The sequence below is a fragment of the Culex quinquefasciatus genome, chromosome 3 (genome assembly GCF_015732765.1).
Source record: "Culex quinquefasciatus strain JHB chromosome 3, VPISU_Cqui_1.0_pri_paternal, whole genome shotgun sequence".
Lineage (NCBI taxonomy): Eukaryota > Metazoa > Arthropoda > Insecta > Diptera > Culicidae > Culex > Culex quinquefasciatus.
This window is the reverse complement of record NC_051863.1, coordinates 43,459,901-43,748,258: the sequence shown is the minus strand read 5'-3', so window position 1 is coordinate 43,748,258 and position 288,358 is coordinate 43,459,901. Positions and strand designations below refer to the sequence as shown.

The 288,358-nt window shown below is 39.3% G+C and overlaps 11 protein-coding genes and 2 long non-coding RNA genes across 14 annotated transcripts; 5 read left to right on the top strand and 8 right to left on the bottom strand.

Annotated features, from left to right (window-relative positions):
* The first annotated feature begins 4,641 nt into the window (after nucleotides 1-4,641).
* LOC6039119 (alpha-tocopherol transfer protein-like) lies at nucleotides 4,642-18,075 on the top strand. The gene is made up of 3 exons (XM_001848727.2): nucleotides 4,642-5,207; nucleotides 11,281-11,736; nucleotides 17,919-18,075. Exons 1-3 carry the CDS (start codon nucleotides 4,778-4,780, stop codon nucleotides 17,963-17,965), a joined length of 933 nt encoding a protein of 310 aa, XP_001848779.1. The 5' UTR covers nucleotides 4,642-4,777; the 3' UTR covers nucleotides 17,966-18,075.
* Nucleotides 18,076-25,083: 7,008 nt separating this feature from the next.
* Nucleotides 25,084-36,676, top strand: LOC6052244 (alpha-tocopherol transfer protein-like). Its single transcript, XM_038260226.1, has 3 exons — nucleotides 25,084-25,708; nucleotides 36,049-36,504; nucleotides 36,572-36,676. Exons 1-3 carry the CDS (start codon nucleotides 25,285-25,287, stop codon nucleotides 36,613-36,615), a joined length of 924 nt encoding a protein of 307 aa, XP_038116154.1. The 5' UTR covers nucleotides 25,084-25,284; the 3' UTR covers nucleotides 36,616-36,676.
* Nucleotides 36,677-36,884: 208 nt separating this feature from the next.
* LOC6052243 (ATP-binding cassette sub-family B member 6, mitochondrial) lies at nucleotides 36,885-63,385 on the bottom strand. Of its 2 annotated transcripts, none has more exons than XM_038260224.1 (4): nucleotides 63,111-63,385; nucleotides 49,092-50,317; nucleotides 48,645-49,026; nucleotides 36,885-38,136 (listed from the first exon to the last, which is right to left on the bottom strand). In XM_038260224.1, exons 2-4 carry the CDS (start codon nucleotides 50,305-50,307, stop codon nucleotides 37,203-37,205), a joined length of 2,532 nt encoding a protein of 843 aa, XP_038116152.1. In that variant the 5' UTR covers nucleotides 50,308-50,317; nucleotides 63,111-63,385; the 3' UTR covers nucleotides 36,885-37,202. The 2 variants fall into 2 exon arrangements, with proteins under 2 accessions (XP_038116152.1, XP_038116153.1); XM_038260225.1 differs by having other exon boundaries at nucleotides 49,092-50,314.
* LOC119768836 lies at nucleotides 43,730-44,744 on the bottom strand. Its single transcript, XR_005278250.1, has 2 exons — nucleotides 44,173-44,744; nucleotides 43,730-44,112 (listed from the first exon to the last, which is right to left on the bottom strand). It is a non-coding gene; the product is annotated as an uncharacterized LOC119768836 (long non-coding RNA).
* Nucleotides 63,386-69,033: 5,648 nt separating the features above from the next.
* On the bottom strand, nucleotides 69,034-70,238 carry LOC119768939 (uncharacterized protein K02A2.6-like). The gene is made up of 2 exons (XM_038260763.1): nucleotides 69,692-70,238; nucleotides 69,034-69,635 (listed from the first exon to the last, which is right to left on the bottom strand). The coding sequence occupies exons 1-2, from the start codon at nucleotides 70,236-70,238 to the stop codon at nucleotides 69,034-69,036; spliced, it is 1,149 nt and encodes a 382-aa protein (XP_038116691.1).
* Nucleotides 70,239-72,905: 2,667 nt separating this feature from the next.
* LOC119770340 (centrosomal protein 43-like) lies at nucleotides 72,906-73,783 on the top strand. Its single transcript, XM_038265019.1, has 2 exons — nucleotides 72,906-73,074; nucleotides 73,130-73,783. The coding sequence occupies exons 1-2, from the start codon at nucleotides 73,000-73,002 to the stop codon at nucleotides 73,598-73,600; spliced, it is 546 nt and encodes a 181-aa protein (XP_038120947.1). The 5' UTR covers nucleotides 72,906-72,999; the 3' UTR covers nucleotides 73,601-73,783.
* On the bottom strand, nucleotides 73,656-79,055 carry LOC6052242 (mitochondrial import inner membrane translocase subunit Tim13). Its single transcript, XM_038265020.1, has 3 exons — nucleotides 78,787-79,055; nucleotides 78,649-78,717; nucleotides 73,656-73,918 (listed from the first exon to the last, which is right to left on the bottom strand). Exons 1-3 carry the CDS (start codon nucleotides 79,021-79,023, stop codon nucleotides 73,820-73,822), a joined length of 405 nt encoding a protein of 134 aa, XP_038120948.1. The 5' UTR covers nucleotides 79,024-79,055; the 3' UTR covers nucleotides 73,656-73,819.
* Nucleotides 79,056-83,574: 4,519 nt separating this feature from the next.
* On the top strand, nucleotides 83,575-85,450 carry LOC6052241 (selenocysteine insertion sequence-binding protein 2). Its single transcript, XM_001868504.2, has 2 exons — nucleotides 83,575-84,574; nucleotides 84,636-85,450. Exons 1-2 carry the CDS (start codon nucleotides 83,745-83,747, stop codon nucleotides 85,078-85,080), a joined length of 1,275 nt encoding a protein of 424 aa, XP_001868539.2. The 5' UTR covers nucleotides 83,575-83,744; the 3' UTR covers nucleotides 85,081-85,450.
* Nucleotides 85,451-93,862: 8,412 nt separating this feature from the next.
* LOC6052240 (gustatory receptor for bitter taste 66a) lies at nucleotides 93,863-100,973 on the top strand. The gene is made up of 3 exons (XM_001868503.2): nucleotides 93,863-94,094; nucleotides 99,491-100,614; nucleotides 100,679-100,973. The coding sequence occupies exons 1-3, from the start codon at nucleotides 93,863-93,865 to the stop codon at nucleotides 100,856-100,858; spliced, it is 1,536 nt and encodes a 511-aa protein (XP_001868538.2). The 3' UTR covers nucleotides 100,859-100,973.
* A 7,964-nt stretch (nucleotides 100,974-108,937) lies between these two features.
* Nucleotides 108,938-188,147, bottom strand: LOC6051095 (serine-rich adhesin for platelets). Its single transcript, XM_038260761.1, has 13 exons — nucleotides 188,142-188,147; nucleotides 184,117-184,321; nucleotides 180,321-180,480; nucleotides 179,368-180,254; nucleotides 175,292-177,919; nucleotides 173,207-173,314; nucleotides 163,766-165,612; nucleotides 121,040-124,022; nucleotides 117,633-117,677; nucleotides 116,398-116,991; nucleotides 110,915-115,795; nucleotides 110,473-110,525; nucleotides 108,938-110,123 (listed from the first exon to the last, which is right to left on the bottom strand). The coding sequence occupies exons 1-13, from the start codon at nucleotides 188,145-188,147 to the stop codon at nucleotides 110,100-110,102; spliced, it is 14,421 nt and encodes a 4,806-aa protein (XP_038116689.1). The 3' UTR covers nucleotides 108,938-110,099.
* LOC6051098 (ankyrin-3) lies at nucleotides 188,090-279,128 on the bottom strand. Its single transcript, XM_038259592.1, has 13 exons — nucleotides 279,012-279,128; nucleotides 272,003-272,377; nucleotides 251,159-251,832; nucleotides 196,671-196,772; nucleotides 195,581-196,033; nucleotides 194,759-195,523; nucleotides 194,479-194,682; nucleotides 190,862-191,605; nucleotides 190,605-190,788; nucleotides 190,282-190,543; nucleotides 190,163-190,180; nucleotides 189,715-190,100; nucleotides 188,090-189,648 (listed from the first exon to the last, which is right to left on the bottom strand). The coding sequence occupies exons 3-13, from the start codon at nucleotides 251,651-251,653 to the stop codon at nucleotides 189,335-189,337; spliced, it is 3,927 nt and encodes a 1,308-aa protein (XP_038115520.1). The 5' UTR covers nucleotides 251,654-251,832; nucleotides 272,003-272,377; nucleotides 279,012-279,128; the 3' UTR covers nucleotides 188,090-189,334.
* LOC119768732 lies at nucleotides 244,608-246,994 on the bottom strand. Its single transcript, XR_005278196.1, has 3 exons — nucleotides 246,878-246,994; nucleotides 246,619-246,788; nucleotides 244,608-244,622 (listed from the first exon to the last, which is right to left on the bottom strand). It is a non-coding gene; the product is annotated as an uncharacterized LOC119768732 (long non-coding RNA).
* On the bottom strand, nucleotides 252,972-253,469 carry LOC6051097. The gene is made up of 2 exons (XM_038259593.1): nucleotides 253,410-253,469; nucleotides 252,972-253,329 (listed from the first exon to the last, which is right to left on the bottom strand). The coding sequence occupies exons 1-2, from the start codon at nucleotides 253,464-253,466 to the stop codon at nucleotides 252,979-252,981; spliced, it is 408 nt and encodes a 135-aa protein (XP_038115521.1). The 5' UTR covers nucleotides 253,467-253,469; the 3' UTR covers nucleotides 252,972-252,978.
* Nucleotides 279,129-288,358: the final 9,230 nt, after the last annotated feature.

Here is a 288,358-nt window from a genome sequence, read left to right as displayed (position 1 = left end):
ATTTTAATTTAAATAATTTAATTCAATAATATGTAATTTATATTTAATTCCAACCAATTAAGATGAAATTTCCTAGGCAAATCCAGTATAATTTTAAGAAATGAGTGGATTAAATCTATAAAAGTCGAGACTCTATTATCCGAAGCTTTTAGAAAATACACTGTAAACCATTTTTTCTCTCTCTAAATATTTGGTGCAATCCCAGATTATGTTGTCAAATATAATTCCGCTAGATCAAGTACATTACCGAAATCTATTCTGCCATAGTCCCCATTCCAAGGCTACAAATCGGTGGTGAACAAACAGACATGAATTAAATAACATTCCAAATCCTTCAATCGGAACCCAGAAATGGAAGAATCTTCATTAAGGGAGAGAAACGTGAATTTTTATTTGATTAAATTTAAAAATCTTTTTGAAGACATCAGTCAAGCCAAAGCCCAGTCTAACCGAGTTGGCAACTAACAAGAGAGGCTCGATGAAGAGCTCAGCCACAGCTCAGACACTAGCCGAAACTGAAAACGCCTAGCATTAGGCAAGGAGTTAGACTTTATTTGATATATTTTTATCTAGGGTGAGCTGGGGATTCGTGGTGACTTGAATGCCTTTTCGAGTCGAAAAATCAAACGATTTTAATACATCATTATAAGCATCTTTATAAAAAAACTAACTTAATCCACCTATGTGGTTGGAGCCTTCCTCACAACAATGGCTGTACACAAGTTTCATCTATTTTTTAGATCCGGCTTCCAAAAAGTACATCGATATCACTAAGTGGCCATATCTCGAGACAGGGTTGCCAGATCTTCAATGTTTTGGACTCATTGGAAAGGTCTTTTGATAATCTAACCAACGATGGGTCGGATGATGGACCCGGACATAGTTTACATACATTTAAGTGAGATCCGGCTTCAAAAAAGTATATCAATATCACTTAAGTGGCCATATCTCGAGACAGGGTTGCCAGATCTCCAATGTTTTAGACTCGTTGGAAAGGTCTTTTGATAACCTAACCAACGATGGGTCGGATGATGGATTCGGACATAGTTTACATACAGTTAAGTGAGATACAAATATATGTGAAAACACATTTTTATACATAACTTTTGAACTACTTATCAAAACTTCAATCTATTTAAAACTCGATCTATGGGACCCTAAACCAAGTCGAATGCAACAAGTTCGGGTTAAATCGGTTCAGCCAGTGCCGAGAAACATGAGCTAGTTTGTTGGTCACATACATACATACACACACACATACACACACACAGACATTTGTTCAGTTTTCGATTCTGAGTCGATATGTATACATGAAGGTGGGTCTACGACGTTTTTATACGAAGTTCATTTTTAGAGCAGGATTATAGCCTTACCTCAGTGAGGAAGGCAAAATTAACAGTTGAAATAAAATTTATTTTACTGATGATTCAAATTATCGTTATCACGCTATCGTGTTCCACGTGCATTTTGGGTTGTGCATCTTTGATTACGTAACCTTTTGGCCTTCACAGATCCCCAAAATTCGATTTAAATCTTGAGATATGCAACAAAAACTAGAAAGAAAACCCGTACATTGTTTTCACTCTTCATATGAAAGAAGTTTCGATCTGATCGTGCTATCTTTACCACCCTGCAATTTGCTGTGCGGCAACAAACCTAAAGGATTTAAAGTCAGAACGCGTTTGACACACGTACATGCCCGACTACCGTAAACATTGTTAATAGTATCTCGGGAATCTGGCAACCAAATTCAACCAAACTTCGGGACATTGCAAATAATGGTTAGGCAAACAAAACTTTTTGTTATTGTTTGCATTTTTTTGTTTATTGAAAGTCTTAATGTTTGGCGCATTTTTTTTTCGAAACGTCAAAAGCGACGTAAGACAAGATAGCATGATAACGACAAAATTGTCGAAATACGAATAACATTAATTAAAGCAGCAATCAATAGTATTTTCAAATAATACAGCTAAAGAAAATAAAACTCCTGGAATTTAAAATACAAAAATCAATGTCATGGATTAATATAATTTATTTTGTTTTAAAACCATAACAGCAACAAAACCAGCAAACCATTCATCACTTCTTCCCCAAAACCAAGCGTTGCTTCCACAAAAAAAACTCAAAACAAATAGTTTTCGGCATCACCGTTTCAAAGAGGAACTTAATTAGCCTGTATGGTGTGTGCGCGCGTGAACGTGGTAGACACTTAATCCAACAAAGCCAGCCAAAGCGCTGCCTGGTAGGTACTTGCGAGTGCAATTTACGACACATCCATACCGCATCAACAACAAAGAGTTTGGTGTTGAAGAGGCTTTTTTACAGCCACGAGGTCAAATCAACCGTATCTGTTGCGATTTTTGTTGATGAGCAGTTCTGTGGAAATACAGCTTCTTTACATTTTATTTTATTTTTCTCAATTTGATAATAATTAAAATTGCAGAAAGCTAAATTTAATTTTTGGTAGCAATGGTTAAGACCATTAAAAGATTTAAGATTGATGATATATAAGAAAATATCGTTTTGACTTTTCGCGCCAATGAATATTCTGATGGTTTAAATTGATTTAAATTTATAACCAAATATTAAGTTAAGGGCGTCCAATTTTTCCGGGTTTGAAATTTCTCAGAAAGGAAGAAAAAAATAAATTCCAAGATCCTGAAATATTTTTGAAAAACGTATTCATTAAAACCATTCATCAATACAACTGTTCAGCAATTCACTTCCAAAACCTAAAATGGATTTTATTTATATTTTTTTAATTTATGAGCAATTCTCTACGAAATCGATCTTTTTTTAGAATTTTAATTTTTGTATTTTTTAATCCGGCTGAATCTTTTGTGGTGCTTTCGGCATGCCCAAAGAAGCCATGTATCTTTTTAAAGAATTTTTTGATCGATTTGGTGTCATCGGCAATGTTGTAGGTATGGATAAGGACTACACTGAAAAAATGATACAAGGTAAAAATAATTTGGCAATTTTTTATTCAACTTTTTGTCACTAAAACTTGATTTGCATAAAAACATATTGATCGCAAAAAATTTTCAACTTCATTTTTCCATGTAAAATTAAATTTACAATCAAAAAGTACTTTAGTGAAATTATGATAAACTGCAGCGTTTTCAAGTTAAAGCCATTTCTAAGTTTTTTTTTTTTTTTTTTGAAAATAGTCGCAGTTTTTATTTTTTTTTAAATTGGCGCACATTTGAAAAAAATATTTTTGAAAAGTTAAAAGTTGATAAAATTCTCTATATTTTGCCTTTTTAAACTTTATTGATAGGTACCACCCTGTTTTTTTTTATACCACCCTTAGTTGCTGAGATATTGCCATGCAAGTGTTTAAAAACAGGAAAATTGATGTTTCCTAAGTCTCACCCAAACAACCCACCATTTTCTAATGTCAATATCTCAGAAAATTTCACTGAATGTTTCATATTTTAACATTGTAAATCGGACCATTAATTGCTGAGATATCGACGATAGAAAATGGTGAGTTGTTTGGGTGAGACTTAGAAAACATCAATTTTTCTGTTTTTATACACTTGCATGGCAATATCTCAGCAACTAAGGGTCGTATCAACAAAGTTTGAAAAACGCAAAATATAGAGAATTTTCTCAGCTTTTCAAAACTATGTTTTTCAAAAGTGCGCAAACATGGGCACTAATTTAAAAAATTAAAAACTACGAAATAGAGAAGTATGGACAAAAATGGTTCCGCCGAGCTATGATTTTTGAAAAAAAAAAATTTTTGGAAAAAATAATTTGCAATCGAAAAGTATTTTACAGATTTTTGAAAAAGTGCACCGTTTTCAAGATATAGCCGCTAAAAGTTTTTTTTATAACTGATAAATTCTCGTTTCTCGATTATTAAAAAATAGTGTACATTGTCTATTTCTAATTTAAAAAAAAGAAACAAGAAAATTTTAGTTTTTAAAGTCTCATACAATCATTCCAACATTTCCTAATGCCAATATCGCAGCAAATAATTGTCCAATTTTCAATGTTGAAAAATGAAATATTTGAGATTTTTTTTTCGAAGATATTTCGAAAATTTTGTAAACAAAACTATCATTTCAAAAGGGGCAAACATTCAATATAAAGGCCCTTACAAAATTAGATCCAAATAACCGAACACAAAAAAAGCATTTAATCGCTCGATTTCGTAGAGAATTAGTTGCCAAAATTAGGTATATTGAGTTCCAGAGAAAAAAATATCTTGGTAACGCGAATTAAGTGCGACTTTACCGCGCACACAGATAGACGATCAACAATCGATTAACGCTTGTCTAACGCTCTCTGTGACGTCACGTCAAGCAGCACTCCCAAACCCGCCATCGATGGACGTGACCAGCATATCTCCAATCGCGCGAGAGGGGAGGTGCCTTCCTTGAATGAAGTCGCGTGCTAATTCGGTTCGATCTTTACCTCTTAGTTTACATACTAATTCGAATTCAATGCAAAATCGCTCGGCGGCTGATCAAAACACGCAAAGAAGACGACTCCCACCAAAACAGATCGCGGTCAGATCGTCCTATAGTCCCCTACCGTCGCAGTCACGGTGGCCGCGGTCATGGTCGACCTTCGAAACGAGTTTGAATAAGTCGCGGCAACGGATCTTGAGTACCTACATCCGCGCGCACAGCACCAGAATGGCACATTGTTATACCGCGAAACCCGTTGCAGGTCGCAGTTGTTCAGCGCACGTCGCGGACGTTAGAACGAATTCGGCGGTTCAGAGTTGCACAGTTGTGTGGGGCAGTTCCTTCCTGGTGGCGCCATGGCATTAAAGTTCAACGAAAAGAACCATCCGTACATCGATCTTGGAGATGGCTATCGGGTGTGCTTCTACGAGGAGCGTTGTCCCCACGGGGAAGAGATGGAGTCCAAGGCGCGCAAGGCGATCAACGAAGGCACGCGCGAAGAGGTCCTGGCCGCCCATGACGAGTTCCGGAAGTTGATCGCGACGGACCAGGCGATGTGCGTTCCGATCAATGATGAGTGGTACCTTAATGTGTTCCTGCGGGCGAGTCGGTTCGATCCGCGGGAGGCCTTCGATCGGCTGCAGTCGACGTCGACGGCCAAGATCAAAAATTGGGAATATTTTGGCCAAATTAACGACATTCGGCACGTGTTCGACGAGGAGCTGGTGTGGGTGCTGCCGGAACGGGATGACGACGGGGCGGTCATTATAGTGGTGGAATCGGGAAGTAAGTGACTGTAGTTGGATAGTGACGGTTAATCTTGGAGGAATGTGTGTATGAATGATTCATAAGGAAACCTGTTGCTGGATTTGAAATTATGGGATCGCAGAACGGGAATTTTTTCTGCAGTGATCTGCTTTGTTCCCGCTGGTTTTCAATACAATCGTGAGAATTCGAGACAGAAAACAGTTGACCCTCTGCAGTTCAGCCTGTGTCTAAAGACGAGGAAAAAAATAAAATCAACAAAAAATCATGGTATCAAATTGTCTGAGTAATTCTCCGCCAACTCTTCCAGCAGTTGCCCCGATCCTTCTTCAATTTGCGTGAAACTTTGTCCTAAAGGATAACGAATGTCTCTCATCACGAAGCCGAGGTCCGTTTTTCGATATCTCGTGACGGAGGGGCAGTTTTCATTTTTGAAAATGCGAAAAAGAGGTGCAGCCTGAAATGGTGATGAGATAGTAATTCGGTGTCAAAGAGACATTTGAAGAGATTTGATGGTGTACTCGGAATTCCGAAAAAACGCATTTTTCATTGAAAAAAAAACACTTGAAAAGTTTTAAAAACTCTTCCATTTTCGGTCAGGCCGTTGCAAATATTTTTAAAGTTTATGTCCCTCGATTCTGGTCGGGGTCGAGGAGGTGGGGGTGGGGTGAATAAAAAAATATAAAAAATGAAATAACAAGCCATGGTCTCAACGTTTGAATGAAAAAAGTGCTTTAAAGTGCATATTACACCTGCCTAGTTGTTTTGCAATCATTAGTTTTCAAAATATCCATGTATTGAAGAGATTTTTTTATCGCCAACCGTACATTGAAATTCCACAAAAAATTAAAATATTTTTGATCGATCCCAGACATGCTAAATATGATTTTAAATGCAGGAAAATGCATTTCTAATTGTTTTCAGTTGGTCAAACTTTCCTTTAAAATTTCGATTTTTTTTATGTTTTTGCCCCCTGATTTTTTGAACCGATTTTTCATGAGGGGGGGGGGGGGGCAACATAAACTTTGAGAAATATTTGCAGCGGCCTTACTCAACAATAAAAAAAATGTGGAACATGAACATGGAAATTTAATATACTTTTCGAATCTACATGAATCCAGAAGGGTCATTTTTTATATTTGAAACAATTTTTTTCATTTTAAAATTTCGTGTTTTTCACTAACTTTTCCAAAAAATTGTACACAGCAAAAAATCCGATGGTAAAATCGCATGCTCATTTTTTGCAAACACAAAAAAAAAGTTGCAACCGACGAGATTCAAACCCAACACTAACAGTAAGGACTGGCGCCTTAGCCCACTCGGCCATCAGACCAATGTAAAGCTGAATGGATAAACGCATATATGGGCTTGACCTTACGGTCAAGTATGTTTCCCATACTGAAGGGCTACATATTTCAGGGTGTAAAATTACATAAAATTGCATAAAATAATGCAATATTTGAGCAGTTCTCTAGGATTTCGGTCATTCGATTTTTTTTGTATTTTTTAATCCGACTGAAACTTTTTTGGTGCCTTCGGTATGCCCAAAGAAGCCATTTTGCATCATTAGTTTGTCCATATAATTTTCCATACAAATTCGGCAGCTGTCCATACAAAAATGATGTATGAAAATTCAAAAATCTGTATCTTTTGAAGGAATTTTTTGATCGATTTGGTGTCTTCGGCAAAGTTGTAGGTATGGATACGGACTACACTGGAAAAAAATAATACACGGTAAAAAAAATTTGGTGATTTTTTTATTTAATTTTTTATCACTAAAACTTGATTTACAAAAAACGCTATTTTTAATTTTTTTTATTTTTTGATATGTTTTAGAGGACATAAAATGCCAACTTTTCAGAAATTTCCAGGTTGTGCAAAAAATCACTGACCGAGTTATGAATTTTTAATCAATACTGATTTTTCAAAAATCGAAATTTTGTCGTAAAATTTTCAACTTCATTTTCGATGTAAAATCAAATTTGCAATCAAAAAGTACTTTACTGAAATTTTGATAAAGTGCACCGTTTTCAAGTAATAGCCATATTTAAGTGACTTTTTTGATAATAGTCGCAGTTTTTCATTTTTTTAAATTAGTGCACATGTTTGCCCAGTTTTGAAAAAAATATTTTTGAAAAGCTGAGAAAATTCTCTATATTTTGCTTATTTGGACTTTGTTGATACGACCTTTAGTTGCTGAGATATTGCAATGCAAAGGTTTAAAAACAGGAAAATTGATGATTTCTAAGTTTCACCCAAACAACCCACCATTTTCTATCGTCAATATCTCAGCAACTAATGGTCCGATTTTCAATGTTAATATATGAAACATTTGTGAAATTTTCCGATCTTTTCGAAAAAAATATTTTTGGAATTTTCAAATCAAGACTAACATTTCACAAAGGCCAAACATTCAATATTACGCCCTTTTAAAATGTTTGTCTTGATTTGAAAATTCCAAAATATTTTTTCGAAAAGATCGGAAAATTTCACAATTGTTTCATATATTAACATTGAAAATCGGACCATTAGTTGCTGAGATATTGACGATAGAAAATGGTGGGTTGTTTGGGTGAAACTTAGAAAACATCAATTTTCCTGTTTTTAAACCTTTGCATTGCAATATCTCAGCAACTAAAGGTCGTATCAACATAGTCCGAATAAGCAAAATATAGAGAATTTTCTCAGCTTTTCAAAAATATTTTTTCAAAACTGGGCAAACATGTGCACTAATTTAAAAATGAAAACTGCGACTATTTTCAAAAAGTCACTTAAATATGGCTATAACTTGAAAACGGTGCACTTTATCAAAATTTTAGTAAAGTACTTTTGATTGCAAATTTGATTTTACATCGAAAATGAAGTTGAAAATTTTACGACCAAAATTTCGATTTTTGAAAAATCAGTATTGATTAAAAATTCATAACTCGGTCAGTGATTTTTGCACAACCTGGAAATTTCTGAAAAGTTGGCATTTTATGTCTTCTAAAACATATCAAAAATAAAAAAATTAAAAATAGTGTTTTTTGTAAATCAAGTTTTAGTGATAAAAGTTAAATAAAAAATCACCAAATTTTTTTACCGTGTATTATTTTTCCAGTGTAGTCCGTATCCATACCTACAACTTTGCCGAAGACACCAAATCGATCAAAAATTCATTCAAAAGATACAGATTTTTGAATTTTCATACATCATTTTTGTATGGACAGCTGCCGAATTTGTATGGAAAATTATATGGACAAACTAATGATGCAAAATGGCTTCTTTGGGCATACCGAAGGCACCAAAAAAGTTTCAGCCGGATTAAAAAATACAAAAATTAAAATTGAAGAAAAAAGACCGATTTCGTAGAGAATTGCTCATTTATTTTACACCTAGGCCTTTTACACGCAGCTGGATTACTACTTTTTTAGCTGTGTAGAACAGAAAATTACACAAATTAAGATATATAAACAGTGTACTTTTGTTTGAATTCAAATATCGCTATCATTGCAGCATTGCGTTTAACACCTCATTTTATAAATAAATATTATTTGGTTTTATCTTTCTACAGCCGGCTGTCTAAGATTAAACCATTTCATTAAAAGTTTAACAACAGTTAAACGGGAAATGTCTCATCCGCAGCAACCGATAGTTTGCCTTGAGAATAAAATATAATACCTTTCAACAAACACTATGATTTTGGGTCGCATCATCATCTTCTATGATGAATCCTGACCAAACACCCTATCCTACTAACCAATTTTCAGGTTCCTGGCGCTTGTGGGGTGTAAGCACAGAGTAAATCAGCTGCCCTAGTAGCAACCTGCGCTAACTAACATTCCCGTCCCTTAAAATCGAGATCTACAAACATACATGGCGGGCGCCGTTGGTGGCCAATGACTGTTACCTATTCGCAACTAATTTTGTTCTGGAAATCATGGTGTTTTATCTTTTCAGCGCATTCATACATGCTGTTGATAAGGGAAATACCACTTGATAGTCGAAGCCTATGATCAGTAGTGCTGAAAGGATATTACGGTTCTGTTCAGCAACGGAGAAGGACAACCATGGGTGGTCTCTCATGCTCATGCTCATGCTCATGTGTGCAACAGAAAATTACACAAATTAAGATATATAAACAGTGTACTTTTGTTTGAATTCAAATATTTATTTTTCAATTAGTGATGTAATTCCTTTTCAATTTTTTTTGTTTTAAATGTTTTGAAAATAAAAAAAAAGATTGTCGAAGAATAATTCTCTATAAAACATGAGCAGATTGAAAAAAAATCAAAAACTTATTTTTCTAAATTAGTTTTTGTATTCTTGAAGACATTATCAGTTCTTTTATAAATAATAATATAACATTTATTAAACTTGAACATACACAATTAGATTTCTTTACCGAATTCAGTAGTTAGAAAATTGGTTAAGTTTAGATCGGTAAAATGAACAAAAAATTACCGATGTTTGGTAGTTAGATGAACAATAATGAACGCTTTTACCGAATTTCGATAATATTTTACCAAATTCGGTAGTTTTCAGTTTACCAAACTGTTCAGAAGTTCAAAAATCGGTAAAATTTACCGAATTCGGCTAAAAAATCTAGGTGTGTAGCTTAGCAAATCCCTTAAAAAAGATGTTTATATTTACAAAAAAAAAACCTCTTTTTACGCGGTGGCGTTACGCTTTTTGTTTCGTAGATTTCTCTAAAGCCAAACAATAGTTTTGCAAGCTTCAAGAAACGTTTTGTAGATCTGAACAAAACCTACAAATTGCTTTTAAAACATTGTAAAAATGTTGCGTCGTTCCAGAGAAATTAGACAAATTAGAAAAAACGTAACGCATCTCGTAGAAAGGGGTTTTACTGCATTTATTTGAGTGTTGAATTCTATCAAATAAATGCATTGAGCAAAGGTTTTAAATTCGTTATCAATTTTTCATCAGTTTTAGCTGTTGTTTTACCTAAAACAACAATATAGATCATTCCAAGCCAATTTGGTACACTTTTGGACTCGTCCTTCACCGATTTGAACCAAACTTGGACTAATCTATCGATAGTTAACAGAAATGCCATGTTTTGTGCCGATTGAACCATCCCTCTTTCTTTGGCACCGCCCTCTTTTTGACAATTTTCTAGAAAACTTTTTAGTCTTTTACTCGTAACATTTCAAAGGTAATTGCCCAAAGAATGCATTAAAAATAAAATATAAACCCTCAAATGCCTTCCAATATTGTTTCTTTGCAGATTATGGTTTATAACGTGATTTTGATGAATTCTCTAATTTATTAGTTTTTTATTCGATCACCATCGTGTTCCCCGCACAATTTAACTATTTTTTTTTTCAATTTTACAATTTGCCGAACTAACAGCCCTCAAAAAATAAAAACTCTAAATCCCCTGTACAAAAATAAGCACGTGACCTATATTTGCGCTCCAGACCTACTTTCAGGAGTTTGCTATTCAATGCACTGGTACATGGCGAAACCAGTTTTGCATTGGAAATACAATGTTTTATTTTTTATTTTTGGATGGCTGTTTTTGGATTAGTTTGAGATATTCACTGATTTTTATGTAAAATTTTGTAAGTAAACAAGTTTGAGGGTTGATGTTTTATTTGTAATGAATTCCTTGGACAATTTCCTATAAAAATGCAACCAGAAGAAAGTCCAGGCCTTATAAATAAACACAACACTATTTCAAAACTTCATAAGCAAAATAAAACCCTTCAGGATGACTTTGAAACGATTTTCAAATGTCTGCCAAATTTACATCTAACATTTTTGGAAATTTTAAATGTGTTAACACAAAATGCCAAAAAATCAAAAATAATTGAATCAAACAAGTCATCGCTAAAATGATACAGTTAAAATAGTGGACATTTTGTTATTGGAGTGATTTTCAATATCACCCCAGTTTACGGCACTCAAAAGTTCATCAAAAAAAATAAATAAAAAAAATTGAAAAATAATCGGTGGCTCAATTAGAGAAAATCAAATTATGCAAAGTTTGATTAAAAGTCAGCAAGCCAGCACATAACAAATATTACCAATTTGTTTACTTCAAAGAAAAAATAAGCAAGTGAATAAAAACTACTCCAATTTCTCCCCCCAGAAAAGTGGAACCCGGCCAAGGTGTCGCTGGTGCACCTGAACGCCGCCGTCACGGCCATCATCGGCGTGCTGATGCTGAGCGAGGACGCCCAACTGCACGGCTGCAAGCTGATCTTCGACATGGAGGGCCTCTCGATGACCCAGATCGTCCAGTTTACGCCCAAATCGACCGGAGTGATGCTGCACATGCTGGAAAAGTGCACAACGATTCGGGTTCTCGGCACACACACCGTCAACAACGGCATGATGTACAACATGCTGTTCGCGATCATGAAACCACTGCTGACGAAGGTGATGCGCGAACGGACCCTGATTCATGGCCGCAATTACGGCGACCTGGCCAAGCACATAAGCCCGCGGGTTCTGCCCAAGCGGTACGGCGGAACGTCCAAGGCACCGGCCTACGAGGGACGCCTGCTGGGGGACATGATGGTGCACTACAACGACTGGATGCAAAGTGAGTAGAGGAGGACGACCTTGACCTAGTCTTGAGTCTCGTGGCGTCCGATGAGCTGGTTTTGTCTTGTTGGGTCGGTGTTGGGTGGTGGTTAGTGAGACAGGAAGTTGGGTTTCGGCGTAGCATGCGAACTTGATTTTGTTTTCAATTTTTAGCAGAACTTGAATAAACATTGTAAAAACGTGAACATGATCATGAATTATCTTGATGAAACTTTCAGGAGCACGGAAAGAAGGTTTATCGTGAATCTTACTAATTTTCGGTTAAAAATCCTAAAAAAATTGGTTGTTTTTCCAACCACCAATTTTTTTAGTTGGAAATCCTAAAAATAAATCCTGGATTTGACAGCTGGATCCAGGTCCTAAAAATGATAAATCCAGCTAAATTTTTAGTAAATTTTACTAATTTGCAAGCTGGAAAAATGCTGTCAGTCTCAAAAGCTGTATGTTTTGAGAAGGTCTGTTAGCTATTTTAGCTAGATTTTATGGTATTCTAGGAAGTTTTATAGTTAGCCCAGCGTGTTTTTAGGCTGTTTCAACTAGTTTTTTTGGAATCATTCTCAAAATTTTCCATTGATGGCTGCGAAGCCAGGTATTTTCACACATCTTTTTAGCTAGTTTAGCTAACTTTGCCACTATTCTTGGTAGGTGTTTTGGTTGGAATAGCTAATTTTTCCACTATTTCTACAAGTTTTCTTTCAAAAGCCTCCGTTGCTGCCTGCAAAGCACGCATTATTCACCTAGCCTTTTGGCTGATTTAGCTCGTTTCTTTTTTGTTCTTGCTTCGTTTTTCGGTAAGTCCAGCTAATTTTTCGACTGTTTTAACTGGTAATTTCGAAATCATTTTAAAAATCCCTTGCTGCCTGTAAAGTTGTTTTTTATTTTCAAAAAGACTTTTTTCTGGTGTAGCATGATTTTCCGCTATTCTTGGTACGTTTTTTGGTAGTCCAGCAAGTTTTTCGGATGTTTCAATAGTTTCCAGGCTTTTTAAACTATGTTATAGTTGATCATCCTTATAGTAAGGCTTTGTTATTCTATTGACAAATTAAAAATAAATAAATACAGTAATACAAAAATACAAGAATACAAAAATACAAAAATACAAAAATACAAAAATACAAAAATACAAAAATACAAAAATACAAAAATACAAAAATACAAAAATACAAAAATACAAAAATACAAAAATACAAAAATACAAAAATACAAAAATACAAAAATACAAAAATACAAAAATACAAAAATACAAAAATACAAAAATACAAAAATACAAAAATACAAAAATACAAAAATACAAAAATACAAAAATACAAAAATACAAAAATACAAAAATACAAAAATACAAAAATACAAAAATACAAAAATACAAAAATACAAAAATACAAAAATACAAAATACAAAATACAAAAATACAAAAATACAAAAATACAAAAATACAAAAATACAAAAATACAAAAATACAAAAATACAAAAATACAAAAATACAAAAATACAAAAATACAAAAATACAAAAATACAAAAATACAAAAATACAAAAATACAAAAATACAAAAATACAAAAATACAAAAATACAAAAATACAAAAATACAAAAATACAAAAATACAAAAATACAAAAATACAAAAATACAAAAATTACAAAAATACAAATACTAGTGATTGGAAATCAACCGATTAATCTATTTAAAATAATATTCAACTGCTTGAAAGGGCAACTTGATGACATTCAATTGAAAACTTACTGAGATAATGGCTATAAGCTAACATTCTATATAAACTAACGCAGCTTGATCCAGGTTGCAAAATTGCATGGTTGCACAGAAATTCAATTTTGAAGACAAAATTTTTTGTCGAAAAATCGAAAATCTGCGTCTTGGGAAGGTGTTTTAAGCATTTTTTTTCGTTTCTTCAAGACAATTAAGAAAAATAGATACACTCTAAAAAATAAACTTTATTTCTTTTTTAAGGCCTATCTTCAAGAAAAAAAATCCATAAATTCATTGATACTAGGTAATTTTTGACAGCATAATTCTAATAATGTAAAACATTGCGATTCTTTTTGCTTTCAAATTTTGGAAAATTGAATTCAGTTACCAGCCTAACGATTATTTTTATACAGAGGAACCTCTTTTTACGTAGAGGCGTTACCCTTTTTATTTGCATTTTGTTGCTTAATATGTACAATTTGCTTTTCAAAAATTGCAAGAATGTTGCGTCGTTTAAGAGATACCGACAAATTAACAAAGCGTAACGCCTCGCGTAAAAAGGGGTTTTTCTGTACCCAAAAATGTATATGGAGCGTTCTTGAATTACGTAACGCATTTAGGGGACAGGGGGGTATCTTGATCTGTTACGATTTGCTACAAAAATAGAGGGCGGGAGAACTGCTAAAAATGAATGTTAAGGTAACGCAAAATTTTCATATAAACAGAGTGGGTCATCCGTTACACTTTTTTATGAATGGGGGGGGGGGAGGGCGATCGAAAATCCCAAATTGTGCGTTAAGTAGACCGTAACCGGTCATTTTATTGAAAAATGTATACTTTTCACAATTTTTCATTTGCGTCCAAGAGATCTAAAATCGGTTGAAACGCTATGAGCTATGATTTTTTTTAACTAACTTAACTTTAATATAGAATTGATGTATGATCATTCAAGGGTTAATTTCAGGTAAACATTAGTTTTTTTTTTTATTTTCAATAAAAGTGTATGTTAATTTCTTGAAAAAAAAATCAGATAGCTGAGAATCTTTTCTATGACAAAAATGATGTATGGAAATTCTAAAATCTGTATCTTTTGAAGGAATTTTTTGACAGCTTTGGTGTTTTCGGCAAAGTTGTAGGTATGGATGAGGACTACAGTCATGTCCCGGTTTGGCACGCCTCGGTTTTGCACTGCCCCTGTTTTGATTCGCTCAGCTGCCGGGATGATGTCAGCTATCGATTAAACTTACATGAAAGTTTTCACAAAATACGTATTTTTCCTGTATTTTGAAAATGCAATGTTTCTTGAGAATATACTTAAAATTGTTGTTCTTGCAATATGGGTATCAAATGATCGGAATTTTACATATATTTTGAATGTAATATTTTTTTGAAAATACAAAAAAAATCACAAAACTACGTATTTTTGAAAAAAACTCAAAATTTTAGTTTTTTTTTTACAATAACGATCGTGATTTTTTCATACATTTCGAAAGTTATAACACATTTTTTTGAAAATATTCAAAATTTTAACAAAACTTCACTTCGTATTTCCTAAAAAATACTCAAAACTTCAAAGTTTCAAAATTTCTAACATTCGAAATGTTTGAAAAAATCTGATCATTTTCTACCCAACTGAATTTTTGAGTTTTTTTTTCGAAAATACGTAGTTTTTTGAGTATTTTCAAAAAAGGTTGTTATTTTTTTTTTTTTTTTTTGGGTGGGTGATCCAGCCGCACATCGTTGATGTCGAAACTTCTAAACTGGGCCCTCGTTCTGTCACGTCCGTCAGTAGTCTTGTCGTACATTACAACTAGAATCAGATCTGCCAATGAATTAGTACACTTCGACCAAATAAACACTGACGCTGTATGGATTTGACTCTAGAATAAATGCACAGTTGTTTGTTATTCATAAGTCCAAAATGTTCAATTATTCATATAAGTCTAAATATTCATTTGCGGAAAACTACCTAACTTGAACTGAAAACAAGATTTCCAAAAGCTACTCTTATCTCAAATCCCCGAAATTTTAATTAATAGCTAAAAACCAAAAAAATAGATTAACAGTTCATATTTTACAAGTCGTGAATTGAAAAAGAGACGACTATTTGATCGTCAGAATTCCAGTAGATCCTCGATTCGCAACAATGGTCGATACAATCCTAATCCGACAACCGTTAGTTCAACAGATCAACGAATTTAGTCCGATATCATTTCACTATTGATTGATCGAGACTTTATGGAAATTTTGACAAATCAGAATGGTTTTTATGCTACTTGAATGAAAATCACCGATTCTGATAAAATTTTTAGTAACCACTCTCAACACTAATTTTGTCCCTAAATAACTAAATGCAAAGTATAAAAAGTTGATATTTATAGCTGAAAACCTAAATTCTACAAAAACTAAATTTATAAAAACCCGCATGCTAACCTGACACGCACATTAAGATAGGGAAAAATCACATATGTAGCGGTTCATTGTACAAATGTGATATTTCCACTATCGGAGAACCTCCTTGTCTCGATAACAGCTTACCGGCCATCCATTAAGCCCTGAGACTGCGCCAAAGTGGCTTCTCGCAGCATGAAGTGGTGTCCATGTGTAAAAATGGAAACTTCAGCAATATACTGAACACTTCGATTTTAATTCCACATCGAATCAAATCATACTCTTTACCAAACAAGCATCAAACCTATGATACTCATTATGACAAAGCCCAGGAATTTTCAAAAAAAAAAAATTGTTGTTACATTCGAAATTTATGAAAAAATCCCAATCATTTGATACCAATATTGCAAAAAACTGAAGTTATAAGTATTTTTTCGAAAATACTTACTTTTGTGAATATTTTCAGTATTTTTAAAAAATTGTATGACATTCAACATTTATGACAAAAACACGATCATTTGATACAAATTTGCAATAGCAAATAATTTGAGTTCTTTTACAGTAAAAAATGCATTTTCAAAATACAGGAAAAAAACGCTTTTTTTTGTTAAAATTTTCATGTAACTATAATTACAATGAATAGCTGCCATCATTCCGATTCTAAAACACTAAAATTTGTTGATGTTTGCATGATTTTTCATACGATACGACCCCATATGCGGTGCTAAACTTAGGCATGACTATACTCTGAAAAAAAGTGAAATTTTGATAAAGTGCACCGTTTTCAAGTTATAACCATTTTTAAGGTAAGTTGTTTGAAAATAGTCACAGTTATTTTTTTTTTTAATTAATGCCCATGCCCACTTTTAACAATATTTTTGAGAAAATTCTCTCTATTTTGCATTTTTGAACTTTGTTGATACGATCCTTAGTTGCTGAGATATTGCCATGCAAAGAAAATTGATGTTTTCTAAGCCTCACCTGAACAACCCACCATTTTCTAATGTGGATATCTCAGCAACTTATGGTCCGATTTTCAATGATAAAATATGAAACATTCGTGAAATTTTCCAATCTCTTCGAAAAAAAGATTTTCATTTTTTTTTTCATTTTAAAAGGGTGTAATATTAAATTTGAAACAAAATATAGGGATTTTTTTTTTCGATTGCCACTTTAATTTTATTTTTGAAAAAAGATTTTTAAATTTATTTGGGGTACGTTTTGGAAAATGATGTGTTTTGTGGATCTCAAAGTTTTTGTGCTCTGGTGCCTACCATGGGAAGGTTAAAATTCTTTTAACGAAAACGTTTTGTGGAAATAATCTTAGATATCTGTTCTAGAAAGTCAAACCCCATCAAACAATCGATTGAAATGTAGTCTCTGCACAAATGTTTAAGTAATGAACAAAGAAGAACCACAACGAATATTTCCATCTCTACACACATCCAACAAAACCTTATCGAATCGCTCATCGTCGATCCCCCCCGAAAACCGATTACCAATTGCCACGTGCAAACGCCGGCACACGATCGCCAAAGTATTGACATTGGTGTGCGCCACACAAAGTCATGGTAAATAATCTGACTTCGACGCCGCTGTTTATAACAACAGCAAAAAAAAAAACTTTATTTTTTACCACTCTGTTATTGCAATTATTGGTAAGTACCCAGAAGCACGTCATTTACCCGAAGGTTACCCGGCAATATTCGAAGAAGGGGTTTACGCAAATATGGGAAGCAGACGTAAATTAAAAAAAAAAGACGGTCGGCTTTTTGTGTGCACTTGAACTTTGACGATTAGAGGGGAAAACAATTCAGTAAATTGAAACTCATCAACAAAGATATTTAAGAATAAGGTGATAACGATGAATTTCGATTCCCACGTGTATCCAACTACTCTGAAAATGATGAGTCTAAAAGTTAAGCGGTCATTCGATCGACATTAAAAGTTGGTCTCACCTTAGAGATCACGCCTTTGAAGATGTTAATGTTATTGCCCAATTAGCTCATCGTGAGATGTGTTCAAGACTAACAATGTAATCGATTGATTTTGATTTTTTTTAATATAATATTTTATTATATTTTAAGGTAAACACGACCATGGATACAAGAGGAAAAATGGTCAAGCCGAGTGACACAATCTTCGAATATGTTTTCAATAACAGTTTTTTAGTCTTAATAATGCAATGGGTTACAAAAGTAAGTAGGAAATCGTGCATAATAAAGGTTAAGTTTTTAAAGCAAGGTGGTGCGTGTTTAATTTCCGCAAGGAAGTCCGAAAAGCCACTTTTCCATTTTATACAGGTAATTATCACACTACAAGGGCGAAACCGCCCTTGCCAAAACGGATGAGCAGTTGGATGAAGTTGAAATTGTATTTACTTTGTAGGAAAACAAAGCAAAGAGGGCAACTATCAGCAATGGCATAATAGTTTTTTTTTGTGTTAATTTGTAAGGGCAGTAAAGAAATAAAATATTTTATTCAGTTGAGTCCATGTATATTTCTGGAGTATTTTTTGCCATTTTTTCTTTTGCTTTTTGATTATTTTTGAATACCCTTGACCCAAGGTTAGACATTTAAAAAGATCTGTACTGTATATTTTTTTATAAAACAAGCCTTACCCGACAAACTTCGTTCTGCCATTGTTTCGTTTGTTGACGTTTTTTGATTTTTTGCTTATTCCTGTGATCAAAATATGATTTTACGTAACTTTCTCCATACAATATGCCGATGCTCCGGAATCGGTTCCAGAGTGGCCAGCTCCGTATTGAACTGATTCGCGTTCGAACAAAACCGTCGAAATTTTTATATATATATATATAGATTTAAATATAATATGAAAAAAATATGAAGCTAGTAATAACATTTGAGAAGGGTATACTGCCCATGTTCGCATAAATGTCCCATATGCAAAAACAGCAAGCTGAGAAAAACGCATTTGAAGTTTGTCCCATACATAAGCCTACGTGTTAAATTTTCGTGAAAAAACTGGAATTCCTCCTGATTTCTAGAACAAAGCACTGGATATTATAGGCTCTTTTGAAAGAGCACACGATTTTGAACCAAACTGCATCAATAACTCGAAATCGATGAAAATGCATATGGGACATTTATGCGATCAGGGGCAGTATAAGTGCTTTAACACTCCTCCGTCCAAGCCTCCGAAACCGTTGCTTCGCTAATTTCAACTCGCTCGCATTTGGCCCCATTTCAACCAATCTTGATCGTTCTTGCAGCATTCGAACCGGTAGGATTTCAAGATTCATTTGAAACAAGAACGAACTTGATCCGACTAACCTGCTAGTCACACCGACTAAATTCGTCGAAGCAACTCTTTTTAGGCGCTTGTTTTAGGGAACACACCATGGCCAAATCAACAAGAAAGCATTAAAATTTGAAATCAACCATTCAAATTTAACTAATTTGGGGTCGCTGAACACGAATATGACACTAAGAATATCCCAAAGTATTCTGAAATCCAGAAATCCAAGATGGTTGCCAATATGGCGCCTGTAGTATATTGGGAGTATTTATTTGAGGTTGTAAAAGCCATTCAACCACTCAAATCCAACTGATCTGGGGTCGCTGAACACGAATATGACAGTTGGTATAATCCAAAGTATTCAGAAATCCAGAAATCCAAGATGGCGGCCAATAAGGCGCCTGTAGAATATTGGGAATATTTATTTGAGGGTGTAATAGCGATTCAACCACTCAAATGTAACTAATTTGGGGTTGCTGAACACGAATATGACACTTGGTATATTCCAAAGTGTTCAGAAATTCAAAAATCCAAGATGGCGGCCAATATGGCGCCTGTAGTATATTGGGAATATTTATTTGAGGGTGTAATAGCCATTCAACCACTCAAATCTAACTAATTTGGGGTCGCTGAACACGAATATGACACTTGGTATATTCCAAAGTATTATGAAATTCAGAAATCCTAGATGGCGGCCAATATGGCGCCTGTAGTATATTGGGAATATTTATTTGAGGGTGTGATAGCCATTCAACCACTCAAATCTAACTAATTTGGGGTCGCTGAACACGAATATGACACTTGGTATATTCCAAAGTGTTCAGAAATTCAGAAATCCAAGATGGCGGCCAATATGGCGCCTGTAGTATATTGGGAATATTTATTTGAGGGTGTAATAGCCATTCAACCACTCAAATGTAACTAATTTGGTGTCGCTGAACACGAATATGACACTAAGAATATCCCATAGTATTCAGAATTCCAAAAAAAAAATCATTCCCAACATACTACAGGCGCCATTTTGGCAGCCATCTTAGATTTCTGGATTTCTGAATATTTTGGGATATTCTAAGTGTCATATTCGTGTTCAGCGACCCCAAATTAGTTACATTTGAGTGGTTGAATCACTATTACAACCTCAAATAAATATTCCCAATATTCTACAGGCGTCATATTAGCCGCCATCTTGAATTTCTAGATTTCTGAATACTTTGGAATATTCTTAGTGTCATATTCGTGTTCAGCGACCCCAAATTAGTTACATTTGAGTGGTTGAATCACTATTACAACCCCAAATAAATATTCCTAATATACTACAAGCGCCATATTGGCCGCCATCTTGGATTTTTGAATTTCATAATACTTTGGAATTTACCAAGTGTCATATTCATGTTCATCGACCCCAATTAAGTAAGATTTGAGTGTTTGAATCACTATTACAACCTCAAATAAATACTCCCAATATACTACAAGCGCCATATTTCCAACCATCTTGGATTTCTAGTTTTCTGAATACATTGGGATATTCTTAGTGTCATATTCGTGTTCAGCGACACCAAAATAGTTACATTTGAGTGGTTGAATAACTATTACAACCTCAATAAAATATTCCCAATATACTACAGGCGCCATATAGGCCGCCATATTGGATTTCTGAATTTCTGAATACTTTGAAATATACCAAGTGTCATATTCGTGTTCAGCGACCCCAAATTAGTTATATTTGAGTGGTTGAATGGCTATTACACTCTCAAAAAAATATTCCCAATATACTACAGGCGCCATATTGGCCGCCATCTTGGCTTTCTGAATTTCTGAACACTTTGGAATATACAAAGTGTCATATTCGTGTTCAGCGACCCCAGATCAGTTGGATTTGAGTGCTTGAATGGCTTTTACAACCTTAAATAAATACTCCCAATATACTACAGGCGCCATATTGGCAACCATCTTGGATTTCTGGATTTCAGAATACTTTGGGATATTCTTAGTGTCATATTCGTGTTCAGCGACCCCAAATTAGTTACATTTGAGTGGTTGAATGGCTATTACACCCTCATATAAATATTCCCAATATACTACAGGCGCCATATTGGCCGCCATCTTGGATTTCTGAATTTCTGAATACTTTGGGATTTTCTAAGTGTCATATTCTTGTTCAGCGACCTCAATTAGTTAGATTTGAGTGGTTGAATCACTATTACACCCTCAAATATATGTTCCTAATATACTACAGGCGCCATATTGGTCGCCATCTTGGATTTCTGGATTTCTGAATACTTTGGAATATTCTTAGTGTCATATTCGTGTTCAGCGACCCCAAATTAGTTACATTTGAGTGGTTGAATCACTATTGGGTAATTCTCCGCCAACTCACACAGCAGTTGCCCCGACCCCTCTTCGATTTGCGTGAAACTTTGTCCTAAGGGGTAGCTTTTGTCCCTGATCACGAATCCGAGGTCCGTTTTGATATCGTGACGGAGGGCGGTACGACACCTTCCATTTTGAACATGCGAAAGAGGTGTTTTCAATTTGCAGCCTGAAACGGTGATGAGATAGAATTTGTGTCAAAGGGACTTTGTAAAATTAGACGCCCGATTTGATGGCGTACTCAGAATTCCGAAAACGTATTTTTCATCGAAAAACACTAAAAAGTTTTAAAATTCTCCATTTTCCGTTACGACTGTAAAATTTTGGAACATGTCATTTATGGGAAATTTAATGTACTTTTCGAATCTACATTGTCCCAGAAGGGTCATTTTTCATTTAGAACAAAATTTTTCATTTTAAAATTTTTTCTAACTTTGCAGGGTTATTTTTTAGAGTGTAACATGTTCTACAAAGTTGTAGAGCAGACAATTACAAAATTTTTGATATATACATAAGGGGTTTGCTTATAAACATCACAAGTTATCACGATTTTACGAAAAAAAGTTTTAAAAAAGTTGGTCGTCATCGATCATGGCCGTTCATGGTCACCCGCGACAGACACGGACGACGAAACAAAGAGAAACGCAAAAAGTAACTTTTTCAAAACTTTTTTCGTAAAATCGCGATAACTTGTGATGTTTATAAGCAAACCCTTATGTCTATATATCAAAATTTTTGTAATTGTCTGCTCTACAACTTTGTACAACATTGTTACACTCTAAAAACAACCCTGCAAAGTTAGAAAAACACGAAATTTTAAAATAAAAATTTTGTTCTAAATGAAAAATGACCCTTCTGGGACAATGTAGATTCGAAAAGTACATTAAATTTCCCATAAAATGACATGTTCCAAAATTTTTACAGTCGAGTAACGGAAAATGGGAGAATTTTTAAAACTTTTTAGTGTTTTTTCGATGAAAATACGTTTTTTCGAATTCTGAGTACGCCATCAAATCGGGCGTCTAATTTTACATAAAAGTCCCTTTGACACCAAATTTCTATCTCATCACCGTTTCAGGCTGCAAATTATTGAAAAACACCTCTTTTTCGCATGTTCAAAATGGAAGGGGTCGTACCGCCCCTCCGTCACGAGATATCAAAAAACGGACCTCGAATTCGTGATCAGGGACAAAAGTTACCCCTTAGGACAAAGTTTCACGCAAATCGAAGAGGGGTCGGGGCAACTTTTCCCGATTTCGTGTGAGTTGGTAGAGAATTACCCTATTACAACCTCAAAAAAATAATCCCAATATACTACAGGCGCAATATTGGCCGCCATCTTGGATTTCTGGATTTCTGAATACTTTGGGATTTTCTAAGTGTCATATTCTTGTTCAGCGACCTCAAATTAGTTACATTTGAGTGGTTGAATCACTATTACAACCTCAAATAAATATTCCCAATATTCTACAGGCGTCATATTAGCCGCCATCTTGAATTTCTAGATTTCTGAATACTTTGGAATATTCTTAGTGTCATATTCGTGTTCAGCGACCCCAAATTAGTTACATTTGAGTGGTTGAATCACTATTACAACCTCAAAAAAATATTCCCAATATACTACAGGCGCAATATTGGCCGCCATCTTGGATTTCTGGATTTCTGAATACTTTGGGATTTTCTAAGTGTCATATTCTTGTTCAGCGACCTCAAATTAGTTAGATTTGAGTGGTTGAATCACTATTACACCCTCAAATAGATGTTCCCAATATACTACATGCGCCATATTGGCCGCCATCTTGGATTTCTGGATTTCTGATTTTTTTGGAATATTCTAAGTGTCATATTCGTGTTCAGCGACCCCAAATTAGTTAAATTTGAATGGTTGATTTCAAATTTTAATACTTTCTTGTTGATTTGGCCATGGGACCATCCATAAACCACGTGGACACTTTAGGGGGTATGGCGTTTGTCCACGATCCATACAAAAGTTTTTTTTTTGTATGGACAATTGTCCACGAAGGGGGGGGGGGGGGTAAAAGATTCCCAAAAAAGTGTCCACGTGGTTTATGGATGGTCCCCATGGTGTGTTCCCTAAAACAAGCGCCTAAAAAGAGTTGCTTCGACGAATTTAGTCGGTGTTACTAGCAGGTAAGTCGGATCAGGTTCGTTCTTGTTTTAGATGAATCTTGAAATCCTACCGGTTTGAATGCTGCAAGAACGATCAAGATTGGTTGAAATGGAGCCAAATGCGAGCGAGTTGAATTTAGCGAAGCAACTGTTTCGGAGGCTTGGTCGTCCGTGTAAGTGAAATATGCCTTGGACGGAGGAGTGTTGAATATGTTTGTTTTTCGTAATTGAAAATTGCTGTACTTCGAATCCGTTGCCCCGTATCTAAAAAAGGTCAAAGACTTGTTGGAAATTTTACGAGCATTCTGAAGAAATACACTGAAATAAAAATACTCGTCATATCCATGAGATTTTTCGAGTGAAAGGTTTAATAGTGCAATTTAAAGGTGAGCCCTCTATTTTTTCCTTTCAAATATTTTGTGTAAACGCTGCAAAGCCTCACAAAAATGCAGCACACCAAAATCATTCATTAAAACCATAATCTACTCCTATGCAAAATGTGTTTTTTTTTTTAATAGGGAATGCATGAACAAAGTGAACAAAGACCGAGCCTCGTAGCCTAGTGGTAGCGCTTCCGCCTTGTAAGCGGTAGATCGGGGTTCAAATCCCGGCTCGGACCAACACAACTGGTAAACTTTTCCCTTCTGGATTCGATTGCTTAGTAAAGAGAAGGTAACGTATCACCACAAGCTGGACCTTGTCACGACACTTTAGGGAAGGCGACCTATGGAATGTTAACATTAACCTTAACATGTTAAGAAACAGCCATCGAAACCGCTTTGTAAATGCGGCCCCGATACTCTTCATGGGTCATGGGAAAAATTTACTTATTTACTATGAACAAAGTTTATTCAAATAACAAAAAAAAGTCTAAAATCACAATTCCCTTGATGAAAGGGTCGGGCTAAACATCACACACACTGAATTGTTCTTCTATTGAAGCAAAGTGCATTGACCTATTGGAGTAAATCAAAAACAATCTTTCGATTGATACACAGTAAAAAAGTTGAATTTTAGAAGATTAAAAAATGTTTAGGTTGAATTTAATCTCTATTTCGACAGTGATATTACATCAATTTCAGCAGAAAAAGTAAAATTACTCATAAAAGATGTAAATTTACACATATTCAGAAAAACCATTACAATTTTTTTTCTGACACAAAATATGTCAACATTTCCAGATATAATATTTTACCATGATTTTTTTACTGTGTTAAAGACCAGCATTATGATCCAAAACACCCCACCAAGGTCAGCCAATGGGAATGGTCTCTTGAAAACAAAAGTTGAATGGTTCAACAGCACCACCCTGACCAGTCGTCCGTGGCGTGCGTGACTCTCACTCCGCTCGCTGAGTTCGAAAGCAAAAGTTCCCAAAAACCGAACAGCTGAGCTGGCAGTTCGTTCGGACGGTGCCAGGTGGTTACATCGTCGATCACTCCGAGCTTAGGATCCATCATCATCATCATCACCATCATCTTCAGAAACAAACAAGTGTTTGAAAAATTGCAAGCATAGATTACGTTTTGTTACATCGATCTCATCGCGCGTTCGCGTTCACAGCTCCGTGACATGGTTGACCTACAATAGAGTGCGTGGTAGCAAGCTGGCTGATCGTGTTTAATCAGCCTCAGTGTACAGTCTGGTCCCGGGCGCGTCTAACGTGTCTTTCGTTCGGTTTCAACCACATCATGTCGATCAAGTTCAACGAGCACAACCATCCCACGCTGGAGCTGGACGGGGGCTTCCACGTGTGTCTGCACCGGGCCGTCTACGACGAAGATCTGCAGCTCCGTACCTCCGCCTCCGAAGATTTGTCCGAAGAAACGGCCAAAGCCCTGGCCGACCTGCGTCGCCTCGTGACCGCGACGCCAAACCTTAACTTTCCGCTGGAACTGTCCACCAACTGGATGGTTCCGGTGTACCTGCGGTGTTGCGAGAACGATGCCAAAATTGCCTTCGACATCCTGGACTACAGCTACCGGCTGCTGTACCGCGAGAACGAGTTCACAAAGTCGTACGCCCAGATCCGGCACGTGTTCGAGCTGGGGCTGATGCGGTACTTGCCCGAGTGTACCGACGACGGTGCCGTCATTGCCGTGATCCAGATGGGACGTAAGTAGCGTCGCCGTGGTCGCGTTGTGGTGCGAAGAACCAGTTTGTCGCCTGACGGTGCGTTCAAGTCGACGCTCTTGAACTGTTTTGAACTGGCGATTGTGTAATCTGTGAGCCGAAAAACGTGTACGAGTCTGGGTGTCTGTGTGGTGCAACACCTGCTCTAGATTTGGCGCCTCTTTACAGTTATTTGATAGACAGTAATGGTTGTTAAAAGATAGGTTGTAATTATCTGTTATAAAACAACAATTGAACAGATTTGCAGTACTGGACAAACTATTATGGCATTACCAAAACAGTTGTTTATGCAACAACCCAGTCAACTCAATTCGAATTCTGAAACGGAGTTCGATTCGAATTGTATGCGAATTCAGTTTCAAACCGCACGTACCGGTACGTACACGGAACCGGTTGTCGTTTTTGAGTGCTGAAAAAATCGTGTTTTGAACCGAGTTCTATACAACATTTTTTGCAACTCCGAAAACACCTCTAGAATAGATTTTTAAGGGTGCACAGCAACCAGGGAAGTGGTTGTCTTCTTATTTCAAAATTGTCAAACTTACAGACCCAATCCTGCAACAATGTGATTGTTAAAGGAGTCTAACATTGTCGTACGTAATTTTGTACACCCAAACGGCGGTCGCATGATTTTGATGCATGGCGGCATGAAAGTATATCAGAATCTGCATGAAAACTGTCCTCATGCATTTTTTGCGATATAGGGGTATGACATTTTTGCCCGTTACCGACAATTATCGACATTACCGACGGCTTTTTGGTTGTATTTCACGAAAAAAAAAACCTTATTAGAACGAGGATTGAACCACCAACATCTTGGTTATTGAACCGACACACTACCACAGCGCCATGGACGCTAGATGAAAAGTGAGTGGAAGAACACCAACATATGCTTCTCTTTGGAGTGTTGCTCGGGGATGGGCCAGCATAGGGGGATGGCGTCGCTATTTTTAGACCACGTTTTCCACTTTTTCTCATCGAAACCGACTACTTTATCGACTTAATTTTGCTGGGCGAGATAGGACGCCGTATATTTTTAGACGATGACTCAGCACTTTTCCACTCTTGCACCTCAAAAAACCAGGTGGCAGCACGATGTAACGCCACGTCCCTATTGTATGTGATGGTGAGAACTGCAGATCGCTGAAATGTTTACACGCGGGCAAAAATGATCTACGGGCTTGCTGCAAAAAATGTTATAAAATGTGACATTTTCTGCAGCAAATCCACTGTTGCAGATTTTGAGATGTATTTTTCCTTCGGGTGTAGATAGTATTTGGAGGATGAATCAAAAATTATACAGTAATCTGGGGCGAATCGGAACTTCAGTCTGAACAGGGACAGCAGTTTTTAGAGAACTTAAAGCTTTTTAATTTGGAAATGGATGTACACATTTTGTTGGTCTAAGTCTGTTCTAACCGAAACCAACCAGAAAAAAAAAAAAAAAAAAAAAAAAAAACAAAATATTGTGCTCCAACATGGTAAAAACTGCTGTCCCAATTCGCCCCATGTGTCCCGATTGACCCCAGTTATAGATAGTTCTCGTAGTTTTCAAGATAAGTGTTTCGAATCCTATGTGTTCTCTTGTAATAAGCTCGCTGGGATTCCTATTCAGTTAGCACAAAAGAGCACGGAGGCATCTGTTTGTTGTCAATGCGTATAGTCTATTCAACGGCTGTTCCAACTCAGTAGACATTGTTTATTCCAAGGATGTTTTCCTGTCACGTTTTTGAGGCGTCTTTATTTCAGGTCAAAAAAGAGAATGGAAAGTGCCTAAGACGTCGGTTTTTACCTGGGTGCTGAAAAGACAGAATGCGTAACGTAATTTTTGAATGCTCCCCATCAGAGCCGTACCTTGGGTCCACGGCGCCCTTGGCGAAGCATCAATTTGGCGCCCCTCCAAAATTTACAAGTATTTTGATAAATTAATGTTGATTTTGAATGAATGCTTCAATGAGTTTTGATTTTATAATTGCAATTAGAGTACTAAATTATGTTAGTTAAATTCAGAAACACAGTTTTTTATGTTACATTTTTCAAATCAATATGAGAAAGGCTGAACTGAAAATTTATTGTAAGAATTATGTTGGCTGAATATTTTCTTAGATTTCATAAAATGGATAGCAGGGTTTAGTTTTTTGTTAAATTTATTTTTCAGATAAATGCATAGAATTGAATGCTCAATCATGATAAATTTTGTTATAACTTGTTAGCAAATTTGATATTTTCCAAGCCTGCATAATTTGATCTGATCTAGTATTAATTTGTTGTATAAGCAAAGGACTTTCCCGAATTCGTAAAATATTTAGCTGATTTTGTCAATTCATTAATTTAATTTTAATTTCGGTGTAGTTAGAAAAAAAATCCTTCTTCAAAATTAAAAAAAATAATCAGCATAATTTTTAAAAATGCAGCGGTAGAACCAAGTTTCATCAAAATCAATTAAAGATCATTCAAAATCCAGCGCAATTCATGATGAAACTTATTTTAATGATATTAATAAGATCATTATATTTGGTAGAAAATATGAAGATAAGACATTTTTAACCATTCATTTTTAAGTGATTCGCCCATACGATGCATGAGAATATTTTTCATATTTTTTTTTTAATTATGTTTGGCATTGATATTTTTCATCTTTTTTTTTATTTATTGATTCGTAAAATTCAATTTTATATTCTAGAAGATTATTTTTTAGACAAAGTTTGATGAATGTATTCAAACCTTGAAACAATATTATTAGTTTGTTTTTAACTGATTCTCATTTTTCAGAAAAAAAAACGTTTGAATTGTTTCTCATTGCCAAAGCTTTTAAGATGATTTAAAAAATAAATGTGAAATTTTAGCGAAATAACAATTGAACAGCCTGAAACATTAATTGATAAGTTGTTCTGATTAAGGCAGATTTCTGTCGAATCTCGCAGATAAATGCGTAGAAATATGTCTACACCGGTTAAGCCTAAACTTAAAAAGTGATGTTCATAACAGCTTGCGTGAAATATTTTTTTCTTGAAAAAATAATGTTTGTCTTGTTGGTGAAAATGTACAGCACTTTTACTATTTCAATACCCTAGTGTTTATAAAAAGCGTAGACAAATTTCAATGCACGAAGTTGCTTATAAAAGGGCTTATGCTTATAAAATTTTGCTGAAAATATTTCAAAGGCCATTTGTTTGAATTCTATAATGTCAAAGTTTCAAGAGAAAAGTATATGTATTAATGTTAAAATAATTCCTATTTTAAAGAAGCTCAAAATATAGCAGCCAAACTAACGTGAAAATAGCCTATATTTGGACATTGTTTTAGTCTGGAAAGTATGACTTAAACTTCATTATACAACAGTCCAAACTTTAATGCTGTATTTATTTCGAAAAACTCTTATAGAACTCCTTGAATTTTCTGCCACTTGAGGGCCCCTTCTATAACAAAAAAAAGCATTAAGTATGAATTTTCAAAACCTCTTCGGTAGAAATATTCATACACATTATTTCGGCGCCCCTAAGTATATTTTTTTTATATTTTAAACCAAATTATTTAGTTATTAGCAGTTCTACTTTATAATTTGACGCCCTTTCTGTTTTTAAATATCAAATGAAGATGACTGACTGACATGAAATTTTGTACAATCATCGATTTCGGCGCCCCCCAAGAGCTGGCGCCCTTGGTGGTCGCCAACTGCGCCAACCCCTAGGTACGGCGCTGCTCCCCATTGTTCCTCACTATACTACAATTACACTACAGCTGTAAACATAAACAAAGTAGAAGCCCAAGTAGCATTTGGGAACATGATAAATTTGTCTAAGTCCAGTTTTTGTTTTGTTTTGCTGTAGAAACATATACAGTATGTAAAAAAAGTATTTACACCCCTTGGGCACTATGCACATTTTGTGATGAAACATGTAAACAATTTAATGTTGACATAAACCTAGTACTACGTTTTGTTCAGAAACTCATGCCGAACATTTTGCTGCAAAAAGCTCATGAAAAGATGTTTTCTAAAAAAAGTTATATAATAAATACTATTACAAAAATAAAAAAGGTGCAAAAAAAGTTTGTACACCTTTCGAAAAATTAACATAAATAAAGTTATTTGTTGACAAATCACCATAAATCCAGTCTCCCAACTCCAAATAGGCATCCTTGACTGATTAAAAAAATAATTTGGATTGAATATAAAGTTTACCAACTACTTAGTATAAAAGTTTATATAACTCTGGAAATTCTAAATAAAACTTATCTAAACTTAATTTTGCAAACTTTCAATTTAACTAAATGTCAATATATTACCATAGAATTGCTAAATAAACATTCTGGAGTGGGTATAACACCGTTTTGGGGGTCTTTGTATCGCTAGAATAGATTTTTCGTTAGAATTTCGTACCAACCCGGAATTACGTCGTCGGAAAATCCGCCGGCATTCGAACCGGTCCACAATTAACAAGTCAACCTATGTGGCATCGGAAAGGGCATAAAATTTCCGATCTTTTGATACCCAGACATCTAGGTTTTCTATAAAACCCACGTTTTTAAATACCTGGGCAAAAAGTATGTTTGTTCCATGAAAACAAAAATTACGAAATTCCATACATTTTTGGCAGGTTGCTCAAACAAAACCATAACAACGTTTTTACCTAGGTATTTAAAAACGTGGGTTTTATAGAAAACCTAGATGTATGGGTATCAAAAGATCGGAAATTTTATGCCCTTTCCGATGCCACATAGGTTGACTTGTTAATTGTGGACCGGTTCGAATGCCGGCGGATTTTCCGACGACGTAATTCCGGGTTGGTACGAAATTCCAACGAAAAATCTATTCTAGCGATACAAAGACCCCAAAACGGTGTTATACCCTCCAGAATGTTTATTTAGCAATTCTATGGTAATATATTGACATTTAGTTAAATTGAAAGTTTGCAAAATTAAGTTTAGATAAGTTTTATATAGAATTTCCAGAGTTATATAAACTTTTATACTAAGTAGTTAGTAAACTTTATATTCAATCCAAATTATTTTTTTAATCAGTCAAGGATGCCTATTTGGAGTTGGGAGACTGGATTTATGGTGATTTGTCAACAAATAACTTTATTTATGTTAATTTTTCGAAAGGTGTACAAACTTTTTTTGCACCTTTTTTATTTTTGTAATAGTATTTATTATATAACTTTTTATAGAAAACATCTTTTCATGAGCTTTTTGCAGCAAAATGTTCGGCATGAATTTCTGAATAAAACGTAGTACTAGGTTTATGTCAACATTAAATTGTTTACATGTTTCATCACAAAATGTGCATAGTGCCCAAGGGGTGTAAATACTTTTTTTACATACTGTAAATGACCTTTTAGCAACAATACGTTGCAATGTAGCAAACGTTTCGAATTGAAACAACTTTTTAACAATCCATTTCGTTGTGTAATCGAAACATATTGAAAACTTATTGGTTCCATTGTTGCAACATGTGACTTAGCCCGATTTGTGTGCTAAGAATAATATTGAAATCAAAAATCCTTATATATACACAGCAAAAAATCCGATGGTAAAATCGCATGCCAAAGCATGCACATCACCTTCGTCAAAATAAACACTTAATATTACACACTGCATGTACATTTTTTGCAAACACAAAAAAAAAGTTGCAACCGACGGGATTCAAACCCAGCACCATCAGTAAGGATTGGCGCCTTAGCCCGCTCGGCCATCAGACCGATGAAGAATGGAATGGATAAACGCATATATAGGCATGACATTTCGGTAAAGTAGGTTTCCCATACTGATGGGCTACATATTTCAGTATGTAATATTACACAGAATTTCATAAAATAATGCAAAATTTATTTTACACCCAGGTCTTTTACACGCAGCTGGATTACTACTTTATTTGCTGTGTAGTTCAGCTCAACCATAGGGACGTGGCATTACATCGTGCTGCCACCTGGTTTTTTTAAGCGCAAGAGTGGAAAAGTGCTGAGTCATCGTCTAAAAATAGACGGCGTCCTATCTCGCCCAGCAAAATGAAGTCGATAAAGTAGTCGGTTTCGATGAGAAAAAGTGGAAAACGTGGTCTAAAAATAGCGACGCCATCCCCCTATGGCAACATCATGGCAACACAACAAACTACTTTACCGACATATTCAGACAAACAAATTGATTCTGGAACTTCGTCGTAACAAAGTTGTAACAAGCGGCTAAATGTTGCCAACACAAAATTTTCGTGCGCTTTTTAGGGCACCACGAGTGTTCTAACTATGATGTGATAGCACATTTTGGGTGTTACGAAATAGTTGCATTTAAGGATCCGCGACAAAAAATGTTACTTGTTACATTTCGATCCTCTCAGACTACCCTTGCTTGTTATGTTATTACAACCAAGCACCGCGCGAAGAAACGTCAAACGCAATCTTTCCGTTTCTGTTACTTTTCAGCTGCGTACCGCTTAAGACAGGGGTGCCCAACCTTTTGGCCCTGCGGGCCAGATCTGATTTTTAAGAAGCAGTGACGGGCCGGAATTAATATTTGATAAAAGTTGAAAATGTTGAAAAAGTAAACACATTTCTATTAATTCTCTTATAATTGGGTTCTTTTAAAGCAAATACATAGAAGAACTAGTATTGCAAATATGATTCATATATCTTGATTTTAAAAATGAAAAAACAAATATAACATTCAAAAATTTGTTCATCTGACTTATTTTAATTTTTGGTTGTTTAAAATTATATAGATATTGTTTTTTACGATTGCAATTAAATACCTTGATATATTTTTTTTTTTATAAAAAAAATATTAAAATTTCAATAATCGTTGCAATTTAATAAAGTTTTTGATAAATTTTACAATATTTTAAAAATATTTCCAGCGATCTATTTTCAGTATGAATAATTTGGTTTTCAAGCGTTTTAAAAAAAAACTTTATCACTAAAAAGTTGTTCTGGAAAAATACGTTAGTTTTACTTACCTATTTATTAAAAAAAAAGAAAGTAGAAAAAAACTTCAAAGAGCAATTCCATGCCAAATAGGGAATCGGTTGTACCCGACCCTCTCCGATTTCAATGAAACTTTGTAGACATGTTATCCTTCGCTTATATAAGCCATTTTTGTGTATATGGAGCCAGTTCCACTCGATAATGACATTTGAGAAGGGCGTAAGTGTTTTAAATATTTTTGTAATTCGGAATTTAAATATTTCTGTATTTCGAAGCCGTTGCATCGTATCAAAAAGTGGTCAAAGACAAACTTGTAGGAAATTTGACGGGCTTTTCGATAAAAATACACTGAAAGAAAAAAACACCCAACTTTTATGAGATTTTTTGATTTTTAAGTTTAAAAGTCAAATTTGAGGGGAGCCCACGATTTTTTTGTTCAAAATTTTTGTGAAGATAGCCTAAGATGTTACAAAAAGACTCACGAAAATGCAGGATGGAGCAACTCACCTAAAAATACAAAAATCATTTACTGAAACTGTTTTTTGAAAAGTGCTCTAAACGTCAAAATTTTCAAAAACCGAATACGGGAATCGATTTTCCAGACAATTTTACATAAAAGTCTCCATATTGACCATTGTCCTAAGTCCAATCCTTGTGAAGTTACAGCGGTTTTAAAAATAAAAATGTTGAAAAAATAGGTTTTTTGATGGTTTTTGGCAATTTCTATATGACAGACTTGATTTTTCAGTCTCGAAAATATTTTTTCCGGAAAGCTCGTCCAATTTCCCATAAGTTTGTCTTTGACCACATTTCAATTGGATGTATGGGCTTACAGATATAAGCTAATTTACTATCCAGGTTACTATACTACACTGAAAAAATATGATGTTTTCAATTATGAGCAATGTAATTAGCTTATATCTGCAAGCTCATACATCCAATTTAAATGTTGTCAAAGACAAACTTATGGGAAATTTGACGAGCTTACCGGTAAAAATATTTTCGAGACTGAAAAATCAAGTCTGTCATATAGAAATTGCCAAAAACCATCAAAAAACCTATTTTTTCAACATTTTTATTTTTAAAACCGCTGTAACTTTACAAGGATTGGACTTAGGACAATGGTCAATATGGAGACTTTTATGTAAAATTGTCTGGAGAATCGATTCCCGTATTCGGTTTTTGAAAATTTTGACGATTAGAGCACTTTTCAAAAAACAGTTTCAGTAAATGATTTTTGTATCATCTTAGGCTATCTTCACAAAAATTTTGAACGAAAAAAAACGGCTCCCCCTCAAATTTGACTTTTAAACTTAAAAATCAAAAAATCTCATAAAAGTTAGGTGTTTTTTTCTTTCAGTGTATTTTTATCGAAAAGCCCGTCAAATTTTTACAAGTTTGTCTTTGACCACTTTTTGATACGATGCAACGGCTTCGAGATACAGAAATATTTAAATTCCGAATTACAAAAATATTTAAAACGCTTACGCCCTTCTCAAATGTCATTATCGTGTGGAACTGGCTCCATATACACAAAAATGGTTTATATAAGCGTAGGATAACATGTCTACAAAGTTTCATTGAAATTGGAGAGGGTCGAAAAAAAGTACCTGAAAAATTCCTGTTTTGGGCTGGAATTGCTCCAAATTGAAGTAAACACAGTCAAAACTGAAAGAAGTAACATTTAGTCTCTTTTTGTAAATTTTAAGACAACAAAACAAGTTTTTTCAAAAATTTCACAATTTTACGAAATGGATAATTTTGTTTTCCTGCACAATTTTTTCAGTTAAAAATATCAATATCAATATAAAAATTACAAGAATTAAATTCAAACATGAAGAATGTTCTTATACTATACTATGTTAAAATTTGATCTCAAACTTATTTTTTTAATTCAGACAATAATTTTATTTATTTAATACTTCATGAACAGCCTTAAGGACCAGTCTTAGAAATATTTTAAAAAGCCGACGCGGGCCGGATGAAATGGCTTCACGGGCCGGACGTTGGGCAGGCCTAGATTAAGAAAAATCTTTTCGTGACCCTTTTCTTGACCGTTTCTTGGGCGTTTTTTATATGGAGTTTTGCGTTCCTTCCGATCTGCATACCAGCCTTAAATATGTTACGCTGAGTTCAATATTTCACCTTTTAATCACACATAATTTTGGTTCTATCTTTCCACAGCCGGCTATTTAAGATTGAATCATTTATGCTAAACTCAACACCAAATAACCGGGAACAGTCTCATCCGCATCATCCGATTGTTTGCTTTGAGAATACTAACGAAATTCATTGATTATTGGGCCACATCATCATCCTCTATGATGAATCCTGGCCATTACCCTTCCCCACTAACAAAATCCCTAGTTGAAGTAGTTTTCCGGCACACGCGGGGGTGTGGATATCGTATAGAACCCACCCTTGGTAGCAGCCTGTGCTAACTAACATTCCCGTCCCATCCCCTCGAGATCTAAAAACTGACATGGCGGGCGCCGTTGGTGGCCAACGACTGTTTCCTATTCGCACCGGCTCTAGTTTTGATGAACTTAATGTTTTAACTTTTCAGCGCATTCATGCATGCTGTTGATAAGGGAAACATCATTTGATCGTTGAAGCGTGTGACCGGTTGTGCTGATGGGATATTACGGTCCTGTTCAGCAACGGAGAAGGACAACCAACTCATTCTCATGCTCATGCTCATTTGCAAATTTGAAAGAAAAACCCTTGAAATTTAAAGTTTGATTTTATTTTTGTATTAATTTCTTTCTAGAAAAAAAAGTATGCTCTAACCAGTGGTCCCGTGGACCGCGATGCAAACGCGTTCTCTGTTCTCTGTACTCGATCAAACACCAGCACCGCGTGTGCGCGCGTACAAGCAAACCTAAACTTTGCTGTGTACAGGCTGAACCCGTACACGAACGTCAAGTTTAAAACCGAACCTTGCACCTTGGTTACAAACGTCGTGCAGGCGGACGACGCACAAAAGAGACAAAAAAAGGTCCCTCACGCTCCCTCTGCTGTAAAGTGGCGTTCATTCTCCGCGGCAGTCACTCTACAGTGTTTGCCGAGGAAAAAGTGAGAGCAGACATTTGTTCGTCTCTTTATAGCTCTTCGCTCGCACTGCCTTCTACCCGAGGTTTGAACCCGTGTTTACACCGCGTGTAAACCTTGAGAGCGTCGTTCGGGTAGAACTCGAACATGGTAGCCTCGTGGTGTTTGAGGTTCATCTGCACTAAAAACTTGTACGGCGTGTAACCGTACCGTGCGTTTCGGGAAGACTGACTCTAACAATAAATGTTCGATAAAACAAGAATTTTTGAACAACAAATATCACGAAAGTAGTGATTCATTTACTTGTGATTTGTTAATGATTTATGCATGTCGTCCCAACCATTGTCTCGCCAGGTGTCTGGGACACGTCCAAGGTGTCCCTCGTTGAGTTCATCGCCGCCATCCGGCTGACCGGAATCGCCACAATGCTGCACCGGAACGCCCAACAGAACGGCGTCCAGCTGATCCTGGACGTGGACGGGCTCTCGATGGGGCAAATCACCAACTTTACGCCCCGCTGCTGCAGCTACCTGTTCAGCCTGATGGACTACTGCACGCCGGTCGTGACCAAGGGGCTGCACGTGGTCAACAACGGGATGCTGTTCAACGTGCTGTTTTCCACGCTGAAACCCTTCATGAGCCGGGATCTGCGCTCGAAAACGGTGATGCATGGGAAAAGCTGGCACTCGCTGGCGAAGCACATCAAACCGCGCTTTTTGCCACCCAAATACGGCGGGAGCTCGTCGGCACCGGACTATGACGGGGAACTGTTTGCCAAGCTGTTCCAGCACTACGAGGGGTACTTCAATGGTGAGGTGTTGAGCGGGTTTTGGGTATTTGATTGAATTAATTGAGTTTTTTTTTATTTTGATTTCAGAGTACGACTCGTACGGGTTCACCGGAAATCCAGATTCGAAGTAATAAAATCGTTAAAAAAAAAGTGTGTAATTCATAAGATTTTAAAATAATACTTTAAGCTGCATTAAAAAAAGAGTCTACGTAAGTTAATTTTACAAAATGGTCAAAAATAAAGATAAAACAACGAATAACCGACTGCACAGCCCTCAAAAAATTCCCCAACAACATTAAAAAAAATAAACTGTGCGTGAAAAACTGTAAGTTACTTTTAATTGTTGATACATATAAAATAAGGCTGTGATACTCACTGTCGCAGTCAAAAGCCGACACACTTGTTAACCTCTTCCTAAATCTATTCTCTATTCACAGTCAAAGTGAAATGATCAAAGTGTAGTGCACAATAATTTAACTAATAGTAAAACTCTCCACAAAAAGATTACGCTTGATTCTCAAATTTTAAATTTTCGTTTGTACAATCACAATTTCCTGCAAGACCACAACTAGCTTTTGCTCGCCACACGCAAAATTTTCCCATCAAATAAAAAACAATCAGTCGGTGAGTGATTTGAGAATCAATCCAATAAAACATCAGGCTGAGAGTGGTGGTAATCTTTGGAAAGGTACACACTTCCAAACGTGCACTCACCCCTCTAGTGATGATGATGATGAGCTGGCTTGACGTCACTTCCAGTGATCGCGTTTCCATTCGTGATCGCCGGCTGCGCTGGAGCTTCACCACCGCCCGTTTCCAGGTTCTTGAGCTGTTGGTTCCACATGTCCGCGTACACGCCGTTCCGCTCGAGCAGTGCCTCGTGCCGGCCCCGTTCCACAATTTGTCCGTCCTTCAGCACCAGAATCTCGTCCGAGTGGATGATGGTGGACAGTCGGTGGGCGATGATTAGCGTGGTCCGGTTGGCGCAAACCCGACCCAGGGCCGCTTGAATGTTGCGCTCGGTTTGGGTGTCCAACGCACTGGTCGCTTCGTCCAGCAGCACGATGAAGGGCGACTTGAGGATCGTACGGGCGATCGCGACACGTTGCTTTTCACCTCCGCTCAGCCGCAAGCCGCGCTCGCCCACCTGCGTTTCGTACTTCTCCGGGAAGGTGAGAATCTTGTCGTGGATGTCGGCCGTCTTGGCCGCCACGATGACGTCCACATCCGGGGCGTCCACCCGTCCGTACTGGATGTTGTACTTGATGGTGTTGTTGAACAGGACCGTGTCCTGCGGAACCACCCCGATGGCCTTTCGCAGCGAAGACTGGCGCACGGTTTTGATGTTTTGGCCGTCGATCGAGATGGAACCGCTCTCGACGTCGTAAAAGCGGAACAACAGCCGCATGATCGTACTCTTGCCGGCGCCGGAAGGTCCCACCAGGGCCACCGTCTTGCCCGCCGGCACGGAAAAGTTCACGTTTCGTAGCACGAACCGTTCCGGGGTGTAGCCAAAGGTCACGTCGGAGAAATCGATCGCGCCACCGCGAATAACGGCCAGCTCGCCGGCTCCCGGAGCGTCGATCACTTCCTTCTCCTCCTTCATCAGGTCAAACATGTTCTCCATGTCGACAAAGTTCTTCTGGATCGCTCTGTGGAGGAAAAAGAGGTAGACATTAGCATTGTAGAATAAATTCTACTTAAATTTGATAGCCAGATCCACTGCCTATTAAGTTAGCTGCATAGATGATTTGTCGAAATGGATTGAGTTTGAGAATGATTGTTCAAAGAACAACACTAAATATTTTGTTCCCGTTTTATTTTTTATAAAACAGCAGGTTTGCCGTAAAGAAAGGAACAAAGAATGAAAATTACAAGAAGTAGAAAGGAGGAATCCAGTACAGTACTTGTTCGATAACTGGGCTGAGAACGTAGCCCAGTCACCGAATGCTGCTCGCTAACTGCACTGAACGAAAAATAACGAGGGGACCACCGATGCATAATATTTTCCTGATGAAATATAAAAATAAAATATTATCAAATGTATTTACAATGCATACTTTTCATGTTTCTTTAACTGTGACTTGAAATTATCTAATCTAATCTAATCTAATCTAATCAGACCCTAGCGCAGCCAATCTTTCAAAGGGATCCTGAAGAGTGCCTTAGGTTAAGATGACGCCTAGCACTATTCTTGTCATTTATTAACATTTGTAGTGCGCCATTGCACCGGAATGCATTGAAACATCACAAGCGTTTAAGCGGCCAGGCCTACTGCGTAAAGCCGTATCGCAAAGATGACTCGTAATTGGGTTGAGTTTGAGCACTGAGTATTCGAACAACAACGCAATTCTGAATCGACAGGGGAGGAAGAAGCATGGGGACACACCACCATACGCTCCGAGATTTGGTTGTATTCGTTGGGAGCACCATGCTAAGAAGGTGTGGTACTCCGGGACCCTCGCTCAACTAGCTCTCTCTGTAACAGTATTCCTAATTCCAATCCACGCTCACCAAGTAGTCTTCATGGCCTAGTGGTTAGCATTTTTGTTTACCAAACCAAATGACGGAGGATCGAACCCCGCCTCGAGCGATTTGATTTTTCGTTCATATTTATTCATTTCAAATTTATGTGTTTCACAACTCTCTCGTTAGGAGCAGATGGGAATCGAATCCAGAACCATTCGCTTACAAAGCGAACACCGTAACCAGTCAGCCACGGGCGCTCCTACTTTAACTGTGACTTGAAATTAAATAAAAATTTGAAAAAGGTTTTTTTATTTGTTGAACATGATTTTTGCATCCATTTACCCCTCGGTCATTTCGGTTTGTTTTGGGTTTTTGACGTTTGTCAGCTTTTTAACTGGGCTACGGGCCAGTTATCGAGCGTCCAGTTAAACTACGCCCAGTTACCGAACAACTACTGTATAGGAAAAATCAGACAATGTAGCAAAAAAAAGAAGTATAAAAAACCAGATAGCAAAGGAGTTAAGGAAACTAGGTAAAAGAACTAGAAAAAAAGGTAAAGAAGCAAAGCAGTAGAGGAATAAAAGAGCAGAAACGAGTTAAGGAGCCTACTACTTCGCTTCGCTAGGAGACGATTTTAGTGGATTGCCGACTGAATTTCGTCATCTATTGTGATGATTGTCTAAGCCCAGGTTGCCTAGGATTCGAAAATTGGGAATAAATCCAATTCCACCTGAACCTGGGACAAGGTAAAATGTCCAGGTGTCCCCAAGTAGGTTTTGAAGGAGTTTTCTACTCTAAGAATGAAAAGGAATAGAATTAGGCAAAGTACCAAGTTTGAAAGGAGCAAAGGAGTAAAGAGAAAATTAGTAAAAGAGCAGAAACTAATTTTCTCTTTACTCCTTTGCTCCTTTCAAACTTGGTACTTTCGTTTCGTTTTTCGTTTTCGTTTTACGGAGCAAGGTGGGGGACGCGGCCTCAAGTCAGTCCAAGTCCGGTTTCTTGTGGAAAAAAGGGTAGTGGCCGAACTAGTATTGCATACCAAATGAACACCACCGGAAGATATAGGGGATCGGGAGGGGGGAGGTGAAAGAAAATTAGTGTTGATGTGAGTAGTAAGAACTTGGATGATTTGAGCAGTTACGGTAATCTAAGTTTAACACTGAATAAAGAAAAACTGAAATTGTGATTCAAAGTAAGAAGGCCCGGAATAAATTAAATTATTAGTTAATTAAATAAGAAAATGTAACTAATCGGAGATCTATACAAAAGAAACCTATGATGTATTCCAAATTTAAAGGAAATAAAAATACTAGAGAAAAAAAGATGAAAACTAACTGCCGACCTGTCACGTCCGTCAATAGTCTTGTCGTACATTACAACTAGAAACAGATCTGCCAATGAAATGTTACACTTCGTTCAAATCAACTAATCATTTAAGTCCAATTATTCATCCACGGAAAACTATCTAACTTTAATCAACAACCTAAACTAAACTGTCTGAAAGTAAATTTAATCTCAAATCCCCGAATGTTTTATTATAACGCCAAATAAGGTAAAGGATCTTGTTTTTAAACCAGTCTTGCCGCTTCCAAAACCAATAAACATAAATGAACAGTTCATAAGTTGAACACTAGTAATTAAGACGACTATTTCATGCCATTCATTTCATTAGGGCATAGAGCTTTGCAAACAAGAGTGCATCTCTATTATACCTTATGTAAACTGTCATTTGAGTGAAGGAGACACACTCCTGTTCACAAAACCCATGCGCCCTTTTGAAATGTTAGGCTCCATTTGATCGTCAAGGCTCCAGTAGACCCTTGATTCGCAACAATGGTCGATACAACCATAATCCGAAAACCGTTAGTTCAACAGATTAACGAATTTTGTCCGATATCATCGCACTATTGATTGACCGAGACTCTATGGAAATTTTGACATATCAAAATGCTACGTAATAATATTTTTTTTGAAATAAATTTCAAAATCTATTCTATCCTACAATGCCTAGAAGAGGCCTCTGTTTCTGTTGTGAGTAAGCGCTGGTTTCAGAGTTCATTTTCCAATTTAAAAGGGGTGGGAGACGACTAATTTGCTTCATGAACTCCTACTCGGCCTTGGGACCACCTCTTAAGACACTGATGGCTCCTAGCTAGGAATTAAACCTAGACACAGCGTCGAGGCCCGCTTCGCATGGCAAAAATGTTGGCTGGGGGGAAGTGATATTATCACGAAATTTTATTTTAAAGCCAACATTGCTAACGGCGTCGAGGTCCTTACTCATGCCCAAGGTCTTTACTCCTTTGCTCCTTTCAAACTTGGTACTTTGCCTAATATTTACTCCTTCTTTGTTCTTTTGCTTTCACATTTTACTGTTTTTCTATTTTCTGTTTTTATTGGGAAAGATTGTAAAAAAAGATTTAAGGCGTGGAAAGAAGTAAAGGAGGAGAGAAGAGTAATCCAGTAAAGGACTAGAAAGAAGTAATCAAGTAAAAGAGAAAAGAGGAGTAAAAAGGAAAAAAGAAGCAGAAAAGTTATCAAGCAATAGAGCAAAGGATAAAAAAGGAGTAAAAATTAGTAACTTTTCGTTTCAACTCGTTTGCTTTTTGACACCTTCATTCCTTTCTACTCCTCTTTACTCCTTTTATTTCTTGTAACTCCTGGATACTCCTTTCTCTACCCCTCGTTACTTTTTATTCCTAGAGGTGTTTAAAAGAGTGAAGGTTTAGAAAAGATTTAAGGTGTAGAAAGTAGTAAAAACAGCAAAGGTGTAAAAGGAGTTAAGAAAAAGCGGTTAGTAAAGGAGTAACGAGGATTAGAAAGGAGCAAAACTGAGTAGAAAAATACTTGAGTAGAAGGAGCAGAGGGGAGTAGAAAGGACTAATAAAGTAAAGGAGTTGAAAGGTGTAATTAAGGAAAGAAGCAAAGAGTAAAAATTTCTAGACTCTTGACTTCAAGTAGAAAAGCGGATAGAAAATCAGACAAAAGAGCAAAAAAGGAATAATGAACTGACAGAGTAAAACAAAAAAAGGGCATAAAGAATAAAAGGAGCATGAAGAAGCCAAAGAGCGAAAGAGTAAAGAGAAAAGGAGTCAATAAAAAAGTAAAGGAGCAAAGCAGTAGAAGAGTAAAAGAGCAGACACGAGTGAGCAACTCTCAACGAAATCGGCCGATTTCGACCATTTTTATTTTTTTTTTTATTTGGCTCAAACTTTGTGGGGGCCTTCCCTCTGACCAAAAAAGCTATTTTGTGTCATTGGTTCACCCATACAAGTCTCCATACCATTTTGGCTGCTGTCCATACAAAAATGGTATGTAAATATTCAAACAGCTGTAACTTTTGAGTGAATTTTCTGATCAATTTGGTGTCTTCGGCAAAGTTGTAGGTATTGTTGAGGATTATTGAGAAAAATATAGGTACACGAAAAAAATGCAGATTTTTGAAATCAATTTTTTTCACAAAAACTCAATTTCCCAAAATACGTTTTTTTGATTATCGAGATTTTTTGATATGTTTTAGGGGAAATCCCGAGGGGCGTGAAACTGGCCTTAATATATTAAATTTTCACATTAAATACATTAAGGAATTAAATATGTCTCGTCGGTTGACATTTAACAGCGCTCACCTGTTTTGTTGAAAACATTGGTTGGTTTTGTATCTCTTTCGCGCTCGACTGTCAAGATTGTTTTGGTTATTTTAAAGATTTTGAAACTGTTGAACACACCATATCCGGAAGACGCCGGGGATTCAACATGCTGCACCAGAACCGGGCTGAAGGTGGCCAAATTGCTTTTTGTTCGGCAGTCCCAACATTCTATAACATAATAGCCTGTTTCGGCTGGACCCGTTGCAGATGGTTCGTTCGTGTTTGAGACGGGGACTTTCAGAAAAGGTGCAAAACTTTGCAGCAGGTCGAGCAGATGGAAATAAAGGAGCCGGGAATAAAAGCGGACAAAAATGTCGTTGATTCCGCTGAGGAAGGCGCCCAAGTTGAGCAGTAGCTAGAGCAGTAGTTTAAGGGGATCCGGTTCGGAAATAGCTGCAGTGGCCGGGTTGCGGTTAACGAAAATTACCAAAACCAGTGGGAAGCGACAGGTAAGCAGGTGGAGGAGGTTTTCCATCGGCACTTCAAGGAGGCCGATCCTGGCAAGCAGCTGATTATGACCGAACCCGCCGGATGGTCGACTAACGAGTTGACGGCTCAACGTGTGTCCAAGAAAAGAACCAACAGATCATCACTATAGGTGCCGAGTGCCAGCGCCGGAATGATTCATCGCTCTTCAATGCGGCCTGCCAGATGCGGTAGGCCAGCAGAAAGCAACACCACGTTGTAGTGGTTAACAAGTTCAACTGGATGAAAAACGAGACGTGGAGGTGGTAAATTTGTTAAACTAATAAATATGCAGTTTTCAATTTTGTATTTTCCCCCAACCACAGGTAACCATCACCCTCACCAGCATCCTGCTGGAAGCGGTTCCCGCCAGCGAACGCTTTAGCGGTGTCGTTGTCACGCTTACATCAACTCAGTCAGCGAGGTCCACCAGCCTTCGAGCTTCTACCCGCCATAAACAAGCGGAATAGTTCGCGTTCCTGCTGATCGCCGCGTACGACACCACTTTCGAGGATATGGTCTTTCCGGCCGATGTCGTCGAAAAGCAAATCTGCGCCAAGGTGGAGTGGTCACCACCAACAAGTTCATCGTGCCAGAGAATGCAACCGTCGTCGGTTCTAACGAGGTCATCAAAACGCAGGTCGCAAGTGTATGCGAATAAAAGTTTAAAAAATCAGAAAGTTTTTTTATTAACTGAAAAGAAAACAGTCACACTGTAGCATCAGATGTTGTTACTCTCGATCACTCCAATCGTATACAGATCGCTGAAGTTATTGGCCCAGACTATCGATCGAATAAAAGAAAAAGTTCGTTGGTTGCACTACGCACATAAAAACACCCGAATCTCCGAGTGGTACAGCTTGACACTGGGACGAGGACAGATGCGCCGCTTCTGGATCACGAGAAAAGTCCAAATGTTGCTTTGTCGTCGGTTGCTTTTCCCCGGGTAATACTAACGGATGTCGTGGATTTGGCACGACCGACAGCGGGCCGACCTTTTCAGCTGCTTGGCGGGAGTCTCGACGGAAGAGCATTTTCCTTCAAAATCTGCGGGTGGCGTGATACGAAATTACGAACTACTTTTCACTAGTTTTTGAATAATATTACCTCCAACGCCTCTCCCAGTTATCGCCTAATCCACCCGCCGACTTTGCTCCGCGGAATAGTTTGAATCGCGGTGGATCACCAGTTTGTCGCTTTCGTTGATTTTACTGGATGCGATGGTTTGTTGGCGTCGATGTTGAGAGCCCGCTTCAAAGATTGCAGCATCAGCTGCAGGCTCCGGCGCACCTGGAACGAGTAGCAGGCGAGTGGTGGGGTTCTCACCGAAATTTAATCCTCTGCGTTGGATCATCCTGCCGGGCCAGCTTGTCTAGATGAGGTGCCTCCGGTATCGTCCAGGAGGAAGCTACGCATTGCTGGTGGCTCTTTTTTGGTTTGCCTGTGCCTAACGGATGTTTTTTTGCTTTTGTTGCCTTCTTTTCGCGACAAAACATTTCCAAACACAACAACAACAAACACGCGATCGATCTCAAACTGTCAAACCAATGTAGTATAAAGAGAGGTGGCGATGTTCCGATCGTAAACAAAAGTTAATTCGTTAATTTCGGCAGTTAATTAATTAATTTATTTAATTTTTTACTACTGTCCCGCCCCTCGGGAAATCCGCAACTTTTGAGCTATAGAGAAACATGGTCAAAAAATCTGCCGCCGAGTAATAATTTGTTAGGAAAAAATCGAAATTTTAAACCAAAAAAAATTAACCTCAATTTTTTATGTAAAATTCAATTTGTAATCGAAAAGTACTTTACAGATTTTTTGATAAAGGGCTCCGTTTTCAAGATATAAGGTATGAAAATAAGGTAAATTTTGTACCAAAAATACATCTATTATCGTAGCCCGCCAATACCCAATTTTGGCGAACTGCAAAAAAAAACTGACATGAAAATATCTCTAAATCGGTTTGTTAAATACATTTTATAATGGAACCACTTTTCTGTGAAAAAATGCACATGTCGCATTTTTATGGGCCATACTGTAAACAAGACTCAATGCTTCGTATAACTGATGATTCTGTGAAAAAAAAATTTGGTGGGACAATTATGCGTAGAAGTGACTTGGTGTTGTTTTATGAGTTTCCGAACAAAGTACTAGATTTTGTGGGTGTTTCGAAAAGTATATGACAAACTTAACTTAAAAATGTCAAAAGGCCAAAATTGTCAAAAAATCAAATGGGCAATTATGCTTTGAACGGCAGAACAGACCATTGAAAACTAACTTTAAGTAGAACTTTTCATTTACTTTTCATGTAAATTAACAATTCAATTTTCTGCCAGAACTTTAAATTATATTATTGTTATTAGTATTTAATTTTTTAGTTAGAATTCCCGGGGTTTTCACGGATTTCCATTTTTCCCGATTCTAAAACATGAAAAATTTCTGATTTTTTCCTAGTTCAGATGTTATTTTAAACAACTTTCATACAAAGATAAAATTACTTCTCTTGTTTATTTATTTTTCCATAAGTCATTGAACAAGTTTAATTTTGTTCAATTCCATTAGCTTAGAAAAATATTTGCAACAGCCTAACGCTCAATTTTTAAAAGCTGGTTTAATTATTCTAGGTTATTTTATGTTATTTTTTCTATCTCCGATTAAATATAAAAATAATTTGTCTATTTCCGAACCCGCAGAACTGCCAAGTTTCTGCAAATTCTGCAGAATTCCGCAGCCAGCAAAAGAAACTTTTCTGCAACTCTTTCTTTTGCAGCAATTCTGCAAGAGAGCAAGAAAGGGGAAAGCGATATTTAGATCAGCAGAAGAGAACAGAAACTACCTGCAGAAAAGTAAGAGCATCATTACCGGTGCGTTGCGGAAATTGTTGCTATTTTATTAACCCGTAACGCTTCTATTTTAGTTTAGTCACCCGGTCTCACACCGGTCGTTGCTAAATTGGGTTAGCAATTTACTACCCGGCAACCTTACCGGTGGTTGCTGTATGGCAGTTTCATGAAAATGATTCGAAATCATTGTTTGAAGATAACATAAAAGCTTTCACACTTTAAATTATATGTTTTTATTGATACAAAAAAAAACCATACTACAAAAACAGAAGGCGCCTTCCAGAACCACTTTGGATGCTTGTTGGCCAAATGGCCAGTCAACATGGAATCGGAATACCAGAAAAATGGCCAACTTGATTATTTTTATGAAAACTTGTCATGTTGGATATTAAACTTTATGGAATTGAAAGATATGTAAATCTACGGTCATTCAGATGTGTGCTGACCCATTCTGGCCAATCTGGAACCGGTTACCGATGGCCCCTTGGGGACACTTCCGGAACATGAGAGAAACCCTATAATCCGACATATCAAACTTCATGAAATTGAAAGATATGTCAATCTACGGTCATGCCGTTGTTCACTGACCCATTCTGGCCAATCTGGAACAGGTTACCGGTGGCCCCTTGGGGACACTTCCGGAATATGAGAGAAATCCTATCATCCGACATATCAAACTTCATGAAATTGAACCGGTTCCAAAATGGCCAGAATGGGTTAGCGAACAACGACATGACCGTAGATTGACATATCTATCAATTTCATGAAGTTTGATATGTCGGATGATAGGGTTTCTCTCATATTCCGGAAGTGTCCCCAAGGGGCCACCGGTAAACGGTTCCAGATTGGCCAGGATGGCTCAGCTAATAACGGCATTACCAAAGATGGACAAATCTTTCAATTTCATGGAGTTTGAAGTGCAACATGATGGGTTTTCACCAAAAAGTCAAGTTAGTCGTTCATCGGGTACCCGGGAACCGGTTCCAGGTTACCCGGAAGTGGCCACTAACACTCTAGAGTGGTTCTGGCAATCGTGTATTGTATTTTTAGTAAGTTTTATGGATCAATTTCAACTATTGTGAGAGTATTTGTATAACATATATGTGTAAAACATTAAAACATGAACTTTTCGGATGTTCCGGATTTCCAGAACCGGTAGGTCACCTGGCCCTGATATTAATATTTGTGGTCAAAGTACAGTAAATACCTGTCTAATGCAACCCGGAGCATCCTGATTGGTTGAAATTTGCCTGAGATACAGGTCGTCAAAGTTGGGGTCTCAAAAAGGTCTTTTTTCGGATGTAGCCGATTCCCGTGGCCACCGGTATCCAAATCCGGTTTTCCATGTCGGTTTCGAAAAGGGGACGTCCTAAGCTTTCATTTGTGACCAAAAGAACCGGAATCGGTCAAAAACTGGATTTATGACGATTTTTAAAGTTTGGGGTCGAAAAGAACCCCAATACCTTATGTGGGAACCAGCAAAAACTTTCAGAAAGCCTAGAAGCATCCTCTCTGATGTAAAGGAACTCCTTCCGGATGTTTTTGCCGGCTCTGACTGTCGGAAGTCCAAACAGCATCCTCCCTCTTGCGCAGGGAACTCGTTCCGGATGGTTACGAAACCAGCAAACATCATCCGGAAGGAGTTCCTGCGCATGAGATGATGCTGCCGGATTTTTTTGCCAGCTCCGTGACCATCCGGAAGGAGTTCCCTGCACAAGAAGAAGGACGCTGTTTGGCCTTCCGAGTATTCAGAAAAATGGGAAAACCATTCTCATGAGCAGTCAATCCTTCAGTAGCCGGTTCCGTGGCCAGTAAACCAGGAATCCAGGCAATTTTTCACGATACTTACCGGATTTTCTATTGCCGCAATCCATCTCCTTCTTAATTTTTGCGCGCTTTGGTCTCTTCGACCGACAAAAGACGAAAAAAACACATAAACAACATACGAACATAAAAACTGAACAAACTTTGTTTTGAATTTTGACAGTTCCAAGTTTTAGTTGCGTTGCTAGCGCGTTGCTAGATTTGGTAATGGCCTATCTACAATCACTTAACTTAGAAAATTTCACTTAGCTTAGGAGTTTGAATCAATGGAAATGAATCTGATCTTCTACAATGAAAAGGAATAAAATTAGAAACTTGACGTATGGTTTGGAAAATTTCAAAATCTACGGTAAGTTGACGTTTCCATATCAAAGGTAAACAAACAACTGCATAGCAACGTATATCAGCCCAGCAAATTTTCTAAGTTGATTGTGGATGACGGCCGTAAGTTGTGTACATTTTCTAAGTTTTACTTTACTTAACTATTCTAAGCTAAGTGATTGTAGATAGGCCATAACTCGCTCCCAACCGACGCGTTACGTTTTAGTTTAGCAACCCATTTAGCAACGACCGGTGTGGGAGCAAAGTTACTAACACGCGTTACAAAACCCTAAAACCGGCCTAATACTCACGCTGGTAAGGTTGCTCTAAGGGAACGATTTTGCTGCTACTTCTGTTTTGCTCTTTGCAAAAGTTTTGCCTGAGAGAAAAGGAACTTTTGGTGCAGAAAGTGCGGGAACGCTTTGCTGCCGATTTTGTGCACAATTGCAGAATTCTGCGTTACGGGAATAGACCTTAGGGCTTTTGTTAATTTGATTTGGTTAGTTCTTGAATTTAATTTTCTCGACGACGTGCCACCCGAGCTGCCATCCCATCGAGTGCAGCATAAAGGCATTTATAGCAAAAACTCACCGGTAGAACGTTCCGAACCAGTTCAGCGGCACGTACAGCTGGATGATGTAGCTCGCAAACAGCACGTAATCGCCCACCGTCAGGCCCTGCTCGTACACAACCAGGTACGCGCACAGCAGCGAGCCCGCCAGCAACCCACCGCACACGATGACGTTCTGCATGGTGTTCAGGATGTTGAGCGTGATCGAGGAGCGCCACTCCTCCTCCTGATACTTGAGGATCGCCTCCCGGTAGCAGTCCACCTCGTACTGCTCCGCGCCGTAGTACTTGACCGTCTCGAAGTTGAGCAGCGAGTCGACGGAGCGCGCCTTCTGCGCGTTGTCCGCCAGGTTCATGCGCCGCTGGAACTTGGTGCGCCACTCCGTCACCATGATGGTGGCCGCTGGAAGGGGAGGGTAGAAGTTTGAGTTACTTGTTTGGCGGTGTGGTTATTGGGAGAGGACTTACCGATGTAGAGTGACATTGTGATGAAGACAATCAGACCGAACCACCAGTTGAAGGCCATGATGAAGAACACGACCGCGACGAGGATGTCAACGATGGTGGGCGCGATCGAGAAGAGGATGTAGTTGAGCAGATTGTTGATGCTGTCCGTGCCGCGGTCCATCACGCGCAACACTTCGCCCGTCTTGCGGTTCAGATGCCAGCGCAGCGATAGGCTGTGCAGGTGGCGGAACAGCTCAACCTCGATCTCGCGCGTCGTGTACTGCTGGATGCGGATCCACAGGAAGCTGCGCAGGTTGTTGAGTAGTCCCATCGAGCCGGTGCCGCCACCCTGGAGGAACTTGAAGCCCACGTAGACGAGCACCCAGTCCCAGCGGAAGGCGAGCGGTCGCTCGGACAGGCTGTCCACGATCTTCTTGTTGTAGATCGGGACGTACAGGTTGATGACGCGACCGCCGAGCAGCAGTACGAAGCAGAAGATGACGCGGAATTGGAGGACGCAGTCCTTTTTGGGCCACAGGAACGGCATCAGGGTGCGCATTTTGTGCCACGCATTGCGGAAGGTTGATTGATTTTCCGGGTTCGCGAGACTTTCGTACTCTTCCGGCTGGAAGGTGGACGTAATCCCCGGCGCTCTCAACCCAATCACAAAGATGAACAACGTCGCCGTGTATCGCACCACAAACAACCCGAACTCGACCTTGTCCTTGACCGTGCTCAAATGGAACCATGCCTTCTCGTAGTTCAGATTCACAAACACCACGTTCTGGGCGATAAACAGCAAGGTCCAAAACAGCAGCAGCACCAACCCGTGCCCCCGCGTCGGCAGCGACGGCAGCAGATAGTACCGCTCCTTAACCAGCAGCACAATCGAGTACGGATACGCGAACAACGTCACGCACAACGCCACGATCATAAACCCGTACACCCGCGCACCCTCGAACACGAATCCCTCCAGCACGAACCGCACCACGGCCAGCACCGGCAGCAGCGCCAGCAAAAACACCTGCAAGTTGTACATCCGCGAGCGGCCAATCTGCGCCGGGCTGTTCTCCGTCCCGTACCGCCGGTACATCAACAGCTGGATCGTTCCGAACACCAGCAAAAAGCCGCCGATAACGGCGGCCGAGACCGTGTCCAGAAAGCACTGCGAGATGCCATGGTTCGACCAAACCACGGACATCGACACGTTGGTCGGACAGTACTGCAACGGCTGCATCGTCGTCCTGCTGCAACGGAAAGAAAGGTAAAGACTGAGTGTGAGAGTGGCAAAGTTTCACGAGTTAGCGACGAAGATAAGCGATGAGTTCAACAATGATATGCTCGGAACGACGGTTAGTGATAGTGCGTTTGCGGCAATACGGTCGGCTGCGGCGGTTCAGAACTGATGGTGCAACAACATCACCATTTCTCAAGAGCCTTGGGTTAAGAGATCATGTCGTTATCAAGGTGGAATGCACCTGAATGAAAGTGGAGGCAATAAAGGAAGGTATGGTTTTGATTTTGCAATACGTTACTCTGGATTTTTTTGTCTTCTGAAGCAACTCAAGAACTTCAAGAACAAGCCATATGAAGACCTTTCTGATACTGATAAGAATTGTTGGGTTTATGATCCTGCGACACTGTTTTTTAGATTTAAAAAAAAACTTGAATTTAAGGAAGGTGTCACCTTAACCCCTTCCCACTTGACCAATTCTGCTGATATTTGAATTGATATCCTCTTTAGTACTGTGTCCCATTCTAGGGACGACATATTATTTACAGCAAATTTCTCACCCAAAAAAATATTGCAGAAATCAACCATCAAACAAAAATTCTAAATAAATATTTTAAAAGGCTGTTGATAATTTTAGTAAAAATAAAAACAAAACATGGGATAGATGTCCTTATTTTGGACACAAGCGGCAGAATTACGGGAGCTCTAAAAGTGCCCTAAAAGTGCTCCGAATACCACTTTTCTCTAAAACTTAACCCTGAATTGCCACGTTAAAAAAAACTGATTTTTGAAGGTTTGCTCAGATGCTTTCTATATATTTTGCCGTAGAAGGCGTAGATTACGAGATAAAATTTTGGTGTCTTGGACAAAGTTGCTTGGATTGGCAAGCCCGTCAACTTTCTAGAAGATGAAAAAATTCCCAAAAATATTCCTGTAAAGTTAGATTTCCAAAATCACCCTAATCGTGAACCACCCTAATTTTCAACCAAACCAAAAGTTTCCCCTTTCCATATGCAACAACTCTTCTGAAGACACCAAAGCTCCAAAACTTAACCATTTTTTCGGAAAATCCATTTTCTACTTAATTTTGCGATCTGGACCACTGTGCATTGTTGCGATCCAAACAATGAAACTATATCAGTATAAGTCCTACTCAAGGAGGTATTAGACTCGCACTGTTTCGTGTTTGACAGTTTGTCAAACTCGCAAAGGTGAAAAAGAGGAGAATACTTTATGAAAACCATACCCACAAAAAATTCCCAGTCTCAACCTTTTGTCGCGAGTTGATGTTATCCTTTATAGAAAACAAATGGGCACTTTTTTGAGTTTGACAGATTACAAAAATCTCAAACTTGTTTGCGACAAACTTGCAAACAAAGTGAAATTTATGCAGACTGACTTTTCTGCAAACAAACAAAGCAAGCAAACTGTCAAAAAGTGCGAGTTTGTTTGTTTGTTTGTCATAGTCTAATATCTCCTTCAAGCTGCCAATGCTCCACAGACAAGCGGAAATGTCTTGAATCTATTTTGACATTTTACAGCTTTTTTATGTTTCATAAAATAAACAAACTTTGTGGACCATAGTTGATTCGTTTTCGTTTTCGTTTTACGGAGCAAGGTGGGGGACGCGGCCTCAAGTCAGTCCAAGTCCGGTTTCTTGTGGAAAAAAGGGTAGTGGCCGAACTAGTATTGCATACCAAATGAACACCACCGGAAGATATAGGGGATCGGGAGGGGGGAGGTGAAAGAAAATTAGTGTTGATGTGAGTAGTAAGAACTTGAATGATTTGAGCAGTTACGGTAATCTAAGTTTAACACTGAATAAAGAAAATCTGAAATTGTGATTCAAAGTAAGAAGGCCCGGAATAAATTAAATTATTAGTTAATTAAATAAGAAAATGTAACTAATCGGAGATCTATACAAAAGAAACCTATGATGTATTCCAAATTTAAAGGAAATAAAAAATACTAGAGAAAAAAAGATGAAAACTAACTGCCGACCTGTCACGTCCGTCAATAGTCTTGTCGTACATTACAACTAGAAACAGATCTGCCAATGAAATGTTACACTTCGTTCAAATCAACTAATCATTTCAGTCCAATTATTCATCGACGGAAAACTATCTAATTTTAATCAACAACCTAAGCTAAACTGTCTGAAAGTAAATTTAATCTCAAATCCCCGAATGTTTTATTATAACGCCAAATAAGGTAAAGGATCTTGTTTTTAAACCAGTCTTGCCGCTTCCAAAAACCAATAAACATAAATGAACAGTTCATAAGTTGAACACTAGTAATTAAGACGACTATTTCATGCCATTCATTTCATTAGGGCATAGAGCTTTGCAAACAAGAGTGCATCTCTATTATACCTTATGTAAACTGTCATTTGAGTGAAGGAGACACACTCCTGTTCACAAAACCCATGCGCCCTTTTGAAATGTTAGGCTCCATTTGATCGTCAAGGCTCCAGTAGACCCTCGATTCGCAACAATGGTCGATACAACCATAATCCGAAAACCGTTAGTTCAACAGATTAACGAATTTTGTCCGATATCATCGCACTATTGATTGACCGAGACTCTATGGAAATTTTGACATATCAAAATGCTACGTAATAATATTTTTTTAAATAAATTTCAAAATCTATTCTATCCTACAATGCCTAGAAGAGGCCTCTGTTTCTGTTGTGAGTAAGCGCTGGTTTCAGAGTTCATTTTCAATTTAAAAGGGGTGGGAGACGACTAATTTGCTTCATGAACTCCTACTCGGCCTTGGGACCACCTCTTAAGACACTGATGGCTCCTAGCTAGGAATTAAACCTAGACACAGCGTCGAGGCCCGCTTCGCATGGCAAAAATGTTGGCTGGGGGGAAGTGATATTATCACGAAATTTTATTTTAAAGCCAACATTGCTAACGGCGTCGAGGTCCTTACTCATGCCCAAGGAACTTTGTGGACCATAGTTGATTCATCGAAAAAATGTTGTCATGTCAATAATTACACAGTCCAACAAGATTTTGTCTCTGAGACGAGTATAAGTGTTCCTAGTAGAATTTTGCCTGCTGAATCCGAATCTGGGTCCAGAATTGCTCCAAATGGTCCCAATTTTGAGATACACCCGTTTGAAATGTTAGTTTAGGCCAAAATTAGCTGCTTTGTCGACTATTTTACAAAAGAACTATTGAATAAACAACTGAACCAATACATGTATCTTATAGTTCACGTTTTCCCCTTTCTGAAACACCCCTAGTTTTTAAAATTTGATTGTTTCTACGCATATTTATAGCCATTTTAAAATTATATTTTCAGTTGGTTCTCATTCAAGTTTTTCCAACTTGCATGCAAGTCATATTATGCTGGGATATCAAAAATAAAAATGAAAAATGCTTTGCAGAACGTTAAATAAGTATGTCTCGATAATCTAATTGATCATATTTCATGTAATTTTGTCTGCTGAATCCATTCCTATCATTAGATTTTTTCAAAAAGGTCAGCTTTTTGAGTAAAAATTGAATTTTCGATGATTTTTTCAAAATAAAATCTATTTTATGCTAAAGTATGACATAGAGATAACTAAATGTCGATGTCTCGTCAGTCTTATTGATCATTTTTAATGTATTTTTGTCTGCTGAATCCATTCCCATCATTGAATTTTTTCAAACAGGTCAGCTTTTTGAGTAATAATTGAATTTTCGATGATTTTTCCAAAATAAAATTTATTTAATGCTAAAGTATGACTTAGAGATAACTAAATGTCGATGTCTCGTCAGTCTAACTGATCATTTTTTATGTATTTTTGTCTGCTGAATCCATTCCCATCATTAGATTTTTTCGAAAAGGTCAAGTTTTTGAGTAAAAATTGATTTTTTTTCAAAATAAAATCTAGTTTATGAGCAGTTCTCTTCGAAATCGGCCGATATCGACCATTTTTATTTGTTGTATTTTTTTATTTGGCTCAAAATTTGTGGGGCCTACCCTATGACCAAAGAAGCTATTTTGTGCCATTGGTTCACCCATACAAGTCTCCATACAATTTTGGCAGCTGTCCATACAAAAATGGTACGTAAAAATTTAAACAGCTGGAACTTTTGAGTGAATTTTCTGACCAATTTGGCGTCTTCGGCAAAGTTGTAGGTATTTTTAAGGACTATTAAGAAAAAAATAGGTACACGGAAAAATTGCCGAATTTTTTATTAACTTTTTTTTCACAAAAACTCAAATTCCCAAAATACGTATTTTTTGATTTTCGAGATTTTTTATATGTTTTAGAGGACAAAAACCCCATTTTTTGAGCCATAGATAAATATGGTCAAAAAATCTGCCGCCAAGTTATGAATTTTTGAAAAAAATGTGATTTTGGAAAAAATCGAAATTTCATACAACACGAAATTCGACCTAATCATTTTATGTTAAATTTGATTTGCAATCGAAAAGTACTTTACAGATTTTTTGATAAAGGACTCCGTATTCAAGATATAGTCACCCAAAGTTTGATTTAAGCGAAATATTTGCAGTTTTTTGATTTTTAAAAATATTGACTATGAGTGACTTTTTCTAAAAATATCAATTTTTAAAAGATTCTGATCTTTGATTTTCTATGAAATTGTCAAAGAGAAATAGAACAGCGGTTTAAACAAAAGAGAGAAAAATTGAGGTTGTCTAAATCTTACCCAAAAACCCCATAATTTTATAATGTCGATATTTATCTCAGCAACTTATGTTCCGATTTTCAAAGTTAAAACATAAAACATTCGTAAAAAAATCCGATCTTTTCAAAAACAAACTTTTCAAAAAAAATCAAGAATAACATTTTTAAAGGGCACAATATTGAATGTTTGGGTGGCTATAACTTGAAAACGGAGCCGTTTATCAAAATTTTTACTTTTCGATTGCAAATTAATTTAAAATTAATTTAATTTAACATAAAAAATTAAGTCAAATTTTGTTTTGTATGAAATTTCATTTTTTTCCAAAAATAACTGCCTTTCCAAAAATTCATAACAAGGCGGCAGATTTTTTGACCATACTTCTCTATGGCTCAAAAAATGGGGTTTTTTGTCCTCTAAAACTTTTCAACATTTGGGAATTTGAGTAATTGTAAAAAAAATGTTAATAAAGAATTCGGCAATTTTTTTCCGTGTACCTTTTTTTCTCAATAGTCCTCAACAATACCTACAACTTTGCCGAAGACGCCAAATTGATCAGAAAATTCACTCAAAAGTTCCAGCTGTTTAAATTTTTACGTACCATTTTTGTATGGACAGCTGCCAAAATTGTATGGAGACTTGTATGGATGAACCTATCACACAAAATAGTTTATTTGGTTATAGGGAAGGCCCCCACAAAGTTTGAACCAAATCAAAAAATATAACAAAAAAATGGTCGATATCGGCCGATTTCAAAGAGAATTGCTCATAAAATAGATTTTATTTTGAAAAAATCATGGAAAATTCAATTTTTACTCAAAAACCTGACCTTTTTGAAAAAATCTTATGCTGGGAATGGATTCAGCAGACAAAAATACATAAAAAATGATCAATTAGACTGACGAGACATCGATATTTAGTCATCTCTGAGTCATGCTTTAGCATAAAATAGATTTTATTTTGAAAAAATCATCGAAAATTCAATTTTTACTCAAAAAGCTGACCTTTTTGAAAAAATCTAATGATAGGAATGGATTCAGCAGACAAAATTACATGAAATATGATCAATTTGATTACCGAGACATACTTATTTAACGTTCTGCAAAGCATTTTTGATTTTTATTATTGATATCCCAGCATAATATGACTTGCATGCAAGTTGGAAAAACTTGAATGAGAACCAACTGAAAATATAATTTTAAAATGGCTATAAATATGCTTAGAAACAATCAAATTTTAAAAACTAGGGGTGTTTCAGAAAGGGGAAAACGTGAACTATAAGATACATTTATTGGTTCAGTTGTTTATTCAATAGTTCTTTTGTAAAATAGTCGACAAAGTAGCTAATTTTGGCCTAAACTAACATTTCAAACGGGTGTATCTCAAAATTGGGACCATTTGGAGCAATTCTGGACCCAGATTCGGATTCAGCAGGCAAAATTCTACTAGGAACACATATACTCGTCTCAGAGACAAGAAACATTTGATTTTTTGTTGAACTGTGTTATGTTTGCATAAAATGAAAAAAAGTTTTCAGAAATCATTCTGGTGAGAGTCAAATGACTATGTGAGTGACTTTACGTTGCGCTCATTTGTGGACCAGCACGAGAAAATGTCGGATAAGCTTTTTGACAGTTACAGTTTGACAGCAAAATAGTTTAAACTGTCAAAATGTATATGTCATTGTATATGCACCCTTTTTAAATGTTGCTCCAGATTTGATCGGTTCACACGGAAACAGAATATCAAAATTAGGATGACTTAGAGAAGGCTAATGCTCATAATTAGGTTTTACGCCGTGACGTCATTTGACAGCTCGTGTGCACTGTTTACATGGTCTTCGTCGATTATCGACGAATTTCCCTGACCAAAATCGACGACCGCATCAAACTGTGCTAAGCCCATGTAAACAGTGCACTCTTTCTAACCTCCAAATCGAGTCGGCGTAAAACCTAATGTCGAATGTTCACAAGCACTACTCTAGAATGTTGAACTTAAGAAAAAAATGTGTCTTTAAAGCACGTGGACACTTTAGGAGAGGGGGAATTTAGGTTTTACAGCGTGACGTCACGAGCGCACACGCACACACATTTCTACAGAGACACACGTGCAAAAAATGTAAACAGTGCAGCCAAGCTGTCAAATTTCTAACCTCAAAACCGAGTTGGCGTAAAACCTAATAGATAAATCCAGCGAAAGCACAGCGCTGCTTTTTGATGGTGAGAGATTTGACAGCTCCCATACTAAATTTCTCGATTTTCATACTTTTTGTTAATTTTCTTCTAAAATAAAACACTTAACATATGAAAACTATACATTTTTGATGCCCAAAATTCCTGCTGAATCGAATGGTGTATTTATCTCAACTGCAAATTTTTCGAACAGTTTTTATTTTAATAATATTCTAGACACATTTTGTGCACCTAATCAATCAATACTTTTATCATAAATAATCATTTTATTGCTTAAAAATTAAGTTTTCCTGAGCTCCCATATTCAAATACATGGAAGCTGTCATTTCTAACACCATTGGCCACCTAGCGGCCATTTCAAACTGGATACGTCTATTACGATTAGCAGGCGTTTGATCGTTTTTATCATTTCGCAACGCTACCAACGTGATATTATTATCCGTATTAAATATACTCCCATTACAGAATTCATCCAGCGAGACATCGTTGCAATCACGGTAGAAGTCCCCACAGCCACGGGAAAACAGGAGCTGATAATTGCGTCGGCTTACTTCCCAGGTGACCAGGACGACGTACCGCCACTTGAAACCACAGCTTTCGTGAGATACTGCAGAGACGTCAACAAACCATTTCTAATTGGATGCGACGCCAACGCACATCACACGATCTGGAGCAGCACGGACATAAATAAAAGAGGTGAGTGCCTTCTTGAATACCTTTCGTCAAACGATGTCAATGTATGCAACGAGGGAGACAAACCTACTTTTATCAACGCTATTCGACAAGAGGTACTGGATCTCACCTTGTGTAGTTCCTCAATCTCCGAAAAGTTAAAAACTGGCACGTTTCGGACGAGCCCAGCCTATCTGACCACAGGCACATTGTCTTCAACATCGAAGCCAGGGCGCTGGAAACTGAGGAATATAGAATTCCCGCTAAAACGGACTGGAATGCCTTCAAGGAACACCTGCAAGGTACGCGAATGCCGATTAATCCAAAAATTCGGACTCCTATGGAACTGGAAACTGAAGCGGAAAATCTTCAGGGAAGGATCATAGAGGCGTTCAACGCAAGCTGTCCGTTGAAAAAAAGGAGGGTGTGCCGTGACGTTCCCTGGTGGAGCGAAAAGCTGGCAGATCTTCGCAAAGAAGCAAGACGCTTGTTCAACAGGGCTAAACTCTCGGGAAACTGGGCTGCCCATAGAGCAGCTCTCACCAAATACAACGCTGAGTTGCGGAATGCTAAGAAAGAATCGAAAAAAAGATTCTGTGAAAGCATTGCGACAATGCCCGTAGCTACCCAACTACAAAAGGCGCTGTCCAAAGATCACACTAATGGTCTTGGGCAATTAAGAACGGAAGACGGTAGTCTCACGAAAACAAACAAGGATACTCTGGACGTGCTTATGTCCACTCATTTTCCTGGATCATCAACTAAGGATGAAGACCAGCGGACTTCAACGTGCGAAGAAGCGTTCCGGTAGAGGCAATCCATCTTGCTCGACGTATGTTCACAAGTACGTCGATCAAGTGGGCTCTCCATGCTTTTGAGCCCCTGAAATCTCCTGGACCCGACGGTATACTTCCCATCTTCTTACAAAAGCGGGCGACATCATCTTGCCCGAAATGATCACAATATTTCGCTCTAGCTATATTCTAGGATACATCCCGGAAAGCTGGTGCAAGGTTAAGGTGATCTTCTTACCAAAGGCTGGCAAACCTGACAAGACTTTGCCTAAAGCCTTCAGACCCATAAGTCTGACATCCACGCTGTTAAAACTTATGGAAAAATCACGGATAATTATATCCGCGCGGAGTTCCTGAAAAACTCTCCGCTGCACAGGCATCAACATGCTTACCAATCGGGTAAATCTACGGAATCCGCGTTACATCATCTGGTGACGCTTGTTGAAAAATCACTCAGGCATCAAGAAACGGTTCTAGGGGCGTTTCTGGACATTGAGGGAGCTTTCGACAACACATCATACGGATCAATCAAAACGGCACTTCTCAACAGAGGAATAGACGCTACAACCACGAACTGGATAGAAACCATGCTTATAAGCAGGGAAATTTCTGCATCGCTAGGAGATACAACTGTAGTCGTGAAAGCGGCCAAAGGATGTCCGCAAGGAGGGGTACTCTCACCCTTGCTTTGGTCGCTAGTTGTAGATACACTTCTACAAAATCTCTCCGAACTAGGGTACGAAGTCATAGGATATGCTGACGATGTTACCCTCATCATCAGGGGCAAATGTGACGCGACGATCTCGTGCAGGTTGCAGTCAGGTCTCAACTACATCATTCACTGGTGCACACAAGAGGGACTATCCATCAACCCCAACAAAACCGTTTTAATTCCTTTCACTAGGCGGAGAAAACATAACATTTCTCCGCCGGTGATTAAAGGTGTTCGGCTCGACTTCAGTTCTGAAGTCAAGTATCTAGGAGTTTTCCTGGATCGCAAAATGAACTGGAACTCACATCTGGATTACGCCGTTAAAAAGCAATATCGGCCATCTGGACCTGCAGTAAACTGTTCGGAAAGACCTGGGGCCTCTCGCCTCAACTGGCTCTCTGGTCTTACACCACCATAGCACGACCGAGGCTAACATACGCGTCTCTCGTATGGTGGCCAAAAGTGAACGAGAGGACGGCGCAAGCAAAGTTGAACAAGGTTCAGCGGTTGGCCTGCCTCTCCATCACAAGTGCTATGAAAACAACACCGACCGCTGCAATGGAGGCACTGCTCCACATTCTACCACTACATCTTTACGTCAAGAACACTGAAAGAAAGACACATAGCAATATCACATGTTTTACACATGAATCTGCCCCATACGACTTTGCATGTGAATGTAACGTGTAAATCACTTGAAAGAATACATCGAGCGACAAATGCAAAACACGTGAATCTTAAGTGAAAGCTCACATGACATTGAAATGGTGTGCATTTGCATTCAAAATGATTTTGTAGTGTAAATTGAATGGTTTTCCAGCGATATCCATGTGTATTGAATATTGCATACGATTTTCTGTTAATTTCAAAAGATTTTTTATTACGATAAGAAATCAATTTTATTGAAAAAAACTTTTTATTATATGCCTCCTTTGATATAAATACAAAATGTCGCACAAGATACAATCAGACAATATTTTTTACATTTTTCACTTCTAGATGTTCCTATTTAATGGTTGAACTAACAAAAAAAATCGGAGGAAACGGCATATTTAACTGCTAGTAGATGTCTGGGTGACGGAACAAGAATAGCTTCCGGTAACAGGAACCGGTTCTTGAAGTCGCCAAACTGCTTGACCTTGGAGGCCTCCATCGACTCAACCTTGATGATCTGGATCTGGAGTAGCCACGGACACGGGTATGGGAAGCAATGTCGCCAAGCACCGCGTCACGGAACTGCCGACAGTTGCATATTTTGTTCGTTCCGGAACGCAAATCATACTGCAGCCAGATGCCGAAGTTGCCCGATCAATCGGCCAATACAGCGTCGGTCCGGGGAAACGAATTCAGGATCCAATCCTTCACCGGGCTTGGATATCCTGGAAATTCATTAACATTGTTAGTTTAAACGTACATATTTCAATATTCACTCTTCTTCTATTAAATACTTACCAAAAAGTAAAAAAAAAACGCAATTTGGACTGCCTTCGTCCGTCGCCATCTTACGAATGAGTATTTTTCATCAAACACCTTGAAATCCAATACATTTCAATCTCACGTGATTTCCATTTGGAAATCAAGGGTAAAGTCAAATGGGGCAAATCCTAGTGAAATTCTATTGAATCCAAAGTGAACAACAGAATGAAAAACATATGGCTTGCAATCAGCTGATTTCTGATGATTATCATTTGAATGTCATATGAAAAACACATCTATGTCAAGGGAAAAGCATGGCAAATCATCGTGATGATATTTCAGCCAGCTCACGTGAAAAAGCATATGAATTTGCTATGTCAGATTTTTTCAGTGAAGGAAGCGGAGAATGGAGCACTACGACAGCGAAGGCATAACATCAACTACGAAGGTGATCTAACAGGTCACCTGCGCATCATGAAGGAGTTCGACATAACTCCTCTAGTAACAACAGTTACAGACTGCATGGAAGCGAGACCCAACATAGACACTCCATACGATACAGTTGAAACAACTCGTAGACTCTGGTGTGCTGGGGGGCCAGAACTTCCACCAGGAACTATCTGCTTCTATACAGATGGCTCCAAAATAGGTGATCTCACTGGAGCTGGGATCTTCGGACCAGGGATCAAACTATCCATCTCGATGGGTAGATGGCCCACTGTTTTTCAAGCAGAAGTCTATGCTATATACTCCTGCGCTGTGCATTGCCTTAAAAGAACTATAGGCATGCGAAAATCGGTATATTCTCGGACAGTCAGGCAGCACTGCTAGCTCTGAAAGCCGCAAGGGTGGAGTCCAAACTCGTTTGGGACTGCATCGACGTACTACGGGAGCTGTCCCGCCGGAACAAAGTATCTTTGTTCTGGGTACCTGGGCACTGTGGGATCATGGGGAACGAGTTTGCCGATCAGCTCGCTAGGCAGGGGTCATCGGCTAAATTTGTTGGTCCTGAACCATTTCTGGGTACATCAAAATGTGCTGTAAAGTACGAGTTAAAAAAATGGGAGGATAACCAAATTTCTTCCACATGGTTTGTAACACAGGGGTGTAGACAAGCCAAAAACTTCATTACACCAAAACCTGCAATTACCAATAAGCTTATTGGTCTAAAACGTAGTGAACTGCGCACTGTAACGGGGCTGCTTACAGGGCACTGTCCTGCAAAGTATCACCTCAAAAAACTCGGTATAGTTGACAACGACATATGCCGCTTCTGCAACACAGAGCTGGAAAGCTCTGCGCATTTGCTCTGCACCTGTGGAGCAATTGCTACTCGAAGGCTGAATTCCCTAGGAAGTCGCCTTCTCTCGCCATACGCCGTATGGCGCACTCATCCCAAAAAGATGATCAGTTTCATGAACTGTACACTCAAACCCCGTTGGTTTGACACCAACTGTTGTCAAACGAACGGGGTAACTTTTTAGTTTGACACCCTTCTTACACGGAGTTCACACACACTACAAAACGTTTGTTTTGATAGTGTGCATGAGCGCCATGTAAAAAGTGACAGTTCGTCACTTTTTAGTTTGACTTTGACCAACCAACGGGGTACAAACTAAAAAAGTGTCAAACGAAAAAGTGACCAACCACCGGGGGTTGAGTGTATCATACCAGAATGGGATAAACGCACAGGTCAGCCAACAACCAACTCGCTACCCCCATCAATGGGTACGAGTAACCGGCTAACTGTGTAGAGTAATCAGGGATACATCACAAAAGTTAGTCTCAAGGACGGACGAGGTGATATCAAACCCAAAAGCCCAATTTGGGCACAAAAAAAAAAAAAAATCTCGAGCACAACCATCCATATCTGTGCAACTATGTCCTTCACGCAAAAGCTCTAATCAGAGATAACAATGCCTTGATAGGGCCTGCAAAATGATAATGCAAATATGTGACCACTAAACCGCCCAAGTCAATGTTCACCGCCGAGAGGATGAGTCACTCACTATCTCTGGTCGCGGAATTACGGTTCCAATTAACTAAACATCAGTATCAGTTGTTTATGCAAAAGGGTGAGAAAGAAGCCAAAGCAAATCAAGTGCCCAAAAAGTGAAATGTCATGCCGGCGCTTGAAATTAGTCGAGGCGTAATTTCCTCATACCGTGTCGTCATCAAGCGCTTCGGAATCGACCACAAGCCTATTCGCAACGCGCAAAAAAACCCCAATCCGGAACGCTCTTACATCACATTTCTCTCCAAATCCTTCCTCACTTTTCTCGGATTTTCTGCACATTCGCTTATTCAATTAATAAAGTGACATTCTCCATTAGAACTGGAATTTCACAACCCAAAAGCAATGCCCACTTACCAGGGGTTAAACCAAACTGCTCCTCAAACTTCCGAACACCCACGGACGGGAAATCTGCACGTTCCACCCGAAGAAAAACAAAACCTCCGGAACTCTTTTATATGTGAAAGCTTTTCAACGCGACGACAACGACGATCGAATGCACTTAATCATGCTATTTAGTTGCACTGATTACGCCAACAACCAGTAGCAGAACGTAACTTTACGGCATGACCACCGAGACCGCGACACCGACTAAACTGCGAGACGAGCCGACTACCAGTGAAGGTGGAGGCGGCGGAGGAGGAAGGAATTTTCCTTTATTTTTGTTTTGCTGTCAGGGGGGAAAAAGCTGTCAAAATATGAACCGGTTCGGAAAGAAGGGATTTTTATAATTACACCGCAAAGCGTTACACCTCCAAAGAAGCTTTTATTTAAAAAAAAGGTGCAGGTGGTTATGTTACACATGACCAATATGAAAAAGAACTTTGCATGAGCCTCTTTAAATTATATCTTTTTCGTTTAATTTGATCATTTTATTTTATAGTTACAAACGCGATATCCATTTTGTAGACCTGGCGACATGTCAATTTTCATGTCCAGTATCTAAAATCATGATGTTTGATACCCATATTACCCAAACTTGTACGGATCGGTAAATTTTCCCTCTTCGGAACACACCGAGGACAACAGGTAGTCACAAAATCTGGTTAAATCTACCAGGGAGCATGTTGACAGCTCCTATACCTACTGAGCGTACCCGTTATGTGTACAGATTGTCAAGGAAACAGATTGGCCAATGTTTGACAGATCCAAACGCGCTGGACACCAACCGCCCTTTACGCCCAGCAAAACTGGCAGTGTTGCAAGCGCAAAACATACGTTGCCCGTGCCTACTTATTTTGCATCGACCAATTTGTTCCCCTTGACAATCTGCAGTTATGTGTGGGCCCAGTGGGCATAAGATGGCGGCCTTCGATATTATCTAGCTAAACATTTGAAAATAACGAATAGTTTAAATAAATATAGTCTTTGTCTGTTTTTGGTTAAACATTTTGTCGTTTTAGGTTTTTTTCTGGAAATACTTGTTTAGAGAACAATTACTAGAATTATTCTAGAAAAATGAGAGAGAGAGAGAGAGTCCCGCGAAAGCCGTTACGGAAACAAAAAATCCCACACGAATTTTGGGTAACATTTTTAGCGGACGAGCTCCGATGAGGCCCCATCTGTCGGTGGATACGCGCAACGAAAACTATCATCTTAGGGGCTGGTTTAAATGTAAATTTTAATGTCATGTATTAAAATCCATGAAGTTTGATACTTAATATAGTGAAACAAAAATGAAAATTGCTTTGCATTCAGGGGCTGTATTTCTAAAATTTATATTATTATTGTTATTATTGCTTATTGCGAGATAAAATCAAGATTTTACATCGCTTCGACTGACAGGAGGTTATGGCCGACGAAATACCGCGTTGTAAAAATCAGCAAGTCGACATCATCATACTATCTTGTCGTACGTCGCTTTCTGTCCCAAATTTTGGTTGAAGTTGGTTGCCGAAGTCCCGAGTTATAATGGAGTATTTCTATTCTAGCAGTTTTGCTTTTTTTATGAAATGTACAATGGGAGAACTGTAATTTCTACCACTCGAATCCGGTGCTCCATTACAAATGTTTACGGTAATCTAACTTGTACGTGCGTCAAACGCGTTCTGACCTGAAATCCCTTTGGCCAGTAGTCGCACTTACATCAATTTTCAAGGAGCGACAAGATAGCACGACGAGATTGAAACTTCTTTTATATACACGCAGAAAAATAGGACATATTTGAATCAACAATACGTTTTGCTGATTTGAAAATCAAGATTTTTGTTGAATCAACGCTAAACGTCAAAGCAACTTTTTCAAAACAACAAAAGATTTTTGTGAAATTGAGAAAATCAAGGTTTGTTTCAACGCAAAATCGGCGTTGATTATATTCAACAAAATTTTTGTTGAATCAAACCTCGTACAGGCTGATTCTACAAAATATTTTTCTGCGTGTACATATGTAAAGAGACAAAAATGCACGGAGTTTTTTTTCAGATTTCGTTGAATATCTCAGGATTGAAATCGAATTTTGGGGATCGGTGAGGGTCAAAAGGTGAGGCATTTTGAGCTGCACAAAATGGCGTTCTTAACTCAATATGGCCCAAAATGCACGTACGACAAGTTAGCTCGACGACGACGAAGTTGAACTGAAATTCAGCATTGATTTGCCTGTCAACCTGGTTTATTTTGAATATTTTTTCTTGCGGTCATATCAGCGTGCGGAAACTATAATTATTGACACTCGCGATTATAACATTGTTCAGAACCAAACGATAAAGCTAATTTTTTAAGAAACTTTGTACGACCACAAAGGATTAAAAAAAGATTTTTAAATATTTCAATTATTAAAAATTTGGTTCGCGGCTCTTCTTGACCGAAAGCATTCTACTTGACAGCTGGTCCCAAGGAGGTCATAGTTGATCCATCTTAAAATGTTGTTTTTGCATTAAAATTTTGTTTTTTTACCGTTGTACAAAAAAAAAATACATAGGGCTTTAGGATCCTATTCTGTCTTAATATCCATTTTTATGTCTAGTATAAAAATCCATGATCCATGATTTAGTACCCAATGAAACGTTAGTGTATCTGGAAAGCGATTTATCATGTACACTCAACCCCCGGTGGTTGGTCACTTTTTCGTTTGACACTTTTTTAGTTTGTACCCCGTTGGTTGGTCAAAGTCAAACTAAAAAGTGACGAACTGTCACTTTTTACATGGCGCTCATGCACACTATCAAAACAAACGTTTTGTAGTGTGTGTGAACTCCGTGTAAGAAGGGTGTCAAACTAAAAAGTGACCCCGTTCGTTTGACAACAGTTGGTGTCAAACCAACGGGGTTTGAGTGTAATTTGCATAAAAGTAATCAAAAGTTGCATTTATTATTGTTAATAATTAAAAGTAATTCAAGCCAACCGTGTGCGCTAGAGCTGGGAGTTATACGAGCATGCGCGCTTGAAAAACAAAAGAAACACATAATTTTCTTGCAAGTTGACCCAAAATAACTGTCAAAAACACCACTCAACGCTTCCACACCACCACCATCACAGTCACAGCCAGAGGAGAAGCAGAAAAAAAGTCGCTGCGAGTGAACTTCGCTGTGTTCGCGGCCGAAGATTGCGGTTTCCTCACCTAGATGGAAACTACCGGCAAGCAGAAATTCCGCGATCCCGCGCGCTTCGTACAGGTACCAAAGTTGGCGCCGCCACGAAGTCGAAGGGTCGGGTTGAGCAGCAAGAACGAGCGTCGCAGAAGTCAGGTGAATCTGCCGGAAGCGGACTTGTCAGCGGTAGGCACGGCCAAGCAGCTGAAACGTATGCCGCGAGAAAGTCGGCGAGAACAGCACGGCTGGATGCGATGCGGTCGGAGAGTGAACGGACGGAAAGAAGGGACCGAATCGGGGACGCCGGCGACAGTAAGAAGAAGTGGGTGTTGAGGAGAATCATGTGGAGGATTAGGGGGTTTAGGAAAAAAATGTTTTTTCAAATAAATACACGTAAAAACATTAAAATTGGTTTCTTTTGCTTGAGTAAGCTGCCGAAAAACACCCCCTTTCAAGTTAGACACAAACCCTTCCGAGTTGGAACCTAAACAGTGCTTTGTGTGAGGGTGCGAATGTATGTGTGAGCATTTAAACAACCAACGCGAGGTCCGCCTCGGATGAAACCTTGGTAGGCACTGAACTTTTCTGAGGCTAAGTGCTAACTTAAATAGTATCGCATGACATGTTGCAACTATGGTGCTACATTCTCGCGTGACAGTTCCACGGAAGGAGGAGGCAAGGCAAAATTTGCTAAGTGCTAGATACTTGAATCTGATTAATGTGTTCGGGAAAGGTTGCGCTTGACCAATCAGCGTTCGCTATTCTTTAGTAGTTTTATGTTAACTTTTAAGTACTTAAATAAATAAGTACTGTAATAAACATGTTTAAAGATCATTAAGTAAGTCTTCCCCTTTCGTTTGGTGGGTAAAACGTTCAAATTCGTCGAGAGGGAAAAAAGATACAATCGTTTGAAATCTTGCACTTTTTTCGAAAATTTGCTTCTACGCGTTACATTTCGCTTCGCGAAAAATCTGGATTGCTACCCTTGTATAGAGCCCTAAGACAAAGTTCTTTGTCAAAACGAATAGAAAAAAGGTGCAGGTGGTTATGTTACTGTTGGGAGGACCACCCTGACGACGACGTAGATGTTGTCGGTGGCTCATTGTGTTGGCACAGCCAACTCTGATCGATGCTCTCCGCACGCAGTGAGGAGTTTTGTCGTCGTCTTCATTTGTTGTGTTCGACATTCTATTGTCGTTCGTCGACCAGAGCACAACGCCAGTGCACTCTGGTCGTGCCAAATAGTTTCGTATTTTAGTCTGTTAAATGTAGTTCTGTCTGTGTAAATAAATGTATATTTATTGTGGCAAATTATGTGTTTATTGTCGGGAGTTCTACATTGCAACAGTTACACATGACCAGTATGATAAAGATCTTTGCAAGATGATTGTTGTAATTTTCGATTAGAATGTCCGGTCCAAATTTCCCCCCTCATAATTGGGTACTAAAGCCGTGACTAAAGCCCTATGTCAATTTTTAAGTACAACGGTAAAAAATACGATTAAAAACCATTTCTCATCACTTTTTTCATTTTAATGCAAATTTTTTTTTTTTTTGAAAAGACAACATTTTTTCGATGGATCAACTACGGTCCCCTTGGAACGAGCTGTCAAGTAGGAGCTTTTCTGTCAAGAAGGACCGCGAGGTTAATTTTCCAAAATTGATTTAAAAATCCATTTTAAACACTTTGTGGTCGTACAAAGGGTCATTGTACTCAGAAAAATAAGCTTTATCGCTGTAAACAATAATATCAGCAATCTAAGCTTCATTTTAGGACCCAATTAACGTCCTATCGAACTAAGAGGACGGAAATGGCAAGTGGAGCTGAAATAGAAATCGAGGTGAAATCAAATGACTTTCCTTCACCACTCGAAAGTTACCAAGATGCGGGAATGTTTTTGCAAGGCCGCAAGGAAATTTGAACAGCTGACATTAAAACTGCCCTTTATAGGGCTTTAATCGAGGGGCGCGACAAAAGTAAAAAAAATAATAATTTAATTAATTAACTGCTGAAATTAATTAATTAACGAGATATTAACGTTTGTTTACGATCAAAACATCGCCACCTCTTTTTCCACCACATTGATTTGACAGTTTGACATTGCGAGCGTTGTTGTTGTTGTGTTGGGTGCAATTTGTTTGTCGCCGAAAAGTCGGTCTTGCGGGAATGCTTTCTCCCGGTGGTGGTCCATCGTGAGATCACTCCGGTGGACATTCCGGCGGCGGAGACACTATATTCTTGCAATAGTTGGAGGCAGTGGCGGGGGCCGCCTCATCGGTCGCAAGAATAACTACAACCGAGGTGGTTGCTACAACAATCGCGACGGCGTTGGCAGTGGTGGACATCCGGATCAGCAGCAGCACCTGCAGCAGGAGTTGTTTGCCTAGGTGAGCGTTTGATTGCGGCAGGTGATTGTATCACTAACTTCGGTGAAACGTGTGCACAATCCGGCAGGTTTGCTCCTATTTTTATTTGTACATAATTACTCGTTTCAGGATCATTTGCCACCCAATGAGTTTCCGGAAAGTGGTAGTCGGCAAACCTTTAACGATGATGTTCCGCAGCAGCAACAGTGTTTTGTTATGGGTTTCGGACAGAGAACAACACTCAACCGCTGTCTAAGTGCGTGAGAATAAGACTGACTTTTTATTCAACCAGTGTTGCCAGATGGGCCCGAGATAATGCAAGAGTGTAGGTTTAGGTTATAATGTAACATCTCCCTTTTCAAACTAACAATAAAGTAAACAACAGTTTAATACATCTGGTAATCTTTGAACCACTCTGGCTGTCGAATGCTGCGTTGTGGACGCTCCTGCGCCACCGGTGTTGCGGGATCTCCCACAGGCGTGCGCCTTGGGCTGCTGTTCTCCTCTTCCTTGGGCCGTTCTCCTGGCTGCTCCTCAGGCTGCGTTGTTGGTACTGACAAACGACTAGTCCCAGCTGGTTTGATCAGAACGTTGTCTCTGCGATACTTCTGCCCCTGCACATCAACAATCGTAGAACGATCGTTGAATGCACTTTCGACAGTTCCTTTGGTCCAGGTGTTGTCCGTTGGCTTCTTCTTGACAAATACGGGTTGCCCAACGTCCAAACCAGGTAACGTTTTGGCTGTTCGATCGTAGTACGATTTGGCGCGCTGTTGATTCTTCTTTATTTGCTCCTTCACTCCTTCCTGCACTTTAGGTTCAAACTTCGCCTCAGCCATAGGAATGTTGAATTGGGGTCCTCCGTCAGTAGTTACGTACATGGGCGTTCCGTATCTTGCGAAGTTCTCGCGACATTTTTGGACCACGGTTCCTGCAGTTGCGTCTCGATTCAGCTCGTCGACTTCAATGAAATCCGAAAAATGATCCACTGTGATCAGGTACACGTGCTTTTTCCCGCAACTTGAGCTTCGCACAGATCCATACTGACTTTCTGGAACGGGTAGCTGGGAATCTGGTGTGTTTGCATCGGCTGATTTTGTTGGTTGGGCGAGTGCTTGATGCAGATGTCACAGTTTTGGATACATTCTTTTATGTCGCGAGTGATCCCAGGCCAAAACACCGTGTCCCGAGCCAGTTTGGTCGTTGCCTCGATTCCCGAATGCGACGCGTGCAGCCGTTTCAAAATGCCCGCTCTCATCCCCGTTGGAACCAGAATCCGATCGTTTCGGTAGACAATACCGTCTCGAGTGCTAAGATCCGCCCTTTGGTTCCAGAATGCTCGTACAGGGTCTGGTACCTCATCCGGACTGTTCGGCCATCCCTCGACGATCGCACGGATTATCCATTGGATGCTTCCGTCTTCCGACGATGCCGCGCGTATTTGGTCCAGACGCTCATCTGCTATTGGAATGTAGTCGTTTGAGTCAACCTGCTCAAAGTCGCTGAACGAGAAGTCCATATCCATGGTGTAGATGTCGTAGATGTCTGGGCTGGTGTTGTCACCTTCAGCGAGAGCGGCTCTTAACAGCATGTCTGCTATCACGACCTCTTTCCCTGGTTTGAACTGCAAAGTGACTTTGTACCGCTGAAGAGCCAGGATCGAGACGTAAATAAATGAAATTATATTGAGGAAAGAAGAAATATCAATAATGCTACTTACCAAAGTTGCATTAATTTAAAAATTACTTTTGGCAACAAACTTTCATTGCATTTGATTCAATTTATTCAACGTACTTTGATTCCTGAAAAAAATATTTTGAGTTTTACTTACCAGTTTATTGAGCAGTCGTATTTGCAACAAAACTTTCAAGATAATAATTATCTTCTTTTATATATTTTATATATTTTTATTTTTTTATATTTTACTTCATCTCTATTTTTATGTTGTTTATGTTGCTTACACATGGCATTTCTATGTATTTAATAATTGATGATTCTGGAAAAAAAATAATGGTTCATTAAGATTTTATCCGTCGTAAGCACGAAGCTTTTTAATAGTCAGGACCCGGTGCCTGCAATCCCCGTTACAGTTTATATGGAATTCCAATAAGATTGTAACAGAAAAATCAGGCTTCGGGTCCAGACTGTTAATGATTCAGTTTTCTAATAAGAATCACATTAGATAAATTATTGTGCAAAAATAAACCCATACTTACTTGGATTAACCAACATTTTGTTAAATTTGCCCGAGCTGCTCTATCCGTGAAGAGTCGGCCCGCATTTCCCTTCTATTGCCCTCTCGTTCCATCAAACATTCCTCTAACATGTTCAACTCACTCGCATTGGAGGTTCTCATGGCAAATCGTCCTCTTGCTCTTCATAGTTTATCACCTGCAAAGAAATCATCAACAAACCTACTCACCAATTCCACCTCCCCAGTTGCAACACTTTGATGTGCCACTTCAACATTAGCTAAATAGTGTAAGTTTCACCTTTCACATCCTCTCACTTCATAATTAACAACACAAACTCAACAAATCGACCGCTCTCGTTCGAATCCTGACTTCAAATGACAGACGTAAACAAACCCAAGTTCATCTTTTAAATATTCAACCAAATGTAAATTATATTCAACCAACCAAATTTTTGATTTTCCTAAAACCAAAGCTAACAGTCGAGCACGTTCATTCGAGTTCGGGAAATCTGTTAGCTTTTTGCCTCTAGCATTTTCAACAAACAGGTTATTAAATTAATACTAAATTTTAGTTATTCTAACGGAATATTGGCAGTAACAAGTACGTTTTTGTTAAAATTAACGAAAATAAAATCAACAATTTTAATTGTTAAAATTTCTGGGCACGGTCTCTCCGTGTACAAATTCGAAATATGATATCGCATATAAAATATATGTGCACGGCCGGAAGGTGGGAGAGGGGGTATTCAGCGGATGTCCACGCTCCTCACAAAAAATATTTAAAATTCTTCAATTCTTAACTTCTTAAATTCTTAAAGTGTTCACAAATCCACATTGGCTCATTGTTTAGCTTTAACCCAGTCACGGATATTTCTAGCAGAGGTTGTTCTGCTAGAATCCTGCTAGAATGATTCTAGCAGGCTTGTCAGAATGCTGTAAGAATTTTGCTAGAATATTCTGACAGAACGCAATCTGCCGGAATTCTGTAAGAATTTTGCTAGAATAATCTGACAGAGCAAAATATGTCGAAAATTACGTCATTTCCACCAAACCGCTTTGTGGCGAACTTGACTTCCGCCAAAAAATAACAAGCACTAGAGCTCGTTGGTTCGTCCTTTGAATATTCGAGGAAACACGATTCTAGCGTGGTGGAGTAGCCTCAGATGCAACATAATCGGAAAGTGGCCGTCGGCTGCGCGAAAGCATTCCAGAAAACAAAAGGTAAGTAACGGCTAATAAGTTAAAACAAATACTTTCTAAGCTATATGGAAATTTGCAGGTCTTTCCGAAGTTTGTTGGCACATTGTCAAGTCCAAGGGCCACACACTCCACAACGATAAGTGATCATGGAGGGGCCAGCGAATAAAAGTACGAGATTCAAGCAGGGCGTCCCAACCAAAATCCCGGACGCCAGATCTCCAGAAAGAGGAAGATTTCGGAGAATTGTCGTTGAAAAAAATATATGAGTGGAAAAATGAGAAAGTGTACAATTTCAACGTTTTGTGATTATGAAAAATACATTGTTTGAATAAACTCAATTTTGAAACTCGTATTATGTTATAAAAATTACAAATATAAATATCCACCAAATTGTTTCTAAGAAAACTCTAGCAGGATTCTAGCAGAAAACTTCTGCCCGCTCATTCTAGCAAAATTCTTACAGAATTCTAGCACGAGGCCTGTCAGAAAAGTTCTAGCTAAATTCTAGCAGGATTCTGACAGAACCGGTTGATTTCGCCAGCTCCTGCTAGAACCGGTTATTGCATTTGAGCTAGAATTCTTTGAGAATTCTTTCAAAGTTCTGGCAAGATGATGGCACACTTCTTGTAAGAATATTTTCGCTTTGCTAGAATTCTGTAAGAATCCTGTGAGAACGCCGTGACTGGGAATAAGTATAATCTGGGGTTTATTCACGGGTTTATTGAAGTTTCAATGAGCATTTTCCTTTAACCTTGTTTTGCAAGTCTGTTTATCTATGATATTGATTGTCACCAAAAAGCGGTGTAAACTGAACGCAAAAGTATCAGTTGAACCGATTAAATTTTTAAACCGGTTCAATTTCAAAACGTCAAACGTAATGTTTACAAACCTGGTCAAGCTGTTTATCCGTTTTTGCCGGTAGTTTCCTCCGTCCTCGTAAATCTTTCTTCGCAACGACATGGACGAGGACGTGGAATTCCGTGACATGGTTCTAAAAAAGTTGGAGGAAAACGGTTCCCTGCTGGAAATTAAGGTATGTCTTTTGTTTCGTAGAAATATGTTACGAGAACTCAGTGATTTTCTCCCAGGCCAAGCTTCGCGCTCATCTGTACGACGTTTTCGAGAACGACGGCCGACAGAACCAGCACCAGGAGGTGGTCAACGACAGCGACCTTACGTACAGCGGAGACCGAACGGACCTGGACGACGGTAACGGTGACTCCGAAGAAGAGCTGGACGATCGAACCGTGGCTTTAAGTTTGGTGCACGACCTGCTGGACAGTTTGAAGCTGCCCTTTGCGAAGCGTGTCCTGCTGGCGGAAAGTGGCCTCCGCAAGCCCTGTTCCAGGGCGCGACTGCTGCGGGAGCTGGGCGGTTTCGGTGAGGAACCAAGAGAGACAGAGTCTGCCCTTTTGCTTCAGTTGATAGAACGCCACCGGAAAACGACGTCCCCGGCCGGCACCGGCAGTGACATATCACAGGTAAGCAGGGACCAGTCGGAAACGACGACGACCGCAATGACGCTGACGGCCAGCGAGGATAGTCCGGCGCCGGTTTGATGTTTCTTGCGAGGGACTTCCCGGATATTAACGTTTAAAAAACATTCCCGCGGAATTTGTCTGCACATTCTAATTGTATTTTATGATGCCCACTCTTTTTACACGACTACTGAATGTATGGTTAGCTCTTTAGGTTTATTGGCTTTTAACAGTTTTAGATTAAATGTTTTATTTTCTAATGCACAAATGCTTCCGCTGCTGGGTTTCGCGCGAGCCGTTTTACCCCTTGTATTGCTCCTTTTGGATGCGCATCGTGTACGTCCGGGACACCAGGTTCCACGAGTCCATGTACCGGTCCATGCACATGGCGATGCATTTCTGGAAAGTAGTTAAGAGAGAGAAAGAAGTATAGTTTATTTAGTATTTTGTTTTACACAACATCAATTTTGTATGCATTTTGGTAGTATTTTTTAATGTCTGACACAATATAGGAAAATTCTGGAATAAATATTTTTGTTAATGCATGTTTCTAGTTGCATAGAAATATCACAAAATTATTACATTTCCGAGAAAAAAAAAACACAATAGATTTTAAGCTAACGATCTATGAGAAATTATAATTTAAGATTGGTTACAAGGCAAGATGGAAACAAAACAAATCCAAGGTTTGCGACGTATTCAAGGTTGTAAAGATATCAAACTTTCAGTTCTCATCTCCCATCTTTCACTGCCCTTTTTTCCGTCGCGAGATTCTCAGCAAAAGTCTTGTGTTTGCACAATCCCGTATGACTTTAGGTCTATTCCCGTACTGCAGAATTCTGCACAAAAACGGCAGAAGAGCGTTCCCGTCCTTTTCTGCAACAAAAGTTACTTTTCTCTAAGGCAGAACTTCTGCAGTGAGAGAGGTAGAAGTTCATGGTGTCGATCCAAATCCCAAAATAAAATTCCCTGACTTTTCCCTGACCTCTCCAGACCACAATTTTTTTTTCTATTTTTTACTAACATATTGTTTGGAGCGTTTTTATGGTTTCATGCATTTTCCTTTTTGAATATTGCAAATTTAAGATATTGAACAAAATCAATGACTTTTTTATTTTAGTTTTTCAACAATGGATTCTGCAAAAACATAAATACTTTTTTTTTTATTTTGTCAATCATATTTTTTTTCTAATTGAGCTACCATAAAATTGTCGTATGTTTTTTTATCTGGTGATGCCATTTTAAATGTTGCCCTTTACAAAAAAATCTACAGTTTTGCCTTCCTCACCTCACTGAGGCAAGGCTATAAAATCATTCGAAAAATGAACTTCCAGGGTTGTTACAGACGGCGCGGATCGCGCGGATGGCGCGTATCTGGCGCGGATTTGCTGGCTAATTTTGCTCAGGCGCGGATTTCGCGCGGATGGCAATTTTGGTAAATAAATTAATTAGGAGTTAATTAGTTTTCTTGAAATGTTGTTGTCAAAAGTGCAAGAAATAAGTGCGGGCAAAATCCAAGATACAATGAAAGTATCAATATAACATCTGAGAATGTTGACAGATTTTGTGTCAAAAGATATGTGTGAAAATGGAGCGGATTCATTCAATTACTTTCAAATTATTAAGAAAAATATTATCAGGAATTACGATAATTTGATTTTTCCTTCGAGTGCAGGAATTTCATATTTTTTATTATTTGAATTTTCTTCTGAAAATGTTTGTTTTGTATTTTCTTAGTACAAAACGTCGAAAAATGAAGATGAAGATTATGTAGAAATTATTTTTTATATGTTTCTTGTCATTTCTTAACATCTCCGGCTCTTTTGAGTTTTTAATTAATTTTTAACCTTATTTGCAGGCCAAGGATTGATACCTAAGAGCATGCAATGGCACTGACCTTGTTGCGTGCTCTTCGGTTGACGTCCACGTAAGGAACATCCTGGAAGGAGCGTAACTAACTACATCCGTAGTTCTGTTAGATCATCCGAATTATCTTGATCAGAACAGTATAGCTCTGGTTCCTTGCGAGTGTCCTATTTTCTTACCTCCACGTTGGCTTGGTTTTCATGATGACCTAGCTGGTGGCCTGTGGAAACGGATCGTAAACCTTTGACCACCGCGGGTCAGAGTCAAGACGGCTAAAAGAAAGGGGCGCGACAATGTGGGAAAGGGAAGTAATTTGTGATTGTAGACGGTATTGTTTCGATTCGCAGTATGTTGAGTCAACTGCTGTGGATGTACCTGAAACATCGCACAACGGGGTTTCTCTTCTCTTCATTCTCAGTTACCACCTATCTCCTTTTTTATTTTGCTCTACTGATTCTCAATTCTTCACTGATTCTTCTATTTAATATCCATCATTTGATTTTGATTTTACTAACTTTTGATTCTCTTATCTCTCAAAGCTTTTCCACTCTTTTTTACCAATTGATACTGCTGTAACAAACTTTGTTTTTTTTTTTCCTTAAAAATATACTTTTCCTCAATGTACTAGTAATATCTAGTCTATTTATCATTCGCCTAATCTTTTTTGATTTTATTGCGAATTTATTTATTTGAATAATTCTTTATCTGTCCTATAAATTATAATTACTATAATCTAAGCTTGTTTTGTATCTCTATTTATTAACTATTGTCTAATTTTACATCTAATACATCTAGCTTCTCATTTTTATTCATTAAAATACGCTCATCATTCTCGTACTATTGATTCTTGATTTTTATAGAATAAATTCTCTTTTATTGTCTATTGTTTTAAATCTTCACCCTTTTTTCAAACTAGTGAGGTTTGAGCCCTTACTCAATTTATGGAATGGTTAAAGGATTAACAGAAATATTACTATTGTATTTTTGGTAAACTTTTATAACATGCTTAGGACCAAAAATTGTAACAAAACACCGCGACAAAAGAAATAGCAACAGATAAACACGACTCAGCACTAGGAAAGGTTTCAGGAGAAAACAATACACAGTAAAATAACAACTAGTTTTTGAATTCAAACTAAAAATATAACAGTTTTTGCTTTAATGAAAGTTGATAGGCACACTATAAATGGTTAGGCGCTTATACTTACATCAAACCCTACTTAATGTACCACCCCCGGCCGAGTTAAAATGCGTAACCGGAAAAGAAGGTGTGCATGCCTGGCACGAACACTCAAAGCGTGTTCTAGCGTGCTGCTCGTACTGACTCAGAGCAAGGGTGAGATGTAGGTGTAAGGTCAGTGCGTGTTCGTCGGGAACCTGGTGCATAAAATCGGTCAAGGCCCGTTCTTACACTGAAAATTGCGAATTGCGAATTTGATTCTAAGTCGATATGTATACATGAAGGGTGGTTCTACGAGGACAAATTACGAAGTTCATTTTTCGAGTGATTTTATAGCCTTTCCTCATTGAGGTGAGGAAGGGAAAACAGCTAGATTAATTAAAAATTAGATGAAATTATTGAAAATTTGTTTTTTTTTGGTAAAAACGAGATAAAATCAATCAAATGAAGTTCGTAAAAATATTTAATCATTGAATGTTGATTAAAAACGTTGGTTGGTGCCTTCCTCACTCATTATTCATACCACTAGATTGGATAGTCTTCATATTGCAGGGCACTTATATGCTTACCCCTTATGATAGGGTGGCCAGATCCCCAATCCAATTCGTGCTTGTTGAAAAGGTCTTTTGATTACCTATCCAACGATATGTCGCATGAGAGATCAGGACAACGTTTTCATCAACATATCTGAGATCCGGCCTCCAAAAATTGCATCAATGACACTTAAGTGCTTATAACTTTTGATAGGGTTGTCAGATCTTCAATGTCTTGGACGCGTTGGAAAGGTCTTTCAAATACCTTTCTGAAAATGTATAACATGACGGGTTTTCTTACAAAAACCACCCTTTTTACAATCTTTCGAACTTTAGTTAAAATTGTTTTTTTTAGCATAACTTTTGAAGTACTTAACTAAACTGCATAATTTTTAATAGCGACTTATGGGACCCCAAGACGGATCGAATGAGGCCAAAACGGACAAAATCGGTTCAGCCAGTCTCGAGATAATCGAGTGACAATTTTTTGATCAACATCCCACCACACACAAAGACATTTGCTCAGAATTTGATTCTGAGTCAATATGTATACATGAAGGTGGGTCTAGTAGGTCTAATTGAAAAGTTCATTTTTCGAGTGATTTTATAGCCTTTCCTCAGTAAGGTGAGGAAGGCAAAAACATTGATATTGGATTTTTAGCATCGAGGCTTTGGCAATCGGCAAGTTTGTCTAAGCAACTGATAAGTTCGGCTGGGCTATTATGAACTGACATATACAAACTGCTCAATCATCTAAAATATGTCTGGAAAGTTGGTAGCCAGTTGAGCAATCAAATCGTTGCTCATCAGAGCCGGGCTTTTATGTTCCAGTTTATTCATGCTTCAATCATGGTCTGCAAAATAAGTACAAAACTTCTCTCGCTTCTTCTTTTTTTAACGGTGTCGGCGAGTGCAATCTCCAAACCCACCTGCAACCGCGTCCGGTTTGACGAATTCTTCGAACCGTTCACGCAACACCAGGTCTATTTATTGCAAAACCGTCACGGTTTCTCCGAGATGAACCAAGCGTTTTACTTCAACGTTAGCTTCGTCATCATAAGATCGGACAATTACGGCTATTTGATTTTGAAATCCTTTGAAGATTTGAATTTCTGCGAAATATTCACGGTTTGGAAGGACGACGCGGGACTTTTGCTCGCGCATCACGATTTGATCAAAAGCGAGCAGGAATTTAGTGAAAATTGCGTGCTTGGTTTCAACGTAGAGCGAAGCAATTCTACCCGAAAATCATACTACGTTTGCAGTCCTAACGTTGAAGTGCAAGATTTTGAGTTGGAGAACGTAGGAGCGATGGAAAAGTTGGATGTTTTCATGAGCAACCGCCCTGAACCGTGCAACATCACGATGCTTGAGCAAAAGTTGCAGGATTTGCAGAATTTACATAATTTGGTTTTTGAAAAGAAATATCGTTCCTTCATATTTTTTGGTGCATGTTGTGGAATTTTGTTGATTTTTATAGCGTTTCAACAGATTATTGCTTACAAAATCGACTAAACATAATAGTTAATAAATAAAACATGGCAAATTACCTGCTCCGAACTGTCCAACTCGGTGCCCGGCTTGGAGATGCACTTCTTGAAGCATTTTTCGGTCATTTTCTGGAACGAATCAAACCAAAATTTCAATAAAACATCAATCCAAACCACCCCCCTGACTCCGAAACCTACGGTCAGCAGTTCCTGTGCGTTGGCCAGCGCGATCTGCTGCTTGACCTGGCTCATGAGCTCGTCCTTCTGGGCCGAGGAAAGATTATCGAGTGCCATTTCCATGTTTGTTCGGGTTTCGCGATGAACACAGCTGCCTGGGGTTTGAAATCCGCGGTAGTTTCCGTAGGACGGGACCTTAGTAAATACACCCGATAGATTGTGTAATAATCCGGAGCGGAGAGCGACAGACAGCACCATGCGACAATCCGGCAAACTTTGCTCAGACGAACTGTCAAAACATGGATTTGCGTCAAATGACAGCGCGGTTCCCTGTTGTTAAATGATTCTGCTTTGGCAGACCCGGTCAGCGCGGTGTGTTGAATACTTGATTTGTTAAGATTTTTTTTATCAATATTTTTGGACTTATTCTCAGTGTTTAAATTTGAATGCTACTACCACTGATGATAGAGCCTAGTAAAAAACGCTATTAGAATAAATTTAGGCCGTTGGAAATATGTTTCAAAGTTGTTGATATTCAATATTAGAAAATATCAAAAAACACCGATTTCCCATTTAAATTCAGGCACTAGCGTCGCTATCTTAGATTACATTTTCCAGATTACCTACATTGAAACATTTTGAGGGTTTTGTTCGAGCCCAAGAACAAGGACAACAACAAAAAATCGTAATTAAACTTCGGATAGGTATTGACCGTTTAGTCCAAAACGACAAGCGGCAAACCAGCCTCGAACGGCGCGCAGCACTTTCGGCAAATACGCGCTGTCAAACTGCGAGTTTTGTTTTTGTTGTTCTTCTTCTTCAAATCGTTCGGCATTGTTGCCAGGTACATTTTCTATTGCACTAAAAGTGCAGAAAATTGCTGGCATCCTAGCTGGCAACAATGTCTACTGCACATTCTTAAATGACGCGCGGCGTTTACCTCTTGGTTTACCTTCGAGAGAAACAGACAATACTCAAATGTGGACTGTTTTTTAAAAAAGTTTTAGGCTCTAAAAGGCATCATTATTCCCGATGGTCCATTTGACGGCCATGGTTGTTTTAGAAAAACATTCAAATCTTGATTCAGAATGTTTGTTAAATGTTAAATTTACTATTTCTGGACCCTCAATTCAGAACCATCATTGACAGTCATTGCCCCAAAAGTGAAAGACATCATCTAATGGTACGTTCGTTTGAGGGCTAGTTCCAAACTGAGTTTTGCCATGTGTACTGTAACAAAATTAACTTTTTGGCGGGCATTCAGGGGTTTGTTCTGGTGGGCATACTGAGCCCAAATCCCAAATATTAGCTTGATTGCACTATGGGGTTTCAGGCGGCCATAAATCGAAAAACCGACATACTCTAATTATTTTTTTGGTATTTTTTTTCGAAAATAAACATTCTAACTAAGAAAAATCCGGAGTTTGAAAGTTGTAGGTTCAAAATTCACTGAATTGCAGACCTTCAAAGGCGAAAATGGTAAGAAAAAACATGTTTTTTGACAAAAAATGATTATTTTTCATAGTTGTACTGTGTAGCTGTTTATGTATTTTTTTCTGCATCATTATATATATTCAGAAAGGTAATTGACTAAAATTTTTAATAATATTTTACAAAACACACTTTTACAGGCTAAAAAAATAATAAAAATAAAAAAAGATGGATTTTTATTCAAAATTTAGTTTTTTTCAACTTTGTTAATGTAGTACTTTTTTTGTGTGCATTTGTGCGATCTGAAAATTTTGCAGCTTAAAATTTGAACCATGTCCTAACTTGTCTCCAATTTCAAAGTGCACTTATGTGCACTTTTGAGTTATGCCATTTTGAACATTTTGATTCATGCAAGGAAATTAATGATTTCGCGTATACGCTTGGTTAAAATCACATTATTTACCTGCGGAGGCAGAAATGACGTACCTGCTATGTATGTTTTGAAATTGATTTGATATTCATGACATTGTTGGTACTTAGGTACGTTTAATAAAATTAGAAATTCCTATTCTAAGTATTTTACAGAAACGATTCGTTGAATATTCGTATCAGTTCGTTGTTGTGTTCTTTTGAAAGTATGGATAATAATACCGTAGTGTCCCTGTACGATATAACGAAGCACTATTCTGAAAACATGAGAACTGCTTTCGAGTATATTTGTAAAAATTACAACATTGCAGAACCATCACATGATCAACTCAGGGAAAAACCACAGAGGAAAAACTACGCACGTTGTTCTGTAGCTTCAAAACGAGGTATACAAAAGCCCATAGAAGAAGTTCATATTTTAAGTAATCTAACGACAATCGGTTACGTAGTGATTTTGATTTAGAAGAATTTATCGTGGAAAACGTGAATTTTGCAAGTGGATCAACCAAAAACGTGGACGAGAATCCATACAATGTTCCATAAAATAAACCGTCTAAAATTCTAAAACACCGCAAAAATCAAATTTTAATTGGAGGGGGAGGGGGTGTCTTCAAAGAGAGGTGGATTTTAACTCAAGAAAAAGGGAAGGGAGATTGAACGTAAATCAGAAACTTTAACATAGCATAAACCGCCATTCCGTGCATCAAATAGACAGAGCAAGAATATTAAAATTCACCACTTTAATGCATGTGGCCTCAAATATATGAAAAAATCGAAAATTAATTTTTTTTTTGGAAAAATATCAAATTTCATTTGTTTTCATTATACTAAGTACAAACAACACAAAAAAGTCACAAAAAAGCAAAAAAATATTTTTGGCCGCTCGCTTATATGGAAATACCCCATAGTGGATTGGACGTAACAGGAGCTGGCGCTTCGCCTTTCAATTTTAAATGGGATTTTGCCGGTGACGATTTTTCGAAAAAATGCCAAACTTTGAAGGTCTGTACCGAGCTCCAGGGTGCTCCAAACTTCAATGTTATATATTCCAAAAGATGCGCAAGGATGCGCAGTGATGTTTTTGATAAACGCATTGGTGGCCAAAGTGCCTCAAAAATAGACATTTTTGAAAAAAAAAAGTATTTTTACGGGTTCAATCTCATTTAAAATTGAAGGGCGGAGCGCCAGCTCCTGTTACGTCCAATCAAGCTCATATTTGGGATTTGGGCTCAGTATGCCCACCAGAACAAATGCCCGCCAAAAAGTCAATTTTGTTACATCCTAGTGTGTACACACCAATTTTTGTTTACTGAAATTCAGTAAAGTTTTACTGAATTTTCATCTACTGAAATTTTAGTAAACGATTCAGTAATTTAGATTTTACTGAATTGGGTACTAAAACCCTATGTCAATTTTTATGTACAACGGTAAAAAACACGATTAAAAACCATTTCTGATCACTTTTTTCATTTTAATGCAAAAAAAAAAAAAAAATTGACAAGACAACATTTTTTCGATGGATCAACTATGGTCCCCTTGGAACGAGCTGTCAAGTAGGAGCTTTTCTGTCAAGAAGGACCGCGAGGTTAATTTTTAAAAATTGATTTAAAAATCCATTTTAAACTCTTTGTGGTCGTACAAAGGGTCATTGTGCTCAGAAAAATAAGCTTTATCGCTGTAAACAATAATATCAGCAATCTAAGCTTCATTTTAGGACCCAATTCTCGGTTAACTGATATTTGTCAAATTTGACAGATGATTTACTGAAATTTCAGTAAAATGGTTGTCAAAACAACTGAAATTTCAGCAAAAGAAATGTCACATTATTTTGCTGAAAATTCAGTAATTTTCTTGAGGCAGTTTGACAGATCATTTGCTGAAGATTAAGCAATCGTTGCTGGTATTTCAGTTATCAAAATTTGATTTTGCTTGTCATTGAAAATGTTTCCAGTACTGTTATTAATACATTTATTTCATCATTCGGCCAAACCTAAAAAACAGGTGGATAGCATCGAGGCATTTGTTATTAACATTTTTCTGCCCTTGGTTTCTAAAGATCACAATACAAAATTTAAAAAAAAAACACAACATGTTTGAAAGAGGATTTTCTCTCGGCAGCATCCAAACAATAAGTCAGAAGTGACATTTCGATGACAGTTCTGATTTTTCAGCAATGTTTTTGTTCATTAAAGAATTTCAGCAAAAGTGATTAGGGGAACTATACCCTTTCTCAGCCTATTTCTATTATCACAAAACATTTTGTTGATTCAAATAAGGCTTTCTAGTCAGAAATTTACCAATACATTCAAAGTATGTTTACATTACAGCTGGACGATTGTTTGCATCAGGTTTCCTATCTCTTTCTAGCAAAAGTTTTTTGTCAGGCGACTTCTAGCTGTTTTTTTTACTGACCGCCCGATATGTCAGCCAACATACTTCGCAGGGCTGTGACAGCTCGAGCTCGATCATTGTTTGCATCAGGACACTGTGACGAGAAGTTCATCATTTTTGAGTTAAATTATATTTTTTTCACTGGGCCTAGAAAGCCTTATATGCCTTATTTTTCTGCGTGTCAGCACTTTGATCATGAATTACAGCTTAAAGAAAGTGTTTTTGACTGTCCCAAAGTAATAAATAGCTCAAATAAAAGTGAGCAAGCAACTCATCACTGTTGATACATCTGAAAATGATGATTTAATAGCGGAAAATGTCAAAAGTGATGAGAATGGGTCGAACGGCTTAGTGTGATTAAAATGGGTATATTTCCCCTATTACTGAATTTGCTGTGTAAAGTGGTACACAACTTTTTGAAGTTTAAAATTGTTTTTAGATTTTTACAAGTATTTTTATCCGAATTTTTATACGAATATTTTACTCAGTGTAGGTTTTGACACAAAAAAAATTCCGAACTTTTCCTTTTGAATTTTCTTGTCATTTGACGGTCCCTCAAAAATCGATTTGTTTACAATCGTGTGTGAGGGCTAGCCAGGAGTGGATGAAAATTTTCAAGTGTATTTTTGCTCGCGAAAGTTGGACCGAAAAGTGACTCGAATCGCGTCGGAAAGCTAGCTCCCGAAGATGAACTGAGTGCCAAGTGGACGCTGCAAGTGGCCGAAAGTATGAATCAGCCGCAGTACTCGTCGGAAGCCGGTGGTGGCCTGGCTGCGTTGGGCGGAGTGGGTGACAATGGCCCACCCCAGCTGCCATTGTCTGATCTGGAAAAGTCCTCCGCCCGGAAGGTGCGCAAGGAGGCGGAGAAGCAGCGCAAGCAGGCCAAAAAGTACGAGGAACAGCTGAAGAAGATCCGCGGTCCGAAAAGCCAGAAGATCCAGATCATCGACGAGAGCTTCCTGGAGAAGTACAACCATGCCCAGACGCTGCCGCCGGGGCCGAGCCTCAAAACGAAGAAAAGGTCGAAGAAGACGCCCAGCGAAATGGTTCAGCTCAATCTGTCCGACTGCCTGCGGGACCGGCTGAGTTTGGCGGAGAAGGGCGAGCTGGGACCGGGCGGCGAACTGAAGACGGTCCTGAAACCGGTCGTCCCGATTGCCATCACCCAGCCGATCGTCTTCCACAAGGGCAAGCAGCGCGAGGTCCCCAAGGAGAAACGACTTACGAAGCTCAAAAAGGACATCCTGAACAATCGGAAGGCCAAACAAGACGAGGGAACGGCACCGGTTGCCTCTGAGGTCGCAGGAACCGAATCGTCCTCGCCGCAATCGGTTGCGGAAGAAGTGGCACAACCGTCACAGTTCACGAATGGACCGAAGCTGGGCGAGTCGCCGTTTTTGAAGGCGATCGAACGGTGTTGCTCCACCGACGGCGGAGATGTTGTGCCGCCCAGCGTCGGCTCGGAGGAGTACCAGAACGGATTTCCGGCACTCAACGATACGGTAGCGAAGGTGCCGGACAAGGAGAAGGGCGTGCAACATTCCAGGGCGTTTCGGACGTGAGTATTGACGATTGCTGCTAGTCGATGAAATTTATTTCAGCGGTCTTTCTCCTTTCAGTTACTGCGACCACCTGATCACGGACGAGCTGCGCAGCCACGCCGAGACGCTTGTCACGAAGCTGTTCCAGTTCCAGACGAACGCGTACGGCAAAAACCCGATCAAGGCGGTCAGCAACAAGCGCTACTGCGTCGGCTTCAACGAGATCCTCAAGTATCTGGAGACGCGCAAGCTGAAGCTGGTGCTGATCGCGCCCGATCTGGAACCGAACGACAGCATCGATCAGCTGGTCGAGCGCGTCAAGACCATCTGCCGGCAGACGCGCGTCCCGATCGTGTTCGGGGTGAAGCGCAGAAAGTTGGGCTTCCACCTGCTGAAGAAGGTCCCGGTTAGTTGCGTGGGCGTGCTCAGCTATAGCGGTGCGGACGATACGGTTAAGCGTTTGCTCGAGCTCGCCGAGCAGGAACGCGTGAACCTCAGGGCGCAGCTGGCCAGCGGACACTAAAACCAGACACGCAGGCGCTTCTGTTTTACTCGATGCCAAAGGTATGATATTATTCTAGTCAAAAGCAGCAACATGCCATTCCTGCATAATACTAAATGATGCTCCCAGAAAATCTTCCCCAATCACAAACAACAAAAAAAAACAATCCACCAAACTTTAAATAATTAATACAAAAGAAAAATAAAGTAAACTATGTAAGTGTGCAATGTGTGAAATTCCTCGAATTTAACGAATCTCACTTCGGTTGCGAAGTTCCCAAATGATTTTCCGGTGGAAAGTGGTATAAATGTTTCAATGTTGTATCGCCGGGCTGGAGAGAGGGTTAAACGTTAAAATGAAATGGTATAATAAATTACGTGGCTAAAAAACATGTATACCAACAGTAATTTCGATGACAGTCCTTGTTGAGCAGCTGTTTTTTGGGATTTTAAAATAATTTTTATATTCCAAATATTGTTTGGGGGTTCCAAACTTTTGATGCGAAATGCACAATCCAATAACGTCACTGCGGCGAAAAAAAGAAAAAGAAATTCTTGCATTTATTATTATCAGCGCTTGTTGATAGGGTTCTGTCCATCTTCTATCCAACCGCATTCAGTATTTCTTGTTCCAGATTTTCGTTTTGCCTTCCTCACCTTATTGAGGAAAGGCTATAAAATCACTTGAAAAATGAACTTCTCAATTAGACCTCCTAGACCCACCTTCATGTATACCTATCGACTCAGAATCAAATTCTGAGCAAATGTCTGTGTGTGTGGTGGGATGTTGATCAAAAAATGGTCACTCGATTATCTCAAGGCTGGCTAAACCGATTTTGTCCGTTTTGGCCTCATGCGATCCGTCCTGGGGTCCCATAAGTCGCTTTTAAAAATTATGGAGTTTAGTTAAGTACTTCAAAAGTTATGGCAGGCCAAGGATTGATACCTAAGAGCATGCAATGGCACTGACCTTGTTGCGTGCTCTTCGGTTGACGTCCTCATAAGGAACATCCTGGAAGGAGCGTAACTAACTACATCCGTAGTTCTGTTAGATCATCCGAATTATCTTGATCAGAACAGTATAGCTCTGGTTCCTTGCGAGTGTCCTATTTTCTTACCTCCACGTTGGCTTGGTTTTCATGATGACCTAGCTGGTGGCCTGTGGAAACGGATCGTAAACCTTTGACCACCGCGGGTCAGAATCGAGACGGCTAAAAGCAATAAAAGAAAGGGGCGCGACAATGTGGAAAAGGGAAGTAATTTGTGATTGTAGACGGTATTGTTTTGATTCGCAGTATGTTGAGTCAACTGCTGTGGATGTACCTGAAACATCGCACAACGGGGTTTCTATTCTCTTCATTCTCAGCTACCACCTATCTCCTATTTTTATTTTGCTCTTCTGATTCCCAATTCTTCACTGATTCTTTTATTTAATATCCAACAATTGATTTTAATTTTACTAACTTTTGATTCTCTTATCTCTCAAAGCTTTTCCACTCTTTTCTATCAATTGATACTGCTGTAACAAACTTTGTTTTGTTTTTTTTTTCCTTAAAAATATAATTTTCCTTAATGTACTAGTAATATCAAGTCTATTTATCATTCGCCTAATCTTTTTTGATTTTATTGCGAATTTATTTATTTGAATAAATCTTTATCTGTCCTATAAATTATCATTATTATAATCTATGCTTGTTTTGTATCTCTATTTATTAACTTTTGTCTAATTTTACATCTAATACATCTAGCATCTCATTTTTATTCTTCAAATTACGCTCATCATTCTCTTACTATTGATACTTGATTTTTATAAAATAAATTCTCTTTTACTGTCTATTGTTTGCAATCTTCACCCTTTTTTTCAAACAAGTGAGGTTTGAGCCCTTACTCAATTTATGGAATGGTTAAAGGATAAACACAAATATTACTATTGTACTTTTGAAAAAAACTTTTATAACATGCTTAGGACCAAAAATTGTAACAAAACACCGCGACAAAAGAAATAGCAACAGATAAACAGACTCAACAATAGGGAAGATTTCAGGAGAAAACAATACACAGTAAATAACAATAAGTTTTTGAATTCAAACTAAAAATAAAACAGTTTTTGCTTTAATGAAAGTTGATAGGCACACTATAAATAGTTAGGCGCTTATACTTACATCAAACCTTACGTAATGTACCACCCCCGGCCGAGTTAAAATGCGTAACCGGAAAAGAAGGTGTGCATGCCTGGCACGAACACTCAAAGCGTGTTCTAGCGTGCTGCTCGTACTGACTCAGAGCAAGGGTGAGATGTAGGTGTAAGGGCAGTGCGTGTTCGTCGGGAACCAAGTGCATAAGATCGGTCAAGGCCCGTTCTTACACTGAAAATTGCGAATTGCGAATTGCGAAACTCAAATAAGAATAAAAATAATTTAATAATTGTTCAATTACTAATTAGTTATTTTAATATAGGGTTAGTGAATTTTGATGATGAATTTTGATGCGGACGGTGTAAAATTCTTGAAATTTATAATGTTTTGCCTTCCTCACTGAGGTAAGGCTATAATCCTGCTCTAAAAATTAACTTTTTATTAAAAGCTCAAAGACCCACCTTCATGTGTACATATCGACTCAGAATCGAAAACTGAACAAATGTCTGTGTGTGTGTATGTGTGTGTGTATGTGTGTGTGTATGTATGTATGTGACCAAAATTCTCACTGAGTTTTCTCAGCACTGGCTGAACCAATTTTGATCAAACCGGTTGCATTCGACTTGGTTTATGGTCCCATACATCGCTATTGAATTGTTTGAAGTTTCGATAAGTAGTTCAAAAGTTATGTATAAAAATGTGTTTTAACATATATCCGGATCTCACTTAAATGTATGTAAACGCTGTCCGGATCCATCACGCGACCCATCGTTGTTTAGGTAATCGAGAAACCTTTCCAACGAGTCCACAACATTGAAGATCTGGCAACCCTGTCTCGAGTTATGACCACTTAAGTGATATTTATGTACTTTTATGAAGCCGGATCTCACTTAAATGTATGTAAACGCTGTCCGGATCCATCACGCGACCCATCGTTGTTTAGGTAATCGAGAAACCTTTCCAACGAGTCCACAACATTGAAGATCTGGCAACCCTGTCTCGAGTTATGACCACTTAAGTGATATTTATGTACTTTTATGAAGCCGGATCTCACTTAAATGTATGTAAACGCTGTCCGGATCCATCACGCGACCCATCGTTGTTTAGGTAATCGAGAAACCTTTCCAACGAGTCCACAACATTGAAGATCTGGCAACCCTGTCTCGAGTTATGACCACTTAAGTGATATTTATGTACTTTTTTGAAGCCGGACCTCACTTAAATGTATGTAAACGTTGTCCGGATCCATCATCCAACCCATCGTTGGCTAGGTAATCGAGAGACCTTTCGAACGAGTCCACAACATAGAAGATCTGGCAACCCTGTCTCGAGTTATGACCTCTTAAGTGATATTTATGTACTTTTTTGAAGCCGGATTTCACTTAAATGTATGTAAACGTTGTCCGGATCCATCATCCAACCCATCGTTGGTTAGGTAATCGAGAGACCTTTCCAACGAGTTCACAACATTGAAGATCTGGCAACCCTGTCTCGAGTTATGACCACTTAAGTGATATTTATGTACTTTTTTGAAGCCAGATCTCACTTAAATGTATGTAAACGTTGTCCGGATCCATCATCCAACCCATCGTTGGTTAGGTAATCGAGAGACCTTTCCAACGAGTCCACAACATAGAAGATCTGGCAACCCTGTCTCGAGTTATGACCTCTTAAGTGATATTTATGTACTTTTTTGAAGCCGGATCTCACTTAAATGTATGTAAACGTTGTCCGGATCCATCATCCGACCCATCGTTGGTTAGGTAATCGAGAGACCTTTCGAACGAGTCCACAACATTGAAGATCTGGCAACCCTTCTCGAGTTATGACCTCTTAAGTGATATTTATGTACTTTTTTGAAGCCGGATCTCACTTAAATGTATGTAAACGTTGTCCGGATCCATCATCCAACCCATCGTTGGTTAGGTAATCGAGAGACCTTTCCAACGAGTTCACAACATTGAAGATCTGGCAACCCTGTCTCGAGTTATGACCACTTAAGTGATATTTATGTACTTTTTTGAAGCCGGATCTCACTTAAATGTATGTAAACGTTGTCCGGATCCATCATCCAACCCATCGTTGGTTAGGTAATCGAGAGACCTTTCCAACGAGTCCACAACATAGAAGATCTGGCAACCCTGTCTCGAGTTATGACCACTTAAGTTATATCTGTGTACTTATTTTTCTGGATCTAAAAAAAATAGCTAGCAAACCACTTATATCCAAAATGAGGAAGGCATCAACCACATAGGTGGATTAAGTTAGTTTTTCTCCAAATATCATCAATATTTTAACCATAAAGACTATTTAAGTAAATTTTATAAATTTTCAATAGAAAAGCTTGATATGAACCATTTGATAAATTGTTTGGATTTTTCAGTTTTTTTTTCGAAACTAACAAAATTTAGTAATATTTTTTTTGCTTTGGTAAAATTTTACTACTATTTTATTTGAAATGTTAAATTTAAAAAGAAATTCAAAGAAATAAGCATTGTTTTAACCAAAATTAAATGATGAGTATTTTTGCCTTCCTCACTTTACTGAGGAAAGGCTATAAAATCACTCGAAAAATGAACTTCTCAATTAGACTTCCTAAACCCACCTTCATTTATACCTATCGACTCGCAATTCGCAATTCGCAATTCGCAATTTTCAGTGTAAGAACGGGCCTTGACCGATCTTATGCACAAGGTTCCCGACGAACACGCACTGCCCTTACACCTACATCTCACCCTTGCTCTGAGTCAGTACGAGCAGCACGCTAGAACACGCTTTGAGTGTTCGTGCCAGGCATGCACACCATCTTTTCCGGTTACGCATTTTAACTCGGCCGGGGGTGGTACATTACGTAGGGTTTGATGCAAGTATAAGCGCCTAACCATTTATAGTGTGCCTATCAACTTTCATTAAAGCAAAAACTGGTTTATTTTTAGTTTGAATTCAAAAACTTACTGTTATTTACTGTGTATTGTTTTCTCCTGAAATCTTCCCTATTGTTGAGTCTGTTTATCTGTTGCTATTTCTTTTGTCGCGGTGTTTTGTTACAATTTTTGGTCCTAAGCATGTTATAAAAGTTTACCAAAAATACAATAGTAATATTTGTGTTAATCCTTTAATCATTCCATAAATTGAGTAAGGGCTCAAACCTCACTTGTTTGAAAAAAAGGGTGAAGATTGAAAACAATTGACAGTAGAAGAGAATTTACTTTATAAAAATCAAGTATCAATAGTAAGAGAATGATGAGCGTATTTTGAAGAATAAAAATGAGAAGCTAGATGTATTAGATGTAAAATTAGACAATAGTTAATAAATAGAGATACATAACAAGCTTAGATTATAGTAATGATAATTTATAGGTTAGATAAAAAATCATTCAAATAAATAAATTCGCAATAAAATCAAAAAAGATTAGGCGAATGATAAATAGACTTGATATTACTAGTGCATTAAGGAAAAGTATATTTTCAAGGAAAAAAAAAACAAAACAAAGTTTGTTACAGCAGTATCAATGTATAGAAAAGAGTGGAAAAGCTTTGAGAGATAAGAGAATCAAAAGTTAGTAAAATTAAAATCAAATGTTGGATATTAAATAGAAGAATCAGTGAAGAATTGGGAATCAGAAGAGCAAAATAAAAATAGGAGATAGGTGGTAGCTGAGAATGAAGAGAATAGAAACCCCGTTGTGCGATGTTTCAGGTACATCCACAGCAGTTGACTCAACATACTGCGAATCAAAACAATACCGTCTACAATCACAAATTACTTCCCTTTCCCACATTGTCGCGCCCCTTTCTTTTAGCCGTCTCGACTTTGACCCGCGGTGGTCAAAGGTTTACGATCCGTTTCCACAGGCCACCAGCTAGGTCATCATGAAAACCAAGCCAACGTGGAGGTAAGAAAATAGGACACTCGCAAGGAACCAGAGCTATACTGTTCTGATCAAGATAATTCGGATGATCTAACAGAACTACGGATGTAGTTAGTTACGCTCCTTCCAGGATGTTCCTTACGTGGACGTCAACCGAAGAGCACGCAACAAGGTCAGTGCCATTGCATGCTCTTAGGTATCAATCCTTGGCCTGCATTTATACCTATCGACTCAGAATCAAATTCTGAGCAAATGTCTGTGTGTGTGGTGGGATGTTGATCAAAAAATTGTCACTCGATTATCTCTTCATTGGCTGAACCGATTTTGTCCGTTTTGGCCTCATTCGATCCGTCTTGGAGTCCCATAAGTCGCTATTAAAAATTATGCAGTTTAGTTAAGTACTTCAAAAGTTATGCTAGAAAAGCGATTTTAACAAAAGTCCGGAAGATTGTAAAAAGGGTGGTTTTTGTAAGAAAACCCGTTAAACTATACATTTTCAGAAAGGTATTTAAAAGACCTTTCCAATGCGTGTAATTCATTGAAGATCTGACAAATCTATGAAAAGTTATAAGCACTTAAGTGTTAGTTATACGCTTTTTGGATGCCGGATCTCAGATATGTTGATGAAAACGTTGTCCGGATCTCTCATGCGACCTATTGTTGGATAGGAATTCAAAAGAGCTTTCCAATGCGTCCAAAACATTGAAAATCTGACATCCCTCTCAAAAGTTATAAGCACTTAAGTGTTATTTACGCACTTTTTTGCATTTTGGATAGCAATCTTTAAATGTGAGGAAGGCGCCAACCACCCAAGGGTGGATTTAAATAACGTTTTTAGCTTTGAAATCACCTTTTAAAAGAGTAGTGCGGTGCCTGTGTGGACGCGCAGTGCTGTTTTTTCGTGTTATTTTCCGTCTCTTTTGTGTCGGTGTTCGAGTGCATGGGGTGACACCAATGCTATGCTATGCTATGCTTTGAAATCACCTTTTAAAAACATTTATGATTTTTTCTAAATCCTGTTCAATTTTAACGATATTTGATTATATGGGTGGATGATTCCCGTGAAAGATAAAAAATGACACCTTTTTTTTGTTTTCCGTTCTCATTTTGAATAAAAATTTCGATTTCGTTTCAAATTATATTATTTTTGCCTATTGATTTTAAATTTAGTTTTTGAAAATAAAAATGAAATCCTTAAAAATATGTGTTAAGGCTGCGGGCTAAATGTTGCAGAAAATTCAAATTATTTTACTTATTTTGGCTGGACAAGATTGATGTTAAAACAGAAGCAAATCAGCAAGAACGTTTTTGCTATATTAGTCGAATATTAAAAAGTAGTTCAATAAATGGTAATACGCATGCCCTACATTTTGTTTTAAAATATAAATAGAGGTCATCCATAAAACAGGTGGAACCTTTTTGAAATTTATGAGATTTTTTTTGTGTCACGTTGAAATTTAGTGAAGATTTTTTTAGTCTTTTTATGAAGCATAAAAAGTAGTTTCTATGATTTAAAGAAAAGATTTTCAGAGTTATTTTAACATTTTCCACGTTCCGCGAAATTTGCGTGAAATTTGGTGTTTTGAAATTGAGGTCCCGTGAAATTTGCTATTTTCGAGCGTGAAAAATCACTGAGCCTAGTCATAGGAAAGGCCCCCACAAAGCTTGATCCAAATAAAAAAAAATACAAAAAATACAAATGGTCGACATCGGCTTATTTCCTAGAGAATTGCTCAATTGTTTTGGCCAAAAAACGAGATTTACAACAATCACAAGCATTGTAGAACTATTTTTTATATCTAGTAGTTTTTGTTCAAAGGAAATGAGCGTGATTGAGGGGAAACCTCATTTATTTTTAACCCATCTAGAGATCGCTACCGATTATACCGAGTTGAAAGTAGCATTTGAAGCTCTTCTCTGTGTACTGCTACAGAGTTCTTCAACGCTTAGACTCAGTTGCCAACACATCGTCCGAGAGATTGGATGGGATGGGTTTTGGGGAGGTTTGGGACTTGACAAACTCAATCCCCGCAACAGCCGAAATCCCCTCTCGACCGCCAACCTACCTGTTTTGCCTCGCCAGATGGGTTTCAAGCCATCGACCTTCCGCTTACAAGGCCATTTCACGATTTCCGTGAAATCGTTTAAACTCTTTTTTATATGTTGAACAGTTTTTTGATAGCGTCGTAGGTGAATTTTAACGATTTCACGGAAATCGTGAAGTTGAATTTTCTTAAATTAATGCCGTGAAATATATACAAGACATATTTCATTCACAAAACCACTTTACCGTAAAAACATGCCGATAAATCACTCCCATAGTGCTTCTGCTCGGATGGCACGCATTCGATTAAAAAACTTTTAACATTGTATCTCACAGCAGTCGGCTGCCTAAGATTTTAAAAATTGAGGAGTGGCTAGCCAATGCTATGCTAATCTGAAAAAAGAATGCAAACACTCTTTCGGAATTTTGATGCATTCGAGTAACTGGGAATGATACACATTTCGTTAAATAATTTGGAAAATTAATTCCATCTTGCTCAAGTCAAAACTCGCGACTCGGCTAATGCAAACGTTAATTACTCTAATTTACGGAAAACTCGTGCACCCACCTGCACTAACCGCCAATTGAATGTGAAGAAGTTCATTCCACTAATGGGTTCCACAATTACGCCTGAATAATTGATTAGAACGCCTGTCATCTCTGCAGAGGTGTCAAGTCTATTACCAGAGTTCGTCCCCTTAATTAACACCGGGATCGTACAGAACTGAATCGGCCCTTGAGACACGCGGAACCATGGTCAGCAACGCGCGCCGGCCCGTCGGTCTGGTCGACTCGGTGAAGGTTCTGTTCTACGCGTCGTCCCTGCTCGGGCTGGTCCCGTACTCGTTGCGGGAGTTTTTCGCCAGGCACGCGCTCCGGATTTCCATCGTCGGAAATGTCTGGGTGGTGTTCAACATGGTCAGCTACTCGGCCATGTACCACCTGGCGACGGACGACTACATCGGCGTTGGCGGGGGCGAACAAGGTAAATGCCGAAAAAGTGGCTAGTTTTTAATTGTGATTTTGTGGATACACAGTAAAAAAACCCGATTTAATCCCACCTGGGGTGAGATAGAGCCTTTCTTACAAAAGGAAGATAACGGCAGTTGATTTTTTTTTTTCAAGGAAATAGCAAAATAAAGAATGGTCCATTCATGAATCAATTCAAAACTCAACATAATTTTTTCATAAAACTGGTTTTTGCCTCATTTGCCATGGCCGGGTGTAAGCTGTGCTCGCACACAAGCATTTTCGATTTTTAAAATCAGAACAAATTATTTGTGAGGCAGCGAATTAGCTCACAATTTGCGATGTTCGTAATGTTTTCTGCCTATCGCTAAATTGTTCTTATTCTCTGAGTGTTTTTTGCACTTTTCAAAGTATCAAGAATAGAGTGTAACAAAAATGACTTTTTGGCGGGCATTCAAGGGTTTGTTCCGGTGGGCATACTAAGCCTAAATCCAAAATATGAGCTTGATTGGACGTAACAGGAGCTGGCGCTCCGCCTTTCAATTTTAAATGGGATTTAACCCGTAAAAAAAGATTTTTTCAAAAATGTCACTTTTTGAGGCATTTTGGCCACTGAAGCGTTTATTTTTAACATCATTGGCGTGTAGGCCAGATCCTTGCGCATCTTTTGGTATATATAACATTGATTTTTGGAGCACCCTGGAGCTCGGTACAGACCTTCAAAGTTTGGCATTTTTTCGAAAAATCGGTCCCGGCAAAAAAGATATGCGTCGCACCTCGCGACGCCCGAGACGCCATTTGATTTTGCTGGGGCCGATTTTTCGAAAATATGCCAAACTTTGAAGGTCTGTACCGAGCTCCAGGATGCTCCAAACTTCAATGTTATATATACCAAAAGATGCGCAAGGATCTGGCCTACACGCCAATGATGTTGAAAATAAACGCTTCAGTGGCCAAAATGCCTCAAAAAGTGACATTTTTGAAAAAATCTTTTTTTACGGGTTAAATCCCATTTAAAATTGAAAGGCGGAGCGCCAGCTCCTGTTACGTCCAATCAAGCTCATATTTTGGATTTAGGGTTAGTATGCCCACCGGAACAAACCCTTGAATGCCCGCCAAAAAGTCATTTTTGTTACATCCTAATCAAGAATTAACGAGAAAACAAAATAATTCCGTCTTGCTCCAGAGCGTTAAAGTGGTTACATAATGACTGGCAGAAAGTTTTTCCACACCCGAGATTTTGCCGTGTTGTAAACGATGGAACGTTAAACCGCATAAATGTTCTTGAAAACTTTGAAACGCCTGCTGGAATTCACTAAACTGACATTCAGGCATCAGGCAAAATTGTGAGCTTTCAATAAGCAAGCCAGAAAATGTTGTAGTATGCATTTAGGCGTTTTTGGGTTTGGGAAGCATACTGCGACTGAGCGCTCGGTGAGACTTTACTAAGACAAACGCACGCTGGGTTCATTGCCGACGAGCCGATACGATAAACCAAAATACTAACACACAAAAAGGCTCGTACCGAAGCTAGAAAACCACACCCGTGATGTGCGTTGTCACTGGCGCATGGGCAGCTTGGACGCTCACCAGAAATTCGTTCACTCAGAGATCGATCAGAGAATGAGCAAAACAAAAAAGAAAGGCAAAAGAATGAGCATAGGGCTTTAGAACGGATAGCAGCTTGCGTCTAGAATGCGTTCACTGAAGCTTAGCATAGATAATCATGAAAGGCGATGTGTGATGAACGAGCAATCGATAAAGCAACTTGCACTAAAAGGGGGTAATTTAGTATCAAAACTCTATGCGCGCCAGCATCACGCGCCAGCATTGCTCGCGTCTGCATATGAAGCTCAACTTGACAACTTGTCGACGAGGCGACGAAAATCGATCGTCCATGATTTTTTGCAGATTTTTCGAATGAATATTTCTCGAGAAATGATTTGGGAACGAAGCTGGATTTGGCGTCGGAGCCAAAAGCAAACCCTATACCTTTCTTTAGTAAGAAAGGCAAAAATGGAAATTTTCTAAAATCTGAACGGTAAATCCGAATGAGGTCAAATTTGTTTCAGAACCTCGATTATCGTCTAGATTATGATATGGAGAAAAAAATAGATAAAATGCCAAAGGAATAGTTTTGGCATTTGGTGAATGTTGGCTTTTACCTTTTTTAGGGGTTTTTCCCCCTCACAGTGAATTAGTCCTCAAGCTGTAAATCAAGAACCACATTACCGACATGGATGAAAATTTGGGAGGATGTAGGGCTCGAAAAATGCATTTTTTTTTTTGATAAATAAACGATTTCAATACTTCAATTTTCGACCGAATTTTCATTTGAAAACCACCTGATTTGGTGAAAACAAACTCCGAGTCCCCTTAAAAATGGATAAATTCAAATTTGGTATGGAACTGGTTCAGGTTCAGCACATCCCCTTTCAAATGCGCCCAAGAGAGCTTAAATCCATAATGTGGGCTCTGAGAAACCCCCTACCACAAAATTGAGCACTTTTTTACCACACACGGACGTCACGCGTGCTCTACATTAAATTAAGCGCCAAAATTCGGATATTGGAGATAGACCAATTCTGTCATTGTCATGAAAGGTATAGGGTTTGAACGATGAAATAGCCTACTTTTATGTACCAAAAATAATAGAATCGAATAGAAATACTTTTCAAAATAAATGCAGAAAAGTTCTACTTTTCAGCACTCAAATGGGTGCTGAAAAGTTCAGAACTTTTCAGCACTTGTTTCGAAAAGTAACACTTTTCAACATTATTTTTGATTTAAACGATTTATTGACAAAATACATTAAAATTTGACATAAAATTTCACTCAGTGTGTGTTTTTTGGAATTGCAAAAAATGTTGTATGGAACTCGTTGCAAAACTTGATTTTTTCAGCACTCTTCGTATTTACCCAACTCGGTGAACCTCGTTGGATAAATGTACGACTCGTGCTGAAAAAATCCTCTTTTTGCAACTTGTTGCATAAACTACTATTAAACACTTGCATGGCAATATCTCAGCAACTAAGGGTCGTACCAACAAAGTTCAAAATCAAAATGTTACTTAAAAATGGCTTTAACTTGGAAACGGTACACTTTATCAAAATTTCATTTAAGTACTTTTTGATTGCAAATTTGATTTTACATCGAAAAATGAAGTTGAAAAAATTTTGCGATCGATATTTCAATTTTTTGAAAAAATCAGTATTGATTTAATAATTCATAACTCGGTCAAAGATTTTTTACACAACCTGGAAATTTCTGAAAAGTTGGCATTTTATGTCCTCTAAAACATATGAAAAAATAAAAAAATTCAAATTAGTGTTTTTTTTTTTTGCAAATTAAGTTTTAGTGACAAAAAGTTAAATAAAAAATCACCAAAATGTTTTTACCATGTATCATTTTTTTTATTGTGGTCCATATCCATACCTACAACTTTGCCGATGACACCAAATCGATCAAAAAATTCCTTCAAAAGATACATATTTTTGAATTTTCACCTACATCGTTTTTGTATCTGCCAAATTTGTATGGAAAATTATATGGACAAATTAATGATGCAAAATGGCTTCTTTGGGCATACCGAAGGCACCAAAAACGTTTCATTCGGGTTAAAAAATACAAAAATTAAAATTCTAAAAAAAAGACCGATTTCGTAGAGAATTGCTCTTTTATATATAGGTGAAAACAGGATTAAAACCATTTCTGATCACTTTTATCATTTCTGGAGTTTTTTTTGAAAAGGCCTTGAGTCAGGGGTATTAAAAAACACCCAAAAAGCAAAAACTGAAAATTTGGTTTATTGGACCTTTTCAAAAAAAAAAATCCAGATTTATATGCCAAAAAATGACAAGACAAATTTTTTTCGATGGATCAACTATAGAGTTTTATGACGTTTCGCGCACGCACACTAGCGCACCATTTGATTTTGCTGGCCGGACAAAATTTAACCTCACTTTCTTTTCGTGTACGTACAGGCAATACATGCGCACGTAGATTACTCTATGGTCCCCTTAGAACGAGTTGTCAAGAAGGGCCACGAGGTTATTGCGCGTATTCCCGAAAAAGATACGCGGCAAACCAGCCTCGAAACGACGCGCCGCACTTTCGGCAAATGCGCGCTGACAAATCTCATACTGATCTTCTTCTTCGAATCACTTGCCATTGTTGCCGGATATGTTTTTATGGCACTAAAAGTGCAGAAAATCGCTGGCAACAATGTCTATGGTACATTTTGAAATGCCGCGCGGCGTGTATCTTTGAAAGAAACGGACAATATGTTTTCTGTAAATTGATTTAAAATCAACTTAAATCCACTCAAAAATAAAGCTTTATTGTCGTGAACAACAAATCGCAAATGTAAGCTTAATTTTAGGATCCAGTTGCTCGAAAAGCACCCAAATGTTTGAAAACCTCTACATCAAACATGTCAATACGATTCTTTCGAACATGAAATACTGTTGGAATACTTGTTTTTGCCATATCTCTGTATTTGAGCATCATTTTAGTTTCATTTGATCCAATGTTACTCCCTCTAATGGGTGAGATTTGATCAATTTTCAAACCATATTTTAAGAAAATGTTAGTAAACTATCTAAAAACAATTTAACATTAAATTTTTTTCGATATTATTTCAATTGTTTTTGTTATTAAAAAATTACCCAGTCACCCCCACTGATGGTGCATAATTATTCACACAGGGCTTCAGGACCCTAATAAATCATTTTCCATCAGTTGGGCCAGTGTAAAATTTATTAAAGTTAAATTTATTTATTTATTTTTTGCTCTCTCCCTTCCACCTTTATTGGAGCTAAGGACCAACATTTTAAAATATAATTTGTACTCGCGATAAACGTCAGTCAGCCTTAAGGAGAAAATGTATAAAATTTTCTTAGCTTAACAATAACTTTGAAAACAGTGCTCCCATATAAAACAAATTTGAACTTAATTTTTGATTGCAAATTTCATTTCAGATATAATTTTTTTTTGTGTGCCATTGCACTTGAATGCATTGAAAAATCTTAGACGTTAAAGTGGCCAGGCCTACTGCGTAAAGTTTACCGCAGAGATGATTCGTTGAAGTGGGTGGAGTTGAGCACGGAGTGTTCATACAACACAAATCATAATCTACAGGGGGAGGAAGAAACGTAGGGAAACACCCCACACATACGCTCCGAGTTTTTGTTTTGTTTTTAGGCAATTATTCGTTGGGAGCACTCCGGGACTCTTTGGGGTGGGACTGGACACAATTTTACAATTTTCAGATCTTGAAGAGAATGTCTCAACTGTCAATTTTTGTTCAAACTGATCTTAAGATATGTAGTTGGAGCAAGGATAGACTTGTGATCTAGTTATGTTTGAACACTCGTAAACTCAATTGCATACTTTTCTCTTGCTTTCCCTAGGAACCCTCACCAGCGCCATCGGCATCTTCATCATCTACATGGAACCGCTGATGATGTGCATCGATCTGCTCGCGGCAATCATCAACCAAAAGCTACTGATCGAGTGCATGGAACGGCTCGAGAAGGTCGACGCTAAGCTGGCCAACGAGAACATCACCGTCAACAACGCGCGCATCCAGCGCTACATCGTCGTCATTCTGGTGCTGGTGCTGGTGTTCGAGTCGGTGCTGACCACGTACAACTTTGTCAAGTTTGCCGAGGCGTACACGCTGTGGTCGCTGATTTGGTTCATCACCGCGTTTCCCACGGGGATCAATTCGGTCAGTCGGCTTTGGTTTGTGGTGCTGGTGCTGGCCGTTCGGCACCGGTTCCAGGCCATGAACAGCCACATGGACGAGCTGGCGGGAATGCTCGAGGAGCACAACGAGCGCTGGGAGGACGAGCTGGAGATTGAGAAGCACGAGATTCCGATGAACTACTTGGAAAAGGAGATTTTTACGATCCGTAGTCACCGCAGGGGGGTTGTGCATGGGATGGTGCCGGTGAAGAAATTTTCCAATTCTACCAAAGTGATTGATGTGAAACCGTTTGAGAAGAAAATTTCGGAAGAGAAAGCGATCGCGCAGAAGCGGTCGATGTTTGAGTTTTTGTCGTTCGACAAGTACATGAAGGTGGATGAAAAGTTGGACAAGAAGATGATTTTGGTGTGTCGAACGCACGACGAGCTGTGCGAAATTGGAAAGTCCATCAACTCAATGTTTAGCTTTCAAATGCTGGTTTCGATGGCGCACGGCTTTATGGCGATTACGGCGCAGTTCTACTTTCTATACTGTGCCCTCTCTAACCAGGGCGTTCCGGTTTTGTTCCGATCGGCCCAGGTGCCGCAAATCTCCGTCATGTTGATCTTCTACGTGGCCGTCAAGTGCGTCATCTGCATCTACGTGTGCTGGAAGACCAAAACCGAATCCCAGCGGACCGGCGTGTTTATGCACCATCTGGCGAACATCGTCGACGAGACGCACTTTTACCAAATCGTCAACCATCTCTCGCTGAAGCTGCTGAACCATCAGCTCAACTTTAGCGCCTGCGGATTCTTTGACCTGGACATGACCACGCTGTATGCGGTATGTTCCGCGCGAAACTCCCAACAAATCTCAACAATAATTTCTTTTCCAATCTTCCCACCAGATTACCGGTGCCATCACCAGCTATCTGATCATTCTGATTCAGTTCAATCTGGCCGCGATCCAGAAGGTGACCAACTCGACGGCCACCGCAAACGAAACGCTGACCACGGTGGCGCCTCTGCTCAATCTCACCACCACTGCGGTGAGCACCGCGTTGAGCACGTACGTGGCGAATCCTTAAAATTCAGAAAAAAAACTTGAATAAACCAGCAAAGTGTGTTTGGTGTGTGATTGCACAAAAAGTGTGTCATTTTGGTGTTGAAATGCTTATGAAATATACATGTTCACGAGTGAAAGGAAGTGAAGTCATTGGTGAGAAAGTCCCCACTGAAAAATAAGTGTGAAAGTTCAAAGGAGTTGGGGTTCAAGTGGTCGGAATACAATCGGAAAAGAAAACGACGCAAGGTTCGTGCTGGACCTGAGCTGGATACTGAGCGGTGGTGTAACTGGTAAGTGAATCTTCATTATAATTATTTTTATAGTTTGAATCTCCCATGTAAAGGCAAAGATGTTATGCCATGATATAAACATTTAAGGAACTTGCAAGTTCACATTTACTTTAGGGAAGTCCTTTTACAGTGGCCAATTTTATGCTTTCTAGGTATTTGAAGTTCACGTCGGTGTTTGGGAAGCGCGCGTTTTGATTGAATTTTTACGACAAATTCAGCAATTTTTTTAACATTACTACAAGAAGCTTTTCATACAACTTACAGTCTGATCAACACGATGACAATTTAAGAGCGAGTCCACGAACAGGGCATACCCCTTTGTATGGGACGTCGTTTGGACCTCACCAGTCTGCCTGAAATTTTCAGGGGTTGTTTGTACATATAAAACTAGCATCTAGCCTAAATATGAGCACTCTAGGTCAACGGGAAGTGGGGCAAATCGGGACACAAAGTTTGAAGGTTCAAAAACGTCAAAAATCGTAAAAAGGCTGTAACTTGGGCAAAATTCAATTTAATTTCAAAATTAAAAATGCATCTGAAAGGGCTTAAAAAATGCAACAAAATGCAGGGTAGAGCATTCCATTTTCTGATGATAATTTTATCATATTTGTGTTCCTGAGACAATTTCACAATAGAAACATGCATAAAAATGTTTATTTTCATCCATTTTAACCCTTTAAAAAATGAAAGATAAAAAAAATCTTCGATTCACATTCATTGAAATTCAAGTTCGTTTCCAAGGATACTAGATGACACCAGAAAAAAGCAGCATCGCAATTTTTTTAACTTTAATTTTTTAAAGTGTTAAAATGGATGAAAACAAACATTTTTATGCATGTTTCTATTGTGAAATTGTCTCAGGAACACGAATATGATAAAATTATCATCAGAAAATGGGATCTAAGGGGCCCCCCGAGCAAAAATTTACAACCAAAAAATTCACTAAAAGTTAAAGTGTCTATTTTATATGTTAAACTGCCTTACCCAAAGCGTTCTCAGTCTCAGATGGTAGTCCCAGATGTCCCCTACAAGTTGCAGGTTGAACCGAGTTGATATCTGGAAGGAACACTTTTTTTATTTGAGTTTGAAAATTATGCTATTTTTTCACTAAAATGCCAATAACTCCCTTTAGATTCAACCAATTGGAATGCTCTACCCAGCATTTTGTTGCATTTTTTAAGCCCTTTCAGATGCATTTTTAATTTTGAAATTAAATTGAATTTTGCCCAAGTTATAGCCTTTTTACGATTTTTGACGTTTTTGAACCTTCAAACTTTGTGTCCCGATTTGCCCCACTTCCCGTTGACCTAGAGTGCTCATATTTTGGCCAGATGCTAGTTTTATATGTACAAACAACCCCTGAAAATTTCAGGCAGATTGGTGAGGTCGATGCGAGATGGGTATGCTTTGCTCGTGGACTCGCTCTTAAATTTTAAAATTAGAGTGACTATTTGTTCGATATTTTACAAAATCATCTTTTTGCCTTTCTTACTAAAGAAAGGTATAGGTTTTACTTTAAGCCAGGACGTCATTTCCAGCTTCGTAAATATGTCGATTCAGCATGAATTTTAAACCGAAAAATCGCTAAAAAATCATACTGCATCGATTTTCGACGCTCTATCGATTCACCTTGACAGAACTCGTCTATCTCGAACCCTCGAATTTTGAGAAAATAAATTCCGTGGAGGTCGAGTGATGTTCGTATGTGGTAAAATTTTGCAAAATTTTGTGTCGCGCCGTTCTCAGCTCCCATAAATCCGATTTCAATTCTCCTAAATGCAGATGAAAGCTAGTGTGCTGAACCTGGGCGAGTTGCCGCGCAAATTTCGAAATATCCATCTGTTTTCGGATGTGTCTAGACTTTTCCAGAAAATACACAGTTTTCAAATGAAAATATGGTCAAAATTTTTCATTTTCATACCTTTTATTTATCTCAAAATTGCATTTTTCGAGCCCTACAACCTCCCAAATTTTCATCCAGATTCATAATATGGTTCTGGAGTTAGAGCCGTTTGATTGACCTACCATAAGAAACAAAATCCCTAAAAAAGGTAAAACCCACCTGGTGACCTTCGCCAACATTTTTCATTTCTGATTTTATTCGAAATTTCTTGCTACATTCATAGTACAGACCATGAGTTAGCATCTGAAACAAATTCGACATCGATCGGCAATCCCGATCAATTTTTAGAACGATTTACTTTTTTTCTTACTAAAGAAAGGTATAGGTTTTACTTTAAGCCAGGACGTCATTTCCAGCTTCGTAAATATGTCGATTCAGCATGAATTTTAAACCGAAAAATCGCTAAAAATCACACTGCATCGATTTTCGACGCTCTATCGATTCACCTTGACAGAACTCGTCTATCTCGAACCCTCGAATTTTGAGAAAATAAATTCCGTGGAGGTCGAGTGATGTTCGTATGTGGTAAAATTTTGCAAAATTTTGTGTCGCGCCGTTCTCAGCTCCCATAAATCCGATTTCAATTCTCCTAAATGCAGATGAAAGCTAGTGTGCTGAACCTGGGCGAGTTGCCGCGCAAATTTCGAAATATCCATCTGTTTTCGGATGTGTCTAGACTTTTCCAGAAAATACACAGTTTTCAAATGAAAATATGGTCAAAATTTTTCATTTTCATACCTTTTATTTATCTCAAAAATTTGCATTTTTCGAGCCCTACAATCTCCCAAATTTTCATCCAGATTCATAATATGGTTCTGGAGTTAGAGCCGTTTGATTGACCTACCATAAGAAACAAAATCCCTAAAAAAAAGGTAAAAACCCACCTGGTGACCTTCGCCAACATTTTTCATTTCTGATTTTATTCGAAATTTCTTGCTACATTCATAGTACAGACCATGAGTTAGCATCTGAAACAAATTCGACATCGATCGGCAATCCCGATCAATTTTTAGAACGATTTACTTTTTGCCTTTCTTACTAAAGAAAGGTATAGGTTTTACTTTAAGCCAGGACGTCATTTCCAGCTTCGTAAATATGTCGATTCAGCATGAATTTTAAACCGAAAAATCGCTAAAAAATCACACTGCATCGATTTTCGACGCTTCGTCGCCAAGTCGACAAGTTGTCAAGTTGAGCTTCGAATACTGGCGCGAGAATGCTGGCGCATATGTTTTGGCTCGGCTTATACTCGTTCGTAGTAGCTTGTCTACCGATGTTTTCTTCAACATGTCAGATATCGTAGCTTTTCGGTTTCTTTTGCTCTGTCCGTTTTTGCATAACTGTCCAATGTTTATGCAAAAACTTTTTGACATAGGACATTCATCCGGGTACAATCAATTTGTTTCCCGTATGCTCCTAAAATCGCCTTTAAGTAGGCTTCATTTGTCGTGTCGTTTTATTTAACAGAGTTCATTGGATTCCAATAGGAGCTTTCGAAGCTTCTAAGCTTTATATCGTTTTCAAAGTTTTCAATGCTCGCGACGCCATCTACCTAAGGTATTGCGATTGAGTGTGTAGTGGTGAGGTTGTAAAAATATCTATCTCTGACTCTCTCACTTTCGTAGACGCTGAATGGCAAGCTTCCCACTGTGCGGTTAACTCGGTTTTGCTTTACGCCTGCTTTGTTCGGTTTTGGGCTCGTACCAAAACTAGAAAACCAAAACCGCGATGTGTGTCGTCACTTGCGCATTGGAAGCTAAGAATTTGTACGATTAAAAATATTCGATAGGTGAAAATTGCATTTTCAATTTCTTTTAGAAAACACATCATTAATAATACCTTGCTTTCATCATAAGATTTTTTGTATCAAGTCGATGTTGTGAATTGAGAGATGTTATATTCTTTAGTAAGAAAGGCTCTATCTCACCCCTGGTGGGATTAAATCGGGTTTCAAATTTGTTTATAATGATTTGGACTGTCCACAAAAAAACTGTAAAAAAAACAATTTGTATCATAAAACCTATTTTTTTAATTAATTTTTACTTTATGTTTTATGATTTTGGAAATTACGACTTTCATATCAATTATAATATTTTGAGATCTGGCTGAACATTTTTTTAAGGGTGTTAAGTAAATATCGCAAAAGCTTCACTTTTTAACCTTGAAAATTTTATCGCAATGGTTTCCATCGGTTGAAAATTTAAGGTCAATTGAGTAGAATTTAGAATTAAGAAAGTTGCATCATTTAATTACAAAAATTTTGGTACCCTAACATGTATTGGTCATCGCTGAAATTTGAAAGATATCGCAGTTTTAGTGAAAAATGTCGATTTTTTCCCGTTTTCGTCATTTTCAAATTTTTGCGCGTGGCGCGTCGAAAAACCCAGTTTTTATTTTCAAAAAATCGTATCTCAGAGTATCGAAAACATAACTTCACCATTTTTTGATATATTATGTTTCCGAGGAATCCGATAAAAAGATTTTCAGACATAAGCTCTTTGGTCCCGAGACCTTCAAAACATCATTTTATGTTTTCATTCAACCTTTTCAAATGTTAAGCTAGATTTTTGAAACTTCTTACTGTTTTTCTCAAATAGCCAAACTAATCACCTTTCTTTTGCGTCTAGGACAGCTAAAATCGGATAAAATGGCGCGGAGATATGATTTTTTGAAAAAAAGTGGTTTTTGCGAAAATCGACGAAAATTGTCATTTTTCGAACCACCCTAACACGGCGTAGGTCACCCTAATGACCAAACAAAAAATACGGGTCTAATTATTTCAGCCCCCAGAAAAATTTTGAGCTCGATCGGAAAACTTTTTTTTCGAATCATGCTGTTTTCGTGGGGAATTGCTGAATACACAATGACTATGATGAACATCATTTGGAAAAAAAGAGCTTTTGAGGAGTTAAGAAAATTTCACACAAGTTTCTCTTTTAACATTGAAAATCTGAACATTGGTTTCCAAGACATCATCGCTGGATTAAGGTCAATTGGGTAGAAATCAGAAAATTGAATTTTTGATTATTTTCAATCCTGGAAGTCCATATCTCATCAACCTAGGGTCGAATTAACTATGTCCAAATACCCAAATTTTAGAAAATTTCTCAGCTTTTCGAATATTAGACAAGTTGCTGAGATATTGCCATTCAAAGGTTTAAAAACAGGAAAATTTATGTTTTCTAAGTCTCACCCAACTAACCCACCATTTTCTAATGTCGATATCTCAGCAAATAGTGGTCCGATTTTCAATGTTAAAATATGAAACATTCGTCAAATTTACCGATCTAACTAAGAGTCGTATCAACAAAGTTCTAAAAAGAAAAATATAGAGAATTTTCTCAGCAATTCAAAAATATTGTTTTTACGAGTGGGCAAATATGGGCACTAATTTAAAAAAATTAATAACTGCGACTATTTTCAAAAAAGGTAACCTAAAAATGGCTCTAATTTGAAAACGGTGCACTTTATCAAAATTTCACTAAAGTACTTTTTGATTGAAGTTGAAACATTTTTGCGACCAATATTTCGATGTATTCAAAAAATCAGTATTTATTTAAAAAATCATTTTTGGTCAAAGATTTTTTGGCCGTTCTGGAAATTTCGGAAAAGCTTGCATTTGATGTCCCCTAAAACATATCAGAAAATAAAAAAAAATTGTGGTTTTTTACAAATCAAGTTTTAGTAACAAAAAGTGAAATTAAAAATCACCATAAAAAATTTACCATTTATCTTTTTTTTCAGTGTAGTTCTTATCCATACCTACAACTATGCCGAACACATCAAATCGATCAAAAAATTCCTTCAAAAGATACAGATTATTGAATTTTCATACATCATGTTTATTTGGGCAGTTGCCAAATTTGTATGGAAAATTAAATGGACAAACTAATGATGCAAAATGGCTTCTACAAAAAATCGAATTTCAAAAAATTCTATTTAAAAAAATTAATGTCAGTTATGCTGATAAATTTATCCTTCAAGTGGCTTTAATTAGAAAACGGAGCACCTTATCAAAATTTTACAAAACTTTAAATAAAATTTGTATCGGTCACAACAAAACGTTCGTCATACCCTATAGCGCAAAAGTTGGTACTTTTTGTCTACTAAAACATATTAAAAAAGAAAAACAAACTAAGGGGATAAAGTTTGTCAAAATCGATTTTTCAATGTTTTCATGGCACTTTTCTATGAAAAGATTCCAAATTTGTATGAAGACTTGTATGAAGTAAAGGTTCACAACGGCTGGGTTGGTATAAGGAATCAATGGACAATGTTTCATACAATTCCACTTTTTTTTTTTTGGAAATTCTACTCTAATCACTCTTTTTTATTAAAAACTAGAGGTGGGCAAAACCGCTCTTTTTTAGGAGTCGCTCATTTTCGTTCGCTCTTAAAAAAGAACCGCTCTTTTGAACGGCTCTTTCGCTCTTTTTCAAAATTAGGATGGAAAGGGTTTTTATTTCAAGAATCGAGTGATTTTGTAAGTTATTTCGTATTGGACTTCTATAAATTAGGCCTACTAAATATTTTTTGAAGTTTATGTCCCTCAACTCTGACCAAAGTCGGACAAAATGACACATCCCCAATTGTATTGCATTCATTAGTTTTCAAAATATCGAAGTATGATGATTTTTTTAAGCCGAAAAATAAACTTTTGTTTTCAGTTGATAAGACTTCTATTTCCGTTGAAATTTGAATGTTTTTTGAAAAAAAAAAAAAAATTGTTTTGCCCCCTGATTTTCGGACCGATTTTGAAGGGAAGGGGTGACATAAGCTTTGAAATATATTTGTATCGGCCATATTTTATAAGAAAAAAAAACTTAAAACGAGAAGATGTCCTTGAAAACCATAGATCTTGGTGGTCTCTTTGTCAAGATTTCTACTCAAAACTGAAGATTCGAGTAATTGAATGGCAAACTTGAATCTAAGAAAAATTGCGTTTATTTCTGCAAGAATTGAACTAATGCTGATATTTTATTTGGAGAAAATATTCTGTGAACTCTTCTCTATATTCTGATTTAATAGATAAAGTCTATGAACGTTAAAGTTTAATCGCAAAAAATGATTTTTTTTTTCTAAAATCTCTCAAATATTCAGTAGATTTTAGTTAATATTTGACAAATTATGCTATTTGAAGTGCTCAAATTTGTATTCCGGTATGACTTTAATGTACACTCAGTTTTACAATGAAAAGTTTATTTAGAAGATCATTTACTTTTGGTATAAATTTTTATAAGCATTGAAATTTTTTAAATTGCATTTTCAATTATCAAAAATAAATTTAATACTACATTTTTTGGAAATTAAATAAATAATATTTATAACAAAAATCATGCCATATTGAAACGATTCTTTCAAAAGATCGGAGTTTAAAAAAGAACCGCGGTTCTTTTTTTGTGAGCCACGGTTCGTTTGCTCTTTTCAGTGAACCGGCTCTTTGAGCGGTTCGCTCTTTTTTTGCCCACCTCTATTAAAAACGAAACCAAAATATCTGTTTGAAAGTATTCTTTAGCATACTTTAAGGATTAAGATTTTGTATTGCCCAACAGTATTTTTTGAATTCAAACATAAAAAAGATATTTTTTTCGATATTCTAACAAGCCACGGAAAACCTGGCAAAAGATCTGAATGTTTTTTAATGGTCTAACCCTATTTTTTATTAAAACTTAAAAAAGATACTAAATTTTGTTGTTAGTGACAATAAATAGTGACTTGTAAAATTATTGAGTCGCCTTTGTAAAAGCTTCTATAAACTTGAATGAACATGACCAATTAAAAGTCGTTGAACTTTTACGTAAGAAATTGGATACCCTCCGAATCCCCCACCTAACAAATTAACAATATAAACCAGAAAGACCCTCTTCAATTTCATCATTTCACAACGTTAACTAAAAGAAAACAGTTATTTTAATTTTTTATTAAGCGTTTATTTGATAGTTTCGCAAATTTTACATCGAATCAGTATAATGGTTTGGTTTTACTTTGCAATGCTTTGTTTGTTACCTTAAATATCATGTAAAATACTTGGTTTGCTAGAGGTTGCCGTTTTTCCCCTTCTTTCCTTTTCACAACATTGCCTGTTTTGTTTTTCGGTTACCTTTTTTTTTATTCTCATCATCAACATATAAAAGTTAACAATTTCACTTTCAGCCACAGTAGCAGTTTTTGTTTGTTTGTTTTTTTTTTTTCTTTCTGTTAGAGTTTCTTTGCGTACGATGTGTTAGCTATACTTGCTTAACGTTCAATTGTGTTACATAAAATATTTTCATTTTTTGTTTTCATTTGGTTGTTTTATAAAATTTTTATTTTGCAAACCAAATGCGAAGCTAACCAAGGTGTTCCAATGATATCGTTTTTTTTTTGTTTCTCTTTTAGTTTCTAACTTGAAGGTTACGTTGACTGGGTCAAAAAAGCGAGAGATTACAGGGATAAAATGAGTGAATAGAGTACATTGGTTTTTCATTAGTCAATAGTTTCTTAAATATCATCATTTTTTGTTTGTTTCTTCTTCTGGCAAAGCTAGACCAGTTCGTCCCTTCGTCGCGTGACTAGCGGCAGATAAAACTCCGTTCCGATTGTTTTCGATTTTACGATTTTAGTGTCTGGTTCGACCGTTCGTGTCATTCGCCTGATTCTTCCTCTTCTTTTTTTTGATAAGTTACGATTATCTCTTTTTTTTGTTTGTTTGTTCTCTAGCTTCTGGTTTAAGATACGAGATAAGATTTAATTCTGCAGTGGATTCTCCACAGTTCTTTTTTTTCTTTTTTGGTTGGGTCACTTTTCCAGTTATTCATTAGTAGATAAAAACGAAAAATTGAGCTAAGCTTTACAACTTGTTTTCTGTTTTGTTATTTCGCAGTGTTTTTTTAGTTTTTGTATTGTAATAATTCAGTAGATTTAATAGTGCTGTTGCCGCCTCTGTTGATTTTATTTTATTTTTAAGTTTATGGGTAAATTATGTTTAAATAGCTGGAAATAGGTTGTCTGCTTATTTGCTGCACAGCGATTGGAAATCAAAAGTCGACAATCTCCACGTGCGCACGCTCTATCGAAGTGAAGTTCGTCATTTAGTCCTCCTTTTCAGTCGTTTTCTGTTGGAAGGAATAAAATATAATTAAAGTTGACGTGCTTCTGACTATTAGCTACGCCCAAACGAAAGACTTCTAACGTTGAATGTGACTACAGAACGACAACACTGATTGGGAGTATTTCTGTCACTCAAAGTGAGACAGAAGAGAAGAAATGAGAGCATATTTGCGTTGGACTTCTCTGCTCCGTCAAACATTTGCGACTCAGCGGTAAAGAGATAAACTTTCATCCAAAGAGCCTCGATTCGAATCTTCTCTTTTTTTTATTGTAAACTTGTTGTGTAAATATTACATTCATTGTCAGAATTCTAATTAAAACACGTTTTTCGATATTTTTAAAAAAAATACTCACGCTTTGAAGCTTTTCCTTGGGCGACACCTTCGTGTCGTCGTGTGTCAAGTCCCCTGCAAGGAAGGAAATGTTCAGCGTGAGTGCACCATTTGCAGTGATTCGAGTTTTTTTTTCTTGTAAGGAAACAACAGTGTTTAATAACTAAAGTAAAACAAATCGCTAGCACTCACTTAATGGCATGCATGACTTTTTCGTAAAGCTTGTGTCGAAATTAAATCAAACTAAAACGGATTACGCAAACCAAAAAGATGTTTCTGGTGAGCTCCATTTCGACTCGTAAAATTGCAGTAAGAATGCTGAGATACTCAAAAAATGTTACATTGGGTACAAACTATCCCTAACAGGCGAACCAAAAGAAAAAGGGTTTGTATCTGATATTTATATGTATATTATATAGATATATAGTTTGAGCGGTTAAGTATTAAGTTGGTGGAAGTCTAACCTGGATACATTTGTCTACTTAACAGTTCGATTTCCGAAATCGGAAACTCTCCTCTGGCGCTGGCCGTGGTCGAAGTCGTAGACGTAGTGGATGAAGTACTGCGTAGTATTTGGGTCGTCTGTTGTTGTTGTTGATACTGCTGCTGCTGCTGTTGCTGAGAGCTGCTTGCCACCGTACTGCTGCTGCTCATGAACGTTACGCTTTCCTGCAGCCCAAAGTTGTCCAAATCTCCAATGTTGTCCAGCGTGTCGACCATCGTGATCGATCCGCAGCTGGTTACGCTCGACGACATCTGCGAGTCCGTTTCGTTCTGATAGGTCGCGTTCGTAGCTGTCGAGCTGGTCTCCAAGCTCTCGGTGCTGGTCAGGAAGGCGTCCTGTCCGGTGAGCGAATCCACGGAGATATCCTTCGTCATGCCGGATTGCATCGACGCGGTGTACTGATAGCTCGAGCTTGTTCCTGCAACGGCGACGCTTTCCGTCACAACTCGTTGGCCACTTACCGGCTTCGTTGGACTGCTGAATCCACTCTTCGCTTCGGAACTGTACGGCAACGAGTCCAGCGAGTCACGCTTGGTTTCGCTAGTTCTCGACATCACTGCATGCTGGAACTCGATCGAGTCCGTACTGTCGCTACGCTGGGGCTGCTGCAGTGCCATCTGCTCGATCGAATCCGACCGTGACGAGCGCGTCGTGATGACTCCGGCCCTGGAAAACTCTATCGAGTCGATGCTGCTGGTCATGGCGTCAACATTGTTCTTGTTGTTGATCTCCAAGCTGTCGCTGCTGGAATGGGCCGACGGGAGTGTTTCCTTATCCTGGGTGAGCTTTTGCAAACTATCCGTGGACACGGTCAGTAAATGTGAGGTATCCTCCTCATCAAACGCATGCTTGACTTGACTCTCCTGCGAGATTGTCGTTACGGTCGTTGTAGCGGTGGTCGTTGTAGATGACGTATCTTTGCCTACCTCAGTGGAAACGGTTCTCGTCTCAACCCGTGTGCTCGTCTCCGGTCCCGACGTGATGGTTGTTGTCGTTGTAGTTGCCTTCACGACCGCTCCATTCGTGGGTGGACTCCGTTTTGCACCGTTCGACCTATCAGATTTGTTTGATTCGTCCGATCGCGACAACAGCAGTGCAGCTTCTTCCTTTGCCTTGATCTCAATTAAATGTGCTTCGATACATGCAGTCTCCAGTCCCTCAAATTCCTTCAAACTAGACAAGCTAATATCATCACCGTGGCTACGTGCCAAGAACCGTTTCGTGAAACTTCCATTGCTCAGTGAATCCTGCGAACCCTGCTGCATCTTACGGTTCTCCAACGAGATCACCTGTTCCAAACTTTCAAACTCCTGCAGACTGCTCATCGAGATGTCATCGTGCTCCCTGGATGCCAATCTCTTCGCCAACAAATCGTAATCCGGTGTGCTCGAGAACGAATCCTTAATACTGCCGATCCGGCTACTGCCAACCTCAAAATCAGTGTCCTCTTCCTTAATATCTTCCAGCCTGTCCTCGTACGGATAGCGGAAGTTTTGCGTTTCAGCCAGCTGCATCTCGACCCACCGTTTGCTTTCCTCCAGTGGATATCCGTTGTTCAAGAGATCCATCGTCACCCCTGAAGGATCAACCTCCTCACTGCCGGTTGGTGGACTCTCCTCGAACTGATACATCATATCTTCGCGCATATTCGCGTACATCGATCCCGCATTGGTATGTGCCGGAGCCGACTTGACCAGTATCTTCTCCACCTCCTCGTCGTGTTTCTTCTCCTTCTTGATAGGCTTGATCGAGACGCTCTTACCTTCCGTATCGCACTCATGCGCTTCGCGTGCCACCTCCTCGACAATTACAAACTCATCGGAAATGTCCGGCTGCTCCAGCATCTCGAACGAATCCGAACCCGCCGAATCATCCTTATCGTCCGCTTCATAATCGTACTTTGTCGTTATGTCAGCCATCTTTGACTTGTACCGCTGCTCGATCATCTCCTGGTATTGCTCTTCGCTGATCTTAAACTCTTCCTGTTTGGCAAACTGAATTTTCGGATCGCTCTGCTCCGTGACCGTAACCGTTTTCGAGCTCGAAGCCACTTCTTTCTTGACGACCGTGACCTCGCCCTGTTGCACATCTTCGGTCACCTGAATGTCCGGGATACTCTGCGCAGAACTCTGCTGGTATTCCTGCAACTGTTCCTTCTTGATTTCCATAATCTGCTGCGCCTCATCGCCCTGTTCAATTTCGGCGTGGACATCCTCGACGATGGTCTCGATGACCGAGCTCGACGGCGAGAACGAGTTGCGTCTGTCGTGCTCGATCTCAATCTCGAACCCTTCGGTTTTGATGTCCTTCTTCTTCTTCTGCGACTGAATCAGCGGAGCTCGGAACGAACGCGAGTACTCGGACTCGTAGCGATCGTAATCCGAGTCGGATGACTCTTCGCGAACCTCGTCGCGTTCCAAACTCGACGGCTTGGATGCTTCCTGCGAAGCAAATTCCTCCTGCGAGTCTAGCGAGTCACGCGCTTCGGCTGCAATTTCCTCGAGTAGTTTCCCGGTAATGGCCGTACTTTCCGAGCGTTTGTGGCCTCGTTTTTTGGTTGACTCTTCCGTCACCTCCTTGATTTCGCTCACAGCGGCGGTAATTTCGGTTGTAGCTTGCGTGTTTAAAAAGTTCACATCACCTTCCCTGACAACTGTCGACGTTAGTGTAATGTCTCCGAGAATGTCCTTCGAGCTTCCAGCGACCGGCGTAATTGCATCCAGTCCTATTTCAACGTGCGTAGGCAGGCTGTCCAGCTTGTCGGGCAGGTTTTCCATGATGGTTTCCAGATTCGATGCACTCGATAAGCTGATGGAAAGAATGCTTCCGTCTTCCATGCTTGTGCCCAGCCTCGAATCATCGATGCATTCGGTCTTGACGTCCTCCAAGCTGGAAGCCTTCATCGCTTCAACCAAATCCAGCGCGTTTCCAATGCTTGAGCTAAGCTTCTCGGCTTGCTCCAGTGCTACCAGTTCGACCTCGTCCTGCAGCTGGAAGACATCCGGTGTATCCTCGAGCATGTCTTCCTTGAAATCAGCTGTAAAGATCATCTCTTGCGAACGTTTCATCGCCACCGGAATGGCGCTGGACACGGACGATAGCTCTTCCTTGTCGTCAAGTAGCAGCTTCTCGCGCAAATCATCCTCGGAATCGTCATGAATCAGCGCTGCTGCATCCGACGAGTCGAAATCAATGTCCATCGTGGACGGGACCAACGTTTCGGTTGCCTCCGACTCGTTGCTCGCCAAGTGGCCGGAACTTTCCGAGTCGAAACTTTTCATGCTGTCGTGCGAGCTTTCAGCGTTGTACGAGTTCAGTGTGCTGACTGCACTGTGAAACTCGGTAGATGCCGGGATAAAGGAATGATCCTGCGCGGTCTCGTACTCGGATGAGCCGTACTGCATCAGGTTGTCCACGTCGGTGGACAGCGGCCGGCTACTGTCGGTATGCTCGAAGCTCTGGTAGTGGCTTTCGCCGGAGCTGTCGATATCGGTGGCAGACCAGCGGCTTCCCTTGGGCTGATGCGAAGCTCGGTGCGGCCGGGGTGATATTTCCAGTTTGGCTACCGAGCTGTCGGAGGCAGCGGGTTCTTCCTGCTTTGCCGACTCGTACGATGTTTCCTTCGAATCGGTATCGGAGGCCTTTTGCTCTTCAACAGAGGGTGCCTTGGTTTCCGTGAGGGTTGTGGTTGTTACCGCTTGCTGTACTACTTCTTCCTGGTGTGCTTCGTAGATGGGATCTTGTGCGTGTTTGCTGGATGGCAACACCTTGAACTCAAACTCCGACGGGGATTGCTTGATAAGCTGTCCATCGATGACCGATTCGATCAACTCTTCCTGCACGGCGTCGAGCGATTCCTTGATTTCTTCCAACGTTTTCTCGATCACCAGCTCGTCGATGGTGCGTTTTGTTGTTTGCTCTTTAACTTCTTCTGCGGACTCGAAACGATCCAGTTTAGCGGGTACTGCACCTTCGACCAGCGTTGCCTGCTGTGGCTCGATAGGAGAGTGAACAACCGGCTGGCGAGCAGATTCTTTCGGTTTTTCGAAATCATGTTCGAACGGCTTTTCGGCGACCCCCTCAATGACTTCGATCACCTCGGCTCGTACCTCTGCGTCGAGTGCCGTTCCGCTTTCGACCTCCTGCAGCGACTTGAGCGTGAACCCGTCCTCTTGCAGCACCTTTTCGCGGAACGCCTTAAAGTTGTCCGAAGGTTCTTCCGCGCCCGAATCCTGCGAGCATTCGTAGCCAACGTTGTCGAACGCAAAGTCCGAGCGTTTGTCGAGGGACGTTCGCGTAATGACATCGCTGCTGCGTTCACCAATGTAAAACTTGGTCGCGGGTTGTTCTTCATCGCTGGTTTCAAAATCAATCGAGCTGCGCTGGGGGCCGCCACCAGCCGCGGACAGGTCTTCGGACGTGATCGATTCCTGCCGTTGGTTGGTGCTGCTAGGTTCCGGATACTGCTCGATCGAGTCTTCCGGCTGGTCGAACGACTCGATGATGCTGGACCGCGTCTGGGTGTCCGTGCGGGACGAGATGCTGGTGCGGGGTTTCGGCACCGGAAGTGGCTCCTGACTGCTGGACAGCTCGCTCAGTTCGCCGGAGGCGGGTTCTTCCGTGGTTTTGACCGTGGCGATCGCGTCGGATGTGGTTAGTGAGGGGGCAACAGCAGCAGCAGAAGAGCTAGCAGTAGTGGTTGACGTGGCAGTAGTAGTAGTGACGCTGCTACTAGCAGTTGCAGCGGATGCATCAGTGGCAACTTCAGCGGCCAGATTAGATTGCGATCGCGGCGTTGGCTTTGGAATGGTTATTTCTGATTGTGGTTGCATATCTGTTTCTATAAGAATAAAAGCGGTGAAAAAAAGCGTGTTAAGGTTTCGGACGAAAGAAACTTAGAAATTACTTTGGTAGTAACAGAGTGGTTTTTGGTTGTAGTAGTTTTCTTTTTTTAGGGGTGGTCGAATGGAACTTAAGCTAACCAAAAGGAAACAAAATTGATGAGTTCTGATTCTGGTTGAGGGTAGGGTAAGAGTCGGTTTTTTTTAAAGCCAGTTTAGTTAGTTTGTTAATTGGTTAGAGTGGGAACTATGTGCAATTGTTTTTTTTAGTTGGGCTTCGAGTAGAAAAAAGCGAAATGTATACATCTTGCTCATATTACGACTGCCAATTCGGTGATGTTTTCGAAAATGGAGCTCCAATGCTTCTGTTTTAGTCGCATTCTATGCAAATATTGTGGGGCAAAACAACAACAAAATGTAACAAAACCGATAGAAACAGAGAGACTGTGGCATGCTTTTTTTTTGTTTTGAGAAAACGAAACCAGACGGTTGTTTGCTGTTAGTTCGCTTTGCGGGTTAGTTGGCGTTAGTTCTAAGGGTTGTAGTTGCAACGCCTAGAGGGTAGGTTTGCTTGGTTTGAGGAGCGTAGTGGTTGTTCTACCTTGCAGGTCGTGATCGGGCGTGCTGGAACCGAAATCACCGGTGGTAGCGGACATGCTCTCATCCCAGCTCATTTTGGAAAATTCGCTCTGCAGGCCCGAAACTTCATCTTTGATCTGGGCAATGGCCTCGTCGTATTCGCGGTTCTTGTCCGACAACTCTTCCGGCTCGATTTCCGACGACAAACGCGCGAAGCGTCGCTCGATCTTTTTGTCGCGGCGTTCCTGCTGCATTACGTCACCGCCAACGGGCAGACATAGTTCCACTACCTCAGCGGTTTTGGTAATGCCCACGGTAGCTGCGGCCATCTGCTGGTTAGCCTCGCTACTGTCGTAGTCGGGATTGCTAATGTTATCGTCGAACGACTTGCCGGACATAGACTCAATGGTGGGCGACTTTACGACCTGGTCGGCCTCGTTAGAGGACAGTATATCGCTACGGATCGCGTACTGTTCACTTTCGGACTGGGCTTGTGCGTCGACGCCGATGCCATTGCCCTGAGCCTGGGAATGGCTGACGATCGACACACTTTGCTCCAGTATACTATCAACTAAGTTACTAGCTTCCGACTGTACTAAATTTAGATATTCTTCGCCTGTAATGAGAAAAGGGATTACGGAAAAAATCGTTATCATTCGCTGTTGCTCGGAAGTGCGACTTCCGCGAACCTATGGCTCAGGCTATGCAGGGATAGATGGATTGGTGATCGGATGAGCTCTAACCTTCTAGGCCCCCTTTTTTCGGCCGCCCGGAATGGTTTCGAAATGAGAATTTTCTGATGATTGTAATGAGCTATTTGCGCCGCACTGTATAATTTCGCTTTTTTCTTCAGCCAGATTTGAAGGAGACAATTAGCATTTCTAGACTCTTGAGACTTGTAGACTCAGAATGAGATCAAAATTTAAGAGGCAAAGGCACCTACAAACATGAGGTGGTGGTGCGCATTCATACCCGACCTGTGGAGAAAGACATTACTTCGCAACCAGAATCAGTTCAAACTCAAACTTGCACTCAATAGCTGAAAATGGAATCTCGAATGAGAGTTCGTGACGAGGCGTGGGGGTTTCGAGGAGCGATTTCGTGGTGGTGTGGTGTGCACTGTGTGTGTCAATTGTGTGGTGTGGGACGAGATTTGTGGGAGTAAAAATGGTGAAAACATCAAAAAACGAACTGGAATCGACCAAATGGAGAGCGAGACTGAACAGACTACTAACGAGACGAAACCGTCATACTAACCTTCGTAGCTTGTTGACGCGTGTAAATCTTCTTCATGTTTGTCATCTGTAATACAAATTAGAGGAACAAAAGCACAACGATAAAAATGTATGTCTTTGGAAAGATGTCTTGGTCGGAAAGATTCTCTGCGAGTATTTTCTGTAGGTCTGGCTTATAAGTATATATTTATATATTTAGCTTACAAACGACTAATAAAGGTTATGTAAAAGGTGGTTAATTGGTGGATAACGTACTGTTTATGTTTAATTATGTAGCCCAAAAATAAGTATAACAACGTAAACCGCAGTAACAGTAGCAATATCAAACATCAAGCTTAAGTGAACAAAACAAAAGATCGTAAAGTCACGCATACCAACGTAGTAGATAAAACTCAATTCAAATCAACACTGCTTGGCGTAACTTAAAGTATACATAACATAAATAATTCCATACCATACCGTGCTGCAGTGATCAAAAACCCCCGTAACAAACAAACTCATTGCTCAACGTCATCCAGGGACTCCACGTCGGTGTGGATCTCCGGCTGGTTCCCGTCCGCCATGCCCTTGATGTCCAGCAGTTCGCTTTTGGCGCGTGGACTGGTCTCGTAAATCTCGCAGCTTCCGCTCTCCTTCAGCGCGCGCGTCAGCTCGAACGGAGTGGCCGTCTGAGCCCGGGAGTACGTTACGGCTAGCTCCTCCCCGTCCGATCCCATCTGGATGTCCTCGACGTCGGTGTTGCAGTTATGTGGCGCATCGGGACTTGGGGAAATCTTGCGTATCATTGGGACGGGGCGGACGTCGTTGGTCTCACTGGGACTAAAAGGACCGTTCCGTTCTTTTGTCTTGACAATCGATGAGTACCCACCGTCACAGTGGCCAAGCTGGGGAGACTGTGACCGCTCGCAAACCAGCTCATCCCCGGACAGAAACTCCACGTCGGTTTTCCCGTCACCGCCATCGTTGGCTGTGGCCATCAGGCCACTAAACTGTATCGTGGCTCTGCGTTGCTTGGCTCGCTCGAACCCGCACTTCTTGGCCGTATCATCGCTGAGATACATGTCCTCGACGTCTGTGGTTGCAGCCGCCGTGTCGCACTTCATCTCCAGGTGCTTCTTTCCTTTCGATTGCTGGTAGCCAGCGGGGGTGCTGTGCGAATGGCACTGCTTGGTTTTGCGGCGACGTCTCAGCTCACTTCCACTGCCGCCGGTGGAAGCGCTCTGCTCAAAAAACAGATCCTCGGTATCGGTGACCGGGTCCCGTGCCGGACTCGTAACCTCCAGTGTTGGACCACTGTTGGTGCGTGTATTGTCGCTGGAATACACGTTATCACCTTCCATGTCCGGAAGGGACTCGATGGTGTACTTGGAGCTGTCGTACATCTCACCCACTTCTTCAGTGTCGGACATATCCTCAACGTCGGTGAGCGCCTGCTCGATATCCGGTGTACGAACCGACAACATGCCCTGATTCAACGGCATCACGTTCTGCCTCTGTTCGCCGCACTCGTCGTGCTTGACAATGGCAATCTCACGAACCGGTGAAGGTAGAAACTCGGACGATACTTCATTCTTCTGCTCGTTGTCCTCGTTATCGTCACTATCGTTAAAGTCTTCAACGTCGGTAGTTCCGCCACCGACTTTGCCGCCTTTTACCACTGCCCGCGGCATCAGCCGCTTCGGCGTGGTTCCGGCCTCTTCTTCGCTGTCCGAAGAGTTCAAATTCTCCACATCGGTGACCGCTTCATCAGCGTTTGGCGTTTGCACCGCCAGTGATGCCGGTCGCTTTCTGTTCAATTTTTCAACGGGAACTTCCTTGTCATCCGATACGAACGTTATGTTTATTTCCGGAAATGCATGTGACTTGTCCTCCTCTATATCGCTACCCTCCATGACCAGTTCCTCGGCTTCGAACAGCGCTGAACGTCGATTCGAGGGCTTCGCGCAGGCTCCAGCCATCTCGTCGTCGGACATCATCAGATTCTCGTACTCACTCTTAGGGCGATCTTCCGCCTTTCGGTGACACTTTCTTTGCCGTACCTTACTGTCTTCCTCCGATTCCGACGAGCTAGCTTCGGCAGCGGCTTCCTGCTTGTGGAAATGCTTGTCCTGTCTTCGCTTCACCACATTGTGGATGGCAACCGCATCGTTGTCATTCGCTCTCGTCAAAATGTCCTCCGGACAGTCCGGTATCGATACATGACCGAGCGAATCATCGTCGTCCGATAGATCTTCGCAGTCGGTTAGCGCAGCGCTAGTGTCTTGTACGATTCCAAGCGTGTTGCTGTTGGATTCCGTTGCCTTTGACGAGCAATGCGTCAGCCTTTTCGGTTTGGCACCTTTGTTGCCGGAATTGGTAGTCTCGTCCACGTACCCTTGGTCTAGAAAGTTCTCCAGCGTGATTTCCGCTTCTCGAGCGGACTTGACTTCGCCCTCATCTTCATCCGAGTCCGTACAATCTTCGACGTCGGTGACGGATCCGTTCGTCGTTGGTATGATAGCATCCACCAAGGCGTTTCCACATTTGGTTGGACTTTTCCGATAACGCACCGAGTCCTGCTCCATGATCAGGTCCTCCGTGTCGGTGAGCGCTTCGTTGATGTTGAGCTTTGCCACATCGTCTAGTTCTTCGTCGGAGAACTCTTTGGTGATGGAAATGACCGGTATGTCCGACATTGCGGAGAGCTGTTTGTTTGTTCGAGTTTTGCCTTGTTCAAACAAACGCTTCTAACCTGTTTCAACCGAAAAGCAACGTATTGAGAGTAAAAGTGAAAAAAAAATATGCAAAACAAATAATACAGAACAAAGAATGCGTGAAGAAACAATGGCATTGCAAGGCAAATTAGGCATTTATCGGAAACATATGAGTATGTCTGAGAGTAAACACATCGAGTATATGAGTTGTTCGGTATAAGGTATATTTGTTGTTTGCTAACATAAGGAGGATAGTGGGTTTATCTGACTACTAGACTTTGCTCCCGCACCGAGTTTAATTCGACGTGTCGTGTTTGTTCTGCGCATTACCACTTCATTCTAGTTTCAATCCAACAGAGTTGACCGGGCATGGCTGTTGGAGTTGTTCAGTACTAATAATCAGATAACGCATTTCACCTGAAGGCCAATATGACGGACATAATACTGCTATAGGCAGGACCACTAACGATGTAGCACACAAACTGCGAGGCAAAATGCAAAATTTGGAAAAAAGATACAAGCACTTTGGTCATTTGCTGCTCCAAAATTATTGAAAACCAAAAGAAGGCGGTAGAAATACGGCGGGCAGAGGATGCATATGAGCGAGAATATGCATTCGAGAGCCACGAATGGGAAATGTCTCTATAATAGTATTATGTCATTTAAATTTGAGTGTGTTTGGTAGATTTGTTCATTTGCTTAGAGATTTTGCGAGCAGGGAGTTGGAAAAATTTACCTGTAAACAGGGAACTATCGTAATCAAACTTATACTTCAGACGGGGCGGTGTCGATGCACGGAAATCGAGTATCGGCGAGATGCGACTCTCCATCACGATCGCGTCGAGGGATGCAACCGTGCGTCGATCGGCGGCGTGCAACGCCTGATAGATCTCATCGTCGGCGTCGGGCATCACTTCCGACGACGTTGGCCCGGCGGACCGCATCCAAATGTCCGACTTGCGATATCTTTGCTCGCTTGATTGCATGATTTGGGCCTGCTTGCGGGTCGTGGTCGTCGTAGACGAGGACGCAGACGAAGTCGTAGTGTGAGCAGCCTTGGGCGATGCTGGACTTCCGGAGCGTTTGCGTTTGTTGCCCAGCCCTTCACCCTCGTGCTCGGACGACGAAGACGGCAGCGCGATCGAGTCCGACAGGCTAGAGTCAGTGGTCAGGTCAATGTCATTGTAGCGGTACTCGTTGATCTTACGTATCAGTTCGTTCGAGGTCGACGGTTGACGGTAAATCACTTCGATAGATTTGGACGAGTCGATTGTGCGTGTAAATACTTCACTAGTCAGAACATTTGTACTGTTGGAGGAACTCTTATTGAGACGGCTCGGACTAGACGGCAACGAAGACGGAATCTCTGCGTGGTCGAACGCAACGGCATCTTTGTACGAATAGTGCATGGCAGATTTGCACCGGTACGTATCATCGCGCTTCGAATCACCGGACGTGTGTACTGTTTTCGTCAACCGTGGTGCGGTTTTGACGAACCCGATCTTGCTGGACGTGGACGTAATCTTTTGCACATCGGTGGATACATCAGAAGACCTGGCACTAGTGGTCTTTACTATCACAGTTTCTTTAGTTCTACCATCTAATGGTTTTCTCGGGGTTTTTGCTGGGGATTTATCTACGGTCATCTTCACTGCTGGTTCCTTTTTCGGTGATGCTTTGCCACTTGGCTGCACTTTGACCGGAATCAAGCTTTTGTTGGCGCGCTCTTTTGTCATTTTGGAAGCAGTGGTGGTTGTTTTGGTAGCAATATTAGCTTGATCCTTGTCGGCCTTTTTGATCGTCACCTGTTGTGGTTTGTCGGTCGGCTCGGATGACTTCCTGGAGCGGTGATAGCGACTGGTGCTGCTGGTGACGGACGAAGACGACGAACGGCCTCCTGTTCGGTCTGAACGATCGGCAGAAGTTCGTGTATATTTGGTGCTTTGCACAGCTGGTTTAGGCTCTTGTTTTTTCACAGCACTTGAACTGGAGGCTGGTTCAGACTTGCTGACAGGCTTTGTGGCAGTCGCCTCGGATCTGCTACTGGAAGTTTCTCTGGAAGATCTGGCTTTCTTCTCGACGGCAGACTGCGCAGTCGTAGTTGTTGTCGTCGTCGAGGTGGTGCGATAGGTAGATCTCACGGGTGAAGAATGCGTCGATTCAGTCAGATTAAGCGGCTTCAATACCTTTTGGTCCCGCGACAATGTTGATTGCATATAACCGTGCGTCCTGGTGCTGGTGTATGAGCGAGTAACCGTTGTTGTCCGACTTGTGCTGGACGAGTATTCGACACTCTTGGAACCAGACTTGATATCAACGGTTTTGCTCGATTGCTTCGAAATTTCAATAGGCGTTTGCTTTTGTAGACTTAATTTAGTTACAGTGGCTTTTGTTTTGGGTTTTTTCTTTACCTGAGTTTGTTCCTTCTTTTCGGCAACGGATTTTATGCTAGAAACTCTCATTGTTTCCTCTTTCTCGCCATCAATCATAAACTTTTCCTGAGTATCGACCTTTTCGTCCTGCTTTTGCAATTCTTTCTGTTTTTCCTTCAGCTTTAAGGCGTTGTCGTAATTTGTACTGTCAATAATTGACTCTACATATGATACACTCTCCGTATATTCCGTAACATCACTTTGTGGCGAGGCAGACTCATGGCGGGGATCAATTGACATGAGTTTACACGATTTCACTTGCTTTATTTCTTGCGAATCTTCGATTTTCATTCTATCATCTCGTTGTTTTGCCAAACCCGTACCGATCTCATGGCTGTCCGATTCAGTGTCGTAGGGTAAATTATACTTGGTGGCTGACTCAGTTGAGAAATCTGATGCAGCATTGTCGCTGATGGAAACCGAACGTTCATACTCGGTCGGAACATCTTGCTGAATTGATCCACCGGTATATTCTGCTCTGTCCATTTCATGTGTATACGATCCAATTGTTTCACTTATGGTCGTTGCATAAGAAACGCACGAACTCGGTGAGTGTGCTTCTACCTTTTTATCCTCAGTTTTACTGGGCAATGTCGTTACCTTAAGAAAATCTGCGAAACTGTCTCCGGCCATCAGCTCAAGCGAAGACGAATCAATTCGTTCACTAACATACGTGATCGATGAAGTCGTAAAGTCGGTCAGTAACGGCGAATCGTCGTCATATAATGAACCCTCCACGGCAGAAAGCGAACTCTTCCTTGTATCTTCGAATCGTGGCTCGTCCTTCCTGAGTTCTTCCGAAATATCTGAAGGATCAGATGGTGCGGAGAGTTCTAGCTTTTCGGCTCGTTCCGCATCTGATTCACGACTTTTGAATGCTTCAAAATCGTGGCCAGATTCCAGTACCTTAGTTTTTCTTAAAATTTCCGCTTGATAGGTTTGTTCGGTTTCAAGCGATGTTTCACTTAGTTGCAATTTCAAGCTATGTTTTTCCGAATGTTCTAATAAATTCTTGTCCAATTTTGAGTCGGTCTTTTCAGATTCATCAATTTCAGTAGATTCTCTAAAGTCAGATTGCAGATGTGGCTCATTCTCTTCTGGCTTGGTTTCAGACACTGGTGAAGCTGGTTTCTCAACCTCAACAGGCTTGGCCTCGACCACCGGAGAAATGGCCTTTGCTTCAACAATCTTTTCGTCAAGTTTGGTTACAGTGACTTCAGTGACTTCAGTCACAACTTCTTCTGATTCTTCAGCTGGCTCATCCTCTTCTGGCTTGGCTTCAGACACTGGTGAAGCTGGTTTCTCAACCTCAACAGGCTTGGCTTCGACCACCGGAGAAATGGCCTTTGCTTCAACAATCTTTTCATCGAGTTTGGTTACAGTGACTTCAGTGACTTCAGTCACAACTTCTTCCGATTCTTCAGCTGGCTCATCCTCTTCTGGCTTGGCTTCAGACACTGGTGAGGCTGGTTTCTCAACCTCAACAGGCTTGGCCTCGACCACCGGAGAAATGGCCTTTGCTTCAACAATCTTTTCGTCAAGTTTGGTTATAGTGACTTCAGTGACTTCAGTCACAACTTCTTCTGATTCTTCAGCTGGCTCATCCTCTTCTGGCTTGGCTTCAGACACTGGTGAAGCTGGTTTCTCAACCTCAACAGGCTTGGCCTCGACCACCGGAGAAATGGCCTTTGCTTCAACAATCTTTTCGTCAAGTTTGGTTACAGTGACTTCAGTGACTTCAGTCACAACTTCTTCTGATTCTTCAGCTGGCTCATCCTCTTCTGGCTTGGCTTCAGACACTGGTGAACCTGGTTTCTCAACCTCAACAGGCTTGGCCTCGACCACCGGAGAAATGGCCTTTGCTTCAACAATCTTTTCGTCAAGTTTGGTTACAGTGACTTCAGTGACTTCAGTCACAACTTCTTCTGATTCTTCAGCTGGCTCATCCTCTTCTGGCTTGGCTTCAGACACTGGTGAAGCTGGTTTCTCAACCTCAACAGGCTTGGCCTCGACCACTGGAGAAATGGCCTTTGCTTTAACAATCTTTTCGTTAATTTTGGTTACAGTGTCTTCAGTCACAACTTCTTCTGATTCTTCAGCTGGCTCATCCTCTTCTGGCTTGGCTTCAGACACTGGTGAAGCTGGTTCCTCAACCTCAACAGGCTTGGCCTCGACCACCGGAGAAATGGCCTTTGCTTCAACAATCTTTTCGTCAAGTTTGGTTATAGTGACTTCAGTGACTTCAGTCACAACTTCTTCTGATTCTTCAGCTGGCTCATCCTCTTCTGGCTTGGCTTCAGACACTGGTGAAGCTGGTTTCTCAACCTCAACAGGCTTGGCCTCGACCACCGGAGAAATGGCCTTTGCTTCAACAATCTTTTCGTCAAGTTTGGTTACAGTGACTTCAGTGACTTCAGTCACAACTTCTTCTGATTCTTCAGCTGGCTCATCCTCTTCTGGCTTGGCTTCAGACACTGGTGAACCTGGTTTCTCAACCTCAACAGGCTTGGCCTCGACCACCGGAGAAATGGCCTTTGCTTCAACAATCTTTTCGTCAAGTTTGGTTACAGTGACTTCAGTGACTTCAGTCACAACTTCTTCTGATTCTTCAGCTGGCTCATCCTCTTCTGGCTTGGCTTCAGACACTGGTGAAGCTGGTTTCTCAACCTCAACAGGCTTGGCTTCGACCACCGGAGAAATGGCCTTTGCTTCAACAATCTTTTCATCGAGTTTGGTTACAGTGACTTCAGTGACTTCAGTCACAACTTCTTCCGATTCTTCAGCTGGCTCATCCTCTTCTGGCTTGGCTTCAGACACTGGTGAGGCTGGTTTCTCAACCTCAACAGGCTTGGCCTCGACCACCGGAGAAATGGCCTTTGCTTCAACAATCTTTTCGTCAAGTTTGGTTATAGTGACTTCAGTGACTTCAGTCACAACTTCTTCTGATTCTTCAGCTGGCTCATCCTCTTCTGGCTTGGCTTCAGACACTGGTGAAGCTGGTTTCTCAACCTCAACAGGCTTGGCCTCGACCACCGGAGAAATGGCCTTTGCTTCAACAATCTTTTCGTCAAGTTTGGTTACAGTGACTTCAGTGACTTCAGTCACAACTTCTTCTGATTCTTCAGCTGGCTCATCCTCTTCTGGCTTGGCTTCAGACACTGGTGAACCTGGTTTCTCAACCTCAACAGGCTTGGCCTCGACCACCGGAGAAATGGCCTTTGCTTCAACAATCTTTTCGTCAAGTTTGGTTACAGTGACTTCAGTGACTTCAGTCACAACTTCTTCTGATTCTTCAGCTGGCTCATCCTCTTCTGGCTTGGCTTCAGACACTGGTGAAGCTGGTTTCTCAACCTCAACAGGCTTGGCCTCGACCACTGGAGAAATGGCCTTTGCTTTAACAATCTTTTCGTTAATTTTGGTTACAGTGTCTTCAGTCACAACTTCTTCTGATTCTTCAGCTGGCTCATCCTCTTCTGGCTTGGCTTCAGACACTGGTGAAGCTGGTTCCTCAACCTCAACAGGCTTGGCCTCGACCACCGGAGAAATGGCCTTTGCTTCAACAATCTTTTCGTCAAGTTTGGTTATAGTGACTTCAGTGACTTCAGTCACAACTTCTTCTGATTCTTCAGCTGGCTCATCCTCTTCTGGCTTGGCTTCAGACACTGGTGAAGCTGGTTTCTCAACCTCAACAGGCTTGGCCTCGACCACCGGAGAAATGGCCTTTGCTTCAACAATCTTTTCGTCAAGTTTGGTTACAGTGACTTCAGTGACTTCAGTCACAACTTCTTCTGATTCTTCAGCTGGCTCATCCTCTTCTGGCTTGGCTTCAGACACTGGTGAACCTGGTTTCTCAACCTCAACAGGCTTGGCCTCGACCACCGGAGAAATGGCCTTTGCTTCAACAATCTTTTCGTCAAGTTTGGTTACAGTGACTTCAGTGACTTCAGTCACAACTTCTTCTGATTCTTCAGCTGGCTCATCCTCTTCTGGCTTGGCTTCAGACACTGGTGAAGCTGGTTTCTCAACCTCAACAGGCTTGGCCTCGACCACTGGAGAAATGGCCTTTGCTTTAACAATCTTTTCGTTAATTTTGGTTACAGTGTCTTCAGTCACAACTTCTTCTGATTCTTCAGCTGGCTCATCCTCTTCTGGCTTGGCTTCAGACACTGGTGAAGCTGGTTCCTCAACCTCAACAGGCTTGGCCTCGACCACCGGAGAAATGGCCTTTGCTTCAACAATCTTTTCGTCATGTTTGGTTACAGTGACTTCAGTCACAACTTCTTCTGATTCTTCAGCTGGCTCATCCTCTTCTGGCTTGGCTTCAGACACTGGTGAAGCTGGTTTCTCAACCTCAACAGGCTTGGCCTCGACCACCGGAGAAATGGCCTTTGCTTCAACAATCTTTTCGTCAATTTTGGTTACAGTGACTTCAGTGACTTCAGTCACAACTTCTTCTGATTCTTCAGCTGGTTCATCCTCTTCTGGCTTGGCTTCAGACACTGGTGAAGCTGGTTTCTCAACCTCAACAGGCTTGGCCTCGACCACCGGAGAAATGGCCTTTGCTTCAACAATCTTTTCGTCAAGTTTGGTTACAGTGACTTCAGTGACTTCAGTCAAAACTTCTTCTGATTCTTCAGCTGGCTTATCCTCTTCTGGCTTGGCTTCAGACACTGGTGAAGCTGGTTTCTCAACCTCAACAGGCTTGGCTTCGACCACCGGAGAAATGGCCTTTGCTTCAACAATCTTTTCGTCAAGTTTGGTTACAGTGACTTCAGTGACTTCAGTCACAACTTCTTCTGATTCTTCAGCTGGCTCATCCTCTTCTGGCTTGGCTTCAGACACTGGTGAAGCTGGTTTCTCAACCTCAACAGGCTTGGCCTCGACCACCGGAGAAATGGCCTTTGCTTCAACAATCTTTTCGTCAAGTTTGGTTACAGTGACTTCGGTGACTTCAGTCACAACTTCTTCTGATTCTTCAGCTGGCTCATCCTCTTCTGGCTTGGCTTCAGACACTGGTGAAGCTGGTTTCTCAACCTCAACAGGCTTGGCCTCGACCACCGGAGAAATGGCCTTTGCTTCAACAATCTTTTCGTCAAGTTTGGTTACAGTGACTTCAGTGACTTCAGTCACAACTTCTTCTGATTCTTCAGCTGGCTCATCCTCTTCTGGCTTGGCTTCAGACACTGGTGAAGCTGGTTTCTCAACCTCAACAGGCTTGGCCTCGACCACCGGAGAAATGGCCTTTGCTTCAACAATCTTTTCGTCAAGTTTGGTTACAGTGACTTCAGTGACTTCAGTCACAACTTCTTCTGATTCTTCAGCTGGCTCATCCTCTTCTGGCTTGGCTTCAGACACTGGTGAAGCTGGTTTCTCAACCTCAACAGGCTTGGCCTCGACCACCGGAGAAATGGCCTTTGCTTCATTAATCTTTTCGTCAAGTTTGGTTACAGTGACTTCAGTGACTTCAGTCACAACTTCTTCTGATTCTTCAGCTGGCTCATCCTCTTCTGGCTTGGCTTCAGACACTGGTGAAGCTGGTTTCTCAACCTCAACAGGCTTGGCCTCGACCACCGGAGAAATGGCCTTTGCTTCAACAATCTTTTCGTCAAGTTTGGTTACAGTGACTTCAGTCACAACTTCTTCTGATTCTTCAGCTGGCTCATCCTCTTCTGGCTTGGCTTCAGACACTGGTGAAGCTGGTTTCTCAACCTCAACAGGCTTGGCCTCGACCACCGGAGAAATGGCCTTTGCTTCAACAATCTTTTCGTCAATTTTGGTTACAGTGACTTCAGTCACAACTTCTTCTGATTCTTCAGCTGGCTCATCCTCTTCTGGCTTGGCTTCAGACACTGGTGAAGCTGGTTTCTCAACCTCAACAGGCTTGGCCTCGACCACCGGAGAAATGGCCTTTGCTTCAACAATCTTTTCGTCAAGTTTGGTTACAGTGACTTCAGTGACTTCAGTCACAACTTCTTCTGATTCTTCAGCTGGCTCATCCTCTTCTGGCTTGGCTTCAGACACTGGTGAAGCTGGTTTCTCAACCTCAACAGGCTTGGCCTCGACCACCGGAGAAATGGCCTTTGCTTCAACAATCTTTTCGTCAATTTTGGTTACAGTGACTTCAGTCACAACTTCTTCTGATTCTTCAGCTGGCTCATCCTCTTCTGGCTTGGCTTCAGACACTGGTGAAGCTGGTTTCTCAACCTCAACAGGCTTGGCCTCGACCACCGGAGAAATGGCCTTTGCTTCAACAATCTTTTCGTCGAGTTTGGTTACAGTGACTTCAGTGACTTCAGTCACAACTTCTTCTGATTCTTCAGCTGGCTCATCCTCTTCTGGCTTGGCTTCAGACACTGGTGAAGCTGGTTTCTCAACCTCAACAGGCTTGGCCTCGACCACCGGAGAAATGGCCTTTGCTTCAACAATCTTTTCGTCAAGTTTGGTTACAGTGACTTCAGTGACTTCAGTCACAACTTCTTCTGATTCTTCAGCTGGCTCATCCTCTTCTGGCTTGGCTTCAGACACTGGTGAAGCTGGTTTCTCAACCTCAACAGGCTTGGCCTCGACCACCGGAGAAATGGCCTTTGCTTCAACAATCTTTTCGTCGAGTTTGGTTACAGTGACTTCAGTGACTTCAGTCACAACTTCTTCTGATTCTTCAGCTGGCTCATCCTCTTCTGGCTTGGCTTCAGACACTGGTGAAGCTGGTTTCTCAACCTCAACAGGCTTGGCCTCGACCACCGGAGAAATGGCCTTTGCTTCAACAATCTTTTCGTCAAGTTTGGTTACAGTGACTTCAGTGACTTCAGTCACAACTTCTTCTGATTCTTCAGCTGGCTCATCCTCTTCTGGCTTGGCTTCAGACACTGGTGAAGCTGGTTTCTCAACCTCAACAGGCTTGGCCTCGACCACCGGAGAAATGGCCTTTGCTTCAACAATCTTTTCGTCAAGTTTGGTTACAGTGACTTCAGTGACTTCAGTCACAACTTCTTCTGATTCTTCAGCTGGCTCATCCTCTTCTGGCTTGGCTTCAGACACTGGTGAAGCTGGTTTCTCAACCTCAACAGGCTTGGCCTCGACCACCGGAGAAATGGCCTTTGCTTCAACAATCTTTTCGTCAAGTTTGGTTACAGTGACTTCAGTCACAACTTCTTCTGATTCTTCAGCTGGCTCATCCTCTTCTGGCTTGGCTTCAGACACTGGTGAAGCTGGTTTCTCAACCTCAACAGGCTTGGCCTCGACCACCGGAGAAATGGCCTTTGCTTCAACAATCTTTTCGTCGAGTTTGGTTACAGTGACTTCAGTGACTTCAGTCACAACTTCTTCTGATTCTTCAGCTGGCTCATCCTCTTCTGGCTTGGCTTCAGACACTGGTGAAGCTGGTTTCTCAACCTCAACAGGCTTGGCCTCGACCACCGGAGAAATGGCCTTTGCTTCAACAATCTTTTCGTCAAGTTTGGTTACAGTGACTTCAGTCACAACTTCTTCTGATTCTTCAGCTGGCTCATCCTCTTCTGGCTTGGCTTCAGACACTGGTGAAGCTGGTTTCTCAACCTCAACAGGCTTGGCCTCGACCACCGGAGAAATGGCCTTTGCTTCAACAATCTTTTCGTCAAGTTTGGTTACAGTGACTTCAGTCACAACTTCTTCTGATTCTTCAGCTGGCTCATCCTCTTCTGGCTTGGCTTCAGACACTGGTGAAGCTGGTTTCTCAACCTCAACAGGCTTGGCCTCGACCACCGGAGAAATGGCCTTTGCTTCAACAATCTTTTCGTCAAGTTTGGTTACAGTGACTTCAGTGACTTCAGTCACAACTTCTTCTGATTCTTCAGCTGGCTCATCCTCTTCTGGCTTGGCTTCAGACACTGGTGAAGCTGGTTTCTCAACCTCAACAGGCTTGGCCTCGACCACCGGAGAAATGGCCTTTGCTTCAACAATCTTTTCGTCAAGTTTGGTTACAGTGACTTCAGTGACTTCAGTCACAACTTCTTCTGATTCTTCAGCTGGCTCATCCTCTTCTGGCTTGGCTTCAGACACTGGTGAAGCTGGTTTCTCAACCTCAACAGGCTTGGCCTCGACCACCGGAGAAATGGCCTTTGCTTCAACAATCTTTTCGTCAAGTTTGGTTACAGTGACTTCAGTGACTTCAGTCACAACTTCTTCTGATTCTTCAGCTGGCTCATCCTCTTCTGGCTTGGCTTCAGACACTGGTGAAGCTGGTTTCTCAACCTCAACAGGCTTGGCCTCGACCACCGGAGAAATGGCCTTTGCTTCAACAATCTTTTCGTCGAGTTTGGTTACAGTGACTTCAGATTCAGTCACAACTTCTTCCGATTCTTCAGCTGGCTCATCCTCTTCTGGCTTGGCTTCAGACACTGGTGAAGCTGGTTTCTCAACCTCAACAGGCTTGGCCCCCACCGGAGAAATGGCTTTTGCTTCAACAATCTTTTCGTCAATTTTGGTTACAGTGACTTCAGTGACTTCAGTCACAACTTCTTCTGATTCTTCAGCTGGCTCATCCTCTTCTGGCTTGGCTTCAGACACTGGTGAAGCTGGTTTCTCAACCTCAACAGGCTTGGCCTCGACCACCGGAGAAATCTTTTCTTTTCGTCAAGTTTGGTTACAGTGACTTCAGTCACAACTTCTTCTGATTCTTCAGCTGGCTCATCCTCTTCTGGCTTGGCTTCAGACACTGGTGAAGCTGGTTTCTCAACCTCAACAGGCTTGGCCTCGACCACCGGAGAAATGGCCTTTGCTTCAACAATCTTTTCGTCGAGTTTGGTTACAGTGACTTCAGTGACTTCAGTCACAACTTCTTCCGATTCTTCAGCTGGATCATCCTCTTCTGGCTTGGCTTCAGACACTGGTGAAGCTGGTTTCTCAACCTCAACAGGCTTGGCCTCGACCACCGGAGAAATGGCCTTTGCTTCAACAATCTTTTCGTCAAGTTTGGTTACAGTGACTTCAGTGACTTCAGTCACAACTTCTTCTGATTCTTCAGCTGGCTCATCCTCTTCTGGCTTGGCTTCAGACACTGGTGAAGCTGGTTTCCCAACCTCAACAGGCTTGGCCTCGACCACCGGAGAAATGGCCTTTGCTTCAACAATCTTTTCGTCAAGTTTGGTTACAGTGACTTCAGTGACTTCAGTCACAACTTCTTCTGATTCTTCAGCTGGCTCATCCTCTTCTGGCTTGGCTTCAGACACTGGTGAAGCTGGTTTCTCAACCTCAACAGGCTTGGCTTCGACCACCGGAGAAATGGCCTTTGATTCAACAATCTTTTCGTCAAGTTTGGTTACAGTGACTTCAGTGACTTCAGTCACAACTTCTTCTGATTCTTCAGCTGGCTCATCCTCTTCTGGCTTGGCTTCAGACACTGGTGAAGCTGGTTTCTCAACCTCAACAGGCTTGGCCTCGACCACCGGAGAAATGGCCTTTGCTTCAACAATCTTTTCGTCAAGTTTGGTTACAGTGACTTCAGTGACTTCAGTCACAACTTCTTCTGATTCTTCAGCTGGCTCATCCTCTTCTGGCTTGGCTTCAGACACTGGTGAAGCTGATTTCTTAACCTCAACAGGCTTGGCCTCGACCACCGGAGAAATGGCCTTTGCTTCATTAATCTTTTCGTCAAGTTTGGTTACAGTGACTTCAGTCACAACTTCTTCTGATTCTTCAGCTGGCCCATCCTCTTCTGGCTTGGCTTCAAACACTGGTGAAGCTGGTTTCTCAACCTCAACAGGCTTGGCCTCGACCACCGGAGAAATGGCCTTTGCTTCAACAATCTTTTCGTCAATTTTGGTTACAGTGACTTCAGTGACTTCAGTCACAACTTCTTCTGATTCTTCAGCTGGCTCATCCTCTTCTGGCTTGGCTTCAGACACTGGTGAAGCTGGTTTCTCAACCTCAACAAACTTGGCCTCGACCACCGGAGAAATGGCCTTTGCTTCAACAATCTTTTCGTCAAGTTTGGTTACAGTGACTTCAGTGACTTCAGTCACAACTTCTTCTGATTCTTCAGCTGGCTCATCCTCTTCTGGCTTGGCTTCAGACACTGGTGAAGCTGGTTTCTCAACCTCAACAGGCTTGGCCTCGACCACCGGAGAAATGGCCTTTGCTTCAACAATCTTTTCGTCAAGTTTGGTTACAGTGACTTCAGTGACTTCAGTCACAACTTCTTCTGATTCTTCAGCTGGCTCATCCTCTTCTGGCTTGGCTTCAGACACTGGTGAAGCTGGTTTCTCAACCTCAACAGGCTTGGCCTCGACCACCGGAGAAATGGCCTTTGCTTCAACAATCTTTTCGTCAAGTTTGGTTACAGTGACTTCAGTGACTTCAGTCACAACTTCTTCTGATTCTTTAGCTGGCTCATCCTCTTCTGGCTTGGCTTCAGACACTGGTGAAGCTGGTTTCTCAACCTCAACAGGCTTGGCCTCGACCACCGGAGAAATGGCCTTTGCTTCAACAATCTTTTCGTCAATTTTGGTTACAGTGACTTCAGTCACAACTTCTTCTGATTCTTCAGCTGGCTCATCCTCTTCTGGCTTGGCTTCAGACACTGGTGAAGCTGGTTTCTCAACCTCAACAAACTTGGCCTCGACCACCGGAGAAATGGCCTTTGCTTCAACAATCTTTTCGTCGAGTTTGGTTACAGTGACTTCAGTGACTTCAGTCACAACTTCTTCTGATTCTTCAGCTGGCTCATCCTCTTCTGGCTTGGCTTCAGACACTGGTGAAGCTGGTTTCTCAACCTCAACAGGCTTGGCCTCGACCACCGGAGAAATGGCCTTTGCTTCAACAATCTTTTCGTCAAGTTTGGTTACAGTGACTTCAGTGACTTCAGTCACAACTTCTTCTGATTCTTCAGCTGGCTCATCCTCTTCTGGCTTGGCTTCAGACACTGGTGAATCTGGTTTCTCAACCTCAACAGGCTTGGCCTCGACCACCGGAGAAATGGCCTTTGCTTCAACAATCTTTTCGTCAAGTTTGGTTACAGTGACTTCAGTGACTTCAGTCACAACTTCTTCTGATTCTTCAGCTGGCTCATCCTCTTCTGGCTTGGCTTCAGACACTGGTGAAGCTGGTTTCTCAACCTCAACAGGCTTGGCCTCGACCACCGGAGCAATTGCCTTTGCTTCAACAATCTTTTCGTCAAGTTTGGTTACAGTGACTTCAGTGACTTCAGTCACAACTTCTTCTGATTCTTCAGCTGGCTCATCCTCTTCTGGCTTGGCTTCAGACACTGGTGAAGCTGGTTTCTCAACCTCAACAGGCTTGGCCTCGACCACCGGAGAAATGGCCTTTGCTTCAACAATCTTTTCGTCGAGTTTGGTTACAGTGACTCAGTGACTTCAGTCACAACTTCTTCCGATTCTTCAGCTGGCTCATCCTCTTCTGGCTTGGCAGACACTGGTGAAGCTGGTTTCTCAACCTCAACAGGCTTGGCCTCGACCACCGGAGAAATGGCCTTGCTTCAACAATCTTTTCGTCAATTTTGGTTACAGTGACTTCAGTGACTTCAGTCACAACTTCTTCTGATTCTTCAGCTGGCTCATCCTCTTCTGGCTTGGCTTCAGACACTGGTGAAGCTGGTTTCTCAACCTCAACAGGCTTGGCCTCGACCACCGGAGAAATGGCCTTTGCTTCAACAATCTTTTCGTCAAGTTTGGTTACAGTGACTTCAGTGACTTCAGTCACAACTTCTTCTGATTCTTCAGCTGGCTCATCCTCTTCTGGCTTGGCTTCAGACACTAGTGAAGCTGGTTTCTTAACCTCAACAGGCTTGGCCTCGACCACCGGAGAAATGGCCTTTGCTTCAACAATCTTTTCGTCAAGTTTGGTTACAGTGACTTCAGTGACTTCAGTCACAACTTCTGATTCTTCAGCTGGCTCATCCCTCTGGCTTGGCTTCAGACACTGGTGAAGCTGGTTTCTCAACCTCAACAGGCTTGGCCTCGACCACCGGAGAAATGGCCTTTGCTTCAACAATCTTTTCGTCAAGTTTGGTTACAGTGACTTCAGTGACTTCAGTCACAACTTCTTCTGATTCTTCAGCTGGCTCATCCTCTTCTGGCTTGGCTTCAGACACTGGTGAAGCTGGTTTCTCAACCTCAACAGGCTTGGCCTCGACCACCGGAGAAATGGCCTTTGCTTCAACAATCTTTTCGTCAAGTTTGGTTACAGTGACTTCAGTCACAACTTCTTCTGATTCTTCAGCTGGCTCATCCTCTTCTGGCTTGGCTTCAGACACTGTTGAAGCTGGTTTCTCAACCTCAACAGGCTTGGCCTCGACCACCGGAGAAATGGCCTTTGCTTCAACAATCTTTTCGTCAAGTTTGGTTACAGTGACTTCAGTGACTTCAGTCACAACTTCTTCTGATTCTTCAGCTGGCTCATCCTCTTCTGGCTTGGCTTCAGACACTGGTGAAGCTGGTTTCTCAACCTCAACAGGCTTGGCCTCGACCACCGGAGAAATGGCCTTTGCTTCAACAATCTTTTCGTCAAGTTTGGTTACAGTGACTTAGTCACAACTTCTGATTCTTCAGCTGGCTCATCCTCTTCTGGCTTGGCTTCAGACACTGGTGAAGCTGGTTTCTCAACCTCAACAGGCTTGGCCTCGACCACTGGAGAAATGGCCTTTGCTTCAACAATCTTTTCGTCGAGTTTGGTTACAGTGACTTCAGTGACTTCAGTCACAACTTCTTCTGATTCTTCAGCTGGCTCATCCACTTCTGGATTGGCTTCAGACACTGGTGAAGCTGGTTTCTCAACCTCAACAGGCTTGGCCTCAACCACCGGAGAAATGGCCTTTGCTTCAACAATCTTTTCATCAAGTTTGGTTACAGTGACTTCAGTGACTTCAGTCACAACTTCTTCTGATTCTTCAGCTGGCTCATCCTCTTCTGGCTTGGCTTCAGACACTGGTGAAGCTGGTTTCTCAACCTCAACAGGCTTGGCCTCTACCACCGGAGAAATGGCCTTTGCTTCAACAATCTTTTCGTCAAGTTTGGTTACAGTGACTTCAGTGACTTCAGTCACAACTTCTTCTGATTCTTCAGCTGGCTCATCCTCTTCTGGCTTGGCTTCAGACACTGGTGAAGCTGGTTTCTCAACCTCAACAGGCTTGGCCTCGACCACCGGAGAAATGGCCTTTGCTTCAACAATCTTTTCGTCAAGTTTGGTTACAGTGACTTCAGTGACTTCAGTCACAACTTCTTCTGATTCTTCAGCTGGCTCATCCTCTTCTGGCTTGGCTTCAGACACTGGTGAAGCTGATTTCTCAACCTCAACAGACTTGGCCTCGACCACCGGAGAAATGGCCTTTGTTTCAACAATCTTTTCGTCAAGTTTGGTTACAGTGACTTCAGTGACTTCAGTCACAACTTCTTCTGATTCTTCAGCTGGTTCATCCTCTTCTGGCTTGGCTTCAGACACTGGTGAAGCTGGTTTCTCAACCTCAACAGGCTTGGCCTCGACCACTGGAGAAATGGCCTTTGCTTCAACAATCTTTTCGTCGAGTTTGGTTACAGTGACTTCAGTGACTTCAGTCACAACTTCTTCTGATTCTTCAGCTGGCTCATCCACTTCTGGATTGGCTTCAGACACTGGTGAAGCTGGTTTCTCAACCTCAACAGGCTTGGCCTCGACCACCGGAGAAATGGCCTTTGCTTCAACAATCTTTTCGTCAAGTTTGGTTACAGTGACTTCAGTCACAACTTCTTCTGATTCTTCAGCTGGCTCATCCTCTTCTGGCTTGGCTTCAGACACTGGTGAAGCTGGTTTCTCAACCTCAACAGGCTTGGCCTCGACCACCGGAGAAATGGCCTTTGCTTCAACAATCTTTTCGTCGAGTTTGGTTACAGTGACTTCAGTGACTTCAGTCACAACTTCTTCTGATTCTTCAGCTGGCTCATCCACTTCTGGATTGGCTTCAGACACTGGTGAAGCTGGTTTCTCAACCTCAACAGGCTTGGCCTCGACCACCGGAGAAATGGCCTTTGCTTCAACAATCTTTTCGTCAAGTTTGGTTACAGTGACTTCAGTGACTTCAGTCACAACTTCTTCTGATTCTTCAGCTGGCTCATCCTCTTCTGGCTTGGCTTCAGACACTGGTGAAGCTGGTTTCTCAACCTCAACAGGCTTGGCCTCTACCACCGGAGAAATGGCCTTTGCTTCAACAATCTTTTCGACAAGTTTGGTTACAGTGACTTCAGTGACTTCAGTCACAACTTCTTCTGATTCTTTAGCTGGCTCATCCTCTTCTGGCTTGGCTTCAGACACTGGTGAAGCTGGTTTCTCAACCTCAACAGGCTTGGCCTCGACCACCGGAGAAATGGCCTTTGCTTCAACAATCTTTTCGTCAAGTTTGGTTACAGTGACTTCAGTGACTTCAGTCACAACTTCTTCTGATTCTTCAGCTGGCTCATCCTCTTCTGGCTTGGCTTCAGACACTGGTGAAGCTGGTTTCTCAACCTCAACAGGCTTGGCCTCGACCACCGGAGAAATGGCCTTTGCTTCAACAATCTTTTCGTCAAGTTTGGTTACAGTGACTTCAGTGACTTCAGTCACAACTTCTTCTGATTCTTCAGCTGGCTCATCCTCTTCTGGCTTGGCTTCAGACACTGGTGAAGCTGGTTTCTCAACCTCAACAGGCTTGGCCTCGACCACCGGAGAAATGGCCTTTGCTTCAACAATCTTTTCGTCAAGTTTGGTTACAGTGACTTCAGTGACTTCAGTCACAACTTCTTCTGATTCTTCAGCTGGCTCGTCCTCTTCTGGCTTGTGTTCAGACACTGGTGAAGCTGGTTTCTCAACCTCAACAGGCTTGGCCTCGACCACCGGAGAAATGGCCTTTGCTTCAACAATCTTTTCGTCAAGTTTGGTTACAGTGACTTCAGTGACTTCAGTCACAACTTCTTCTGATTCTTCAGCTGGCTCATCCTCTTCTGGCTTGGCTTCAGACACTGGTGAAGCTGGTTTCTCAACCTCAACAGGCTTGGCCTCGACCACCGGAGAAATGGCCTTTGCTTCAACAATCTTTTCGTCAAGTTTGGTTACAGTGACTTCAGTCACAACTTCTTCTGATTCTTCAGCTGGCTCATCCTCTTCTGGCTTGGCTTCAGACACTGGTGAAGCTGGTTTCTCAACCTCAACAGGCTTGGCCTCGACCACCGGAGAAATGGCCTTTGCTTCAACAATCTTTTCGTCAAGTTTGGTTACAGTGACTTCACTTCAGTCACAACTTCTTCTGATTCTTCAGCTGGCTCATCCTCTTCTGGCTTGGCTTCAGACACTGGTGAAGCTGGTTTCTCAACCTCAACAGGCTTGGCCTCGACCACCGGAGAAATGGCCTTTGCTTCAACAATCTTTTCGTCAAGTTTGGTTACAGTGACTTCAGTGACTTCAGTCACAACTTCTTCTGATTCTTCAGCTGGCTCATCCTCTTCTGGCTTGGCTTCAGACACTGGTGAAGCTGGTTTCTCAACCTCAACAGGCTTGGCCTCGACCACCGGAGAAATGGCCTTTGCTTCAACAATCTTTCGTCAAGTTTGGTTACAGTGACTTCAGTGACTTCAGTCACAACTTCTTCTGATTCTTCAGCTGGCTCATCCTCTTCTGGCTTGGCTTCAGACACTGGTGAAGCTGGTTTCTCAACCTCAACAGGCTTGGCCTCGACCACCGGAGAAATGGCCTTTGCTTCAACAATCTTTTCGTCAAGTTTGGTTACAGTGACTTCAGTGACTTCAGTCACAACTTCTTCTGATTCTTCAGCTGGCTCATCCTCTTCTGGCTTGGCTTCAGACACTGGTGAAGCTGGTTTCTCAACCTCAACAGGCTTGGCCTCGACCACCGGAGAAATGGCCTTTGCTTCAACAATCTTTTCGTCAAGTTTGGTTACAGTGACTTCAGTGACTTCAGTCACAACTTCTTCTGATTCTTCAGCTGGCTCATCCTCTTCTGGCTTGGCTTCAGACACTGGTGAAGCTGGTTTCTCAACCTCAACAGGCTTGGCCTCGACCACCGGAGAAATGGCCTGCTTCAACAATCTTTTCGTCAAGTTTGGTTACAGTGACTTCAGTGACTTCAGTCACAACTTCTTCTGATTCTTCAGCTGGCTCATCCTCTTCTGGCTTGGCTTCAGACACTGGTGAAGCTGGTTTCTCAACCTCAACAGGCTTGGCCTCGACCACCGAGAAATGGCCTTTGCTTCAACAATCTTTTCGTCAAGTTTGGTTACAGTGACTTCAGTGACTTCAGTCACAACTTCTTCTGATTCTTCAGCTGGCTCATCCTCTTCTGGCTTGGCTTCAGACACTGGTGAAGCTGGTTTCTCAACCTCAACAGGCTTGGCCTCGACCACCGGAGAAATGGCCTTTGCTTCAACAATCTTTTCGTCAAGTTTGGTTACAGTGACTTCAGTCACAACTTCTTCTGATTCTTCAGCTGGCTCATCCTCTTCTGGCTTGGCTTCAGACACTGGTGAAGCTGGTTTCTCAACCTCAACAGGCTTGGCCTCGACCACCGGAGAAATGGCCTTTGCTTCAACAATCTTTTCGAGATTTGGTTACAGTGACTTCAGTGACTTCACACTCTTCTTCTGATTCTTCAGCTGGCTCATCCTCTTCTGGCTTGGCTTCAGACACTGGTGAAGCTGGTTTCTCAACCTCAACAGGCTTGGCCTCGACCACCGGAGAAATGGCCTTTGCTTCAACAATCTTTTCGTCAAGTTTGGTTACAGTGACTTCAGTGACTTCAGTCACAACTTCTTCTGATTCTTCAGCTGGCTCATCCTCTTCTGGCTTGGCTTCAGACACTGGTGAAGCTGGTTTCTCAACCTCAACAGGCTTGGCCTCGACCACCGGAGAAATGGCCTTTGCTTCAACAATCTTTTCGTCGAGTTTGGTTACAGTGACTTCAGTGACTTCACACACTTCTTCTGATTCTTCAGCTGGCTCATCCTCTTCTGGCTTGGCTTCAGACACTGGTGAAGCTGGTTTCTCAACCTCAACACTTGGCCTCGACCACCGGAGAAATGGCCTTTGCTTCAACAATCTTTTCGTCAAGTTTGGTTACAGTGACTTCAGTGACTTCAGTCACAACTTCTTCTGATTCTTCAGCTGGCTCATCCTCTTCTGGCTTGGCTTCAGACACTGGTGAAGCTGGTTTCTCAACCTCAACAGGCTTGGCCTCGACCACCGGAGAAATGGCCTTTGCTTCAACAATCTTTTCGTCAAGTTTGGTTACAGTGACTTCAGTCACAACTTCTTCTGATTCTTCAGCTGGCTCATCCTCTTCTGGCTTGGCTTCAGACACTGGTGAAGCTGGTTTCTCAACCTCAACAGGCTTGGCCTCGACCACCGGAGAAATGGCCTTTGCTTCAACAATCTTTTCGTCAATTTTGGTTACAGTGACTTCAGTGACTTCAGTCACAACTTCTTCTGATTCTTCAGCTGGCTCATCCTCTTCTGGCTTGGCTTCAGACACTGGTGAAGCTGGTTTCTCAACCTCAACAGGCTTGGCCTCGACCACCGGAGAAATGGCCTTTGCTTCAACAATCTTTTCGTCAAGTTTGGTTACAGTGACTTCAGTGACTTCAGTCACAACTTCTTCTGATTCTTCAGCTGGCTCATCCTCTTCTGGCTTGGCTTCAGACACTGGTGAAGCTGGTTTCTCAACCTCAACAGGCTTGGCCTCGACCACCGGAGAAATGGCCTTTGCTTCAACAATCTTTTCGTCAAGTTTGGTTACAGTGACTTCAGTCACAACTTCTTCTGATTCTTCAGCTGGCTCATCCTCTTCTGGCTTGGCTTCAGACACTGGTGAAGCTGGTTTCTCAACCTCAACAGGCTTGGCCTCGACCACCGGAGAAATGGCCTTTGCTTCAACAATCTTTTCGTCGAGTTTGGTTACAGTGACTTCAGTGACTTCAGTCACAACTTCTTCTGATTCTTCAGCTGGCTCATCCTCTTCTGGCTTGGCTTCAGACACTGGTGAAGCTGGTTTCTCAACCTCAACAGGCTTGGCCTCGACCACCGGAGAAATGGCCTTTGCTTCAACAATCTTTTCGTCAATTTTGGTTACAGTGACTTCAGTGACTTCAGTCACAACTTCTTCTGATTCTTCAGCTGGCTCATCCTCTTCTGGCTTGGCTTCAGACACTGGTGAAGCTGGTTTCTCAACCTCAACAGGCTTGGCCTCGACCACCGGAGAAATGGCCTTTGCTTCAACAATCTTTTCGTCAAGTTTGGTTACAGTGACTTCAGTCACACAACTTCTTCTGATTCTTCAGCTGGCTCATCCTCTTCTGGCTTGGCTTCAGACACTGGTGAAGCTGGTTTCTCAACCTCAACAGGCTTGGCCTCGACCACCGGAGAAATGGCCTTTGCTTCAACAATCTTTTCGTCGATTTTGGTTACAGTGACTTCAGTGACTTCAGTCACAACTTCTTCTGATTCTTCAGCTGGCTCATCCTCTTCTGGCTTGGCTTCAGACACTGGTGAAGCTGGTTTCTCAACCTCAACAGGCTTGGCCTCGACCACCGGAGAAATGGCCTTTGCTTCAACAATCTTTTCGTCAAGTTTGGTTACAGTGACTTCAGTGACTTCAGTCACAACTTCTTCTGATTCTTCAGCTGGCTCATCCTCTTCTGGCTTGGCTTCAGACACTGGTGAAGCTGGTTTCTCAACCTCAACAGGCTTGGCCTCGACCACCGGAGAAATGGCCTTTGCTTCAACAATCTTTTCGTCAAGTTTGGTTACAGTGACTTCAGTGACTTCAGTCACAACTTCTTCTGATTCTTCAGCTGGCTCATCCTCTTCTGGCTTGGCTTCAGACACTGGTGAAGCTGGTTTCTCAACCTCAACAGGCTTGGCCTCGACCACCGGAGAAATGGCCTTTGCTTCAACAATCTTTTCGTCAAGTTTGGTTACAGTGACGTTAGTCACAACTTCTTCTGATTCTTCAGCTGGTTCATCCTCTTCTGGCTTGGCTTCAGACACTGGTGAAGCTGGTTTCTCAACCTCAACAGGCTTGGCCTCGACCACCGGAGAAATGGCCTTTGCTTCAACAATCTTTTCGTCAAGTTTGGTTACAGTGACTTCAGTGACTTCAGTCACAACTTCTTCTGATTCTTCAGCTGGCTCATCCTCTTCTGGCTTGGCTTCAGACACTGGTGAAGCTGGTTTCTCAACCTCAACAGGCTTGGCCTCGACCACCGGAGAAATGGCCTTTGCTTCAACAATCTTTTCGTCAAGTTTGGTTACAGTGACTTCAGTCACAACTTCTTCTGATTCTTCAGCTGGCTCATCCTCTTCTGGCTTGGCTTCAGACACTGGTGAAGCTGGTTTCTCAACCTCAACAGGCTTGGCCTCGACCACCGGAGAAATGGCCTTTGCTTCAACAATCTTTTCGTCGATTTTGGTTACAGTGATTTCAGTGACTTCAGTCACAACTTCTTCTGATTCTTCAGCTGGCTCATCCTCTTCTGGCTTGGCTTCAGACACTGGTGAAGCTGGTTTCTCAACCTCAACAGGCTTGGCCTCGACCACCGGAGAAATGGCCTTTGCTTCAACAATCTTTTCGTCAAGTTTGGTTACAGTGACTTCAGTCACAACTTCTTCTGATTCTTCAGCTGGCTCATCCTCTTCTGGCTTGGCTTCAGACACTGGTGAAGCTGGTTTCTCAACCTCAACAGGCTTGGCCTCGACCACCGGAGAAATGGCCTTTGCTTCAACAATCTTTTCGTCAAGTTTGGTTACAGTGACTTCAGTGACTTCAGTCACAACTTCTTCTGATTCTTCAGCTGGCTCATCCTCTTCTGGCTTGGCTTCAGACACTGGTGAAGCTGGTTTCTCAACCTCAACAGGCTTGGCCTCGACCACCGGAGAAATGGCCTTTGCTTCAACAATCTTTTCGTCAAGTTTGGTTACAGTGACTTCAGTCACAACTTCTTCTGATTCTTCAGCTGGCTCATCCTCTTCTGGCTTGGCTTCAGACACTGGTGAAGCTGGTTTCTCAACCTCAACAGGCTTGGCCTCGACCACCGGAGAAATGGCCTTTGCTTCAACAATCTTTTCGTCAAGTTTGGTTACAGTGACTTCAGTGACTTCAGTCACAACTTCTTCTGATTCTTCAGCTGGCTCATCCTCTTCTGGCTTGGCTTCAGACACTGGTGAAGCTGGTTTCTCAACCTCAACAGGCTTGGCCTCGACCACCGGAGAAATGGCCTTTGCTTCAACAATCTTTTCGTCAAGTTTGGTTACAGTGACTTCAGTGACTTCAGTCACAACTTCTTCTGATTCTTCAGCTGGCTCATCCTCTTCTGGCTTGGCTTCAGACACTGGTGAAGCTGGTTTCTCAACCTCAACAGGCTTGGCCTCGACCACCGGAGAAATGGCCTTTGCTTCAACAATCTTTTCGTCAAGTTTGGTTACAGTGACTTCAGTGACTTCAGTCACAACTTCTTCTGATTCTTCAGCTGGCTCATCCTCTTCTGGCTTGGCTTCAGACACTGGTGAAGCTGGTTTCTCAACCTCAACAGGCTTGGCCTCGACCACCGGAGAAATGGCCTTTGCTTCAACAATCTTTTCGTCAAGTTTGGTTACAGTGACTTCAGTGACTTCAGTCACAACTTCTTCTGATTCTTCAGCTGGCTCATCCTCTTCTGGCTTGGCTTCAGACACTGGTGAAGCTGGTTTCTCAACCTCAACAGGCTTGGCCTCGACCACCGGAGAAATGGCCTTTGCTTCAACAATCTTTTCGTCAAGTTTGGTTACAGTGACTTCAGTCACAACTTCTTCTGATTCTTCAGCTGGCTCATCCTCTTCTGGCTTGGCTTCAGACACTGGTGAAGCTGGTTTCTCAACCTCAACAGGCTTGGCCTCGACCACCGGAGAAATGGCCTTTGCTTCAACAATCTTTTCGTCAAGTTTGGTTACAGTGACTTCAGTGACTTCAGTCACAACTTCTTCTGATTCTTCAGCTGGCTCATCCTCTTCTGGCTTGGCTTCAGACACTGGTGAAGCTGGTTTCTCAACCTCAACAGGCTTGGCCTCGACCACCGGAGAAATGGCCTTTGCTTCAACAATCTTTTCGTCAAGTTTGGTTACAGTGACTTCAGTGACTTCAGTCACAACTTCTTCTGATTCTTCAGCTGGCTCATCCTCTTCTGGCTTGGCTTCAGACACTGGTGAAGCTGGTTTCTCAACCTCAACAGGCTTGGCCTCGACCACCGAGAAATGGCCTTTGCTTCAACAATCTTTTCGTCAAGTTTGGTTACAGTGACTTCAGTGACTTCAGTCACAACTTCTTCTGATTCTTCAGCTGGCTCATCCTCTTCTGGCTTGGCTTCAGACACTGGTGAAGCTGGTTTCTCAACCTCAACAGGCTTGGCCTCGACCACCGGAGAAATGGCCTTTGCTTCAACAATCTTTTCGTCAAGTTTGGTTACAGTGACTTCAGTGACTTCAGTCACAACTTCTTCTGATTCTTCAGCTGGCTCATCCTCTTCTGGCTTGGCTTCAGACACTGGTGAAGCTGGTTTCTCAACCTCAACAGGCTTGGCCTCGACCACCGGAGAAATGGCCTTTGCTTCAACAATCTTTTCGTCAAGTTTGGTTACAGTGACTTCAGTCACAACTTCTTCTGATTCTTCAGCTGGCTCATCCTCTTCTGGCTTGGCTTCAGACACTGGTGAAGCTGGTTTCTCAACCTCAACAGGCTTGGCCTCGACCACCGGAGAAATGGCCTTTGCTTCAACAATCTTTTCGTCAAGTTTGGTTACAGTGACTTCAGTGACTTCAGTCACAACTTCTTCTGATTCTTCAGCTGGCTCATCCTCTTCTGGCTTGGCTTCAGACACTGGTGAAGCTGGTTTCTCAACCTCAACAGGCTTGGCCTCGACCACCGGAGAAATGGCCTTTGCTTCAACAATCTTTTCGTCAAGTTTGGTTACAGTGACTTCAGTCACAACTTCTTCTGATTCTTCAGCTGGCTCATCCTCTTCTGGCTTGGCTTCAGACACTGGTGAAGCTGGTTTCTCAACCTCAACAGGCTTGGCCTCGACCACCGGAGAAATGGCCTTTGCTTCAACAATCTTTTCGTCAAGTTTGGTTACAGTGACTTCAGTGACTTCAGTCACAACTTCTTCTGATTCTTCAGCTGGCTCATCCTCTTCTGGCTTGGCTTCAGACACTGGTGAAGCTGGTTTCTCAACCTCAACAGGCTTGGCCTCGACCACCGGAGAAATGGCCTTTGCTTCAACAATCTTTTCGTCAAGTTTGGTTACAGTGACTTCAGTGACTTCAGTCACAACTTCTTCTGATTCTTCAGCTGGCTCATCCTCTTCTGGCTTGGCTTCAGACACTGGTGAAGCTGGTTTCTCAACCTCAACAGGCTTGGCCTCGACCACCGGAGAAATGGCCTTTGCTTCAACAATCTTTTCGTCGAGTTTGGTTACAGTGACTTCAGTGACTTCAGTCACAACTTCTTCTGATTCTTCAGCTGGCTCATCCTCTTCTGGCTTGGCTTCAGACACTGGTGAAGCTGGTTTCTCAACCTCAACAGGCTTGGCCTCGACCACCGGAGAAATGGCCTTTGCTTCAACAATCTTTTCGTCAAGTTTGGTTACAGTGACTTCAGTCACAACTTCTTCTGATTCTTCAGCTGGCTCATCCTCTTCTGGCTTGGCTTCAGACACTGGTGAAGCTGGTTTCTCAACCTCAACAGGCTTGGCCTCGACCACCGGAGAAATGGCCTTTGCTTCAACAATCTTTTCGTCAAGTTTGGTTACAGTGACTTCAGTCACAACTTCTTCTGATTCTTCAGCTGGCTCATCCTCTTCTGGCTTGGCTTCAGACACTGGTGAAGCTGGTTTCTCAACCTCAACAGGCTTGGCCTCGACCACCGGAGAAATGGCCTTTGCTTCAACAATCTTTTCGTCAAGTTTGGTTACAGTGACTTCAGTGACTTCAGTCACAACTTCTTCTGATTCTTCAGCTGGCTCATCCTCTTCTGGCTTGGCTTCAGACACTGGTGAAGCTGGTTTCTCAACCTCAACAGGCTTGGCCTCGACCACCGGAGAAATGGCCTTTGCTTCAACAATCTTTTCGTCAAGTTTGGTTACAGTGACTTCAGTGACTTCAGTCACAACTTCTTCTGATTCTTCAGCTGGCTTCCTCTTCTGGCTTGGCTTCAGACACTGGTGAAGCTGGTTTCTCAACCTCAACAGGCTTGGCCTCGACCACCGGAGAAATGGCCTTTGCTTCAACAATCTTTTCGTCAAGTTTGGTTACAGTGACTTCAGTGACTTCAGTCACAACTTCTTCTGATTCTTCAGCTGGCTCATCCTCTTCTGGCTTGGCTTCAGACACTGGTGAAGCTGGTTTCTCAACCTCAACAGGCTTGGCCTCGACCACCGGAGAAATGGCCTTTGCTTCAACAATCTTTTCGTCGATTTTGGTTACAGTGATTTCAGTGACTTCAGTCACAACTTCTTCTGATTCTTCAGCTGGCTTGGCTTCAGACACTGGTGAAGCTGGTTTCTCAACCTCAACAGACTTGGCCTCGACCACCGGAGAAATGGCCTTTGCTTCAACAATCTTTTCGTCAAGTTTGGTTACAGTGACTTCAGTGACTTCAGTCACAACTTCTTCTGATTCTTCAGCTGGCTCATCCTCTTCTGGCTTGGCTTCAGACACTGGTGAAGCTGGTTTCTCAACCTCAACAGGCTTGGCCTCGACCACCGGAGAAATGGCCTTTGCTTCAACAATCTTTTCGTCAAGTTTGGTTACAGTGACTTCAGTCACAACTTCTTCTGATTCTTCAGCTGGCTCATCCTCTTCTGGCTTGGCTTCAGACACTGGTGAAGCTGGTTTCTCAACCTCAACAGGCTTGGCCTCGACCACCGGAGAAATGGCCTTTGCTTCAACAATCTTTTCGTCGAGTTTGGTTACAGTGACTTCAGTGACTTCAGTCACAACTTCTTCTGATTCTTCAGCTGGCTCATCCTCTTCTGGCTTGGCTTCAGACACTGGTGAAGCTGGTTTCTCAACCTCAACAGGCTTGGCCTCGACCACCGGAGAAATGGCCTTTGCTTCAACAATCTTTTCGTCAAGTTTGGTTACAGTGACTTCAGTGACTTCAGTCACAACTTCTTCTGATTCTTCAGCTGGCTCATCCTCTTCTGGCTTGGCTTCAGACACTGGTGAAGCTGGTTTCTCAACCTCAACAGGCTTGGCCTCGACCACCGGAGAAATGGCCTTTGCTTCAACAATCTTTTCGTCAAGTTTGGTTACAGTGACTTCAGTCACAACTTCTTCTGATTCTTCAGCTGGCTCATCCTCTTCTGGCTTGGCTTCAGACACTGGTGAAGCTGGTTTCTCAACCTCAACAGGCTTGGCCTCGACCACCGGAGAAATGGCCTTTGCTTCAACAATCTTTTCGTCGAGCTTGGTTACAGTGACTTCAGTGACTTCAGTGACTTCAGTCACAACTTCTTCTGATTCTTCAGCTGGCTCATCCTCTTCTGGCTTGGCTTCAAACACTGGTGAAGCTGGTTTCTCAACCCCAACAGGCTTGGCCTCGACCACCGGAGAAATGGCCTTTGCTTCAACAATCTTTTCGTCAAGTTTGGTTACAGTGACTTCAGTCACAACTTCTTCTGATTCTTCAGCTGGCTTATCCTCTTCTGGCTTGGCTTCAGACACTGGTGAAGCTGGTTTCTTAACCTCAACAGGCTTGGCCTCGACCACCGGAGAAATGGCCTTTGCTTCAACAATCTTTTCGTCGAGTTTGGTTACAGTGACTTCAGTGACTTCAGTCACAACTTCTTCTGATTCTTCAGCTGGCTCATCCTCTTCTGGCTTGGCTTCAGACACTGGTGAAGCTGGTTTCTCAACCTCAACAGGCTTGGCCTCGACCACCGGAGAAATGGCCTTTGCTTCAACAATCTTTTCGTCAAGTTTGGTTACAGTGACTTCAGTCACAACTTCTTCTGATTCTTCAGCTGGCTCATCCTCTTCTGGCTTGGCTTCAGACACTGGTGAAGCTGGTTTCTCAACCTCAACAGGCTTGGCCTCGACCACCGGAGAAATGGCCTTTGCTTCAACAATCTTTTCGTCAAGTTTGGTTACAGTGACTTCAGTGACTTCAGTCACAACTTCTTCTGATTCTTCAGCTGGCTCATCCTCTTCTGGCTTGGCTTCAGACACTGGTGAAGCTGGTTTCTCAACCTCAACAGGCTTGGCCTCGACCACCGGAGAAATGGCCTTTGCTTCAACAATCTTTTCGTCAAGTTTGGTTACAGTGACTTCAGTGACTTCAGTCACAACTTCTTCTGATTCTTCAGCTGGCTCATCCTCTTCTGGCTTGGCTTCAGACACTGGTGAAGCTGGTTTCTCAACCTCAACAGGCTTGGCCTCGACCACCGGAGAAATGGCCTTTGCTTCAACAATCTTTTCGTCAAGTTTGGTTACAGTGACTTCAGTGACTTCAGTCACAACTTCTTCTGATTCTTCAGCTGGCTCATCCTCTTCTGGCTTGGCTTCAGACACTGGTGAAGCTGGTTTCTCAACCTCAACAGGCTTGGCCTCGACCACCGGAGAAATGGCCTTTGCTTCAACAATCTTTTCGTCAAGTTTGGTTACAGTGACTTCAGTCACAACTTCTTCTGATTCTTCAGCTGGCTCATCCTCTTCTGGCTTGGCTTCAGACACTGGTGAAGCTGGTTTCTCAACCTCAACAGGCTTGGCCTCGACCACCGGAGAAATGGCCTTTGCTTCAACAATCTTTTCGTCGATTTTGGTTACAGTGACTTCAGTGACTTCAGCCACAACTTCTTCTGATTCTTCAGCTGGCTCATCCTCTTCTGGCTTGGCTTCAGACACTGGTGAAGCTGGTTTCTCAACCTCAACAGGCTTGGCCTCGACCACCGGAGAAATGGCCTTTGCTTCAACAATCTTTTCGTCAAGTTTGGTTACAGTGACTTCAGTCACAACTTCTTCTGATTCTTCAGCTGGCTCATCCTCTTCTGGCTTGGCTTCAGACACTGGTGAAGCTGGTTTCTCAACCTCAACAGGCTTGGCCTCGACCACCGGAGAAATGGCCTTTGCTTCAACAATCTTTTCGTCAAGTTTGGTTACAGTGACTTCAGTGACTTCAGTCACAACTTCTTCTGATTCTTCAGCTGGCTCATCCTCTTCTGGCTTGGCTTCAGACACTGGTGAAGCTGGTTTCTCAACCTCAACAGGCTTGGCCTCGACCACCGGAGAAATGGCCTTTGCTTCAACAATCTTTTCGTCAAGTTTGGTTACAGTGACTTCAGTCACAACTTCTTCTGATTCTTCAGCTGGCTCATCCTCTTCTGGCTTGGCTTCAGACACTGGTGAAGCTGGTTTCTCAACCTCAACAGGCTTGGCCTCGACCACCGGAGAAATGGCCTTTGCTTCAACAATCTTTTCGTCAAGTTTGGTTACAGTGACTTCAGTCACAACTTCTTCTGATTCTTCAGCTGGCTCATCCTCTTCTGGCTTGGCTTCAGACACTGGTGAAGCTGGTTTCTCAACCTCAACAGGCTTGGCCTCGACCACCGGAGAAATGGCCTTTGCTTCAACAATCTTTTCGTCAAGTTTGGTTACAGTGACTTCAGTGACTTCAGTCACAACTTCTTCTGATTCTTCAGCTGGCTCATCCTCTTCTGGCTTGGCTTCAGACACTGGTGAAGCTGGTTTCTCAACCTCAACAGGCTTGGCCTCGACCACCGGAGAAATGGCCTTTGCTTCAACAATCTTTTCGTCAAGTTTGGTTACAGTGACTTCAGTCACAACTTCTTCTGATTCTTCAGCTGGCTCATCCTCTTCTGGCTTGGCTTCAGACACTGGTGAAGCTGGTTTCTCAACCTCAACAGGCTTGGCCTCGACCACCGGAGAAATGGCCTTTGCTTCAACAATCTTTTCGTCAAGTTTGGTTACAGTGACTTCAGTGACTTCAGTCACAACTTCTTCTGATTCTTCAGCTGGCTCATCCTCTTCTGGCTTGGCTTCAGACACTGGTGAAGCTGGTTTCTCAACCTCAACAGGCTTGGCCTCGACCACCGGAGAAATGGCCTTTGCTTCAACAATCTTTTCGTCAAGTTTGGTTACAGTGACTTCAGTCACAACTTCTTCTGATTCTTCAGCTGGCTCATCCTCTTCTGGCTTGGCTTCAGACACTGGTGAAGCTGGTTTCTCAACCTCAACAGGCTTGGCCTCGACCACCGGAGAAATGGCCTTTGCTTCAACAATCTTTTCGTCAAGTTTGGTTACAGTGACTTCAGTCACAACTTCTTCTGATTCTTCAGCTGGCTCATCCTCTTCTGGCTTGGCTTCAGACACTGGTGAAGCTGGTTTCTCAACCTCAACAGGCTTGGCCTCGACCACCGGAGAAATGGCCTTTGCTTCAACAATCTTTTCGTCAAGTTTGGTTACAGTGACTTCAGTGACTTCAGTCACAACTTCTTCTGATTCTTCAGCTGGCTCATCCTCTTCTGGCTTGGCTTCAGACACTGGTGAAGCTGGTTTCTCAACCTCAACAGGCTTGGCCTCGACCACCGGAGAAATGGCCTTTGCTTCAACAATCTTTTCGTCAAGTTTGGTTACAGTGACTTCAGTCACAACTTCTTCTGATTCTTCAGCTGGCTCATCCTCTTCTGGCTTGGCTTCAGACACTGGTGAAGCTGGTTTCTCAACCTCAACAGGCTTGGCCTCGACCACCGGAGAAATGGCCTTTGCTTCAACAATCTTTTCGTCAAGTTTGGTTACAGTGACTTCAGTGACTTCAGTCACAACTTCTTCTGATTCTTCAGCTGGCTCATCCTCTTCTGGCTTGGCTTCAGACACTGGTGAAGCTGGTTTCTCAACCTCAACAGGCTTGGCCTCGACCACCGGAGAAATGGCCTTTGCTTCAACAATCTTTTCGTCAAGTTTGGTTACAGTGACTTCAGTGACTTCAGTCACAACTTCTTCTGATTCTTCAGCTGGCTCATCCTCTTCTGGCTTGGCTTCAGACACTGGTGAAGCTGGTTTCTCAACCTCAACAGGCTTGGCCTCGACCACCGGAGAAATGGCCTTTGCTTCAACAATCTTTTCGTCAAGTTTGGTTACAGTGACTTCAGTGACTTCAGTCACAACTTCTTCTGATTCTTCAGCTGGCTCATCCTCTTCTGGCTTGGCTTCAGACACTGGTGAAGCTGGTTTCTCAACCTCAACAGGCTTGGCCTCGACCACCGGAGAAATGGCCTTTGCTTCAACAATCTTTTCGTCAAGTTTGGTTACAGTGACTTCAGTCACAACTTCTTCTGATTCTTCAGCTGGCTCATCCTCTTCTGGCTTGGCTTCAGACACTGGTGAAGCTGGTTTCTCAACCTCAACAGGCTTGGCCTCGACCACCGGAGAAATGGCCTTTGCTTCAACAATCTTTTCGTCGATTTTGGTTACAGTGACTTCAGTGACTTCAGTCACAACTTCTTCTGATTCTTCAGCTGGCTTATCCTCTTCTGGCTTGGCTTCAGACACTGGTGAAGCTGGTTTCTCAACCTCAACAGGCTTGGCCTCGACCACCGGAGAAATGGCCTTTGCTTCAACAATCTTTTCGTCGAGTTTGGTTACAGTGACTTCAGTCACAACTTCTTCTGATTCTTCAGCTGGCTCATCCTCTTCTGGCTTGGCTTCAGACACTGGTGAAGCTGGTTTCTCAACCTCAACAGGCTTGGCCTCGACCACCGGAGAAATGGCCTTTGCTTCAACAATCTTTTCGTCGAGTTTGGTTACAGTGACTTCAGTCACAACTTCTTCTGATTCTTCAGCTGGCTCATCCTCTTCTGGCTTGGCTTCAGACACTGGTGAAGCTGGTTTCTCAACCTCAACAGGCTTGGCCTCGACCACCGGAGAAATGGCCTTTGCTTCAACAATCTTTTCGTCGAGTTTGGTTACAGTGACTTCAGTCACAACTTCTTCTGATTCTTCAGCTGGCTCATCCTCTTCTGGCTTGGCTTCAGACACTGGTGAAGCTGGTTTCTCAACCTCAACAGGCTTGGCCTCGACCACCGGAGAAATGGCCTTTGCTTCAACAATCTTTTCGTCGAGTTTGGTTACAGTGACTTCAGTGACTTCAGTCACAACTTCTTCTGATTCTTCAGCTGGCTCATCCTCTTCTGGCTTGGCTTCAGACACTGGTGAAGCTGGTTTCTCAACCTCAACAGGCTTGGCCTCGACCACCGGAGAAATGGCCTTTGCTTCAACAATCTTTTCGTCAAGTTTGGTTACAGTGACTTCAGTCACAACTTCTTCTGATTCTTCAGCTGGCTCATCCTCTTCTGGCTTGGCTTCAGACACTGGTGAAGCTGGTTTCTCAACCTCAACAGGCTTGGCCTCGACCACCGGAGAAATGGCCTTTGCTTCAACAATCTTTTCGTCAAGTTTGGTTACAGTGACTTCAGTGACTTCAGTCACAACTTCTTCTGATTCTTCAGCTGGCTCATCCTCTTCTGGCTTGGCTTCAGACACTGGTGAAGCTGGTTTCTCAACCTCAACAGGCTTGGCCTCGACCACCGGAGAAATGGCCTTTGCTTCAACAATCTTTTCGTCGAGTTTGGTTACAGTGACTTCAGTGACTTCAGTCACAACTTCTTCTGATTCTTCAGCTGGCTCATCCTCTTCTGGCTTGGCTTCAGACACTGGTGAAGCTGGTTTCTCAACCTCAACAGGCTTGGCCTCGACCACCGGAGAAATGGCCTTTGCTTCAACAATCTTTTCGTCAAGTTTGGTTACAGTGACTTCAGTGACTTCAGTCACAACTTCTTCTGATTCTTCAGCTGGCTCATCCTCTTCTGGCTTGGCTTCAGACACTGGTGAAGCTGGTTTCTCAACCTCAACAGGCTTGGCCTCGACCACCGGAGAAATGGCCTTTGCTTCAACAATCTTTTCGTCAAGTTTGGTTACAGTGACTTCAGTGACTTCAGTCACAACTTCTTCTGATTCTTCAGCTGGCTCATCCTCTTCTGGCTTGGCTTCAGACACTGGTGAAGCTGGTTTCTCAACCTCAACAGGCTTGGCCTCGACCACCGGAGAAATGGCCTTTGCTTCAACAATCTTTTCGTCAAGTTTGGTTACAGTGACTTCAGTCACAACTTCTTCTGATTCTTCAGCTGGCTCATCCTCTTCTGGCTTGGCTTCAGACACTGGTGAAGCTGGTTTCTCAACCTCAACAGGCTTGGCCTCGACCACCGGAGAAATGGCCTTTGCTTCAACAATCTTTTCGTCAAGTTTGGTTACAGTGACTTCAGTGACTTCAGTCACAACTTCTTCTGATTCTTCAGCTGGCTCATCCTCTTCTGGCTTGGCTTCAGACACTGGTGAAGCTGGTTTCTCAACCTCAACAGGCTTGGCCTCGACCACCGGAGAAATGGCCTTTGCTTCAACAATCTTTTCGTCAAGTTTGGTTACAGTGACTTCAGTGACTTCAGTCACAACTTCTTCTGATTCTTCAGCTGGCTCATCCTCTTCTGGCTTGGCTTCAGACACTGGTGAAGCTGGTTTCTCAACCTCAACAGGCTTGGCCTCGACCACCGGAGAAATGGCCTTTGCTTCAACAATCTTTTCGTCAAGTTTGGTTACAGTGACTTCAGTGACTTCAGTCACAACTTCTTCTGATTCTTCAGCTGGCTCATCCTCTTCTGGCTTGGCTTCAGACACTGGTGAAGCTGGTTTCTCAACCTCAACAGGCTTGGCCTCGACCACCGGAGAAATGGCCTTTGCTTCAACAATCTTTTCGTCGAGTTTGGTTACAGTGACTTCAGTGACTTCAGTCACAACTTCTTCTGATTCTTCAGCTGGCTCATCCTCTTCTGGCTTGGCTTCAGACACTGGTGAAGCTGGTTTCTCAACCTCAACAGGCTTGGCCTCGACCACCGGAGAAATGGCCTTTGCTTCAACAATCTTTTCGTCAAGTTTGGTTACAGTGACTTCAGTGACTTCAGTCACAACTTCTTCTGATTCTTCAGCTGGCTCATCCTCTTCTGGCTTGGCTTCAGACACTGGTGAAGCTGGTTTCTCAACCTCAACAGGCTTGGCCTCGACCACCGGAGAAATGGCCTTTGCTTCAACAATCTTTTCGTCGAGTTTGGTTACAGTGACTTCAGTCACAACTTCTTCTGATTCTTCAGCTGGCTCATCCTCTTCTGGCTTGGCTTCAGACACTGGTGAAGCTGGTTTCTCAACCTCAACAGGCTTGGCCTCGACCACCGGAGAAATGGCCTTTGCTTCAACAATCTTTTCGTCAAGTTTGGTTACAGTGACTTCAGTGACTTCAGTCACAACTTCTTCTGATTCTTCAGCTGGCTCATCCTCTTCTGGCTTGGCTTCAGACACTGGTGAAGCTGGTTTCTCAACCTCAACAGGCTTGGCCTCGACCACCGGAGAAATGGCCTTTGCTTCAACAATCTTTTCGTCAAGTTTGGTTACAGTGACTTCAGTGACTTCAGTCACAACTTCTTCTGATTCTTCAGCTGGCTCATCCTCTTCTGGCTTGGCTTCAGACACTGGTGAAGCTGGTTTCTCAACCTCAACAGGCTTGGCCTCGACCACCGGAGAAATGGCCTTTGCTTCAACAATCTTTTCGTCAAGTTTGGTTACAGTGACTTCAGTGACTTCAGTCACAACTTCTTCTGATTCTTCAGCTGGCTCATCCTCTTCTGGCTTGGCTTCAGACACTGGTGAAGCTGGTTTCTCAACCTCAACAGGCTTGGCCTCGACCACCGGAGAAATGGCCTTTGCTTCAACAATCTTTTCGTCAAGTTTGGTTACAGTGACTTCAGTCACAACTTCTTCTGATTCTTCAGCTGGCTCATCCTCTTCTGGCTTGGCTTCAGACACTGGTGAAGCTGGTTTCTCAACCTCAACAGGCTTGGCCTCGACCACCGGAGAAATGGCCTTTGCTTCAACAATCTTTTCGTCAAGTTTGGTTACAGTGACTTCAGTGACTTCAGTCACAACTTCTTCTGATTCTTCAGCTGGCTCATCCTCTTCTGGCTTGGCTTCAGACACTGGTGAAGCTGGTTTCTCAACCTCAACAGGCTTGGCCTCGACCACCGGAGAAATGGCCTTTGCTTCAACAATCTTTTCGTCAAGTTTGGTTACAGTGACTTCAGTGACTTCAGTCACAACTTCTTCTGATTCTTCAGCTGGCTCATCCTCTTCTGGCTTGGCTTCAGACACTGGTGAAGCTGGTTTCTCAACCTCAACAGGCTTGGCCTCGACCACCGGAGAAATGGCCTTTGCTTCAACAATCTTTTCGTCAAGTTTGGTTACAGTGACTTCAGTGACTTCAGTCACAACTTCTTCTGATTCTTCAGCTGGCTCATCCTCTTCTGGCTTGGCTTCAGACACTGGTGAAGCTGGTTTCTCAACCTCAACAGGCTTGGCCTCGACCACCGGAGAAATGGCCTTTGCTTCAACAATCTTTTCGTCAAGTTTGGTTACAGTGACTTCAGTGACTTCAGTCACAACTTCTTCTGATTCTTCAGCTGGCTCATCCTCTTCTGGCTTGGCTTCAGACACTGGTGAAGCTGGTTTCTCAACCTCAACAGGCTTGGCCTCGACCACCGGAGAAATGGCCTTTGCTTCAACAATCTTTTCGTCAAGTTTGGTTACAGTGACTTCAGTCACAACTTCTTCTGATTCTTCAGCTGGCTTATCCTCTTCTGGCTTGGCTTCAGACACTGGTGAAGCTGGTTTCTTAACCTCAACAGGCTTGGCCTCGACCACCGGAGAAATGGCCTTTGCTTCAACAATCTTTTCGTCGAGCTTGGTTACAGTGACTTCAGTGACTTCAGTCACAACTTCTTCTGATTCTTCAGCTGGCTCATCCTCTTCTGGCTTGGCTTCAGACACTGGTGAAGCTGGTTTCTCAACCTCAACAGGCTTGGCCTCGACCACCGGAGAAATGGCCTTTGCTTCAACAATCTTTTCGTCAAGTTTGGTTACAGTGACTTCAGTCACAACTTCTTCTGATTCTTCAGCTGGCTCATCCTCTTCTGGCTTGGCTTCAGACACTGGTGAAGCTGGTTTCTCAACCTCAACAGGCTTGGCCTCGACCACCGGAGAAATGGCCTTTGCTTCAACAATCTTTTCGTCGAGTTTGGTTACAGTGACTTCAGTGACTTCAGTCACAACTTCTTCTGATTCTTCAGCTGGCTCATCCTCTTCTGGCTTGGCTTCAGACACTGGTGAAGCTGGTTTCTCAACCTCAACAGGCTTGGCCTCGACCACCGGAGAAATGGCCTTTGCTTCAACAATCTTTTCGTCAAGTTTGGTTACAGTGACTTCAGTCACAACTTCTTCTGATTCTTCAGCTGGCTCATCCTCTTCTGGCTTGGCTTCAGACACTGGTGAAGCTGGTTTCTCAACCTCAACAGGCTTGGCCTCGACCACCGGAGAAATGGCCTTTGCTTCAACAATCTTTTCGTCGAGTTTGGTTACAGTGACTTCAGTGACTTCAGTCACAACTTCTTCTGATTCTTCAGCTGGCTCATCCTCTTCTGGCTTGGCTTCAGACACTGGTGAAGCTGGTTTCTCAACCTCAACAGGCTTGGCCTCGACCACCGGAGAAATGGCCTTTGCTTCAACAATCATTTCGTCGAGTTTGGTTACAGTGACTTCAGTGACTTCAGTCACAACTTCTTCTGATTCTTCAGCTGGCTTATCCTCTTCTGGCTTGGCTTCAGACACTGGTGAAGCTGGTTTCGCAACCTCAACAGGCTTGGCCTCGACCACCGGAGAAATGGCCTTTGCTTCAACAATCTTTTCGTCAAGTTTGGTTACAGTGACCTCAGTGACTTCAGTCACAACTTCTTCTGATTCTTCAGCTGGCTCATCCTCTTCTGGCTTGGCTTCAGACACTGGTGAAGCTGGTTTCTCAACCTCAACAGGCTTGGCCTCGACCACCGGAGAAATGGCCTTTGCTTCAACAATCTTTTCGTCAAGTTTGGTTACAGTGACTTCAGTCACAACTTCTTCTGATTCTTCAGCTGGCTCATCCTCTTCTGGCTTGGCTTCAGACACTGGTGAAGCTGGTTTCTCAACCTCAACAGGCTTGGCTTCGACCACCGGAGAAATGGCCTTTGATTCAACAATCTTTTCGTCGATTTTGGTTACAGTGATTTCAGTGACTTCAGCCACAACTTCTTCTGATTCTTCAGCTGGCTCATCCTCTTCTGGCTTGGCTTCAGACACTGGTGAAGCTGGTTTCTCAACCTCAACAGGCTTGGCCTCGACCACCGGAGAAATGGCCTTTGCTTCAACAATCTTTTCGTCGAGTTTGGTTACAGTGACTTCAGTCACAACTTCTTCTGATTCTTCAGCTGGCTCATCCTCTTCTGGCTTGGCTTCAGACACTGGTGAAGCTGGTTTCTCAACCTCAACAGGCTTGGCCTCGACCACCGGAGAAATGGCCTTTGCTTCAACAATCTTTTCGTCAAGTTTGGTTACAGTGACTTCAGTGACTTCAGTCACAACTTCTTCTGATTCTTCAGCTGGCTCATCCTCTTCTGGCTTGGCTTCAGACACTGGTGAAGCTGGTTTCTCAACCTCAACAGGCTTGGCCTCGACCACCGGAGAAATGGCCTTTGCTTCAACAATCTTTTCGTCAAGTTTGGTTACAGTGACTTCAGTCACAACTTCTTCTGATTCTTCAGCTGGCTCATCCTCTTCTGGCTTGGCTTCAGACACTGGTGAAGCTGGTTTCTCAACCTCAACAGGCTTGGCCTCGACCACCGGAGAAATGGCCTTTGCTTCAACAATCTTTTCGTCAAGTTTGGTTACAGTGACTTCAGTCACAACTTCTTCTGATTCTTCAGCTGGCTCATCCTCTTCTGGCTTGGCTTCAGACACTGGTGAAGCTGGTTTCTCAACCTCAACAGGCTTGGCCTCGACCACCGGAGAAATGGCCTTTGCTTCAACAATCTTTTCGTCAAGTTTGGTTACAGTGACTTCAGTCACAACTTCTTCTGATTCTTCAGCTGGCTCATCCTCTTCTGGCTTGGCTTCAGACACTGGTGAAGCTGGTTTCTCAACCTCAACAGGCTTGGCCTCGACCACCGGAGAAATGGCCTTTACTTCAACAATCTTTTCGTCAAGTTTGGTTACAGTGACTTCAGTCACAACTTCTTCTGATTCTTCAGCTGGCTCATCCTCTTCTGGCTTGGCTTCAGACACTGGTGAAGCTGGTTTCTCAACCTCAACAGGCTTGGCCTCGACCACCGGAGAAATGGCCTTTGCTTCAACAATCTTTTCGTCAAGTTTGGTTACAGTGACTTCAGTGACTTCAGTCACAACTTCTTCTGATTCTTCAGCTGGCTTATCCTCTTCTGGCTTGGCTTCAGACACTGGTGAAGCTGGTTTCTCAACCTCAACAGGCTTGGCCTCGACCACCGGAGAAATGGCCTTTACTTCAACAATTTTTTCGTCAAGTTTGGTTACAGTGACTTCAGTCACAACTTCTTCTGATTCTTCAGCTGGCTCATCCTCTTCTGGCTTGGCTTCAGACACTGGTGAAGCTGGTTTCTCAACCTCAACAGGCTTGGCCTCGACCACCGGAGAAATGGCCTTTGCTTCAACAATCTTTTCGTCGAGCTTGGTTACAGTGACTTCAGTCACAACTTCTTCTGATTCTTCAGCTGGCTCATCCTCTTCTGGCTTGGCTTCAGACACTGGTGAAGCTGGTTTCTCAACCTCAACAGGCTTGGCCTCGACCACCGGAGAAATGGCCTTTGCTTCAACAATCTTTTCGTCAAGTTTGGTTACAGTGACTTCAGTGACTTCAGTCACAACTTCTTCTGATTCTTCAGCTGGCTCATCCTCTTCTGGCTTGGCTTCAGACACTGGTGAAGCTGGTTTCTCAACCTCAACAGGCTTGGCCTCGACCACCGGAGAAATGGCCTTTGCTTCAACAATCTTTTCGTCAAGTTTGGTTACAGTGACTTCAGTCACAACTTCTTCTGATTCTTCAGCTGGCTCATCCTCTTCTGGCTTGGCTTCAGACACTGGTGAAGCTGGTTTCTCAACCTCAACAGGCTTGGCCTCGACCACCGGAGAAATGGCCTTTGCTTCAACAATTTTTTCGTCAAGTTTGGTTACAGTGACTTCAGTGACTTCAGTCACAACTTCTTCTGATTCTTCAGCTGGCTCATCCTCTTCTGGCTTGGCTTCAGACACTGGTGAAGCTGGTTTCTCAACCTCAACAGGCTTGGCCTCGACCACCGGAGAAATGGCCTTTGCTTCAACAATGTTTTCGTCAAGTTTGGTTACAGTGACTTCAGTCACAACTTCTTCTGATTCTTCAGCTGGCTCATCCTCTTCTGGCTTGGCTTCAGACACTGGTGAAGCTGGTTTCTCAACCTCAACAGGCTTGGCCTCGACCACCGGAGAAATGGCCTTTGCTTCAACAATCTTTTCGTCAAGTTTGGTTACAGTGATTTCAGTGACTTCAGTCACAACTTCTTCTGATTCTTCAGCTGGCTCATCCTCTTCTGGCTTGGCTTCAGACACTGGTGAAGCTGGTTTCTCAACCTCAACAGGCTTGGCCTCGACCACCGGAGAAATGGCCTTTGCTTCAACAATCTTTTCGTCAAGTTTGGTTACAGTGACTTCAATCACAACTTCTTCTGATTCTTCAGCTGGCTCATCCTCTTCTGGTTTGGCTTCAGACACTGGTGAAGCTGGTTTCTCAACCTCAACAGGCTTGGCCTCGACCACCGGAGAAATGGCCTTTGCTTCAACAATCTTTTCAGCGATTTTGGTTACAGTGACTTCAGTGACTTCAGTCACAACTTCTTCTGATTCTTCAGCTGGCTTATCCTCTTCTGGCTTGGCTTCAGACACTGGTGAAGCTGGTTTCTCAACCTCAACAGGCTTGGCCTCGATCACCGGAGAAATGTCCTTTGCTTCAACAATCTTTTCGTCGAGTTTGGTTACAGTGACTTCAGTCACAACTTCTTCTGATTCTTCAGCTGGCTTATCCTCTTCTGGCTTGGCTTCAGACACTGGTGAAGCTGGTTTCTCAACCTCAACAGGCTTGGCCTCGACCACCGGAGAAATGGCCTTTGCTTCAACAATCTTTTCGTCGAGTTTGGTTACAGTGACTTCAGTCACAACTTCTTCTGATTCTTCAGCTGGCTCATCCTCTTCTGGCTTGGCTTCAGACACTGGTGAAGCTGGTTTCTCATCCTCAACAGGCTTGGCCTCGACCACCGGAGAAATGGCCTTTGCTTCAACAATCTTTTCGTCGAGTTTGGTTACAGTGACTTCAGTCACAACTTCTTCTGATTCTTCAGCTGGCTCATCCTCTTCTGGCTTGGCTTCAGACACTGGTGAAGCTGGTTTCTCAACCTCAACAGGCTTGGCCTCGACCACCGGAGAAATGGCCTTTGCTTCAACAATCTTTTCGTCAAGTTTGGTTACAGTGACTTCAGTGACTTCAGTCACAACTTCTTCTGATTCTTCAGCTGGCTCATCCTCTTCTGGCTTGGCTTCAGACACTGGTGAAGCTGGTTTCTCAACCTCAACAGGCTTGGCCTCGACCACCGGAGAAATGGCCTTTGCTTCAACAATCTTTTCGTCAAGTTTGGTTACAGTGACTTCAGTGACTTCAGTCACAACTTCTTCTGATTCTTCAGCTGGCTCATCCTCTTCTGGCTTGGCTTCAAACACTGGTGAAGCTGGTTTCTCAACCTCAACAGGCTTGGCCTCGACCACCGGAGAAATGGCCTTTGCTTCAACAATCTTTTCGTCAAGTTTGGTTACAGTGACTTCAGTGACTTCAGTCACAACTTCTTCTGATTCTTCAGCTGGCTTATCCTCTTCTGGCTTGGCTTCAGACACTGGTGAAGCTGGTTTCTCAACCTCAACAGGCTTGGCCTCGACCACCGGAGAAATGGCCTTTACTTCAACAATCTTTTCGTCAAGTTTGGTTACAGTGACTTCAGTGACTTCAGTCACAACTTCTTCTGATTCTTCAGCTGGCTTATCCTCTTCTGGCTTGGCTTCAGACACTGGAGAAGCTGGTTTCTCAACCTCAACAGGCTTGGCCTCGACCACCGGAGAAATGGCCTTTACTTCAACAATCTTTTCGTCAAGTTTGGTTACAGTGACTTCAGTGACTTCAGTCACAACTTCTTCTGATTCTTCAGCTGGCTTATCCTCTTCTGGCTTGGCTTCAGACACTGGAGAAGCTGGTTTCTCAACCTCAACAGGCTTGGCCTCGACCACCGGAGAAATGGCCTTTACTTCAACAATCTTTTCGTCAAGTTTGGTTACAGTGACTTCAGTGACTTCAGTCACAACTTCTTCTGATTCTTCAGCTGGCTCATTCTCTTCTGGCTTGGCTTCAGACACTGGAGAAGCTGGTTTCTCAACCTCGACAGGCTTGGCCTCGACCACCGGAGAAATGGCCTTTGCTTCAACAATCTTTTCGTCAAGTTTGGTTACAGTGACTTCAGTCACAACTTCTTCTGATTCTTCAGCTGGCTCATCCTCTTCTGGCTTGGCTTCAGACACTGGTGAAGCTGGTTTCTCAACCTCAACAGGCTTGGCCTCGACCACCGGAGAAATGGCCTTTGCTTCAACAATCTTTTCGTCAAGTTTGGTTACAGTGACTTCAGTGACTTCAGTCACAACTTCTTCTGATTCTTCAGCTGGCTTATCCTCTTCTGGCTTGGCTTCAGACACTGGAGAAGCTGGTTTCTCAACCTCGACAGGCTTGGCCTCGACCACCGGAGAAATGGCCTTTGCTTCAACAATCTTTTCGTCAAGTTTGGTTACAGTGACTTCAGTGACTTCAGTCACAACTTCTTCTGATTCTTCAGCTGGCTCATCCTCTTCTGGCTTGGCTTCAGACACTGGTGAAGCTGGTTTCTCAACCTCAACTGGCTTGGCCTCGACCACCGGAGAAATGGCCTTTGCTTCAACAATCTTTTCGTCAAGTTTGGTTACAGTGACTTCAGTGACTTCAGTCACAACTTCTTCTGATTCTTCAGCTGGCTCATCCTCTTCTGGCTTGGCTTCAGACACTGGTGAAGCTGGTTTCTCAACCTCAACAGGCTTGGCCTCGACCACCGTAGAAATGGCCTTTGCTTCAACAATGTTTTCGTCAAGTTTGGTTACAGTGACTTCAGTGACTTCAGTCACAACTTCTTCTGATTCTTCAGCTGGCTCATCCTCTTCTGGCTTGGCTTCAGACACTGGTGAAGCTGGTTTCTCAACCTCAACAGGCTTGGCCTCGACCACCGGAGAAATGGCCTTTGCTTCAACAATCTTTTCGTCGATTTTGGTTACAGTGACTTCAGTCACAACTTCTTCTGATTCTTCAGCTGGCTCATCCTCTTCTGGCTTGGCTTCAGACACTGGTGAAGCTGGTTTCTCAACCTCAACAGGCTTGGCCTCAACCACCGGAGAAATGGCCTTTGCTTCAACAATCTTTTCGTCAAGTTTGGTTACAGTGACTTCAGTGACTTCAGTCATAACTTCTTCTGATTCTTCAGCTGGCTCATCCTCTTCTGGTTTGGCTTCAGACACTGGTGAAGCTGGTTTCTCAACCTCAACAGGCTTGGCCTCGACCACCGGAGAAATGGCCTTTGCTTCAACAATCTTTTCGTCAAGTTTGGTTACAGTGACGTTAGTCACAACTTCTTCTGATTCTTCAGCTGGCTCATCCTCTTCTGGCTTGGCTTCAGACACTGGTGAAGCTGGTTTCTCAACCTCAACTGGCTTGGCCTCGACCACCGGAGAAATGGCCTTTGCTTCAACAATCTTTTCGTCAAGTTTGGTTACAGTGACTTCAGTGACTTCAGTCACAACTTCTTCTGATTCTTCAGCTGGCTCATCCTCTTCTGGCTTGGCTTCAGACACTGGTGAAGCTGGTTTCTCAACCTCAACAGGCTTGGCCTCGACCACCGTAGAAATGGCCTTTGCTTCAACAATGTTTTCGTCAAGTTTGGTTACAGTGACTTCAGTGACTTCAGTCACAACTTCTTCTGATTCTTCAGCTGGCTCATCCTCTTCTGGCTTGGCTTCAGACACTGGTGAAGCTGGTTTCTCAACCTCAACAGGCTTGGCTTCGACCACCGGAGAAATGGCCTTTGCTTCAACAATCTTTTCGTCAAGTTTGGTTACAGTGACTTCAGTGACTTCCGTCACAACTTCTTCTGATTCTTCAGCTGGCTCATCCTCTTCTGGTTTGGCTTCAGACACTGGTGAAGCTGGTTTCTCAACCTCAACAGGCTTGGCCTCGACCACCGGAGAAATGGCTTTTGTTTCAACAATTTTTGCGTCAGGTTTTGTGACAAGTATTTTAGTTTTTCGCGTGGTTTCTTTGCTGTCAAATTTAGCCCTTATGTCCGCAACTGATTTCGGCATGTCTTCTTCTACTGGTGAGTACATCAACACATTTCGTTTCTTTCTGATGTGCGTTTCGTCAGTTTTGTCTCCCTGTCTTGTTTCTGTTATTTCTTCGGTTATAATGATTCGTTCTATTTTTGTTTTCGAAGATTCTTTCGTATCAAACATTTGCAATAGATTTCTATTGAGCTTCGATACACCGCCTTGTTTTAGTTTTTCTTCATATTGTGCCACGATTTCTGATTCGGATGGTTGTTCGCTTTCTTGTTCTTGTGATTTTTGAGTCTTAATACACACTTTTCCGATTGCTCTAGTTTCTGTTTCTAGCTGTTCCAGCTCAATTATGCGCTGATCGGGCCGACTTTCATCGGATTGAGTAACAATCGAATGACTGAGAATTGTCTTCTCTAGTTCAATAGCAGATAAAACTGTCTTTTGGGAGCTTTCGGTTTTGGATTTAGTAAATTTAGGGCTGCGTGGAGGGGTTTCATTCTGAGTTTGCTTGCTTTCAAACATTTTTATAAGATCGTTTGCCCGTTTTGGCTCGAACTCCTCGACGGCGTCATCGGTCAGTGCTGGAACGAATTTTTTGCAAATTATTTTTTCGCAAACTGGCTCATCCAGTTCGGCCATGCTTTCGGCTTGTTTGCGCTGTTCTTCCAGCTGACGCTGGCGTTGCTCTTGCAGCCCAAGCTGCTGTACACCATGAACGAGCTTCGTGAGCTTGACTTCTTCCTCCGTTGCATCAACTGGCGCGGGTGCCTTCTTTGGTACGATTTTTTCTTCCGGTATGATTTGGGCTTCCAGATCAACCAAATCGCGCTCGGTAAGTGTTTCCTTCTTGGCCGCTGGGGGCAACACACGAATGGCTGAGCCGTCTATTTGATCGATGACCTTTCGATCGATTTGCTCGACTGCGATGCGTTTCTCGAGCTGTTTGATGACTTCGTGAATCGGTGGAATTGATTCTGACATTATGTTCGATTCTTCGGGTTCTTCCTCCTCGCCGAAAATACGTTTCAGTTCGTTTATCTTGGCGGAGGCTGTTTTTTGCTTTTTGGGGGAGTCCTGTACGTCGGTCTTGGTTTGGTAATCTTCGAATTCCACCTTTTTCTTGGGTGAGCTTTGTGCGCTGTGGATTTTCTGATTCTGTTCCAGTATTTTGATCTTGGCTTTGACATCGCCCGAGCTGCGTCGACTGGTGAGCAGTTCTTCGTCGGTAATTTTGGTCATGTCACGCTTTAGGATTGAGGTTATGTTTGCGTCGACGGGACTGTTTGAGGCGTCCTTTGTTTCGACCCGGTCGGTCAACGTGGCCGCTTCGGAGGTGTCGAGCGCTGCGGAAACGGAGTGTTCCTCGAAATCTACGGGACTCGTGCCGATGTGTGTGTACTGCACGTCTTCTTCCGCCATTTGGAAGTCGGCAGTGACGTCGGTTTCGTCGGGTTGTATTGGGCTCAGGCCGGCATCGGTCAGTTCGAGCTCTTCGATTTCTACGTCGACGGCCGTATCGGTGACGATGCTGATTTTTTTGTTCTTTTCCTCCGAGGTGGACACAATGCCTGGCGATGTCATGGTTTCGGTGAAGCCCCGAGTTAGGGAGATTCCGGTGTCGGTTACGTGCCCGGAGCCACTGCCTTCGGTGATCGGAGATTCGCTGCTGGAGTCGAAGCTTCCGAAGAGGTAAACACTTTTCTTCTTGGAGAACGACACCGTATCGTCCCGTTTTCGCTCGACGCGTTCTGACGTGTCCTGAAGGTCGTCGTCGATCAGTTTGAACTGCTTGTACCGTTTGGTGGTGGTGGATTCCTTTGCCGATGTGCCGGTGCTGATAACTTCGGAGCTCACTTCGCGGCCGTCTTTGGACGTTGTCGTAGTGGTCAGACTGATCGTTGACTGTGAGCTGATCGAAATGTCTACATCTTTGTGGCCGTAGATGGTGAGACGGCTTTCGGTGATGGCGGACGTGTCGGAGGTTTTGATTTCCTTGCGTCCTATGACCAGCTTGATGGCCGGCGATTCGCCCCGTCCGTACCGGTGTACACTGTCCGGCGATTCTACGATTTCTGTCATCGGAGAGGTGCCACGGTTCGAGTGCGTCTCAAAGCGGGCCTTGCGTTCAGTTTTCTTCGGAGTGTTTGCGTCCATGTCCAAGTCTAGGTTAAAGTCTTTGCGAGTCTTGGTCGTACGCGTCGTTGACGTCTCTGTCTTCTTCGCCTGTGTCTGGTGCTCGACGTCGCCGGCGTCCAACGGCGAGTGGAGCAAACTCATGGTGTCCAAATCTTCGGTTGACGCCAGTACGACGCCACCCTGCCCATGTTCATCGCCGTGATCTCGCGCAGACCCTTTGGTAGTTGCGGCGGGGGTCGTCGAATCTGGCGTATCCAACCAGTGGTACTCCCGGAACGCTTCCAGGTCCGTGGTGGAGGCATTGTCCGGTACCAGCGAGTACGCGTCGTCTGCGAGTGTCGGCGCCGGGCGTTGTTCGAGAGTAGTTTTGTAGTTGTAGGATTTCGGTGGTTTGATTAGGATGTTCGGTGGGGGGTGGGTGGACGAATGGCGTGTGTGTGTGTTTTTTTTTGGATTGGTTAGTTTTGGTAGACCACGGTGGTTCGATGGTTGTTTTTGCGATTATTTTAGGGGTTTTCGTTTGGATTCGGTTCAAAGTTAGGGAGTGACAGTTATTTTATAAGATTGGTCCACCGCAAGTGATTGAGTGGTCGCAGCGTGTAATTAATTATAATAATTCATTTTAAAATGGTGAAATACTTTTCAGCAATGCAGTTTCGAGTATTAGTAATATGAATGACTTCCATTTAAATGACATAAATGTACATATGTTGCGCATACATTGTCGGATATAACCTACAACACTCATATTCGGTATATAAGCTGTGTGTTTGTCGAGTATGATTGGATGGTTTCCCTAATCCTGTTAGGGGTTTTTGAGTGATGTAATACTCGCTTTTTTTGCTCTCACTACATTCGCTATCAATTAGTTGGATGGGGATGGTACGTTTTTGAGTGCGGTGTACATTCATAATGTCATTTATGTCTGTATTATATGATAATATATGACGTCGTGAGGGATGTTCAAAACTAACTAAACCGCATTTTGTTCCGTGTTTCGAGCAGCGACTACGCTTCATGGGAAGGTCGTGCACTTTCCGCATATGGTGGCTACACTCGGCTCTAGTACAAACGATCCCTGTTATTAGTTCCGTAACCAAATGCAACTCATTTCTTAACCAAATCATTCAATCATAGAAAAACCAAAAAAGTAAAGAAAAAGCCAATATAATGCTTACATTTGACCACACAATGAGAGAGAAAGAGTAAGAGTGACGAATAGTGCGCAAGTGCGTTTAGTTGACCTTTTTTGGTTGTTTTTTTGTCGATCTATAGAAAAAAAAGAAGTAATGAATCGCAAGGTTGGACCAGGTGGGCATGCACACGTGAAAACTTAAGGGTCAAGGCAACGGGTGCTCTAGCGACGGATGCGGTGTGTTTTTTTTTGTTGTTAATTTCATTTGCATGAACTGCCATAACACGACTTCATATATTATGTGGCTGTTTTTAGTGGAGGGTGGATTGTTTGATTGTGGGGGGCGTGAGGAGGGATGGATCGTGTGTTTCTGTGTATGTTTGTATGAATTGATCACTAGAAAAAGTTGCAGCATGAGCAGGTGTATGGAAACACACAGAATGCTGTTTACGGCAAAAACGATTTCAATTACGTATTTTGATTGCTAAACCAACAGTACTTCATCAATGATAGTATAACGCATGTTTTTATATAAATTAATAATTACCCAAATCCTGCATAAATTAAACTTGCAATATTTGGTTAAAATGATGTTATTCAAAAAACTGCAATCTGGGAACCCGAGTTTTAAGAAAAGTACAATTGTGTGAAATTATCTATAATATCTAAGACATGTTGAATACACGTTAGAAGTCTTAAAATTTTAAAAGTTTGCCTAAACAATGTGTTGAAACACAATTTTTGGTTTCAAACATCAATTCTTTGCTAAAAGTTAGAAAAGGCGTAATTTCCTGTTTCTTTTTATTCAAACTCAACTGCAGAAGCTATAATTCAATGTAGTAAGACTATGATAACAACTTCTGCAGCATTTGTTTCGTGAGGGTGTAGTTTTTTTCTTAAGAGATTCTTAATAAAAATCAAGGTCATAATGATAATTCCTTGTTGAAGCAATATAAAATTAAATACAGTTTAACAGTTATTGAACTTTTTACATAGCTGCCATTTGCCTTGCAATGTTTGTTTGAGTACTTTCGGCTGAGTCCAAGCTTACCAAATCTGCAAGTTTCCCACTATATAGAACACAAGTTCACTCAACACTTAAAGTCCACTAAATCAACTCAGAGTTCACAACCCAAGCTTGTTGTTCAGTTCAGCAACCACACTTTCCACTTGCACAAATCACAATGCTGGCTCGTACCAAACCAGTGCCGCAACCCACGTTCAACTTCTGCGATGTGACCGACCTCCGGGGGACGGTTGGTGTATCCTAGCGGGGCCCTGGTTCCACACTAACTGGGTCTTCCCGAGGCTGGGTCACCACATGGTATGCTACCCAGGAGCCAGGAGGGTTCGAGTGCGTAACAAGATTATCACATTGTTGTTGGAAAATGTCGCCACAGTTTAGGTCGCCCAGGTGGGTCTCGTTGTAACGTGGAAGAAATCGTCGGGATTGTGCTATCTTGTCGCACGACGATTTTTGATGTATCGAGAAACACACGTTTTTAGATTTTACATTAAAAGCATTTTTTTTACCTGCGATAATTTAACTTTTTTTGACAGCATTTTATATGACGAGTGGCAAAAAGGCAGCTCTAATGTGAAATTTAGACTTCTGGATCTATAAAGGCCACAAGCTAGAGAGTATTGAAGGTTTAAGGGTGCACAGCAACCAAGGAAGTTGTTGTCTTCTTTTTCAAAATTGACAAATTTACGGACCCAATCTGATCTGACAATCTGATTGTAAAAATAGGCCATTTTTTTGTAAATCGCTTAGGAGACAGTACTTTATTGGATAAATAAAAAATTATATCAAAAATTCCCATAGTTTCAAAAATACTAAAATATCTGTAACAACAATCTTGGTGCGAAAGCTCTGGTTGAACAAAAGGCGTCTTCAACTCAATTTTGCACAAAATGCACGTGCGACAATGCAGCACAGCCGCCCATTGAACACGCTGGGTTGCGGTGAACCTCGCGTTGGGAATCCTTAAAAGTACGCTCGGGGTGTATGTGTTATGAAACCAGCGAAAGTCCGCGAAGGACGAATCTAAGACCGTGAGTCAGACAAGTACGGGGTACTATTGATTACATAGGTTTTTTGCAAGTACCGTCAGTTAGGGTGACAGTGATCCACAATTCGTAACAGTGGATGCATCATGTCAATGAAAATAATTTTAAAATACCTGTAAATCTCTTTTAACTCTGAAAATTGAAACTATCTTGAAGAATGTTAATTTTTATTTTAAACTTAAAATATATTTCAAATCTACCAGAGTCACACTATTAAACGGTTCACTTTTCGGTTGCGTGTAAATTCAATTTCTTGCTTTCGCTTCCGTTTCTTTTTTGCTATTTTGAACTAAATGGAAGTTAGAAGAGCACAACTGGTTTAAAGGTTACGTTAAGATCTTTTTTAAACAAGTGGTGGGCAACGTTTGAGGGTCACGTGTAAGTTTTATGGCATCCCTCGAAATGGTGACTAGTTTGTGAGTTTTGCCCTAAATAGATATGGAAAGGCTTAAATTTTATAATTAAACCCTTTGAAAATGTTGGTCATGATTCTGAAATTGGTAAACATGACAAAAGTTTCAGAAAGGTACAATGTAGAGAATTTTCATCATTACTTAATAAATGAAAAGTTTTTCTAAACTTGAAAAATTTTATTCTCTTTCTACACACAACTCTTGATATTACTGTAACCTAAATAAAGTGCACATTGATCCAAATTGCACAATTAAGTGAAAATTTGGTTTACCAAAAATCTAATTCATATGATTTTTAAACTTTTGGTGTTTTAGAAAATCTAACTTTTTATGAACATTTAGGATCCTTTGAAATTTGGTTCAAAGTCACAGTCCTTTTTAAGCCAAAAGATGCATTTTTTTAGCTCATATCTCGAAAAAAGCTCAGGACAATTGATATGAACCTGGTTGAATTTAAAGTAGAGTTCTAGCAGATTTATACTTGAAAATTGTATGTTTACAACGAGTAAATGCATGAAAACTAACCTAAAATTTAAAGTTGTCCAACTTCCATGTGAGGCCAATCCAAATTTAGAAGATTTACCATAAATCCAAATATTTTGGTTTTTTTCATTTTTTTGTCAATAAATCGTTTAAATCAAAAAAATGTTGAAAAGTGTTAGTTTTCGAAACAAGTGCTAAAAAGTTCAACTTTTCAGCACCCATTTGAGTGCTGAAAAGTAGAACTTTTCAGCATTTATTTTGAAAAGTGTTGCTATTCGATTCTGTTATTTTTGGTACAGAAAAGTAGGCTATTTCGTCGTTCAAGAATGATAGGAAAAGTAAGTAGTTTCACGACGGAATTGCAAAAAAAAATATTTTAGAATTTTTGCTGTGATCTCTCTGAACCCTTTGTAATTTGGTTCAAAGTCACAGTAATTTTGAGGCAGAAAGATGCTGGTTGCATTAAAACGAGGAGATCTATTACTGAGACACTGAAAAAATCTCAGAGACATTTTTCTTTAAACATGATCAAATTGTAAGTTTCCAAAGGAACCACTCTAACAAAAAAACGAATGTTGTCCAGCTTCCATGTATATTTTATTTAGTTTATCTATCTATTTTATTTTCTCAAAAAAATCAGCCAGAAAAAAATTACTAAACATTTAAATTTTTTTGAAAAAAATTTTCCCATGTCAATTTTATTTTATTTTTCTTTGATGTTCCTTCAATAATCAACCGATAAAAAACACAAAAAAAAACTCATTGAAGTTTGAAACTATTTCGAAAAAGTTAAAAAAAATTGTAAGATTACATCTGAAAATTTTATGTCAGAAAAATGTGTAATTTTACATCAGAAACTGATAGAATTTTCATAAGTTTTTGTTGATTTTATCATTTTTTGTAAATTTAAGGATACTTTTTGCTTAAAAATTTAAAGATTAAAATTTTAATTTTGTAATGTCGATTCTGCTTGGTTTTGACGTTGGACTATAGAGAATTTGCAGCAAAGCTAAAAGACACATGTCTACACCTATGAACAAATAGCGTAAACCTACGATTTAAACAAAAAAATGTTTTTTTCCTTCATAATCAACATTTTTTATAAAACTTATGCCGGATTCGGATGAGAAAAATTATTTCCAACAATTTGGTGTACAACTTTCCAATATTTGTTTGATTTAACTATGAGAAAACTGTAAAATTAGAAATAGGACAAATTAGTAAGAAAGTCTGTCAAAAATCAATAAAAATGATTGAATATACGTTAACACATCTGTTATCAACTATATAACTGTTTATTTCATTGATATATACAAGGAAACTTATTGTTTCGTGTTCCAAAACATGTTTTTTTGAAGAAAAAGTTCACAAATTTTTGCGCGCCCAAAAATTGATGTACATTATTTTTAAGCAAAAAATTTTTCTCGTCTTTTGCAACAAGTTTCATTTTGATTGATGTAGGGAATCATGAGAAATAAGCGATTTTGTTCTTTAATCCAGCAGAAAGGAATGCGATTTTTGGCATGTAACCTCATTTTGGCGCCACCTACATTTGAAACACAGTCGCGCTGCAAAACCTAAATTAAACTTCATGTTCGAATGTTGTCCAACTTCCATGTATATTTTATTTAGTTTATCTTTTTTTTTTATTTTTCTCAAAAAAATCAGCTGGAAACAAATTACTGAACATTAAAGTTTTTTTTGAAAAATGTATTATTTTATTTTTCTTTGAAATTTCTTCAAAAATCAACAAATAAAAATTACAAAAAATTAAAATTTCATTGAAATTTGAAACTATATCGAAAAAGTTAAAAAAAAATTGTATGATTACATCTGAAAATGGTAAAAGATTTTATGTCAGAAAAATGTGTAATTTTACATCAGAAACTGGTAGAATTTTCATAAGTTTTTGTTGATTTTATTATTTTTTGCAAATTTAAGGATGCTTTATGCTTAAAAATTTAAAGATTAAAACTTAAATTTTGTAACGTCGATTCTGCTTGGTTTTGACGTTGGACTTTTAAACTTCATGGTTATGATACTGGACAGTAAAATAGACATTTCGATCGAATTGAGCACACCCTGAGATGCCGGGAGTCCTCGAGGATGCCGAACCATAAGAGTTCGGGCATTATGGGTACCAAATAACATGTTTTTTTTAGACTGGACATGAAAATTGTCGTTTCGAGTCTAATCTTTTAGATTTGTCTGTAACGAAATTTTTCATCATCTTCTTTGTCATTCTGGTCATGACTGTTACATAACACCCTACACCTTTTTCTAATATTTTGCACACAATAGTTATGTCGGGTTCCCAGATTAGGCAGGTTATTTCCATTAAAATAACTTTTTTCCCCATACGTATCATAAAGTTATCTAGTTTTAAAGCTCTTGCATTCTACACACTCTACACATTGATCTAGATGTTTGTTGTCTTATGATATTTGTAGTGTGTTTGTGTGCGCTTCATGGGTGTTTGTGACTTTTGTGTTGTGTTTCATGTGTCATGGTTGAAAAGCTCGTTAATTCGAGAAAGTCTGGAGGGAAAAGTTGACTGAAATTATTCGTTTTTTTTTGTTCTTTCCAAAGCTGTTGATGGTTGTAGCAAAACGGATTGATCTGGCATCACTTTCGAAAAAAACAAATCGAAAACTGGCCACCCAGTCAACAGACTTTGGGCGTGCGCGCGCAGGAAGTTGTTCAAGGAAGGGGCGTGAACGCTCTCGGCTCGGCCGGGTGGTCCTTGGACCGGTGTGGGGTTTTAGGGGTGGAGCGGCAAGAGTTCTAGAAATGCTAATTCCGGCTGTTGTTTGGTTTGGCGAGAAACGAACAAGAATGACGCAAGTTTGCTGGACTTGCCCAGTGCAGCAAGTATGTGGCCTGGTTTTGACGGATGAGTACAGAGTGGGATGAGTCGGAAACTCTAAAATCTGGCCTAGTGGTGAACATGACATGGTGACGATTACGGTAAAAATGGATAAGAGGCACTTGGGGGGGCAGGGATTTGCTATACTTTTGCGAATGTGGGAGATGAGTTTTTAACGTAATTGGCGTTTGTTTCGAGTAAACTTAAACGTAACCTCCAATCGAATTACAGCAACTCAGGGGTATTCAACAACGGAAACGAATTGCGACGCACACTAACTCACCTTAAGTGAAAATGAAACAAGGTTTGAGGTACGGTGCAGGGTTGCCAAATTTGTGCTCGATTGAACCGTTTTTTTTTCTCGATAGAGATTTTGATTAGCCATTGCCTGTTGGTGTCCATCGCAACACACATGAAGAAACTTAAATTATTTATAAAAATAACTAAAGCTTAAATAAACCCAAACTTTCAAATGGCACTGAAAATATACATAAACTATAAATATAATGGTTGAATAAGTGTTGAATTTAAATCGTTTGTTAGAATACTTAAAATTAGCCAAGCTTAATTGATAAAACTGTTAATTCTTAGTAATACAAGAGTATTCGAAATTGAAAAATGTGAATCTATTAGAGAAGGGTTATATATATTCACGCATATCAAATCGAACCAACCAAGAGAACTCAAATTATAAAGCAGTGTTTGGATAACAAAGGGGAAAAACAAGTAGAAAACAAAAGTTACACACTAGAGTCTAATAGAAATGAATCTGTCTCTAGACTTTTAACAGGTTTCGTTGTTTTTTTTTCGTTTAAAAAGGTTAATTTTTATATATAGCACCATAAAGGAACAAATATTGGATGTGTGATGGTGGTTGGAATGAGTCGGATGCTATTTTGTCTTGTGATAATTATAAATGTCGATGTCGAGACATTAAGGGGGGTTGATGCACCTACCTTGCCACTGTTCGTGCTCCTGCTCGTCGTCATCATCGTCGGCTTCGTCCTGCAGATGGCGCTCGGTCACGTACTCCGGGATCGGGTGGGGCGACTTTTCCTGAGCATCTGCGGAGGAAATGTAATTTTTTGAGGGTTTTTTTTGGTACTATTTCGCATTAGAGCAGTTCTCTAGGATTTCGGTCATTCGATTTTTTTTGTATTTTTTAATCCGACTGAAACTTTTTTGGTGCCTTCGGTATGCCCAAAGAAGCCATTTTGCATCATTAGTTTGTCCATATAATTTTCCATACAAATTCGGCAGCTGTCCATACAAAAATGATGTATGAAAATTCAAAATCAGTATCTTTTGAAGGAATTTTTGATCGATTTGGTGTCTTCGGCAAAGTTGTAGGTATGGATACGGACTACACTGGAAAAAATAATACACGGTAAAAAAATTGGTGATTTTTATTTAACTTTTATCACTAAAACTTGATTTACAAAAAACACTATTTTTAATTTTTTTATTTTTGATATGTTTTAGAAGGCATAAAATGCCAACTTTTCAGAAATTTCAGGTTGTGCAAAATCACTGACCGAGTTATGAATTTTTAATCAATACTGATTTTTCAAAAATCGAAATTTTGGTCGTAAAATTTTCAACTTCATTTTCGATGTAAAATCAAATTTGCAATCAAAAGTACTTTACTGAAATTTTGATAAAGTGCACCGTTTTCAAGTTATAGCCATATTTAAGTGACTTTTTGAAAATAGTCGCAGTTTTCATTTTTAAATTAGTGCACATGTTTGCCCAGTTTTGAAAAAATATTTTTGAAAAGCTGAGAAAATTCTCTATATTTTGCTTATTTGGACTTTGTTGATACGACCTTTAGTTGCTGAGATATTGCAATGCAAAGGTTTAAAAACAGGAAAATTGATGTTTTCTAAGTTTCACCCAAACAACCCACCATTTTCTATCGTCAATATCTCAGCAACTAATGGTCCGATTTTCAATGTTAATATATGAAACATTTGTGAAATTTTCCGATCTCTTCGAAAAAATATTTTGGAATTTTCAAATCAAGACTAACATTTCACAAAGGCCAAACATTCAATATTACGCCCTTTTAAAATGTTTGTCTTGATTTGAAAATTCCAAAAATATTTTTTCGAAAAGATCGGAAAATTTCACAATTGTTTCATATATTAACATTGAAAATCGGACCATTAGTTGCTGAGATATTGACGATAGAAAATGGTGGGTTGTTTGGGTGAAACTTAGAAAACATCAATTTTCCTGTTTTTAAACCTTTGCATTGCAATATCTCAGCAACTAAAGGTCGTATCAACATAGTCCGAATAAGCAAAATATAGAGAATTTTCTCAGCTTTTCAAAAATATTTTTTTCAAAACTGGGCAAACATGTGCACTAATTTAAAAAAATGAAAAACTGCGACTATTTTCAAAAAGTCACTTAAATATGGCTATAACTTGAAAACGGTGCACTTTATCAAAATTTTAGTAAAGTACTTTTGATTGCAAATTTGATTTTACATCGAAAAATGAAGTTGAAAAATTTTACGACCAAAATTTCGATTTTTGAAAAATCAGTATTGATTAAAAATTCATAACTCGGTCAGTGATTTTTGCACAACCTGGAAATTTCTGAAAAGTTGGCATTTTATGTCTTCTAAAACATATCAAAAAATAAAAAAAATTAAAAATAGTGTTTTTTTGTAAATCAAGTTTTAGTGATAAAAAGTTAAATAAAAAAATCACCAAATTATTTTTTACCGTGTATTATTTTTTCCAGTGTAGTCCGTATCCATACCTACAACTTTGCCGAAGACACCAAATCGATCAAAAAATTCCTTCAAAAGATACAGATTTTTGAATTTTCATACATCATTTTTGTATGGACAGCTGCCGAATTTGTATGGAAAATTATATGGACAAACTAATGATGCAAAATGGCTTCTTTGGGCATACCGAAGGCACCAAAAAAGTTTCAGTCGGATTAAAAAATACAAAAATTAAAATTGAAGAAAAAAGACCGATTTCGTAGAGAATTGCTCATTAACATTTCGAGGCATTTCGTTCTACCTTCTTCGTCTTTGCTCAGCTCCAGACTGTACGCGGTGCCGTCGGTTTGCTGCTGCAGCTGCTGGACCGTATCGTGCGCCTCCTCGATGATTTCGTCGATGAAATCGTCCGGCGTGACGGCCCGCTGATCCTCGGTGATCAGCTCGTTCAGCACGGTTTCGTCGATGGTCGTAAAGCTGAGCACTTCCTTGACCTCGCGGCTGGAGATTTCGGCTTCCTCGACGGTGGCCTCCAGCGGTCGCTCGTCGCTGTCCGACTTGAGCAGCGAGTCTTGCTCGCGCAGCGTTTTCTGCATGATCACGGTTTCGCACGAGTCGCTGGAGAACTGCTCGGATACCTTGCGATCTTTGAACACGGGGATCTTCGAGAAGGTCACCTCCGGTTCGGGCGACTTGGCCGCAGCTGGTTCTACCTTGGCGGGAGCTGTTTTGCTGCTGTCGAACCGTGGAATTTTCGAAGCAGTCGAGTCGACCTGCTTGATGGCGGCCTGCGCGTCCTCTACGATGGTTTCAACAAACTGCTTCACCTCGGGTTCCTTAATCGGCTCCTCCTTTGCCACGGGCGCTTCTTCCGGCGAGGCTCGTTTGCTCAGCACCGGAATCTTCGAAGTCACTTCCTGCGTAACCGTCTTGCTGATCGTCTCCACGATGGATGGTTTCTCACCCGGCTTGACCGTGGGCGTTTCTTCGACGCGTCTAAATTCTTCACCAATTTCGGACATCTTTTCCGCGATCACTTCCTCTCCCTGACGCACACCGGTTTCGATCTCAGTCTTCGTCTTTTCGACGGACTCCTTCAGCGTTCCGCTCAAATCTTTGCTCACGGTTTCTTCGCGTACGCTTTCGAAGCTCTCCTTGGTGAACGCTTCCTGAATCTGGGGCTTTGGCTCTTCCGAGCTGATTACTGTCTCTTTAGCGTGAGCTTGAGCGGCTTGATCTACCGACGCTTTGCTCTGCTGCAGGGATTCTTTTGTCTCGGAAACAATTTCGGAATCACGGATTTCCGTCACAATCTTGTCTACCTTTTGATCGACAAAGGTTTTTGTTTCAGAGCTTTGCGTAGAGAATTCCTTCACTTCCTGGCGGAAGGTGTCACCTAGGCCGTCAAACTTGGTTGCCGCTGATTTGAAGGATTCTGCAAATGACTCTCCCTTCGATGTGAAGCTCGTGGTCTTTTCTTCGACCTTGCTGACGACTTCTGACTGGATGTCCTGGAATTTGGACTCGAATTTTTCGAGTAGTTGTGTCTTCTCTGTAGCAGTTTCAGACTGGAACTTCTTCTCCAGTGCTTCCAGTTCCTTCTGCTGGGCTAGAATCTGCTCTTCTTCGCTCCACTTTTCGGTGATTTCTGAGGCAGCTGATTCCGCTTGGAACTTCTTGTCCAAAGCTTCCAGCTCTTTCTGCTCGGATAGTATCTGCGTTTCTTCGCTCCACTTTTCAGTGATTTCCGAGGCAGCTGATTCCGCTTGGAATTTCTTCTCCAGAGCTTCGAGTTCTTTCTGCTGGGCTCGAATCTGCTCTTCTTCGCTCCACTTCTCAGCGGTCTCTAAGGCAGCTGATTCCGCTTCAAACTTCTTCTCCAAAGCTTCGAGCTCCTTCTGCTCGGCTAGAATCTGCTGCTCTTCACTCCACTTTTCTGCCGCTACTTCAGAATCAATCTGCTTATCCAGAGCTTCAAGTTCCTTCTGCTGTGAAAGGATCTCATCCTCTTCGCTCCACTTGGGTGCGGCTTCGATTTCCTTCTGCTGGGGCATCGTCTCGTCCTCCTCGCCCCATTTGGGAGCCTGCTGGTCCATCAATTTCTCCTCCACTTGCTCGAGCTGCCCCTTCTGAGCGATCAGCACGTCCAGCTCTTCGGACCACTGCTTGGAGCTGCTGGTGCTTGTGCGCTTGCTAGATTCGGTAGACTTGGTTTCGAACGAGGATATTCTTTCCTGCACGTTCCGGATGGATTCCGACACGACGGCGGCACCTTCGTCGATGGCAGCCTCGCGGGAGATGCTGATTCGCTTGGCCGGGATCGGAGCTCGCTCCTTCGGCTGGGGTGCGTTGTCGTCGTCGTCATCGTCTCCGTCGGATTCAGGTTTCTTTTCGTCTTGTTTTGGTTTTTCGTCATCTTTGGGAAGCATTTCCTTCAAGTCTTCTTTTGTGATTTCGTTCACAATCTTTGCCGAGGTGTCTACCTTTTCGGCTGTCAGTACTTGGGATTTGTGCTCGAACTCTTCGACGTTCTTGAGCGTCGCTTTGAATTTATCTTGCAGCTCCTTTTCGAACTCATCTTTCGCAACGGTGTCTTTGAGGACGGTCGTTTTCAGCTTCACCACCGTCTCCGGTATGACCGTCGACTTGTACGAGTTGTCGATTGGTTTCTGCAGGAGGATTTCCTCCTCGTGACGTGCTCGGGTGTCGTCGATCAGGCTGGTGCGCTTGATGGTGATGATCTCCTCCTTGATTTCCTTCTTCTGGGCCGACGCGGGGATCGACCGGTCCGCGGACAGTCGCTTCTCGATCTGTTTCCGACGTTCGGCGACGGTTTTCTTGATGGCTTCCTCCTCCGATTCGTCGGATTCCTCGACGCTCTTTTCTTCCACCGAATATTTGTCGGACTGCTCCTTAGCGTATTGGTTATCTGGGTGGGGTGGGTTGAAGAAGGTGGTTAGACAGTTAAGTTTTAAGGGGTTGTTTGTGAAGTCTGAGTCTGAAGTCTTGGAGTTGGCTTATTTATCAACAACTTGGAATATGGAAGTTGCTAGAGGTGGAGTCAGAGTCGTTGAGTCGAAACGTCTTGAGGATCTTACGGAAAGGAGATCCATCAACAAACCAGCAGATGACTTTGCCGGATTTCTGCCAACGATTCAGCTATTTTAGTCGAATTCCCTACTAAATCAGTGAATTTTTAGCAGGTCCAGCTAAAAGTTTGCTGTTTTCAAAGTAATTTGTTGGGATGCGAAATTTGCAAGTTTTAACAGATATCACGATTAAAAATGGATCGCATCTCCTTGTTGTTGGAGTCTGAGTCAGGTAGTTGTAGTCCACAAATATTCAACAACATGGTTTTTACGAGTTCGGAGTCGATGTACAGTCATCCCACATATTCGGAACACCCACAAATTCGGAACACTTTTGTGATAATTTGTCAATAGCACGCCACATGCATATTTTCTGTCGACCCTACTATTTTTAAGACCTTTATTTGGGCATTCTCTTGCTATTCCGCTAGTAACACTGCCTCCAAATTGCCTGTTCCTTAATTGTGGGATGTTATTGTGCCTCCCACAATTGTGGAACACCTGAATTTAACTTTTATTTTCTCAAAAAAGTTATCAGACTATGCATAAACCATAGCTAAGGATGAGTTTCATTGGTTTCAGTGTGCAAAGTCATTATTTTGTTTAAAATATGTTCTCCTGGAGAGAACCAAAGTTTGTTTACCGTAAGAAAAAAGTGTTCCGAATTTGTGGATATCAAGGGTCAATGGTTTTCTTTAAAATCTTGACATTGTCCGTTTCTTTCAAATATACACGCCACGCGGCATTTCAGAATGTGCCTTAGACATTGTGGCCAGCGATTTTCTGCACTTTTAGTGCAATGAAAAACGTGCCTGGCAACAATGGCAAGTGATTCGATAAAGAAGAGCAACAAAAACAAAATGCGCATTATGGGATTTGACAGCGAGAATTTGCCGCAAGTGCGGCGCGTCGTTTCGCGATTGATATGCCGCGTGTCTTTTTCGGGAATACGCGCAATATAAAGCGTAAAAAAATACAGTCATTTTATAAATTAATCGAAAGATCGCAAGAAAAGCTTTCACATGAAGGTAAATCAAATCATTATGTTGAATTATCGTTTTTCTATAATTTTTTGAACATTGGCCGATCTGTAAACTGTTCCGAATATGTGGGATGACTACACCGTCTTCTTGAGAGAATCTGGACACGTGGCTGATGTGATGAAGACAGCAGTTTTAGCCATGTTTTTGGATAATATTTTGGTTGGGTCGGTTAGAACAGGTACTGAACACCACAATAAGTGCGTCGATTTTCAAATTTGGGTCTCTTGAACGCGAAAGCTACTCACCGTCTTTTTGTACCAACTTCGTAATAGAGTCCGATTCGGCGATGATGTCCACGTCGTGGCTTCGCTTGCTTATCGAGAAGGCCGTCTTGTTGCGCATGGTGACGGTCGTGGTGGTCGAGGTGGTCGTTTCCACGCTTCGCATGCACCGGTCCACGATGTCGTCCCGGTGAATCGTGCGGAGTCCGTTTTCCAAGATGTTGAAGTCGTTCTTGGCCTTGGCCTGGAACAGCTTGAGCATGGCCTGGGCCTGCTGGGCACTGCTCGTCGGATTTTGCGCGATGATGTTGTCGATGTCGGTTTCGTTGACGCCGATTTCCGGCGCCAGCTTGACCCAGTCTTCGCCGAGCAGGTTGGAAATGTCCACGACTCGCAGCTCGCCCAGGTAGTTTTGGTCGCGAGGCGACGCACGGCTGCGTCCAACGCGGACCACAATCTCCTGCGAGTCTTCGATGGTGGTGACCTGGTCGGGTATGATCGTCTCGGGAAGTACGATGTTGAGGATGCAGATCGGCTGCTGGGGTGGTTCACCCTTGGCGATCTTCGGCTCGCGCATGAAGAGGGTCCGGCCAACGATGTCCGCGTGTTGATCCTTCACGCGGACCGAGAATGGCAGCCGATTTTCGCGGAACGCCTTGAACGGCAGGCTCAGCTGCTCGCCGGATTTGGTGATCGGGATGAGGTTGCCGGCCAGCTCGATGAACTGCGGCTTGTCCTCCAGAACCTCCACGTCGCGGCTCTTGGCGACTTCGGTAAAGTGTTCCTGATGCTCGAGAGTTTTGTCCTCGCGGTCATCTGTCATGCAGAAGACGCGGAGGCGTGCCTCCAGCGGGTCGGTACGTTTGGCGAAAACTACAAATTTGGCCATAAACGGAACGTGTATGGCTTCTCTGTAACGGCGGAAAGGAATAGCGTGAATCATCTAGGTCCAAAGCGTTGTCTAAACCTAAACCTACTTGTACAGTTCGGTCGCCATCTTGGTCGCGTCGGCAATGTTTCGGCAGTCCATTAGCCAGAAGCGGGCGGACACAGTGGTCGTAAAGGAGACACAGTCGTTGACGAAGGTCAGCGGTGTAGATCCGGTCACGTCTTCCCACTGAGCACGCGTCGTACCACCTGTACCAGAAGGGGGGGAGAGATGGAAGGTAGAAAGTAGCAGAAGCGTTCGGTTAAGCATTACACGTGCGCAGCGATTTTCGATACTCTGCACAAGTAAAAAGAAAACTATAGAGAACATAATCCTAACGCTAGGGCTGACAACAATGAGGTTAACAATATCGAAAGCGTTACACGGGGGCAGGCTTCCAGATGGAACGTGTCCCGGCTTTGGATTCCGAGATTCGCTTCGTCTAGCGGGACAGGTTCCATGGCGCCCCCTTTTCAATAAACAGGAGTGAATGTGGGAGGATATAAAGCAAAGTAAGAAAATGAAGAAATAACGCATAAACTTTCAACTGAGGTTGGCCAATTTCGGTAAGAAACAAAACTGAGAGTGAAATGAAACTGAAGAACGCATCGAAACTGACGTCGATCACGATAAACTATTGTGTCATTTGTTTTTTAAACGATTAAATTTGCTTGAAACCATTACTATCCACCGTAGTATGTATGTTTGAAGAGTACAGGATGAATGATTTTAAAGACAGGTGGGAAACACGGACGGAAAGGGGCGAAAGTGAGTTCAAGAGTGGGAAGAACATCCTAACTCAATAGGGTGACGCAACGCATGCAGTTATGATTCCTTGCTTCCGCAAAACAAATAGACCTTAAAACCCCGGTGGTTTGACATACAAAAATAGTGACAAACTGTCACTTCTTACACGGCGCTCACGCACACAAGCAAAACTATTTTTTTTTATAAGAAGGACGGACCTCGTTCGTTTGACAAATATCGATGTCAAACCATCGGGGTTTCAGTGTAGTTGAAACACAAACACACACACACGCAGTGAGAGCACCATGAAGGATTCCTAAAGCTATTCTGACGTTTCAAGTGTGTTGGCTACCGAGCAGTATGAAACTTGTTTGAAAAAAAAATCATGTAAAGATATGAAGGTCGGTGAATAAACCAAAAACAAAACAAAAATTGAATCATGTGTGTAGGTCACTGGAAACGTGGCTTTGTGTGTGTGAATGTATGATTGTGTGAGTGTATGTTAACGTTCACTATCTCATTATGACAGAAAAGCTGTCGCGTGTTGAACGCGTTTGGATTATTTCGTACTTGGAAAAATAGTAGTTAAAAAATAAGGTTAATATTCCTTTTTTCTTAGAAGTTTCAATTTAGATACGTGGAATCCAAGGGAGGAGCAACTTTGTTTGAAGGATCGTAAGGCGTTTAGCAACGGTTTCAGAAAAGTCCCCTTTTGGGCAACTAACGGTTGACGTTAAGCTTTTGTCTTTTCCTCAAATCATTGATAAGAAAACGAAAATCAAAGATAATCTAAACAAATAAGTAACGGAAAGTAAGTATAGGGTAAAACTTGGTAACGAATTTGAACAAGGGTAAATTTGGCAGTTCGTGACACCAACTTAAGGCTTGAAATTAGATTGCTCAATAAAGGGGTTGTCGTGTTTAGGCATTGCTGTTGCTTCCTTGTTGCATGTTTTTGATAAATAGATATAAAAGTATGCATTCTCAAAAAGGGGGGTTTCGTTCTAGTAGACAAGTAGTAAATATATAGGGTAAAAACGCATTTTGACAGTCCTGCCGCCGTCTGAGATGACGCGCCGATTTTCAACTTTTCGTTTTAAGGTGGTATTTCATTATGGGAAACTATGTATGTAAACTAGGCAAGTTCTTGTCACTTTTGACAGTTTCCGTGGTTTTTAAATAAGAGTTTACGAAGCGAAAAGCATTTTTTTCTAATTTTGATTATTCCTTGAAAATGAAAACCATTATTCTTTAAAATCCCTTTAAAAAAAACAAGAAACTCGGAATCTGTCAAAGGGGTAGTGCGTTTACAAACAAAGTTTTCCGTAGTGGAATATCGCCTTAAGGCCGGCTTATTATTTGCTTGAAGAGGGGCAGAAAGAAGCGAAAACTAAGTATTTAGTATTGAATAAAAAACGAAGGAAGAACGTACAGCTTTGTCAAAAACGGGTTTCCGAGCGCTTCTTCGATTCGCTTTTTTGGTTTTGTTTTTTAGGCGGTAAGGGTAGCAAATAATTAGTAACTTATTGTTGTTGTGATTGGCAAAAAGTCGAGGACCATGACAGTAAGAAACGTAACGAAAGGAAGCGTAGCTCGCGGCAGCAAATTTTTGAACTAAATTTTGCAGTATTTAAATTCGGCTTCACCGGTCTGATTGTAGGGAAAATTGCACGATGGTCGACTGCAGGTAGTGCCATAACCTCACTTTTCTGCACCCCCAGCAAACGTCAGATCAATGCAAATAACAAGTTTGTATTGGGTTTGACGTTTGCTTAGGGTGCAGAAAAGTGAGGTTATGTCACTGCTTGGTGAACCGTGCGGTATTTTAAGGAACTAAAAGGAATACTTTTTTTGATTACGTAACATTTATATTGTATATGGAGTTTATCAATGCAATATATAGTTTAATTTAACCGTGCATTGGTGTGTTTGTTGAATATCTTAGGTGCTAGTGTGGAGGGGGGGTTATGGTATAGTATGCAGCAATAGAATTGGCTAAATCGCTTTTTTCTGGACCACTCCCTTATCAAGTTGAGTTTTTTTCCTCAAGTTGAGGCAAGATTAAGGTTAAAGTTTTGTCAAAAGTGGACCACAAATATACTCTGTTCGTTTGAGAGAAGAGGGGAAACCAAATTGAAACCAAAATTCTGAGCGGGGAACAATTCGAAATCGAAACAAAACAAAGATGAAAGAAATAGTTTGGAAAACAAAATCGAATTATTTGCAGATTGTTTTTCGTTTGTTAGTCTTCTGTGTTAGTTACCTTTCAGAGATCTTTTCCGAAACACACCTTCAAGTGGGTAATTGTGGAATGCGTGCGTGGTAACAGGCATATTGTCGAAGTATTAGTACGAAAGATTTTTTTCTTCGTTATTGATATTGCTTTTTTTTTTGCTGTTGTGGATAATAATTGCTCTTTGAAAGGGGGGGACGAAGGTAGAGAAACGAAACAAAAGTCTTTCTACGAAAGGTACGAACGGACTTGTAGTACACAAAACAAAATGGGTTTATATAAGTCTCTAATGATATGGTGGTATGGAAGTTCATGAACTGACAGGAGCGAAAACGGGTGTATGTGTGTTTGTAAAAATGCCGAAACTATAAGTGGTCTTTTTGTGGACCATTTTTTGAACAAAACGGAAAACGAATGTTGCTTATCGAAATTTCTAATGTGGCCGACTATTTTGAGGTAAATTTTGGAAAACATAAACAAATAAGACAACTCAATACTGAAAATGACATTCGTACGAGAACGCACACACCTATTGCTCAACGAGTTGATCGTTGTTGGTTTGAAAAACAAAACAAAATAAAACTGGCAACACTGACGTCTTTTTCTTTCTGTTTTTTTTTTGTTGTAACAACGGTATTGTTTAACTTTACTTCTTTAATATAACAAAGGAAAGGAGCGAAACAGTGAGCAGTTGGTTTAGGGGATAGCTAGTAGTAGAGGTATTTAGTAGTTTTAGTGATACGGGGGTACAGAAACAGATGAACAGAGAGAGAGAGAGTGACAGTAGATAGAAGGAGACAGGTAGGAGGTAGTAGTAGTAGCGGTAAGAAAGATCCAAAAGCGCCTGGAACATTGGCGTACGTACCGGTGATGGAGCACAGCAGACGCAGCGTCGGCGCGTTGCCCGAGTACTGGTTGATCATGCCCTGGCTGTGGGCACGCGGCGCTGGCATGCTCAGCGTAATGGCCTTGTGGAACTTGCGGCGGCGCGGCTCGACGGTCACCACCGGCGATACGGCAACGCCGCGGCCGAGCAACTTCGCCGTCAGGTCCGGATCGATCGGTTGAGCCTGCGGATGAGATCATGGGTTTGGCAACACTGTGTGCACGAAGTCCGGCTGGCCCGGCGGACGAGGAGAAGGAGCCACATGCACATTATGTTTTGATGGTACGTGGTTAAGCCGGTGAGTCTTGGGGGATCTAACAACAGCAAGTATCAACAGGCGATCAAGTACATCCAAGGTTAAGATTTTTGTCATCATCGAGGTTTGGAATGTGATATCTCCATAACGTTGAAACCAGGGTTGTCTCCAGAACTCCAGATATCGGAGTCGAAGTAGGCTTAATCTCATCATGGAAAGTTGTTGTTGGAGACGGAGTCAGAGGAGTCGAGTGGAGTGCTTGAGGCGAAGCAGGAGTCGCTAAATCTTCAAGCGCAGTAGTAGAAGTCTGAGTCGCTAAATCTTAAGCAGACGGAGTAACGTCCCTACCGTTGATATCAGGGCTTTAGAGTCGGAACAACTAAACCTTCAAATAACAACAAACCATTTAATGTTGCTGGGAGTTGTTTGAGTTGGATTCTGTAGAGTAGAATGTATTTGGACAGTTTTATTACTGAGTAACAGTTCCAGGAGATTTCCAGAAGTAGGATTTGAAGTCGTTAAATCTTAGAAGGTCTAAGTTGGAGTCACCGCCGTAAAACTTGGGATTTAGAGTCGGAGAAGGAACTGCTTAATCCACCTTCTACTGGAGTCGGCAAATTTTCTCCAATTTTGTATGGGAGCTGATGTTGGAATCGCAGTTTTTGAAGAGCTTGAGTCGGAATTTGAGTCGCCAAATCTTCAAAAGTCGTAACAGAAGTCGCTGAAGATACCCGACTCCGCAGTCCTGCATGAAACCCAGGTAGCAAACAAGTTGCACAACTGTTGCACAGTAGTTGTACAGCGCAACCCCCGTGGGCCACTCTGGAACCATCTCTACCATCAAAACATAAACAAATTTCAGAAGCAAGGCGTTTTCATCCTAGTGTTTGTGTGGGTGTGTGTGAGAGAGAGATATTGAGTTACGACCAAACGCACCATATATACAATCGACGGTCTTACTTTCTAGTATTGATAGGAAGAAAAACACTTATTGTAGTAAATATGAAGCAAAGGGAAATTAAAGATCATGTACAATGGTATGGTCGATTTTCGTTTTATAAAATTTACATGGAAGCGAAACTTAAAGTTGATTGAAATGGCGCAAATGAAAGTGGAAGAAAAAACTCAAATCTAACACAAAAAATGAGCAATCATATCGTATTTGACAGCTGAAGCTTGGAAAGTATTCAGTAGGTTTCTGCCCTTCTGTACGTGCGCATTCGCTGATTGTTCGAAACGTTTCGTACTACTTTTCTCCAAACGTTCGGGAAAATCAAGAGCATTCAGCGATGCCCAATAAATTTAGCATTTTTGAATTACTTCGGTTTAGCAACGATTTCATGTAACTTTACGTGACCCTGCCTCGTGGATTTGTTTTTGTTTTGATTTTGAACCATTTGAGCTGTTGAGATTTTTGTTTTGATTTGTTTTGGCAAAGAAAGCGGACCGGGTTAGTTTTGTTGAAGTGCGCACGGCGGAACCAGAAAACGGAAATGAAACAATCCAGGTTTTAGTCAGTTTTCTTCAAAAGAACTAAATTTATTGGGCACTCTCTAGAGTTGGCTATTGTATCAGCAATCATCGTTATTCAATATTATTGTTTCGTCGTATTTTTTTTCTGTTGACTTTGTAGCTGCTCGAACTTTGAATTGTTTGAAGGTTTTCAACTGGTTAAATAGTATCAACTATTAGATTGAAAATAGCGTAAAGATTGCAAAAATGAGATCATTGACATTTGTAAATGCACCGTTTCGTGTGTCACTAGACATGAGATCGTTCGTGTAACTTTTATTCCCGGATTTATCTTTGGCATTTTTTCTATAATACTTAGTAGCTTTCGAGAATACATTGGTGAACATATTATGAGCATGTGACAGAGAATGTTTACTTGTGTGAGTGTTTTGTATACGTATTTTAGTGTTAGTGAGATGTTTCTAGTGCATCGCCGGTATTGAAATGTTACTTGGATTTGATTAAGTTCTCGGGTATCATGGTCCACAGCTTTGAAAAAATGTTCAAAATCAATTAAAATATGCACGGATAAATAAAAATGCATAATTTTGTTATTTTCTTACGCATTAAAACCAACTATTGTCAAATGATTCCATATAGACCTATTTGGTAAAATTTTTAAATATGTGTTTACACCATTGGTAGGGCTAGTGATTTTTCACGTCAAAAAAATCGAAATTACGCGGCGTGTTAGTTTTTGAAAACATAGATTTCACGGCAATTTCCAGCACTCTATACTCTTTTTAAAAATAATCATAAAAATGATCTGTTTAGGTATAATTATGAACAGTACAGTGTCTGAATAAAAATATATTTATGTACGAAAAAAATATTTTGCTTCAATTTTTGAAATTATGCAGCTTTTAAAATTTGACTGAAATTTTAGAAATTGATTTTGCTCAAATATCTGTAAATCGAAGCCAATCTTAAAAGTAGAATCAGCAAAATGAATATTATACAAATTTTGTTTGTTTTCATAATTCAATTCAATTCAATTTGTTTTTAATGGGACCATCCATAAACCACGTGGACACTTTTTTGGGAATCTCGAACCCCCCTTCCCCTTCGTGGACAATTGTCCATACAAAAAAAATCTTTTTTGTATATTGGAGAGTGGACAATCGCCATACCCCCCCCCTAAAGTGTCCACGTGGTTTATGGATGGTCCCATTAGTAAATAATCAATTCACAATTTCGTAATTCTTATAACCTAATAGAGTTTTGGAGTATCTTTCAACTATGACTTGTATTATAGTTCATTTTAATGTAATTGGATATTCTAACAATGGATTTGCCAAGAGAAGTAAAAATTATTATTTTTTTTATTTTCTTAAATTTCAGCAAAAGAGATTTTTTACATTCCAACAAAAGCTAGGCCAATTTCATTTGTAATATTTTTTACAATTATTAATAAATTCTAGAAAATTATGTTACCATACAAAATGCTATTTCAGTATGTAAAGTATTTGAAACCAATTGACGAAAAAGTGCCAATAGTTTCGTTTTTTTGACGAAAAAACTCCATTTGTAATCAAAATATAAGCAAATCTTTTTCTCATTTATCTCACGTAGTATGCAACTTGCTCAATTATATATTAAAATTAATTTTACAAGGATTAAAAAATAATACAACTTTTTTTTTTCTTTTACTGTAGTTTTGAATATTTTTTTTTAAATTCTTTTTGAATTTAGCAAATTCAAACAATGTTGCTGGAAATTTGCAATGAATATGTGTTTGGGAACATGTTAAGTGTACGATTACAAAAAAATTTTTTTTCTAATAATAATTTAAAATTTCACGGCATTTCACGGTATGTACTAAATTTCACGGCCAGGGGCAAATTTTACGGATTACGCGGCGAAATCGCGAAAAATCACTAGCCCTAACCTTTGGATATTTGCTCTGTTCAAATCTTGTCAGGAAAAAATCACAAAACTCAACCAAATGATCGAAAGATTTTTTTCCAAATTTTGATATGCGGAACGACTTTGCAACCGAACCACGGCATATGAGTACTAAAAATGATGGTTTTCAATATTAAATATGAAAATTGCCATTCGGACGGACTTGCATACAGTCCCGAAAAGCCGGGAGACATTCATCGAACCGATCTTTACTTATTTGCGAAAAATGGCAATTAAATTGCATAATCCTCATAGAAAACCACATTTCGACAGATTTGACCAAAATTCGTATTTGTCATATTGGTCATGTCTGTAGCATAACATCCCTTACCTTCATTGATTGTTTGTGACTATGCTGATTTTTAAGCGAAGATGGCGTCACGAATGGTGCACGCCCGAAATGTCAAAATCGCGAAGTGGCACAAACAGTAGAAAAAAGTGTGGCTGAAATACCATGGCACACTTTTTTTGTAATGTTGATATGTTTAATTGTGAAAAACGACTTCTTTTGACATAAGGAATGGATGAACAAAAATAAAAATAAAGAATTGCTAGCCTTTGTATGGTTTCGGTAGAAAATCAACATTCAAGATCAGCAGTGGACCATTATACAAAATATTGATGCGGTATGCGGTAATTTCTACAACTTTTAACAGTACACTGTAAAGTTGAATATTATTATTATATTTGATTGCACGTGAGTTTGATTTTAATATTTGGTTGACGGGTTTAATCGTAAGACAAAAAACTTTGTGGGAATAACTTTTATCAATGTTTGAAACAAGGTTGGTAATTTTTCTAAAATCAAAGGTTTGAGATTAAACTTGCTTTAACTTGCAGGCTTCTGACTTCTTAATACCTTTTATTGAAAATAATGTTGTAATTCTCTCTGATTAAGATGTGATCCAAGTAATTCCCACAAACCACCCTTCCAAAATGGCAGAAATTTGTCGTTAAATTTGGTGAGAAATCTAACAAAATATTCTGCCCTTGCCACACCGTCTCGTTCCGAGTCTATTCTAGGTGCTAGAGATAGATGAATGAGCGATTGTTAGGATAAACGTTTGCGTGATTATTGCGTTTGTGTGTAATGTTAGTGTGTTGTTTTCTGTAACTATTCAAATGCCACCTCAATTCCTCTAAATATTTAACTGTTTTATTAAAATGCTGCTTCCGCTGCGGGTTGGATCTACGACTGTTTGATTGCAAAAACATGCTTGTTTCTTTTTATTGTTTCTGCCGAGAACGTTCCGTTCCGTGTTTGTAAGCAAAATAAGAGTACAAAATACGATTATAAAAAGCAAATTTTGAGTATTTACGAATGGGTATTGGAAAACGCTTCTACGGTCATGCAATTACAACGCGCGTTCAAACTAAACGCAGCATATACAATGAACATCGTCCCCAACCCCTGGAAGCATGTCCTAAAGTGATGCTGTTTTTCCTCTGTCTTCCAACACATGTTACTGTTCAAATCGCCTTGTTTCCCATATCTGTGGGCATGTGGGCCCACCTGCAACTTCTTTACCAGATCAGCGAGAAGCGCTTCTTCTTGGGCACGTGGTTGACGCTGATCTTGCGCAGCTTCTCCGGGGCCACGCCCTTGCGCGGTTTGAACAAATTTACCTGCAGCCCGACTTTGATCTTCTTGGTGAGGGCGCCCTGCGGGAAGACGGCCTGCACCTGCGGCACCACCGTACTGGACACCATGCCGCCCTCCGGCCCGATCGCGTGCACCTCCTGGCGGATGCGCGAGATGACCGCAAAGTACTGCGGGAAGTCATACGTGACGAAGCGGCAGATGCGCCCACCGCCGAGCTCGTCCAGCTGGGCAAGATCTGCGTGGGAGGAAATGCGAGCAGGTTAAGCTTCTGGGCATCGAAGTTACGGGGTTTGCTTGTTACCTTCCGGTTCGAAGCAATCGTTCAGCACGTCATGGACAATCTCTTCGGACATGTCGATGTTGTGCTCGCGCCAGGTTTCGCCGTTGTCCGAACGCAGGATCACGATCTCGCGCTCCTTGCCGCGAAGCGATGCAAAGTGGGGCACCTCCATGATGACCGGCCCCAGGAACTTGGCTCCGACCGGGCCCAGCTCCAGAACTCGGCTTGCCAGGGCTTCACCCTCCATCAGCGGCGGCGGATGCATCGTACGCTGGGGCTTCACGTAGCGGCACGTAATCCGGGTAGGTTGAGCAGCCGACCTGGGCGGAACGATGATGCGAACGCCACTGTGGCGACATCCGCGCATGGCTCCACCGCGGGCATCCACCAGGAACGACACCAGGAAGCTGGGAATTCAATCGAAATTAGTACATTCATTGACCGGCAGTACACTCCTGAGACTACTCACTTCTTCCAGTGTAGCTTTCTGTTAGTACATGATTAAATCCAGCGAGCAGTGTGACGAAACGTTAGTGTTAGCGTAAGCGTTAGTTACCAGCCCCCAAAAAGGCAAAATGCCAAACTTACCCCACGTGAGACTGGCGCTCGATGTTGATGTTGTCGGCAAAGTCGGTCACCGAGATGCCCGACTGGACCATCGACGCGTGCTGCGGGCTGATCGAGTCCTCCAGCCCTGCCGTCGGCGGGAACTCGCTGCTCAGCGCCATCTTGTTCGAGTCGTGACGCTCGTCGCGCGTCACGTCGATCGGCAGCGAGTCGTCGCCCAGCGATTTCATCTCGTCCACCGTCAGATAGCGGTACGGCTGGTCGGACAGCACGGTGTCCTCGCCTGAAAGAAACATCGTTGAGTTGAGCATGCTATGAACCACAGTCGCCAGAGCTCGCCCTACCTCCTTCCTCCTCGGAGTCGGACATGAACGTCTCGTGCATAGCTTCCGGCGCGACGACGCGGTACTTTTCCTCGGATGGCGGAGGCTGATCCGGCGTAGTGACGGCTTCGGTAACGGGCTTCAGCGAGTCCAGCACACTGATGTAGCCCAGCTTCTGGGCGATCTTCAGTGAGGTTTGTCCATTCTGCAAAAAAGGGTAGATAGGTAGAGATCGTTAGTGCTAAAGGTCACTTCCCTACTAAGAGTAACTAACTCACATTGGTGATCGCGTTCGGGTCAGCGTTGTTCTCAAGCAAGATATTAACGATGTGACAGTGGCCCTGTTGGGCGGCCTGATGCAGCGGCGTGTACCCGATGGCGGTTGAAGCGTTCACGTCGGCGCCCTCCTGCAGCAGGTACCGGATCATGTTGGCCTGGCCAAAGTGCGACGCTACGTGCAGCGGAGTGTAGCCGGCCTTGGTCGGAGCCTGCGTGTCGGCTCCGTGCTTGACCAGCACCTGTGCTACGTTGACGCGGTCCTCCTGGGCGCACAGATGCATCGGCGTCAGTCCGTTGCGTGCCTGGTGATCCGGGTTAGCCTTGTGCTCCAGCAGCAGGGCGGACATCTCGTGGTGGCCTTCCTGCGAGCTGAGATGAAGCGGCGTAAATCCGGCCTTGCTTTCGGCGTTAGCCTGGGCACCGTACTGCAGCAGTGACGTAGCGATGCTCATCTGGTTCTTCCGGGCGGCAATGTGCAGCGGCGTGTGGCCATTCTTGGCCGTAGCATGGGGACTGGCGCCCTTCTCCAGCAGCAACAGTGCAACGTTCTGATGATCGTAATGGCTGGCGACGTGCAACGGCGTGACCCCGTTCTTGCCCTGGGCATCTACCGGTGCGTTCTTGGTGAGCAGCAGATCGGCGACCTTAATGTGGCCGTACTTGGCAGTCAAGTGTAGCGGCGTGAAGCCCTTCTTGGTGGCGGCATCAATCTGGGCCCCGTTCTCCAGCAAAACGCCAGCGACCTGCAAGAAAAGTAGTTCACGGTTTCAAAAAAAGTCGTAATTTCATCTCTTCTTCAAACAAAACTTGACCAGACTTAACATGACCGGTTTATGGGTGTTCGCAAATTCATCAAACATGCCTTTCAAGCTTTTTTGGTTCGATCGCAATGGTTATCGTATTTTTGAGTCTAGTGAAATTTGTACGGTTAGTAATTTTAGTCAATGATCCGGCTGAACTCAAGTAATAGTGGTTATCTTTTTTTCTGGTATTACGTCTAGAATTTGTGTCTTATAACTGAAATACCTACAACTTTCAAGAACGTTCAAATTCTTCAAACCTTCTTTCAGTATTGTTGGACTTTGTAGAAATGTAGATTAGTGATCTTCTTCTTCTCTTTTTTTGTACAAAAAAAACCTAATTTGCACCGTAAAATGAATCTACAAACCCATATTTTTTATAATTAACATGAACGGAAAATGAAAACAATTGTGCATGTTTTTAACAGAACCTTGGTATGAAATACTTAAAAAAACATGTTTTTGAAAATGTTTTTTTATTAAGGCAAACTTTGCTTGGATTCTCACAACATTTGTAATTTTTGTACAAGTTTCTTAAGTTTTCCCAAACTATCGTATTTTTAAAAGCTCAAAAGCAACTTTTGCGTCGATTTAAAAAAAACTTTGTTAAAATCAATACGAAATATGTACTTAAATCATCACAATTGATCGTAATTTTACATTAATTCTATATTTTAACAACATGTTATTAAAGTCTAAATAGGAAAAAAGGCGATGACAAAACAAAATTTTATTGATTTTCTGATCATACTATTTGTAGAACGTGTCAATAATGAATCTAAAACAAAGATTTTTTTAAATAAAAATACCGAACGAAAAACGGTTTTTTTTTCGTTCTTTCGAAAACTCATCTGAGATATAAAGTTTTAAATAGATTTGACGCAAATTTATATAACATTGCACTGAAATTTTAATTTTTATGGACGATCAATAGTGTTATTTTTTTTATAATACATTCGCATTTCTGCAAATTATGGAAATTCATAAATGTTTTTTGTTCCCAAAAATAATGTTTTTTTTTTGTGAGATTTTGTGCTCTTTTTCTTACGCAAGTATTACATAATGACGATGCTAACTTTGCATAGTTCAAATCGGCCTTTTTTAAAAATGTCTTAAATATCAGAACCAGAAACCATCTGCTAAAATTTTTGAATTAGAATTGGCAGCACAAAAACAACAGATAATGTTTCAAAATATATTTTCCATTTGCATTTTTTCATATTTGCATAATTTTGGACTAATTGAAAATATTTTTGAAATATTTTATTTTGAAAATATTTTTTTATTATAAACAACAGAACAAAAAAAAAACAAATATGAAAATAACAAGTTTTTCATATTAAACAAAGAGAGTTTTGAAAAACACATTAAATTTTTTTAACTTCAACCATAAAACATTCAGTTTATAAATGATTTTTTCTCGCTTCGTTTAAAAGGTGGTGGTGAGCTTTAACATTTTGAAATATTTATATCTGCATTTTTTAGGAACGCATAAAAGCCTGTCGAGTAACAGGAAATTCTTGACAATTAAAAGATGTAACTTTACCTCTTATTGATGTAATTTTACGTAAATTGAATTAAAATGGAATTGCAAGGAAAAATATAAAATAAAAAATCAGAAAAAAATGTGCATTTTTTAATCAGAAACATTATAACATTACAAAAGCGAGGTAAATTGTCGTCTTTTTTACGAGATTTCTTTTTTACACATATATACGGGTAACATTACAAGGTAAATTTGCACCTTGACATTTTCAACTCATCGTACGCTTTATGTTTTAACTTTATTTAGTTTGTTTTTGAATGGATGCATGCAAATTGTGCATGCAGAAATTCTAGAGTCGATGTCTTTTCCTAACTTTATTCGGAAAAATCCTACATGAAAATATTTTCATCAAATTTCAATATTTCTAAAGGGCGTATCTCACAATCAATAATAACACTGGATGGACCTTTGAAAACAAAGGGAAAATCGGTTTCCAAAACATGTAAATTACATATTTCTGTTGAACTTCAAAATTGTAGAATGGGATATATGAAAGAAAAAAAAATAACCTTGACATATCTCAGCTAACATTTCAAATAGCGCCAAATGTTCATAGTCATAGCGTGAGACACAGCGCTATTTGATATGTTAGCGACGGTATGTTTGATTTGAATGATCAGCCGGATCCTTGGGGTTTAGTGTGATTGTTGGGTCTAACATGCTTCTCAAGCAAAACAAAATCCAATAAATAATAAATGAAAAGATAACTACCTGAACGCCTACGCTGGGAAACACTGCTAAAATTTGAACTAATTGAAATGATCTCCAGAAACAATGAGTATCAAATAAGGATTTGGAAAATGAAGAAGATGACGTATGAAAAATAATACAAACAGAAGAGATTTGGTTTCACCAAAATATAATTTTATTCGTGATAACTAGCAATAACAAAACAAACAAAACAACTTTGGAAGAACCGGACGAGATGTGCGTGTGTGTATTTGGGTATCGACTAGACTTTATGATTCCTACCCTTGGAGCAGGTCGTTCGCTAAACCGCTAGCTAACGCTACTAACGAGTTCGTTTCCCTAAGATAGTGTGTGCGTTCTTACATCTTACAAAAAACGGAAGAAAGTGTCGGTAAACACTAAACAAATAGAATAAATGAAAAATAATAGCGCCTATCTGGGGCCCTCGTGCGTGTCGAGTCGAACAAACAAACATAGCTCGAGCTCAGATAAAGTACTCCTGATGCCGTATCCAGAACAATTGCATCAGGTACACGGTATCAATGTGGTCCATGAGCTTCTTCGCAACGAGATTCTTTACCTCATCCTGGCCCTCCTTGGCGGCGATGTGCAGCGCCGTGTACATGTCCTTGGTGACGGCGTCGACCTGGGCGCCGTGCTGCAGCAGCAGCATCACGATGTCCACGTTGCCGAGGCGGGACGCGATGTGCAGCGGCGTTTGCTGCTCGCGGGCGCGGGCGTCAACCTGGGCGCCGTTGCGCAGCAGGATGCGGATGATGTCGGTCTTTTGGTGGAAGAAATAAATATAGGGGATATCGAGTTAGTGATCTTGTGGTTAGTACTCTAGCGACAAGCCCTACCTGATTAGCGCGTGCGGCCAGATGGAGTGGCGTTTCGCCGCGGACCGTCGGCACGTCCGGGCTGGCGTCGTGCTGCAGCAGATAGATGACAATGTTCATGCAGCCCATGAAGGAGGCCACGTGCAGCGGGGTCAGGCCGCTCTCCGTGGTGGCGCTAATGCTGGCGCCATGCTTGAGCAGCAGCTCGACCACCTTGATGCGGTTCTTCTTGCACGCAATATGCAGCGGAGTGAACCCGTTCAGGGCGCGGGCGTTCGCGTCGGCGTTGCGATCGAGCAGGAGCTTGGCTACCCGAACGTGTCCGCAGTGGGCGGCCACGTGCAGCGCGGTTAGGTAGTCCACGGTGACTTCGTCGACCGGTGCGCGATGATAGAGCAAGATGCGAGCGGCGTCCACGTGCTCACCCTGGGCAGCCATGTGGAGCGGGGCCAAGCCGTTCTTGGTCTTGGCGCTGATGGGGGCACCCCGCTCGAGCAGCATATCGACGACCTGCTCGTGACCGGAACGAGCCGCACAGTGCAGCGGGGTCAACCCGTCACGAGTTTTGCTCTCGATGCTGGCGCCCTTCTCCAGCAGCAACGCAACCATGTTGGTTTTGCCCCACTTGGCGGCCACGTGCAACGGGCTGATGTTGTGCTTGGCAGCGTAGTTGACGTCGGCGCCCTTCTGGATCAGCAGGTTGGCCATGGCCTCGTTGCCGTAGTGGGAGGCAATGTGCAGCGGCGTGAAGCCGGACTTGGATGTAACGTCCGGGTTATGCTCGTTCTGAAACGGAAAGCATTGCGTTAGTCAGTGTTGGGTTTAGGGTTTCGCTGAACCTACCTCTAGCAGCAGCGTAGCGGCCTTCACGTCGTCCTTCTTGGCCGCGATGTGCAGCGCCGGAAGCCGAACCTTGCCGCGCGTGTCGCTCTCCAGCAAAACTGCCACGACCTTGTCGTGTCCCTGCTGCATCGCGACGGCCAGTGGCGTAAAGCCGTCCTCGGTGGCCAGGCTCTGGTTCGCCCCGTTGGACAGCAGAAGCCGCACGACCGAGTCGTGGTTCTCCTGGGCGGCCATGTACAGCGGCGTGAAGCCATTCTGCGACTGGACGTTCACCGAAGCGTTCGTCTGGATCAGCAGCTTGACCACCTCCTCCTGGCCGGCCAGCGAAGCGATGTGCAACGCGGTGTTGCCCTTCTTGGTGGCCGCATCAACCGTTGCTCCGCGAGCCAGCAGCTCCGACACAACGGTCACGTGCCCATCCTTGGAAGCGAGGTGCAGCGCGTTCAAGCCATTCTGCAACAGGAACGAAAATTAAACCAGGTCAACAGACGATAGACAACAGTTGTACGGGTGCGCGCTCGCTCTACAAGTGAATAAATCAATCCCAACCCCTCTTCCCCACCCACGCCCACCAGGACTTGATTGACGACGACGACGCCGTCGTCGCCGCCGCCGCTTTGTTTTCACTTTCATTTTCGAACTCCGACCATAACCTAACCCGCGTTGAACCGTGATGGTTGTACTACGCTCGGAAGCCGGTGTTCGGCTTTTCGAACATCTCGATCTGCGCATGTCCCCAAGCAAGCCGAAGTCCGCTCGACCGGACATGCGCACTTCTGCCGCAAAATCTTCGATACTTTCTGACAACCGCGCGCGTATGTCAGACGGACGTGAATTTAATATTCATGAAGACCTTTAAGAAACGCTTCCTCTCTGTTGGTCCTGGGCAAACAGTGCACGTCTACGTGGACCTGTTTGCCTTGAGCAAATCTTCTTTCATCACATCCCAGCTATTCAAGCGCTCCTAATGTTGTCCAAGTGAGATTGATGGAGTCATCGTCCCCATCGATCCCGCTTCAAAAGCTGACGTCACCCCCAGCGTTAACATAAAATCAACATGTGCTTCGCGACCCCTAGAGAAAAAACTTACCGCATTGCTAGTGTTGATGTCGATGTTATTTTTAAGATGCTCTAAAACTTTATCTAGATTGCCTGCCCGAGCGGCGCGCAGAAACGAGGTGTTTCCGTCAGACTGCAAAGAAAAGGCGAAGAGAAAAAGGATATCGATTATTTGGGAGGTCCTTTCGGTTGAGGTCGTTTGGGACTTTGGCAAGGTGGTGGACACCGCAGTGAGATGTTCGCGAAAGGAACATCGGCAAACGGTTTCGACGACATTTTGCCAATTGTCGTATTGCAGCAATTTCAGGAAAGGGGATCGTAAAGTTTTTTGCGAGTTTATGTGATTGCTGTGGCATACGGTACTGCATCGTTCTGCTTCATGGGTATCCGATCAAATCGTGCAGCAATTTGCAAACTTTATTGGACATAAATCAAATGTACATGATATTTTCAAAATTCTTTTGTAGAATATTTCTTTTTTATTTATGAACATTAAAATAATTTTAGATATTTTTTATAACAAGTGCAACTGTAAAACATGACTGAGAACGCTTTTAGTAAGGCAGTTTAACATATTAAATAGACTTTTTTTTCTTTTAGTGTATTTTTTTTATTGTAAATTTTTGCTCAGCGGACCCCTTTGGTCAATTTTTTCAGTGATAATATGCATAAAAATGTTTATTTTCATCCATTTGAACTCTTAAAAAAACAAAGTTAAAAAAATCAAAAGCTATCTTTTTTAGGTGGCATCTAGTGTCCTTGGAAACGAACTTGATTTTCAATAAATGGGATTCGAAGATTTTTTAAAGAGTTGATTTTTTAAAGAGTTCAAATGGATGAAAATTAACGTTTTTATGCATGTTTCAATTGTGAAATTGTCTCAGGAATACGAATATGATAAAATTATCATCGATAAATTTGAGCAAAGGGGTCCCCTGAGCAAAAACTTACAACCAAAAAAATCACTAAAATAACATCGTGCAAATTTTATAGGATATATTGAATGTATAAGATCCATCTTTTAGTATATTTATTTTTTATTTATGGACATTTCAATAATTTTAGATATTTTTTTATTATTGGTGCAACAAAAAAACATGCTTATTATGTTTCTGAGACTGGAGAAGGTAATCTTAAGTGATTTATGTTGTTCTGCTGAATCCTAATCTGCATCCTAAATTGCCCAAAATGATCAATACATATTGAAACATTGACATTTTAAATATCTATATATCTAATATATATATAAAATTTCGACGGTTTTGTTCGAACGCGAATCAGTTTAATACGGTGCGTCGTATCGAGGAGATTTTTGTTGCGTTGGGTTCGTAAAAGTCCAAGGAAGGTTCTTACGCCAAAAAATGACAACTTTGGCCACTCTGAAACCGATTCCGGAAAGTCTGCAGATTGTATGGGAAAAGTTGCGTAAAATCAAATTTTGATCACAGGAGGCTGAATTAGCAAACAAGCAAGAAACGTCAGGAACCAAAAAAGGGCAGGACGAAGTTTGCCGGGAAGAGCTTGTTAAGTATACAAACAGCGGTTGAATAATCTTACAAAAAAAACCTTTTTTTGCATTCCCTTGGGAACCAACGACGAGAGAGGTACTCATCGATATTAGCTCCTGAAAAGTGACGGACAAAAATGCCTCACGGCAAGAAAAAGAGGCAGTCCTTACTGGCACGATCGGTAGATTTGAAGAAGCTAAAGAATGCTGATGCGCTACCTGCAAAGCCAAGATGTTTGAGCAAGGACGCTCAAAATTCATCTGGAAACCAGTTTGCTACCCTCCCTGTGGACGTGAGCGAGAAGGAAGAATTTGAACGACGGGAAAAGTTGCCACCCATTTTTGTGAAAACATCGTCATCGGATTCGGTGCGAAAGTGGCTGACCGGGTTTATCAAATCTGGTGCTTTACGAGCTTCCATTCGCTTGTGTGCTGATGGACTCACAATTATGCTACCTACCAGAAAGGATTACAACTACGATCGGGATTTCCTGAACAACACAAAGATCGAATACTACAGCCATGACGATCCAGGTAAACGCCCCATGAAACAGGGCCTTGTACGACATGGATGTAAGTGTGCTGAAAGAAGAGCTCAAATCTCTGAAGTTGAACGTGATCGAAGTCTTCAAGATGACGAGACACAACAAGGACATCAAGTATCGTGATCAACTGTACCTGGTGACGTCACGCAATGTTTGGACATGGTGGAAGGAACTGTTTCATCAAGAGTCGTTGTGCAACCTGCGGAGGTGAGCACAAAACTCAAGCTTGCAACACAATCAACGAGATCATCGAAGCCAAATGCTTCAATTGCGGTGGCAAACATTCGACCAAGAATCGAAGCTGCCCAAAACGTGCTGAGTTTGTGAAAATTCGTCAGCAAGCGAAGACGAGGCACCAATCAAATCGTCGTAAAACACCACAAGCATTCACAGACCTGGATTTTCCTGCTTTGGCGTCGCCAAGAGCGAGCTGCTGCATGGTTCCAAATTTGCAGCCATTTCCGTTGAATCAGCGGCAAAAAGTTGCAGAGAATACAACACCTCCTGGCTTCAGTCAGCGACCGAGGGAAAACCAACCAGCATCAACGGGTGAAGGCAGTAGTGACCTGTTTTCACCACAAGAACTTCTGAACATTTTCATCGAGATGACAACAACACTGCGTGGGTGCAAAACTCGCCAGGAACAAGTAAGAACGCTTGGAGGATTTATCTTAAAATACAGTTCGTAGTTTACTCGTTCTAATGATTTTAAATATTTCAATGAATATAGTTTTTTAGTTTTAAGTTAGGTTGTTAAAGTGCTTTTTTTTCTTTTTTACCCAAATGTATTCTATTCAATGCAAAAATGTTAAACAATTTGAAGTAAATAAACAAATGTGATCAGTTAATATTAAAACGAAAAGTAAAACAAAGATGAAGAGCATTTAGCCGTACCACTTAGAATGTAAATGAAGTGTAATTATTGTCAGAATGTTTAATAAAGATATATTTAATTTCGATAAAAACCCTTTTTGCATGATTTTGTTGCCAGAGGTTGGTCTGAACACGGGAACTTTTTTGAATCTGTTTACAGGGAATCAAAAACTATATTTTCATCTCTTAGCAAAATAAATTTCAAGACATTTGGCTGAATCATTGCCGAGATATAGCTATCGGTTCATAACTTTGGTGAAGACTCGTTAAACCATTTCCGTTTGCATGACGAAGGATGATTAAAAAACATTTTTTTTAGTGTGTTTTGTACCTAAGGTGAATTGCTTTTAATGATGTATTTAAATAAAATGAGAAATTTACTGATTGTTGAGTTTACTAATTTTACAGGATTTTCATATGAAGTGAGGTAAAAAAACATAACGACAACAACGTAAGAAAACAAACTATTTTCGATACCAAACATCGATTTTTTTTACAAAATCTTAAGATTTTACAATGAGCCCAAACATGGTAAAAGAGGTTCTAACCGCAGGGAAATGCATTTAAAATAGATTTCAGCTAAATTCACTTAAATTTTCATTGAAATCTTGAAGTTTTTGAAAAAAAAAAAACATTGCCATTTTACTAAACTAATGTATAAGGATTACTTTGTAAAGTGTAAATATTTTTTAAATAAATTAGTACAATGATTGACAGTTGAGCTAAAATGAGATGAGGTACAACATTATCTTTTTTAATGATCATAATCATAAACACTATTCTCACTTCCCAATGTCCCTGTCACGCAGCCTTAGAAAACAGTTGACTTCCTTTTGAATCAAGTTGCAAAGCAATTATAACTCCATAATGAAGGTGACACGGCACCAAATTCGTTATGACTCACACCCCGACCCTCGTTGAAGTCCCGCGCTCATTAGCGCTCACGGCACATTGCATAATGAACGCAAATTGCGTTCGTAAAAAAACCCGATTTCACAAGTCAGTTTTACACCTACTTTTATGTAAATTTCCTTATTCCAACAGACGCTGCAGCTTGCAAGAACAAAAGGACACACCCTTTTTGTCGGCCTCAAAATTGCACCTGACGTTTGCCCGAGCCCGGTCCCAATTCCAGGAGAGACCAAAAATAGAAAACCCGATTGATGTGGCCTGGGGCGGGTCGACAATGGCAGTCAGTCAGGCAGTCAGCCAGCCAGCCGGGGTCTCGCTGGATGTGTATTAATACCGAAACCGCACGCGAAACCTTCATCGGCATCGACTTTATCATAAAAAGGGAGAAACGGACTTGGAAAAGGGACGTGAAAATCGATATCGCTACCCGCCACCCACTCTCTCCGTAATCGTCGTCGCCGATTGTTTCCATCAAAACCATGTCTAGGACACGAACTGCCGGCAGCCGTAAAGGCGGCCCCTTCGCAAATCTTGGTGGGAGGTTTTCGTCACCATGACAGCACTACCAGATGCATGTACATAGTTTGGGTGAAGAAATTACGATTATCGGAACCGGCGCCGGATATTTCTGGAACAATGGAGTGATGAAAGACAATGTCGGCGTGATTGATGAAGCAGCCGGGGTTGGAAAATTGCCAGAAAAAAACTAACTTAATCCACCTATGTGGTTGGAGCCTTCCTCGCAACAATGGCTGTACACAAGTTTCATCTATTTTTTAGATCCGGCTTCAAAAAGTACATCAATATCACTTAAGTGTGCATATCTCGAGACAGGGTTGCCAGATCTTCAATGTTTTAGACTCGTTGGAAAGGTATTTTGATAACCTAACCAACAATGGGTCGGATGATAGACCCGGACATAGTTTACATACATTTAAGTGAGATCCGGCTTCAAAAAAGTATATCAATATCACTTAAGTGGCCATATCTCGAGACAGGGTTACCAGATCTTCTATGTTTTAGACTCATTGGAAAGGTCTTTTGATAATCTAACCAACGATGGGTCGGATGATGGACCCGGACATAGTTTACATACATTTAAGTGAGATCCGGCTTCAAAAAAGTACATCAATATCACTTAAGGGGCCATATCTCGAGACAGGGTTGCCAGATCTTCAATGTTTTAGACTCGTTGGAAAGGTCTTTTGATAACCTAACCAACAATGGGTCGGATACTGGACCCGGACATAGTTTACATACATTTAAGTGAGATCCGGCTTCAAAAAAGTACATCAATATCACTTAAGGGGCCATATCTCGAGACAGGGTTGCCAGATCTCCAATGTTTTAGACTCGTTGGAAAGGTCTTTTAAAAATCTAACCAACGATGGGTCGGATGATGGACCCGGACATAGTTTACATACATTTAAGTGAGATCCGGCTTCAAAAAAGTATATCAATATCACTTAAGAGGCCATATCTCGAGACAGGGTTGCCAGATCTTCAATGTTTTAGACTCGTTGGAAAGTTCTTTTGATAACCTAACCAACGATGGGTCGGATGATGGATTCGGACATAGTTTACATACAGTTAAGTGAGATCCAAATGTATGTGAAAACAGATTTTTATACATTACTTTTGAACTACTTATCGAAACTTCAATCTGTATAAAACTCGATCTATGGGACCCTAAACCAAGTCGAATGCAACAAGTTCGGGTCAAATCGGTTCAGCCAGTGCCGAGAAACATGAGCTAGTTTGTTGGTCACATACATACATACACACACACATACACACACACATACACACACACATACACACACACATACACACACACATACACACAGACATTTGTTCAGTTTTCGATTCTGAGTCGATATGTATACATGAAGGTGGGTCTACGACGTTTTTATACGAAGTTCATTTTTAGAGCAGGATTATAGCCTTACCTCAGTGAGGAAGGCAAAACTAATTGATTATTGGAGAGAAATTTTGTATGAAACCGATTTATTTCTACATTAGAAAAATTAACTTTTTGACACATTCTCCAACGACAAAAACGACACGTTTTGGCTGATAGGTCGTACGTTTTATATTTATTTATACGTTTTATCTTTGACACAATAATCAATCGAAGCTGGATTAACAATAACAAATGAAAAGAAAAAAAAACAACAAACATGAGTTCTTGATTTTATGAATTCAAAATTGGAGTAATCGATGTAGCAAAGGAAAAGTGTTATATATTCACTTCTTGTAGAAAATATAATCTCTAATCCGAATCTTTACTAATAATATTTAAGATTTGGAATGATTTCATTATCTTACTGGATATATTTCGAAAATTGTGTGACATTGCAACGTCGGAGGCTAGGTACAGTTGTGCAATTTCAAGAAAAAAAAGCTATTCGTCACGTTAGTGGTTCGTACTAGCAATAAAACTTATCGAGTTCCAGCTATGAATATTTGGCATCAGCAATTTTAAGTTAATTTTTTAACTTATTTTATTTTTCCATTTACTAGGAGACATCACAGCCTAATTTAGCATTCAAAAGTTGGACTGAAATTTAGTAATGTTTAGTGTTTAGAGCTTTTTAAATATTTATTAGATCAGAATTAATTCAGAATTCATATTTAGTGTTGTTTTTTTGGCGCTGATATTATCCATTAGTGGACCTCTTTCCTTTAGTGGACCCTCTGAAGGTTTTTTTTTTGATTAAAAATGCAGTAAGTGGGTTTAAGTGGGTTGTTGCATACAAATCTTTTATTTTGCATGTTCAGCATAATTAAGAACAATGTTGACTGACATTTACCTGAAATACGTCATGGCCACTAGAACTTCCACAACAGAACATCAATTCTATCAATTTAGAGGGTGACGATTTTCGAGATTTTATATATCCCGGGAATCGAGAGTTAAATTTAACTATTTCCCTGGAATTCCCAAGACCCAGGAATTTTTGCTAATTTTTAAAATTAGTAATTATTGGCCGGTAATATGAAAGAAAAATGATACATCAATAGCAATTGAATGAATCCAATAACATTTAGTCATAGCTATTCAATGAACATTAGTTTGAGTAACCTATTTTTTACGTTGTGTCATTTTTTTACCTGTTGGACAAACTCCCAAACCTGCAAATACAAGATCATTTTTAGAGATTTTTGGGGATCATAACTGAACTGTATTATTAATATTCGATTTTTTAAATCCGGTTTATGTCCTGGTTACTCGTAGTATACATTATCTTGTTATACATTTTTATTCTAAATGTAAAAAGCTTAAATATGACTATCCAAGATGATAAAAAATTACTTAAAGTAACATTTTAAAATAGTTTTTTTTTCACAGGGTCAACTGTAAAGTTTCAGTGAATAAATATGACCTTAACTTTACAAAGAATGAAAGATATGTTTTGAAATCATTATTCCGTAGTAAAAGTTCAATAGGGCGAATCTGCGTTTGTAAACAAGCAGTCTATCCCTTTTGCTCAAGTGACAGCTCATGTCAAGTAAGATGGGGGTAGACTGCTTGTTTACAAATGCAGATTCGCCCTATTGAAATGTTACTACGGTATTAATGTTGGTGCCAATGCACAGTGGTCCAGATCGCAAAATTAAGTGGAAAATGGATTTTCCGAAAAATGGTGACTTTTTGGAGCTTTGGTGTCTTCAGAAGAGTTGTTGCAAAAAGAAGGGGGCAACTTTTGGTTTGGTTGAAAATTAGGGTGGTTCACGATTAGGGTGATTTTGAAAATCTAACTTTACAGGAATATTTTTGGGATTTTTTTCGTCTTCTAGAAAATTGTTAGACTGGCCAATTCAAGCAACATTGTACAAGACACCAAAATTTTATCTCGTAATCTACGCCTTCTATGACCAAATTTATAGAAAGCACCTGAGCAAACCTTCAAAAATCAGTTTTTTGAACGTGGCAATTCAGGGTTAACTTTAAGAGAAAAGTGATATTCAAAGTACTTTTAGCGCTCTAAAATACGAACATTTTCATTTTTTGACTTGTCAATTTGGACTTAAGGGTCAAAAGTTACAGCCATTTTAAGGTAAAAAAGATGCAAATTTAAAACTTAAATATCTCGAAAAGGCGCAAGCCAAATTTTAAGCACCAGGTTGCATTCGAAAGAGGAGATTCAGCACTACAAACGCTGAAAAAATCTCAGGGGTGCTTTTCTTTAAACTCGAGATATCTTCATTTGAAAAAGTCTAATTTTCAAGGGAAAACCATATGGGACCACCCTAAAAAAAATCGAAAACTGTCCAAATATATGTTTTTCCATGTATTTTACCCGCTGAATCTGAATCTGCCCTCAGAATTGATCCAAATTGTGAAAAAAAAAAAACGATTTTTGGTCATATTTTGGAAATAAATGATAATTTTACATGGAAACCCAAAATATGGCCAAAAATCGATTTGTTGACACTTTGGCTCAATTCTGAGGGCAGATTCAGATTCAGCGGGCAAAATTACTTGGGTGGTCCCATATGGTTTTCACTTGAAAATTAGACTTTTTCAAATGAAGATATCTCGAGTTTGAAGAAAAACACCCCTGAGATTTTTTTAGCGTTTGTAGTGCTGGATCTCCTCTTTCAAATGCAACCTGTGTGTGTGTGTGTGTGTGTGTGTGTGTGGTCACTGTGGTCCAATCCAATACCCGCTAACCGGTAGCTATATTATGGGAAAGTATAGTTTGTATCAGACTTTGTATATGCCGAATGCTGATACAACTTATCTCAGTCCCGGGTGATAGCCCTCGCGCTGCTTCCAACGACCCGTTTCAGAATGACAGAGCTCCTTGCGGTCCAATTCCGAGGTCGCTGGGCATTGTTCGGCCCCGCCTAAACATAGAAGCAAGCATCTAAAGGAAACTCGATCTATATTTAGACAATCCCGTCAGGCAAATCAGGGATCAGCGCGTATTTAATATGAGAAGATAACATGTTTCAACACTACGGATCAAAATCAAATTTACTTCTTGAGTGTAAACCTTCTGATGGCCGACTGCTTAGCGTCCCAGACCACCAATCCAGAGGTGTGAGTTCGAATCCCACCTGATTCATTTTCATTTTTTTTGTTCATATTCAAAGTTCAAATTCAGCATTCCAAATTTCAAAGGTACCAGCCGGGATTTGATCCCTGAACCTTCTGTTTGTGAGGCAGAAGCCGTAACCATTAAGCCAAGGAGCCGGTAACATCTCCTCTTTCAAATGCAACCTGGTGCTTAAAATTTGGCTTGGATCTGGAAAGATAATTGATTTTCTTACATAGAAATGTCAAGTAGAATGAACAATATCGTGCATGCTCTGTCCCCTGGAATGAAAATGCAGCGTGACCAGCCTGCCGCTACAGTTTTGACAGTTTGATATTTTTAAACATTTACGCTTCTATACATTATCACAAATTCAAAAACGATTCTTTTGCTCAACCAACTGAACGAATTGGTTGAAAGTTGAGTTTTTGGCCAACCATTTCTTTGCGTGACGGGACAACGAAAGGAGCAGTTTTATGAAAAAAAAACTCCTCTCCCATCCAATGGCTTGCAGACCTTATTTTGTCAATACTTTTGGTATACTATTTATCTCAATGATTTATATATGGAAATAATTGCATCAACATAACTTTTCATTCATGCGTTTATAATAACATATTTAATTTACAAAGCATTCGACACAATGTATACGAAATTCCTTTATTCTAGGAATTTTGCTTCCTTTCCTTATTTAGTAATTCGGATTTCGAATGACTAAATAAGAAAAAAATCCTAGAATAAAGGAATTTGGCACTTTTTTAATTTTAGTTGAGGAAATTGGATATAGTTTTCGATTTTGCAATTATTCAGAATGATATTTTTCAATTCACTTTTAAACTTTCAATACATTGTGCTAAGTATTTCAACTTTTTTGTTTTCCAATTAGTTTTTTTTTTCTTCAATTTTAAAACCAATAATGTGTATAACATCAGTTAATAATGCAAAAGAATACTGTTTTTATATAGTACCGCCATCAGGGGTGATATTAGGTCAGAGAGGTGAGATCGAAATGTATAAGACCCAATCTCACCACCCAGACCCTGGGGGTCTTTGAATCGATAGAATTGATTTCCTGTTGAAATAAAGTGCCAACCTGTAATTACGTCGTTGGAAAATTCACCGGGACCGATCAATTTTTCGTATGTGTTATCGGCATGAAATATCCGAACTATTGATATATAACCATCTAGGCTTTTTTATAACATTCAGATTTACACACAGTTACGGTTTCGTTTATGCAACTTGACAAACCTGTGACATATTTGTAAATTTTTACAATTTTTCTCAATTTTTATAAATTTTTAACATGTTATATGATATTATGTAATTTATCCGATGGTACATAAAAGGGAAGAATACATTCAATGGAAATCTTCAAAGTCTAGAAAATTCGAATCGGAGTATCGGAAGCAGAAGGAATTCGAAAATTGAATTGCTTGTTTCTCATATATCTTAACAATTACAAAACCATTATTATTTTAACCAATTCACATTCAGTAAGTGTATTTTGCTCAAATGTAAAATCCTTAGGAGCAGCCATTTTGGGCATTCTTTTTCCTTGAAGACAAGCACATCTGTTCCTGTTCTTAGAAGCGATAAATTTAAATTTTGCTCCTTTCAATCTCCATCAAACTTATCTGCCTTTCAAATTTCACAACCCAACATGGCATTCCGTCTACTGCAGTGCCCCTTTTCGGAGCCTCTCCGGAGCCAGCCAGGGTGGCGTAGCACCGCGCCGAAATTGACTGCGGCACGTCACGGCATTGACGGTAGCGCTACCCCTTAAGTGCTCGGTGTGTGTGTGTGCTGAAATATCGATCGCGATGCGGCAAACTTTAGCCAAAAAAAAATCTCGCTGAGCCCCCCCTGGGCGCCTAATTAGTTCATCTTGCGAAATCAAAGTCCTTGGCTTTTTTGGGTGTATGCGAGATGTGCAAAAAAACGGGGCGAAAATTGAGTCCACCCGGACCGGTCTGCCAGACTGGAGGGAGCCATCTTTTGAAGGAAGAAGAAATCGATCGATTTTTCCTGCCGTGCTGTGCGCGCTTAAGGGTGTAGAACCTTGAAAGGGGCGGCTAGTGAGAGAGAGAGAAAAAAAGATGGCGGCCGGATTTTTCCTGGCCCCGGATTTTCCGGCAACCGCGATTTACCTGTGTCCCATTCTCGGTGACCATCGCTAGGGGCTTCCCGGCTGGATTGCTGGCAGGTTTCTAGTCACAATGTCCCATATAAAAATGGCCCTGGCAGCGTTGATGAGAGTTTGGCGAAAGCGCTGTATCGATTTTTCGCTTAAATGCACTAAGGTAGAAAATTTTCGCTTGTTTCAGCAGCTTTTTTGCTTGGCTTTTTTTTTCTTTCTTTTTGTTTGCTCTTAAAAGTAACGAGTGTGGTAACCGTTGTAACTTAATTTCTTCACATTTAAATGATTGATTGCATAACTTTGCAGCAGAAGTGGTGCAGAGAAAACTTTACACTTCACTTGATTTTTTTTTTTTGTTGTAATTTGATTTCAGCACTAGAACACTAGCTAGAGAGACTAACGGGGTGAAATTGGTTAAAGAATAGCTAATTTCAAAAGGGGGGGAAGGATAATTTGTTCCCCTGGGAAGGTTTTTTCCTTTTTTCCTAATTAATTTGTTCAACTTTTCACGGGTTTTTTTGGTTCTTCTAATCCGTTCGAGAGCTGTACTAAGACTGAGCCCAAGTGGATCCTTGCAGCCAGGATATATCCTGCTGGCTTTCGAACATTTCGATATTTTCCGGGAGGCGCACGCGCTCCGAATTTCCACCCCGACAAAAAACTGATCGACAGGACGTTTGACAGGACGAGCCGAACGGGACCCGAACCCGGACGACGACGGCGACAAGTGCCGGTATAAACATAAACTTTCACCCCTCCGTTGCATGCGTCCTGCCTTGAAGGTTGAAGTTCACCGGCGGCTGCGGGGGGTTGCAAAACGCACGTGCTCCCACGTGGTGGTATTGGTGCGAGCATAAAACTCCAGCAACACTCTCACAAACACCAGCAAAGAGGGGTGCGTTTAGTGAGGTTATGTTGCCTTGTTTGTGTATGTTGTGTCATTCGTGAAGGGGTGGCGGGCGATGCAGCCTTTACGTGACATCATCGGTTAGCGAAGAGGATGGAGGAAAGGGTCGGTGACGTGTGCTCTTGGGCTCTTTAAACATTTGTTTCGAGGGAGCGCTTGATTAAGGTGTTAAAGGGATTAAGGGTGATGGCCAGAGTGGCTAAGGTGTCGTTGGAAATGTATGTATGTATTGTTAAAAAATTGACGTTCAATCACATTGTAATATTATTAAGATTAAAATAATCAAATCAAATATAATTAAGGCACTGTAAAGAAGTCCCGATTAGGATAAAATTGTCAGTGTTTGTACATGAGATGAACTCATGCCAAAATATTAAAAATCAATCTCATCCTTTAGAGAGGGGGACATTGGGTCAAAATGAAACTAAAATGATGCTCAAACACAAATACAAAGGTATAGTAAAAACAAATCATCCAACAGTGTTTATTGTTCCACATACTTAGAGTGTTCAATTTCCCGGGGTTACAAAATTCCTGGGAAACGGGTAATTTTCAACAAAATTCCCGGGAAACGGGTAATTTTCAACAAATTTCCGGGGAAATCTAGGGAATTTCCGGAAAATTTGAAATTTAGTGAAAATTATTCTGATCCTGTTTCTGACTAAAATTTTGCAACAGAATTGTATAGAACAGTAGCTTTAATGATCAAAATGAGTGTGAGGATCAATTAATGGCTTGAATACTTGTAAAAAATCATGCATCCTTGAGAAAATATTATAAATTTTCTATTTTTTTAATGATGTCTTTCAAATTGTACTAAATCAAAAAAAATATCATTAGTATTTTTTGTTGAGAAGATTTTTTTGATTCAAAGTGTTTGAACAGGGTCATTCTCCACCAACTCACTCTGCAGTTGCCCCGACCCCTCTTCGATTTTCGTGAAACTTTGCTCTAAGGGGTAATTTTGGTCCCTGATCACGAATCCGAGGTCCATTTTTCGATATTTTGTGACGGTGGCGTACTCAAAATTCCAAAAAAACGTATTTTTCTTAAAAAAAGTTAAAAAAAATAGTTTTAAAATCGCTGCCATTTCCCGTTACTCAACTATCAAAACTCGTGAGACATGTCATTTTATGGGAAATTTAATGTACTTTTCGATTCTGAAATAACCCAGGAGGGTCAAGCAGTGCACAAGCCACAACAATCGCCCAAGGGGTCATTCTTATGCAAAATTTGCTGAACTTTCCGAAAAAAATACTTTCAAAAGCACACAATTCAGTTTTTGGGGTTAAAAATTCGAAAAACTGGTCAAGATGATTAAAATCAAAACATTTTCTAAATTTTTTTTTTAAATTCTGATAACTCGTGAAAAATACATGCAAAACCCTTATGTCTATGCATCAACATTTTTGTTTTTGTCTGCTCTACAACTTTGTAGAACATTGTTACACTGTAAAATGTAACCCTGCAATTAAAATTAAAATTTTAAAATGAAATTTTTTGTTCTAAATGAAAAATGACCCTTCTGGGTTATTTCAGAATCGGAAAGTACATTAAATTTCCCATGAAATGACATGTCTCACGATTTTGACAGTTGAGTAACGGGAATTGGCAGCGATTTTAAAACTATTTTTTAACTTTTTCTGATGAAAAATACGTCATCAAATCGGGCGTCTAATTTTACACAAGAGTCCCTTTGACACCAAATTTCTATCTATTCACGGTTGCGAGCTACAAATCACTGAAAAAAAAAATCACGTGGCTTAGTAAAAAAACAGAAAAATGAAAGGGGTCGTACCGCCCTACCGTCACGAAATATCGAAAAATGGACCTCGGATTCGTAATCAGGGACCAAAATTACCCCTTAGAGCAAAGTTTCACGAAAATCGAAGAGGGGCAACTTTTTCCGATTTCGTGTGAGTTGGTGGAGAATTACCCAACAGTGAAAATCTATGCACCACAACAAAAACAAAAAATGCTTTTAAATTTGTCTCAGTGACCATTAAGTTGAAATGAAAAAAATATCATGCAAAAATAATGTTTATAATGGCAAATAATTTATTTCAAAACAAGTATTTTCAACTTCTGAATAAATAGATAATAATTGAATTTACCTTAAAAAACTATTTTCTATTGCTATTCAACTTGAAACACTATTTCATGAAATCACAACTCAAAGTTTTACAATATTTGCAGCGAGTTTTTGAAATATGGTTGCATTCTTTAGGTAGATTTCATAACATACGAAGTTGTTTTTTTAAATGATTTTTCATGATTCCATTTATGGTATGATTTTAGTTAAGCCCTAATAAATTTTCCATTTTTAGTTAAGCCCTTTTATATTTTCCATAGTGTAAAATTGGTTGTAATTAAACGATATTTTATTCATATTTAAAATTTATAGCTTTAAACAGTTATTTCTCGAATACTTTTAAACAAATTCTCGTACAAACTGTTTTGAAAAATTTAATTATATCAATTCAATATTCATCCTACTTGGTCAAGGCAAAAAAAAAATGGTGAATATACTATTTTCAAATGATATAACAAAAAATCGTCAAAATAGTTTGTCGAAAATAAAATAGGTAATATTCATTCCATAATAGCGTAATAGCGTTTTGTTACCCAACATATAAGCAAACAATGTTGCTTCAGAAATAAATATTTTCTGAATTAAACCTTGACATGAATTTTACAGACAATCTGATAAGTTCAATATGAACAGTAGATTGAAATGAATCAAATCAAATAAGGTTTTCTAATTATTATTTTTGTATGACATAACATCGGTGCCAAAAAGGTATGAAAATTTATACTTCCGCTTGTATTTCGGGAATATTTTTTTCCGGGAAATCCCGGGAATTTCCGGTAATTTTTTTTCCCGGAACGGGATATTAGACGCTCTAGACGTGCTATAATGTTTGAAGTAGAGATTTTCAAACATTTAGGTACTTTTCGAGCAATTCCAACAAAAATATTGAAAAGTTGATTTTTCGAGAGGTCAGTTTTGGCTCAACTCAACGGACCCAATCCTGCAAAAGTCTAATTTTAATAATAGTAGACACTTCTTCAGGGTATGAATAAAAAATTATATCGATAGTTTCCTTAGTTTTGAGCATGAGCATGGGCATGGTTGACTGCCAATGAGCTGCTACTCCGTTATTGACAGATCAGCTGAAGTTAAACAATGAATCAAAAATGATCAGTGGGAGCCAACCATCCGTTCACTGTTTAACCTCTGAAGATCCCTACTTTATTAGTCAATAATAGGCCCTCCCAAGAAGCCTACGATAGTTTCCTTAGTTTTGAAGATACTAAAAAGTCTGTAATATAATTCTTGGTGCAAAAGCTATGATTGATGTGCTCCGTTAAGGTGGTCCTAAACAAGCAAACAAGGTTCCAAATAGCAACAAAAAATCCTTAGTGTGTGTGTGTGGTCCAATCCAATACCCGCTAACCGGTAGCGAAATTATGGGAAAGTATAATTTGTATCAGACTGTGTACATGCCGAATGCTGATACAGCTTATCTCAGTCCCGGGTATTAGGTGGTGATAGCCCTCGCGCTGCTTCCAACGACCCATTTCAGAATGACAGAGCTCCTTGCGGTCCAATTCCGAGGTCGCTGGGCATTGTTTGGCCCCGCCTAAACATAGAAGCAAGCATCTGAAGGAAACTCGATCTATATTTAGACTTCTAATCCCCTCAGGCAAATTAGGGATCAGCGCGTATTTAATAATATGAGAAGAAGAGATAACATGTTTCAACACTACGGATCAATTCACTGCTAGAGTGTAAACCTTCTGATGGCCGACTGCTTAGCGTCCCAGACCACCACCAATCCAAAGGTGTGAGTTCGAATCCCACCTGATTCATTTTAGTTTTTATTCATTTCATTCCTGATTCCAAATTTCAAAGGTACCGACCGGGATTTGATCCCTGAACCTTCTGCTTGGGAGACAGAAGCCGTAACCATTAAGCCACGGAGCCGGTTGCAAATAGCAACAAAAAATCCTTGTTTTAAAAAAGTAAATGCATATTTCTTGGATATTTAAGGCAAAAAATATGGACCTTAATATTCTAGAAGGTCGTAGAAATTTTAAAATGCAGTAATTATTATTTTTTGACTAATTTACAGAGAACGTTAATCTTGAGTTTTAATTTCCATATGGTTGCTGTATACCAGCTTAAAGTTTTTGAATGACGGGCCAAGTTTGAAGATCACATGAGCCTGCGGGCCAAATGATCATCTGCATTTCATTGCAACATTCTTGCCTCAAAAAACATTGAAATCAATACAATTTTTTTACTGGATACAACTGCCTATAAGCCAATCTTTAAGTTTTCTGCTGTAATCAAATTCAAATCAAACTCATTTCAAAAATGTTTGATGAAAATTTTGTCTAAATTTACTCTTTTTAATAACATTTAATCGTGTCACCTACATTGTTTCAATAAGATAGATTTTTAACACAATATTTGTTCCATATAATTGGGATCTAACGATTTGAGGAATATCTTTAGATTTACATTAACAAAAAATAAAAAGGTTCACAAAAAAACATAACGTTAACCTTAATTTTTAAGAACTATAAAATCACTTACAGATGCGTCAGAGGGCCATTTTACATGATTATTCAAAATGGGTCCGCGGGCCACAATAAATCACCTCGCGGGCCACGTTTGCCATACTTTGATCACTCTTACTGTATACTCTCGTTCTACGCACAATTGGGTACTAAAGCCCTATGTAATTTTTTATGTACAACAGTAAAAAACACGATTAAAAACCATTTCTGATCACTTTTTTTCATTTTAACGCAATTTTTTTTGTCAAGACAACATTTTTTCGATGGATCAACTATGGTCCCCTTGGAAAGAGCTGTCAAGTAGGAGCTTTTCTGTCAAGAAGGACCGCGGGGTTAATTTTTCAAAATTGATTCAAAAATCCATTTTTAACTCTTTGTGGTCGTGCAATGGGTCATTGTACTCAGAAAAATAAGCTTTATCGCTGTAAACAATAATATCAGCAATCTAAGCTTCATTTTAGGACCCAATTGTCCCATGTTATTTTTGGACAATTTTGACTTGACTCATTGAAATCATCACCTAGTTTGTTTGTTACACTTCTACACATGATTGACCTTTCGTGTTTTTTCAATCACGAAATCATTATGCGTAGAATGGCAAAACAGGTATTTGTATTTAGGTAAATATTTATCAAAATCACAAATTGCCAATAATTACCAACATTAAATATCTAAATGTTTTTATTTGTTTCATAGGCATTTATGTAATTTTTTTTTGTATAATCAACCCTATGCGTTTAGAAGCATCTATATCCAAACAGTGCAACCTTCAATCAGTCCGAACAACAATTTATCGATTAATTGGAATATACAGACTAACATAAACGCACCTCCCCTTGACCAACTGCCATCAAAGCAAAACAAAAAACGCCATTCCCCCAACCGTAACGCAACTCGAAACCGACCAAGATAGAGGGTCGCTTGTCCTAATGAATATGTGTCATTTCATTAGATTTGCACACGTTCACACACAAACACTGGTTGCCCTTTGCAAGGATTCGGAAAAAAAGACGCACCGTACGAGCAGCATACATGTATCCTGCACGTCATGCACTGCAAAATGCCCCTCTTCGGCAGAAATGAGTCATTCGTCTTCGATGGAGATGGCTGAATTCGGTTTCCGGTCAGATGGATTTGCTGTTTTTGCTTGCTTCTCTGCAATGCTGATTTCGTTTCCTCGGATAGGGTCGATCTGACCTAAATTTGGACTGCCTTTGTGCAGATTTTTATTTTCCTTAGAATGTCAACACTGAATTGAAAGATAAATCGATCCATTTCAGTCCGTGTGAAAAACGTTATAATTTGACAATGAAAGATCCAAATGGAATATTGACAATGCTTAATTATGACTTTAGGCTGGAAATACATCAAATGTCAATAAAACGAGAAAATTAATAGACTTCCATCGTTTTTTTTGTCTACCCATCTCACGAGTTCGAACTTGGAAAATGGAAATTGCAGGTATCATCATTTTCCGGCCGTCACTTTTCCAGCATTCTGTTGGAGGCGACCCAGAGCGCAATAATTTTCCCATAAGTTGATGCTGATAAAAGCAATAAAATCATCATTCTACCCAGCTCGAGCCCCAGTTTTCCGCCCTCGGGACTAATAGCTCCAACTTTATTTCGTTGCATGATATCTCGCTCTCTCTCTCGAAAAAAGCACGCAAAGTTTAATTTTGCCCCGTCCGGTTTGGGGAGCGCTTGGTCTTGTTCCCGGAAATTCCATGGGGCCATGTTCGGAGAGGTGACCTTGCGGGAGCACAGATGGCAAGTGTCCTTATCGTGCGATGGGGGGAAACTTTGAAAGGACGAATTTGGGTCATGGATAGCTGGGAAGTGAAAAATACTGTTTGACTCGGGATGGAAAGTTTTTGTAACGGGGCCATTTGAGCACTTTATTTTGCTGCTTTTAAAATTGGGACCCTAAAAGATTTAACGTTATGTTATTACATTTAATAGTTACGATGGATTAAATTAATTCGCAGTATCACAACAGCAATAAAACACTCAACGGTTGACAAAATACCCCAAAAAGTAGCATTCGACGAAGGAGTTTTTTTTTTCATTTTCTCACAACGCAACGTTATCATGCTCGCTTGTCCTATTCGCCTGTTGTAAATGAAAAAAAAACTCAAATTTTGCATTGTTATTGTAATCAAACATTTATTTTTAAATTTAAAAAAATTGTGAACAAAAAGTTCCGAAATATCGTCGGTCAGCTCTCTCAAGATTTTTTTTAGATTTTTTTTATTTTCATGATATTTTTGATATTCTATTGGATGTAACATTTCACGACATAATGTAACTTTGACTTAGACCTGCTAACCCAAAGGACGGGATAGAAGTCGATGGGAATTAAATCCAGAACCTTCCGCTTATAAAGCCAATATCGTATCCTTTCAGCCATACCTACTCATTTATAAAACATCAATGAATAAAATTTAAAAAAAAAATGAAAAAACCCGATCTAATATCACCAGAGGTGAAATAGAGCCTTTCTTACAAAATGATGAAACTCCGAGAAATATATTGGTGCAATTATTTTTTCAAAAACATAATGATACCATCCAGTAAGAATTTTACCTAAAGCTTCGAATCTTTTAAGGCTAAACCTCAAATGCCATTTTTTTTTAATTTCAGAAGTACATTACTGCCGTTCTACGCATAATTGTCCCATGTCATTTTTTGTCGATTCTGACTTTTTGTCATTTTTAGGTTTAGTTTGACGTTTACTTTTCGAAAAACACATAAAATCTAGTACTTTGTTCGGAAACTCATTGAAAACAATACCAAGTCTGTTTGTCCCATCGTTGTACTTCTACGCATAATTGTCCCACCAAGTATTTTCTTTCACGAAATTATCAGTTTTACGAAGTATTGTGTCTTGCTTACCTATTGTATAGCAAGAGGATCACAAATAAGAGTGATAAACTGCTAACTGGGACGATTAGGGACTTATGGGGTGAATAGGGACCCACGGGACAATTATGCGTAGAAACACAAAAAACGGTCGAAAAATTTCAATCGCGTTTTTCTCAGTTGCACTTTTCTGAACATGGGACAATTATGCGTAGAACTGCAGATTATTTGTCGCAAGACATTTAAATTTAATTAAGAAAAACATATTGGATTGACATTATTAGAAAAAAATAAAGGGTACTCAGTCTATAATGTTAGTCTATGATTAACTTAAAAAAATATGTATCGCTATTGAAGAATTTGACGACGTTTTTTCCGCTAGGTTCGCTGTTGTTCCAGCGGTGTTCGGAATGACAGCCCCCATACAGTTTGAGCAGTTTTTAGGGAAAAATCGCGTTTATGATGAAAAATCAAGCATTTTCAGAAAAGTGGGGTATTGCAAAGTGTGGCAATTTCGCTAACGATCATAATGCGTGGTGATTTGTAGTGATTAATTGTGACTGGAATTTTATTAAAACGATTTTTCTAAAAAGATGATCGATATTTTGGATAACTTGAGTTAAATGTTGCAAAAGTTAAAAGTAATTATGAAATGTTATGTAAAAGTGTTTAAACTTTAATTTTCTTCCCCTTTGACCAAAATATTGACCTTAAAAATGCATTTTAGCAATTTTTTGGAATTTACTTTTTTTTGGAAAAATTCGAATAACTGGCAATTTTTTGAGAAAATTATTGTTATTATGCTGTAATATGACTCTAATGGTTTGTTCTATCAATAATACACACATAAGGAGCGTTATCAATCAAATAAATCATATTTAAATCAATTTTTCAAAAGATCTTTTTGGTAAATTTGAGGAAAAAACATGAAAAATTTACTCAGCCCCTATGATTTTTACATCATTCGATTCGTTTATGCGATTGCCACACTTTACAATGACTTTCATCGACGTTAAAAAATATTTGAAGGAAATAAAAATAAAAAACTGCAAAAAAAATAATATTTCCAAGCACGCTGTCATTCCGAACATCGTTGCGTAGTGCTTCTACTCGCCACCAGAATGCGTGCACGTTTCTGTCGAATCTCTCAATTGCACTTAGTCAATCAATTATGAGAAGCCAGAAAGAACACTTTCACGCGTAGCGTAAAACGCGCAAGCGTAAAAGCGCTGGCGTTGAAGCTTCGACTTGACGACTTGTCGAGCTTTCGAGCGAGAACGAGCCGGGACTTCGAATTTGATGTTCAGTATATGATTTTGCAGAAATCCAAAAATTTAATAGGAAAAAATAGGGTACAAATAAGACGACAAACACTAAAATCGCTATATCTTTGGAAATACATTTTGGAAAAGCTTCAAATTTTGGGCCCAAACAGTTTATGGCGCATGTTTTCGAATGGCTTTTTGTTTGAAACTGAATTCTTTAAATTTGATAGTGTTATCTGTAAAATAGTCCAAAAAATACCTCTAAAAATGGCTTTGACCACATTTACTGGTCGAAAATTGTGAATCGAAAAATAAAATGTTCGTCTCCGACCCCACGGCTACAGATCTGGCTTTTAAAAATGGTGGGTTTTACGAGCGGTTTTCCAGTGATGGAAGACACAAATTTTTAAGAGCGGATACAGACATCGGCCATCTATTTCAGAAAAAGAGCTCTCAAAAATCAGACTTTGAGTTCCGGGTTTCGGGCGAAAATTCAATCGAAAGAGCGCATCTAAACCTTCAATTTAGTAATAGGATTTTTTCCTGGGACGAACCCTCGCCGTGCACGATTTTTTTAGATTTCTGAAAAAAGCGTTTTTCCAAAAGCAAACCTTAAACCTTTCTTTTGTAAGAAAGGCAAAAAGTCAAACGCTCTCAAATAAAAGTGCGGAATCCAATCGATGTAAAATTTTCTGAGAAGTTTGATCGAGTCGTGAACACTCAGTTAGAAAGATAAATTTAAGTGAAATTACAAATAAATCCTTGGGGAGAATTATTCTGAATGACCCCTTACCTTTTTTGAGAAATTTACTCTGTATATAAAGAAAAATCATACAGCTATAACTTTTGAACCAACCCTCTGATCAATACCAAAATTTACTCGAATACAATTCATACCAAATGCTTTCGATCGAGAATGGGCTGGGACTTTGAATTTGATGTTCAGTATATGATTTTGCAGAAATCCAAAAATTTAATAGGAAAAAATAGGGTAAAAATAAGACGAAAAACACTAAAATCGCTATATCTCTGGAAATAAAATGTTCGTCTCCGACCCCACGGCTACAGATCTGGCTTTTAAAAATGGTGGGTTTTACGAGCGGTTTTCCAGTGATGGAAGACACAAATTTTTAAGAGCGGATACAGACATCGGCCATGTATTTCAGAAAAAGAGCTCTCAAAAATCAGACTTTGAGTTCCGGGTTTCGGGCCAAAATTCAATCGAAAGAACGCATCTAAACCTTCAATTTAGTAATAGGATTTTTTCCTGGGACGAACCCTCGCCGTGCACGATTTTTTTTTAGATTTCTGAAAAAAGCGTTTTTCCAAAAGCAAGCCTTAAACCTTTCTTTTGTAAGAAAGGCAAAAGGGAAAAATCTTGTATGTTTGGCAAGTCTTATTTTCATTTTTGTATTGTTTTATTGTTGTATGGTTGTATTGTTGCATTGTTGTATTGTTGTATTGTTGTATTGTTGTATTGTTGTATTGTTGTATTGTTGTATTGTTGTATTGTTGTATTGTTGTATTGTTGTATTGTTGTATTGTTGTATTGTTGTATTGTTGTTTTGTTGTATTGTTGTATTGTTGTATTGTTGTATTGTTGTATTGTTGTATTGTTGTATTGTTGTATTGTTGTATTGTTGTATTGTTGTATTGTTGTATTGTTGTATTGTTGTATTGTTGTATTGTTGTATTGTTGTATTGTTGTATTGTTGTATTGTAGAAATATGAATTGCGTCAAGAGAGTAAAACGGTGGCGTTCTCTGCAAGTTTTATATTGCCAGATACTCCGGAGTTGGTGGGTGGCGGATAGAGCACAAACTGTTGGAAGTGTCTCCTGGTGTGACTTAAAACCACTGGATATTGGATATGAGAAAGGTTCCTTTCTTTGGTCGCACTTTTATTGTCGGTTGCATAATGCAAAATGAAAATAAAAAGACTAAAGATACTAGAAATTCGATTGGAAAGAGTCATGATTCATTCATTCTTGAACTTTGAAATTAGGATGTTAACATTTATGTGAAATATAATTTATGTACATATGTTTTTCTTTTTTCAAATTTGTCACCAGTCTTATTTGAGAAATCATTTATTTTCTTAATACGTTGAATTTGACTGTAATAGATTATCCGTCAAACTCGAATAAAATAGTCATTCAGTCACTATCACTAAAGATGTCGAAAACAACACCCGAATCAATCATTAATTATTTGCACCATCTATAGCTGGTGACACTTGCCCCATCTGTTTTCCCCGTTGTTATCCGACAGTAAAGCTGCAGCAAATCCGAAAATAACACTTACGCCAAGGCTCTGCAGCGATGGAAATCTTTTCTTCAAGGTTAACATCGTCCCGTTCTTGCTGGTGCTCGCTCCTTTGCTACAACTCCTTGGAGAATGTTCCGCTGCTCAGCTGTTGTTTTCCTCCCTCGACTCTTTTGTTCCTTTTGTGAGGAATTTTCCGCGCTGTGAAATATGTTCGCTGCCACTTTATTTTCCACCGTCTTTTCCTGGATGCTTTTTTCGCCTTTTCTTTTTGTGGTGGTAGGTTTTTTTGCTGCCGGGGAAATTTTCACTTTTGCACTTTAATTTTTCGCGTACCTTTCACGTAACCTTGCCGAACAACTTCTTAGCCGCAGCGAGAACACATACTTTTAGAAGAATTTGGGTTATTCAGCAAAATATTGTTGAACTGGTAGCATGGGCTGTAGGTTACAGCACCTTCAACATTTGGCAACAATCAATTTTCTTCATTTTCATTTCACATTGTAATAGGGGGAGAAAATTTGCGTACGCTGACAACATCCCGACAAAAATGTTTCTTTTAGCGCTCCGACAGGTTAAGGGGTTACAAACATGTTAATTGCTTACAGTTGAAGCTAATTTGATTTTAAATTTTTCAGCAGATTTAAATTCAAACTCTTTTAAATGGCTGTACGCAAAAAAGAGGTGAAATTTCAGCATCTACTCTATTTCAATTTATGTAGCAGTTTGCTGAAATTCCCATCAAGTTTTTTTTTTGTATTTTAAAATTGGTTGATTTAAATTCTAAAGCATAACAATGTACAATAACATTTCCAACTGCTGTCCCTGACAAATGTGGTAAAAAATGGTTTTTATGACCATTTTACAAATTTCCCTAGAGTTTAAAAAATAGTTTTCTCGTTTTCCCGGAAATTTAAAAATGGACGCCCTATGAAAAATATTTAATCATTTTGGTGTTTGCAGCGTAGTACTTCATTTAGATTTGTTATTCTTCAAATAATTACTATCGCCTTTTTTTAACTTTGTCAAAACAACGTCGTCGTGCTATCTTGTCGCACCCGCCATTTCGACGTTCCGAGAAAAACGCGTTTCAATGTTGGCTGCCGAGTTATAATTACAAATGTTTACGGTAGTCTAACTTGTACGTGCGTCAACGCGTTCTGACCTGAATTCCCTTTGGCCAGTTGTCGCACTTACATCAATTTTCAGGGAGTGACAAGATAGCACGACAAGATTGTAAAGTGACAAAAATGGTCACAAAATTGGTCTTAAAAAAACAATTTTCAATACTTTTCAGCAATTTTAAAATTATAATTGAAATCCTATTTATATATATATATTAAATACGCGGGGTAAGACGGCCACCCATGTGTGGTAAGACGGTTAGTGTTATAAATTAACTTAATAACCTTGCTGTATCCACCCAAATACCTACATGATTGGTTGAAGAGACTTCTCTGAACATCTTAACTATTTTGGTTGAAAAAATCAAGTTTCAAATATGAAGAAAAATGCTGTTCAACTAATTTATATTTAAGCTTAGTGAAATTCATATCACTGCGAATGAAAAACTGTGATTTTTACACAATTTGATGCAAATTAACTAGTTTTCGTATTTCGATTAGAATAAGTCCATAAAAATGACGACGAGGTGTCCAACGAGTTCTCACCTGGCCGCCGAGGATGAATTTTAAGCTGAAAATCATCAATCTGTGATATATATATGTTGTCAATGTTTTGTATGATTTTATTTTTTAAGTTTAGTTTTAAGGTATTCAGTCTGTGCGATTAACTCGAAGACGGTGTAAAATAAACAATAAACGAAAATTATATATATTTAATTAGCGATTTTTATGAAAAGTTTGAAAGGATTTCAGACTGCGATACTACTCAATGAGTTTTGCTATATCACATTAAGGAATATTGTCGAACGTCTACATTTAACAGCATTTTGATTTAAAATTTATATTTTTATTGATAATACTTTTCTTTATCTACAAATATGTCTTATTAGTCAAACAACCTTCAAAAATTAAAACATTAAATTTACAAATTACGGGTGGCCGTCTTACCCCTGGTGGAGGTGGCCCACTTGCCCCCAAATGACTTTTTTTATGTAATATTTTTTGCAAATAGCTTATCTCATTTTTAAACTTTTTTCGAGGGACATAACCTTGGGAAAACTTCAATTTAACATGAAAACATATTTAAAGGAAGGAATACATATTGTTACCTAACAATAATGCCTAAGTTGTAATGCATGGAAATTACATCCAGTTTCAAGTTGAAAAATTATTTGTTTATTTCGAGCTATTTTTGAACTATTTCAAACAATAGGTTTGGCAAAGGTGACTCCATATGCATTATTTAGCATGAGAAATAGTATGGCTAAACATTTTAGTAATATTTATTAGTATAATTAGTAAAACAGTGGCGTGGCCGTTGACTTGGCTTGCTTGGCGCCGTGGCCTTATGGATGCGACTTCTATCTCTCAAGCAGAAGGTAAAGGGATCAAACCCTGAAATTTTAACGTAGCAATCAAAAATCATAGATTTTTTTGCCGTTTTTTTTTTATTTTCAAAATATTGTCCACTTGGTTATGGGTTTTTATGATAGAGATTTTGGTGACTTTTTTTATGAGATAATAATGAAATTCAAGCCTGAACCACAACCGTGTGTTATAATTTAGTTCAAGGTTAATGTTATTATTATTGGGAATTTGAGACAATTATTTAATTGATGCAGTGTACATTCACAAAATTTCAAAATATCAGCAAATCTTCAGTATTAAAGTTGCTCCCCATGTTTGTAACCCCTTCATGCTAACGAGATCCTCGGGTCACAAACTGTGCGCGTGCTCTGAGTCATGTGCCGTCTGAGGTGAGTGATATTTTCAAACTTTTGCTGTGTAAACGTTTCGAGACTTCAGCATCATCGTAGCCGTCAACAACACTGCTCTCATCGGAAGTTTGGTGTATTTTCGTTGTACGATTTCCGCTTATTGGATGGGGGAAATATTTATAATTCCGACTCTAAATCCATTAGCAGTTGGTTTCACGGCACTGAAAATCCTTCAGGTTGTTTATATCGGCAGATTTTAAGCACAAATCAAACGTGCGTCATAATTTATTTGGGAACCAAAATAGATTCTCTCCACTTCGACTCAAAAGTTCAGCATCGTTTCGTCTGCCGAGGAACTACGAGATATTTCCCCCGCGGCATTTCACTAGCACTGAGAGCAATGCCAAGAATCCGAACTTGGCGCGTCTAAATTCCGCACGTTCCGCGCGCCCAGTGGTCAAAGTTGAACGTAAACCAATTTGCGGGATCATTGCAACTTTTTGGGCGATTAGGATTCGAACGCCGCGAATTCCGTCGCATTTTTTGTCACATTTTCACAGATGCCCTTACGTGGGTAAACTTTCGTGTCACGAAACGTTCGCGGCGCAGGTCGTACTAAGCCGTTTTCACGCGCGCTCAACGACGCCGATCGCCGCCGGACTTGGGACGAGCTATTCTTAGCACCGAGCAGCAAGTTCGACGAGAGCGCGTCTAGACCGACCGACCGAAACTGCTCTGTGGTGTGGCCACCACAACAAACCATGTGTTGACGATCGACGACCACCCTCTTCTCCGGTGACGATCTATCGGCGTAATGGAATCGGTGACGGGAGGAAACGGATCAGTGAGTCTCGAGTTCCTCTCACTTCACTCCCACTAGGTGGATTAATCCCCGTCAGTGGCGTTCTCACAAACACTACCAAGCTCTTTAGTCGCAACAAAGTTCTATAATTAGTCGTCTACTGTTCTAACATTAGAAGTACTCTGTGTCCCAACAACAGGTTCCTCTGAGATATTGCCCAACAGATGAGGGGAATGATGCCGCGTGTTTCCGTAATCGGACCACCCTGACTGATGTACACAGCTTCCCTTTCTCGAGGGCAAGTCTCGTTTGTCCGAGTTGTCACACTTTAGGCTGTTATGACACGGGACGGCGCTAGCTTTTATCCGATATCGGCACGTTGCAACGGTTCGATTCGCTTGGGTGGAGGCTGTAAGCTGATGAACCGGACAGCAGGTGTGCATGAGCTATCGATCAGCTCATGTGTGGAGGAAGTTTTAGGCATGGGAAAAGAGTGTTTACTATATAAGCACAGTTAAGACATGATTATACGGTTCCCGTAAAATTTCTACTTCGAATAATTGAAAAACGAAAAAATATTGAGCTCAAAAATTACCTCAACAATGCCTTAAAGTGATTAGGTATTTTTAAATCAAAGATGGTGGCCAAAATGGCTTCAATGAAAAATTAAAAAAATTGAATATGGGTCATTCCACCTGAAGTGTGCAAGAAAAAATGCAAATTTGAAAATAACCATCTCAGATTCTGCTCAAATTTGGCAGAGCTGTTGAGACTATCAAAACATGCAAAAATCCCGAATTTCATCCAAATCGGACCACCCCCTCCATTTTTGTACCCTCCCAAAAAATCGACTTTTTGGCGATTTTTGAGCAAAACCCCTATCTCCAAACGACGATAACTCAGGATCCGCAAATCATAGAGGGTCGGTCTTAGACTCAATTTTGTAGGAAATTGGACGTAGAATGCATTTCCGTGATCAAAATTTAGATTAAAATATGTTTTCTACCTGTATTGCGCAATTGAAAACTTTCAATGGCCGTATCTCAAAACAGCCCTATTTATTTTTTTAAATTTGACCTCACCATCGTATTCCCCGGCCAATTTTACATAAGAATCACTTATCGACAGAAAGGAATATGTTTCGTTCCAGAGATATCGAATTTTAAAGTTTTAAGTATTTGAGATCACCTAAATTAGCTACACTCGCCGCATATGCTAGAAGCACTCGGGCGCGTTGATCAATAACTGCTACCTGGTTATTTATTGAAATAAGATTTCATCCCAAATAATCATTAGTTAATTAGTAGGAAACTGCTGTATAATCTTAAATTAAAAAAAAAAGTATACGGTGCATTTATGTGCTAGCCCACAGGACAGAGCAAGAATGACACGCAATACAGGGCAGAATGGAATTCACACAGAGCTAGCAGGAAATTGCAATTGATCTTGTAAGTAACACTTCTTAAGAAAAAGTGTACGATACATTATCGTGTTAAAAATTATGAATTAACATGAATTAAACTCTCGTGAAGCTTAATTAAGGAAGAGGATTTCTGGAAAGTATAAAACTGAAAAATGGGAGAAAATCATAAAGATTAATTTGATTTATGATCTGGTTAAGATCAAATTCAGTTGTGTTGGTTTCTTGTTTTTGATTTTTTTTGTTTGTCAATCATTTCGAAATCTTGGAAGACGATACAGCTGCTGTCCACATGTATCAGAAAAATATGGTTTTGTTTTTGAAATTAAATTTATCAGAATTGAAAAAAAAATATCAATTATTCAGATGAAACTGGCTCACAATATAAAAAATCGGTTTTATATGATCAATCTTTCAAACCGTATGGCAGATTTAGGAGTTTTTGCTGAATGGCACTATTTCGCTACCGCACATGGCAACCAATGAGAATTATTTCATCTACTACAGCCAGCTCTACATTTATTCTCGCTTTAAATAAAAGAAGAAATTAGGAATTAGGAAAAATATGAAATTGTATTATTTTCATATTTTTCCTAATGCTATGAAAATGATAAAATTATATTGTAAAAACGCTGTAGTATTTGCAAATAAATATTAAAAGTTCAAAATTTACTTGATATGGTTCAAATTAAATTACCCAATAAATAATTCTTAAACAAAAAATAGATTGTTCAAGGGATTAATAATCTCAAAATCGTATAAAAAATAAAAATAATTCATCATACAGAACACCAGGTAGTAATTATTGATCAACGCGCCCGAGTGCTTCTAGCAGATGCTGCGAGTGTAGCTAATTTAGGTAATCTCAAATACTCAAAACTTTAAAATTCGATATCTCTGGAACGAAACATATTCCTTTCTGTCGATAAGTGATTCTTATGTAAAATTGGCCGGGGAATACGATGGTGAGGTCAAATTTAAAAAAATAAATAGGGCTGTTTTGAGATACGGCCATTGAAAGTTTTCAATTGCGCAATACAGGTAGAAAACATATTTTAATCTAAATTTTGATCACGGAAATGCATTCTACGTCCAATTTCCTTCAAAATTGAGTCTAAGACCGACCCTCTATGATTTGTGGTTCCTGAGTTATCGTCGTTTGAAGATAGGGGTTTTGCTCAAAAATCGTCAAAAAGTGGATTTTTTGGGAGGGTATAAAAATGGAGGGGGTGGTCCGATTTGGATGAAATTCGGAATTTTTGCATGTTTTGATAGTCTCAACAGCTCTGCTAAATTTGAGCAGAATCGGAGATGGTAATTTTCAAGTGCTGTTCCGCTTCGGGTTGAATGATAATGGTAATGTTACAGGAAATCAATCATTCAAAATTGACTCGTAGAACTCGAATTTGATGCCAAAACAGAGAAAATCAAGAATACGAAAAAAATGTTTTTTCCTTCATTCGGTTATTCGATGTTTCTAAGAAACTTAGGATTTTGTAACTTTTTTCATTCTTACAAGCAGGAGGTAGAAGAGCAGTTCTTCAACACTGGAACTCTCAACGCACGTCACGGGTTCCTTTGCAGTGGATGTTTTTTTTAGAAAAAGCAAGAAAACTATTATTTACATATGAAAGTGTAAATACAAATTAACAAAAGGCATAGAAAAAGATACCAATATAAAAAAAATCAAATTATTCGCTCTACAGCATTGCCTTGGCGTTCTCGATTGCTAGATTCCTACTCGAAACTAAGTGTCCGAAGGCTTGATTGTTGAGGCAATTGCAAACCTCTTTTTACACCTTAGCTTCCATCCACCCCGGGATTCGAAGTGATGACCTTTGGGTTGTGAGTCCAACTGCCTACCAGCGACTCCACCGAGGATCCAGGGAGACGACTCCTACACCTGGACTGAGCTATCGACCTAACCCTTTAGGTTAGACCGGGGTCAACAGTTACTTCCCCATCCGACGGAAGGCGTGGTCATACAAATCTCGTATCGAAAAATGCCACTGGGGCCGTCTGGGATCGAATCCAAGCCGACTGGGTGAGAGGCAACCACGCTTACCCCTACACCACGGTCCCGGACCCTGTGATTGTATTTAAACTGCAGATTTTTTTTTTTTTTTTAATAAAATATAGTTTTATTAGTTTTCAAAATACAAGTAGGTGGATTATTTTCCCCAGTCTGTGCAGGAATTGTACTTTTTCTTGCGTGGTCTTCTTTTGGCTTGGTGGCTATTGTTTCCAGGTTTCGCAAATTTTGCTTCGTCGTCGTCGTCCTCTGGAGAAATATCCATTGGATTGGACTGGAAGCTTGTTTGATCTGTTGGTTTTCTGTTGTGCTCATCGTCCGAGGTCGTTGGCTCGATTGTTGTTGTTATTGCTAATTTTGGTGGTGTTTTATCTGGTGCTGGTTCTATTGCTGATGGTGATGATGCTGGTTGTGTTGGTGATGGTTTTGTTGTTGTTGGTGATTGTGCTGGTGGTTTTAGTGCTGCTGGTGTTGTTGTTGTTGTTGTTGTTGTTGTTGTTGTTGTTGTTGGAGCAATCGTTGAACTTACGTCACATTTCTTCTCGTGGTGAAGTGGTTTGGCACAATGGCGGCAAGTTTTAATTTGCTGGTTGTACACCACATAGGCCAATTCCTCCTCTACCTTGATAAAGGATGGAATTGGCTTCTCCAAGTACATCCGGACAACTCGAACTCCATTCGGAATGCCTGGAAAGTATTCTCGCCAGACCTCTTTCCGAATGGAGCTGACCTGCCCGTAGGCCTCGAGATGGCTGATGATCAAATCGCTTGGCATCTGCGGTGGCAAATCGTGCACGCGAATTTGAACGGCGTCGTCCTCCGGGAAAATAGGTATGCGGAAGACTTGGCCTCTGCATCCTACCTTATGCCGGAGGTTGTGCTGTTCGGCTAGATCCCAAGCTTCTTCCGGCGATCCTAGCTCGATGATGACGTGGTTTCGAGAGTTGTTCAGTTGGATGTTTCTGACTCTTTTTAGATCCAGTTCGAGGTTTTTGGTGATGAACTTCGAAACAGATTCGATGTCCGGTCTCACCGGCAAGACGTTGTAGTCAATAACGACGGCGTTTCGGCGATATTTTGACATTGTAAACGATTTTTAACACGGCCCCGTCTAGGGGAAAAAGAACAAAGGAAACTTGCAGATCTCAATTAGATAAAAAAAAATATAGTGGATCATGTACTCACAAAAACAAGTGAAAATATAATGAAAACGGTACAGTTCATAACCCAAACACACAAAAATGTGGATACGGTTAAAATCCAAAATTAATTAAATTGACTTACAGCTGAGCATAAACCCAACCAATTACACATTTCTCAAAGAGAATTCACCAAAATAATGATCTGAATTTCAAAAACATTGCGGTTTTTGGGAAAGAGGTTGTGCAATTTTATCAGAAAATCTCCCAAATTTCCAATAAAACCTTTATTACTTTTTCCCTTATTTTCAATCTCTTTGCGTACTACAGGAAAAATGTTCCCATTTCCCATTTCCCATGAGTAATACCATTTCCCATAAGAAATTATATGCATGTCCATGTGGACAATATTATTTTTTTTTACTTTTTTCAACTTCGACAAAAACATCGTACCAACTTTTTTTTTAAACAACTGCCTCCGCGGATTGTTTGGCGACTTTACACGCGCAAAAAAATGTTGGAGCACCTCAAATAAAGGCCAAACGCGGGGAAGTAGAAAAAAACTGTTTTTCTTCTTTGACAAGACTGCTTACCAAAACCAGAAAGGAGTAAAAATTACAGATTTGATCGAATCGAGTTCTGCGAATTTTGCCCAATTCTTTCTACTACACCTGTCATTTGACGATTTTCTGTTAAAAGCAAATACTTGTTTTACTTTGTTTTCATGCCATGCTGGAAAAAAAAATAAATAATTAATTTTCCTCTGCAATCTGCATTCATGGAGTTAAAAATACTTTATCAATCCAGGTCGTTACTTGAATGCCACAGCAGAATTTGATCCTCCTGGACAGTAATGGCTTTTGCCTTCAATCGTATAAAAACCATTAGCCAACCAAAAACGGTAACACTAAACGATATCAATTTGCAATCCAAAATTGAAATACCGAATCTCCTTCGTGTCAACCAATGGGCATTTCAATGTCCCAAGCGAATCAGTCGTTATCAAAAAACCATTAGCCAAGTTATTGCTAAACTTGAGTCATAAACGGAGAACGTTCCGCTTTTCTTGTGAAAGCTGGACCTCTATCTATCGAATAGAAAGACTTCTTTTATGAACCTTGAATACCCTGAAATGATGGTTGATTTCAGTTAAAACTTTAAATTCGTGCTAACCGACAAAAAAAGATATCAAAAAATCACCAAAGCACAGAAAATCCCAACCAAGACCGTTGAGTTTTAATTGATTCTGCCATAGCCGCTTATGTGTTATCCTTTCTCCATAAAAGTTGTCCTCTTTTATTACTCAAACATACAAACAGCAGGGAGGTCCACACCGAAACACGTGAGCCAGTCTTGATGGCGCCCCTTGCAGCGATAAATAAAGCACCTCGTACGACCGTATTAAATTTCTGCAAACAAAGGATTGATACATTCTGGGCTGGCGCTCTGAAGAAGGGATGATAGGGTAAGGGTACCCTAGGTTGACCAGGTTGCACTTTGGTGAACCATTTTTAATTTTTACAAGGACAGAATTTTTGCAATTCCGTCTTGAAACTTCCAACTTTTCCTGTCATTCTCGCGTGACGAAACAGTCTACTTTTATCTACTTAAAATAACAGAATCGAATAGAATCACATATAAAAACAAATGCTGAAAAGTTCTACTTTTCAGCACTAAAATGAATGCTGAAAAGTTGAGAGTTCAATTAGTTGGGTGGTGACGCGCGGTCAATTATGTGGCATTGTGTGTGAAAAGAAGAGAATTTTATTTCGTGTTTCATCCTGGTTGGCTTGCCCACAAGCAGAAGAAAATCAGTTCAATTTGTTGGGTGGTGACGCGCGGTCAATTATGTGGCATTGTGTGTGAAAAGAAAAGAATTTTATTTCGTGTTTCATCCTGATTGGCTTGCTCAAGTCCTTCCTACATCATCGTTGATCGGGAGGCATGACGTCGTGTGAATTGTTGCATTAAAATAAGTTTAAGTATTACTGTAAATGACTGTAAAAAAGTCCTTCCTATATCATCAATGTCGTCTGGGTAATCGTGATGAAAAATTACATTTTTTCAGTATTTAAATACCTGTGCGCGAGGGTTTTGGTGTGCTAATTAGAAAGACCTTCCCATAGCATCGTTGCTCGGAAGGCTCGCCGACGGGTTTGTTATGAAAGTCCTCCCCATAGCATCGTAGCTCGGGAGGCAGCGAAAAGCCAATACCTTATCCTACTAACCCAAAAAAAAAAAATCACGTGATGCTTGAAGGAGATGCTGTGGATTCAACGGTCTCAAGCGGTATCAACAAGTATTTAGCGAAAAACTATGTGCTTGATGAGTCTGCAACTTCAACTATCGGACTAACATTCCTCCCTTTTGTTGAACTGCAGGCTTCTTGGGAGGGCGCCGGTATTGACTAATAAAGCCGGGGTCTTCAGGGGTTAAACAGTGAACGGATGGTTGGCTCCCACTGATCATTTTTGATTCATTGTTTAACTTCAGCTGATCTGTCAATAACGGAGTAGCAGCTCATTGGCAGTCAACCATGCTCATGCTCATGCTCATGCTCAAAATGAATGCTGAAAAGTTGAACTTTTCAGCACTAGTTTTGAAAAAAATACTTTTCAACATTTTTTTATTTAAACGATTTATTGACAAAATACATGAACATTCGACTTATAATTTCACTCAATGGGTGTTTTTCAGAAATGCAAAAAAATGTTGTATGGAACTTGTTGCAAACCTTGACTTTTTAAGCACTTGTCGTATTTATCCAACTCGGTGAACCTCGTTGAATAAATGCACGACACGTGCTGAAAAAATCTTCTTTTCGCAACTTGTTGCATAAAATACTATTAATAGATTTAAATTTGCTGATATCATCGACCTCAATTTTGAAAAAAAATAAAGGTGGCATTCTATTTCGAGAAATTTTGCTTAAAAACTAGAAAAAAAAACACACTCCATCACATATTCTCCAGAACCACAAAAGTTGCAAAAGTGTAAGTATTTTCTAGTTTAAATCAAAGTTCCCGCAAAGGAATACCACCTAAATCCTTTCAGACCTTAGGGGACATTATTGACCCATTTTTTCACAAATCCTTTTAGTTTTTTATGGCTTTCAGAATTGTTTTCTCTTGTTTTTCCGATAATGTCCAAAAATAAACATCATAATTTCTGTATAGTTTTCTATTGAGCAATTCTCTACGAAATCGGTTTTTTTTCTTCAATTTTAATTTTTGTATTTTTTTAATCCGGCTAAAACTTTTTTGGTGCCTTTGGTATGCCTAAAGAAGCGATTTTGCATCATTAGTTTGTCCATATAATTTTCCATAAACATTTGGCAGCTGTCCATACAAAAATGATGTATGAAAATTCAAAAATCTGTATCTTTCGAAGGAATTTTTTGATCGATTTGGTGTCTTTGGCAAAGTTGTAGGAATGGATACGGACAACACTGGAAAAAAATGTTACACTGTAAAAAAAAATTGGTGATTTTTTATTTATTTTTTTTGTCACTAAAACTTGATATGCAAAAAAAAACACTATTTTTATTTATTTTTTTCGTTTTTTGATATGTTTTAGAGGACATCAAATGCCAACTTTTCAGAAATTTCCAGGTTGTGCAAAAAATCTTTGACCGAGTTATTTTTTTTTATCAATACTGATTTTTTCAAAAAATCTAAATATCGGTCGCAAAAATTTTTCACCTTCATTTTTCGATGTAAAATCAAGTTTGGAATCAAAATGTATTTTAGTGAAATTTGGATAAAGTGCTCCGTTTTCAAGTTAAATCCATTTTTAGGTGACTGTTTTGAAAATAGTCGAAGTTGTTAATTTTTTTAAATCACTGCACATGTTTTAAAATTACTGTGTGGCCCTTTTGAAATGTTAGTCTTTTTCATGTTTCATTTATTTGGTTGCTTTAACAAATACATTGGTGCAGTTGTTATCCTGAGCTGAGATATGGACTACCTTTCAACAGCTGATTTGTTCTTAATGGGGAGAGAGTTTACTCTTACTAAGGAGAACGAATTGGACAGAGAAGGAAAAAAATGCAAAAATAACCTTCGAAAGAAATGTTAGTCTTGATTTAAAAATTTTTATAATATTTTTTTTTTCGAAAAGATCGGAAAATTTCACGATTGTTTCATATTTTAACATTGTAAATCGGACCATTAGTTGCTGAGATAGCGACATTAGAAAATAATGGGTTGTTTAGTAATTAATTTATTTATCATCTTAAACCTTTGCATGGCAATATCTCAGTAACTAAGGGTCGTATCAACAAAGTTCAAAAAAGCAAAATATAGAGAATTCTCAGCTTTTCAAAAAAAAATCAAAAGTGGGCAAACATGTGCACTAATTTAAAAAAATGAAAAACTTCGACTATTTTCAAAAAAGTCACCTAAAAATGGATTTAACTTGAAAACGGTACACTTTATCAAAATTTCATTAAAGTACTTTTTAATTTTACATCGAAAAATGAAGTTGATAAGTTTTTGCGACCAATATTTCGATTTATTGAAAAAATCAGTATTGATTAAAAAAACTATAACTCGGTCAAAGATTTTTTGCACAACCTGGAAATTTCTGAAAAGTTGGCATTTGATGTTCACTTAAACATATCAAAAAATAAAAATAGTGTTTTTTTGAAAATCAAGTTTAAGTGACCAAAAGTTAAATAAAATATCACCAATTTTTTTTACCGTGTATCATTTTTTTCCAGTGTTGTCCATATCCATACCTACAACTTTGCTGAAGGCACCAAATCGATCAAAAAATTCCTTCAAAAGATACAGATTTTTGAATTTTCATACAACATTTATGTATGGACTACAAAATTTGTATGGAAAATTATATGAACAAACTAATTATGCAAAATGGCTTTTTTGGGCATACCGAAGGCCCCAAAAAAGTTTCAGTCGGATTATAAAATACAAAAAAAAATCAAATGACCGAAATCTTAGAGAACTGCTCTATTGATAAAACATGATTTTCAATGAAATAAGTTAAAGTTTCAATGATAATTTCTAGTGTAGATTAGGTCCAACTTTGCTCAATTTCCCTACTTTACAAAGTGAAAAGTGATTACGAAAGAGGATGACATAATCTTAAATAACGTCTGGCAGGTTGAAAAGCTTTTTTCACTAAAAAAAAAGAGTTGAGGAAAATGGACCAGGTCGTTCCTTTTAAATTCTTGAAACTTAAGCTTTCAACAGTAGGTCAGAGGTTCAAAAAAACAATTCTGGCTTGTTGGTTGATTTGCAACAACACACAACCTCGCAGTTCCATGGTTGTCACAGCGGTTGATCAACGGCCGGACATTCCCGAGTCGCTTGTTTTTCTTCACGCGTCTTGACTTCCGCGGCGCACTGACCCGGAACGCCGCGGCGCTCAACGGTGCTCATGCGGAAAATATAAATCGATCGAAACGGGCTGAAAATGCAAATTATCTGACATTTTCCAGCTTGGATGGACGCTGCGAAGGAGTGGTGTGTTTGAAAGGTGAATTTTTGAATAAATTGACCGCAATCAGGGCTGCCATCGGAAAGGTCCTCCGGTATTGATTCTATAAATCAAAATTACTTTCCAGGAAAACGATTTATGGCGTCTTTCGACCTTCTGTGAATTGGGTTTCGTTTGTGAGTGTGTACTAATTTTCCTAATGGGTTCCGTGTAATTTCGTAGCTGTCGGTCGTTGGTCCTTCCACTGTCATAAAACTGTGCATACTGGAAGCTTTCTTGAGAAAAGTTTTATCTTTCCCGATGGTGAAAGGTTTGTTAATAGAAGAGAAATTAAAATAATTATAATAAATCCACTTAATCAACTAAAGTATTCAAATATTTTGAAAGTCTCACCAGTTCTTCAATATGTTTGATTAAGTCTTAAGTCAAGTCCTTTGAAGCCCAATATAAGCAATACGCAATACTTTCAACAAATTCGCAACCATAATCAAAACTTCTCTTAAGTGCCCACACCAAACGGCAGTGCTGCAAGCCTGCTAGGTAGATGCATCCGCCATTTTTTTTTTTGTACTCCCACAACGATGGTCTTCTCTGCTGCCAACAAAAGCAGCGCTAAAACTTGCACTAAAACTTTATCACGTTCGCAAACATCACGGACGGCGACACTGCGACGACTTGCAAGTCCTCTGCTGCTGCTGCTGCTGCAGTGTTGCCATCTTCATCTCGTAAATGGGAAGTTCTTGGCCGGTGCCCTAGGCGGTTTCCGCACAGTGATGATTTGCTGTTTTATTGGTGAGTTGCAGGAGGAAATTGTGCCAGCTTTTGGTCCACACCGAAGAGTTTTGTGCCAATTTGGCAGTCGAAATTGTAACGGCCGTGGGAGTTATTATGCCGATTCCGGGTAGGTGGAGTGAACTATATTTTATTCTGGTTTTTTTTTTTTTGCTATCGCATACACCGTAAATCAATCCTTAATTCTGATATATACAGCAGTCAGTGGCGGTCCAGTTGTAGGAGTTTTTATTGCAACAGCAAAATGCTTGCAAATATCAGTTTGCCAATGATGATTTATTCATGGAGCTCAGGGAAACCAGCAAGTGTAAAAGATACATCTGAAGTTTATTTAAATTTTGAATTTCCAGGAAATGTGTATTACACATTCTGATTAATTCTAATAATTGTCATAAATAGAGAGAGGTTATTCAATATTGTTACGAACGTCTATTTAAATTTTAAATTCATATTTTATTGCGAGTTCTGAAAATGCTATTCGTCACAAGTTCACCAAACAGTTTGAAAATTGAATTGTGATTTCTGAAAATTTGAAAGTTTAGTCATAGCAACTTAATGGTTGGTTCTCCCTTCAATCAAGCAATCCCGTCAGAGAGGTCACACATTAAAGAAACACAATTACACAAGTTTTCACTCCACAGTGCAGCAATTACGTAATGAAAGCGTACCATACAAAACCAATTAAAATTCAAGCCAGCAAGCCGGGCCCGGCAAGAAAGCACATCGTGTCGGCTTTCAATTACCTTATCCTGTGCAAGTACCATGTACTAGCTCACTCACTCTGGTGCTGAGTTGGAGCACACGTGGCAAGGCACTACTGAAAAAAATGGTAACATTTTCACAAAAGTTTAAAATTGCCAAATGTAGGCATAATTTGTAAATGTTTTATTAACTGAAAATTTAACAAAACAATTGGTTTTATTTTTCCTGTGCAAGATCGTCCTCCGCACAAAGGTAACTCTTAACTTTTCCCGCCTCTGCTGTAACCTACATTTGCCACGATCCTTGAAGGAAAGGTCCCGGGTGTGGTGCGCTGTGTAAAACTCAAGTAGCGCAATCCTTTTTCCGCTGAATTTGCATACATAGCGCTGCGCTGAGCACTTCCGAGAGCCTTCCGCCTTAGAACGCGTACACCCGGAGTCCGACGGAGAACCGTGATGATCTAAACAGTCATAAATCTGGACGAAACTTTTTAATAGCTTTTTATTCTGCCCGCCTGCGACCAAGCTACCTACTTTTGCAACATTACAGAACGTTTCGCGAACTTTGTGCGCAATCAGAACAGGACGAAGGTCATCAGCATGTCGACGTCGTCGTGCTATCTTGTCGCACCCGCCATTTTGACGTTCCGAGAAAAACGCGTTTTAATGTTTGACCTTGAATATTCAAAAACGAGAGCACGCAATGTAAACAATAACAAACACGTTTTGTTTGGCTCACCATTCTGTGCATTGTCCCAAAGTTTGGTTGAATTTGGTTGCTGGAGTCCCGAGTTATAATTACAAATGTTAACGGTAGTCTAGCTTGTACGTACGACAAACGCATCCTGAATTTTCTGGCCTGAAATCCCTTTGGCCTTTTGTCGCACTTGCATCAATTTTCATGGAGTGACAAGATAGCACGACAAGATTGAAACTACTTTCATATGTAAAGTGACAAAAATGCACGGAGTTTTTTCGGTTTTTGTTGAATATCTCAGGATTGAAATCGAATTTTGGGGATCTGTGAAGGTCAAAAGGTGAGGCATTGTGAGCTGCACAAAATGGCGTTCTTAACAGTCAAAACCCGAAGCCTGCAAAATGCGTTACAGTAAATTTTCGCAGGCTTGGGAAATATGCAAAATAGCACCAAACTTCAATGTTTTATAGTGTTTTGGAATCGTCAGAATGTCTACTTTAAGGAAAAAATATGCAAATTAGTGGATTTTTGGGCGGGGCTCGGGGGGGAGGGGGTGAACGAAAAAATATCCGAGCAAAATGCGTTACAGTAAATTTGTAAAATTTATATCTTATGCAAAACATGACCAAAACTCAAAGTTTTATAGTGCTTTGGAAAGGTCTTCACATGAACTTTATGTTAAAAATATAAAAAGACTACGTTTGCCATAAAGTTTTACTAAAAAAGCTAAGTAAACATTTATTGTTCTATATACTAATATCAGTAAGAGAATAAAAACATGACTTTTCATTAGAAACATAATCGACATATCTAACTTCTCCAAATTTCATGAATAGTCATTCAGCAACAAAATTGAACCGATTCAGCTGAACCGGTTCACTCAACCGGTTCAATAGTTGTACCGGTTGAACATTTCTGGCACAAAATCTATCATGCGACATGTCTAACTCTTTCAAATTGCCTGAAAAGTCATTTTGTAGCAAAATTGAACCGATTCAGCTGAACCGGTTCATCCAACCGGTTCAATAGTTGTACCGGTTGAACATTTCTGGCACAAAATGTAGCATGCGACATATCTAACTCTTTCAAATTGCCTGAAAAGTCATTCTGTAACAAAATTGAACCGATTCAGCTGAAGCGGTTCATCTAACCGGTTGAAAAGTTATGCTTCCTTAAATTCTTTAATTTTTTTAAATTCTTTATATTCTCTAAAATCTTAAAGAATTTAAAGAATTTAAAGAATTCAAAGAATTTTAAGAATTTAAAATAAATCAAGATTTTAAAGAATTTAAAGAATTTAAAGAATTTAAAGAATTTAAAGAATTTTGTAGAATTTAAAGAATTTAAAGAATTTAAAGAATTTAAAGAATTTAAAGAATTTAAAGAATTTAAAGAATTTAAAGAATTTAAAGAATTTAAAGAATTTAAAGAATTTAAAGAATTTAAAGAATTTAAAGAATTTAAAGAATTTAAAGAATTTAAAGAATTTAAAGAATTTAAAGAATTTAAAGAATTTAAAGAATTTAAAGAATTTAAAGAATTTAAAGAATTTAATGAATTTAAAGAATTTAAAGAATTTAAAGAATTTAAAGAATTTAAAGAATTTAAAGAATTTAAAGAATTTAAAGAATTTAAAGAATTTAAAGAATTTAAAGAATTTAAAGAATTTAAAGAACTTAAAGAATTTAAAGAATTTAAAGAATTTAAAGAATTTAAAGAATTTAAAGAACTTAAAGAATTTAAAGAATTTAAAGAATTTAAAGAATTTAAAGAATTTAACGAATTTAAAGAATTTAAAGAATTTAAAGAATTTAAAGAATTTAAAGAATTTAAAGAATTTAAAGAATTTAAAGAATTTAAAGAATTTAAAGAATTTAAAGAATTTAAAGAATTTAAAGAATTTAAAGAATTTAAAGAATTTAAAGAATTTAAAGAATTTAAAGAATTTAAAGAATTTAAAGAATTTAAAGAATTTAAAGAATTTAAAGAATTTAAAGAATTTAAAGAATTTAAAGAATTTAAAGAATTTAAAGAATTTAAAGAATTTAAAGAATTTAAAGAATTTAAAGAATTTAAAGAATTTAAAGAATTTAAAGAATTTAAAGAATTTTGTAGAATTTAAAGAATTTAAAGAATTTAAAGAATTTAAAGAATCTAAAGAATTGAAAGAATTTAAAGAATTTAAAGAATTTAAAGAATTTAAAGAATTTAAAGAATTTAAAGAATTTAAAGAATTTAAAGAATTTAAAGAATTTAAAGAATTTAAAGAATTTAAAGAATTTAAAGAATTTAAAGAATTTAAAGAATTTAAAGAATTTAAAGAATTTAAAGAATTCAACGAATTTTACGAATTTTAAGAATTTTAAGAATTTTAAGAATTTTAAGAATTTTAAGAATTTTAAGAATTTAAAAATTATTTTTTAGATTTTTAAGAATTTTAAGAATTTTAAGAATTTTAAGAATTTTAAGAATTTTAAGAATTTTAAGAATTTTAAGAATTTTAAGAATTTTAAGAATTTTAAGAATTTTAAGAATTTTAAGAATTTTAAGAATTTTAAGAATTTTAAGAATTTTAAGAATTTTAAGAATTTTAAATTTTAAGAATTTTAAAATTTTAAAATTTTAAAATTTTAAGAATTTTAAAATTTTAAAATTTTAAGAATTTTAAGAATTTTAAAATTTTAAAATTTTAAGAATTTTAAGAATTTTAAGAATTTTAAAATTTTAAGAATTTTAAGAATTTTAAGAATTTTAAGAATTTTAAGAATTTTAAGAATTTTAAGAATTTTAAGAATTTTAAGAATTTTAAGAATTTTAAGAATTTTAAGAATTTTAAGAATTTTAAGAATTTTAAGAATTTTAAGAATTTTAAGAATTTTAAGAATTTAGAGAATATACAGAATATAAAAAAAAATTAAAGAATTTAAGGAAGCATAACTTTTCCACCGGTAAGATGAACCGGTTCAGCCGAATCGGTTCAATTTTGTTACAGAATGACTTTTCAGGCAATTTGAAAGAGTTAGATATGTCGCATGCTACATTTTGTGCCAGAAATGTTCAACCGGTACAACTATTGAACCGGTTGGATGAACCGGTTCAACTGAATCGGTTCAATTTGGATATAAAATGACTTTTCAGGCAATTTGAAAGAGTTAGATATGTCACATGCAACATTTTGTGCCAGAAATGTTCAACCGGTACAACCATCGAACCGGTTCAGCTGAATCGGTTCAATTTGGTTACAAAATGACTTTTCAGGCAATTTGAAAGAGTTAGATATGTCACATGCTACATTTTGTGCCAGAAATGTTCAACCGGTACAACTATCGAACCGGTTGGGTGAACCGGTTCAGCTGAATCGGTTCAATGTTGCTACATAATGACTTTTCAGGCAATTTGAAAGAGTTAGATATGTCGCATGCTACATTTTGTGCCAGAAATGTTCAACCGGTACAACTATTGAATCGGTTGGATGAACCGGTTCAGCTGAATCGGTTCAATTTTGTTACAAAATGACTTTTCAGTCAATTTGAAAGAGTTAGATATGTCGCATGCTACATTTTGTGCCAGAAATGTTCAACCGGTACAACTATTGAATCGGTTGGATGAACCGGTTCAGCTGAATCGGTTCAATTTTGCTACAAAATGACTTTTCAGGCAATTTGAAAGAGTTAGACATGTCGCATGATAGATTTTGTGCCAGAAATGTTCAACCGGTACAACTATTGAACCGGTTGGGTGAACCGGTTCAGCTGAATCGGTTCAATTTTGTTGCAGAATGACTATTCATGAAATTTGGAGAAGTTAGATATGTCGCATGATTATGTTTCTAATGAAAAGTCATGTTTTTATTCTCTTACTGATATTAGTATATAGAACAATAAATGTTTACTTAACTTTTTTAGTAAAACTTTATGGAAAACGTAATCTTTTTATATTTTTAACATAAAGTTCATGTGAAGACCTTTCCAAAGCACTATAAAACTTTGAGTTTTGGTCATGTTTTGCATAAGATATAAATTTTACATATTTACTGTAACGCATTTTGCTCGGATATTTTTTCGTTTACCCCCTCCCCCCCGAGCCCCGCCCAAAAATCCACTAATTTGCATATTTTTTCCTTAAAGTAGACATTCTGACGATTCCAAAACACTATAAAACATTGAAGTTTGGTGCTATTTTGCATATTTCCCAAGTCTGCGAAAATTTACTGTAACGCATTTTGCAGGCTTCGGGTTGTACAGGGAAATTTTTTTCTTCGGGTCTTGACTGTTAACCCAATTTGGCCCAAAATGCACGTACGACAAGTTAGCACGATGGCGACGATGTGGTAGAGGTTCGAAAATGGGACGAATTCTTGGCGAAATGGTCGGTACAAGCACTGTATTTATGCTTGCGCAATGGAAAATGTTCCTGGAATGGGGTACGTGACGTGAATATCAACTGCAGTGCCATTTGAGTGGAATGTTATGTGACTTAAAGTTGAAATGCGATTCTTTGGTTTTTGGAATCTGTTGTTACGAAGAATCGCCGCTTCCGGAGTCATAAACATATCCGTAGTAACATTTCAATAGGGCGAATCTGCATTTGAAAACAAGCAGTCTATCCCTTTCGCTCAAGTGACAGTTCACTTAAAGTAAGAGGGGGATAGACTGCTTGTTTACAAACGCAGATTCGCCCTATTGAACTGTTACTACGGATAATTTTGTATTTTTTACTGTAAGGCTGGATTTTCATGGATCATGCAACGACATCGTAAGCACGAGCATCGAAATTTTTACGATGCTCTTGGATGGCGTTATGACTTAGCTATGACTCAAACCTAAATAACGGGCAGACCGCCATTTTTCCCGCAAGCGTTTCAAGAAGGAACGGTAGAAAATGGGAGAGAAACGCTTGGGGAAACGTCAACACAAAGCAACACGTGCACGGAAAAACCAAAGATAAAAAATTTGGACAAATGCAGGGGAACTTTTAATTTAGAACCATTCAAAATATATTTCCGTATAGAACAAAATAATATTAATATTAATAATGTTTGGCAGCATTAAGTAGAGCACGACAAAATAGACCAAAATAAGACCGGCGAGAACGGGAAGTATCTAATTATAGATCGAAAAATCAAAGTATGCTATTTGAAGGGACTGAAAAATAATTGATAGATGGAGCCATATTGATATTGAGAAAATTGACAGCCATAGAGTCAACTGTACAAACATGGGGTGAGTTGAAATTCAGAAATTTAGAAATTCAGAAATTCAGAAATTCAGAAATTCAGAAATTCAGAAATTCAGAAATTCAGAAATTCAGAAATTCAGAAATTCAGAAATTCAGAAATTCAGAAATTCAGAAATTCAGAAATTCAGAAATTCAGAAATTCAGAAATTCAGAAATTCAGAAATTCAGAAATTCAGATATTTAGAAATTCAAAAATTCAGAAATTCAGAAATTCAGAAATTCAGAAATTCAGAAATTCAGAAATTCAGAAATTCAGTTATTTAGAAATTCAAAAATTCAGAAATTCAGAAATTCAGAAATTCAGAAATTCAGAAATTCAGAAATTCAGAAATTCAGAAATTCAGAAATTCAGAAATTCAGAAATTCAGAAATTCAGAAATTCAGAAATACAGAAATTCAGAAATTCAGAAATTCAGAAATTCAGAAATTCAGAAATTCAGAAATTCAGAAATTCAGAAATTCAGAAATTCAGAAATTCAGAAATTCAGATATTTAGAAATTCAAAAATTCAGAAATTCAGAAATTCAGAAATTCAGAAATTCAGAAATTCAGAAATTCAGAAATTCAGATATTTAGAAATTCAAAAATTCAGAAATTCAGAAATTCAGAAATTCAGAAATTCAGTTATTTAGAAATTCAAAAATTCAGAAATTCAGAAATTCAGAAATTCAGAAATTCAGAAATTCAGAAATTCAGAAATACAGAAATTCAGAAATTCAGAAATTCAGAAATTCAGAAATTCAGAAATTCAGAAATTCAGAAATTCAGAAATTCAGAAATTCAGATATTTCGAAATTCAAAAATTCAGAAATTCAGAAATTCAGAAATTCAGAAATTCAGAAATTCAGAAATTCAGAAATTCAGATATTTAGAAATTCAAAAATTCAGAAATTCAGAAATTCAGAAATTCAGAAATTCAGAAATTCAGAAATTCAGAAATTCAGAAATTCAGAAATTCAGAAATTCAGAAATTCAGAAATTCAGAAATTCAGAAATTCAGAAATTCAGAAATTCAGAAATTCAGATATTTAGAAATTCAAAAATTCAGAAATTCAGAAATTCAGAAATTCAGAAATTCAGAAATTCAGAAATTCAGAAATTCAGAAATTCAGAAATTCAGAAATTCAGAAATTCTGAAATTCTGAAATCATGAAATTAAGAAATTTAGAATTTGAAAAATTCTGACATTTTTTCTTAATTTCTTAATTTCTTAATTTCTAAATTCCTTAATTTCTTAATTTCTTAATTCCTTAATTTCTTAATTTCTTAATTTCTTAATTTCTTAATTTCTTAATTTCTTAATTTCTTAATTTCTTAATTTCTTAATTTCTTAATTTCTCAATTTCTTAATTTCTTAATTTCTTAATTTCTTAATTTCTTAATTTCTTAATTTCTTAATTTCTTAATTTCTTAATTTCTTAATTTCTTAATTTCTTAATTTCTTAATTTCTTAATTTCTTAATTTCTTAATTTCTTAATTTCTTAATTTCTTAATTTCTTAATTTCTTAATTTCTTAATTTCTTAATTTCTTAATTTCTTAATTTCTTAATTTCTTAATTTCTTAATTTCTTAATTTCTTAATTTCTTAATTTCTTAATTTCTTAATTTCTTAATTTCTTAATTTCTTAATTTCTTAATTTCTTAATTTCTTAATTTCTTAATTTCTTAATTTCTTAATTTCTTAATTTCTTAATTTCTTAATTTCTTAATTTCTTAATTTCTTAATTTCTTAATTTCTTAATTTCTTAATTTCTTAATTTCTTAATTTCTTAATTTCTTAATTTCTTAATTTCTTAATTTCTTAATTTCTTAATTTCTTAATTTCTTAATTTCTTAATTTCTTAATTTCTTAATTTCTTAATTTCTTAATTTCTTAATTTCTTAATTTCTTAATTTCTTAATTTCTTAATTTCTTAATTTCTTAATTTCTTAATTTCTTAATTTCTTAATTTCTTAATTTCTTAATTTCTTAATTTCTTAATTTCTTAATTTCTTAATTTCTTAATTTCTTAATTTCTTAATTTCTTAATTTCTTAATTTCTTAATTTCTTAATTTCTTAATTTCTTAATTTCTTAATTTCTTAATTTCTTAATTTCTTAATTTCTTAATTTCTTAATTTCTTAATTTCTTAATTTCTTAATTTCTTAATTTCTTAATTTCTTAATTTCTTAATTTCTTAATTTCTTAATTTCTTAATTTCTTAATTTCTTAATTTCTTAATTTCTTAATTTCTTAATTTCTTAATTTCTTAATTTCTTAATTTCTTAATTTCTTAATTTCTTAATTTCTTAATTTCTTAATTTCTTAATTTCTTAATTTCTTAATTTCTTAATTTCTTAATTTCTTAATTTCTTAATTTCTTAATTTCTTAATTTCTTAATTTCTTAATTTCTTAATTTCTTAATTTCTTAATTTCTTAATTTCTTAATTTCTTAATTTCTTAATTTCTTAATTTCTTAATTTCTTAATTTCTTAATTTCTTAATTTCTTAATTTCTTAATTTCTTAATTTCTTAATTTCTTAATTTCTTAATTTCTTAATTTCTTAATTTCTTAATTTCTTAATTTCTTAATTTCTTAATTTCTTAATTTCTTAATTTCTTAATTTCTTAATTTCTTAATTTCTTAATTTCTTAATTTCTTAATTTCTTAATTTCTTAATTTCTTAATTTCTTAATTTCTTAATTTCTTAATTTCTTAATTTCTTAATTTCTTAATTTCTTTATTTCTTTATTTCTTTATTTCTTTATTTCTTTATTTCTTTATTTCTTTATTCCTTTTTTTTTTCTTTATTTCTTTATTGCTTTATTGCTTTATTTTCTATTTTTCCATGTTTTCAACTTTTCGTGCATGGTAAACCGTACACACTTTGATCTAGCGTACTGTCTAAAAATGTTTTATGTTTATGGGAATCACTCGTATCATAGATGGCAATCAACATTTTCCTTGAATTACATACATTTCATGCTGTGAAATAAAATCAAAATTCTTTCTTGTTATTTGAAAACGTAAAAACCCACTTTAAAATAATTTGAGGTAGCCTATCGCCTCTTTTCAAAACTTTGTCGACATCAACATCAGCCGATTCCATTGTTGCCATTTTGGCATCGGAAAAATCTCATGTGTTTGCCACACAACGCTTGAAACGCTTGCCTGCTTGAAATATTCACGGAAATATTTCACAGCGTTATTTGGTTTGTGTCCATGGTGTCGCGGCAGCAATATGGCTGTCAGGACAGGCATCGAACTACGATGCACTGACATTTTAGCAAAGCATGGTAGTGACTATGCTTTCGATGTCGGTCATCTTACCCCTGACTGAAAAGTCCGTCAGACGTCTGTCGTTTGTCGTCCGTGCAATTGTACGACGTCGCTCGACAATGTCGTGCGACTTTCGCGCGAATGTCATACGTTTTTGCACCAAAATGTCGTATTTGTCGTGCGATCGATGATCGAAATTGTACGACATTGTCGTACGACATTCGACCGACGTCGCACGGTTTTGTTATTTAGAATGTCGTGCTATTGTCGTGTGCTGTCATTTCGGATTTTTAGGTTATGTTGCAGTTGAAAAAAACTGTTGTTTTGTTTTTATTGTTTTTTTTTTTTATTTCAACTGTCAAAATTTCAAAAAAATATTTACTTTTTCACTTAATTTCACTTGCGGATCGCCGATTCTTCTCCAACTTTGCTTCCTTCGGGATTTGCCTTGACCGCAGCTTCCGGCTTGGATGTTGGAGGCGGCCGTGGCAGCATCTTGGCCGTGTTGGACTTTTGCTCCTCGACGCGCTGATCAAAACCCGGATGCGACACCTTGGCGACGATCTTGAACCTCCGACGGATTGATGTTTACCGGAGTACGAGAGGCTGCTTCCTTGGGTTTACGGAAGCCACGCGGTACCACACGGGGACGCATGGTTTCCGGTAGGATCAGATCAGAATATGTTTGTTGCCTGAAAAATATAACATCAATCAACAATTGGCAAGAATTTTCTAAATTAAATTCAGAATTCAATAATAATAATAATAAAATTTCAAAACAATACAATTTCAAATATGTAATATTCAAATATTTTGTAACTATAAAAGAAAAACTAAATTTATTTATTCTCGCTTACTTTTACAAAATGTCCTATGTACATAGAAAACCCATGGCGCATTGGTTTTTTAAAAGAATTCTAATTGAAGACATCTTAAAAATTTAATTTTAAAAACGTATAAAACTCAAATTACTGCAAATAATTAAAAAATCCGACAATATTATTATTATTTAAAAATTGTACCAAATTTGAGAATTCTAAAAATATTTAATGATCAAACGTTTACAAATTTCAGCATCATCATCTCATCATCAAATTCTAAAATTCTAAAATTCTAAAATTCTAAAATTCTAAAATTCTAAAATTCTAAAATTCTAAAATTCTAAAATTCTAAAATTCTAAAATTCTAAAATTCTAAAATTCTAAAATTCTAAAATTCTAAAATTCTAAAATTCTAAAATTCTAAAATTCTAAAATTCTAAAATTCTAAAATTCTAAAATTCTAAAATTCTAAAATTCTAAAATTCTAAAATTCTAAAATTCTAAAATTCTAAAATTCTAAAATTCGAAAATTCGAAAATTCGAAAATTCTAAAATTCTAAAATTCTAAAATTCTAAAATTCTAAAATTCTAAAATTCTAAAATTCTAAAATTCTAATTTTCTGAATATTAAAATTGGAGAGCACCTCAATACCAAAATCATTTACTTCAATTCGTGATATTTTTAACTCCTATTTTTCATTAGACCAAAAAAAAATTCATAAGTTAATAGATTTTAAATTATTCCAATCTTAAAATTTAAGAATTTTTAGATTTTTTTAAAAGAGTTTTTAAAAGTTTAAAATATTTAAAAGAAATAAAAACTTAAACATTTTTAAAATTTAAAAAATATATTTTGTAAAATTTTTGTATTTTTTTTTTTGATTTTTTGTTAATGTTTAGAATTTTTTAAATTTGTTTTATTTAAAATTATCAAAAATTTAAGATGTGCAAAAAAAGAGATTTTTTTAATTTTTAGAATTTTAAGAAACTTACTAATTTTTAAAATGCGTAGAATTTATAACAAATAGAATTTTTGATAATTTTTATTTAAAAATATAAATTATTTGAATTTTAGCATTTTTAGAATTTACAATTTTGTAATTTTAGAACATATAATTTTTAGAATTTTAGAATTCAAAATTTCAACTCGTGCGACTAACGTTTTGGGAATTTATGAACTTTATAATGTTAGATTTTTAGTATTTATGAATTGAAAAATTTTGTATTTAAGAATTAGGGAATTTTAATATTTAAATTATTGTCAATTTTAAAATTTTCATATTTTAGAGTTTATTTTTTTAACATTTGAAGACTTTGAGAATTTTAAATTAATGAATTGTATAATTTAAGAATATTAACAATTTGCACAATATCAAGAAATTAAATGAATTTAGAATTTTCAATTTCTTGCATTCTTAAGTTCTGGAATGCTAGAATTTTAAATTAAGAATGAAAAACTTTATAATTTAATTTTACAATTATCAAATCAAATCAGCGTTGAAGTTTTTTAAGCATTAAGCATTTAAGCATTTAAGCGCTACCCCTGCGGTCTCGTGGCGCAGGGGTAGCGGCTTCGGCTGCCGATCCCGATGATGCTATGAGACGCGGGTTCGATTCCCGCCTTATCCTCTGAGCTTCTATCGGATGGTGAAGTAAAACGTCGGTCCCGGTTTCTCCTGTCTCTTCAGAGGCGCTGGAGCAGAAATCCCACGTTAGAGGAAGGCCATGCCCCGGGGGGCGTAGTGCCAATAGTTTCGTTTTTTGGATTAAAAAGTTAAGAATTTGTGATGTTCATCTAATTTTTAATTTCGATCGTCCAATCGCACTCCCAGCACACCTTCTCCATCGTTTCTAAAACATGACTCACCAGTTCCATTAGATATGGAGGCAACCTCCCGTGGAAAGTAAAACACCAAACACTAACGGCTTCCTCGATCGCAAACTGGTTCCTTCCCGTCCCGTCTTCCGGAATGGCTCGCCGAGTAATCCATATTTCCCGTCCTCCTCTTCCTCCTATACCGCCACGAAGACCGCAATCTGGAATACAAGACAATTTGATTCGGTTGTCGCCCACTCCGGCCGGAACTTTCCGGCAGAAAAGTAATTCAATCTAGAACACAACTTACCTTTAAACTGGCCAAAATCCTCCCAAAGCCTAAAACCAACAACAATTTGTTCGACTCGGTTGCAATCAAGTCCGAACAAGTTCAACTGAAGAGAACTGTCAAACGTCGTCGGTCAAACTGTTTGCGTCGACGATAATCGACGTCGAATTGAAGGTAAATCGATGGAAAAAACAACGTCGGGCATGTCGAGTGTTTGTCGTACGTTTGTCGTCGTTTCGACCAATCGATATCGAAACGGTAAAATCAAAACCGTGCGACAACTCGTACGACGTGCGACATTTTTCAAACAGGGACGATGCTCGTGCATCGAAAATCAAAAGTCGGAAAATCACATTTTCGGGGCTTTCCGGCAATTAGTATTTGTTTTTATTGTTCGTACTGCCATGAACAATCAATCTAAACTATTTTACCACTTAACTTGGTCGAAAAATATGAGTTTTCGACCAAATTTGACCACGAGCATCGAAAGCCGCTTTCGATGTCGGTCATCGAAAAATCCATGGAAATCCACCCTAAGACTTCGTTCGCGCGAGAGTCTTTAAACATAGTTGTCAGATCTTAAGGTAGCAAAAATCTTCAATCCTGTTTTTATTTTTACTTTTTTCAACTACATTTTTTCTTAGAAGACTTTGTTGATCGAACTGCTGGTTGCTGCAATACAGCCTCTAAAGTTTAAATGTTATAATAATTTTGTTTTTCTCAGTGTCACTAAATGTGTCCTTATTTTTCTCAGGAACAACTCATTCGAATGTAATAATAACTTATTATTGTTTTGTATCGACACTAACGACATATCTCCGATTTTTACTTTAGGGACGACATTCGGAAGAAACGACGACTGTTGGTATCCAACTGATCCACGAAGCGAAAAAAAAAATCACCGGGCTCCAGGCGGGACTTGAACCCGCAACCTCCTCATTAGTACTGAGACGCACTGCCAATTGTACCACTGAGGCCCTTGAGATTCTAGATGTCTCAAGCCACCTTAGTGCTACGTGTGACAAATTGGTATCTTTTCCAGCCTGAGAACAGTAGACTTAGATCGCTTTGTGTTCAGTCGGTATCGTCATCATCGTCGTCTCTTTCTGGCGAATGCCGCTGAGCAGGAAGAGTGAGACTATGGCTTCATCCAGGAAGATCACAGCGGAGTTTGCTGCTTGTTATCCCTTTCGAGGCATGGGCTCCCGTTTCTTGCTCGGAACGGTTCGCATTACTGCAATGGATTTTTATTATTGTTTTGTATCGACACTAACGACATGTCTCCGATTTTTACTTTAGGGACGACATTCGAAAGAAACGACGACTGTTGGTATCCAACTGATCCACGAAGCGAAAAAAATCACCGGGCTCCAGGCGGGACTTGAACCCGCAACCTCCTCATTAGTACTGAGACGCACTGCCAATTGTACCACTGAGGCCCTTGAGATTCTAGATGTCTCAAGCCACCTTAGTGCTACGTGTGACAATTTGGCGCTATTTCTCACTCAAAACCTATGTTTACAAATCGTTTAAGACGAATTATCAGTAACTGTGAATGGCACCTGTCAAATAACATTGAATAATCTTACTCCTGTATTATCACAGCGCTTCAAAAATACATAATCTCTTAATTTCCATCCGGTTGCTCTTCTGATTCACGAAATTCCCCCACTTCTGACGCAATATTTCATCACGTTAAAAACAAGGAAGGACTCTTTTAATCACCCATCGTTTAGTCTACAAAAAAGCACGAAGAACTTAATTTTTCAGCGAAAACTCTAATATGTATTATCAGATCCAAAATGTTTCAAAACGAGTCACTTCAACAGCAAAAAATATGTCACGCTTGAGCTTGAATAAAGCCTTCTACTTTGTTTATGTTTACAGCTGTAGTTCAGTTGTATTAGTGAGGAGCAGTGGGGATCATTCGGAAATCAAGTTACGCATTCTGTCAACGTAAAAAAATAGTAAGCAACTTTTTTCACTCTTAGAAACATTTCTCATCACACATTATTGATTTCAAAATCGGGCTTCGTCATGCACACGGGATATGTCTTGGTAGTCTTCACCACAAATTTAAAAAAAATCTGGTCCATCTCATCTCGAGATATAGTGGCACCCGTAAATCAACTCGGTGTTTATAAAAAAAACGTTCACAAACTTTGACAGTTCGTCTATTACCCAGTTTAGTCACGAAATATCTTCATGAAACTTTCAGGAGTGATTGAAAATAATCTTTTGAGTGTATTTAGTAAATTTTCTGAAGTATGAAATTTTGTGATTTTGATTTTTTATAGGTCGCTATACTCTAAGATGTTTTTGGTGCAGAGATAATCAATTGGTAGCCTTTTAATGACTCATTTGCAACACTGGTAGATTCACTTTTTACACTTTTGAGCTGAAATTAATAAGAAACACAGTAACTTTTGATGTCATACAAGATTAAAAAAAAAAACTATCTCCAAAGAAAATATCCATGTTCATTTTTTTATGAGCCTTTTTTCTGAAAATCCTAATCATAACCTAAACATTTGCTGAAGCTACCAAATCGATCGGAGGATTCAACAATTATCGTACCCAGAGATGGAATAATCGCAAAAAATCAGTTTTGCTTGCGAACTTTCTTCACCCGCGAAAAAGAGAGGAGGCGAAACACGCAAAAGAAAATCGCTCCCGAACTTCATTCCAGGTGTGTCTCCATGCCATAAGTACAAACAACACACCAAACCAAGCCTACTCCGGTGGAATCGCTGGCGGCGGTTGGACTCGCAATCCAAAGGTCGTCAGTTCAAACACTGGGGTGGAAGGTTCCTTGGAGTAAAAAGAGGTTTGGGTGTTCTCCCCATTCAAGCCTTCGGACTCCTAGGTTCGAGCAGAAACTTGCAATAGAGACCACAAAAGACCCGGGAGTCGTTAATGTGGATGGTTTGATTTTTTTTTTTGATTTTTTGATGGTTATGTTTAGGGCTAGTGATTTTTCGCGAATTCACGGAAGCCGCGTAATCCGTTAAACACGCCCCTGGCCGTGAAATTTGGGAAATACCGTGAAATGCCGCAAAATTTGAAATATTAAATTGATAAATCGTTACTCAGTGTATTTAAGCTTTATTTTTAATTCAAACATTTTAAAAGATTTTTAACAAGCATTTTTAATTCAGTTTACAAATAAAAAAGATTTTCAAATCAGATTTACCATTATTTTTTGAAGATATTGTTCATTGAAAATTCATTAAAATGCATGTTTCTTTATTCCACAAAATTCCAAAAAGATTTTAAAACAACACTTCTTTGAAATAAAACGCAAAAATAACTTTTTTATTATTACATTTTTGTAAATTTATTTCAATTAATCAACGATATTAAACAACGATGAACAAATTACGTTTAAATATTATGAATATGAATAATGTGTTTAATTCAATTGATTAGTAAAATAATACATATTGAAATCATATTTGTTAATCATTTTGCATTATCAATAAATGTAAAAACTGCTTTTAATCAAGTTTTGCCTGAACTTTATTTAAATACTAAAATTTTCCTATTGATGAAACTAGGGAAAGCAAAAAAATCTTTATTGCACTTATTTTAATGATTCTAGTTTTCATGAATTAGAGGTTCAGGACGTGCTTCGTTTTGGAGGTTTATAGGCAAATTTATTTAATAAAATCTCAATAAAATTCAAACAGCTGAATCATATGATCATCATGATTTTTTTATTGGGTCCTTTAAACAAATGTTAACATTGAGTGTATCCCTTTCACACCTTGAGTCAACGTTCATTAGAGTAAGCGGGATACACTCAATGTTTACATTTGTTTGTAAGACCTAATAAAAATAATCTAGGATTCAACTGACGAAAATTCTGCAAAATTTCCCGACATTAATCCAATACTCCTTTTTCAAATAAATAAATTGTGACAGAGGGTTTTATTTAGTATCTAGAACTACTGCTAACTTTTAGGACTCTTTTCTGATAATAATTTTGTTAAAAGTTTACATTTTAACGTTCATTTTAAGCACGTTTGAGAGTACTGTGAAATTGTCGTGAAATTTCAATGTTTTGTAATTGGCATGCCGTGTAATTTCGATTTTTTGCCGTGAAAAATCACTAACCCTATTTATGTTACAGACATGACCAGAATGACAAAGGACATTCATTTTAAATAGTAACCAATCAATTTAGATACTCGCAATGCTGCCTCGTTGTGTCAAAAAATGCAAAAAAAAATAGTTTGATGCCAGTCTCCTCGAATACTTCATAAGATGTCTAAACTGTAATTGAGATTTCGATTCACTCACCGAACTGGAATGATGATGCCCGTGGTGCGTTCCGGCACTGCCACCGGAACCCAAATGCTGCTGGTGCCCATGCTGGTAGTGCTGGTGCTGATACTGGGCCAGCTGATGGCTGTACTGCTGATGGTACTGCTGCTGCAGCTCATGCGCCCCGGCATGGTGGTGGTGATGCTGCTGGGAAGATTCCGCCGGTTTCGGCGAAAGGGGCTGCTGCTGCTGCTGGTGATGGTGGCCACCGCCCGACGATGAGTGGTGCGACTTGGAGGACTTGCCGTTGGAAATCTCCCGGCTGGCACTGCGCGCGATCGCCCCGTGGTGGCCGTGCCCGTGACCGTGCAAGTGATGGTGGTGCCCCGTCGGAGGGGACGGCATATTGTGGCCACTGTGGGGCAGATGGGACGAGTGCTGCATGCCCACCTGGTGGCCATGGTGGTGCGGCATGTGCCCCTGGGAGGCCTCCATCAGCGTCGGCTGGATGTGCGTCACGAACTGGGCCATGACGACGAGGCTCACCTAGCACTGACTACTTATTTCAGAATTGATCTTAATTTGATTTTTTTGTTTTGTGGTAACTGGATTCAACGATAACTTTACACTTGTATAAATTTAATATTTGGTTGGTTTTATCCTACAACTCGTTAAAAGCGACGTGTAACAACTTTTTAAGCGATGATCAACTAAAAGTAGAGAAGATATAAAAAGTCATCTTAGAATAGAGAGTCAACAACCAAATATTTATGCTGTTTTATATACAACTCAACCCACTTTTTAGAAGGGGAAAGTGGCTTTATTGCATTGTTTAAGGAAGTATTCCGGAATAAATAAATTTGAACACAAATGATTGCTATCGAAAAAAAAAATTGTTCTTGTTTTTTACTTTACAACTAATAAGAAGCAGTAGAGAAAAAACTACGACGCAGTGTATTCAAAATGTACAAAAGATTGTAACTTGTTTACCTTTTTATACTCGCTTACGACTAGGGGGGGGGGGGGGGAATAATAATTCATCCTTTATTAACTCATTAATTTCATCATTTATTAGCTCATTAATTTTGTTAGGTACCTAAGTATTAACATTTTATTCATCTGGCCATCAATCTTCAAAAAAAAATCAAATTATTCGCTCTACAGCATTGCCTTGGCGTTCTCGATTACGAGATTCCTACTCGAAACTAGGTGTCCGAAGGCTTGATTGTTGAGGCAATTGCAAACCTCTTTTTACACCTAAGCTTCCATCCACCCCAGGATTCGAACTGACGACCTTTGGATTGTTAGTCCAACTGCCTACCAGCGACTCCACCGAGACAGGACCCAGGGAGACGACTCCTACACCTGGACTGAGCTAACGACCTAACCTTTTATGGTTAGTCCGGGGCCAACATTTACTTCCCGTCCGACGGAAGGCGTGGTCAGACAAATCTCGTCTCAAAATTTGCCACCGGGACCTTCTGGGATCGAACCCAGGCCGACTGGGTGAGAGGCAACCACGCTTATCCCTACACCACGGTCCCGGCTATCAATCTTATAAAAAGTAATTTCATTCGGTTTGCTTACTTTGAAAATCATAAACGACTTCACAATCCCTGAGTAAAACAAATAGCTCTGACGTTAAATAACAACGACTTACTCTATTAAACTGGGATGCTCTTCAAGGACCAAGATTTCTCCTTAGGACAAATGTAAAGAAACTCGAAGAAGGACGGAACAAATTTGTTCCGATTTCGCGCTAGTTGATAGAGACTGACCCCAATAAAATTCTAAACATTTGAGAAGGTTCGATAGTATCAGTTACTTCTTTATTAAATGCTGTTTTTAGTTATCAACTAATAGAAATGATTCGCAAACATACATTTGTATTGCTGATAAATTCGCTCCTCCACGGACTTGATCGTATAATTGTAGCACTTGTCAACCATGGAATCTGTTGCCGCCGGATCGTATCCATCCTTCAGAACGTCAATGAATGCCTGTTTGTTGAACGATCCATCGGGCTTTACGAAACCAGTTCTTGTCATGAAGCAGAATATGAATTTCTTAAACTGAGCATCGCCGACTACTTGCTCGCCATGCTCCATGCGATTTTCGATGTTAACTCCTAACGACATATTCAAACTTGCTTCACATTCGACAAAATACCGATGAACATAGGCTTTTTCTTTGTCGGTGATTTCGGCCTGTAAATAAAATTTTACAGAGGGTATTGCAATTGAAAACAAGGCCATGGAAAAATGCACGTATCTTTCTAGTTACTTACTTCAGAAATAGTCACTAGCACTAAACAGAAAACTGCAATGATTTGAAGAGTGTTCATAGTGGAAGCGAGTACATTCGATTAACAAACGATTTCATTTTGTTTGCCTTTTTATACTCGCACAAGGTAATATTTCCTATTGAGGGGAATAATACGATTCGATACATCATTTCTCATCATTTATAATGCATGAGAAAAAAATCAGTCATCTTTTATCAGCTCCTAAGTTATTAATTGTTTCCTTTCTTAAAACTTATTTCAAAATAATAAACGGTTCCATGATAGGCTAATTGATGATCTGCAACAGATCCAAATTTTACCTTCCTCCCTTAAATAAGGCTGTAATCCTGCTCTAAAAATGAACATTCCACAGAAAGCACGTAGTCCCTCTTTTATGTATACCTATCGACTCAGAATCGAAAACTGAACGCATGTCTGGATGTGTAATCACGTCCGTGGTGTAATATTAGGTTGTAATAACAAAATCGATTTTCCAGCACAGCAATTTTCCAGCTCCTTTAGGGGTCCTAAACAACTCCTCAAAGTTTGAGAAAGATTGGTTAAGTCCTCACATTGTGCAAAGCGATTCAGTTTTCCATATATTTTGGAATTGTGATATTTAAAAAAATCCACGTTTTACGTGATGTCATATTCTGATGCTCTGGAAGGTGCTCTACAACTTTCCCGAAGAGAGTTTGGTGCTAACTTGCTTCTGAAAGAAGATACATCGTCCTCAAAACTCGTCTAAAACGTGATTTTAGAGCAAAAAACACGTTTTAGACGAGTTTTGAACACGCTGTATCTTTTTATAGGAGCAAGTTAGCATCATACTCTCTTGGGGAAAGTTGTAGAGCACATTCCAGAGCAACCGAATATGAATCCGGTTTTAATATAGCGTGAAACGTGGATTTTTAAAATATCAGAATCCAAAAAAATGGTTTTCCCCATACAAATTTATATGGAAAATTGAATCGCTTTGCGCAAAGTGGGGACTTAACCAATCGTTCTCAAACTTTGGGTAGTTGTTTAGGGCCCCAAAAAGAACTGAAAAGTAGCTGTGCTCACAAAATTTGAACAACTTTATTTTTTTCCATACAACCATATTTCACCCTAGTGAAACAGGTTGCATTCTCCCGCCCGTGTGGATCAATCGGACCGCGCGCTGGACTCACAATCCAGAGGTCGTCGGTTCGAATCCCGCGGCGGGCGCTCTAAAATTCTTTGTGTAAATATGGGTATTCGGCGCCGTCGCTCCGTGCCATACTTTCATACACTTAGGAACCCAGGGTGGCGAAGTCTTTGTAGTTAAAATGAAGACACTACACGGAGAAAAAAGAGTTCTCAAAATCGTGAAAAAGCGTTCATGAAATTCGGAACCACGAACAAAATGTTCAAATATCATGGTACGATTTTGAAAAACGTACCATGAAATTTGAACACTTTGTTCGTGGTTCCGAATTTCATGAACGCTTGTTCACGATTTTGAGAACTCTTTTTTCTCCGTGTAGTGGTTGGTACTAGCAATGGTGGCCGACAGCTATAAAGTCAACTTCGTTTTTTCGGTTGCATTCGGAGTCCCACACTATATTGAATTTCATGAAGTTCATAAGTTATGTATACAATTATGTTTTAGCATGAATCCGTAAATCCGTTGTCCAATAAATAGCCAGAAATCGTATCAAATATCATCATATTATATATCGTTGAGTAGGTAATCAAAAATCCATACAAACGAGTCCAAACAAGTAAAGATCTGGCAACCCTGTCTCATGTTATGACCACTTAAGTGATATTCATGTACTTTTTTGAAGCTGGCTCTCACTTATCTGTATGAAAACTTATCCAAATCCATCATCCGACCCATCATTGGATAGGTACCGTAAAACGGAGTGACTTTGATAGCCGGGGTGACTTTGACAGGTTTGCGATTTTTCCGCAAAATGAACAGTACAATTAAAATACGTACGGAATGGTGGTAGAGAAATGTTGAAAGTACCTCAAAAAGAACTTTTCTTAAAATTTTGAAAAGTTTAAAAAGTTAGTTTACTATAGTTAAGAAAATATTGATGAAAGTCATTATTTTAAACTCCCAATGTGTCATAATTTTCTCAATGAACATGATTTTGAATCGGAAAACGGAATGCATTTTCGGATTCTTTGGACAATTTTCCACTAGGAGAAGGTTAAATAAGTTTGTAAATAATAAATAATATGTGTTTTTGGAACACAATTTCAAAAAAATCTTCAGATTTATAGGCAATTTTAGTTGAACAAATTTCATGTAAAATGTGAAAACTTTTGATTCGTGCTTCGAATTCAGTATAAAATGCAATATAAATCGATAATTTTATAAACAAAACTAGTTTTAACAAATATCAGACAAAAATCCGAGTTTTTAACAATTTTACCTAAAATTTATTTATAAACTTAGTTAACTAATTATTGATTTTTTTCTTAAAAACTATATCAGCTACCTAAGTGATGGTACATTTAACGTACTAATAATGTTTGAACATCTTAAATCTGATTTCAACAAGAAAAACTATGACTATCAAAGTCACCCCGGAATTTAAACTAAGAATTTTTACCGTAACTGTTTTTCTAAACACTATTGAAACAACTTTTTTCAGAAATAGTGCATGGACTTTATGTGGCCTACCCCAGTACATGTTTTAAAAATAATAATCTTGATAAAAACTTTACCTGTTGGAAAATATTCCAAAAACAAAATGAAATCCTATCAAAGTCACCCCGGTTTACGGTAATCAAAAGACCTTCCCAAACATTCTAAGATTTTGGAGATAAGTGAAGATCTATTTGTAAGGAGTGAGAAAGGCACCAACCACATAGATGGATTTAGTTAGTTTTTCTCTTTAGGTGCAAAATGCTCGGAACTCAATTAATTTGTCCAGTTTCAAAATGTTCCAACCCCATTTTAACAGCAATAAACATGACAACTAGGGTTTAATTAAATTATGATAATTTTGAAATTGACACATTCTTTTTTTTTGCTTAAATTCCACAGCATTTTTTGCCCACCACGACCGAGGTGGCAACGAGCCAGCACTGACACCCCGCCGTAATCCGATCAACTCACCGTCGTCATGTCTCCAGAGGATATTTTCCGGAATTGATTGAGATGTCAAAGTGCCTAACGGGCATCGATGTTACAATCAATCTTGGGTGAGTTTCGAAACGATCGTATGGGTTTCTCGTGGAAACTTGAAAAGAAGGTCGTAAAACGCAAAAGCTTAAGCAAGAATGACAAACTTAAAATACAACCGTTTGAAACAACGGGCTAGAACATTTGGCTTGCAGCCCAGCTGGGTTGCGTAAATATATAAACATCAGCCCAACCCAGCCAGCGGAGTGGTGGGCCGCACCGTTTATGACACTTTTGGCGAAGTTTCACAGCAAACCCAACTCCAGCACCCGCGATGATTGACCCACCTCCAATCCCACCAGTCAATGGAAATTGATATTCGCACAGGCTGCGCTGTTCTGTTTTGGCGGTGAGGGAGGGTGGAAGTGGGGAGTTCAGGGGGGGGGGGGCGGCTCTTTGGTGTAATAAATCGCGGTTTATGGGGCCCATTAAGGATTTGGTGCGCGAAGCAATCATTAAAGTTCGATCATCAAGCGAGTGATTGCTAATGATTTGAGAGGGTGGGGTTTTCCATTGAACGGAAAATTGAATGCAGATGTGACCAATCTTGTTGAAGTTTTCTTTTTTTTTTTGATACATTAAAAATAGTGTTGTTTTTATTTCGTGGCTTGTGTGTTATCTTGTGACATGTCTGATGTAAAAAGATAGGATGTATCACAAAATAGCACACAAGCGATGATCTGTTATTTTTTTAACACGCTCTGTAAGATTTTGTTTTATTTACTTATGTTCAATCTGAGTAAAATTACTCAAGATAATTTTTTATCGAAAAAATAACTACAGCTTGGTATTGAAAACTGTAAAGTTTCATTTAGTTGTTAAAAAGTTACGATGATAAAACTATTTAGACATCCACAAAAAAGGGTGATTTTCAACATAACCTCAAATGGTCTGGTCTGATAGCCTCAAAAGAGCCGTGTAGAGGGTTCTTCAAGTCTGTATTATCTTGACTAAAAATCTGAAAATTCGGCCGAACTAACCGTATCAATGAGGTCTTTATATCAGCTTACTGTTTTTAGCAAAAGACATTAAGACAAACATGTCCAGCACTTTTATAAAAAAAAAAAAACAATTCAAAACTGACAACATAAAATTGATAAAACTTTTTGGCTAGGTTGAAAATTAGGAAGCTTCGCAACAATGATGTTCCAGAAGAGACATCATTTTCAAGAATAAAGTCTCGATTTTCACAGGGTTTTAGATGCCAAAATAAACCATGCATTTTTTTAAGATAAGAGCTAAAAAGTATAATAATACCGCAATTCCATTTGAAAAGAGCCCAAACCGAAAAAAAGTTCTCCGATCGGGCTCAAAATTTTTCTGGGGGTTCCTTGGCCAAAATAATTAGGTCCGTATTTTTTTGCCATTAGGGTGACCTACATCGTACTAGGGTGGTTCGAAAAATAAAATTTTCGTCATTTTTCGCAAAAACCACTTTTTTCAAAAAATCATATCATATCATTTCATCCGATTTCAGCTGTCTTAGACGCAAAAGAAATGTGATCGGTTTGGCTATTTGAGAAAAATAGTAAGAAATTTCAAAAATTTAGCTTAACATTTGAAAAAGTCGTATGAAAAGTTAAAGTGGCGTTTTTACCGTGCCTGGACCAAAGAGCTTATGTCTGAAAATATTTTTATCGGATTCCTCGGAAAATTTCACACAACATAACAAAAAATTGGCGTTGTCGAACCGTACGTTTCCGAGTGAAAATAAAAACTGTGTTTTTCACGAGCCACGCTCAAAAACTTTTTTCACTAAAACTGCGATAACTTAAAAATTTCAGCGATGACCTATACATGTTAGGGTACCAAAATTTTCGTGATTAAAATATCGCTGAAATTATTAAGTTTTCGCAGTTTTAGTGAAAAACGTTACTTAATCCAAACCTTAGGTGGTTGGTTTTTAACCTCCAAATCGAGTCGGCGTAAAACATAATTGCATATAACTTTTGATAGGGTTGTCAGATCTTCAATGTTTTGGTCGCGTTGGAAAGGTTTTTTGAATACCTATTCAACGATGGGTTGCATGAAAGATCCGGAAAGCATTTTCATCAAAATATCTGAGATCCGGCCTAAAAAAAGTGCGTAAATAACACCTTAGTGCTTATAACTTTTGATAGGGTTGTCAGATCTTCAATGTTTTGGACGCGTTGGAAAGGTCTTTTGAATACCTATCCAACGATATGTCGCATGAGAGATCCGGACAACGTTTTCATCAACATATCTGAGATCCGGCCTCCAAAAAGCGTATAAATAACACTTAAGTGCTTATAACTTTTGATAGATTTGCCAGATCTTCAATGTCTTGGACGCGTTGGAAAGGTCTTTTAAATACCTTTCTGAAAATGTATAGCATGACGGGTTTTCTTACAAAAACCACCCTTTTTACAATCTTCCGGACTTTTTTTAAAATCGTTTTTTAAGCATAACTTTTGAAGTAGTTAACTAAACTGCATGATTTTTAATAGCGACTTATGGGACCCCAAGACGGATCGAATGACGCCAAAACGGACAAAATCGGTTCAGCCAATGTCGAGATAATCGAGTGACCATTTTTTGATCAACATCCCACCACACACACAGACATTTGCTCAGAATTTGATTCTGAGTCGATAGGTATACATGAAGGTGGGTCTAGGAGGTCTAATTGAGAAGTTCATTTTTAGAGTGATTTTATAGCCTTTCCTCAGTAACGTGAGGAAGGCAAAAAGTAGATTTTTTCCGATTTCGGCATTTTCCTGTTATTGTGCGCGGCGCGGAAACGTACGGTTCGACATCGCCAATTTTTTGATATGAGATGTGAAATTTTCCGATGAATCCATAAAAATATCAAGATCAAGTTGCTTGTTTACACACATTTTAGTATCGTCAATACTATTGAAACTACCGTTACAATTAGTACCATTTTTAAGAATATGTTATGTATAGCAAATTTTGACTATTTTTACAACCAGATTATTCAAACATCGGGTTTGTATTTTGTTGCACCATTTTTGCTAAAATTTTAGGTTTTTCATTGTTTATTTTTGAAGCTTTGTGGAAATTTACCAAAAAATTCATGATAAATTAATTATATGCAGAATTGCATTTCCAAAAGCATCCCACATTTTCCGGGAAATTTTCAGGAAGCTGCCTTAAACCGAAAACCACCACGAAGAAGATCCCTGCATTTGCTGCTGATCCATTCAACAAGCTCTTGAGCTTACTCAAAAAGCGCGTTGCTGTGTTGGCGTGTCAGAAACCACCGTTGAATGGAGCTCTTGTGTAAGGGGTACGTACCATGGTCCTTATCCAGGCAATCCTCTTTATTTCTCTGCTCTTGAAAGTAACGAAAACCATCCAGCGGAGGTCCACCGAAAAAGCAACACCGTGGTTGTTATTGTGCTGGAAAACACACACAAATTTCAAAAAGAGAGTACAATTGGGGGCTATTTGAGGAAAGATGGTTCAATATTGGCGGAAAAAACAAATTTGAAAAATTGACTCGTGGTCCGATTTCTAAAAAAAATCAGATTAAAAAAATATACTCTGAGGTATTATTTTACCCCGCAACTCATTACTAGCGCTTCCTATAGGATGCTCATCCTGCTCGGAGAGTAACTGCCAACTCCCTCCATAAGCATTATCACCCTTGTTCGGAGAGCTGTGTAGCACCACCCAGAAAGCCACTTTGCAAGTAAACGTTTCAGCTTTCCCACAAAAGCAGCCAAATTATCTTCTGGCACGCATCCAAACCACCAGAACAGCTCCAAAAAAGGGGGATCCTTTTCAGCGCTCCTGCGTTGTCCTTAGGGAACACTTTTCGTTTGTTTTTTTTTTAGCTTTCCAGCGGACAAACACCACCCAGTACAGCCCATCCGTCCCTGTCGACCTACTCGGATACTCTGGCGAACTTCGGATTCCGAAGGACCCGCGTTCGAATCCCGGGGTGGGTGGTGTTTGGGAGAGAACTTTTAGCCGGTGAGCACGTTGCATGTTGCTCTCTGCAACATGTTAACGCGACTTGAAGATGTTGCGCGGGTTTGTCGCGCAACATTGTTTGTGTTGCTGGATCTCTATGCATTAACTGATGAAATTTACATAGTTTTGAAAGATAAATTAAATTTATGAATTTGATTGATAACTTTTCATCGCTTGTCAAATATCGTTCCAAAACTTGGCATTATCAGTCAATTTCACGTGATTTCGGTGCTTGACTAATGAGATTACTGGGATTTACTTTGTAGGTATACAGTGTGCTGTGTTGTATTATACGTTTCCATAAGTTCTCGTATGAATCTGATTATATGGCGAAGCAAAAAGTTAAGAGGCCCCTCACACATTGAGCCGGATGAAGGCAAAGTGAGGCGAAAATTGTATCCAATATAGCAAATGTGTGCGCGCTAGGGTGTCACTAAAAATGGTTGTTTTGATTACAACTTTGTATTTTTTCGAAATATTTTTTTCTTTGCTGGAAAAAAAAGTTTTTTCATACGTTTCAACTCAAAAGATGTTGAATAAATTCCACTTATATCTCCATGTCAAGTGCAGTGTTACCAGGTCATAATATTTTACGGTTAAATTGAAAGGTATTTCCAACATCTACTCAAGGATGCACATAATGTTGGTTCTTGATCAATTATGATCAATTATGACTCGTTATCTCAGGACAGTGTTACCAGATCCTTAAGAGCGAGTTTTTCACCAATGTGTAACAGGTCATATCGAAGTGCTCCGATTTGGATGAAACTTTCAGCGTTTGTTTATCTATACATGAGATGAACTCATGCCAAATATGAGCCTTCATTGAAATTTGAGGTAAAAAACCCATGAAAAATAATAAAATTGCTCCTATTTGCGTAAAACTTAATCAATTCCAACTCTCTTAGATGCATTCGAAAGGTCTTTTAAAGCACTTCAAAATGTGCCATAGACATCCGGGATTGGTTTGATTTTTTCTCATAGCTTTTTTTGATTTTTTTTTTTTTGTTGGAGGCTGTTGCAAAAAGATATTAAGGTTTTAAAAAATCAATTTTAACAGTAATTTGCAAAAGCTATGAGAAAAAATCAAACCAATCCCGAATGTCTATGGCAAGTTTATTATTTTTCAAGTTTTATTGACCTCAAACTTCAATGCCCGTTTTACCCCACTTCCGTTTGTCGTAGAGGGCTCATATTTGGCATGAGTTCATCTCATGTACACCCAAAGGAAAAATATATCTCAAAATCTGCAACACCCAAGTAACATTTTAGGCTTTATCAAAGCTGTCACAACCGCTATAAAACCTATCAGCCAAAACCAACATTAAAACCCCTTAGTCGTAACAAACTCCCCAGAACCTTGATAAACCCCACTTAAAACCCAAAAGGACCTCCGCAAAAGGTTGTTACGGCCTATTTATAAAACCTACATAGGAGTTCAAGGCTTTACAACTGAATTCTAACAACATCCTCAAAGCCTTGATAGAACCTTTGTTAAAACCTAGTCAGGAGTTATGGAAAAATGACATTTCATACGTCTTCAAACGTCTTATGCCAAATAGGCAGGGTTGCGAATGAGCGAGCGCTCACGGAAGGCTTGCTCGCTCCAGCTGGAGCGTGAGTTTTTATCAGGTAGCTCGTGCTCGCTCACGCTCACCGGAGCGTTTTGCGCTCACGTGAGCTGGTGAGCCAAAGTAGGTAGTTGTTTTTTCCTGTTGAAGCATCTGCCTGTTTGAAACGAAGTTTCTAGAACTATCTCATCTCAAAAACAAACAACAAAGTGGTCGAAATAAACAAAACTAGGCAATGAAATGGATTTGATCAGAGAACCGAAATTTACGTTCTATTTAAAATCTAGACATTTTTCGAACAAGGAACAAAAAACTAAATTCATAATGTAAACATTCATTGGCGTGAAGAAATGCACTGTTTGTTCACAAATCAAATCCATATTGTATTGTTGTTTTGTACAAAAATATTGACAATTTGTGTATATTTTTTTTTCGTATATTTTATCAATTTTTAAATAATCTTTTAAACAGTTACAATCATCCATGTTCAAAAAACCATGTATAACTTGTAATTGAATATTTTCAGAGGATTGGTTGCGAAAGTGTTGAATAAAACCCACTTGTTGGAAGAAGAGTAAACCTTTTCGTGGTGAAAAATGTTGACAATTAATTTGATTTGAGTCAAAACGGTTATTTCAACCCTTAGGAATTTTGAGGCATATATTTAAAATTGAACTTTTTCAAAAATGTTACCCTATTTTCTAAAATGTTTGCTAAATAAAGACTAACCTTATAGAAATGATTAGTCGTTTCTAATCACTGAATCACTGAAAGATTTAATAAACGGAATAACTTTTTTTAATGGTAGCTCATTCTGACCCGCAATCTGGAAATGTAGTCAAAACACTGATTAGGTACATAAAACAGTTTAATGTTATATTTTAATCAACCAAGCATTTAACCTTGAATCGAACTTACCAAAGCATAAATCCTCTTGAATCAATTCATGGTTTTGTAAGTTTTTCTAAGGTTTACAGGCCCTTTTATTTAGGCGTCTATACCCCTCCTCCCCTCTCTGCTACAATAAATCCTTTAAATTCTAAAAATATTTATACATTCAACGGTATGTCTAAAAATTATTTGACCCTTGCGAATCCAACATTTTATTTAAAAACATGATTGATAAAAATGAGCTATTCCAATTCATATATCATAAAATTTGTTCACAAAGTCATATTTCCACAGCCCTACTGCACCTTACGCAAAAAATCCATCTAGAATTGAAAAAAAACTTTCTCAAAAACGTTAAATGATTAGCGACACGTCCAAAATGAGCGCTCCGTGAGCGAAATATGAGCGTGAGCGCGAGCGTGGAGTAAACGCGAGCTGAAAAAATCGGAGCAAACGTGAGCGCGGGCAAACGTGAGCTAGCTCGCGCAGCGCTCCTCCTAACGAATGAGCGAAAAGTGAGCGCTCACGAGCGCGTGAGCGCGTGAGGAACGCAACACTGCAAATAGGTTTTATTTTGGCAAAAATAAGTCTTCGTCTTGCCAAATGAAATTATGGAGATGGTTGTCAAAAATGGCGATGATAAATAATAGATATAAGAGGTAATCCAAATAATTTGAAAGCTTATTTCTCGCAATTGATGGCTCAAATTCAGCTGCGGTTGAAATTTTATTGATAAATGTAGGGGAGAAAGAGCCAAAAAATTCAACTCGCTTCATCAAAAATCAATATTTTGTAATCATAGTGTAAAAAAAAAAATTTATTGCAATTCTTTGAAAAAAATGTTCAAAATATTTTTAAACATCTATCGCTATATAAATCATACCAGAAATTCAGCATAAATGTGTGTTTTCATCAAATTTCAATCAAATTTTTCAGTTTTCTATTTTTTCAATCAAGATGACGGTCAATCATATTCAGAGCACGCGTTTAGCGCCACTGCTATTTGGCCGCGATAAATGCTCTTTAAGGAGCTTATGGTTTTAAGTGAGCTTTTTACATGCCTATAGGCACTTGACAGCTACAACACCCTAGGTTTTAACAAAGCATGCGATCAACCCGTTTGGCATGGCATTGCCATCTGGTTTTCAAGCCTCTATTAAAACTTTCATAAAACCTTATTGAAAGCCAGTCTGCTTTTATTTCTACCCGGTTTTATGTCCGAGGCATAAAACCCTGTTAGAACTTATTAATTAGTTCTTGCTTATTGGTTGCGGTGAATGCCCAAATAAAACTATAAGGCAATCAAGATGCTACAATAAACCCTTAATAAAACTTGGTGGTGGCTAGTTGGTTTAAAAATGTAACTAGTGGATTTGCTGCAGAAAATGTTACATTTTATAAAATTTTTTGCAGCAAGCCCGTAGATCATTTTTGCCCGCGTGTAAACATTTCAGCGATCTGCAGTTCTCACCAACACATTATAATGCTGGCCCGTCCCCGAGCAACACTCCAAAGAGAAGAATATGTTGGTGCTCTTTCACTCACATTTCATCAAGCGTCCATGGCGCGGAGGTAGCGTGTCGGATCTAAAATCAAGAAGTTGGTGGTTCAATCCTCGTTCTGATAAGGGTTTTTTTTTTGAAATACAACCAAAAAGCCGTCGGTAATGTCGATAACTGTCGGTAACGGGCAAAAATGTCATACCCTTATACCGCAAAAAATGCATGAGGACAGTTTTCATGCAGATTCTGATATATTTTCATGCCACCATGCATCACAATCATGCGACCGCCGTTTGGGTGTATAGACAAACAAACGCTGAAAGTTTCATCCAAATCAGACCACCTCGATACGACCTCTAGAACAAACCGAGCAATGTTTTCAAATACTGCCTCTTAAACTAAATTACTTTTTGGAAATATCATTCAGATCAACTTAATTACTTTTTGGAAAAATCATTCAAATATCCAATACGAAAATATATCAACATTTTGCCGTGAATTATTATCTACGTTTCATCTAAGTATGAACTCATAATTTAAAATATTATTGACAGATCTTCAATAAATTGTTTTTTTTTATTCTGAAGCTTTATTGCACGTTTTGTTTTTTTATGGTAGCAATTTTCCTCTTTGGACATTTTAAATTGGGTAAATAATTGCTTAGATAGAGCATTTCAAAGTATTTTAAAAGAGATATTTTTTTGTGTTTCTCAATTATGCTTCATTTTCAAACTGACGATAACTTGGCAACTTTTTAGTCTGAGTTGCATAATTAGAAACTAAAATTTTTGAGATCATCCAAACTTTAAAAAAATACATTTTGAAGGCTTGTGGGTATTTTTATTCGACACCAAACACAACCTACATAACGCATACAAAACTGTAAACTGGAGCGTTTGGTACGGTATGTCCACGCCTCCTTCCTCCCCAGTAGATTCTGTGAAATGTGATTCGTTCTCGGAATCCTCTCTGCGGTAAACATAACACAGTAGGGCTGGCCGCTTTATTTTTTGCAACACATTTTCGGGTGCTCTCGGCTGTACACACAAGACTTTCCAGCATGCTTTCATCGGATTTAACTCAGTAAAATTTTATCAAAACACAGTAATACTGCCAATAATTAACACCTTAACTCACAAGCCTGGGAAAAAGATGAAATTGTCATACAAATTCCCTTTTTTCCTCTAGCTTGTGAGGTTAGGTGTTAACAATTGGTCATCTTACTTTTGATTAACTATTTTTTTTTTCATTTTGACAGGTAATTAATGGGTAGAAAATCGCAAAATGTCATGCTTTAGAAAATTTATTATTAATTAAATTTGTTTTGTTAATGAATAAATATGTATAGGGACCATCCACAAACCACGTGGACACTTTTTTGGAAATGTCAACTCCCCCCCCCCCCTCGTGGACAATTTGTATTTTTTTTTTGTATGGATCGTGGACAATCCCCATACCCCCCCCCCCCACCCTAAAGTGTCCACGTGGTTTATGGATGGTCCCATATTATGATGCCCTGAAAACAGATTTAAAAATGTTGAAGTGTATGCTCATACCAAGCTCTGTTTTTTTGCCGATTCACATGTATGTAACCCCTTAACCGATTTTGTTAAAATAAATAAATGTACTGATTTTTATTCAGAGTAACTTCAATAAGTTTTCATAGTAGATAATATAAAAAATATGTTTTGAACCTTATTTAACTTTGTAGAACTTTGTTACACTTTAAAAAAAAACCAAGTAACTTTGCAAAGCTAGAAAAAAACGAAAAAATTTGTTCTAAATGAAAAAATGACCCTTCTGAGCAACTCTCTACGAAATCGGCCGATTTCGACCATTTTTATTTTTTGTATTTTTTGATTTGACTTAAACTTTGTGGGGGCCTTCCCTATTACCAAATAAGCTATTTTGCGTCATTGGTTCACCCATACAAGTCTCCATACAATTTTGGCTGCTGTCCATACAAAAATGGTATGTAAATATTCAAACAGCTGTAACTTTTGAGTGAATTTTCTGATCAATTTGGTGGACTTTTGAGAAAAAAATAGGTACACGGAAAAAAAATTGCAGATTTTTTTATCAACTTTTTTTTCACTAAAACTCAATTTCCCAAAATACATATTTTTTATATGTTTTAGGGGACAAAAATCTGCAACTTTTGAGCCATAGAGAAACATGGTCAAAAAATCTGCCGCCGAGTTATGAATTTTTGAAAAACAGTTATTTTTGGGAAAAAAAATCGAAGTTTCATGCAAAAACAAGTTTGACATTATTTTTTGATGCAAAATTGAATTTGCAATCGAAAAGTACTTTACAGATTTTTTGATAAAGGGCTCCGTTTGCAAGATATAGCTACCGAAAGTTTGATTTTAGCGAAATATTTGCAGTTTTTCAATTTTTGAAAATAGTGACCATGAGTGACCGTTTCTTGAAATGTTTCGCTAAAATCAAAGTTTCGGTGGCTATATCTTGAAAACGGAGCTCTTTATCAAAAAAAATTGTAAAGTACTTTTCGATTGCAAATTCAATTTTGCATCAAAAAATAATGTCAAACTTGTTTTTGCATGAAACTTCAATTTTTTCCAAAAATCACTGTTTTTCAAAAATTCATAACTCGGCGGCAGATTTTTTGACCATGTTTCTCTATGGCTCAAAAGTTGCAGATTTTTGTCCCCTAAAACATATAAAAAAAATCGCGAAAATTTCAGGGTTGGAAGTTTAACCTGTTTTATGTAACTTTGCCAATGTTTTTAAAAATGTAAATTCCAACTTTTTCCAATATTTTTAGTAAAAAGAAGCGTGCAATAATTTTTGTAGTGTCCCAGACTATGTATCTACGCATTTTTTTTACAATTGAAATGATGATGGTGCCATTCTATAGCAGAAAATGTGAAAAACATGCAACAAATTGAAAAAGTGACTGTAAAAACGTGTAAAAATTAGATAGGCAAAATGTATTTATTTTAGGTGGTAGAATAGGCCAAATACTACCAAAAACAAACATAAACTAAACAAGATAAATGCAAATTAAAATACTAAAAATTAAACAAGAAAAACATAAAACAGGCGAAGTAAAGTTTTTCGTAGAACAAAAGTTGCTCAAAATCACCTCCTAAACAAGGGAAAAATAAATATTTTCGAAAAAAAATGGGCAGTAGAGGGTTAATTCCAACTTATCGCATGCCACCCTGGCTAGAAAGCTTCCATAAAATATCGCTCACCACAAACATTCCGAGACACAAAAAAGAAGCTACAGTTTTCTGCCAACACACAGACACTTTCACACTAAACTGAAATGAATTCTCGGCTTCCAGTCGGTGGAGCATTAGCACAGAGAAAGCTTTCCAAATTAAATAAATAACGGATGATCGTTCCGAGGAACTGGTAACTGGTGGCCCCAGCAAAGGGATCAGCCTGGAAATGGGATGGTATTTGGCAAACTGGCCATTTTTTTTTTTTGTGTGGCAAGTTGTCTTACTTTTTTGTTTAGAACCCATGTAAATAAAAATAAAGACAAAATATTTAGTTTTTAAACAGCTCTGTGGTACTCTAAACTAGTAACGTTTGCATCATAATTTGCATTATCTTCAAAACTTCGTCCAGTGTACATTCGTGGTGGAGACGCCTGGTAGTAGCAAACAAGTGTCGTTTTCCAGCAAAGTTTATCTTTTGGGGGAAATCCGCCGACGCTTTCAAGCATAGTGCCACAGACAAACAGACGAGGCTCTTCACTTTAAAAAACTGGAAAAAAGGATAGATGTCAAAACAGTCAAACTAATTTTCGTTTAAATTGACCGTTTTTTTTTTTGCTCGTTTTCTGTCAATATTGCCTATGTCCCACATAGACAAAGAGACCGGCGCGTCAGATTACTGCACCCTGTGATTAATTTATCGCAGCCCGTCCCTTGTGCCGTCACTGACTTTAGTGACTATAACGAGTGATTATCCCGCCGGAAAATGGAAACTTTCGCATGCGATAGAAGCGAGTCTGCCAGCACCTTAAATCATCAGCTCTGGGTTTCATTTTCGTGACTGACTGCCATACCCGGAAATGGCAGTTAATTTCATTAGCCACAGATCGCTGCTTCGACCTAGTTTGAACAAAAAAAACCAGCAGGGGGACTTGGGCCCCACGAGGATTATCACGTGTTTGCTATGCAAAGTGCCGAGAATGAAGACTCAGAAGCTTAAAAACAGATTTTGCTACCTTGAAAAAAAATATCAAAATCCAAATTGAATAAATTCGCTTACCGTGTAACAAAAAATAAATCTTTTCACTGTGAAATCTGTTTCGCCAGTGTCCTACATCACATGACAAAGCCCCACACAACAGTCTCAGTTGGGAAGGCTAAAGGATTATTAAAAATGAGCCAAGAGGTATTTGCTCCATTTCAATCGCTGCTTTTTTTTTTCAATGAATAATGAACAGCACATCAGGGGACTCTTTGTCCCTCCATATATTAGAGAGACTGATGAGAAAAAAGGTACGCTTCTATTGGAAAATGTAAAAAAAAGGTGTAGAGATTGGTTTCTAAAAATAATTGTGCATCCGTCAGCATCACTGAAGATTGTGATTAGTATGATATATGAAAGTTTGATGATAAAATACTCAGGTTTTGAGTCATTACACAGTTGAGCAGTACCGTGAGATTTCGTTCAACGATTGAGGAACTTTAATTTTTTTGTTGTGGTAATGGGTTGGGCTTTGAAAAACAATTGTTTTTATCACTAAATCAATGATGCAGCTTGATTCAAAATTATTTGCTCTATCAGAAAATTGCATTGTTCTAGAAAATCTGCAGAAATCCAGTTTTACCGCGAAAAATTATCACGTAGTCTTATGTTTGGGACAGACTTGTCATACGTTTTGCTTTTGAATTACAAGCGTAATTTGAAAAATATACAAATTGATTTTAATATACCCCATTTTATGTTAATTACACACTTGTTCTGACACAAAATCTGTCCATGATTTTTTTCCTTGCTCCAAAGCGTTTTCAACTGTCCCAATGGAATAAAGGCCAAACAAAGCAAATCAATCAGAAAATTTGAATTTTGTGTTTGAAATTAGTAGCTGATATATCGACATTAGAAAATGGTGGACTGTTTGGGTGAGACTTAGAAAACATCAATTTTCCTGTTTTTGAACCTTTGCATGGCAATATCTCAGCAACTAAGGGTCGTATCAACAAAATTCTAAAATGCAAAATATAGAGATTTTTCTCAGCTTTCCAAAAATATTTCTTTCAAAAGTAGGCAAACAAGTGCACCAATTTAAAAAAAACGAAAAACTGCGACTATTTTCACAAAAGTCACCTAAAAATGGATTTAACTTGAAAACGGTGCACTTTATCAAAATTTCACTACAGTACTTTTTGATTGCAAATTTGATTTAACATCGAAAAATGAAGTTAAAAAATTTTTGCGACCAATTTTTCGATTTTTTCTAAAAAAACCAGTATTGATTCAAAAATTCTTAACTCGCTCAAAGATTTTTTGCACAACCTGGAAATTTCTGAAAAGTTGGCATTTGATGTCCTCTAAAACATATCAAAAAATAAAAAAAATAAAATAGTGTTGCAAATCAAGTTTTAGTGACAAAAAGTTAAATAAAAAATCACCAAAAAAATTTTTACCGTGTATCATTTTTTTCCAGTGTAGTCCGTATCCATACCTACAACTTTGCCGAAGACACCAAATCGATCAAAAAATTCCTTCAAAAGATACAGATTTTTGAATTTTCATACATCATTTTTGTATGGCCAGCTGCCAAATTTGTTTGGAAAATTATATGGACAAAATAATGATGCAAAATGACTTCTTTGGGCATATTGAAGGTACCAAAAATGTTTCAGTCGGATTAAAAAATACAAAAAAAGTCGAATGACCGAAATCTGAGAGAACTGCTCATTTCAAAAATTCTGAAATTCAATTCCCTTAGGGAATATAACAAAATTTAAAAAAAAAAACAACTTTCAAAACTTAATTTTATCGGAATAAGTTTAGCTTAAGGACCCCATTTCATGGTCACATAAATGACCCCGATGAAATTGGTCAAAATTATTCCATAGTTCTAGCCAATTTTAGCAAAGTCAACTTTCAAAATTTCAACTTTTCAGAATAATTTAAGCTTACGGACCCCATTTCATGGAAAAAATTATGGCCCCGACGAAATTGGTCAAAATTAACCCTAGTTCTAGCCAATTTTAGCAAAGTACCTTAGGGGCTATATCAAATAATTAATAAAAATCAACTATCCAAATTTCAACATTTTAGAATAATTTTAGCTTAAGGACCCCATTTCATGGCCAAAATAATGACCTCGACGAATTTGGACAAAATTATCCCAAAGATTTAAACATATTTAACAAATAAAATAATAACAGATTGTATTATGGAAACTTTCCCATTTGTGCGATTTATGGTTATTTTATTTCTAAGTCAGAATACCAAACGAACAACAAATCTTGTTATTAGGAGAGTTTTTGAAATGTATAACATTTCCTCTTATTAGCGTGTTATTGAACATTTTCAATATAATATCAATTCAATACCAAATCTTGTTATTTTATCATAAACTGTTGTTATTTTTTCTTCTTGAAGTTGAAGTTAAGGATACAATAATAACACTTTTTGTTATTTTAACAGGATTTGTTATAGAAATATGTATTATTAATTTTGTTATTACCGTCTGCCCGGGTAACCTTCAATTTTTTAAATTGCTATGTTTCACATTCCAAACTCGAATGTCCAATGTTTCAATAATCCAAAGTTCGACTATCCGAAGTATTGCAATCGAAATATGAACAAAAATTAGTTTTCGTACTTTTAACATCAAATTCAAGTTCTGTGATCATTTTTTTTTTTCAAATTTGAGTGGTTAGTTGTCTATCAAATTACCAAATCCGGTTTGGCTGCCATCTTGGATTTCGAAAATCTAAATCACTCTAGTGTTGGGGTGTAAGCTCAATAATCAAAAATAGGACATATTCACTGTTTCACTATGCAAACTTCATCAAATCATCTCAGTATTCTGTTTAGTGCCAGTTATTAGTTATAAAGTTAGTTACAAACAAAAATTTGCGTGTGTTTTTGTTTGAACAGTAAAACAATATTTAAAAGCAGATCTAACCGACAAAGAAAAGGCCTATTTTCATCAGTTAGTCGGATGTGCCACCAGTTTGAAAATTTCGTTTAGTTCTGACTCGAAAAGCCACATCGAGCATGGCCAGCAAGCTTTAAACGATCCTCTGGGTAAGAAATTTGCGGTTTACTTCATGACGCGGAGTGGTTTTGCTGGAGCCCGATAGATCGTTCAATAAGCAGAAATTTGTTAGCATTGTAAAGGATGGATACAATGGCATAATTTCTATGGTTGACACGTGCGACGACAGTAAGATTAAGTCAATTGAGGATAGATTTGTTGGTCGTTACAAAGTTTTTTTTTGCGAAACATTTCATCTAGCTTAAAAATAGTTTGAGTTTTGTTTCACAGAAGCCCATACTTACCAAAAAAGAGACACAGTTTTAATTACACTAGACTGCAGTTTAATTTTGTAGATTTTTTTCAAACTTTAACTAACACCACCCAATAACTACTCACATTGATACAATGACTACCGTAAATATGTACAGCTTTTCTTCTAATAATAAACCAGTCTTCACTTTTCTCCACTCCAACGACGAACGGTTTTGGATTTTTGTGTTTATCGATCCCAATATCAATTACTCACTCACAGCCCCTTTCAAGTGTTGTGGCACATTTACAGTTAAAATTATTTACACTTTGCCAGCCAACAAACCGCGATCGATCGTATCAAATTTTGCGCACGGGGTTCAAACCATCAAATCTCCATCTCGCCACACTCGATGAGAGAGAGAGAGCTGTAAATTGACATCCAAGCACAACAAACATTGTAACTCCCACCGCCCCGGGGGCAAGATTATGAATTTTCCACGTAAACACTTTACGACCTCGGGACTAATTAACACCACGCGATTTTTGTTTTCTTTTCTTCCTTTTTCCAGCGAGAATCGCAATAAATTTCCGTTACTTCTTCTTGCCAGTGCACGCACTCGTGGGGAGGGAAAGTGAATAAATTTTACCCTTTTGCACGAGGATGGGCCAGGAAGGAAAAAAAGGGAAAAGTCAAATGCAACCAGTATCGTTTTCCAGCAGCAGGGTGCCCACGCCGCGGAAAATCCCACCAGCGATTGTGGTGGGAATGAACGGAAAATGGCAACGCACGAGTGAAGGTGGTTTTCAGTGAATAATGCAGAATGCGCGGTGTGTCGAATGTTGATGTTTATGAGGAAAAAACGGGGTTTTGGGGAAAAAACATTGTCATCACATTTCCGTGCAAATGTGCAAATGTGAAAAAAGTGAAAATAATAATATTTAAAAATTGAATTAGTTATTTTTACATTCTTTGAAATGTGAGCGCTCTTTGAACATATTTCAGATTGTAAGATTTTCATAATCATGTTTCTGTTGGTTTATATCTTGCAAACATGAAAGTTTCTTTGAAAAAGAAAAAAATTAAACCAGTTTTCAGTTACCTTTTGCATTCTTGTAAACATAAGCAGATCTTCAAACATAATTCGAAAAAGAATAAAGAATTCACAAATCTCTTTACAGTAAAATGAATGATGGTAATATTACATCTAGTGACAGGTTTTGTGTCAAAAAATGGGTAATTTTATCACTAGCGTGCCCAGCTCTTTGAGGAAAGTGAAGCAATAAGATTGACGTTTTTAAAATTACGTCATGAGTGGACACCTCCTGATCAAATTTAGAACAGAACAGAACAATTTAGAACCCTGTGCTCGCTGGTTAAATTTTAATAATTTTCTTTTTAAATTTACATTTATACATTATTTAAAACAAGAAATACTCAAAAAGAGGTAATATTCAAACAACCAAATCCGACTTTTTTTCAGTAATTCTTTGAATTTTTTTCAATCTAGAAAACATCAGCCTTTCTTACTATGTTTTACGTCACGAAAAATAAAATACACATTTTTTTATGTAGCTTTTTGAATTATTTCAATCACTTAAAAGTAGTTTATGCAACAAGTTGCAAAAAAAAGGATTTTTTCAGCACGAGTCGTACATTTATCCAACGAGGTTCACCGAGTTGGATAAATACGAAGAGTGCTGAAAAAAACAAGTTTCGCAACGAGTTCCATACAACATTTTTGCAATTCCAAAAAACACACACTGAGTGAAATTTTATGTCAAATTTTCATGTATTTTGTCAATAAATTGTTTAAATCAAAAAAGTGTTACTTTTCGAAACAAATTTTGAGTGCTGAAAAGTAGAACTTTTCAGCATTTATTTTGAAAATTGTTGCTTTTCGATTCTGTTATTTTTGGTACAAAAAAGTAGGCTATTTCGTCGTTCAACAATGACAGGAAAAGTAAGTAGTTTCACGACGGAATTGTAAAAAAAAAACATTTCAAACTTATTGGAATACCCTGTTAACCATATTTATGCCGTTTTGATTGAATTTCACAATTGTAATTGTAATGTTATTTGGCTAGAATACCCATTCACAATTCAAAAATGGGTGTCGAACAAAGTGCTTTTTTTCTGGATTTGCATAACTTTTATTTTGTGCAACTGTTACGCAAACAAAACTGAAATCCTAATAAGCTTATACTTGGGTGTCAGAAGAAGTGAGCTTTTGTAGAAATTTTGACAATAAAAAGGTGGGATAAAATACTCTAATTTTCATTTAAAAAAAAAAAAAAAAAACAAACAAAAAGCTCAAGTTTTTATAAAGCCATTCACATTTTTGATCTTTTGTTTTATAAAAAAAAAATCAATGGCAAAGCAATCATTATTTCTTAAAAATAGTTATATTATTGTAAAACTTGTGAAACAAACCGTACACTTTTGTTTTATAATACATTGCATAACTTAACAATGTAACAATAAAGCTTTTTAAAAATAATGTTACCAAGATTGGAATAAGACTTCAAAAAAAGAGATGGCTAACTTTTCAGGAAAATTTGATAGTAAAATTACACAGCAAAAAATCCGATGGTAAAATCGCATGCAAAAGCATGCACATCACCTTCGTCAAAATAAACACTTAATATTACACATTGCATGTACAATTTTTGCAAACACAAAAAAAAAGTTGCAACCGACGGGAGTCAAACCCAGCACCATCAGTAAGGACTGGCGCCTTAGCCCACTCGGCCGTCAGACCGATGGAAAGCTGTAAGGATAAACGCATATATGAGCTTGACATTTCGGTCAAGTAGGTTTCCCATACTGATGGGCTACTTATTTCAGAGTGTAATATTACACAGAATTTCATAAAATAATGCAACATTTATTTTACACCCAGGCCTTTTACACGCAGCTGGATTACTACTTTATTTGCTGTGTACTTAATAATGTTTCAAAAACGGCTTATCACATCCCAAGGGGTAATGAATTTCCAATGCATCTTCTTAAACTTGAATTTTACTAAAGTACTGTTCAGTTTTGGCTGCCGATACAAAAAACGAAGTTTTTTTTGCCAAACCTGTTAAGTTTTTTTTCTCGGAAAAGTTGTCTTTAAAGTAAAATTTTCAAATATGGACAGCTTTTTTAGAGTCGAGTTGAAAAAAAAATGTTTCAGCGATTTTAATTTTGGTTCAAACATAATCTTTTGATGTTTGCCCAATTTTGAGGAATTTTGTTTCCAATTTTGAAAATTCTAAACTCAAAATTTGAAGCAAATATCGGATAAACTAAAATTTATATCCTTTTAAAATCAAAATATGGGAAAAAGAAATTCGTTATCCATGAATTAAAATACTATTTTAAAAAGCGTCGCAATTTAACAAAAGTGAAGCAGGTTTTTGGCATCACAAGCTTCTTTTTTTACTTTTTAAGTTTCCTCAAATGTTTAAATTAATAAATTTTTGTTCAAAATTGTCTAAACAATCTTTTAAATAATAATGATTTTTGTTTAAACTAGGCCTATATAAACCATTTTTGTGTAGATGGAGCCAACAGTAGTCGAAAATAACATTTGAGAAGGGCGTAAGGTTTTTAAATATTTTTGTATTTTGCAATTTAAAAATTACTGTATCTCGAAACCGTTGCGACGTATCAAAAAGTGGCCAAAGACAAACTTGTAGGAAAATGGACGGGCTTTCTGAAAAAAAATACACTGAAACAAAAATACACGCCTCTTCTATGAGATTTTTTGATTTTTATGTTTAAAAGTAAAATTTGAAGGTGATGTCACGATTTTTTTCGCTCAAATTTTTTGAGGAAATAGCCTAACATGTTACAAAAAGACTCACGAAAAATGCAGGATGGTATGTCTCTCCTAAAAAAATATAAAAATCATTTACTAAAACTGTTTTTTTAATGGTCTCAACGTCAAAACTTTCAAAAACCAATAGTGGGAATCGATTCCCCAGACAATTTTACATAAAAGTCTCCATATGGATCATTGTCCTAAGTCCAATCCTTGGGAAGGTACAGCGGTTTTAAAAATAAAAATGATGAAAAAACTGGTTTCTTGGTGGTTTTTGGCAAATTCTATGTAACAGACTTGGTTTTTTAGTCTCGTAAATATTTTTACCGGAAAGCTCGTCCAATATCCCATGAGTTTGTCACCTTGAAACTTGTTAAACTTAGAAGTGGCGTGCATTTTTGTTTCAGTGTATTTTTTTTCAGAAAGCCCGTCTACAAGGTTGTCTTTGACCACTTTTTGATACGATGCAACGGCTTCGAGATACAGTAATTTTTAAATTGCAAAAAACAAAAATATTTAAAAACCTTACGCCCTTTTCAAATGTTATTTTCGAGTACTATTGGCTCCATCTACACAAAAATGGTTTATATAGGCCCAGGATAACATGTCTACAAAGTTTCATTGAAATCGGAGAGGGTCGGGAACAAAAGTACCAGAAAAAAATCCTGATTTGAGCTGGAATTGCTCTTACTCTTTGTTCAAAATTTAGGAAAAAATTCTTTATTTTATTAATTTTAGAGGCTGGTTCACTTAGTAGGGGAAATATACCCATTTTAATCACACTAAGCCGTTCGACCAATTCTCATCACTTTTGCCGTTTCTGCTATTAAATCAACATTTTCAGATGTTTCAACAATGGAGAGTTGCTTGCTCACTTTTATTTGAGCTATTTATTACTTTGGAACAGTCAAAAACACTTTATATAAGCTGTAATTCATGATCAAAGTGCTGATAGGCCGATAATAGAAATAGGCTGAGAAAGGGTATAGTTCCCCTATTTCAAAAATTGGTAACATCAGCTGATAATTTATTTGCATTGATTTTTAAATGTAGGGGAAAGTGGTGAGGCTTGATCCCCTTTTTTTGTATCGCACATAACTCTGTCAATTTCTCACAAAACTATGAACTTTTTGCATGAATTGAAAGCTTAAACATTCAACTATGTTTGGCTGATAAGGGTATTTCATCAGTAAACTCTTCGAATCATGCCAAGTGTTTTAAAAAAACTATTTTAATTCGGCATTTTCAAAATGTTGGGGGTAATTTGATCCCCCATTCAACATTTTTTAGAAATCTTTAGCAAAATGTTTTTTACTCATCCAAACTGTTAATTTTCTAAAAGTTACAGCAAATTCACATTAGGGAGCGTTCTTTTATTACGTAACGCAGTAGGGGGGAGGGGGGTCGGAGGCCGTGTTACGCTCCATACAAAATTTTTAAAATTTGTATGGAAATTTTGTTACGAGGGGGGGGGGGAGGGGGTCTAAAAGTCCGATTTTCCGCGTTACGTAATAAAAGAACGCTCCCTTAAACCTTTACGTTTGTGTTTAAAATATAACAAGTTTAGCATGCAAAATATTTAAAAACTTAAAATTTTCTTTTTTAGACCAAAATTGAGCATGTTTACAAAAGCTGGTAATTTTTGTTTACAGAACTTTTGAAAAATGGTTCAAAATGCAGTAAGTTATGTACAACTATACTAAAGAAAACTATGTACGAAAACCTAGCCCAATTATTTAATCTTGAGGCTGATTCCAGTGATACTTATCAAAACAAAGAAAAAAGATCTCTTGGAAGTTTTTTGCAGCACTTTTTAGAAATATGTCTGTAACTCAATCTAAACATTTTTTAATTTTTTCTTTGTTTTCTATAATGAGTTTTAGTCAATTTCGCACAACTTTCTAGAACAAAGCTAATTGTTTTACCCACATGCTCACGAGATACAGGCTTGGGATCAAGTGTCCCCGGGGATCAAGTCTCCCCACTCTCCCCTATTTCTTTTGCACATTAAAACATTATGGAAACGTGAAACTTATCAATCACAATTTCGATTATCTGTATTTTTGTAAGCTATTAAGTCTATTAGATGCTCTATAACTGTTTCATAAAAAATATTTAAGCTGTTCAATTTTTCGCAAATTTGAACAAAAAAGATCAATTCTGAAAAACAAATTTAAGAAATCTTGACACACATTTTCCTAATCTTTCAAACAGATCTGTTTTTTGGTAATAAAGCTGTTGCAAATTTTTTTTTGAAGTTTTTGTCCCTCTACTTTTACCAAAGTCGAGGGTGATTCAAATAAAAAAAAAGTACAAAGGTTTAAATAACGTGCAATGGTTTCAACATTTGAATGAAAAAATGTTTTAAATGCACTATAAACTGGTCCAATTGTTTTGCAATCAACTGCTTGCTGAAACTTTTAGCGGTGATCTACATTGGGATTTTATAAAAATGTTTTAAGTTGATTAGACTAATTAGACTAATTCCTTAAAAAATGCCCCCGGATTTTTAGATCAATCCCGAAGGGGGACATAAACTTTGAAATATATTTGTAGCGGCCTAAAACATTTTAAACAACCAAAATAGGAATATTTAAAATTTTCTAAACAATTTTTCTGATTTAAGAGCATTTTAACCCTTGTATTGTTTTTTTTTTTTTTGCTCTAAACAACAACACTCGTTTCACTTTCCCAAAACAACAACTGGGCCGCCATTCATAGCTTTAATTTTCCTCGCTATCGCGCTGTTTTCTTCTCTTTTGTTGTTTTTTCCTTCTTCACCAAGGAAAAACTGGTGGCTGCCACTCGTAAATCACTCCAGCCAAGAAAACGCTTAATTTTTCCCACCAAATACACACACGCCCAGCTTCCTCAGGCTGGTGGTTTTCCACTTTCCCACTTTTTTACTTTTTCTCACTTCCTCGCAAACGCTACCCAGATCACTTTCAACAATCGCGGCCGTAATGAGATTTTCCTCTCGCCACACAGAGCAAACGCCGCGCCGTCACGAGGTCGGTGAAAAATCCCCGCGCGACGTTGATAAGCTGCTGGCTGGTCGACACACTTTTCCGGCCGGGGGAATTACTGGGAAAATTTAACGTTGACGAAAACTTTTCGCGACACTAAAATGTCAATCTTGAATTGATGAGGCAAACCGTCACGAGACAAGTTGGGAAATTAAAGATCAACTTCTTCCCTCCCAGAATCAGCAAAAAAAAAAATCGAGAAAAAAAACTTGCCAACTGGTCCCCACCTACAAAACTTAGGCGGGAGTGGGGTGGGCCAAGAAGGTTTATGGCGGGGGGAAGGTCGATAGTACACGGAACACCGATACGAAAACGTCTGATCTGGCCAACGGTTGACGACGGAATGACGAGAGAGCAACCGCGTGTCCTAGCCGTGGTTCTGGGTTGGCACACTTTTTCCGGATCGGAATCTAGCTTTGGACGCGGGAGCTTTGGGAATCTTCGTTTGCCGAGAGAGAACATAATAGAAGGGAGAGAGAGAGAGACGAAAAGTGCGACCCCGCAAGGACATCCACCCGCTTCCACGAAGGACATTGACTGGTTGAGGGTGTAACTACTTCCATGTCGCGAAACAGGTTTGTGACATTCATGGGTGGAGCGATGCAACGTTGCGTTTGTTGCAAGAGGTTTGTTGATAAAGTTTTGGTTACATTGGAGAAAAAATCAACAACATTTTTGCTATTTTTCTGATACTGATACTGAAAGAAAAAAACACTCCACTTTTATGAGATTTTTTTGAATATTATGTTTAAAAATCAAATGTGAAGGTGAGCCCACGATTTTTTTTTTCGTTCAATTTTTTTGTGAGAATACCTTAAGGTGTTACAAAAAGACTCACGAAAAATGCAAGATGGAGCAACTCACCTAAAAAAAAATCAAAAATCATTTACTGAAACTGATTTTTAAGTGCTCTAAACGTCAAAATTTTCAAAACCCGAACACGGGAATCGATTCTCCAGACAATTTTGCATAAAAGTCTACATATTGACCACTGTCCTAAGTCCAATCCTTGTGAAGTTACTACGGACAAAAATGCCTTCATGATGGTTTTGGTCAATTTCGTTATGTAAAACTTGATTTTTCAGGCTCGTAAACAACGATGCCAGATTATTTCATGGGAGATCTGTATTTTCTTAAAAATAAATCTGTATTTTATCTGTATCATGTCGAATTCGAAGCCATACAAGACATTTATAAAATTTTACAGCAGATTTAATCTTTTTATTTATATTAAGGCATAATTCAAATTGTAAATTGTTAAGATTTTTGTGATTTTTGGGATCGATAAATCTGTAAAATACAGATTTATCTGTACATCTGGGATGGCTGCTCGTAAATATTTTCAAAGGAAAGTTCATCAAATTTCCCATAAGATTGTCTTTGACCACATTTTAATTGGAAGTATGGGCTTACAGAATATTTTTTTCAGTTTAGTTCAGAAGATGGTAATGGTTAGCTTAAATCATAAAAAAACGAGTTATTTTGAAAAGTGGTCAAAGATAATCTTATGGGAAATTGGACGAGCTTTCCGGTAACAATATTTACGAGACGGAAAAATCATGTTTTTAATTTAGAAATTGTCAAAACCCCATTTTTTCCGCAGTAACTTCACAAGGATGATAGTCAATATGGAGTCTTTTATATAAAATTTTCTGGAGAATCGATTCCCGTGTTCGGGAATCGAAAATATTGGCGTTTAGGGCACTTTTCAAAAAAGAAGCTTGAGTAAATGATTTATGTATTTTTTTAGGTGAGTTGCTCCATCCTGCATTTCTCGTGAGTCTTTTTGTAACATCTTAGGCTATTTTCACAAAAATTTTGAATGAAAAAAAATCGTGGGCTCACCTTCAAATTTGACTTTGACTTAAAAATCAAAAAATCTCATAAAAGCTCGGAAAGCCCGAGAAATTTCCTACAAGTTTTTCTTTGACCACCTTTTGATACGATGCAACGGCTTCGAGATACAACAATATTTAATTAACGAAATATAAAAACATTTTGAACACTTACGCCCTGTTCTCAAATGTCATTATCGAGTGAGACTGGCTCAATGTACACAAAAATGGCTTCCATAACATTTCTACAAAGTTTCATTGAAATAGGAGAGGTTCGAGAAAAAAGTTCCTAAAAAAATCCTGTTTTGGGCTGGGATTGCTCTTTAACGGAATGATAACTGGTGTGAATAGGGACATATAGGGTGAATGGGGTCTTTCCAGATTATTTTTATTTGACGTTTCATCACTAAAACTTGGTTTCTGGGTTGTCTGGGTGTCCAAAGTTTTTTAGGCTCACATGAGCTTGCTGGGCAAAGGTAAAAAATATTTGAAAAAATGGAGTAACTCTATTTCAATTTATAAAATCCAAAAATAGATCTACCACTTAAAGTTTTACAAAATTACATGTTTTACTAGACATTTTTGTCATTTATTTAAATTTTAAATATTAGGGAACTACAACTCCAAATCTGAATTGCATATGTAACATCCTGGAGCAAATTTGTTAAATTTTAATAAACATTAATTGAATTGAATTAAAATATAAGTGCACAAAACTGATACTCTTCCAACAGTTTTGTTTAAAATAGCTTCCAAGCAATTGATTCAAAAATATTTAATTCAACAAAACCAACAAATCTGAAAAAGAATGGTGCGTTGCGAGTTTGAATTGATATAAAAAATACATATATTTTTGTCTCTCTACAGTTTTGAACTTTAGTAAAATTTCAACGTTTCTAAAAATATTTGATGAAAATTTTGACGAAATTTACTATTTCAAAAATCATTTTTGGATACAGAATCCCATTTTAAATCGAACCTTCTTTTTTGTTTGAAAATGTGCACAGTTTTCAAGTTATATATATTTTTTTGTAAAACTTTCAATTCTTGGAAATTTAAAAAATTAGAAAAAGCACCCGTGCAAAATATATGTTTAAAAAAGTTAGACATTTTTCTAAAATTTTCTTTTTAGACTTTGTTGATCGGACTGCTAGTTGCTCAGATCGATATTTATTTATTTATTTATTTATTGAAAAAGATTTTTTTCTCAGTGTCTTCTGATTAGCCCTTTTAATTTAACTATCATGAAAACTAATTGTTTGATTTTCAATGTAAAAAAAAATAAAAAATTAAAAATTAAAAATTTAGAAATTTTAAATTCAAGAATAACTTTTTGAAAGAACTCAAAACACATGTTTTGCAATTTTAATTATATTATTATAGTTTCCAAAATATTGTAAGTTGAAAAATCACTGACATTGACACCGAGAAAAACTATTTTTTCACAAAATGTTATCTTCAAGAGGCTATGTCTCAGCAGGGGTGCTCTTCTTTCATGAAGTATTTTTTTTGCAAAAATTGAACATTCTCCGAAAAAAAATACATATAGAAAATACTAAAAATACCAATACCAAAAAACAGAAAAGTGTTTTTGAGACAAAAAATAGGAAATGTTTGGTGTACCTTTTCCGGGAAAGTCTTAATCTTGGCCTACTACATTCCGAAGACACCAAATCGATCAAGAATTCCTTCTCAAAATAAGGATTTGTTCAATATTTTCATGTCCATTTTGAAATATCAGTCCGACAAAATTGTATGAAGCCTTGTAGTGCAAAAACTTATGATGAAAAATGGTTTCTTTTGATGCATATGCATAGACAAAAGCTCCAAAACACATTAAAAATTCTCAAAAAAAAATGGCTAAATTCTACAAACTTACTCATAAACCAAAATTACTAAACATTCCAAAAAATATACTCCAGACTCGATTATCCGAAGCCTCGATTATTCGAAATTTCGATTATGCGAACTTCGATTATCCGAAGGTTTGTATGGGACTTCGGATAATCGAATCACGAACAAAAAAAATCTTTTTTTTTTCTTTTTCATGTGAGCAGTTCTCTAGGATTTCGGTCATTCGATTTTTTTTTGTATTTTTTAATCCGACTGAAACTTTTTTGGTGCCTTCGGTATGCCCAAAGAAGCCATTTTGCATCATTAGTTTGTCCATATAATTTTCCATACAAATTCGGCAGCTGTCCATACAAAAATGATGTATGAAAATTCAAAAATCTGTATCTTTTGAAGGAATTTTTGATCGATTTGGTGTCTTCGGCAAAGTTGTAGGTATGGATACGGACTACACTGGAAAAAAATAATACACGGTAAAAAAATTTGGTGATTTTTTATTTAACTTTTTATCACTAAAACTTGATTTACAAAAAAACACTATTTTTAATTTTTTTTTATATGTTTTAGAAGGCATAAAATGCCAACTTTTCAGAAATTTCCAGGTTGTGCAAAAAATCATTGACCGAGTTATGAATTTTTAATCAATACTGATTTTTTCAAAAAATCGAAATTTTGGTCGTAAAATTTTTCAACTTCATTTTTCGATGTAAAATCAAATTTGCAATCAAAAAGTACTTTACTGAAATTTTGATAAAGTGCACCGTTTTCAAGTTATAGCCATATTTAAGTGACTTTTTGAAAATAGTCGCAGTTTTCATTTTTAAAATTAGTGCACATGTTTGCCCAGTTTTGAAAAAATATTTTTGAAAAGCTGAGAAAATTCTCTATATTTTGCTTATTTGGACTTTGTTGATACGACCTTTAGTTGCTGAGATATTGCAATGCAAAGGTTTAAAAACAGGAAAATTGATGTTTTCTAAGTTTCACCCAAACAACCCACCATTTTCTATCGTCAATATCTCAGCAACTAATGGTCCGATTTTCAATGTTAATATATGAAACATTTGTGAAATTTTCCGATCTCTTCGAAAAATATTTTTGGAATTTTCAAATCAAGACTAACATTTCACAAAGGCCAAACATTCAATATTACGCCCTTTTAAAATGTTTGTCTTGATTTGAAAATTCCAAAAATATTTTTCGAAAAGATCGGAAAATTTCACAATTGTTTCATATATTAACATTGAAAATCGGACCATTAGTTGCTGAGATATTGACGATAGAAAATGGTGGGTTGTTTGGGTGAAACTTAGAAAACATCAATTTTCCTGTTTTTAAACCTTTGCATTGCAATATCTCAGCAACTAAAGGTCGTATCAACATAGTCCGAATAAGCAAAATATAGAGAATTTTCTCAGCTTTTCAAAATATTTTTTCAAAACTGGGCAAACATGTGCACTAATTTAAAAATGAAAACTGCGACTATTTTCAAAAAGTCACTTAAATATGGCTATAACTTGAAAACGGTGCACTTTATCAAAATTTTAGTATAGTACTTTTTGATTGCAAATTTGATTTTACATCGAAAATGAAGTTGAAAAATTTTACGACCAAAATTTCGATTTTTGAAAAATCAGTATTGATTAAAAATTCATAACTCGGTCAGTGATTTTTGCACAACCTGAAATTTCTGAAAAGTTGGCATTTTATGTCTTCTAAAACATATCAAAAATAAAAAATTAAAAATAGTGTTTTTTTGTAAATCAAGTTTTAGTGATAAAAGTTAAATAAAAAATCACCAAATTTTTTTACCGTGTATTATTTTTCCAGTGTAGTCCGTATCCATACCTACAACTTTGCCGAAGACACCAAATCGATCAAAAATTCCTTCAAAAGATACAGATTTTTGAATTTTCATACATCATTTTTGTATGGACAGCTGCCGAATTTGTATGGAAAATTATATGGACAAACTAATGATGCAAAATGGCTTCTTTGGGCATACCGAAGGCACCAAAAAAGTTTCAGCCGGATTAAAAAATACAAAAATTAAAATTGAAGAAAAAAGACCGATTTCGTAGAGAATTGCTCATGTTTTAACCCTTTCAGGCCTGATGGGTCATATATGACCCATACCGAAATTCGGTTGTATAAAATCACACAGTGCTCAAAACATATAACATTGTTCAGCAAAGTTGTAATTTATGAGTTTCTCTACCTAGGAAAAAATGTTTGAGTGGTTGTTAATGGCCTTTTTGACGACCTAGAACATCCTGAAAACCTGAAATTTGGAAACTTCAGAAAATGTTGAAGATAATTCAGGTTTACAACGATTTTTCAAGGCAAATGAAGTTTAGTAATTACCAGTCACATCCTCACGACCATTTGGGACCACTTCGATCCCTTTGGATCACTTTTGGGATGTTCTGGGTCCTCCAAAGTGTCCTAGAATACAGATCTTGGAGTCTACCGCCGTAACAACACGATTCTACCAAGTTTCCGATTATGGTTCATTTTCAGTGATGTCCCTGGGACCCTTTGGCAACACTATGAGCTATGTGGATCACTTTTGGGATGATCTGGGTCCTCCAAAGTGTCCTGGAATACAGATCTTGGAGTCTACCGCCGTAACAACACGATTCTACCAAGTTTCCGATTATGGTTCATATTCAGTGATGTTCCTGGGACCCTTTGGCAACACCATGAGCTATGTGGATCACTTTTGGGATGTTCTGGGTCCTCCAAAGTGTCCTGGAATATAGATCTTGGAGTCTACCGCCGTAACAACACGATTCTACCAAGATTCCGATTATGGTTCATATTCAGTGATGTCCCTGGGACCCTTTGGCAACACTATGAGCTATGTGGATCACTTTTGGGATGTTCTGGGTCCTCCAAAGTGTCCTGGAATATAGATGTTGGAGTCTACCGCCGTAACAACACGATTCTACCAAGATTCCGATTATGGTTCATATTCAGTGATGTCCCTGGGACCCTTTGGCAACAGTATGAGCTATGTGGATCACTTTTGGGATGTTCTGGGTCCTCCAAAGTGTCCTGGAATACAGATCTTGGAGTCTACCGCCGTAACAACAAGATTCTACCAAGTTATGGTTCATATTCAGTGATGTCCGTGGGACTCTTTGGCAACACTATGAGCTATGTGGATCACTTTAGGGATATTCTGGGTCCTCCAAAGTGTCCTGGAATACAGATCTTGGAGTCTACCGCCGTAACAACACGATTCTACCAAGTTTCCGATCATGGTTCATATGCAGTGATGTCCCTGGGACCCTTTGGCAACACTATGAGCTATGTGGATCACTTTTGGGATGGTCTGGGTCATCCAAAATATCCAGGAATACAGATCTTGGATTTTCCCACCGTAACAACATGATTCTACCAAGTTTCCGATTATGGTTCATATTCAGTGATATCCCTGAGACCCTTTGACGTACACGAGAAACCAATCCGCGAACGTGGAGATAAGTGAGATTGAGGGGAAACCTCGTATATTTTTGACCCATATATAGTTCGATACCGATCATATAGCCCAATTTTCAGCTCGAATTTTGCCTGAGACTATGTTAGCGAGAAGAAAGTTGCAGTTGAGGCATTTCTCCGTGTATTGCCACAGAGTTTTTCAATGCTCAGATTCAGCCGCCCACAGATCGTTCGAGAGATTGAATGTGTTGGGTTTTGGGAGGTTTATGACTTGAACAAATCCAACTAACGCTGCAGTTAAAATCCTCCCTCGACCGCCACCTACCCCTTTTGCCTCGACAAATGGGATTCAAGCCATCCTTTCGCTTACAAAGCGAAACCCGCCAGGAGCTGGCACCCTTTAGCATTACTAGACTCCAAGATCTGTATTCCAGGACATTTTGGAGGACCCAGAACATCCCAAAAGTGATCCACATAGCTCATAGTGTTTTCAATGGGTCCCAGGGACATCACTGAATATGAACCATAATTGGAAACTTGGTAGAATCGTGTTGTTACGGAGGTATACTCCAAGATCTGTATTCCAGGACACTTTGGAGGACCCAGACCATCCCAAAAGTGATCCACATAGCTCATAGTGTTGCCAAAGGGTCTCAGGGACATCACTGAATATGAACCATAATCGGAAACTTGGTAGAATCGTGTTGTTACGGCGGTAGACTCCATGATCTGTATTCCAGGACACTTTGGAGGACCCAGACCATCCCAAAAGTGATCCACATAGCTCATAGTGTTGCCAAAGGGTCCCAGGGACATCACTGAATATGAACCATGATCGGAAACTTGGTAGAATCGTGTTGTTACGGCGGTAGACTCCAAGATCTGTATTCCAGGACACTTTGGAGGACCCAGAACATCCCAAAAGTGATCCACATAGCTCATAGTGTTGCCAAAGGGTCCCAGAGACATCACTGAATATGAACCATAATCGGAAACTTGGTAGAATCATGTTGTTACGGTGAGAAAATCCAAGATCTGTATTCCTGGATATTTTGGAGGACCCAGACCATCCCAAAAGTGATCCACATAGCTCATAGTGTTGCCAAAGGGTCCCAGGGACATCACTGCATATGAACCATGATCGGAAACTTGGTAGAATCGTGTTGTTACGGCGGTAGACTCCAAGATCTGTATTCCAGGACACTTTGGAGGACCCAGAACATCCCAAAAGTGATCCACATAGCTCCGAGTTTTGCCAAAGGGTCCCAGGGACATCACTGAATACGAACCATAATCGGAAACTTGGTAGAATCGTGTTGTTACGGCGGTAGACTCCAAGATCTGTATTCCAGGACACTTTGGAGGACCCAGAACATCCCAAAAGTGATCCACATAGCTCATAGTGTTGCCAAAGGGTTCCAAGGACATCACTGAATATGAACCATAATCGGAATCTTGGTAGAATCGTGTTGTTACGGCGGTAGACTCCAACATCTATATTCCAGGACACTTTGGAGGACCCAGAACATCCCAAAAGTGATCCACATAGCTCATATTGTTGCCAAAGGGTCCCAGGGACATCACTGAATATGAACCATAATCGGAATCTTGGTAGAATCGTGTTGTTACGGCGGTAGACTCCAAGATCTATATTCCAGGACACTTTGGAGGACCCAGAACATCCCAAAAGTGATCCACATAGCTCATATTGTTGCCAAAGGGTCCCAGGGACATCACTGAATATGAACCATAATCGGAATCTTGGTAGAATCGTGTTGTTACGGCGGTAGACTCCAAGATCTATATTCCAGGACACTTTGGAGGACCCAGAACGTCCAATAATGAAATGTAACTTTTTTTTTTGCCTGTTTCTGTTTACTCATGGAAAAAATGAACTACTGGTACCAAAATTGTAGATTAACACAGCTCAGAAAAATTCAGGCCTGAAAGGGTTAAACATCAAATTCGAGTTCTGCGACCCCATTTTAGTCAAATTTGAATAGTTGATTGCTTATTAAATAATAAAATTCATTTTTTCAATATTGCGTCACCGCCGTATTGGCCGCCATCTTGGATTAAAAAAAATGTAAATTACTTTAGCGTAGTATAGGGGTCATACTTAAGCTCGACAATCAAAAATAAGACAGCGAATTTTTTTTCTTAATTCGATTATCCGAAGTGAAATTTTTCCGAGGCCTTCGGATAATAGAGTCTGGACTGTACTCTTAAGATCAAGCTCAAGATATATCTTGTGTACACGATGCTTGATTCGAAATTTTTTATATAGTTAAAAAGGCACAAAAACCCGCATAAACGAGAACCTTAAAAAAACTTTTTTTTAAATGGTTTTCTCACCATTTCAGAGATCGTAACCACTATTTGAAAAATGGTAGGAAAACCTTAAAAATACCATATCGGAAATGGTACCTTACCATTTATCATAA

What these genes read in the sequence shown, in the direction of transcription:
- LOC6039119 (XM_001848727.2), top strand. Translation starts at nt 4,778, where the DNA reads ATGGCATTAAAGTTCAACGAAAAGAACCATCCGTACATCGATCTTGGA. An exon ending in TATAGTGGTGGAATCGGGAA is followed by an intron (nt 5,208 to 11,280) that starts GTAAGTGACTGT and finishes TTCTCCCCCCAG; the next exon opens with AAAAGTGGAACCCGGCCAAG. An exon ending in CTACAACGACTGGATGCAAA is followed by an intron (nt 11,737 to 17,918) that starts GTGAGTAGAGGA and finishes TTATATTTTAAG; the next exon opens with GTAAACACGACCATGGATAC.
- LOC6052244 (XM_038260226.1), top strand. Translation starts at nt 25,285, where the DNA reads ATGTCGATCAAGTTCAACGAGCACAACCATCCCACGCTGGAGCTGGAC. An exon ending in TGCCGTGATCCAGATGGGAC is followed by an intron (nt 25,709 to 36,048) that starts GTAAGTAGCGTC and finishes TTGTCTCGCCAG; the next exon opens with GTGTCTGGGACACGTCCAAG. An exon ending in CTACGAGGGGTACTTCAATG is followed by an intron (nt 36,505 to 36,571) that starts GTGAGGTGTTGA and finishes TTTTGATTTCAG; the next exon opens with AGTACGACTCGTACGGGTTC.
- LOC6052243 (XM_038260224.1), bottom strand. Translation starts at nt 50,307, where the DNA reads ATGCAGCCGTTGCAGTACTGTCCGACCAACGTGTCGATGTCCGTGGTT. An exon ending in CACAATGTCACTCTACATCG is followed by an intron (nt 49,027 to 49,091) that starts GTAAGTCCTCTC and finishes CTCCCCTTCCAG; the next exon opens with CGGCCACCATCATGGTGACG. An exon ending in TGGTTCGGAACGTTCTACCG is followed by an intron (nt 38,137 to 48,644) that starts GTGAGTTTTTGC and finishes TTTCCTCCACAG; the next exon opens with AGCGATCCAGAAGAACTTTG.
- LOC119768939 (XM_038260763.1), bottom strand. Translation starts at nt 70,238, where the DNA reads ATGCTGTTAAGAGCCGCTCTCGCTGAAGGTGACAACACCAGCCCAGAC. An exon ending in CTACCCGTTCCAGAAAGTCA is followed by an intron (nt 69,636 to 69,691) that starts GTATGGATCTGT and finishes ACCTGATCACAG; the next exon opens with TGGATCATTTTTCGGATTTC.
- LOC119770340 (XM_038265019.1), top strand. Translation starts at nt 73,000, where the DNA reads ATGGACGAGGACGTGGAATTCCGTGACATGGTTCTAAAAAAGTTGGAG. An exon ending in GTTCCCTGCTGGAAATTAAG is followed by an intron (nt 73,075 to 73,129) that starts GTATGTCTTTTG and finishes ATTTTCTCCCAG; the next exon opens with GCCAAGCTTCGCGCTCATCT.
- LOC6052242 (XM_038265020.1), bottom strand. Translation starts at nt 79,023, where the DNA reads ATGGTGCTGTCTGTCGCTCTCCGCTCCGGATTATTACACAATCTATCG. An exon ending in ACGCACAGGAACTGCTGACC is followed by an intron (nt 78,718 to 78,786) that starts GTAGGTTTCGGA and finishes GATTCGTTCCAG; the next exon opens with AAAATGACCGAAAAATGCTT. An exon ending in AGTTGGACAGTTCGGAGCAG is followed by an intron (nt 73,919 to 78,648) that starts GTAATTTGCCAT and finishes ACTACTTTCCAG; the next exon opens with AAATGCATCGCCATGTGCAT.
- LOC6052241 (XM_001868504.2), top strand. Translation starts at nt 83,745, where the DNA reads ATGAATCAGCCGCAGTACTCGTCGGAAGCCGGTGGTGGCCTGGCTGCG. An exon ending in CATTCCAGGGCGTTTCGGAC is followed by an intron (nt 84,575 to 84,635) that starts GTGAGTATTGAC and finishes TTCTCCTTTCAG; the next exon opens with TTACTGCGACCACCTGATCA.
- LOC6052240 (XM_001868503.2), top strand. Translation starts at nt 93,863, where the DNA reads ATGGTCAGCAACGCGCGCCGGCCCGTCGGTCTGGTCGACTCGGTGAAG. An exon ending in CGTTGGCGGGGGCGAACAAG is followed by an intron (nt 94,095 to 99,490) that starts GTAAATGCCGAA and finishes TGCTTTCCCTAG; the next exon opens with GAACCCTCACCAGCGCCATC. An exon ending in ACATGACCACGCTGTATGCG is followed by an intron (nt 100,615 to 100,678) that starts GTATGTTCCGCG and finishes TCTTCCCACCAG; the next exon opens with ATTACCGGTGCCATCACCAG.
- LOC6051095 (XM_038260761.1), bottom strand. An exon ending in CGATAGTTCCCTGTTTACAG is followed by an intron (nt 117,678 to 121,039) that starts GTAAATTTTTCC and finishes TTTGTATTACAG; the next exon opens with ATGACAAACATGAAGAAGAT. An exon ending in GCCCGATCACGACCTGCAAG is followed by an intron (nt 115,796 to 116,397) that starts GTAGAACAACCA and finishes TTATTCTTATAG; the next exon opens with AAACAGATATGCAACCACAA.
- LOC6051098 (XM_038259592.1), bottom strand. Translation starts at nt 251,653, where the DNA reads ATGGCCCAGTTCGTGACGCACATCCAGCCGACGCTGATGGAGGCCTCC. An exon ending in CCAAGGAGGGCCAGGATGAG is followed by an intron (nt 191,606 to 194,478) that starts GTAAAGAATCTC and finishes CTTTTCTTGCAG; the next exon opens with GTCGCTGGCGTTTTGCTGGA. An exon ending in ACCCGAACGCGATCACCAAT is followed by an intron (nt 190,789 to 190,861) that starts GTGAGTTAGTTA and finishes CCTTTTTTGCAG; the next exon opens with AATGGACAAACCTCACTGAA.
- LOC6051097 (XM_038259593.1), bottom strand. Translation starts at nt 253,466, where the DNA reads ATGAACACTCTTCAAATCATTGCAGTTTTCTGTTTAGTGCTAGTGACT. An exon ending in TGCTAGTGACTATTTCTGAA is followed by an intron (nt 253,330 to 253,409) that starts GTAAGTAACTAG and finishes TTTTATTTACAG; the next exon opens with GCCGAAATCACCGACAAAGA.